The 288,358-nt window shown below is 38.2% G+C and overlaps 3 protein-coding genes and 1 pseudogene across 47 annotated transcripts; 3 read left to right on the forward strand and 1 right to left on the reverse strand.

Moving 5' to 3' along the window:
• Positions 1-32,859: 32,859 nt before the first annotated feature.
• LOC18446499 (U2 small nuclear ribonucleoprotein auxiliary factor-like protein) lies at positions 32,860-83,066 on the reverse strand. 3 transcript variants are annotated; one of them, XR_016044620.1, is made up of 8 exons: positions 82,533-82,935; positions 78,576-78,696; positions 68,453-68,614; positions 59,756-59,802; positions 56,939-57,052; positions 56,063-56,270; positions 33,400-33,463; positions 32,860-33,319 (listed from the first exon to the last, which is right to left on the reverse strand). XR_016044620.1 is itself a non-coding variant. In XM_011629629.3 (7 exons), exons 1-7 carry the CDS (start codon positions 82,728-82,730, stop codon positions 33,280-33,282), a joined length of 840 nt encoding a protein of 279 aa, XP_011627931.2. In that variant the 5' UTR covers positions 82,731-83,066; the 3' UTR covers positions 32,860-33,279. The 3 variants fall into 3 exon arrangements, 2 of the variants coding, with proteins under 2 accessions (XP_011627931.2, XP_088708251.1); XM_011629629.3 differs by lacking the exon at positions 56,939-57,052 and having other exon boundaries at positions 82,533-83,066; XM_088852125.1 differs by lacking the exons at positions 32,860-33,319; positions 33,400-33,463; positions 56,063-56,270; positions 56,939-57,052; positions 59,756-59,802 and adding exons at positions 60,539-60,688; positions 61,127-61,192.
• Positions 83,067-107,302: 24,236 nt separating this feature from the next.
• On the forward strand, positions 107,303-179,344 carry LOC18446498 (histone deacetylase 10, chloroplastic). 23 transcript variants are annotated; one of them, XR_016044756.1, is made up of 12 exons: positions 107,303-107,456; positions 107,939-108,129; positions 109,964-110,038; positions 118,979-119,080; positions 119,475-119,592; positions 119,677-119,827; positions 120,091-120,195; positions 121,130-121,201; positions 141,977-142,033; positions 142,394-142,516; positions 142,743-142,984; positions 179,201-179,344. XR_016044756.1 is itself a non-coding variant. In XM_088852228.1 (9 exons), the coding sequence occupies exons 4-9, from the start codon at positions 110,021-110,023 to the stop codon at positions 142,851-142,853; spliced, it is 465 nt and encodes a 154-aa protein (XP_088708354.1). In that variant the 5' UTR covers positions 107,303-107,456; positions 107,939-108,129; positions 109,730-109,871; positions 109,964-110,020; the 3' UTR covers positions 142,854-143,268. The 23 variants fall into 23 exon arrangements, 7 of the variants coding, with proteins under 7 accessions (XP_088708354.1, XP_088708353.1, XP_088708347.1 ...); XR_016044759.1 differs by lacking the exon at positions 179,201-179,344 and having other exon boundaries at positions 119,475-119,642; positions 119,750-119,827; positions 142,383-142,516; positions 142,743-143,268; XR_016044758.1 differs by lacking the exon at positions 179,201-179,344 and having other exon boundaries at positions 119,475-119,642; positions 119,750-119,827; positions 142,743-143,268.
• Positions 179,345-183,366: 4,022 nt separating this feature from the next.
• Positions 183,367-186,857, forward strand: LOC110006647 (phytochrome B1 pseudogene; annotated as a pseudogene).
• A 4,212-nt stretch (positions 186,858-191,069) lies between these two features.
• Positions 191,070-234,619, forward strand: LOC18427010 (GDT1-like protein 1, chloroplastic). Of its 21 annotated transcripts, none has more exons than XR_016044768.1 (11): positions 191,070-191,424; positions 202,788-202,872; positions 207,743-208,066; positions 215,744-215,805; positions 222,511-222,579; positions 222,726-222,896; positions 222,983-223,057; positions 223,272-223,401; positions 223,505-223,575; positions 223,724-223,771; positions 234,432-234,619. XR_016044768.1 is itself a non-coding variant. In XM_088852229.1 (11 exons), the coding sequence occupies exons 1-11, from the start codon at positions 191,252-191,254 to the stop codon at positions 234,501-234,503; spliced, it is 1,161 nt and encodes a 386-aa protein (XP_088708355.1). In that variant the 5' UTR covers positions 191,070-191,251; the 3' UTR covers positions 234,504-234,619. The 21 variants fall into 21 exon arrangements, 14 of the variants coding, with proteins under 14 accessions (XP_088708355.1, XP_088708356.1, XP_088708357.1 ...); XR_016044769.1 differs by lacking the exon at positions 234,432-234,619 and adding an exon at positions 232,989-234,065; XM_088852229.1 differs by having other exon boundaries at positions 222,726-222,777.
• The last annotated feature ends 53,739 nt before the right edge of the window (positions 234,620-288,358 follow it).

Below are 288,358 nucleotides of genomic sequence, written 5' to 3' on the forward strand. Positions count from 1 at the left end.
GGTATTTTACCCGAAGGACACTCGTAAAGTTTCGTCGCATTCAGATCAGTTTTGACCCAATCAAGGTGAAATTTGATTCTTAGATATCAGTTCCCATCATGCCATAAAGAGATCTTACAACTATAACGTACTGAACCACTGTCATTACATCCAAAACATCGAAAAACCCTTAAAGACCAAATTTGGGCTCAATCGGACCTTCCATGAACATTTTGGGCCCAAATTACCACAAACGAGTAAGTTTTACACTATTGCGGTGTGACCTCTCGAATTCAGTTTCCAATCATGGAGGTTGTGTTTTCATATCTCAGGATGATCTTAAAACGCCCACACATTGCTCATTTGAAGTCGAAACATGCTCAAATTCAGACGCAGCTAGGTCTCGACAATTCGGTCATTTTGACATATGGCACGCATCATGGTGTGACCCAGAACCCAAGATTTTATAGAGAGAAGATGAACCCGAAACTATATAAATCAAAGTTTGAAGGAAAGACATCTCGAACTTCATGAAGCAATAATTTGAAATCTGTACATAAGATCATCTCAAAGTCATGTCCGATGTGACCATATCACGAAGGGCTACAAGCTAATATAACTTTTGCACACAATCTAAAGTTGGATAGCGCAAATTCCAAAGTTGAAGAAAGGCAAGATTTCCCGTTCACGAGAATCCCTTTTTCCGACAACCTCCTGAATTCATAAATACTTCAAGCAAGAACCAAATCGGACAAAAGTTGGTGCAAACCAATTGTGACAGTCTCCTCTTTAATTTACAATCAAAATAAAGACTTAGAGCACCATGGATCGCATTACATTGACTGTCAAAGTTCACAACCTAGTCGGATTTTTACCCCTCGGGAAAAGTCTGTCTCAAGATGATCAAAAGACATCAACTCTTCAGAATCAAGCACGCATCAAGACTATGATGATGGATCATCTAAACCACTACCAGAAGCATCCGAAAAAATTCCCAAGATATGGCAATGGCGAAAGGCCCCTCATAAAGGGATGGTTTTGTCATTAGCACAAAAGGTTTAAAGAACATTTTGGTCATTATTCCTAAATTCGAGATTTTATTGTAATTTCTTTTAACGATAATTAGGCTTAGTTTTTAGTATCCACCCATGTTTGATGGGTTCTCTATATAAACAAGCTTAGGTCAATTATAAAAGTGTTGGATAATTCATTAACAAAATTGAGGCATTAAGCTTGTGTCCACTTGTCTTGTTGCTTCTAACCCTTGGATCCAGCGACGAGGAGAGAGAAAACTTTTAGATAGAGAAACTACCCCTGGCCCATCCTAATCACGTGGTCCCATTCTCTCCCCCCCTCTCTTAGGCTAGGCCATGCCTCAAGCCCACTCTCTCTCCTATTTCTTCCTCTCTCTCTATGCTTACCTCGTGCAGTAACCTAAAGTTGTGACAAACGCATGGCCCCATCTCTTCCCCCTTCTTTCTCTCATTCTCATCACGCTATGGGTCTCGGAGCCCATGGTCCCATCTCTCCTTGTGATCTCTCCCTTAGTGATTTGAGCGTAAATCTAGCAAACCTGCGGCTCTGTATAGCATCTTGTTATCTGTTGTACGCTCAAATCAGTACCCTTTAGAGTCATCCCAAGAGTTTTAACCCTCGGACCATCGCTCTCCGTACAGTCGAGTTGAGCCACGAGAAACATACACATTCTCTCCCTCACTCACTTGGGTGGAGTCTTCCTGAGTCGACAGTCGAGAGGGTTCTAGCTCTTTAGTTGCTCTGATCGCTTGAGCGCATAGCGTTTGCACGGATAGAGAGATTCTAGTCATTATTTATCCCCTCGTTCTTTCTTTGACCAGTCAGCCCCCGTTTGAGTGAGCTGTTATAGAGGAGCATCATCGAATTCACATTGCAGTTTCCAGCACAAGAGAACAAGGTGACATCTTAAAGCTTGAGGAGAGTTCATATCCAGACCTCTTTAGGAGAGTTCATATTCAAACCGCTTTAGCAGACAACCGGAGGGCTTCGTAATTGTTCAAAAATCTTTCTCATTGTTGGTACCTATTCGAACAAAGGAGAGCACGCGTGCGCACACCAATGAGCATGCAACGCATGCGGACCCTCCGCAGTTGTTTGAGAGAGGATTTTATCCCGCCATCTACACAAGGAAAAATCAGGTCTGATCAACCTAGTGTGGCCCTTGAACTAGACCGGGGGCTAAGTTGGGAGGGAGGGATTCCAAGTGGGGAGTGAGGCGTTCTAGGGGTAGTAGTTTATGGGATAAATTTTTCTCTCTCCTCTCTTTGGGTGAAAGGGATAAAGAAAAATATTGCAAACCAAGGGAAACTCAAGCCAATTTCATTGATTTTTGAGCTTATGGGAAAAGTCTCATTAGCCTTTTTTATTATATAGCATCCCCTTGAAACAAGAGTAGATGCCCAAAACTAACCTAAATTGTTAAAAATTATACTTTTATGATTTAAATTTAAATCCCGTTTTTGGGGCAAAATGACAACTTTACCCCTACCTACAATCTTGAAAATGGCAAGATGGTCCCAAAAAGGGGCCATGGGCTATGGTGATCATTTGGGGCTCATTTCGGGCTCTTTCGGTGACCTCTTGATGAAACAAATATGGCGTGAGTGATGGTCTCGCCGAGACGATCATTTTGACATATTACTTGATCCTTGAATCCAAGCATTGAGCTCTTGACAAAATCCAGCAAAAGATGGGAAATTTGTAATCTTAGATCTTAGATCTTGCCCATTCCTTAACGTTTTGGCTTGATCTTTCCATCGTAGAATGATGGGAAAGCCGTCATGATTGTTGTGTGACAAGGATGGCTCGATTTGGTGATCAGACCACCACTTTTCAAATTAGGGAAGTTGCTAGAATATGAATTCCAGTAGCCGAAAAATACCCACTTTTGTAACCTCAAAATACAGCCTTTTTGGTCATTTATCACATATGATGTTCACTTTGGATTGAAGCCCCCAACATCATGATCGCAACGGACACGTTTCAAGTCAATTCGAGGTCGAGGCTTCGTGATATGACCGTTTGATTGAAGGAATCTCCTTCTTGCAAAAATTTGCAACACATGAGTTTTCTTGAGCAAATTCTCTTTAGGATTTCTTCTGTCTCAGGCCGTGTCATGAGTCGTGCCATATATCAAAACGTGTGTACTGACGAGACGAAGAACCTCTTGAAATTTGGGGTTCGACTTACGATGGAGAAGTTATGGTCTTTTGAAGGTGATCCAGAAATCATAAGATAGTTTCCAGAAATGGAAACTGGTTCATCGAGGGTCCACCAGAATAGTGTGTAACCTACCATTTTGGGTAAGTTGGCTGCAGAATGGTCCAGAGGCGTCCGAATGAGTTGAAATTTGATATCTGGGGGGCCTTCTAAATCAACCAGAAGTGATTTGGTGCTCATTGGAGGTTCTGATGATAGGATTGTAGTTTTTTTTTTGGGGTAAGTCAGTGGGGGAGAAGGCCCCCTACCCTTTTTTCATTAATAAAAAAACAGAGGAAAACAATTAAGGTACAACCCTATGAAAGGGCACTTGCGTCAGATCATGTAATAAAAGAGAGGAAAGAAAATATGGTGGTCTATGGCTCCACATAGTAGCACCGAGTCCAACAGCTGCCCTCTTAGCAAGGGTATTAACAACCATGTTAGCCTCACGAAAGACATATGTGATGGACTATCGATGAGAAGACAGTCTGGTGCAACAATTTTCTACAATTGTCCTTAGCCTCCATGGAGCATTGCATCGATTCTGAATGACATTCACAAGCAAAGCTAATCACTTTCAATCTGAATTGGAAAGCAATTACTTTGAATAATCAATTGAACTCCTTCCTCAAATGTCAAGATTTTTGCATGGTTATTGGAAGCAAGACCAAAATGCTTTGCAAAAGCAGCAATAAAACCACCCACATTGTTCCTGATAACTCCACCACCACTTGCTAAACCTAGATTTCTCAAGGAAGCACCATCAATATTTAGTTTGTAATTATGAGTCTCAGGAAAAGACCATGCTACTGAGGAAAAGGTCATGCTCTTCTGGTGCCAAGTTATCTGAAGGTTACCAATGATTGCCTTTTCTGATAAATGAAAATACTATTTCTTAACTTCTGCTAGTACCTAAACATGCATGGTAATCCTTTTAACAATAAGCTCTCTCCTGGTGGGTCTTGACTCAAAAACTCTTCTGTTGCACTCTTCCCATAGAGACCAAATAGTAATAAAGAAGATGGAAGGCCAAATATTACAAAGTCCATGTGATTTAAACCTGAAGAGTAGCCACCACCTGAGTAGATCAGGAACAGAGGTACCAAGGACAAATATTTTTTCACATCTCCAAGCAAGTGATCTTCATACACCTTGCGCAAAGGTACATTGAAATAACAAATGAAAAATCTTGTCATCATGGTTACTACAAAAGGGACATAAAGAGTCCAAGTGCATGCCTCGCTGTTGTAGTAAGAATGAAGTGGGGAGTCAATTATGCAAGGCCAGCCATGAAAACCACTTAGCCCTTAGGTGGCATTTGGAGGACCAAAGTGAACGAAAAATAGACTGTGAAGAACCTTGATGCTTAATAAAATCCCATGCCCTTTTAATTAAAAAAAATGCATCAGCATAATGAATCTAGACCAGTGGGTCCTTCTTGCGCTGTAGAGGGAGAGTATAATTGTTAACCTCTCTCCATACATTTCTCAAGGAATCAAATGTGGGATGCAACAGAACCCAATCTTGAGGAGCTCCTCTGATAAAATCCGAAACCCTCCTTCCTACAGTAGCCCCCAAAGATTCCTGAATGTTGTCTTCGTGGATAAGAGGCTAACCTACTAACCATGGTTCTATCTAGAATTCCACCAATTAACCATTATTGATATTCCACAACACATTGCCTCTCAAATGAAATAAGTCAAGTAAAATCCCCTTTCATGCATGAGAACATCATCTTCCGCCGTCAGCCTCCCAAATAGAGGAATTTCTAAAATATCGATGTTTGAGGAATAGTGCCAACAACGCAGATGGATTTTCCAAAATCCTCCATGCTAACTTCATCATACATGCGATATTGAAGTCCGCCATATCCCTTACCCCAAGACCTCCTTCAGCCATAGGGGGGCACACTGTTTTCTATTTTATCAGATGAACACCTTTTTTTTCTGCTTCACCGGCCCATAAGAAGTTTATCTATAGTCTCTCTATCATATTACATGTTTTATTTAAAAGAATGAAGGATAATAGCCCGAAAACCGATGAAGCCCCTAGAACCGACTTAAGCAGCTAAAGTTGGCCGGCATATGAGAGGCATAAAGGCTACTAAGACCCAATCTTAGCAAACACCTTACCCACCAGATTATGACAAGAACTGTGCTTCAGATGTCCATGAAATAATGGTAGGCCCAAAATAGCGGACCGGAAGAAACCCTTCAACAAACTTTAACTCTCGCAGAGTTCTCCCCCATCCTCCCCGTCGTGCTCCAAAGAAAAGGACCTTGCTTTTAGATGCGTTCAAAATCTGATTAGTACTCCTCTCAAAATTTTGAATTAGTACACGCATAGTTGTGGCAGGAGAGATGGATGCCTCACAGAAAATAAATACATCATCAGCATAAAAGATATGCGAGACCCCATAGTCACACCTTGAAGGGAACACCCTGTGAACCATGCCTTGAAAAAAATTACAATCAAGCTGATGGCTAAAAAGATCTATGACCAGCAAAAAAGGATAAGGAGATAGAGGATCCCCTTGCCTCAAAGATCGCTTACCTTTAAAAAACCTTTGGGTGAGCCATTCCTCAAAACAAAGAAAGAAGTAGTGGAAATACATAAGTGAACCCAGGAAACAAATAGCTCAAGAAAACCCAAAGCATGCATACTACCCACTATAAAATCCCAGGAAACTCTGTCATATGCACTGCTCAAATCTATTTGCAGACACATTTTAGGATGATCTGAGTTCCTTTGGCAAAGAGGCATAAGTTCGTTTGCCATGATAATATTATCAGTGATAAGCCTACCTTTCAAAAAAGTAGCCTTCCTAGGGTCAATATAATCAGCAAGAACAAATCCTATGCGATTAGAGATTATTTTGCTGATGATTTTGTATAAGACATTACACAACCCTATAGGTCGAGCGTCTTTCATCACCCTAGGAGCATCTACTTTAGGAATCAGACACATAAAGGTGGAATTGATTTGCTTGAGCAGCTTACCCTTAGTGAAGAAATCTTTAAGGGCCAGAAAAAGATCCTTTTTAAAGACTTCCCATCCAAACTTGTAGAATTCCACTTAAAAGCCATCTGGTCCTAGAGCACTTTCATTTTTCATATCCCAAATACATGCTTTAATTTCCTTCATAGATACTGCGTCCACTAGTTTGTCCTTCTGTGAAGAATTGAGATGGAAAGGCAGCAAGGCCTGATCTACCATGTGAAGGTCAACATTGCTTTCCTAAGCCAGTAAGTTTTTGAAATAGCCAATCATATGATTTTCAATATCATCCTCAGTAGACAAGAGATTCCCATTTTGATATTTCAAAGAGATAATTCTATCAGACCTCCTGTGGTCAAGTGAAAATATTTGGTATTGGAGTCCCCCTCTTTTAACCATTTTTATCATGATTTTTGCCTCCAGAATCGTTCTTCATTAGCCAGAAGAGTTCGCAATTTCTGAGTATACTCCTTTTCCTGAGACAAGAGTATCTCATTAAAAGGATCCATGTGTAAACTATCATGCAAAGATGATAGTTGGTGTCAAACTATAGAAATGGATTCCCCAACAAAGTCAAACACATCCTTATTCCGTAACCGTAAGTCAGGCTTGAGCCTCTTAAGTATAGCCACAAAATGATACACGGGACTACCCCCCACTTGGCCTCGCCACAAATTACAGATAACATCTAGAAAACATTGATGCTGCTCCCACATAGAGAAATACTTAAAAAGTTTGGGTCCAACTGGACCCAGATCAGAAGTAGGGATGAGTAAGGGACAGTGATCGGAGGTACCTTTGGGGAGTAACTGGACTTTGGAGTCAGGGAAGACCAAAATCCAATCAGTAGTAGCTAAAGCTCAGTCCAAACTTCTTCGAATGCATCTTCTGCTCAACTGGTTATCAGACTAGAAGAACCATCCTCCGACTAAACCAAGATCAACAAGAGCACAATCCGTCATTACTTGCGCAAAATCACTTGAGTCTGGTGGTAGAGAGCTACTTCCCCCCCACTAATTTTGAGGGATCCAATATCATATTAAAATCCCCCAATATAGAATTGTAGTTATAAGGTACTTTTTCAGCATGTTAGGGGTCGAATTTAAAAACTGGTTTTGTGCGTAATCCACCTTAGGCAAGTGTTCTTAAGGAGTCAAATACTACCCCCACATGCTTTTTGGGACCCATCCATCCCCTTTCAAAAATTTGCTCCAAATCAGGGTTTATTTAAACAGTGCTTCCGTAGTCCGCATGAATTTTGGTACCCGTAGGCTTAGGTCACATTTAACTTCCTCCTTATTCATATCATGGATACAAGTGTCGAAAAGTACCCTATTGAATCAAATGACGTTGGTCTTATATTGTTTTGAGACCTACAAATAGGGTTATAGTTGTATGGTCTATTTTTCAACATGATAGGAACTAGATTTGAAAACCAAGTTTTGTTCTGATCATGTCAAAACCTATCAGAATGTTACGAAACTTTGTGAGCACCCTTTGGGCATCCCAAACTACCTCTTTTCATGCATTTTGAAGCCATTTCAATACTCCTATTAGAGGTTGCCCAATTTTAGGCTTATTTTTGAAGTGTTCCCATGGTCTGGCAGTGTCTTGGGTGCCGGCAGAACCAGGTTGCTACTGACTCTCTTCTTATTCGTGCTGGGGATACAAGTATGTCAAAAGTGATGTATAACATATATTATGCACAAGAAGATGAGTAGGGATGGATCTATAATTTATAGCTCTTCATGGATGATAGAGACTGTGGTCTTTCCCTTCGAATCTGATACTGAAGTTTCCGTGGCTGTAGCTGGTGGTGCATTAGGCTGGGGAGCACTTGCTGGAAGTGGGTTGACATAGATCCCCAGTTTTTTATTGGCCTCTTTAATGGGCAAACTGGGTTTCACCACTTTAATGACCCCTTTCTCTATCATATTTTTGACTTGGTTTTTTAGGGTGATGATATCATGGGTATTGTGTTGATGATGTTGATGCCACTCATAGTATTTGCTTTTTTCTGTCCTATCATACGGAAGTGGTGAAGGAGGCAGAAGAATCAAGTCTCCTTCCTTCAAAAGTTGTCAAAGCACTTCAGACAATGGTTGTTTCGGTGGGGTGAAACGTCTTTGCGGCCTAATGGGCTGAGTACGGTCAGTATCGGTTGCCTCCTCCATTTTGGTTTCCTAGCTAGTCTTGTCCAGCAGATCAATCCTGATTACTCGGATTTGCCTGGTGGAGGATAATTTGGTTTACCTCCCCAGCTTGTTGTGGTTAAACCGAGGGAACTTTCTCGAGGCTTCATTAATTTTTTAATTTTCTCCCAGCTTAATACTGGGCATCTGAGATTTAGTTCTCTTGTATACCATGATCCTATCCAATATATTGAATGTGTAGAGGGCTCGGCTTATGCAATGGCAGGTATGTCGGTGCCATTTAAGGAGCTTCCTTGAGTTAAGGGTTGTAAAACTGGTATGATGATTCGAAGATGAGCCGGATAGGGACCATCCCCAAATCAAGCTATGCTTGACCAGGTTGAGGGGGCCTTAGATTAGGTTGCGCTAAGAAGTTTAGGATTTCATATGGCTTGGAGAACAACTTGAGCTATTTTAGCTGGGTCTACAGTGTTATCTACCACTAGTTGGTTTACCCCTAAAGGAAATTGGGCCATACTAGGGTCAGCTTCTGGTCTTACACTAGGTTGGGCGACCCTAAGAGGAGCTCGATCGGCCCTACTACTGCTGCGAGCACTTAAGGATTTTGTGGCACTACCTCTAGCAGAAGGTTCTCCTGGCATGGGAGGATCTCTTCTGCTCAAATCATCGGCTTGACCACCACTAATGGCACAAACCCTATCTTACGTCTGAGACAGTGGTAGTACTCATGCTTGTTAAAAGACTATACCCAGCCTAACTCCTTGGCTATTCAGGGTGCTTCGGGCAGTGCAAACCTGGTGACCCCTAGTGTCAGACCAACGACTTAGTTGGTCTTCAGATAGACGACTAGGTGACCTAAACACAAGCCCATGAGAAAGTTAGGTCCCATAGTCCCAAGGGATAGCTGTGCATTGTCTCGCTGGATGGTCGGACGACATACCAGACCTTCGGTATGACTTGGCGGTCGACTCGGAGTCCGACTCTCTCGCAACCATCCTCAGGCCATTATACATCTCTCTACTTAGGCAGACATATCAAGCAAAAAGACAAGGGTACCTCTAAACCACTAGCTGGTAAGGTCAGGCATAGAGTTCCTACCTCGGATCAAGCCTAGTTTAAAAATGAGGTAAGGTATTAGCGCACAACCACCTTTGGTCCAAGCCACTCCTGTAAGTGTCCATGATTTCAAAGTATTGTGGGGTGTTCTTAGAATTTGAGTATATACAGACAGTGCACTCTCGTTGAGGGCCCATGATCCCAGTTGCTCTTTCTCTAAGAACTAGGTGCCTACAGCAGAAATATTGTCGAATGCCGGGTTTTTTAAAAAATAAGTTTGGAATAAGTTTTACATTCGTGCAATCGAGTGCATAAGTGTGAGTGTGGTAAATCAACACACGTGCACGTTAAAAGGTCTATCAGTCAATCACTATAGTGCTCAAACAAAAATGAACATGAGGTGCTTAATCACACCAAGTGAGGTGTGCTTCGATTCAATGAGCCAGATCAAATCACAATGAAAGTTAGGGGCTACGTACCCTAGCAATGACTGAGTATAGGGCACCTCAGTGCCGAGTGATGTGCGCTTCAGATCAAAGAGAACCGAAGCATGGTTCCAATAAAGAGTGTGACTTATATCAACTCAGGCGCGCTTAGAGTTGGGTGTAACCCTACTCGAGGTGCAAGATTAGGTTGAGGGAAGGTCCCCCGAAAACAAAGGTGTCAAGGAGGCACGGAAAGGCAGGAAAGCAATAAATCTATGCTACCAACAAGAGAGAGACTGCCGATAGAGGTCTGCTGTTATTGCCACTGCGGCTGGCACGGCTGACAACACCGGCAAGAAAATGGGCCTTCGGATAGTCACGGCTGAGAACTAGAGAAACAAAATTCTGGCAGCACTGTGAATGTCGCTGAAGACAGTGCAAATGTCGTCAAAACTCTGCTCTTCGAAACTCAACGAAAGGACCAAGAGGGCCAACAGCAAGCTCGGGAGTGGTGAGAGGGCTTTATGGAGTCACCGAGATCGGGCAACAATATCATTGGCACCATCCCTAGAGATTTCGGGAAGCACATGAAGGGAGCTGAGAAGGGCAAAATTTGTCAAGGGTGGTTTTGACACCCCCGTTGATAACTTTTGTCAATTTCGGACCCCGAAAAAGAAAAAGAAGCTCAAGATGAGCCAAGAAGAGTTCCGAGTTGATGCTGGCCTTTTGAGACAGAGGTAGAGGTCGCTTCAACAGTTGAGATTGAAAGGAAGCTTGACGAGCCCCACGATGGGCGCTAGACTATTTATACTCAAACATGCAGGCATGGGACTTCACCTCCACCTTGGTTTCGAATGTAAACAAATCAAAGAGTTTGAAGAGAATGGGTCCCATCAAATAACATTTCGAGGGATAGTTGGGCCACACGGCCGTATCCCTCTTGGATCGTCAATGGAGCCTGCTTCCCTCATATTGAACCTTGGAACTCAACTAGAAGATTTTCAACGGGGTTTGAAGATAGAAGAAGATTTTCAAAGAAATAAAAATAGCAAAAAGAGAAGAGATGATGACCACAAATAAACTAACAAGCTAGGGAAATAAAGATAAACGAGAGTGAAAATTTTAACTATAAGATATAAAAAGAACAAAAAGATAATGAACATGGAAACTATGAAATTTAAACCACTACCTAAGCTAATTATGCAAAATCTAAGCAAAGGAAATAAGACTTGGAAGATAAGAAGACAAATGTAAGGGGAATAGGGAGAGAAAGCTACATAGAAGAGAAAGAAAGAGGAAAGGAACAAACGGTTAAAGAGAGGGGACAACAAAAGGGAGAATGAGAATAAAACATTAAGTAAGAAGAAGAGGGGATGAATGCTAGATAATAATAGAGATAATAAATAACACAAAATGCAAGTAAATACAAGAGAAGGTGAGGGGAGAAAAAGATAAAACTATTGAACAAAATATAAGGGAAACCCTAAATAAAAAATAAATGAAGAGGGGGAGAAGAGGAGAGAGAGAGATCTACACTACAAAAAGAGTAAAAGAGAGAGAAATGAATGTAACAAACTAAGGGAAATAAATGTTAACTCAGAGATGATGAAGAAGAGAACTAAATACAAACAAACAAAAATCATAAATACGATATTAAAAGAAGAAGAGAAAAGAAACAAAAGAGAGATAAATGTGAATAAATAAGAGCAATAAATACCACATTAAATGAGGAAAAAGAGCGAGTAAGTAGGATCATAAATAAGGAAAAATAACAAAAAAACACTTAAATATAACCAAAAGCGAATAAATGCAAGCGATAAAAGAAAAGAAAAGAAAAAATGATACTTAAGCTCAGGCCCCAGGCCTGACATGTCAGTACGACGCTATCATGACTGCCGGTACAGTCGACACATCAGTGTGTCTCCTCAGTCTCGTCAGTCATGCTCGTTCCCGCCTGTTAGAGGTCTTTGGGTCTGGTGATGTTTGAAATGGAGCTGGCTACATTTAATGTCGCCAGACTTCTAATCTTTCTAAATGGTTGTGGGGTCTTGGTTCTGGCTCTGTTTGGGGTGGCGTTGGCACCACCCAGACCTCTATTCTTCTTGGCCATCTGTTTTGTGACTGAGGTGCCTTTGCCTTGTCTTCAGGTTCTTGGTAGGCCTTTGGCGGACGTTGGGGCAACGCTAGAGCCTCCCCTTCTGAAGATGCTTCCAAATCAGACGATTCTGAGTATGTATGCCTTGTCTCGCCTTTTGGTGCCTTTGGTCCCATTGGGGAAATGTTGACTAAATGGAGGCTAGGTTTACGTAAAGGGTTTAGGTGGGTTGAATGGTTTAAAATATTCGGGTGGTTTGCTTAGGACATTTCAACTTATCCATAATTTCTCCAGTCGAGATCGGTATGCCTACAATTCTCTTATCATTTTTTTGGAGTCAAATGTTTATTTTAACATTTTAATCAATTTACGCATGGCATTATCAGAAGGTCCATCTCTGTAAAATTTTAAAATACTTCCCTCTCTAAAAATTTTGAGATAATTTTTATCTTTAAAACTTTTAAGGTACTTTCTCTAAAATTTGATATAGTTTCTCTCTAAAATTTTAAGATGCTCTCTCTCTCTCAAAAAAAGTTTTAGGTACTTTCTGTCTTTAAAATTTGATATAGTTTCTCTCTCTAAAATTGTAATATGCTCTCTCTTTAAAACTTACGATTTGAGATACTCTTTCTAAAAACTTTGAGGTAGTTTCTCTTTAAAAAATTTAGGTACATTCTCTCTCTAAATTTTGATATAGTTTCTATCAAAAATTTGAATATATTTTCTCTCTAAAACTTAAAATGTGAAAAAGTTTCTTCTTCTCAAATTTTGAGATAGTTTCTTTTTAAAAAATTTGAGGTACTTTCTCTCTCTAAATTTTGATATAGGTTTTCGTATTTGTCTCGTACCAAATAAATGTACTGTAATTTTCACATAAAAATATTTTCTTGCATACATACCAAACATGCCCAAAATTTCAAATCGAGGAGTCGACTAGTGGAATCCACGGGCCTTGGAAATTCAAAATTAGATTTTGGGGTAGAAATAAAATCATGGAAAAGTTAGGTGATTTTCCAAAATATAATTTCCATAGATATTTTATATCCTAATATTTTGGCAAACCCAGCAGTGAATTTTAGTAATATCCAAGATATTAAAAATTCATGCCCCAAAATCCAAGTGCCCAAACAAGCCGAAAGGATATTTCCCATACATTGAATTATTTATTGGACCAAATGGTTTTAAGCAGTGTAGGATCGAAATCCAAGTGCCTAAACCGGCCGGGTATTTTAAAAAAATTCAAAAATTATATAGAATCCTAAAAAATAAAAGATTTTATTTGCAATGTATTTTTTAATATTTTTCATCATTTTGACAAAGATTGGAAATTCTTTGGCCATTAGTATTTATTTTTACATTTTTCCGTCTTTTTTGAAATTTTAAAAAAATACCTTTTTACACAAATCGATTATTTAAAATTCATTTTTTCATTAATTTTTAAGTTTTTTTTTTGTTTAATCATCTTTTAAATGCATTTTATATATTTTATTATATTTTTTGTTTTTTTATTTTTTTTAAATATTTTATTGATGATTCGACACTTGCAACCGGTGAGTTTATTACAAGTAACCGTCTATTCCGGTGAGATTTTTCTGCGCCGGTTTTCAAGCACAAAGATGGGGATGGTGACAGGGGAGAGGATTTTCTGGGTCAAAAAGTCAAAGAACGGATTCTCCACAAAACAATAAAATAAAAAGGATAGAGACATGCAGCCGTGTATTCAAGTGCTGCTTCGAGAAGGTGTTGACTTTCTTGTCAGCAATGACCGCATAAATCGCTCCATTGCATTTCGTGGTGCCTGCTATTTTTATATGAGAAAAGTTTATATAGGGTTGCAACATTAAAATGTAGAGTCACATATGCATCTCAAAAATCTCTTGGAAATGTTATTTTAATGTTGAAAAAAAACCTCTAATCGTTCATCTCGTCATTGAGATATATAAATATGAAAAAAAACAAAAGTTTTTAAGCCTTAGAAATAATGTATCTTGCAACACATTATCTAGACCGTCCATTTCAAGATTTTCATACAATTATAGATCTACTTGATTTTAACCATTTTTGAAATTTAAAATTTTCTAATTAGGTATGAAAATAGATTTTAAGATAATATTAAAAATTTTTTAGGACGAAATTACATGTTATGATAAAATTTTAAAGTGTGTCTTAATTTGAATTGTTTAAGATGGCAACCTTATAGAAACCGCACCCTTCTTATATATTACGTCTGCCTTAGAGACTACTGCCTTATCGACCCCTCTTTTTTCTTTTTTCCCTTTGTTTTTTTTTTGACAAATGTTTTTTTTCTCATTTTATTTCCTTAATTGGTACAGCTATCGATCCCAATTTGGGTAGTTTAGATTGTTGATTTAGATGGGTCAGATAGGCGAATTAATAAAATATTAAAAATAGAAATTTAAATAAAATGAAAGAAGTCTATAAGAGCTTTGAACAATAGAATACACCCAGACAATTAAAAAGGAATTATTATTATTATTTTTTTAAAAAAAAAGATTTTTTTTTGGGAGGGGGGATGGGATATAATACTTGGCCTAAATGAGACCAGTTTTGATTCCCGATCCGAGCCCCATTTTTTTTAGCACTACTTTTCTCTCTTGTTGTTAGTATTTCTTCAAAATATTTTTCGTGAAATAGTCGTCCTTTTCCTTGTTAATATAGCAACATAAATTTACATCTGGACCAAATTAAGTTTTGGAATTATAGAATAGCAACATTTGTGCCCTAGGTCAAAATTTCCAATTTTGAGCTATCTACACTTTTTTTTTTGTTTTTTTTTTTTTTGAGTTATTGAAAGTCCAACTTTGGAGCCACACAAATACTATTGTGTTTTGGGCTGTTTAAATATCGGATTTGAAGCTGAGATTAAAATGACAGTAATAAAAATAAAACTCGAAAACTTTGGGCTGCAACATAAAATGGCCCAAACTATAGATACTTTTTAATTCCAGAGGTTATTTTGGGGCCGTATGTAAATTTCTTTTGACCCTTAGACCAAATTAATGTACTCAAATACCTCTCCGCGTATGAATATAAACTAGTCTTTGAAAACGTGGATCACTAGAGTGGATAGTTCACTTTTCATATCTATATTGAATTGTTGGATCTGCTATCCACCTATCTGGATGGGTCTGAATTGGTGGTCCAAAAAATTTTAAAAGTAAATAAAATAAAAATAAAAGTTTATGGGATAGGAATTTCATCATCATTATAGCTTTTTTCCAATTAATTGGGGTCGGCTACATGAATCTAGGTCTATCATTCTTCTCTATTAAAAGTCATACCCTCAATTGAAGCTATAAGTCGCTATATATTTTCGAACTACTTTCAACTACGTCATTATGGTTCTACTCCTTGCTATTTTCAATATTTCAACTTGAACTAACTCGCACCTTCTAACAAGTGATGTACTTGGTCAGTGCCACACATAGTCAATCCACTTTAGTCTACTATCTCTCATCTTATTCCCTATTGGTGTCACACTTAAACTAGAAGTTTGTGGGGATGGGGATTTAAGGGACCCAAAAAAACATCAGATAAGCTTCAACAAAAATATAAAATATATAAAAGTGAGAATTTTAAGGGACCAAACTGGGCCTCTTGCCATTGAAAAACCGGTTTAGTCGATACCCATCCGAGTTTTCAAAAACTTATGCAAACCAAAGAATCCCTACCTACATCGTATTTTTAGGACTAAAAGCTTTGACGAGAAGTTTGAAAAGAGGGAAAAAGCCTTTCATTTTATTATTTTTGGGTTACCATTCAAACTCGTGTGAATGTTATGAGTTACGACGAGTACGATTGTATATCAGTTAACAAAGAGGGAAAAAGTTAAGACTCCCATATAACGATGACAGTTGAGCTGCATGTTTAATATGAACATAAACCGATGAAAGAAGCATCAATGTCATTTAATTTGGTTTCACTCTTACTGCATTTACTTTGTGAATATGAGCAATCCACTGTCATGGTTTGAAATCTATCAATCTATTGGGTGCACCATCTCGAGCCTATTGTTAATTTTTTGATTTAGAGGAAAATGTTAGGAAAAAAAGAAAAAGAAATTCACATCAAAATATATTTAATGAAGTCCAAATTATGCTGTAGTTTTTGCCTTAGCGGTGATCAATGTTTTAAAGCCTGGATCTGGAAGTTGGATTGCTCGCTCATTAGATCAATCTGAATTGCAATTTGGGCCAGATCGGACCGATTCTCTGGTGTGAGAATCAATTTAAAAAAAAAACTAATTTTAAATTAAAAAATTGAATGGGTAGGAACCAAATGATGTAGCACGTCTAGATTGCTCAGTTCCCTGACAAATTCTCTTGGTTCTCTAACAAAACTTGGTAAACTTATCAAACAAGTCGGTCATCACTGATTTTCGTACCCAAAATGTTGATTCCCAATCTAGATCGATGATTTTAAAAATATAGGTAGTGATTCACCCAATTACATAGAAGCGAGATGACAAAAGATTGATCAGGATCCGATTTGGGAATTGTTGATCTAGACTGGATTTGGTGGATAGACAATCTGGTTTCCCACAAACCCCAATCTCATTATTTATTTATTAAATTCTTTTAATAAGTTTCACCGATTTGGTTGACCACTCGAAATTGGTGAGTTACCGATTTGGGGCATAAGTTTTAAAACCTCGGTTCCCATTGCAAAATCATGTAAGCTTTGTTGGGGAAAAACAAAATCAAGAATTATGGAAACAAAATTATGAGATTAGGAAAAATAGTAGAATAGTTTATATAAGCATATAACTTTATTTGTAGATGTAAAAGCAGCAGTAATTTATTTGGATGGAAACTATCTTGACAGATGTACTGCTTCACTACTTTTAAAAAAAGATCTATCAAATGTATATCATCTAAATAAAAAAACAGGAAACTTGTTTGATAGTGATGCAGCTCTATCAAAATAAGTAAATCCTCACTTAAGTCATGGAAAATTGCAAGTCAAGCATTGCATTGAGAAACCTTTACATGGTTCAATCGTGACTTGGACATTATGGTTGTAAAAAAAAATTAGGATTTTAATTTTTAAAAATAGTATATATTGTATATGTAGATTGACTATTTTTTGTCGATATTAAAAATTGATTTTAGAGTCATCCTAGATATTTTTGTTTTCAAAAATACTTTTCCGACAACGATTTGAGGTGAAGCTTTACTTTGTTTTTATAAAGCTTGGCCTTATAGAAACCTCATCCATAAAAAAAAAAAAAATAGTCTATTTACCTTTAGTACGAGTTGGTCACATTAGTCTTGACTATGAAATTGTGTGGCTGCAAATATTCCATTGACCATGCTCAAACTTTAAAATAAACTTTTTCAAACTTTATGATACTTTCAAGCTATTAAATTTCGCTATTGTCATTCTATACAATCCGATTTAAAAAAGGGGTACGGTTTGTATAGAGCCTAGGCTCTAAACAATCAAATTAGAGCCTACCTTCAAATAGTATTGAGAAATGTAGTTTCAATATTGAAAATCTTTGTGATAGCCTTAAAATATATCTGCGTATTTATCCATAAATTTTAAAGTTTCAAAAACAGTGTAGCTCGACATATCTATAAAAACTTGAAAATCTTGAAAATTAACGGTCCAAAAATGTATTACAAAATACTCTATTTTCAAAACTTGCAATCCATTTTTTTTCCATGTCGATGCATCTTGATATCGAGATGATCAATTTGAGATATTTAAGCATCAAAACAACCTCTTCTCGTGAAATTTTTTATTTAGGTTTAAATTTGATTGTTTAGAGCCTCGGCTCTATATAAACTTTTCCGTTAAAAACAAAGATGGTGAGGAATGGTCTGAGAGTGAGCTTATAACCTCATGTAAAACCAACCTTCCAAAGAAATAAAAATAAAAAAAGGAAACAAAACAAAGGATCCTTTAAGGAAATATGGAAAAATGAGGGGTAGTTCTTAAATGCACAAAAGACTTGCCACTGACCCGCTACACGTGCCCCACCCAACTTCTCTACGCAATTAAGAGTCTTCCCCCTAAGTCACAGGGACGGGACATGACATGGGAGTGTGAAGGGGAAAATTCTTTTCCTTGCTCCTCACTCTTGGTTGAGACTTGACACAGAGGGGGAAGGAGGAGGCGGAAGACAATTTTTCCTTCTTTTTTCCATATATTTTCGGAGAGAACGAAATATAGAATTTGTTTCTCTCCGCTTTTCGTTTCAGAGAGTGATTTGCTTCTTTTTCCGGTTAGTTTGAGCTTCTTTTTCCGGTGGGTAGTTTGAGAGAGAAACAGAGACGACTTGCCTCTCGCCCCAGTTCGTTTTAGAGAGAGAATGGCCCATCGATGGGATTCCGGCAAGGACAGCGGTCGAGACGACATCGATTTCAGCAGCAGTGTTGAAGTAGGAGAGTCAGGGGGTTCGTGTTCTCCTCCTCTGTGGAGCTCAGCCTCTGCATCTGCTAGAGCCCAAGCCATCGCCACGAGCCGAAAAGAGCTGATGCAGTTGGTCTCTAGAATGCCTGAATCTGGATACGAGCTCTCTCTCCAAGACCTCGTCGAGCCGACTCCATCACCCCACCTAGCCTCACCTCGCGACCCAATACTCAGTCCATATAGTTCAAAGAAAAGCCCCACAACCAAGGAGAACAGCGAGAAGAATTCGAACAAGAGGAAGAAGAACAAGAAGGGCAGGTTGGTGGAAGAGGGTATGATGGTTAAGTTGTTCATCTTTCCTGGCTTTTTTTCATCGAAGCAGAGCGGAAAGTACTTAAATTCTTCGCTCTCTTCAAATTCTTTTTCTTCGAAAGTTTCTCCGAAACCTTTGTTTGGGGTGGGGGTCAGCGAAGGTTATTACCCAAAGAAGACGTTTTATGCTGATGAAATCAATAGAACCAGTCCTAACAAGAGCCAGAGGAGGTATGCATCCATGTATATTATTATTGGTGTTATTTATTTGATCGAATTAAAAGGAAAATTGCTGCACTGTTTATAAAATATCAGATTTTAAATATGTGTGATGATGGTGGAGAGGGTAGAGGCCTTTTGTTGAGATCTTTTTTCTTTAATTGGTGGTCAAAATTTTAGTTTGGGATTTTCTTCTGATTAATTGAAAACCAAACCTAATATATGTATCTGAGAATCAGCTTACAAAAGCTCTAGGGTTATGAATTTTAAGAGCATGTGCATATAATGGTTTGTTTATTATGTTTGTGTAGAGGGTTTTGTTTTTATTTTTTGTTAAATAGTTTAAATTTTAAACTTTATGCCTCTGGCTTACATTATTGGGATGTGAATTTTATTTGGAAAATAAAATTTAGAACTGTGAATTCTAAGAGAGTAGATATGAATGATGGATGCAGGGATCTTTTGGGGGGGCTGTTGCCTAGCTGCTGGTCAATGTTGTCCAAGAGTAAAGGCAGTAGAAGAGAAGGAAGAGGATGCTTTCCACACTTGAAGAATCTTTTCTGATGTGATGATCATGATGCTCATCCATTTTCTTGCAACAAGAAACTGCTAGCCTAGTGTGAAAGCCGCGCTAACGAGCATCCGTTTTCTTTAATGTGATATGTAAAATATATTGTAACATTTGCAACTCAAGAAAAAAATGAATATTTCTTCTTTGTTGAATACTGTTGCTGAGAATCAACACTCTGAATATCATATTTTCACATTTTGTGAAGATTAAGTAACATTGTGAGTTTTGGACTTCTCGGCTTAAGTACTAAACAGGTATGACCTACCAATACATCTGAGATTTGGGCAATGGTGGGCATGTCCAGGATTTCAGTCCATAATCTCTGGTTGATCTTAAAATTCTTCTCCATGTTGTAAGTAAATTTCAGCATTCTCAGATCTAAATTGGTGGAATTTTATGGGGAATAAAAAATACTAGCCATGACTGTGTACAGACAAGCCGGTTTTCCATTTACAAACCAGGTGAAATTTTTGATCGCATGGAGAGGATTTACTCTAGAGCCAAATTCGGAGCATTCCAACTCCATCTCTTGGAAATCCCCCATTCGTATTTAATTATCAAATCTCATCTTTGATGCTTGAATGCTTTGCCGTAGGATATATCTGTTGGCTCAAAGTACGTCACATGGTTTAAAATTTTTGATTTTAACCTTGTACTTAACAAATGACACTGTCAGCCACCTATTTTCACATCTAAACTATCAATAAGGATCTTTACTGAAAGCTAGTGCTTGGGCTGCTGTAAAGCATAGATGTTAAACTCCTGGATTATGCTTATGTTTCTGTCTTGAGCCATATTGAGTAGGTTGATGTTTTTTTTCTCTTTAATACACTTTTATTCTGTACCATAATTTGTTAGGCATGCCATTAAGATCATAATAGTATTGGGTGAATTTGGGAGTTCCATTTTTAGAGAGTTTTAGGGATTATTAGGGGAAAGGTTGGAGGTAGAGTTGGTCATGAGGAGAATTACATCATGCCTATTTCAAAAGTGGTTTGGAATTTGTTTCTCTCTCTTGCCTATCTTTTACTCATTATAGTAAAAACGCCATCCCCTCAAAGTAGCCATTGCCTGTGAAATAATGCCAGTGGACAAATTTGTTTCTCTACTCCGAAGTGTGAAATTGACGCTCCAAAAATTGAAGATAAGTGAACATCTATGTTACAAGATGCATTATTTTTAGAGTTTAGAAATCAAATATTTTTTTTCAGATTTATAACTGTCAAGATTGAAATTATTGATTTAAAAGTTTTCACATATGATTATGGTAAAATTTGAGGTGTGGCTCTACTTTTTCTCCTAACTAGGCCTTGTTTGGACCTTTTTATTCTATTTTTGGGGTCCATAATTACTTCGTATAAGAACCCTTGGGATGGGTTAAGCCACTTATGCTTTGTCTCACCTTAATTTGATCCTAGCACATTAGGAATGACAAATTGTTGGATTGGTTGGGTGAGATGGGGGCAAAAAATGATACAATTTCGAAAATAAAGAACTCGAAGTTTTCTTGTTTTCGGGCATGCAGGAGCATTAACTTAAGACGATAGTTGTTCCGTTTTAATATAGTATTTGATGTGCATAAGAAGGACAATTCGTCTTCGGTATACAGGAAAACAGAGAACTATTTTTAATGTTCTTAAGCTCTATATACTCGAGCTTGAAACCCACACAATAGATACCATAGCCTTCTTGCATTAAAGAGAGAAAGAGACAAAATCAAGTGGTGAGAGAGATAGTTAATCCACTGGTTTGCCTGCGGGAATTGCAGAGAATGGTCTCTTGAGAGGTTAATTATTGTTCCAAGTATCTAAAATCGTATGGGTAGAATGGCTCTTGTTATAGAGCGCCTGGAGCTTACCCATTTAGTGGTGTAGTTGTTACATGCATCACCCAACAACTACAAGTTACATGCACCCCAACATCTACAAGTTACATGAGTTACATGCACCCCAACAGCTACAAGTTACATGAGTTAGCCCACTGGTTTGGTTGTTCGAATTGCAGAGAATGGTTTCTTAAAAGAGGTTAGAAAATTGTTCTAAATATCTAAAATCCTATGGATAGGAGGGCCATTGCTATAGAGCCTCAAGAGGTTGCCCATTTAGTGTTGTGGTGGTTACATGCATCACCCAACAAGTACAAATTACATGCACTTGATGGTTGCTGTTACAAACCACCATCCTATCAATGGCTAGATGACTGTTGGATATCCCACGCATATCAACGGCTAGATGACCATTGGATCCCCCTATGAATCGGGCCCACAAAAAGATACTCATTTAGTGTTGTAGTGGTTACATGCATCACCCAATAGCTACAAGTCCTACAAGAAGATAACTAGCCACGAGCCCTTGCCCCCGTTGCCCTCTCGCGTTTCACATTTCGCGTGCTTTGTACATGTATTTTCTCTCTCTTCTGTACTTAGAGTATATTGCATGGGAATGTGTGCACTTAAATATGACTCAACATACTCTCTCATCTCTCATCTTTAATGTGGGACTCAAACCCACTTCTTTCTCTCTCTACAAAACAATTTAGGAAAGAACAATAAAACCAAATGCAACCTAATTTGGGAAAGAATAAACTATAGGGTTGTTTTGAAATATATATAAGTATTTTCAAAACCAAAAAATACTAACACAAATGTGGTCCTAAAGTAAGCTTATACCTCTAATTTTTATCTTATCCATCCTCCTCCCTTTTATTTTTCTTTCTCATTCCCTTCTTTTAGGTCTCCTCCTTTTTCTTCCCCATTCCCCATTCCAAGTAGGAAAAAAAGAGCTGAAAAAAAGAGCACAATAATAGGTTAGAGAGTAGAAACAAGAGGTAAGGTGGCCCATTTGAGGATCAAGGACATAAAGCAAGGTCTAATTCAAGTCGAGGAAAAAGCTGAGGAGCAATCTTGCACCATGGCAAATCAGACCGACTCTTATCAGAGATGTGTTCCTTGAATACTGTTTTAAATCCCAAACCCCATCATATGAATACCACCTTAAATCATGTTCAATTGGAGGATCATGTCCAGTATACAACAGACAGATCCGCTATCGTTTCCCTAACCAATCATATCCCCATGTTTCTTCTGCTCAGCCAAGTTAAATTTTCCTCATTTTGTTGGGGATGATTCAACTATTTGGATAATCAAATCCAAGAGGATCACAAGGTTTGCCTTGTGTCGTTTTACTGGAGGCTGTGAAATGTTATCAGTGGTCTGAGAAGGTCAATGGCAGCGAAGAGGATAGGAGCTTTGCTATATGAAAATTATAGGGTAATCATGATCTTTGATGTAAGGACTTACAGTTTTATTTCCTTGGTGGTGAACTCCTGGAATTATAAAAAATTGAAAAAGAAATGGGTATGGGGTATTCTGCTTCAGTGACCATGAGTAAGCTTCTACGGCTCTACAGAAGTCGTATATGTGAACCAATCATGAAAAAAAAGCCAAAATTCATGAGTCAACAATGACTATGGCATAACTGCAGCAGGTGGGCACAGGCTGCTGCCTTTAACCAGCAGGGACCACCCACCTGTTATGGATAACCTTGGTGGATGCACGGCCGATATGCGTCGAACCTAGGCAAGTGCACATAGAGGCATGGCTATTGCCCCAGGATAATAAAACTGATATCTTTTCAACAGTGAAACAGTAAGCAATCTGTGAAAATTGCAGCCTTGACCCCTACTGTCAACAGTATGGGACTAGAAGCCTGGCAGAAGACGCACCAAATGTGCAAGGCAACGCCTCACCACGATAACCATGGCAGATGATAGCTAGAAGTCAAAAGGCTCGTTGTTCATCCTTTTTCCAAGACCAAAGTGTTCGAGAGTATGAGGGTTCCAAGTGGCAGACAAAGAGACAAGGCAGTCGAAGGCAAGGAGGCCCTTAAACTCCCTAATTTTGGTCTAGACCCATGGCCTATAAGCCTTAACTATGCAAATGGTTGCAATTTTGCCTCATCTCTGCTAGGACATGAAAGTTGGACTCATGTGATCTAGCTCGGTGTATGTATTTTTTTTTTTTTCTTTTTTTCTTTTTTTTTTCGGGTTAAATTACTTATAAATAGTTCATTACAATAAATTGACTTGAAAGAAATAAAGAAAATAAAACTTGGATCTAAAACTTGATGCTACTAAAACCACTATTTCATTAATCAATCAGAAACATAATACTAAGCTTGACAATAACAAAAGACAAAAGCAATAAGTATAACAACAAACAAGAAATAGAATGACAGAAATTACCTCAACCGCGTTTAGTATACCTTACACCGAGTCACCACTTCTAATGGTGCGATATCAATAATCAACCTCAATCTTCAAGATAGAAAAACATATGGGTCAAACATAAATAGAACAGGAACTCTTATCACAAGGCTTAGATTTCAAACTAAGTTGTTAACCCCTTAAGCACCTAAATGAGAGTGATGTGCTTCTCAACACTAAACCCTTAACCCATAGGCCATGAGAGAGAGAGATGGGAGAGAGAGAGAAGATAAGCACCAAGGCTAGGCTAGGTGGGGTGTGCCTCTTCGGAGAGAGACACTACTTGGGGTGTGCCCCCTATGAGATGAGAAAGAGATACTTCTATGTGGGGCGTGCCCCTCTAAGATAAATATGAGATAGAGAAGAGAGATAATGTGGGTAGAGGGCACCTCTTTTTCTAGTGTTTCAATGAGGCTAGGGCTTTTTAGGGTTTTCATATGATTTGCCATATTAGGAAGATTGAATTTGCACCATTGATCTTGGGTGATTTGTAGGGGGAGAGATGTGACTTACTCGTTCCATAGATTAGCTATCAAGATCCTATGGAAAGTGCTATAACTCTTATCTCCTATTTCCTAAAGCAATTTCCCATCAATAATTTAATTATGAAAATAATCAATTATAATATTGTACATTTCAATTTCATGCACAAGGCTCTTGTTTCTTTCCATGTTTGATTTCAAAATCTCCATAGAATCAAACATTTCTTAAGCCTCAAGCCAACTTGCTTAAGCACACAAATTAGAAACTAGAAGGGGTTGCGGCGTGCCACTAGGTGAGCTCTCATGGGCCCCACAAACTTGCATTGGTGGCTTATGTATACTAATGGGACTCCCATGTAATAATAAAATATTAAAAATAAAAGTTTGATTTTTAGAAATAAGAAATAATTATTAATTCTATTTGAATATTTAAAACAATTAAAATTCAATATCTCTGGTATTATAAATTCAAAGCATACAAATAAAATACCCAGAGATTCAGAAAAATTCAAACAATAATTCTAAAAATCAAATAACATTAAAACAATTATAATTAAATATTTTTTATGGGAATTGGATCCAAATAATCTAGGAATAATAAAACACTGGAACACTCTACATTATATTATGGACCACGATCCATACTTGCTTTTACAAACTGACCAAGCGGTTCTGATAACCAGCAGTCCATTGCAGGGTTCATAATTAGGCCACCAAAGTCAGCCAATAGACAAGAGACATAATCTCAGTCTGTGGATTTCAGGTTCTCCTTTAGAGATGAGCCAAGGTCACCTAGACCTGATGCAAGTATAGTTCTATGGTGCAAAGGGATAATCTCTCGCATATGCATATACTTTACCCTGAAATGTAGTTCGCTTTCTCAATACGGCTATCATATATGTATGTCGTGTGATTGTACAAAGATAAAGCTTTGGCCTCTGTCTCTAAGGGCCATCATCACACACAAGGATCACACAGTCCATCAATTCACTCATCCGGACAAATTCTGACATCATCTAAGGATGACTCATTATAACTCTTATCGATTTAATCTCTATACTCAGGTAACATTGATTTTTCCCAACCAACTAGTCTAGCGCCTTAAGCTCACTTCGATATCAGCAAACATCATTTGTTAAGTATGGTCCACACATGACCACACTCCCACTAAGTTTATGTTTCACATAAAATGCTTATACAAGATCTCATAAGGCCTTCAATGGCCACATAAACCCAACAAGATGGAATAGTGCAAGGCGAGGGGCACGACGCTACAACCTCCAACCCCAGGTTGAGAACCCTAAGACGTAGTAGCTCAAAATCTCTCTGTATTCTTTGGGACATCTTCAAGGCACCTAAGCTAATAACAATAGATGTGCACCTTTGGATCATGGAGCCTGAATTTGTACTAAAGGTGGCAAGGGCCATCCCAACTGCATTTCACGAAGCAAGAGGTGAGGTGACGCCCCAAAAGTAGTATGGAGTATGGACTCATAAATTGTATTGGATTGCAAACGTAGTTATGGAGAGCCCTTCGCGCTGGCTTTATATGGCCCGGCGAGGCTGGCTCTTAACCACCGAAGAAACTGATTGTTTAATGTCGACATGCTATGGACTCCGAGTATCAGGTTGGAGTTTGGTATCGTGGTGAGAACACCATTATGAGGATTGAGCCTTCATTTTCTTGCGACATTGAGGATAGAGCAAGGAAATGTTGTTGCAGTGAACATTGGAAACAACAATATTTCGGGCACCAATGCCCACAGCTCACAATAATGATCGAGGACTGAGAGAGAGCTGAGCACTGACATGATGCGGCTACCATTTCAAAGAATATAAACCATCCCACTGTGTGTGCACGTGCGTCAGAAAGAGGGAGACTATTTTGTAGAGAGAAATGGATCATAATCATTATCATTGTTTTTCTCACTTAATTGAAGTTGGCTATATGAATCTTGATTCTTTATTATGCCAAAAATCAATCTTCAACTCAATTTGAATATTCAAAAGATGATCGGAACAATGTGCCCTAATGGAGTTGCAAGATATCTTGATCACACAAAAAGTGTTAATTCGTTCTTTCCAAATAAAAGAAATAGCAACAATATGTACAAAGAAAAAATACACCCTAGCAATGGGCTTTTAGTAGAAGTGTTTGGTGAGCGTGTACTCGGTAGATGTGGGGCCTTCAAAATTTATTTCTAAGATGGATTTCATTACTTTTAGTTTTTGAAAAATAAAAACTATATTTTTAATAGTTTTTTCTGCCGTCCATGTTGAGGCACATTATATCGAATCTGCTGACGTAGGAAACCGTGATCTTACTTATACTTGGTGCATGTAGTTTCAGGCACTTGGATCCATCAAAGTTGCTTTCGTTCTCAACTACGCACCATCAAATATTTAGTTCCCACGTCCATATCAAACTAAACTACGAAGGGCTATCTTCTGGAATCATTTACTGCTCATATTATAAACATCAAAATGACTAATCTACCCCCAGACAGTCTTTTTCTTTCGCGGTGGTTATGGCAGCACGTCTATCACTTTACCATGCCCAATCTCCTTCACTCGGTATCTCGCTCAGATTTGAATCGATTGCAACCACATAATTGCATAACTATAGAGGCCGAGGTGTTTCTCCTAAAAAAAAAAAAAGAGAAAAAAAAAAACTATAGAGGTAGACAGGCTTGATTGATTAGTGCTTGACGAGTTACAATACTATGCCCTCGGCATATTCCTATCAAGGTTGGGGGCCTCTCTCCCCATTGACTCACCAACAAAAAAAAAAAAAAATATCAATGTAAGGGTGCATTTCAATTAGATTTATAACTCGTGTAAGAGGTTTTAGGTTCAAATCCACTTCTTGAATTATTTTTTCCTATTTTTTTTTTTAAATAATAATTTAACTCATGTTTTTTTCTTTAACAAATAGAAAAGAAAAAAAAAAAAAAAATTAACTCATGTTTTTTTAAAAAAAAAATAGAAAAAAAACCAATAAAGTTAAACAAAAAGGTGACAATGATTAAAGAAGGATTCTAATCCTCAGCGTTAAATATGCACACATACTAGTGCGTACTGAAATGTTCATTTTAAAATTTAGCATATTACTATATATGACCTATTAAAAACTCTTGAACAATATACTCGAGAACAACTCACCCGGCTCATAAGACAAGCCAAGTTAATTGGTCGAGTCCAAATTGTCCAAGCCAAGTCTCGAAAGACTAATTCCGAGTAGAAGCAAGTGATACTAGACAAGGTAGGGTCCAACCCCGGCATGTCAATCACAGCCACATGAAAGCTTCTCAATATTCCCACAAAAAAATATGGTTGTTCTTTTCTACTTCCTTGACAAATAGGAGTACCAGATCTTGGTCATCTTACCGTCTCCGCTAGGTTGACATCCATCGTTTCCTTGATTATGACCTTTGATTTTTTATCCAACCTTAGTTTGAACTGTTCGAGCAAGATCCTGAATTCCTTCGAGTCAAAAATATCTCTAGGTCGTTGGTGTAGTGGAATCTCAACTGGGATGTGGTACTCAAAGGAGATAACAGGGTGGAGAGAGAGAGGTGCCTATGGGTGGGACAACTGAGTAAAAAGGGGTCATTATCGCAAATATATGTATTATGTGCAAAATGGACGAGGAGACAAACACTCAGCTCTTCATACATAAATTGTGCCTTCGCTTCAGCGCTGAGGAATTGGATCTTTTCATCTGCCATCTCCCATGGGTGATCCCACAGACTGTAGGCCATCTAATGAGACAGTGGTTCTTGCCTCCATTTGCCAAGAAGGGCATCTGGAGATCAGTGGTGGCCATCACTCTATGGAACATTTGGCTAGGGAGAAACAATAGGACATTTCAGAAGAAAGTTGGAGAGCTATCTCTAATGCAAATTAAAATCTTGAACCATCTCTTTCATTGGATGCAATCCACAGCTGAATTTGCTTCCATACCTGAGCTGACCTTGATACTAGGCTTCATTTATTGGCCAATCTCAAGAGCAGGACAGTCAGTAACCAATATGCATGGAAGCTGCCACTAGAGGGCTGGGCAAAACTCAATTTTGATAGAAGTGTTAGAGAGATGACATCCGCTGCTAGATTGGGGGTTTGTTTCATGATCACAATGGTAATACCATTTGGACCTATCATGGAAGATTTCCGATGTGCAACTCCAATGGAGCTGAATTGTGATCACTACTCGAAAGGGTTCTTGGGACTGCAACGAGAGCAACAGAGTGTCATAATAGAGGTCCCCCCCCCCTTCAACCCTAAAACTAAGTGGAGGTGGCAAGCTTTAATGGACGAAATCCAAAGGGAGTTAGAAGGTGTACAAGTTCTCTTCCCACATGTTCTCAGGGAAAGCAATGTAAATGCAAATGAACTGGCTAAAACGGCCACCCTTTCGTTTAGTAGGGGCTGAGTTTTTTCTTCTTTTTTTTTTTTTTGAACAATCAGTATTCTCACTTCTTTTTTTTTGAAAGATTTAAGTTCGTGGGGACTTAGGCTCCACCCATAGATAAGAAAAAAAGATTCCATCATAGGATTCGTTGATACTAATGCCAAGGCCGCAGGCCAGTCTGATTCTCACTTTCCCTTTGCTCTTTCTAGCTCAATTGTACGGTGCTGAAACTTTTCATCTGCCTATTGTTATTGGGGATCTTCCTCTCGGGGTATCTCAAGGCCAAAGATAACCTTAGAGCCAGGTAGCCCAGTTTATTTTATGTCGATAGGCAGAAGTGATTTTTGTTTTGCTATATATGGTCTCATTGTACATCTCAGATTTTACATAGTGTGAAGTTAGTGACCCTTCAAGAGAGTGATACTCTCGATGCTCTTGTGAGAGTGGGAGAAAAGGGGCAGGCACTACGTAGGAGCATAGGCCCAATATTACAAAGGAAAGAAGGGTGCAGCAGTACAAAATTAATCTTCAATTGTTTCATGTGCTCGTCTTATGAAGTAGCGCGCTGAAGAGTAAGTAGACTGAAAACTTATAAGATAAAGCATAGAATGAAGAGGGTTGGAACTTGGGACGGAGAGAGGAAGAGTGGACAGATTCGTATAAGCAGTCCTCCCTGTCTATCAAATACGTCTAACAAACCCTACCTAATTTAAGCCCGCCGCTAAAAAATTAGGGCCTGGGCCACAAAATATTCCCTGAGGACAGAGCAAACATGAGGGTTGGCCCAGCCCAAGCCCCTCTCATTGCCAGTCCTAACTCAAATCATAGATGGAACAATTTGTATTCTAAATGTGTAGAACAAAGAATGGTATTGAGCTTTGGTGGTAATATTGTCGAGCTTCATGGTGAGGTCTCCGACTCTATTCTCACCAAAAGGTATGGTCCTAAATCCCCACTGACTTTTGGGAATAGAGTTAAGGTCGTGGTGGCAACACCACTTGAACCTTAGTTACCTACCGATCTTAATTTTGCATTCCTGCTGACGCATTAAAAAACCGCGAATTATTTCTAAAAACGGGTATGGGCCTGTATTCCCCATTGATCTACCCAAAAAATGTGTAGAATGTTATAATAATCAATTAGAAAATAGAATTGTGGAGAAGGCAAGTTTCATAAGAAGAAAACCAAAAAAGGAAAACACTTGAAAAAATAAAGACTATTATTAAGGGTTTCTTATGAAAAAAACCCTTACTAGATTCTTTTTTTAAGACATTGAACTTATTGAAAACTTATTTTTTATTTTGGTTCGTCTTTTTTTTGTAGAGGCAAAATATATTTTGCCCCCCTTTTAAAACCGAATTCCTAGTCTCATTCTCTCATCTTGTACAATTTTTTCCCATGCTTTCTTCTCACCCCTTAATCTATCTCACAATAAACATAATTTTTTAGGCTCCTCTCTCACATTCTCTCTAACTCATTATTTTATGTTCTTCCATTCTCCCAACATGTGCTTTTCTAGTATCACATTCTCTCTAGAAACCCAATGTAATTCTTATCTCATCTTATAATCTCTCTCTATAAATATAATCTCATTTTTGCCTCCAATCACATTCTCCCTCTAGAAACCCAACCCCATTTTTTCCCCCTCATATTCTCTCTCTAAAAACCCAATCTCACTTTTACCTCCACCCACACTCTCTCTCAAACCCAACCACATCTAAAAGTACTCTTTACTCTTCGACATCTGTTGTGGTGCATGATGTACCATAAGCCAATGGTGTATGGTACAACTTCGCCTCAAAAGTATTAACGTCCATGAGAAACAGTAAATAAACTCTAAAGGGTATAGTTTGTATAGAGCCAAGGCTCTAAACAATCAAAGTAAAGCACACCTTCAAGTAGTATCGAGAAATGTGGTTTTAATACTGGAAATCTTTGTAATAGCCTTAAAATATATTTCCATCTTTAATTATAAAATTGAAAACTTCAAAAATAGTATCGGTCAAGCAGATCTATGAAAACTTGAAAATCTTGAAAATTGACAGTCCAAAATTGTATTACAAGATGCACTATTTCCAAAACTTGAAATCCAATTTTTTCCTCATGTCCATGCATTCGATGTCGAGATGATCAATTTGAAGATATTTCGACATCAAAACAACCTCTTCTAATGAAATGTTTTCCAACTCAAAAACGCCCACTTTCCAACTCAAAAAAGGCTTAGATTGTAGAGCATCAACTCTATATAAACTTTTTCCAACTCAAAAAAGGCCCACTTTCCAACAAATTTTGCAAATATAATGTATTTATGGCGACAAAGAATAGCAGGGAACACCGTAAAAAGGTTTGGTTGTCATCTCTTCATAAAGCTACAATACTTTTCTTAAATACTACTCCCTTCTCAGTGAATAAAGTGAGGCAAAATTCTAATAGTTTGATAATAGGTTGATAAGTAGTTTGTTTTGATTGCACTACGTTCGATGTCCAAAAAAAAATTTCTCAAACTTTGTGACACTCTCAACTGCTTGTTCACATCTAACAGTTGGGAGTGATTGTGACTTTGTATCATCATATAATACACTACCAAGAAATAATGGGTTATGTAACCAGGTCCCTAATTACAGAGAGACAAGATCTTCATGCAAAATATGTCCATACATTAATGAAAGCACCATAATGACATGCAACAAACTATTCAAAATAATTAAATAGGAAAGAATATACAACAGTAATGTAGCCAAAAAAGAAAAAATACAGCATTGGTTTTCAATTGTCAACTTTATTCATATTTTTCCAACAAATAGATTACAATAGTAGTAACAGTGCCCCAAGAGAAGCCAATGTAAGCGTCTCAAAGTCCACAAATCAGTTGCAGCCACAATACCATCTCGAAATACCATCATTCATGATTACGTTATTTTCATTTGAAGCTTACCATTATTTGCAAGTACATCTGCATTGGATTTGCTTCCAACATGATGGAAGAGAAGAATTTGAGAAAAGCCAATATCCACTATCTCATCAAAGAGCGTTGCAGTATTCAGAATGTCACATGCATTTCTATGCACAATTTTGTTGCAAAGTGAACATTCCTGTGAATGAAATTATAATGCTATAGGAAACGATATTGCTGATATCAAAAGCACCAACTATGAATCAAGTGTATATTGCTGATATCAAAAGCATCAACTATGAATCAAGTGTATGCCCCTCATCGAAAGCTCAAACACCACAAAGCAAGACGCATCCAAAGTGGCAGAGGTCATGAAAAGCATTTTGGAGTAGATTAGTTGTCCATCCTAATACCACTCTTTTGCTAGCACATTTAACCTCAAAAATGTTGGCTGCCATACAGTAGTTAATGTTGCGACTGCTTTAAGGCTTTTGCTTGAACTTTACAAACTACATATTATTCTGTATAGTACTCCTTCATAGAAGTAAAATAAGTATGATACCTTAGTATGCACCATGCTTAGCACTCATTAGCTTATGCACCATAACAGGGTGGTTCTCACACATCTGTAAAAAGAGAGTGGTAACCCTATTTGGCTATGGGGGAACACGCATGCAATCTGCAGGATTCATATTTTCTGACCCCCAGGGGAAGGGACTGGGTCCACTGATGGGTGGAGAAGTCTCTGATATCCGGTTTTTTATATTTTTAGCCTTTTCCTCTTGTTCTCATCTGTGCTGGCCTCACTCGTTGATCTAAGCTGTACTAGTCTATCTTTGATTGAAATAAAAGAGGTAAAATAAGAAATGCTACATATGTGGTTTGACATTGACAGAGAATTATTTGATGTTCGAGAAAGAATAGCAAGGGGAAAGGGTTGGCTGCTGTCACTCTGTATACAATTACTAAGGGGTTTATCTTAAATTAGGAACTTCCCTGTATTATTCCTAGACCTGTACTAAACAAAACATAATTTTTTCTCCATAAATGTAAAGCTGGGGTCTCACTAAAAACCTAGGCATATCACGACAAAATATTTGAAAAAGAAGTGGTACACATCGGTAATGATTGGCATCATTACTCAGAAACAAATACGCAATGGGCTAATGACCCTTTCACTAGGCTAATCCAGATATATCGATGGTGCCATGCAACACAACGGCCACATGGCCAGATGTCATGAAGCAGATCACATGCATCTAATGCCTCTTCTTTTTTTTGGTGTACAAGCATAAAGTGACATTTCCAAGACACATGCCCACACTGACAAAATCTGTAGAATGCAACATAAATTTAAAACCCTAGATCAGATCTAAAGCATCACATGCTGAAAAAAAAATCTTCCCTTCCAGGGACTTTTCAACAAAATGACATGAAAGCCCTTCAGTTTCAGTGTTGCTAATTGCCACCTAGAATTCAGAAATCATTCTTTTCCTGACCATAAAATGGATGAGGAAGCATCCGCCCATACATGTGGTTGTGCCACAGTGAATCGAAATTCAACATCAATACATTTACAAAAAATCAAGGTGTAGAGAATGTCCAATGTTAGCCCATTAATGTTCCATGATTCTATGTGAGATTGAGCAGCACAAAACTTACAGTGACATTAGACAATCCTGAGGGTTAATCATTTCATGTCCTGAGAAGAATGTATTTTTGTAACTGAGAGACCTCATGTCTTTTGAACAAGGTCTTTTTAATAGGCAGTCATGCTTTCATCAAAGAAGCAATTTTGCCTGCAATTGTTAGTTTCCTTCATCATCATCCACCAAGATTAAGCCTCGCCTGTCCATTAAGATCAGTGAAAGAAAATGTCACAATCAGTCACAAACCGTCAAAACAAGGTAAAAAGACTGAATGGTTACCTGTGTTGTGGGATAACCTTCTTCCTTGTTTTGGAAGGTGCAGAATGTTGAGGTTGTGCTGTCCCTGCAATCAGAGCATAGATATGCAAGCTTATGATGAAAAATTCCAATGAGGACACTCCTTTACTATAGCTAAGTGTTTCTTGATTCAGTTTTATAAGTTAAAGCCTCCCTCTATTGCTCATTCTCTCATGCAGTAGAACATGCTAAGCAGTGATCCTAAAAAAAGGAAAATTGCAAAGTTAAAGCCTCTCTCCTTCCCCCTCCTATCTCGTTCAAATGTATACTATAATCTCAATTTTAAACAAGGAAACATGAAGCGCCCAATGTTATCCCGGCAGGAAAAGTTACAATCCAAAATGAAGATACAAAATTTGCCTCCCATCAAGGAACACGAAGATCAGTGAACCCTAATTCTCCACCCTATATGCTAAATTGATGACAAATACTACCATGTCATATCGGAAAGAAAATAGAGCACAAAAAATTGCATAAAGTGGGAATTGGAGAAAAAAGTAGGTGGAGGGACATTCATACGTTAGTACTGATCTAGACGTAACAAGATCCAAGAATAATGCAGAATGAATGGTTGCATTTGGAGATTGATTTTTTGTTTGGCAAAAAACTCCTACATTTTCATCCTATTTGCAGAAAAACAGTCTTGTTCAGAACTTCAAAATGACTTCTATTCATCACATCAGAAATTGGAAAGATTTTAAGTTTTTGTCCAAAACATTGAACCCGTGATCATGCATTGTTTCCAGCCATGCAGCACTCCAGATTCAACAATTTTTCACTTGTTCACTTCTCGCATATATCACAAAAGGAATGTAATGCCAGACATTTTGCATGTAAAAGGGAATGTTATGTTAGAAACTTGAGTGTGTACTGTGGAAAATAGTTTCTATGAATTTCTAATCTTCTGTGTGGAGATCCCAAACTGAATGCCTGGTTTCCTATGGACTGACTTCTAACAAATTGCTAATTTTAGTTAAGTACTTATTTATTCCTCTTTTTACCCTTGCCTTCCATTCCCATGGATCTGCTTCACATAGTAAAGGACTGCTACCCGATACCTCATTTTTATAATATAATCCCATGTTAATATATAATTCACGAGGGGCCCGGGGGGGGGAAAGAATGTCATAGGATGAGTCTAGTGTAGTGATATCAACATAAAACTGGTACATAAGCTGTAGTATCAATAAGATGCTTATGATTTCCATATTCCTATATTGTTTAAATCTACACAATCAAGGAAACCTAAGTACTTAGATATAATTGAATCATCATATTAGCATTGATAGTCTTAAATGACCAGAGAATTGATGTACTTAAATGACCAGAGCTAATTCCCCACAAAAAGGTCTATTATATTCCATTGATAATTGCAATTTATTAACAATTTTGTCATACAACGTAAGCTTCACTATGTAATATGGAAATCCAGCACAGAGAACAATCTCTTTGGATCATATCTCAAGGAATCGGTCTGCCCTATTTTCCTGATAATATGATTAATTTTAGCACATGCAAATTGGTTCAGGGAGTAAGCACTAGAAGTTGGATTCACATGTGGGAGTGGGAGTGGGAGTATAACTGGAGGGTGCAGGCAACAAATTCTTTTTGCACCTCCATTAACTTGGGATGGGAATTCCCATGTGGGAGTGGGAGTATTACTGGAGGGTGCAGGCAAAATATTATTTTCACAACTCCATGGACTAGAGATGGAAGGGCCAACGTACAAGAATTATGCTCTTCCTATGCACTAATCCAGTAACTTGTATCCTGGAGCACAATAGTACTACTAGGATCCAAGATATGTGAGACCACTAGTGCCAGAACCTTTGTCTTGAAAGCATGTGGCCTTCTTGTATTGCACAGAATCCATTACAAAAATTCTAGACCAATTCTATTTAGACCAGAAAGTCTGAATTGTTGGACTGGAACTGCACTTAAAACCACACTTCCAAACATTTACAGGTAAACTGGTCAAAACAAGTTTTAATCAGTGAAATATTTCAACTGGCTTGTTCAAGCAGTCCAAATTTTTGCCTTTGTTTTATTTTTTCATTTATATTTCTGGATTAGTATGATCAGTAACCCACTTGGATAGACCAACATGGACCAATGTTATTAAGACCAGACCAGCAGTCAAACTTGTAGGGTCACCCTTTAGATTGGACCCAAAGAACCAGACTAGTTCACCAGTCACACCAGTCAAACAAATAAAAAAGTGATACAAAATGGGAAAACAAAGAAACATTCAACACAGAGAGAAAAGACACTTTTCTTAAAAATAATGAGGATTATGAAACAATGAAATAGGAAGTATTTGAAATTAAAATTTGAATACTTGGACAAAAAATGAATTGTTCATAATCATATCAATATCAATAAAAACAAAACTACTAGAAAAACATTCTATGAAAATGTTTCAATAGTTCAACAATTTCAAGAACTAAACAACAACAAAAACGTACAAAAATATAAAAAAATACAAAAAATCCATGGAGCAATTTTCATCCATCAACATTGAACAAAAAATAATAATAATTTTAAAACTAATGCTTATATACAAAAATGCACATAAGCCACCAAATAAGCAAAAAACTAATATCATAGTTTTAAAATGCAACCGCATAATAATGCGTCATGCAGCCTAGAGCGCATCACTCCTGGTCACATATGCAAAAAAATGTGATGTACCCATGTAGCGGTGCATCACTTGCACATGGGGGCAAACCGCATCATACGAGCAATGTGTCGACATGTGTGCTCATGCGCGAAAACTAAGCCCATGAGCATGGGCCAAATTGTCTTTTTGCCCTTGTAAAAGGGCGGGGGGGGGGGGGGGGGGTGTGAAGGCTATATGGTAACTATTTTACATAGTTCTAAGATGATTAAACCGGTATATACTACAGGGAATGCCAAAAGCATGCCCACAAGCAATTGATGGGAATGGAAGAGAGACTAGGGAATACAAAGATAGCCAAGAAAAGCAAAAGAAAAGAAGAAACTGAGACAAAAGAAAATGATGGAAGAAATTCAAGTATTTGATAACTTAGAGTTGATTATCTTTTTTTTTTTTTTTTTACACCATGAACTTTTGGTCCTTGCTTCTTTGGATTGGAACCTTAGATATTTTATATGAGATGGAATGGCTTGTTTTGTTTTGTTTTACATGACAATTGTGTTAGACATTGAAACTATTAAAGATTAGAAGTTAGAACAACTATATTATTCTTTATTAAGCTATCGAGAGACTTTGAGCTTCAAACAACTAATATATATATATATATATATATATATTAAAATATCTACTATCATATAAATCACATTTATGTTTTTTTTATGCATTATTATATTTTTTATTTTTAAAATTTATTGACCACGTTAGAGATGATGCACCCACATTGGGTTTGCATCCTGCATTTTAAAACACTAACTACAACAGTAACTATTAAAGCAAAAACAGCCATTAAATTGAATACAAGAAACAAACTATTAGACTTATTTGGGAAAAAATCAGTCTAGCAAAAACTAGAAACCAAAAAATAAATTCTAATTTTTCTAAATATAATTGCTACATATAAAAAAAAGAAGTCCAATAAAAGGATAATGAACTCATTTGGGCCTTAAAATAGGTGAATTGATGGCTAAGAATCCCCTCCAACTGTTCCCAAATTTTATATTAGTCTTTCAGGTAGAGAGAGAGTAGTTGTCTCTCTCTAAAAGAAAAATTTTAAACACCCAAACCATCTAAAATATTAAAAAGGATCAAGTTACCCCTAAGCAAATTAAAAATGTCAAAAAAAAGAAACCAAAAAAAAACCCGAAGATGAAAAAACAAATGATGTCAGACCTACTTTGGAACTGGCCAGTTCAATCTTGGACAGGTTGAACTAGCAAGTCAAGTTATCAAACCAGCCCGTTCACTGGTTTGCTGGTCCTAGCAGTTTGGTCCCCTAGTTCTTCAAGTAGGACCACCAGTTTCTAGCCAAAACCTGTCAATCCGGTCTTGTAGTAACACTTAATTTTGGACTATAACAAACCTCAGCAGTTCAATGACCATGGTCCTGATAACATTATTCAAGACTAAAATTCTTAACCAGTGTTCTAGAAAATGTTGTCCAGGGCTCGGACACACCCAAGTCATTAGGACCTAGTAGGGTGCCGGGTCTAGATGACTAACCCTAACATTGAGCAAGTCTGACCCAAGTCCTTGAATCTTATGCATTTTAACTGAACCGAGTCAAGCAATCCAACTCAGTTGAGGCAGCCTCTTGCCCAACTCGGAACCCTGGCAAGTCCATGACCAAGTCAAGAATTCTCAAAACCTAGTTTCAACCATCAATTCTCAAATACATTATCTTCAGAGCATATTAAGAAGAAAATTTTCCTCTACCCATGTGTTTTAGTGTTACATTTTAAATAAACACTAGGGCAATGAGATATTTACTTTTTAAAACATAAATTTCATAGTTTAATGGAATTAAGTTGTCCCATTAACAACAAAGGCAATTAGAGATATGGGACCCTACAGAGGGAGCAAAAAGTCGATCTTCCACATAAAGGAGAGATTGGATATGGTAAAAACTGTTTGCAGTTGAAGTAAAATATCTTTAGAATCAGCTAAATGTATTTATCCATTTCTTTGATACCAAAAATAAAGCGTTTGACTGACCAGTTTGGTTTGCAACAGACAAAATACATTTACAGAGGTCACCCAAGCATTGTGTAACTGATGCAACGAGAATCAAGTAGGCAAGAAATTCTCAAAGAGGGTGAGGGCAACAACTACAAGAGGAGCTCAAAAACTCAAAAGTAACAAAATACAACCTAAAATTCAAAACTATCTACAATGGACCTGTGGCAACCTTTTTATGAGAAAATGAAGTTCTAAATTTCGAAACCAAGAAAAGAACTTAAACCAACACTCCCAACCAAGTCCCCAGTCCCCATATATTGGAAACCCAAAAGTCATTATAAACGAAGGATCCATTAAATGTAGAAAGTCAATCCTAGAATAAATTGGAACTAAACAAAGTACAAAACTTAACCAAAACACCAAGATGATTTTCTAGGTTACCATTTATTAATCAATTGACCATTGTAACCTCTAATTTCTAGTACACAGAACCAAAGACTTCAATCATTTATTTAATAAAATACCAAAGGCCCAAATTACTCCTAAAATTTGTCATTATTTCTATAACAATACTTTAAACGAAGATCTAATGCTGAAATAAGTGAAATTCTAAAAAGTGCCTAGACATAAACTTCGTATATAATTGAACTTCGTATATAATTGAAGGGCCTTCAACATGTGATTGGATATTTGGTAGAAGCCAGATCAGAAATATGTTTAAAAACTTGTGCTCCTTGGTTGACAGTTGCTGCATTGTCCCCCACTTAAAGAAAACTAGTCCTTGAGTTTGATTTCAGAAATTGGGGTTGTAATTACACCAACAATACTTGATTTACCTCTCCAAATCCTTGAGGCCCCATAACCAACTGTTGAATGGACTCCATCATATGTTGAGAACCTAAGGCCTCAAAACTCTTGTATCCGCTGAAGGCATTATAAACATCTCCTTCAATAGTTCTTGATTTACATAATATTTGTCTACGACCAACTTCCTTTCAAACTTGGACTCACCCTGAGTCACTTGGACCTAGCAGGCTGCTGTGTCAAAATGACTAACCCCAAAATCAGGATGAGTCTAACTTGAATCCATGAATCTGATGTATGTCTTTATTGCTACTTAGCTGAGTAGGCCTCTGACTCGGGCTTGGGAACCTTACGTGTTCGAGCCTACCAAGTCTGGGCTTTCAAATACCAGGTAACTCAAACTCAGACTTAGAAAGGACACTTGCAAATGGATTCTCTTTTCGAGATTTTAGAAAAAGAAAGAGTTTATATAAGGTATCAACCTTATACTATAGAAGTAAGGTGCACCTCAAAATCCCATAGGAAAACACCAAAAAACCTTCCAGTTGATTGGCTCTCAAAACTAAAAGGGAAGTTCTATAGGATGGCTACAAGACCAGCCATGCTTTATGGAACAAAATATTGGATGGTCAAGAAACAACATATCCATAGGATGAACGTAGCTGAGATGAGGATATTGAGATGGATGAGTAGCAATACAAGAAAAGATAGAATTCGGAATAAATACATATGTGGAAACTTAGGTGGGCTTCAATAAGTGATAAGATGAGAGAAAGTAGACTTAGGTAGCTGACCATGTGCAGCATATACCTAATACAACACTGGTTAGGAGGTGCGATTTAGTTCAAGTGAAAAGCGCAAAAGAGGTAAGGGGCCCAAAAGGACATGGATAGAAGTAGGAGAAAAGATATGGTCAATTTTGATCTTACCAAGGGCACGGCTCTTGATAAAGAAGAATAGAGGAGCAGAATTCATATAGCCGACCCCAACTATTTGGGATAAGGCTTGGAGGAGGATGATGGTGATCTTGAGACATGGATATTGGATATGAAAAAAAGAAAGGGATTTTATTTCTAAAAAGGTGCGGTTTGTATAGAGCCAAGGCTGTAAACAATCAAAGTAAAGCCCACCTTCAAATAGTGTCGAGAAATGTGGTTTCAATACTGGAAATCTTTGTGTTAGCCTCAAAATATATTTTCATCTTTAATTATAAAATTTAAAGCTTCAAAAATAGTGTAGATCAAGCAGATCTATGAAAACTTCAAAATCTTGAAAATTGACGGTCCAAAATGCGTTACAAGAAGTACTATTTGCAAAACTTGAAATCTATTTTTTTCTCATGTCCACGCATCTTGATGTCGAGATGATCAATTTGAGGATATTTGGGCATCAAAAGAACCTCTTCTAGTGAAATTTTTGAGGTGAGCGCTAATTTGATTGTTTAGAGCCTCGTCTCTATATAAACATTTTCCTTTGTAAAAGCAGTACATTTTGTAACACATTACTTAGACCATTTTCAAGATAATCAAGTGCTTATCAATCTACTTAATCTGCACCATTTTTGGAACTTTTAATTTTTATAATTAGTAGTGGAAATATATTTTCAAGTCATTGTAAGGTTTTTAGCACCAAAAACTACATCTTTCGGGGGAGTTAGAAGGTGCATCTTATTTTGATTGTTTAAGGTGGCCGCCTTATATAAACTTGACCCTCCAGAAAATTCTCTAGAGTAATAGGGTAGTTGGCGCAAATCCCATGGATCACCAAGTAACTTGGACCTAGAGTCCAAATCGGCCTCTAACTTTGGCTTGGGACCCTAGTGTGCCTAAGCACATTGAATATGGGCTTTCAAACATCGGGTGATTCAAAGTCATAATCAGAAAAAACAATTGTAAATGGATTCTCTTTTGAAGATTTTTAAGAAAATACCCATCATTTGGAATCAGGGAGAGTCTGACTTGAGTCCATGAATGTAATGTATTTCTTTATTGAGACTCGGCTGAGTAGGGTGAGACCGACTAAGATGAGTCGGCCTCTGACCTGACCTTGGGACCTAGGCATTTTTGAGCCAATCGAGTATGGGCTTTCAAAAACCAGGTGATTCAAACTCCTAATCAGAAATGACAACTGCAAGTGGATTCTATATTGACGATTCTAGAAAATACTCCAGAGTATAAGGCATTGGCACAAATCCATGCAACTAATACTTTGCAGACTCAATGGATTACCAGATTTATTAGTTGAGCCAACCTTTGAGTCCAGTCTGCCACCAATTGTGCAACTAGGGTCTCAAGGACACTTATTAATGCAGGCACGAGGACCAGATATGAGATGTAGAAATATGGCTATCAAGAGATTTATCATATTTTTGGTGTTTTCTTTTAGGACATTTTATGGGTTTTCTAGGAAGCCACAAATTAGGTTATCGTTGGGTTCCTAGTTTTTGTTTATTTTAGTATCGTTTAAGTTGTTTTTAGTAGGATTGATAAAGGAATAGAGAGTAGAAATTAAAAGGAAACGGACGGCTAGGATTTCATAGGAACTTTCAGGGTTTTTAAGGTTTAAAGTTATTCAGGTTGTCTTATTATGGAGTCTTTTTCGGTGAATTTGTGAGGGGTTTGAGTGAACACCCCACCCGTTTTATTGGTGTGGAAAAAGTACAAAGGAAATATACATAACTGAAATATAAAGTGTCCTCCACGAGTTCACAGCATACAAGTTTTCTCACTACATCTCTCCAAAATACACAATCAAAGTTTTCCTCTTTGAGGGGGCAAATCCCATCTCTTGTAAATTAGAAGCTTGCAATCGTTCTTTGAGGGAGGTATGTGGGTGTCAGGTATACAAACAGATTTTCTAAGTAATTTCTCTCAATGGTGCTTAAATGGATTGATTATGATTCCATTTCGCTCTGCTGTTCGTTTCTTGCCAAGCCACCCATGTTATGGTACAAAGAAAGACCATCCATAATCTATCAAAAATATTATTTTCGAAATTCTTTTGGAATCAGTGTGCTATGGCTCTGAGTGTTGTTGTCAACTATAGTGATCATGATTTCCGCAACACAGTTTGCCAAAGATGTCGGGCAAAGCTGCATGAGATGAACAAGTGGCCATGACTCTCCCTTTTGGTTTTGCAGAAGTAGCATAAGTTCTCCATCCGGAGTCCCCATCTTTGAATTCTATCATTTGTGAATATTGTCTTTTGGTATGCTAACCAAGTGAACTAGGAGGCCCTAGAGTCGATCAGGCTTTTCCATAAGGCCTTTAAGCCCTCATTTCTATTTCCTTGCTTCTCATCACCTCACGGACTCCCTTGAGAGAGAAATATCCATCTTGAGAGCGAATCCAACTGTTTCCTTGAAACCCATCATTGCGCACTGCTTTATGGGAATGCTCTTCGATGATGGATAGCATGTTATGAATGCCTTTGCAAGCACACAAATCTCTCGTTGTAGTCCTGGAATCACGCAAGTGGTGGCTCCAAAGACACTTTTTCCAATCAGTGATGATCACAAAGAATCTTCGCCACTTGCCAACTACCATCCTAACTTGATTAATAGGGCCAAGTTAATAACATGAACTCTTTCAGTACCTAACCCACCTTCACTCTAGGTTTACAAACTTGGCTCCATTTGGCAAGGCTTGGTTGTTTTTGGTTAGGTTGTTTGCCCCAAAGGAAAGCTTATGAATCGTGACTTGTGACTAGTTTCAAAAAAGGGAAACAAAAGCGGGCACAGAGATAGAAGGAAGAAGATGGAAGGACATAAAAAGATAGTTGAGTAGTGATTTAGTGGAGGAATGAGGTCGCGATCAATAGGCTTAACTTCCTTGGGGCTACTTCATTGGGACTTGTCCACCATCGAAGGACTTGTATTGCTTGAGTGCTGATCACCCAAAATGAGCCACTCATGGGGTTGCCTTCTAGGTGATAGAATAACATATATGCTTGGAAAGGTGAGGTCTCTCTTGCCTATATGTCCTTGAGCCCCTAACAATCTTTGACAGAGGAGAGCTATTGAGAATTAGATATGGTAATGTCTTTCATTTTCTTTTTCTTTTCCTTTTTTTTTCCAAAGTAAAGCTTATCTATCACAACATTTCTTTTTTGAAAACAATCTATCACAACATTCTTAAATATAATCATCAAACAATAGTCGAGGGGCAATCGTCCAACCCAACTGATTGGTACCAAAAATGAGGTCTCGTGCATCATGGGCAGACCAATATAGGTAGGTGTGCAATTTTTGTAATGGACCCACATGAGTAAATTTTTAGAGTGAAACTTGCTTAAATAATTGTTCCATAGAATTTGCTCCCATGCTGGACTATTGTGGATAAGTGATCTTTGGGAGCCTCGATTCTAAGCTCAGCGGAAAGTAATCCCATTCAGTTTAGCATTTGCTCCTGGGCAGTCATGGAATGTGCTCCCTTACTGTTAGGGATCTCGATCCCTTGACCTCACGGTGTATGGAACTAGTTCCCTTAACTATGGGTCCTTGATCCTCTCTTGCTCTCCCAATTCCTGCTTTCGATCTTGGAGTTCCCCTCAGTCCAGTTCCTGCAACTATGGCAGTGACTCTAGGAATCTTCATTGGAATGAATTTCTCTTTTCTAGCCTCCCTGTCAATCAGGTTGACGAAGCATTCCATGGTGAAAGTCAAGAGACAAGGAGAGAGTGGGTCTTCTTGTCTAAGCCCTTTTTGTCTTCTAAAGTAACCAACGGTGGTCCCACTTAGGATTATATACTATTAGGAGTAGTGATCACATTTAGATCCAGTTGATAAAGGCCTCCCCAAAACCCCAAAACCCTTATTCATTCAAGAGAAAGTTCCAATTAACCTTGTCAAGCCTTGTGAAGGTCTATCTTCAGATAAAAAGAGTTTTTGTTATTGTTGTCAGCCATATTGCTCGTGGCTGAACGAGCGAGACTCGATCAGATCATCGATCAGACCAGTACTCAATTTGAAAAATTAGAAAAAATGAAGGAAAAAAGAGGGAAAATTAAGGAAAAATAAGAAAAAGAACTAGAAATTGAAAAATTAGAAAAAATAAAGAAATTCAGAATTTTATGAGAAGAAAAATAACCTATCAACATCAAGCAATAACTCGATACACTCGATCCTTATTCATTAACAATCAGAAATATCAAATATGCAACCAATGTACAAAAATTCGGCTGCCCTTTTCCTTAAACTGCCTAGGTATGACCTAGGTAGTAGGCACTAGGAAGGTGTACTAAGGCGCTCACCTAGGCGTCCAAGGCACTTGCCAAAGCGACCTGAAAGGTGGTTGCCTAAGCGCTGCCTTGAAATTTCTAGTGGCCCAATGGTTTTTTTCGTCAATTCCCCCCCAAAGGGGGTGAAAAGGTTGTGGGGGCCATTCTTGCCTCCCAAAACCTTTGTAGTGAGGTTTGGAGAGAGAAAATCCTCTATAAAACACGATTTGAAGATTTTTCACGAGATCAAAACTTTTCTAACCTCCTCAAATCCTCACAAAATCGAAGGATATTCATCCCGAATCTTTTTAAGGCTTATTATAGTGGTTGTAAAAGATGATATTTGGAAACCAAAAGTTACCGATTTGGGCCAATATCAATTCCATTTCAAGAAGGTGGATATATTTCAATAAATTTAATCATGGTTATGTATTTTTTGTGTAAAATGTTTATGATGTTATTCCTTGCTTTTTGTTTTTTCTTTTTGATATTTTATGAAATGTATTTGATATGTTATCAACTATTTGGATTATTCTCCCATTTTGAATTTTAGTTTGGGAAAGGAATTCAATGGAAAGAGTCCATTGCCCCCAAACCCATAATTTTTTTTTGCATTAGTTAAATAATTGCATGAGTAATTTGGTTTTTCAATTTTATACTTTAAATCATTGCATAAGGCATTGCAATTTTGATGCGTAGGTTTTACCTAGATTTTATTGCCTTGAGCATGCTAGCTTTACTTCTTCCTTGGATTGTTAAGAACTCAAGATATTGAAGGGTCAATGAATTAGTTCTTTCTACTTCATTGCCTATTTGCAATTTTTAAGATGATCATTTTTTAATATTCTTTGGATGATCAATTTTAACTTCCAAATATTTAGAATACATAGTTGTAAATTAATCTTGCTCTAGTGTATGTATCTACAATTCCACTTCTTATAAATGTCTTCAAGTTTGACTTTGTTGGTTTTGTGTAATTTTCAGGATTAGGTGATAGGTTGTACAGGTGACAACGTACTCAGACCCGTCGAGTCTCGGGTCTACCAGTTGCGTCCTGGGTCTGGTCGGATCCATTGCCACCCTATGAGTATGAGTTTTTTTTTTTTGCCCTTGTTTTTTACCATCATATACCCTATGACTCTGAGCTTCTTTTTTTTTGCCCCTGTAGATGTTGCTAATATTGTGACAATATGAACACTTAGCATGCTTCTAAAGATACATGATTGCCATCATATTACCCTATGACTACTCGTATGGGTCGGGTCAGGCTGGACCCAGACCCGAACCTGAATAGCATTCAAATCGAAAATTTGGACCCATACGCGGACCCAAGGTCAGGTATACCCTTCGGGTACCTGGTCTAGTCGAGTCCATTGCCACCCCTAATAAGTTGGTAGCAAACGGTTTTAGGTGAAAATGTCTTCCTTGATGTATTTTGTTATTTTTATGAAGTCAATTTTTTTTCAAAAAAAAAAAATATCTTCTTTGAGTTCAAGTAAACAAGCTGATCCAGATTGGAAATATGGATATTGTCCCAACCTAATGACAAGAATAGGGTAGCTTACAAACTTTATAAAAAAGAGCATAATGCTAGCATTAATTAATTGAAGAAGTATTTGGCTAGCAAGAGAGGGGACGTACCGCCATGTACTCAAGTCCTTGTAGAGGTTAGGAAAGAGATCTTAGGTCTTTTCGAAGGGTTCCAAAAGAAGAAAAAACAAACAAGGAAACAATATGAGGACATTAGAGACTCCATACATTCTATGGAATTGAAGAAGAAGACGAAGGGGGAGGGGCCTTCATATCTCGACTAAGTACTACTATTGGGTATAAGAAACCTCGAAGAAGGGGGCCAATTGATACATTCTTCCCCCCTCTCGATCCTGAGGTTGTGGTTCGTGAAAGGGAGCCAGAAGCTGACATAAACTAGTCTAGAAAGTCATCTTGATGGTACTTTCAAGCAGGTCTACCATTTAATACTGTCAGTTTGAAGAGTTTGCAAGCTATGTTGGAGGCAGTGGGGCGGTTTGGCCCAGGATATAGGGCCCCTACACCTTATGAGCTCAAAGGGCCTTTGTTAAAGAAAGAAGTGGATCTAACAAACGAGTACCTGAAGACCCATAAGGATGCTTGGGGCAGATGTGGGGTAACAGTTATGATAGATAACCAATTGAAGGTCACAGAGTGTTATGAATCTCTTGGCTAATTGTCCCATGGAAACAATTTTTTTGAAGTCCATTGACGCATCTGATAAGTTTCATGTTGCAGCTTTCCTATTTGGAGTTGTGGATCAATGCATTGAGAAGATGGGGGAAGCACATGTTGTGCAGTTTGTCATTGATATGGCTAAGGCCAATATGGCAGCTTGTAGAATGTTGGAGAGGCTGGGGCCACACATGTTCTGGATGCCTTACGCCGCTCATTGTATTGATCTTATGCTTGATAAAATTTCCAAGAAAAAAGCGGTGCATGGGATATTAGAAAAAGCTAAACTGTAACAATTTATATTTATAGCCACACCAATATTTTAGCCATGACGAGGAAGTTTACAAATGGGATTGACTTGGTGAGGCCGGGAGCACAAGGTTTGCCACTTTATTCTTGCCTCTGGATTCTTTGAATAAGTAAAAAGACAAGATTCGAACATGTTGTCTCCTCAGATTGGAAGAAGAGCAAGTGGTCTAAGGAGGCAAAGGGCAAAAAGGTCTATGGCATTGTTATGACACTCAGGTTTTAGAGTGGGCCATTCACCTCCATATTTTTGGGCCACTTGTAAAAGTGCATCACCTTGTAGATAGTGAAAAGGAACCGATAATAGAGCATACTTATAAGCAGTGTTTTAAAATGCGGCAGCAACGCCGCATATGCTGCAGCATCATGCGGGATGCGCTCGCATCCGCATCCCGTTCAGGTGCATATGTGGTTTTGACAGATGCGGTCGCATATGCGCTGCATCATGGCCGCATCCCGCATCATGGCCGCATCAGACTGCATCTCGCCCACATCTGTTTCCACGAATTTGTTTTTCGATTTTGCCCCTCGAGGAGGTGCAAAATGGTCTTTTTTTTGTTCCAATATTAAGGGAAACTGTTTGGGGGGTTACTATACCCCCTAATTGAAGATTTTCAGTCACTTTTGTGGCTTTTTAGTATCAAATCGAAGGAAAAAAAAAATTTGGCGAAAATTCTTTTTTCATCCAAATCTTCGATTTGGCGGTTGTTTGATACTTGGATGTTCATTTGATGCCTTTTATTGTTGATTTGGGGATGTTAAGATGAATTTGTGATAAGAAATTGGGGATTTCAGAGGCCGTGAAGAAATCGAGCACTACTTCACAGAGTCTGCAACTTTTTATTCCTTCTTGTGCAATAATTATACTTATTTTTGGGGCAATGTCTTCTTCCCAATCTTCTAGTAACAAGGATCCAGCTTGGAATTATGCTAAACTAAAAAATCCGAAAGATAGAAATTGTGTGATATGCTTGCTCTGTGGAAATACTTATATGGGTGGGTATTTTTGAACAAAAAGAGCATTTAGCCGGAATATTTGGGAATGTAAGAGCACGCCCACAAGCTACAAATGATATAAAAAAGGAGATTAGAGAATATTTGGATAGATTGAAAAAAGATAAAGAGAAAAAAAAAAGGAATTACTTGATGGTATGCAATTATTTGATGACGTTGATCATGATGATGATGATGATGATATGTCTGAAGTTGCTATGAGGCAAAGGGGTACTCATACTCCAACCTCAAGAGAGAGGGTTATAAATATTGATGGTAGTGCTGAGAGAAGAACACCTCTCTCTAAGGGGCCAATGGATTCTTTTTTCAACCCTAGCCTCAAAATTGTGGTTCAGGAGAGAGAAAAAAACAAAACAAACCACAATTGACAATAAACATAAGAAAGAACAAAGGAAGTCGGTATGTAAGTAGATTGCAAAGTGGATTTACATGGCCGACATTCATTTTAATACTATAACTCTTGATAGTTTTGCATGTATGGTCCAAGGCAATTGAGCAATATGGCCCAGGACTTATTCCTCCTTCACTACATGAGGTTAGGGGGCCCTTGTTGAAGGATGTTGTATTTGATATGAATAAAATTTGATTTCTCAGAGAGAAGGATGGGAGAAATATGGGGCCACTATTATATGTGATGGTTGGTCCGATGGGAAATCAAGGGCATTCATTAATTTTTTGATTAATTGCCCAACAGGTACTTTTTTTGTTAAGTCTATTGATGCATCAGACAAGTCACATGATGGTACATACTTATCTGGCTTGATGGATGAGATTGTCGATTTTGTTGGGGAGCAAAATGTGGTATAAATTATCACTGACAATGGTGCCAACTATGCTGTAGCTGGGCATTTCTTGACTTTGAAAAGGAAGCATATGTTTTGGACACCTTGTGCAGCTCACTGTGTTAATCATATGCTTAAGGAAATGGGTACAACATCTTTATTTAGTGGGGTGATTTCAAGAGCCATGTTTGTTGTTGGATTTATGTACAATCACACCATAGTCCTAAGCATGATGAGGTCTTTTACAAAGAAGAGAGAATTAGTGAGACCGGGTATCACTAGATTTGCCACGTCATTTCTCACTCTTCGAAGCCTAGCCAAGCAAAAAAGTTCCTTGAGGACCATGTTTGCTTCAGAGCAATGGAATCAAAGCAAATGGTCAAAGCATAAGGATGGGAGAAAGGCTGAAAAAATTATTTTGAATACATCTTTTTGGAGTCAAATAATTATTGCATTGGAGGTGGCTCGCCCTTTAGTGAGAGTGCTTCGACTGGTTGATGGTGATGTGAAGCCCGCAATGGGCTACATACATGAGGCAATGACTAGGGCAAGAATTGAAATAAAAGATGTTTTAAAGGATGATGAAAATATGCGCAAGGCTATGCTTGAAATTATTGATAGGAGATGGGATACCCAGCTTCACAGGCACCTCCATTCAACCGGTTATTTTCTAAACCCATCTCTTCACTATAAGCACCCATCCATTGAGTCAGATCCTGTAATAAATGGTGGGTTCTTAGATGTGCTGGAGAGGTTGGTGCCTGACAAAGATATCCAGGATGAGATCCAAAGCCAAGAATTGATTAAGTTTAACTTAGCCTTGGGAAACTTTGGGAGAGATATTGCCACTCGAAATAGGGACACTACAGATCCAGGTAAAGGCCAAAAGCCAAAAAATAATCTTACTTGTCTCTTGCTTTATGTATAGTTCTATTGTTTATTTTATACCCTTAATTTTTAACTATATTCTAAATTATAAAATATTATACAGCTGCATGGTGGGCATTATATGGAAGCGAGACACCAAATCTACAACGTCTCGCTATTCAAGTGTTGAATCTCACATGTAGCTCATTTGGTTGTGAGCGCAATTGGAGTGCATTTCAGCATGTAAGTCCTTTACTCCTTATTCCTTAATCCTTATTTCTTGAATTTCAATTTTCTAATCTAAAATCTAAGTTATCTGATTTCAAATTTCTACCACAGCTCCATACAAAAAAAAAAATAGGTTGGAGCAAAAAAAGTTGAATGATTTGGTTTATGTGCGGTATAACGAGCGGCTTAGGGAGAGGTATGAAAATCGTACGAAGCTCAACCCTATTCAATATATGAAGCTGATGGTGATTCCATAAGTGAGTGGACCGTGGATCCAAGACAAGAGCATGTGTTTGAGGGTGAGGATCTTACATGGCTTGATGTCGAGCTAGCAACAGGGGTTAATGAAGAAGATCAACCTAACACTAGAGCATAAAGGAGTAGAGGAGCTGCTGGGTCTAGTCGCACTCGCACATTAGCTTCAGAGGTCAAGGAAGAAGCTGACTCATAAGAGACCGATGAAGAAGAATATATGGAGCCATCGAGGATGATATTGATGATGCACATGGCGACTCTCAAGATGACTTGTCTAATTGATATTTGAAAAAATGAAGTTCAAAGTTCAAAATTGACTCTCAAAATGGATGGTTGTATTAAGTTATTAACTATTAACTCTTCTTGAGCTTGACTTTTGGTTTGTATTTTGTAATATCACTAGTTTATGCTTATGGTTGTACTTATAGTTGTTGATAGTTGTGCTTATGGTGCATATTTGTGCTTATGGTTGTTGATTGTTGAATGCTTTATGAAGCTGGTTTCAAGTTTCTAGTTTCTGTCAGGGGACAGTGGATAACTGGATACAGAATCTCCGACAGCTAATAGTTTTGAAGTTAATCATTAAACTAAAATACCTACTATCACATATATCACCTTCATACTTTTTTCTATGCATTAACTTATTTTTTTAGATTTTTTAGAATTTTTTCACATTTATTGACCGCATCATCGCGATGCACCCGCATCCGAGCCGCATCGGGCCCCCCACTGCATCAAGGCTGCATCCCGCATTTTAAAACACTGCTTATAAGACAATAGAGGTTGCAAGAAAAAAAATCAAGACACACTTACACTTGAAGCTAGATGAACATAAATACGGCCCCATTTTGAAAATTATAGATGACAAGTGGGATTCGCAAAACAGTGTATTTTCTCACCCTTGCTTGTTTCTACTCTAATCCTTAGATAGAGTAGGGGTTGTTTCATGGAAGCAATTAACTAGTGTAATGTGAGGCTCAACCCTAACTCAGATGTCCAAGACAAGATGTCTATGGAACTTGACTTGTATTGTCACTCTCTAGGGACACTTGGGGTGGACATCGCAATAAGGCAAAGGACGAAAATATACCCATGTAAGTTGAATATGTATTTGTCATTTAAATTCTTACTGCTTACTTCATATTTAACTTGACTCTAATTTTCTAAATTCTAAATTTACTTGTACACATGTAGTTATGTACTTTAATTTTTTACCTTTTAATATACTATGGCTTCTTGGTGGACCAACCATGGACAAATAGTCATCATCTTGCAAAGGATGGTGTAGTAGATTCTGAACTTTACTTATACATCGTCCGGCTGCAAGCGTAACTTCAGCGCATTCGAGTCAGTAAATTTTCCATTTACCCTCATCTCCTATCAATTTACTACACTAGCATTCTCGATATTTTTTTAAGCAATTAATTCTAATAGTGCAACGATGTACTACAATACATACAAAGAAGAGAAATAGAATCAAGCAGAAGAGATAGAGTGACCTTGTTTTCATTCAATATAATCAGAAACTGAAGGAGAACCATCTAGAGCAGCTTCAAATTGAAGACCCTATAGTTGTGAAAGATTTAGATCCAACAAGTGAATGGAATCAGGATGTTGGCGATGAGCCTATATTCAAGGGAGAGAGCTTGGAATGGACCCAAGTGCAAGTAGCGGCTGGTATAGCATCGAGCCCCATGAGAACTACTAGATCCCTAACTCAGAGTAAGGGAAAGGAAGTTACAAAGGGGAAGGGGAAGGAGAAGGAGGTGTAGACGAAGTGCAGGAGGACGATAGTGGAGGAAGAGGATGCAAACTCAAAGGAGACAAGGGAAAAAGGTTTTCATGTGGAGGACGAGAATGACTCTAATGATGATGGCTTGGCATCAACATCAGATTCAGGTGCACTTGATGTTGGCCTTGGATGTCAACATCTTGTTGCTACTGATGATGAAACTTAACCTCATATTTGAGTTCATCAAATTTATGGGATGAAGAAGACTACTTTTTCTAGTTTATGGCCTTTCATTGTTAGATGTGACTTTTATTTTTTTATGAATAATATGTTGTGACTTGCGAGATTTAATGGACATCTCGAGTTTTGAGACAAATTTAATAGAAACTTAACATTTCTAGTTACGGCTAGTAATTTTCATTCTTTTAATGTTGCTTTTTAAGTTTAAACTATTTTATTCACAGTTTAAAGTCGTGTTTGTTCATGTTTGATCGGTAGTTCTGACTTTTGAACAATACATTATATATAAAAATATATATATAATCTTATTTATTATACAAAAAAAATGAATTCTATACACAAAACAAAGAGTTCCAACAATCTGCAAGGATCTGAGGATTGGGGGTGGCCTCCACACCTCAGTTTTGCATCTACAAATACCCCCTTTGGGGGTGGAATCCTCTCTCTCTCTCTCTTTGCGTGTGTGTGTGTGTAGGCCTACATGCCCTCTCTCACATCTCTCTTTCTCTCTCTTGTCTTCCCTCTAACCTAAGAAAAGAAGCGGTGCCACACCTAAAGAAAAGTACAAGCGGTGGCACGTCCTAAGTAGAAAAAGGTGGTTTCAAGTGCCTATCCATAAGACATTAAGGGGTAACCATGCTCTCATTGAATCAAGGTTTTGCTACACTTCCCATTTGTGAGACAAAGTGAAAGGACCTAGATCACTTGCGCCATTGGTTTAGGAGATCCGAGTGGGGTGTAACAAGTCCTCAAGGGTAAACCTTGACAAGGTAATCTGGTATTTTACGGTTCTAAGTTTTTTTATGCAGTTCTTATGTATTGTCCTTTGATTTAGTTGAATAAAATATTTTTTAAGGTATGCAAGTGAGGATCCTAGATTGTATTAGGGTTTCATTTTTATGAATTAAAATGTATTTTGGACAATTGTAAGTGTTCTAGCCAGTATAAATAAAAGAAAATAAAAAAAAATTTAACGGCATATACTTGGCTAGATCACATTGCCAATCTTTTAAGAATGCATTTTCGTCCCCTTATTACGGTTTAAGACATTTTTTGTGAAAATTACACAAAGACCACCCACAACCCATTGCCTTTTTTCCTAGAATTTGCCCACTTATCTGATATGTCCAACACATAATAGATGGGAAATCCCGCAAGTTTTCTATTTTTCTCTTACTCAGGACTTGCTTAACATTAGAAACACTGAACTACCTTACTGTTCGATGATTATAATGTCAGAAAGCCCAACTTCCAAAGCTATACATTGTTAGCAACATCAGTCTTATTATAATTAACCATTATTATTAAAATATTACCATTTAATGAGTAGAGTTTATGTAATTTAATTAAATTTTGTTTTTTTTATTTCATTTATTGTTACTTATATTTTAATTTTTTTTTTTTTGATAAAGTTAACTGCTTCATTTTGAATGTATTTTTTAAAATATTTTCCTTTATCTTCTACTTACTTTTTATTTTTTTATTTCTAATTTTCCATTCTGTTTTTTGTTATATTTTTATATTCTATTTCAGATTTCTATTTTATGATTCTACCATTATATATATATATATATATATATAGTTTACTATTCTAATTGGCAAATTAGAAAAATAAAAATGAAATAAATAGAAGTAAAATCTAATTAAAATTTCAGTTAAATGCCTAAAATGATAGAATAGAAATTCTTAATTCTTATATTAGAAGAAATATTCTAATAATTAAATATTTCTATTTATCTAATATTTTAGAATAAAAAAATATTATATTATATTAAATTTAAACTCTTATACTAATTAAATAATAAGACTTTAAATACTAATAATTACTTATAATAAGTCCAGTATTTCTACCGCCAAAAAGCTTAGGAAGTTGGGACAACAATAGAAATACCAAACAGTATGGCTATTCAGTGTTCCCGATATTGGACAGGCCTGAGTGAGAAAATAGAAAACTTGTGGGTTTTCCACCTATCCAATGTTGGAAATCTCGACAGGCGGGGAATTCTAGATAAAAAAGAGTCGCACGATGGGGGTTGACTAAACATAATTTTTGTAAAAACATTGTCCATATCATAATAAAGGAGGAAAAAACATGTTCGTATGTAATTTTCCCTTCTTTTCTTTTTGCATTTTTGGTTTTACCTTGTAAAGAAGTTTACAAATTGTAAACGCCCTTCAAAAATCAAAACCCAAAATGCACAAAAAATACCTTTCAGTTTGGAATGTAAATGTCCCTCTATTTTTGGGTATTAAAAAATTGTCCCAAAATTGTTCAATTTGATAGGCATGTCCCTTTTTTAATTTTTCCCAAGATGCCCCTGGTTTGGAAATCCAAGTTCCTAACCAAGTTGATTACGTCATGCCCTTGTCAACAATTGAAGTTCCAAACAATTTTTTTGCTTAAAAACTATGTTCAGAATTTAGAGTCCCAAACTTTGATTTTAACAAAAAAATCTATTCGGGCCATTAAGTTCGGAACATCCTTTTTTACTTTTTAGTGTTAACATTGATAACAAAAGAGTTATGTTAGAACTTAGAGTTCCAAACATAATGTTAAAGTAAAAAAGGATGTTTTGAACTTTGGGATCTGAACATATTTTTTGCTGAAATCTAAGTTTGGAACATCTTTTTTTATGTTAATGTTATGTTCAGAACTCTAGGTTCCAAATGTAAAACTTCTATAACAAAAAACTTATGTTTGGAAGTTAGCGTTCCCAACATTACTTTAACATAGAAAAGGATGTTAAAGTTCTAAACATATTTTTTGTGAAAAACATAAATTCAGAACTTTAAGTTCTGAACATAATTTTGAAGCAAAAAGTTTGTTCAGCACTCTAAGTTACTAACTAAAAACAAAGGCACAAGGCAAGCAAGTTGATTTGAGTTTTGCGCTAGGGGCAATTTGGAGAAAAATAAGAAAGGGGAGAAAAGCGATGTTCATGTAAAATTACAAAATTTGAGGATATTTTTAAATATCCCAAAATGAAGGGATATTTACATTGATTTCCCTTTAGGTTTTGGTTTTCTTTGCATTTTTTGTTTGATTTTCAAAGGCTATTACAAATTGTAAAAGCCCTTCAAAAATCAAAACCAATATTATAAAAAATATATATAAAAAAGAATTATAAAAGCCTTAAACCCAAAACCTGAAAAAAAATTACAATTTTTTTAGGAATTGTTTTTTATTAAGTTAATTGTTGTATTAAGTGAAAGAGAAAATTACAGTCGTCCATCAAGAGGGCCTAGAGGGCTTGCCTCTCGGCAAAAAATAGGCTTACAAAAAGAGTAGCCCTAAACAAAAAATGGGTGGGGCTTATAATAGTTGCCCATTCACAGAGGATTCACAAAAACATATAAACTGAGGATCCAGGGATTCCATAAGTCCTTAGAAAAAATGGGACCGCAAAACAAAGGTGTGCCAAAAAAATGCGATACTCTTATGAACCTGCGGCGCATGCCATCACTTCCTCTTTAGCCAATTGGCATTATCAAGCCAAAAGAGAAAACTTAAAATAAATCACACACTTACTCGAGGGCTGAAAATAAACTTAATTGAGGGTTGAATATTTTGTCCTTTTGGATGGATTTTGATCGAAAAAAGTGGCCTAATTTTTGCCTTGAGCTTCTATTTTTTCGGTTGAGACAAAGAGGGAATTGGCTCTCTCTAAAAATATTTTTATAGCAACAACAGAACCCTGGACTTTCACTTTATCAAAATGCCCTTATAGAAACACAAAAGGATGAAGAAAACCCCTAAAAACCTTTTTTACTAAAAAAGGGGAAAACATTACTGATATGTTATAACACAAGATAAATAGAAAAACTATGTAGGCAGCAGACTTGCATTCACACACTAGAGATCAATCCACACAATAAAGCACTCATACGAGGTCAAAGTACTTCATGGCAGAGATGTGTTTGAGGCCATATAGAAAGATTCTTCACATATTAAGACCAAATTTTATGAATCGCCACCATCTCAAACAACAGAATCAATTAAGCTGACATGATCAACTAACTCATGGAAAAAAATGATTATATGCCCCATTCTGCCTTGGCATGGAAAGAAACTGAGAAATTATGAAGCAGCATTTACTTTTCACCATTAACAAATTCGATTAGTAAGAAGTACTCCAGTGTTAGCTTTGGAATAATCTAATAAAGCAATTAATATTCCTAGTCGCTAATCATTCACACAAAAATAATGGGACAACGTAGTTGTGGATAAATGGAAAAAAATGACCCCAAGAACTACAAAGCAAAATTTGTTGCCAACTCTATACATGAAGACAAAACATAGATCAGAAATCGTAAACCACAAATCAGCTCCATAAGCAATGTATGCTAGCACAAAGCACTCACCTGGCGCGATTTGAGTAAATGAACCACATTTCAAATCAACAGCATCTTGACTTGGTTGAATAGATTTTGTATCAAGATTACCAAGTAAATTTTTTGGAGTAACAGATTTCAGCTCTCTGGACAGCTCCGTGGGGGTTAACTTGGGTATTTTCCGTTTGCTAGAAGGAAGGATGGCATCAAGGTCACTTTGAAGCTTCTGGCTTTTAGCCTGTAAATAGATAAGGATGAACAGAGTTGAAATTATCACCATCCTAATAAGCATTTTATAAAAGCAGAATTAATGTTTATCACCTTAAAGTTAGCACTTTGAAACACATCAATCAGCATTCCTAATTCATGAGGAACACAGAAATAACGACAGAAACTCAAGCAACACAAGCTCATGAGTATTGGGAAAAGCATTTGTAACCCAACCTTTATCCTTTTATTTACTATTACTCATATCAGTCTCTTTTATCTACTATTTGTTGCATAGAGTTTCATCAAGTTTGCTAGCAAAACCATTATTGAACATTCTGACACCAGCAAATAAGAAAAAAGAGATTCAAAAGGTAGACATCTAAGAGATTGATGCAAAACAAAACAAGAAGGGAGTCATAAGTAAGAAGTCACTACCATGGAAGAGCAAAACCCCAATAAAATCTGCTTTCAAAAGTCAAATCATTAACAAGATGCGTACGTCCATCTCCTAGAGTAAGACAATCATGCATGTCACATGCTCAACGAGCTAAAGACCAGTGTCTTTTCATGTGTAAATTATAAGTTTAAATTACTTTTCTCAAGTCATCTCATTTTGAAAGGAACAATGTATGACCTTGAACATAGGTTTTCAACAAAAAACCATATAACTAAACCTTAATGAACCTTGTTCTCTACCTTTGAAAACTAATGAGGAGAGCTTGAGAGATTGCGAGAGGGGAAGGGCTTGAAGATCCTTTCTTTCTTTATTTCTCATCACTATGGGGCTGGGCTGTAACAACCACATGGGACCTAAGGGAAAAAAACAAGCCAAAAGACAATGGAAAGCAAGAAGACTGTAACTTTGAAACATGCAATCACAACGATTAAACTTGAAAAAAACACATGCTTTGAGGAATGAGATAAGACATTAGCATAACTACGCCGGTATAAATGACAATGAGCCTCTTTCACGCATTTATAGTTTTCCCATATTTCTTATCAAGTTCTAAGACAATGAGAATCTTGTGTCTACACATTAACACATTCACAACCAATTAAGTTAAGACCAAAACTAACCAACTGGTCCTGACCAAGAACTGGAGGCCATTCAGGTCAATTCAAACCCCTTGGCTTGCAATGTCCATAAAACCAATATCAAGCCAGTGGACCGGCTTGTCTGATGGTTGGACCACAGTTTTCGAAGCGCCTAAGATTCCGAATTGTTTTAGAAATCGGAATTGCAAAATCGTGGCTGGCTAGGAGATTACTACTTTCAAAATTGATGTCCATACAAGGGGAATTGCAGGAAACGAGATTCATACTTTATAGGAATTGAGATTCACCAAATGGAATGGCGATCCCTACATATATGGAAACGAGATTTTGTCCTCTTTAGAATCAAGTTTTTGATCGATTTGGAATTGACCAATGTTTTAAAAAACGATCCGCCTAGCGCCTAGGCGCCCGCCTAGGCGGCTTGGACAAAAAATCCGCTCGCCTAGACCCAGGAGGCCCTGCATGGGCGGATGTACTTGGGCGGGAGCCCAGGCGGGTGCCCTGGCGGGTTAGGCGTGTGCTTAGGCGGGCGCCTAGGCGGGTGCCCAAGCGGATGTACCTAGGCGGGCGTCCAGGCGGGCCAGGCGGGCTAGGTGTTTTTTGTTTTTTTTAAATTACGAGGCGCCTGAGGTTCTGGACACCCGCCTAGCATTTTTTGAAACCTTGGAATTGACCCACATGTAATGGAGATTCTTTCATATATGGAATCGAGATTCCAATATCTTTGGAATCGAGTTTTTGATTTGAAGCTTCTCATAGGTTCTAAATTACTTATTTTGTAGTTCATTGCCCTATATTTGTATTTCTAATTTATGGAGAGAGTATCATTAGATGTGGAATCCATATTCAACAAATGTAGAATCAGGATTAAACAATTGCAAAATCGAGAATCAATAAATACTAGAAATGATATTCTATAAGTGTTGGAATCGAGATTCCAAAGATAAGGAATCGAAATTCCTGACTTCACAAAACCAGATTTTGTGAAGGTTCCTTGTCAAAATCACAGAATTGGGATTCCAAATCGCATTCGTGGCCTTGGGTGAGAGATTCCAGTAACTATGGGTTGGACCAACCAGTTTGATTGGTCTAGGTCGAACCAACCGGACCTGATATGAACTAAAAAAGAAAAAGAACCTTCATTTTTTTGGCAATTTTTTAGTCAAAATTGGCCATTTTTTAAGGGCTTTTTGTCATATTGAAATAGTTTAGAAGCAGTTCAGTCATTTAAATATTTGGGATGGTGTAACAACAATTCAATCTACTTTAGAATTTTTTATCTCCCTCTCTATCCAGAACCCTCCATTATCTTCGGCAAAAATCTGGCGTCTTTCGGCAATGATTCCGGCCATCAACCCGCCCAAAGTAAATCTACACCCTTTTTCTATTTTTTTTTTGTTTTTTTTAGAATGTTAATGTACAAGAGAGTTCTACAAGTTTACAAAAAATGGCTACCCAAAAGCCGGGAGCTCTATACAAAATGGGCACCATGACAACCAGGGGCTGTACACAAAAAATAAGCATCCAAAGAAGTGGGAGCTTTGGACAAAAACCACCAAAAAGATGTGCAGTACGCATGTAGACTAAAAAGAAGTCGTAGTTGTATTGCTATCAAAAAGGTGTGACCTACCCTTCTTCCTGATTTGTCTGTTTTATAGAATGGATTTTGTGCATTTTATGTGTATATTGAGTTTTATTTAAATTGATAATAATCACAATATTGCTAGGATTAAATGAATTATTGATGGCTTTTTGTTCAATTGCTTAATTCATATTCATTCAATATTTTTCAAGAAAAGCAAGGGGTTTTTTAAATGTTCATTTACATATTTCTTATTGGGTACTTGGTTAATTTTGCAATGGCCAATGAGTATCGCATGTTTTCATTTGATGTAGGGTTGTTATTGACATGCATCACGAGAGAGGGACATATGGTGTATTTATTTGTGTTACTAATAATTCTATTTCTCTATTTTTCTAGTTTTTTCTATATTTTCTATTGTTTCGATTTTTTTTGTAATTTCCTTTTTTTTGTAGACCAGTCTGAGTGGGGAATTGGTTTTGGTCCAGCTGATCTAACCAAACCAATGCCCTTACCGGTTCGACCACCGGTTCAATCTAACATTGATCACGCATATAATAAGCATGTGAAAGGCATTAATGTGCAAACTTTGAGACAATTTCCATTGGCACCAACCTTAATCCCCCAACAAACAATAGTTTCAGAACATCAAATTCCAATCAGATACTATGCCTAACTAAATAAGAACCACATCAGTTTAAGTAGCAATTTCACTCCAATAATTAGAGTCCTGTAATAGTTATCTGAAATTCCTGAACACTAAACTTAGATATTTTTGTAAGAGATTATGCACTAAAAAACACAAATAACATAATTGTTGCTCCTAAGTTTAACTAAAACCTTAATAAAGAATCACCGGCAATTTTGAGTTTTACCTGTTCAGCACATAATAAAGATGTCAAATGACAACAGCGTCCTTGCTCTGTAAGCATAAATAAGGATCAAATGAGATTAAAGAGAAGCATTACTGAAAATATGTTTACAGGGAACAATTTAAATGAAGAATTCAAAGACTTCATGCTTACAGAAATGATTTTTAAAAAGAAGAATAAGAAAACTTCTACAACTAATAAAAAGCAATATGTTCTTCACAACTATCAATAATTAAGGTCAAGGCACAAAAAGAGTAATGCTCTAAGCCCCATAGTAGGGATAGCAATTGAAGAGAAGATAAAAGTTCCACATTAGGAAAAAAATGAGCCAACCACATGAGTCTTAGGAAAAAACAAAACAAGACCCAATCCAATATAGCATATGGTCTAGCAAAATTTAGAATTGATAGGGGGCATACTAGCCCATTCAGCCTTCTATGACCTGTGAAAATTTGCCACGATGCTCCTAATTTTGTAATTCTCCCATAAAACTTAAGCTATTCCTTAAGGCTTACACTGCAGATAGTGTCCCATGCAACTAACATACTCCAATAGTTTTCAAATTGCCCACAGGACTTTGTAGCAATACTTTTAAATGACAAATATTCAGGTCCCTCGTGTCAACCAATTACAAATGTAAAAAGTATGTAATACACATAGAATGCACTGCACAAAATTTCATGTTTAATGGTGGAAATAGCACCAGAAATAGGCTTTATAGGCATTTCATTTCTGCAATTGAACAAAATTTTTGCCAAAAGAAACATCCAAAAAGTCCAAGCTTACCTAGAAAATGGAAAAAACCAAATCCATAGCACTTTCATCGAAAGATTCCCACCAATCACACATAAATGACAGGAGAGATTCTTCTAGAAATGCAAGCGCTCAAACCATGCATAACCCTCGGGGAACTAAATTTGTGACAAACTCAGAACCCTGTGTTCAAACAAAATATTTGATCAAGATAATGGTCACAAAACTCAAAGAAGAGTTGAAATTATGCCTAAGAATGAGATTAGGTCGTCATTCAAGGTCTGATCATCATGGCTTTTAAATCAGAACGTTAATATGATGTCTTCCAAGCCCGGCACATTAGGAACTCTGCTAACATGGCAAAGTAGGTAATACATAAGGAGTCCTATTACCTAAACCAGAGGGCCCTACACACTCAATTTCTGTAGTGAATATGCGTTGTCAACTCCTATTCCCCAAAATACCACTTTCCTTGGTTTTTTGTTGTTTAGTTCTAACTTTAATGTTTTCTAACCAATCCAAATGAATAATTTCATTTTAATATCTTGTTTTCCTAAATTCAGAAAGAACATGCAAGTTGGTGAGTTTTTATCAGAAATTAATCTCATAGCACCAACTTACTAGTTACATTGACGTCCAACTAAATACCCCTTCTCCAACAAGCTACATGGATGTCTGATCTTCTTCCTGATGAGTAAGTAAGAAGTACCAAATTAGTACAAATATGAGAGTATAAATATAAAGATGGAATTAGTCCCTCATGTAAAATACCATGGGATGGATACGGTTTAGAGGTAAGATTCTGGACGTGTAAAATCTTGTAACAGCTGAAAATTATGCTTTACAGGAGAAAGACAGATCAAAAAGAAATGAGAGGCGAGGGGTGAGGAGTGAGGCGTGAGGTGCGTGTTGGCTGTCAAGTTGCACTAGGTAGGAGATTCCATAAGCTGGTGTTATTGATGTCATATAGGCGAAAATCCTAGTGTTAGCATGGTAGGTGATTGCAGTGCAGCATTAGAATGGTGTCAGACAATGCAGCTAAAGTCCTGGTACTCCTTCAGTCTAGTTGGTTTACTTGTGAAGAAAGGAGAGATCTTCAAGACAGATTCATGCAGACAACTCTCTCTAAGACTAAAAAAAAAAAAAAATAATTTCAATGCATATCTGAGAAACTTGCACGGTTTTTGAACGATAAACTTTTTTATTTGACATCAAAAGTAGCCCCTAACGCAGAAGCAAAGTGATTAGTAATTAGATATTCCAAAAGGAAAAGACGAACATAGATGGGCCCAGTGGTTTATGGGGGAGAGAAGAGGGTTGCTGAGGAGAGGCATATCTACAAAGGGACCAGGCTTGCAATTTCTAAGACCTAGAGGAAGTTGGATACCCCTTAACGAGTTGTTTATTCCTCTCAAGCCAAATACCCCAAAAGATGGGAACTGGAGGTTGCAACTAAAAGGACCTCCATGTTAGATGGAGGGACCCCCACTGCACTGGCCACTATACTGCGTAGTGCCCATGAAAGTTCAGAATAACTCAAAAGGGATACGTGGAATACAAGGGTTCTTCCAAGTAGTTCCTACAAATGCCAAATGTAAGTCCTCAGCAGCCAAAGAACGATTACAAATACAAAGCTGATGTCTGTTGCGGTTCTAAAAATGCAGCAACCGAAGTTGGCATGTCAAGATCTCCCTATACTACTCAACGTGAATCTTAAACATGCATGGCTGCAAGCTAAACTGAGGCTACAGCCCAATGATCACAACAATCATAGTGCCACTTAGAGGAGACAAACGTGCACTGTAAATCTGATATATGTCCTCAAAAATCCTACTCAAAGACTCGGATGGCAGATAGCAAAAAACAAGCTTAGAATAACATGAATACGCAATAACTCATGGTGCAATCCCATAAGCAAGTGGACCAACAGGGGAAATTTAACACAATAACAGAATATCACCAAAAAATGGGAAACTGTGATGCCTGTTGATTACAATGAACGACAAACAGTCAATAGTTGTTCAACTCTCTAGGATTCAAAGCCAAACCTCTTACTCAGATTGATCAAGGGGTTTGGCACTGGTTCGCCAGTATATGATTTGAGATAGTTACCACACACTCTCAAGGGTCCCATATGATATTCAAGAAAGGCATAAAGAAACTAAACTATAGTCACCACTCTCAAGGAACCCATATGATATTCAAAAAACGCATAAAGAAACTATTCTAGAAGTACAATTTCCATAGATTGAGCTTTGGAAGGAAAAAAATTGCTGCAGAAGGAGACATGAAGCGAGGTTTGGAGTGGAAAGCATCTAGACAGATCTATCCATCCATGTATATGACATAGGACCTATGTAATTGGACCTCACACAAGTGAAAGTTGGACTATGTAACCAAGGCAAGTGTATACCAATTAAAAAATTTTCTTTCTTTTCTTTATTTTTACTACCCGGATTACTTACAGAAGTCCAAATACATAATGAGAAACAATAAAAAAAAAAAATCCCAAGGACTCCCACTTGCTGCCATTTTTTCAACTCTTTATTGTACAAACAAAATTGCATAAACTTTATCTTAGAATCAGGAAACATATAATTGCATATAAGGAAAACAAATTGCCAGAAGATTACCTCAACTGGACTTTGCACATCCCACTCTAAGTCTCCTCCTCCAATGACTCAAGGGATCAAGGTCTTTATCAGATCTTTAAAGTATGGGAAACCTAAGGTTATCAACCCTTTCAAATCAGAGAGCAATAGGGGAACAATCACAAAACTAGGCCTCAATGCCTATGTATGGTATACTAAGTCTCAATACTTAGTATGATAATCTAGGTCTCAATACCTAGTATGAAAGGCTAGGTCTCAATACCTAGGCTTGGTGGGCTAGGTCTCAATACCTAGTATAATACGCTAGCCTTGGCACTTGATTGGGGCATGTCCCCCATTCACAAAGCTTGGGGCGTGCCCCCTTATTTCTCTTACTAAAATTTTCTAATGGAGGCAAGAGAGAGATGAGAGATCTTAAAGAGAGATAAAAGAGGGTGGTTTGCCACCTTGTGAGGGGGAGAGAGAGACAGAGAGAGCTTAAGGTATAGAGAATTAGGACCCCCTATGGTGCCTATTTACAAATTTTCTCTAACGCTAGGGTTTCTTAGGGTTAGCCATCCTTATGGAGAATAGATCCAGGCCATTGATCAAATGAGACCTGTGAGGTGAGAGATCTTAGTCATACAATCTATAGATCAGTCATCATGACTAAAAGAAAGGTGCTAGAACTTTATCCTTCAGCTTCTTTAACCTAATCTCATCAAATAAAATTAGTACGAAAACATATTATACTTGCCTTTCTTTTTCATAATCTTCTTACACATATTTAACTTGAAAGTCCAATCTCTTAATTTTTGAAACTTTCCTTTTCCATATCAATTGATTGAGTGGCTTGATGGACAAGGCCACAAAATAGGAAAGAGCCTTCCCTAAGTGGGGCGTGCCACTCATAGGGCCCTTATGTGGGCCCCACGCACTTCCCACATGGGCCAATATGGTGGGCCGCCATATAATGTATAAATTATAAAATATAGAAATTGATTTTTTGAAAAGTTATTTATTTTATTTTTCACTCTAAATATTTAAAATACTGAAAATCCAGTTTTTCTCTATTTATATATCCATTTTAAGAAAATAAAATATCCAAAGACTTCAAAAAATTCAAACTAGCAATCTAAAAATCAGTTAAAATCAAAATAATTAATTCTAAATAATTTTGATGGGGTTTAGATCCAACTATGTTAAGGAATTATTAATTCGTTGAAGCACTTCATCTTCTACTTTGGACTATAATCCAGACTTAATTTCTCAAACTAACCCAGCAGTTCCCATGACCTATAGCCCATCGCAAGGGTTCATGATTGGGCTACCAAAGTCAGCTAATATGGATTATAAGTCCCCCTAGGAACAAGTCCAAGGTCACACAAACCTGGGTCAACCACAACTCTATGATGCATAAGGGGGTTATCTCTCGCACATGTACACATATCACCTTCAATGGTGATTTTTCATTCTTAACATGGCTATCACATGTACATGTCGTGTGATGGTTCAAAGATGAGGCTTTGGCCCTCGTCCCTACAAGCCTACCATCACAAGCAAGGGTCACACAGTCTCTTGGCTCTCTACCCTGGGAAACTTCAACCTCATCAAGGGATAATCCTGCTAACCCTCATCAGTTGTACTCTATGCCCAGGTATTAAGGGTTTTGTAACTCGACTGGCGTAGCTCGTTAAGCCTAGTTTGAGTCTCGGCAAACTTCATTTGCCAGTCGCTATCCCTCTGGACCATACTTCCACTGAAGTTCATTGTTCCACTATATCAAATATTGATTACATGCTTTCATAAGGCCTTTAAGAGCCATAACTACCAACAACAAGTGTGTCAACTTTTTGTGGACTTGTATGGAGATGGGATTGTTCTGATGGGGTAAAAATAAGGTGACTAATTTGGTTGAAGGTAATTTGGGAAGGAGAACCACATAAGAAAAGAAAAGAAAGCCTCAAAACTTGTTGGGGAGACTCTCACAATCTTATGCTAGAGTTGTAGAATCAATCTCTCTATAGCTAAGAAATCTCTCCAGAAGAAAAAAAAAGGGACAAGAATTATCTCCTTAAAGAGTGATCCCCAACCATAGTCGAATGAATTTAAATTTCATTAATCAGAAATTGATTGCTTTTGCCAATGGTTAAATCCTAATCCGGACATACTTGGGTAAATCCTAATCCGGACATACTTGGGTTCTAAAATAATCAAGAAAGCTTCCTAACCAAACTAGAAAATAATACTAATTGTTGTGATCCATGGTCCATATAGGAAAGAACCTCAACTCCCAAAAACACTATCTCTAAACCCAGTACGAGTTGAAAAAGATCAAAGCAAGAACTCCTATCAATTTGGGAATCCACTAAAAAAAAAAAAAACAAAGGAATCCACTAAAAAAAAAAAACAACTCTTAATCAAACTGGAATGACATGGTGGTTTACTTTGACTAGGAGGCCCTCCTAGGGACCCACACCCCACCTAGGACTTTTTTAGGTTTCAAGTGGGAATATTTACAAGCCACCTCTCCATGCCAAGTCTTGGCTGCCTCGAATGCCACACCAACAAAATATATATATATAGGACCCTCCTTGCTTGGACCCTTACGAGCATTAGTTTAGCCTATAGCTGATGTAAACACCTATGATTCTTAATCATTTTAGGAATGAGTCACCGCCCGTACATTGCATATATGAGAAGCGAGATTCCTACCATTTGGGAATTGCATCTGATTCAATAGGAATCGAGATTCCTACATTGTTGGAATCGTGGTCCCATCAACTTGGAAGTTGGAATCGAGATTCCTAACTTATGGTTCCTCCACCAAACCACTTGGAACCAGCCCAAAAATTACCAAAGAGATGAGTTCCAGAACGCAAAAGATTTAAGGTCTAAGATTATCTAGAGCAAGATTGTCCAAAGTATAGGACTCCATATATTATGCACGCTTACTCAGGGCTCCTTTATTATTAGAATCAATGATGTTGACAGCTCTCCCCTAATATTAGAGTCAATGTAATGAGTGCCTTTTATCCAAATTCTCCAAAAGTATTGGAAAACGAGTCCAGTACCCTTAGTTTATTTTGAAATGACGTGAACCAGAATTTGTAGACACCCATAGAGTTTTTAGATACCACATAAATTAATTATTAATTAATTTTAAATAATAAAGTTTTTAAAATAACATTTAAAAATTAAAAGCATTCCATAAAATTTTGGCAATCATTATACCACCTGACATTTTGATGTCATGGACCAAGATTCCAAATATTTCTTACATTATTCCCAAAAAATTGTAAGCGAGCTCTCGTATCGATTGAATCATGGTCTTGTACCCCTGAATGGTAAAATTTTGTGATGTGGAACCTAGATTCCAAAAATATTGGAACGAGATTCAGAAATTGTAGAATCATGACTTCTAATTTCCAGAAATTGGAATCTATAGCATATTCCTTTACAGACACGTGGAATCAGAGTCGCAGTTCCAAACCAAAATTGCTAACTAGGGTGTATGATTCTAGTAACTATATTGGCCCAAAATTTTGCACTCCTAACCCCACAAATAGACCTTTAACAAAAAAAGTTTGATTTTTGTGGATAGAGAAATACAGTCAACATTGGCCATCCATTTTATGAATGGTCAATATCTTGGCCTTTGGTGGGCTGTTTTTACCCCAAATTTTGCAAAGGGCTTCATCATCACCAGTTGAAGTGTATATATATATATATAGATTATTTATTAAGTGAGAGAAGGACCACCTTTATTTTTTTGCCATGTGTCCTCTCTCTACAGTTTTAACTTCTTTCGTATAATCGCTCTCCCTCTCTACGGCTTCTTTATTTCTTTCTCTCCCTCTTTTCTAAAATCTCTATCACTCTTTTCCTCTCTACAGATTCTCTATTTCTCTCTCTCCCTCTTTCCTAAAATCTCTTTCACACATTTAAAATCTCTTATATTATATATTTCCTCAAATCTCTCTCCCTCATATTTATTTATTAATACTTTAAATTCCAAACTCTCTCCCGCTCTATGGTTTCCCTTTATTTTTTTGCCATTTATCCTACCTCTCTCTACAGTTTTTATTTTTTTCCTATAATCTCTCCCCCTCCTACGATTTCTCTATTTCTCTCTCTCCTTTCTTAAAATATCTCTCCCACTCTCTCCCTCTCTATATTTTCTCTATTTCTCTCTCTCCCTCTTTCTTAAAATCTCTCTCCCTCATTTAAAATCTCTTATATTATATCTTTTCACATATCTCTCCCTCAATTTTATTAACACTTTAAATTTCAAAACTCTCACCCTCTCTACGGTTTCTCCAACTCTCGCTCTCCCTCTTTCCTAAAATCTCTCTCCCTCATATTTATTAACATTCCAAATTTCTCCCCTCTATAGTTTTTCAAAACTCCGTCCCTTTCTACAATTTCCTTATTGCTCTCTCTACCTCTTTCCTAAAATCTTTCCCACTATATGGTTTCTCTATTTCTCTCTCCCTCTTTCCTAAAATCTTTGTCCCTCATTTAAAATCTCCTATATCTTTCCTCAAATCTCTCTCTCCTCTCTACGGTTTCTCTAATTCTCTCTCCCTCTTTCCTAAAATCTCTCTCATATTTATCAACATTCCAAAATTCTCCCCTTTGCCGTTTTTCAAAATTGTCTCCTTCTCTATAGTTTTGGGAACAGTTCATCTACTTAAATTCATAAACACATAATATATATAGATATATAGAAAAACCTAAAAAACACCTATAGGCAAAATGCTACAGTGTTTCACCACCGCCACGGACTTGCTATATTCGTGGCGGTTTATTGAATAGATTCGCAACAGACGTCTTGTGGTTCCGCGTGATCTTTTGACCGCCACGGACATGCTAGGTTCGTGGCGGTTGAAAAATGCACGTCGCCCGATTTTTCAGACAGTGATGAACCTATGGGCGAAAACACTATTCATTTTCGCCCATAGGCATTGCGTAGATTCTTCTATATATATATATATATGCTAGGATCCTATCCATTCCCCCTCCCCAAAAAAAGCAATTGATCAACCTACCAAGGAAAAATTCCTCCAGTTTTAATAATCAAGGTAAACAATGTAATATATTTCATTAAAGACTTCAGCTAAAGAACAAAAGCTATTATGCTATTAGTTCAGTGATACACAAATGGCATATGGCCATAGGCATTAGGCAAAATAATGTAAATCCACATTGGCAGTCATATAATAAAAGGTTTGATGCATAAACAAGGACGCCAAGACCAAATATCGTAAGAAAAACATGGTGAGGAAACTAAAATCAACATGAAGGAAACTCAAGGAATGATGGTTTTCAAAAACATATAGTGGCAGAAAGGAACCTTTGACAACCGCATCACTTTTTCTTTTATAAACTTCAAATAGTTCGAAAGAAATGTTGCGCATAACATCACTAGCTGAAGTCTCCACAAGCTTTGCAAGAGAAAAGGATATCCGAGGCATTCCTTTAGCCTTCTGGGCTGTCAGCTTGGCAAATGACGCATCTGAATGCAAAAGAGTCAAAGAAAAAGAAAAGAAAAAAATAAAACATCAAATACTAGATGCCTTACATATAAAACGATTTAACAATTAATTGCAACCATTTAAAGTATGCATATTTCCATGAACAAAGCAGCTAGGCAAAAATTTAAGAAAACCTCAAAAATACTTTACAATCAATTTCTTAGCAACTGTTACCATGATTAAACAAGTTCAGAGATGTAGAGAAGTTAATAAGTACATAGAAAACAAGTCTAGTTCATAAATTTAAATGTCAAATGATCACCACAGCTAGTTCAAAAATCCACAAGAAGATACCATATACATTTGATTTCCTGACAATTTGCAAGAATGTCGGATACCACATTAGGGAACTCATAGTCTCATATAGACAAATACCTGGCAAGCAAGTGATTTGATGGCAAACATTCAAATCCAAACCGAACTTGGCTGTAAGTTCATATGCATGGTAAAATGTTTCACTAGAACAAAAAGAAGAGGGAAGTGCACAAACCAGTTTATGATTGCGCTTAACGTAATGCGCTTAACGTAATCCAACCACGAGGCGCATACCTTGAGATTTCTTACAATCGCCTGGCATAATAACCTCTCTTTGAATGTAAGGCCTCTCAACATTAGAGAAAATAAAAATTAATAATTGATCACCTTAAGGGATCAATCTAAAGCCATGGGATATTACTCCAATCCTTGATCGAATCAACCAAATAGTGTTCATATTATCACCCTTGAACCAACAAGTTACATTGAAACCAGAGCATAAAACGAGAACGAAGCTCAATAATATACATCAACAGAAAGACATAAATATTCCTTAAGGTTAAGGATCATATAAAGAAATCTAACAAACAAGAATACGACTAGCAAGATTCTAACCCCTCAATGGCGCATGCTTAAGCCCTATGCTCATACGCAATGAGTAGGATTTTTCCAGCCTGTTATTTCGCACAACAAGCTCCCTGCTCATGGGACTAAAAACTACAGAAGGCCTTATTGTTTCTTACTTGTTTTAAGAAGAATCTTACTGCAACTTGTAACTTATGACTGCGCTCACATCAAAAGCACATATTTTGATCAATGAATTTGCCCTTGGACAAGTGGGTCCTTTACATTATTATGGATCTCCCTGGTCTTAGGTTTGTTAGTTATGAGATTTCCTCAGTCGTATTGATATGAGCATTCTCAAGAGTTCATAGATGCTGCTAGTCAGAAACCAGCATATGATATGGGCCACATGGACTGACTGATGTCTGTCAGAACTGGTATAGACCCTCAGCCTACCAAGGGTCTGCAGGCCAATCTCATACAAGATCAATAGTGAACAGAAGGGAGACTCTACATGAAGTGCTTGAGCGACTCAAACGCGTGACTTGAGCGACTCAAACGCGTGACTTGAGCAACTCAAATGCACAAGCAAGTATGAAATTGGCATGTGGGAGACTCTACATGAAGTGCTTCATGTCAGTGTAGTGCGCACGTATGGGCTCTGTCACTAGTGGTAAGAGTTGTATCATACAGCTCTGCAGCACTACATCCAAGAACCATGCAAAAAGGACCAACTGTTACTTTGACTCTATACACATGTATGGGTATCAAAATGAATGCAAGTCCCTTAAGGTGCAGTATATTCTTACTGAAGCAGTTTATAATCCCCTGCTCAATCTTCAAAGAAATTAATTTGTGGGGCCATCAATGAGCTTGTCAAGATGTTCTTTAAACAAAATGAGATAAATATTATTCCACCTATCCCAAGTTCTCACAAATGATTTGCGCAAAAATAATTTTGTAAAATTTGAAAATAATTTTTAACAAGGTTTCAAAAAGCGCTACGCGGCCAGCCTGGCTCCCAACGCCTAGGCTGGCGCTCAAAACCTCAGTCGCCCTGTTTTACATTAGAGTGAGAAATGCACCCTAGGCAATGCACGCACTCTGTTCTGGACATGTATTCCCTGTTCTCATTTTACTATGGGGCTATTACATCAAAACAAAATGGGATTCCTATAATTATGAAAACATCAACCAATTTTCCGAGTTATCGGGATCAATCAAACATCAACTTGCATCTCTTAAGTCAGGTTCAAAACTTGGAATTAGGGGAACAATTGGACGTGGTTGTTTCCATTTCACATTGCATGAATTGCGTTTAGGCAAAAAAAAAAAAGAAAAAAAGAAAAAATAAAAGAAAAAGGGGAAGTTTGATGAAAAAACAGAAAACTATGCAGCAATCAAAATGCTCTGATAGGATTTTTTTTGCTTTATTGGAAAATGACATTTTTTCACAATAATGGTCATTGCAAATGACGGTTTCTCCAAAAAACAGCGCAGGCCTTGGTCACCCGCCTAGGCTGCCTGGGAGGGCCCCCAAGTACTGGCGCCCAAGGAGGGCCGGCCAGGCCTGGGCGTGCACCCTGAGGTCCAATGGGCTCCAAGCAGACCATTTTTTGAAACAATGATTTTTAAAATTGGACTTCATAACCTAAGACATTTTTTGGTACTAATGAAGCAAGCACAAAAGTACCTTATATTTTAGAAGCACTTAATAAATACTAGAATGTACATTATGCATACTTAGCAGGTTTCTTTTAGGTATTTGTATGACCCCTTCACAAGTTTTATGACTGAGGCATTTTCACCAGGTCCAGTTTTTAATATTTTGGGGTTTCCCAGGTTGAGAATTTGGGCATCAATTGAAACTTTCTACAAACTTGATATCACACTATGGAAAATGACTTTGATGGCTATCATATGGGCCATTTCGGTAGAGAGGAATTGTTGGGCTCTCTAGGTCAGAGGAACATTAAATTGAGCCGTTAATTGATAAGGGCAACAATTGTTTCTTAGGAATGGGTGAGAAATGAATTTGGGGGGCGCAGGGTTTACTCCACATCGGATTTCCAGAGTCAGTGGTTATCTAACACGAGAAATATGTGCCCCAGTTGTCGAGGAATGCAAGTTGGAAGACCCCAAATGATGGATGGTTTAATCTAAATATCAATAGAAGCTCAAAAGCGCTTCAAGATCATGAAGCTAAAACACTCATGACGTCAGTCACTACATACCTGTGATTCGAGCAACACACTCCATCAGTAGCATTGAGAGCCATAGGGCAAGGTTGGAGTTGAATAGTAATAGTGGGGGAATCAAAGAAGCAATCAGATGGGCCACTAAAAACACATAATATCATTGGATACTTGCAAATAGCTTCGACGAAATTTTGAATTGGTAGTAAGATTAGAACGTCTTTGATTCATGTGTGGAGAAAGCAAAATTGGCCGATAGTTTCGCAACAGAGGGTGCAAACAAACCCTTGCTGGTATTCACACAATATTACTTTGTATTTAGTTTGTTGGGCGAGCGATATTTTGTAGAGAAATTATACACATATAAAGCCCATTTTTTAATAAATCAAAATACAGTTACCATTCTTTTTTTTTAATGCAAAACTTAGTTGTGAAGCCATTCGCATGTGGATTGCGCGATGAGCATAAAGATGAAGCTTGTCTACAGACAGACCTAGGCCAAGCTACAGGAGAAATTATGTTGGTCACCATGAGCCATGAGTAAAAGAGATCACCGGTCGTGAATGTTGAGCAATTTAAAGTTTTAGATTTGATTTTAAATGTACAGGTAGAGGTATTTTTGCCCGATAGCAGACAACAATATTTTAAGTTGTACTCCCTTCACACATGAATCATGTCATAAATCCCCATTCCCCAAAACTATCCATATGAGACACAGCCAGTTAAGAGGATAAGGAGAGGGCTTCAACCAAGTAATTTGGGAAGTTTTCTGAATGTGCTAAAGGTCTTTGAATGTGCGGAATCTCCATTCCCTTATAATATCATTAAAAAAAGCTCAATAAATTAGTCCTAATCAAGATAAGCATTATAATTTTGCTTTTGCACATTAATTAAAAAAAATTCTTAACTCAGCCTTATGACCCAACGTTCCTTTAGGGAGTGCAATTTTTGTACAGTGATTGAGACTTCAAAACTGCAACACAATGTCCAAGGCTTGACTTGCACAGCAAACTTACCATTAAACTAATAGCATCTTTATTTCAAAGTAACAAAACAAATTCAAGAACAAGAAGAGGTTGAGAGTGAAAGTTGGACTATGTGATCAAGCATGATGTATATAAATTAAAATTTTCTTATTCTTACACCGGCGAGACCACTCACAATGTCCAATTACAAACAAATAACTCTTGAAACAAATAAATAAAAGAAAAGAAACATGATTCTCATTTGCTACCACTATTGAATATAATTCCTTAACGCATTGTTTTATGGGAAGAGAAGATCAAATCACAAATAAAGATTTAAATAAGTAAAATTGTCGGAGATTACCTCAACCGGGCTTAGTACACCCCACACCGAGTCTCTTCTTTCTGATGGTACTCGGGATTTGTGATTGGTCTCTTGATTCTCCTACATATGGCAAAACCCTCTCAATAGTATATGGATCTCAATCTATAACCAACTACCTTAATCTTGCTCAAGCCCTTTTGGCTTGATCGTTGGAGATATGAGAGATAGATCAAAGAAAGAGGGAGAGTTCTACTAGCAAAGGGATCCTCCCCATTGCTACCCAAAAATTAAACCACCACAAGCTAATCTTAGCTGGACGTGCTACCTAAAAATGAGAGAGAGAGAGAGAGAGATGACTTGGGCGTGGCCCCCTTGGCTTGAGAGAGACTTTGGTTGGGACGTGTCTCCCTTAGAAAAACTTGGGAGAGATATTGAAGCCCTAAATGGGACGAGCCACCTATAAAGAGATCTTCGAGAGAGAGAGAGAGAGATAACCCTTAAAGAGAGAAGAGAGAATAGGTGTAGGGATTTTATGAGGTGGGAGAGCCTCTTTTTATAGATTTTCTATGCCTTGGGGTTTGCCTCAATTCGTAAGGTCAAATCTCGACCGTCGATCTACGGAGACTTATGGGGTGAGAGATTTGAACCATCCATCTCTTTGATCCACCATCAAGATTCAAAGAGATGAGCTAGAGCCTTATCATCCCTTTTCTAGATCTATTCCCATTAAATCTTTAAATAAATAAAGTATATATCTTACTTTCTATTTTAGTATATCCAATCCTTATTTCTTAGACCAAGCAATCTTAATTCAAGGATTTACTAAATATTTCAATTATTCAGCCTTATTATGTAAGTTGGCTGTAATAATTCTAAAATTTCAAAAAAAAAAAAAAAAAAAAAAAGAAAAAAAAAAAAGAAGGAAAGAAACTTTAAATAGGTGATGGTCTATATAAGCATAATGGTCCTTAGGGACCATCACTATTTTCAAAATCTTTTGGGTTAAGTTTCTTTTGTTTGCTCTGGCCTTGCCATGTCAAGTGGACGTGGGCTTTAAGCATATAAGGGGTATTGTAACAGTTACACCTCGTGTATGAGGTGTAACTTAATAAAATATTATAATAAGGTCTTGTAAGAGTTTAAATACGAGAGGCAAGGACTCCCACCCTAGAAAACTTTTAAGATTTTTCTCTCTCTGGTCGAAACACAGTGAACTTTTCTCTCTAACCGAATTTTTATTAGAAGCTCCCTCTCAAATATTTTATGTGTAAGTGACATCGTCTTCCTGAAAAATAGTCTGTTTTTAACAAATAGTGATATTTCCGTCCAGGATCTTTATTTTATAAGTTTTGTATGCAAGTGACCTCATTGTCTCGAAAAATAATCCACTCTTTTTAAAAATAAAATGAAATAATTATTTCTGCTTATTATCATGAATTTTAGGCGAAATAATTTTTATGCGCACACGACCTCATTATCTTGAAAAATAATCTTTTTAATAAAAATTGTGATATTTTATCTATGTTAGAAATTTTAAATGCTGTAAATTCTTAGAAAAAAAATTTATTTATTTTTCTTGTCTATTGTTAGAAAATTTTGGATACTATCAAATTATTAGAAATAAATGTGATATTTCTGCTTTTAGTAAAATTGTGAGATTTCTTTCTACTGTTTTTAAATATTTAGACATTGTGAATTTCATGTGCAAATGACTGCCTTATTATCTGAAAAATGATATTTTTGCATTTGATTATAGTATTGTTGTGAAATGTTTAATTGCAAATTAACATCTCATAAATTGTGATAATTCCGTATTCTTGAATTTCTATAAGAGTTTTTCTATACATATTAGATTGGCAATTATGCTAGAATGCCTTTACGAACTGCTACCTTTCTAAATTTGAGCCCAAAATATTTGATTGGTTGAAATGTTATTGAAAGTGATTGTTATTAATGGTGTCAGTGAGATTCATATTAATGATTTCAGTGATATGTTGAGTACATGATATTTGCTGCTTTTGAATGTTTAAAGAGATTTAGAAATAATTTAAGTATGCAAGTGGACTCATCCGGTACGCCGGTGAGGTATAAGTGGACCTGCAGGGATTAAGTGGACCTATCTGGGACGCCGATAGGGATTAAGTGGACCCATCAAGACGCTGATGGGGTATATAAGTGACCTACTTGGGACGCCAGTAGGGTATTTTGTGAAATCCTTTGAATTATGCACTGCCGTTAAAGTGTTATATGCATTTCAATTATTTGGATTATACTTAATTATGCATTTATTGAAAGTGAAACTGTTGATGCATTTCTGTTAATAGATCTCCTTTTTGAAAATACTGATATCTTTCAACCATGATTATTTTTAAGATTATGATGATCACTTACTGAGTAGCCAAACTCATCAAACTATGGTAAATATTTTTCAGGATAACTGCGGTTTCATTTGAGTGCTCATCAGGATCAACTTTGGGAAGATATTGTAGTTGTGCTTAAACTTTCTTTTGTTACTTTTTAAACATTCGCCATTGTAAATTTGTCCTAAAAAGAGATGTATATATATGTTTTGACTGTCACATCTTAGGAATATCAGTATTGTAAATTCTTGGGGTGTGACATTGGCTATACTCAAAAGTTAAGCCAACAAACAAAGGGATAACTATCACCCAATTTTGGTGAACACATCAATCCCAATAGGTGGGGCATGCCACCCTTTTGGTGGCCACATGTGGGCCACACCCAATCCACATTTTAAATTTGGGCCCTCATATTTTTTGGAGGGTCCCATATATTTTTAGAAAATATTTTATTTTGTATTTAAAATTTGTTAAATCTTTATATTTTATTTAAAACACTGAAAAATTAATTTCTCTTAATTTATAAATCTAAATGACAAAAATAAAATATCAAAAGATTCACAAAAATTCAAATCAATATTCTAAAAATCATATAACATAAAATTAATTAATTTTGATAGGATCTATTAGATCTAAGAACTTATCAATATATGGGAGCACTCAATCTTCAACTGCGGACCACGATGCACCTAACTTTCTCAAACTGATCCAGCAGTTCCCATGACCCACAGTCCACTGCAAGGATTCAAGATTGGACCATCAAAGACAGTCAATAGACTAAGGGACACAATCCCAATTTATGGATTTCAAGATCTCCCCTAGAGACAAAAAATATCATGGTCCTCCAGACCATGATGCAACCATAACTCTATGGTGCATAGGGGTAATCTCTTGCACATGTACACGCTCCACCCTCATTGGTGAATCTCACTATGGCTATCTATGTACATGTCATGTGATGATATGACGACGAGGTTTTTAACCCTATCTCTAAAGGCTATTCATCACACGCAAGGGCCACATAGTCATTTGGCTCTCATCTGGGCATACTTCGAGGGCTAATCCAATAAACCCTTCTCGGTAGATCCCTATACCCAGGTATCTTGGGTTTTTTCAAAACTCGACTAGCCAAGCACGTCGAGCCTAATCCAAGTATCGACAAATAGTCTTTGCCTAATATGGCCTATAACAGGACCACATTCCCACTGAGTTTATATATAAAATGCTCATACAAGCTCTCACAAGGCCTTTAAAGGCCACATAAACCCAACAGAGAGCAAAGCATGAAATGAGAATGTGATATAGTGATCTAGGACATCATGAGTTGATACCACAGGATCCACAAGCCCCCTCAAGTTCATACACCATGGAGGACAGACCTCTCTCTCTCTCTCTCTCTCTCTCACACACACGCACACACTCTTTTCTTGGGTGGTCAACCCCAATTAATTAATTAGCTCTTTTAAAAAGAACAAATAGGGAAAGCTCATAGTCCATCGCTCTTTAGGTTTGGGGTTCTTCAAAAGAATGTTATAGCTTTTCTTTTATTTGTAAAATAGAAAAGCATAATAATAATTTACCATTAATTCGTCCAATCAAAAGCTGGTTTCCAAAGCAATTATTATAAGATTGAGACCTGAAACGACGTCAACACAAAGTTAGACCTTTGGAGGGATGCTTTAGAATCTAAAGGTTTTAAAATTAGCTGGACTAGGACAGAGTATATGGAAAGCAAGTTTAGTAATAATACCCAGGAAATACCAATAAGAGCGCACTGTTAATATCGTGGGTTGATAATCCATGAAAATTGAAAGAAAGAGGAAAATGTCGCACATATAATTAGAGCTGGATGGGAAAAATGGAGATATGAAACCGGAGTTTTATGCGATCGCCGAATACCAATGAAATTGAAGGGCAAGTTTTATAGGACAGCTATGAGACCAACTTTACTTTATGAAGCAGAATGTTGAGCAATCAAGAAACAACATACCCATAGAATGAGTGTAGCTGAAATGAGGATGTTGAGATGGATGAGTGGCAAGACAAAAAGAGATAGAATTCGAAATAAATACATTCGAGAGAATTTAGGTATAGCGCCAATAGGTGATAAGATGTGAGAAAGTAGACTTAGGTGGGTTGGTCATGTGTAGCGCGAATACAGCAAGTGAAAGGCTCAAAAAAGGCAAGGGATATGCTCAAAAGGACATGGTAGTGAGAAATGACATGGGGACTTATGGCCTCACTGTAGAAATGGCTCTTAATAAAGCAGAATGGCAAAACAGGATCGTGCAACCAAACCGTAATTTGTTAGGAAAAGGCTTTGATGATGATATTGATGATGACATGTTTACTTTATTAGATATTTTAAATCCCTAAAATCTATGGAGGCATCAAGGTTCTTCATAATATTTTGTATTGGAACTAATGATAAATAATAATAATAATTGCATTGAAAAACTGAAAAGGTTATTGGTTACATGGGTGCACTTCCATAATATATTTCACTTGCATCTAAAATGGTATGCACCGATTCCTACCAAAGGCATGCACATTGAAATTTGTTATTTACAACAAGAAATTTCAAGATAGTTGGGAAATTGCTCTCTCAGTATTAAGAACAAGAGAATTATTTCTATGAATGTATTATGTTGACAATTATTTGAGATTATGTTTCTTGGTCAGACAAATCTATATGCTAGAAATTTTAAATGTGTGCAACATTTTTGACAAAACCTAGTTCAAAAATTCATTAAAAGGTATAACATGCATGGTGTCAAGTTTTCATAAATAAATATATGTTGGTCTTATTTCTCATGCACACTTATTGCTCAGTATATATGATCCTATTTTAGAATATGTTTAGAGTAAGTCACTACACATATGAACATTAGTAACAAATACATTATGGAAGATAAATACTTACGTACTACAGAATTCAGCACTGAAATTGGGGGAACTCATCCCAAATTTCATTTCTAGAAGGATGGTCAAGTGTTTACATTAATGCCCACATTTCATATTACCATGTGCAGAGATTTTGAAACTAATAAGTGTTTCACATTCTCCAAACAAATATAAAATCTTGAACCACTCTATTTGCATCTAATTTAACATTTATATTTGAGATAGCATGCACTCAGTAATATAAACTAAAGAACACCTTACCAGACGTAAAAGATTTTATATTCCTAAAACAACACAAATTGGTCCTAAAAGATTTTATAATCAAATATCATGGATCATTTTAAGGATATAAATGATGAAGATAGAGTTATCACCATAACGACCATCCGATTTCATCGGGCTTCCTAATACAAGCTTGACATTGCTCGATGATAAAGATGTCACAATATAGTCAACAAATTCATTCAATGAACCACCAACTCCAACATCATCCCTCTGCATAGAATTGTGAAAATTACATATAAGAGATCTCTTTTAAACAGATTATGCCACCTACTATCAATTCATTTATAAAAAGTAATAAACCAGTCTGAGAACATAAAATTCCAAATACCACATGCATATCACAAGAAAAAGAAAGAGAGAGAGAAAGTAAGAAGAATAAAAAGAAGAAACCTTACATAGGAAATATATAAATTTTCTGCCCTTTCCAAGAAAGGTAGGTTTTAGCAAAAAATTAAATACAAAAACTTGCTAAAATAAATACAAAAACTCTTGGAGTTTGCAACAAACTTGATTGTTTAGCATAATATCAACAGCCCATAAATAGAACGAAGGAGGTTAGGACTGCCCGTAATTTGAATGAGTTTCATAAATGGATAAACCTATGCAATACCTCAAGAGTGCACCCAAAAAAACAAATTTAAAACAATAAACTAGTTGGTCTTGCTGAACTTTGAAATAAAAGCTCATGAAGAAAATTAATGTATCTTACAAATTCTTGATCAAAATATCTGAAACTTAGGTGGCTCAAATTTCCTAGATCAAACATGACAAACAATATATTGGGCGTGTGGCTCTCTATATGTGTGAAAAACAATGACAACAGGTTTATTAGTTAAAACACAAAATGTATTTTCTTAGGGTCTGTTTGCAAAAAAGAGTCTAAATATCCAAATTTCTGGAAATCTAAATAGCATCATTGCCTCCTTTTTCATATATATGAATTATATATTATCTTGATACATATTTTTTGGTGCATGTTTGATTGTCTACCTGCATTTTAGAATTTTCTTCTAGATAGAAAGTCACATAATTCAATAAAATGGGGCATCACTTCTCATTGCATTTGTTCATAGTTTTAGGAAGTGCCAACAAATCCCTTGTGAGAAAAAACCAGAGAAGTAGATGGATGGTGGTTGGCAAGACAGAGAGCTATGGAGGAGAGAGAAAGAGAGTGGGTTAGAGAGATGACAGAGATGACCCAACATGGTATTAGTAGAGAAGAAAATGGAGAGTGGAAGTGAAGAGAAATTGATGCATAGAGGAGAGAGAAAGAGTGAGGGCTTAGAGAGAAGATGCTCTCAAAGTTGATGGGGTTAAGGTGTTGGACAAATAAGGTGGGAATTTCCCTTTTAATTGTGAAGGTGGCTTTATTGCCCGACTTTCCCCCTTTCTCTTTCTAATAGAACAAAATTCGAAAATTATATACACCTGAAAACCAAAAAAATGCAAAAATAAATGAAAAGGAAAACAAAAATACTCCATTAGAGACCATTTGAGAAGCAAAGCACCAGAATCAGCAATCATTTTCTCTTGCAACCTCTGCAGTTGTCTTAAATAGAAGATCAAGTTCAAATAACACTGCAAAATCTATTGCAACAATGCCCAATCTCGCAGCCCGTGGACCTCAACCATCTCCTCGATTGAAACTCTGAAATCCCATAATGGGTCCCAAAACCCATCGACATTGACACGCACTCATTGTAAAAATAACACCCCACGTCTCTTTTCTCATTGTAAAAATCATACCCCAAATCTTTTTTCTCATTGTAAAGAGCCCACCTTCTATTCTTTCTTAGAATGGACTTTGTCTCTCCAGGCTTAGAGAAAAAGAACCTCTCTGTGCTCTTAGCCATGACTGATGCGATGATCGAACTATCCCTGTACAGGCTGCTACTATTGTTCCGCTAAATCCTACAGATTTGAGGTTATGGAGTTAGAATGAGAGTGTGTGTCATTAGCAGGAGAAAGCGGATCTTATTAGCACATATAATTGAGGTTCTTGTACATACCAGGGCATATCCTAACCCTGAAGGATTGGGTTTGGCTGTTTGGGGGATTGGGTGCACACAGGACAAAGTTGTTAAAGAAAACTTTCATGGGAATGAAATCTTGATCTTTATCATTTGTCTTTTGCAAGGGTTTGTGAGGAAAACTTGCTCAATATATGCGCGAGAGAGGGTCTCTATGTAGAGAAAAAGGGCCTCTTTTGAGGTAGAGGAGAGTGTGCACGAGATGAGAGAGGGAGCGAGGGAGAGAGAGAGAGTGAGAGAAAAGAGAGATGAATTTTTGGGGATTCAAATATTTGGGGTTATTTGGATATTAGAAGATATGATTTGACCTTATTAAACAGGGTATAGAATTTATATTGTCCCTATTTTAAAAGATCCTATATTATACTAAAATATTAGGATATTAAGGTGCTATCAAACAGGGCCTTGTGCAATACGTCCAAAACTGAAGAGATAGCACATAAGAATCGTAACAAGATGATGAACGAAAACCCTAAGGCCAAAGACAGAACTATGCCACATACAAGTAGGGTATAACACCAAAATGAAAGAGAACAAAATTGCGGTTCAGGACATGGTAGGATTTATGAAATCGAAATTCCAAGCAATTGATGGATATAATGAAATTGATTTAGAGTTTCAGATCTAGAATTTTCATAGCTCGCAAACGTGCCACAAATATATGGCTAAGGGTAATAGAGCCCTGAGAATGGTCTACAAGTAATAAAGGCTAGATGATGTAAATGACAACATAAATAGCATTACAATGGGCTCACTGGCAAGAGAAGGGCCGTTGGGTTGCTCATTGCACACCTACCTCAAAACCCCTAGGAGACAACCCCATCCTCGGATTTTCCCTTCAGTAAGAATGCTGTATATGGTCTATATTTGTACATTTTTACATGAGATTAATAAAAGTTAACAATGAAAAATAATAAAAATAAATGGTGCTATAGCTATTGCGACCACAGTGTTACTACAACCAGAATAATGCATAAAACATACATAAACAAACAGTAAATTTTTCCACATTGTATTATAAACATCATGAGAACTTGTATTTCTTTTCTTAAACAAGCCAAAAATATCCACATTATATTATAACAGATCACAGGTTCCAGCAAACATTTGATCAGGATGAAGACGCAAATTTCAAGTACATAAAACTAAATCAGACTGATGAAGATCAAAGTGAGTTACTATCTCTACATCATTGTGAACGAACTATACCCAGTCTTTTGTTTCCATAACATATGATGTTATTTCTGTCAAAATTTTGTTAATTTTCAAACCAAAATGTGATTACATACCAAAGAAAATACTATCAACTAAGAAGCCCACTTGACTATAGAATCTTCATTATCATCCCTGCATCTTCCTCAATCCTTAAAAACTTAAAACAACACCAAAACCGAGCTCATTCCTTTCAGTTTCAAGTATCCTACGGAAGTTGACAGTACTCATAAAAAAAAACTAAAAGAAAACCGAGCTCATTCCTTTCAATTTCTAGTATCCTACAGAAGTTGACATACTCATCAAAAAAAAAAAAAAAAAAGCGTTCAATTCGGCCATAAAATAAGCAGATCTCATACAATTCAGACTAAAAGCATAAGTGGAAAGAAATAGCAGCTTCCATTTGGGGCTACAATACTTAAAAGTTATGGAATAGCGACCAATGCCCTAATCCTATACACAATGGCCAAGCAACTCCATCCACCGATTCATAATGTGGTCCAATTTCAATCTTAAATGTATATCATAAGGTCGCGGAGTGTAGAAATACAGAAAATACAAACCATTCCCTTCATATAGAGAGAGAGATAGAGAGCAAATTGATAGAACAAGGAAATATAGCACCTCCACAGAGAGAGGTGAACAAGACATCAGAAATAAACAGATCAAGGAATGGAGCCCTTCTAGAGAGAGGAGTAAACAACATAGCAGAAACAGAGCAATGAACATGAGCGAGGTAAAGATAAAATAGAGGGAAGTATGTGAAAAACAAAAAACAGAAGCGAGGGAAGGAGAAAGAGTCACCAGGTCCTCGAGCTGATGGATGGTTTGAATAGTCTCCCATGTGTTGCTGGTTTGGAAATCAGAGACCTGTATTCTCAGGCGAGTGCCATCAGCTGCGTACACCAAAAATATGAAGGAATGAAGCGGCATGTCGCTCTCTGTAACACCTTCTACTTTTCCAAATATGGGTTGAAAGCTCTCCAACACTCCGCCCCCCATTTCCTCTCTCTCTTATGTATAACAAGGACCTTCTCAAAAGGAATTCCCGCTCTTGCTCACAAAGAAAGCGAGACACAGAGAACCAAGGCCGTCTTTAATAGGAAAATGGAGGGGGTAAATAAAACAGACTGGCATTCCAAAGGGCGAAAACATCACATCGCATGTCTCATTTGTTTAATCCGATGGTTCCAAAAGTAAGTGCCGGAAGGCTGGGGCTTGATTTCATAACGGTCAATCATATGCAAGAAGACAAAAAAACAACATACCTTGATCATCTTTTTTTGACCTTTTTTGAAATAAAAAATAAAAAATAAAAAATGTTGTGCTTTATCCACTATGTTTGTCTCCAAATGAAAATACATATGTATTCTTACGGTTTTTGACTTTTTTTGAAATAAAAAATAAAAAATGTTGTGCTTTATCCACTATGTTTGTCTCCAAATGAAAATACATATGTCTTCTTACGGGAAATCAAAAGTATAAAATAATGCAATTGTATGAAGAAGCTTGTTGGATTTGGAATGTGTTTGGCATTGCCACTTTTGTTAAATTAGTCATTTTGGGGTTTGTTAATAACTGTTTTTGTAATTTGTTATTCAAGGACTTTTTGGGAAAAAACCAACGTCAAGGGAAATTTGTTAGTAACTTCTTGTGATATGAAAGTTTCTGAGTCAAAAAGCCGATGGTGGGAACTTTCAATCCATGGGAAATTGGTTGCACCTTAGATTGCATATATAAGGAGTTGGGGCTTAGAGAATTTGCTTCTAGTGTTCTAAGTGCAAAATAGTTATTTCAGCCTAGGGTTTGTGCTAGCAAGGTTTGTTGTATTGGACTCTATATAAATTTGTAATTGTTGTAATTATTTGATTAATTAAAATAGCATTTCCTCCTACATTGTGTAGATGAAAAGGCCCTAGTTAGTGGAACGTGGTTCGGCCCTACAAGGTGTACCAGTGTAGTTAGGGCTAAAAGATCCTTGTTTGTTTTCCTCATGATGGTGGTCGAGGGAGTTCTCAACTCGATTGGTTGTCTATCAAGCTCATCAAGTTACTGTTGTAGAGTTGGCCTTGGATCTCTCATTTTCGAGCACCAATTTTCTAACATTTGGTATCAGAGCCGTAGTTGGTGAGTATCATCAATTGTAATGGCTCCTCGTAGTAGCTAGATAAAGATATGGAGCTCAAGACTTTAATAGGTCGGTTGAAATCAATATAATGGACTCTTTGGCCGTGCTTATGCAACATAGAGATTAGCGAAGACATGTCATGAACGAGAGAAGATCCCGAGTCATGGATTCCATACATGGTGGCACGTTTGGCTAGCAACAAGAATCTAAAACTGAGATGACATCACTTGGATCAAATTCGGGGACTGATTTTAGCAAGGGCCAGGGTTCACAAAGACCTCAACAAAGGACGTGAATTGGATGCTTATACAAGTGGATGAACAATGAGTAGTCAACACACACGATGCCTTGATGGCAATTCATTAATAAAAGTCGATTTACATAAAATTTTGATAGTGTATTGTTGGAGGGGTTATTGGTTGAGTACGATGGAAAGAATATTTGAATAGAACGACTTGTTGGATTCAAATAAAGTAGAGCTAATTGTGACTAAGTGTTTTTGGGACGTGCATCTGTTTGGTGGGATCAAGTTCATGAAGCAAGGTTACAACAGGCGAAAGATCAGATTCAAATCAAGAAAGAAATGACGTCAAGATTTGCATCTGTTTGGTGGGATCAAGTTCACGAAGCAAGGTTACAAAAGTGGAAAGATACGAAAAAATGAGGGCAAAGTTGCATAAGCAATTTCTTCCTCCAAACTCTGCGCAAATTGTGTACAAAATAGTTCCATCAATTGCAACAAGGTTTGAGCTCTATCCCTGAGTGTACAGAGGACTTCCATCACTTATCCTTGCAGAAGGGTTTGAATGAGATGGAGGGCCAGCGATTAACAAGGTATATCTCAGGTTTGTGGCTTTAAACCCAATATGAACTCTCCTTGCAACACAAGCCCCTGTGGAAGTGGCATATCAAGCTGCCTTGCGAGCCCATGAGAGATTGTGAGCCCAAGAGACATAGATGGGGCATAATTGGAGTCCAAGTGTGAGGACATCTGTTGGAAATGTGGCCTATTAGGCCCTTTTATCACGAAAATTTAGTTATTTTCAATAATAGTAGAAAAGTCATATTGAAGTATATGTGAAATCTCATGTGGTTAACATGAAGCAATGCCATATACTTGGATACATATTTGAGTTTTAATAGGATGTTGCACTGAAGGGAAAACCCAGTGTCACTGGAGCGAAAACCCAGTGGTTGTTGCCAAATTGTTTTTTTAATTCTCAACGGATATGGCTGCCCTTGCCAAACTTACTTCTTGGATCATTAGCTGCACATTCTAACGGTTGGGTAACAGCTATGTGCTTCTTTCTCCTTCTTATTTTGGCTACTTTGAAGTATAATAAACAGAGCCAGTAAACCCTATTGCAATCATCAATATTTTTTTCCCCTTTCTTAGATAATACACAGTATTCTCCTATGATGTTCTCATATGTCTGATTTTTTTTGCTATTTATTATCTTGAGATCATATTTTTCTTTATTTATTTATTTTTTAATTTCTTCTTTCCACAAATCTAGAGAGAGAATTTTATTTTTTGGATTTCTTATATTGATGTTTGCTTTTAATTTGGGATTGATCTGTTGAGAGGGGTGGAAGAATTGTTGATTAGGCTCCATGTTGAGGCTTCATATCACCGGATATTGCAAATCTTGAGCTAATTTTTTCTTGATTGTCTAAACTATCGCCCGGTGAGATCGTAGCTAGAAACCAAATGTATTGTACTTGGTTTGTACTATTATTATTATTACTCATGAATTATAGCTAGAATTGAAGATGAAAAGATTCAATGGGCAAAATTATAATTCGTGGAAAAGAAGATTGGCTTACTTCTTAGAACATGAAAATTTAGATCATATAATTTCAATTGAAGTTCATACTAAACTCACTGATGTTAGCAATAGGTAGAAAAATCAGCATATGCTAATTGGGAAAAACAAAATAAGAAGTGTATGAATATAATTTTGAGAAATGTGGATGATCAATTTTTATTAAGCTTTGATGAATTTAAAAATGCCAAAGATATTTATAATAAATTGGAAATACAATTTGAGGTGACTTCAATGAGTAATTTAAGAGTTTCGACTCAAGAGTATTATTCTTTTAAGATGAAGGAAAATGACTCTGTAATTGAACATATTAGGAAAATGATTTTGCTGAGCAAATAACTTATTAATGTGCGTTATGGTTTAAATGATCAACAACAAGTTTTAACTATGCTGAATATTTGTCTAGTTCTTGGGAATCTGTGGAGACTACTTTATCTTGAAATAACAAGGATCTTACTCTTCAAAATTTTGTTGTTGAATTGAAATCTGAAGGGGATCGTAGATCTTCAAGGAGGGTTGATGCATTTCGCATTACCCAAACTCAAAACCAACCAAGTTTGTCACTACTTGTGTGTCATGGTTGATTGCTTAATAGTTAATATGTCTATTGATGATTGGTGGGTGGACTTTGGGGCCACTAAGCACATATCCAGGTCTAGAGAGGGCTCTATGGAACTTAAGGAGCTTAAAGCTGAGGAACATGTCATCTTTATAGCCAATGATTCTAAGTCTGCTGTATTGGGTATTGACACTTATAAATTAACCATCCTAAACTGAAATTTCTTGCTTGTTTCTGATACTCTTTATACTCATTCCCTGTGTTGTAACTTGTTTTCGATCAGGAGGATTGATGCCAAGGGATATGAAGTTCTTTTCAGGGATGGGAATATTTCAATTAGGATTAATAGGAAAGTCATTATATGGGGAAAACTCAACGGGATATGTATTTGCTTGATAAAATAAATGAAACTTAATCTTCTTATGTTTACTTGAATGTGCGTGATGATGAAACTTCTTTTTTGTGGCATATGGGTTTGGGTTATATCAGTAGAATTAGAATTTTTAGACTTGTTAATGATGGCTTGGTGTATAAAATGACAAATTTATATTTTAAAAATTATGACCATGTTTATCTAGTAAAATGAGTAGAAAACAGTTTGGTAAGGCAACTAGTTCTTATGATTTATTGTTTATTATCTATTCTGATATTTGTGGGTCACTTAATGTAAAAACACATTGGGGTATGAAATATTTTATTTCATTCACTGATAATTACTCGAGATTTGGTTAAATCTATCTGATTAGTAGAAAATCCGATGCACTCGATATGTACAAAGAATTTAAATTAGAAGTTGAAAACCAATTACATAAAAGAATTAAAATCCTTATAACGGGCCGAGTCGAATATTACTCTAATTTGTTTGATATTTTTTGTAAAGAAAATGAGATAATACGACCATGCCCCACACGCCCCAACAAAACGGTGTTGCCAATAGGCGTAGACAAACTTTTATGGAAATGGTGCGCGCAATGATGAGTCATGCTAACTTATCTTTAATATTTTGGGGTAAAGGATTGTATATTGTCCCCTCAAAATCCATAGAGAAAACGGCTTATGAGTTATAGACTGAATGTAAACCTCGATTGGATTATTTAAAAATTTGGGATTGTGGTTCTCATGTACTTATCCCGAGCCATAAGATCTAAGTTGCAGGCTAAAATTAGAAAATGCTTATTCATAGGGTACTCTGACACCTTTAAAGTTTATAGGTTTTGTAACCATGAGACCAAATCTATGGTTAAATCTAGAGATGTGAAAATAGGCAAACATTTTCTTATAGATATACATGAATTAGATAAAAACAAAGGAGTAGATGAAAACATAAAAAATTATGAACCTAATGTAAAAAATATTGATAATTACATGGATAGTGGAAGTGATACATTTGAACCAACTATTGTAGATGACATTGAACCTAAGAAAAGTTCTAAGATTAAAAAAGAAGTATATCGTTTGGAACTATATCAAAGTTTTATTTGTGTGGACACTTTAGACCAATACTATAACTTTGTTTGTCTAGATACTCTTGAACCTTCTAATTATAAAGAAGCTATTAATTATGATGAATATGTATTTTGGACTAATGCCATGAATGAAGAAATGGATTCTATAATTAAGAATCATGTATGGGAGTTGGTAGATTTGCCTAGTGGGATAAAACCCATTGGTTGTAAATGAATTTTAAAAGGAAAACTCAATGCTGATGGTAGTTGGGGATTGGTTTTCACAGAGGAAAACCCTCTCTCGAACAACTACAAAGGGCCTACGCGCTCTTGCATGCGCATATGCTCTTTCGTAATGATAAGAACTAACAATGAGAGAGACTCCAGTCGACAAAGAAGCATTTAGACGCCTACCTTGCCGCTTGGGGTTTGGGGACACTCCCGGGCAGTCGCCCTCTTAGAACAATTACGAAGCCCTTCAGTTGTCTGGCAGCGTGGTTTGGATGTGAACCCTTATCGAACACAACACTTCATCTCAGTTCTTTATCTCAAAATTGTTATGGAAATTCTAATGAAAATACTCCTCTCTAATGGGCTGACTGAGTGGTTAGCTAGCAAAGTAATGTGGTAAATGGGCAGGACAAAGAAAGAAGGGTTGCTTCTTACAACTTAGCATTATAAGACCTAGCGATTAGAGCAACCAAATGGTCAGAACTCTATGGAATGCTAACTTAGGATGACCCCACCCGACCGAGTGAGGACAAGAGCATCAATATCTCTCGCAACTCAACTCTACTGTATGGATGGAGGTTAGAGCAGCGGTCCGAGAATTAAAACCCTTAAAATAGCTCTAAATGACACCAAGTCAAGTACCCGAGCGATGGAAGAAGCTACCAACACAAGAGGATAAAATAGATGGAATTAGGCGAGGGATTGTAAAAGTTAAGAGTTATGGGAATGTGTGGCTAAAGATAGGCTTAGTGAAGCAAAAAGATGGGAGAGGAAACCGGGCTCGTGCCACAATGCGGCTTCGAGTTCAAATACAACTAAGAGAGGGGGAGTGATAAGAGGGCAAAGGGGAAGAATTGCCAGGCCCACCTCTAAGTGCAGGCACGAGCTTGACGATGGGTGCATGGAGAGGGTAAAGAAAGGGAGGCAAGAGAGGGGAGGTAGGTCCAGTGATGACCCAGACTTTTCCTGGGTAGATGGTGTTCAGCGTCGGCTAAGTAGAGAGCCCAGTGTTGGCTGAGTAGAGAGCCCAGCACCGGCTGTGTAGAGCCCAATGCTGGCTGCGTAGAGCTCAGCGCCGGCTATGTAGAGACTAGCGCTGGCTGAGTAGAGAGCCCAGCGCTGGCTGTGTAGAGGCCAACGCCGGCTGCGTAGAGTCCAACGCAGACTGAGTAGAGAGCCCAGCGCCGGCTGTGTAGAGCTCAACGTTGGCTATGTAGAGTCCAGCGCCGGCTGTGTAGAGAGCCCAACGCCGGCTGTGTAGATAAGCAGTGCCGGTTGTGCAGAGGGCCAGCGTCGGCTGTGTCTTTGACATGCATGAGTTGTGAGTACCACTTGTTAGATGCATGCTGATTTAAGAGCCACTTGTCCATATTTTGAGCCTCTTAATGACACTTGGCCAGCCACCTCAAACCCAAGAGTACTTAAACCTCTTCTCTCACCCACGCCACTCATTCTTACTTCATCTCTTTCTCTCTCTAAGACATAAAGGTTGGAAGAAGTGGCTGTTGATGGGCAGCCATCGTTGGGAGGGTGAGAGCTGTGAAAAGAGGAGTGGAGAGGGCATCATTGTTATTCAGGTAAGTGGATCCATCACCATTGCATAGTAGTCGTAAGGTGCGTGGGAATTTATGCATGTGAAATGAGCAAGGAAAGTATATGTGATGTAGAAAATCCTTACACCTTTTTCACATAAATTTACGGGTTTTTGTTCTATAATGAAAGTAGATGCTAAGACTGAATATATGATTATTAGATTATGTAAGAAAAGCATATTATGTGTGTACATTGTGAAAGATTGGTTGTTATCGTGTTCCCCACCATGAAATGAAGGAAGGCCATGGAATGTATTCTTGAAATATGTTATATGCTACTGTGAAATTCCAGAAACAGGTGTGTCTTTGTAAGAGGCTTATGAACTATCAAATGGGGTCCGATTGACCTCAAACCACCCCCATTGAGAAGATATATGGGTCTAGTAAAATGTTTGTTTTTGCCCATTGCTGAAATTCTTTACAAAAATGAAGTTATCTATCAAAATGAGAAGGTATATCATTATTGACTGTTTTCCTGGATTTTCACTAATACCATTGTGGTCATGGATTTTAACTAACCAAACGAAGTTCATTTTTGACCAAACTATAGCCATTTGAAAGATCTTTGAATGGGATAAAAATTGTATGTAGAAACTATTTTGAAATTCTTCTTAGATTGGAAGTTATACTTCATTTTATGAAGGAATGTCACTGTGGGCAGTATTGATAAAAAAATCCAGAACTATCACCTTATTTGGCATGAATTTTTGAACCACCACTGGAATCCAAATGCTTTTAAACTAGCTTTGTTAGAAAGATATACGTCTTGAATCAAACTTTTATTTTGAAATCGTCACAATTTGCCTCATGGTTTGAGAGTTATAGTGATATGAAGAAAGGTATGTTGTTGTCCCCTGTACACAGCAGGGTGCAGCTAATTAACTCTCACCTCTTGGAATCTTTAAAAGGTCAAACGGGGTCCAATTGTCTTCAAACTAATCTCATTTGAAGGATAGTGTGTTTAGTACAAAATTGATTTTGGAATCACCTTCAAACTCTAAACGGTCTAAAATCTACGACCCTAATAGTGAGCGCATGTCATTGCCCTTGATGGTAGGAAATCGAGCTGTAAGGCTTAACTGGAATAATGTCGTTATTACTATGGTAATGTCATTATGATATTTCTTAAATGTGTTATGCCCCCATCAAGGGTGATATTGCTGCTATCATGATAAGATACTGACATCGTTAGAATGGTATCATGCTGGTTATGTAATATGTGAATGGATACCTACTGTGTGAATGATGGTATCATGCTGCTTATGTAATATATGAATGGATACCTATTGTGTGAATGATGATATGATGCTGCTTATGTGATATGTGAATAGATACCTATTGTGTGAATGATGGATTCATGCTACTTATGTAACATGTAAATGGATACTGTGTGAATGATGGTATCATGCTGCTTATGTAATATATGAATGGATAACTACTGTGTGAATGATGGTATTATGATGCTTATGTGATATGTGAATGAATACCTATTGTGTCAAATGATGGTATCATGCTGCTTATGTCATATATCAATGGATACGTATTGTGTGAATGATGGTATCATGCTACTTATGTGATATGTGAATGGATGCCTGCTGTGTGAATGATGGTATCATGTTACTTATGTGATATGTGAATAGATACCTATTGTGTGAATGATGGTATCCCGCTGCTTATATAATATGAGAATGGGCACCTACTGTGTGAATGATGGTATTGGCAACTGCCTGATGGGAAAGGCACCTACTGTGTGAATGATGGTGCAGGCAGTTGCGATCTTCCCTTGACTCCCCATGATGGGACGAGACTCAGGATGTGAATAATTGGGTGGGTCGCACCCCCCAAATTTATATAGGCACTATGCATTGGATCACCCATGGTAGTGTAATGCTCTTTCACCAGAAGGGCATAAGGAGAGAGTCGTGTCTTACAAGGCCACTGCCTATCGAAAACCCCAAAGCGCGCTGAGGCAGTGTGCATGTGTGAGGGAATTATGAAGTGGGTCACCCACTTGTCATTGTCCTCCCTCCTGAATGAGGGTAGAGGTTTCAAGGAACATGATTGGCTTAGCTTGAGCGATGAGGCTTCTACTTCAGGAGTAGGGCCTTACTAGTGTTGTACCTATGATATGATGTTCTCTCTGTTCCTCTTTAATTAAGATGATTATGGCTTATGTATTGTTTATTGAATTGCCTTTATCATGTTACTGTTAGAGGGTTGAGAATCATGTTTACCGTGCGGATGTATGTGCATTACCTATTATTGTCACTTTTATAGTAGTTGAAATGCAATGGTGTAGATCTATTTACTGGGCTATTAGCTCATTTCTTTTCATTTACATAACTATAGGGTGAAGGGTGGTGGCATATGTGCTAAAGGTGGGTCGCAATTTGGGAGTTGAAGTTCGAAATTAAGAAGTTTGTAAAGCCGTCTTCTGAAGACCTTCACAATATGTTTTGGTGGTTTAAACAACATGATGTATACTTTATTCTGTGTATCTTGGGCCAGTAGTGCCTTTAAAGAATTGTAAAGACTTTTAATATTGAATGAATGAGATGGTTATTCTTTTGGATTGATACTTGTCTATTGTATGGACTTATTTTAGTCTTCTTTTGTGGTTTACTCTTGATTCCGCATTTTTTAAGCGTTGAGCCACTCCCACCTGGGTGACGTTCGTGACCTCAGGTCGCGATCCCGCATTCTGTCGCCCTCCGGCAGGGGTCAAGGGGCGAGGTCGTGACATGTTCGCCCTTAAGTGTAGCTCCATGCCTTACAGCGTGTGAGAGGGGGAGGAATGAAGAGAAGAGAAATGTGGCGGCAGAGAGTCGGGGCCATTGTTAGGTGCGGCCCTGGGGCTTTATGTGAAACATGGGGAAAGAGAGAGTAGCAAAGAGAGAAGGGAAAGAGAGTAGAGCCTGGGCCGCTGCTAGGTGCAACCCTAGGGTTTTATGAAACAAGGGAAAAGAGAGAGGAGCAAAGGAGAGTAGGGAGAGAAGTAGAGTCATGGCACTGCTACGTGCTGCCCTGGGCCTAAGTGCAGGAAAGAGAGAGGAATAGAGAGAAAAAAGGAAGAGAGAGAAGTGGGAGAGGAGAGAGAATGGACTTGGGAGTGTCCAAGCCTAGGTGCACCCCCATAAGTCCTCTTGCATGCATATGAGAGAGAGAGGGGTTAGGCTTGAGTCAAGACTAAGGTGTGGTGTGTATGGACTAGAGGTGTGAACTAGGGTGTATGGTTTAGGGTATGGTGTAGGGTGTATGGTCTAGGGTGTGGTATATGATCTAGGGTATGGTCTAGGGGTATTTTCTCTATGAAAAGTTTCTCCCTCCTCTCAACTTGATCAAGAACTTAGAAGCAAAGCAAATCTAATAAGCTAGAATTTTCTCTCAAATGCTCAAGTTTTATAAAATGATCAAGCCCCTTAACAAATGGCTTAGGTTCATTTATATAGAGCAACCTCAAAACATGAGTAGAATGCTCAAAAGTAACCAAGATTGTCAAAAATTACATATTAATGGAATTAAAATCAAATCCCGTTTTTGGACTAAATGACCAAAATACCCCTTAGTTCTTTTCAACAAATGACAAAACTATTCCTCCATGAGGTGCCTCTTGCCATTGCTAGACTTCGGGAGCTTTTTCGGACGTTTACGGTGATAATTCGAGCGATCAACCATCGTAGAATCGATGCTTGATCTATCTCGAACATTTTGGCTCTTTGATCGTCTTGAAACAAATTTTTCATGAAAAACCAAAAAATCAGGCCAAGTCCATAACTTCGACTACCAATCCGGTACGAGCTATGATGTCCAGAGTCTTTATTTTGATCACAAATTGAAGATGACATTGTCACGATCATTTTGCAATAAATTTCGTCCGATTTGGTTTCTGTTTAAGCATATTCCAAATTAGGAAAGTTGCTAGAAAATAAGATTTCAGCGATCGGAAAATCTTACCTCTTTCAACCTCAAAATTCGTATTATCCGGCTCCAATTGTACACAAAAACTATACCAAATTGTAGCCATTCATGATATGGTCACAACATACCTATATTTGCGACGATCCGACATGGGGATCTCGTGTTAGGACTTCACAAAGTATGAGATGTGTTATTGTATAAAATTTGATTTTTATACTTTCGAACTCATCTTCTCTCTAAAAACTCTCTTGTTTCGGGCCACTTTATGACACATGCCATATTTCAAAACAACCGAGTCGTCGAGACCTAGCTTGTATCCAAATTTGAGCTTGTTTCGACTCACAACGAGAAAGTTATAAGCATTTGAAAATCATCTTGAAATGGGAATGACAACTGGTTCATTGATGTTGCACCGCAATAGTCTAAAACCCATCATTTTATAGTAAGTTAGGCCCATAATGGTCTGATTTAGCCCAAATTTGGTCTTTGGATGTTTTTTGACATTTCGGATCTAATGGTGGTGGTATGGTATTGTTTTGATTAGGGTCATTTTTCAGCATGATAGAAATTGGATTTGAGAACTAAGTTTCGTTCTGATCGCGTCAAAACTTATCAGAATGTGACGAAACTTTGTGAGTGTCCCTAGAGCATCCCAAACTACCCTATTCATGTATTTTGAATCCGTTTCAATACTCTTTCCAAGGTTGCCCAGTTTTAGGCTTATTTTTGCAGTGTTCTCATGGTCTGGCGGTGTCTTGGATACTGACAAGACCAAGTTACTATTGGCTCTCTTCTTATTTATGCCGGGGATACAAGTACATAAAAAATGACATATAACAAATGATAACAGTGACTTAAAAAATGGATCGGTGCCCCGAATCGGGCACCCCAAAAACCCATTCGGATCAGGAATCAACCGACTCGGTCTGATTAAGCCTTAAAAAAAATACACAAAAATTATTAAAATTCATTATAAATGTTATTTTTTAGAAATCCAATAAGAAATGGGTGTACTACATTATTAACTTTCATTTTTTTCATCAATATGTAAATATTGAGATGTTCTTTCCTTATATAAACTTATGTTTACCATTAAATTTACATCACACAAAAGAAAAATCATAGAATTATCATGGATGGAGTATATAATCTTACATGGACTACAATAAAGAATGGATTAAATCGATGAAAATATTGTCACCAAAATCTCGAATTGGCGGAAAACCCTAATCCGCTAAAAAAACCCCTAAATTATTACAACCCAACTAATTATAATCCAAAAATTATTAAAACTTAACTAACTATAATATTATATTAGGAAATTGAAATTGTTGCTTTATATTTTATAGTTTATTTTATTATACAAATAATGACAAATCCAAAATATCTTATAGTATCTTCTAATTTAAAATTTATTATAAACAATTGTAAGAAAAAATTGTACATCACATAATTTATAATAAAATAAATTAAAATAAATAAAATAAATTAAAGTAAATAAAATAAATATTTGGTTATCAATATAGAAATAAATTCTAAAGTGGTATGAGTTAGTATTATTTTTCTCTCTTAAAATATCCTCTAAACTAATATTTGTTAATATTCAATAAACTAGAATTAGTATTATTTTTGTTTTTAAATATCCTATGAGCTAGTACTAATTTTTAATCTCAATTAACTACTCAATTAATTATTAATCATATAATGAAATAATTTCATGAGATAATAACCTAATAGAGTTTTTATGTTTTATTTGGGTAGGTAAATTTAGATTTTTTTTGGTGGATGATAGGGGTGGTGAGCACCCAATTATTATTTTTAATAATTTTTTCCTTTTTTAATCATATAATTTAATTACCACCACCGAGTCGACTCGTCGTTTTTTAAATCTCTGATTATAACTATTAATTATAATATACATATGTAATTTACTTTATAATATGTAATTTATTTTATGCATATAAAATATGTAATTTACTTTATACATTATACATATGAGAGAGAGAGAGAGCGAGCTATTTATAAAGTATGTAATTTACTTTATACATATACATTATTATATATCATTATATATATAAGAGAGAGAGAGAGCTATTTATAAAACTCGCACGCACACTGTTTGATGGGAATTATCCCACATCAAACTTTTGAAGAAGATTTACATGGTATAAATTGTATATGTTTGGTGCTCATTAGTGCAAGTGCGTTGACCGGTGCGTGACATGTGCAACTCATAATATGTGTGTTATTATGTCCTAGTGGAACACTGTTGACATTGTATGCCCCCGAATGTTTAAAAAGTTCAAAAGCTTTTGAAATTTTGAAGAAGCTTTTACGATTTGATGGGAATTATCCCACATCGAACATTTGAAGAAGATTTACATGGTATAAATTGTATGTGGTTGCTACTCGTCATTACATGTGCGTTGGCAGGTGTGTGAAGTGTGCAACTCATGTCGACGGCGACATTGTATGTCCTGGACTTTTTTAAAAATTCCAAAGATTATCCTTACCATTTGAAATTGCTCGTCACTGTAGCGACTCGCCGAGTTAACACCCGATTTCTAGCGATTTCCAGTTATACTCGTCGAGTTAATGCCCGATTTCCGGTTACAATAGAGAATCGTCATGGGATTACCGATTCCTGGGTCGAATTGGTCGAATCCGTGCCGACACAACGATTTTTAAACCACTGAATGATAGTATAGATAAATATAAAGCATGACGTGTTGCTAAAGGCTATAACTAAAAGGAAAGTATAGATTTTGTTGATATTTTTTCTCCTATAATCAGATTTCTTTCCATTATGGCTAAGCTTGATTTAGAATTGCTTCAAGTGGATGTTAAAACTGCATTGCTCAATGGAAATTTAAACGAAGAGATATACATGTCACAACCTGAAGGATATATTGTTAAAGGCAAATTAATCAAGTCACTATATAGATTGAAACAATCTTCTAGATAATGGTATTTAAAATTTTATGTTACTATTATGAAACTTGGTTTTGTTTCTAATAAAAGTGATAATTGTATTTATATTAAGATTAGTAGGAGTAAGATAATGATATTGTCTTTATATGTGGATGATATTTTGATTGCTGGAAATGACATGGATATGATTAATGAAACAAAATCATGGTTGAAATCTAATTTTGAAATGAAGATATGGGGGTCACATCATATGTTTTAGGAATTGAAGCTACAAGAGATAGATCAAATAGAATGCTCAACTTATCCAAATAACATTATTTTGAATATGTTCTTTAAAAATGTTAAATGAATTTATGAAAGCCGGTCTCCACCCCTGTTGATAAAGTAGTTAAATTATCCTTGGATTTATATCCTACCAATGATAATGATAATATGAGAAATATTCCACATGCTTAAGTAATTGGGTGCATTAATTATGTTGTGTCATGCACTAGGTCAGATCTATGTTTTGTTGTTGGACTTGTTAGTAAGTATCAAAAAAACCCAATAATGATTCACTAGCAAGCAGTAAAATGGATATTAAGATATATCCAATGAACACAGAAATACAAGTTGCACTATCAAGGTTAGGGCCTTGCTCTGATGTAAATTAGAGTGGTGATTATGATGATAGTAACTCCACTTCGGATTGGGGTCATGGTGGTAGCATCCCCGCACCCAGTTACCACATCGTCGTATCCATTCTTACTGTTGACACCCCCAATTAACACCTTTAAAGTAACTCCCCCATCTATTGAAAAAATGGGTAAGAGCCTGTCTAAATTACTCAAAAAAACAAAAAAAAAATCCACTTTGGGTTTCATTTTCACACTTCATGGAGGTGATATATCATGGTGCAGTTAAAAACAAGATTGTGTTGCTTTATCAACAATGGAAGCAAAATATGTAGCTTGCAGTTTAGGATCACAAGAGGCTGTTTGGTTGAGAAATTTTCTCATGGATTTAAAGTTGAAATGCATAAAAAATAAGCTTATAAACAAATTATGTGATAATCAAGCAGTCATTGTCGTTATCAAGGATTAAAAAATAAACTCTAAATCTATGCACATTCGTAGGAGGTGCCACCATTTCAAGATGCAATGGAATATGAAGATATAACAGTTGACTATATATCTCCAAATGAGATTCTTGCAGAGACATATTTGAGAAACATGTAGCAGTTATGAGATTGAGATAAGCCCAAGTAGAAAATCCAATAATAGTGCATAAAACTATATTGGTGGGTATATAGAAATCTCATGTAGAAAGCATGAGGCAATGTCATGTACAAGATGTCAAAGGGCCTTCAGGCCAAGTGAGAGATGTTGGAAATGTGGCCTATTAGTCCATTTTCTACCACAAATTTAGTTCTTTTCAATAATAGTATAAAATCCATATTGAAAAATATGTGAAATCTCATGTGGTTAGCATGAGGCAATGCCATATACTTGGATCCATATTTGAGCTTTAATAGAAAGTTGCACTAAAACCCAGTATCATCGGAGGGAAAATCCAGTGGTGTGTTTGGGTTCCTTGTAATAATTTGTTTTTACACTATAGATATACAAAATTTATTTAATTTCTAATATCTTTTATCAAATTGTAGGAATGCTTGGATGACATCTTATTACATGAGTGATTAATAGACTAATGGCAGGTGGTCGACCCTCGATCTTGATGTTCCTAAGGACCCAGTGTGGGATCCATTATGAGATCGCTCTCTCGAAAGCCACGGGCACACACTCGTGCTTGTGTGCATGCCCGTGTGGCCAGAGCCAACAAAGAAAAAGATTTGAAAGGTTTCCAAGCGGGACCTACCTCATGAATTGGGTTCATGACACGCCTTGGCGTACGAGCTGCCATAGTAGATCACAAAACAGAAAGCCCCCACCTCACAACTCAGTCTGGATCTGGTTCCTTTGCTTCACATTGTGCTTTGGTAAGCACAAACGAATAAGATGGCTAAGTGACAGGTCATCGACCTTGGTTTGTCCTTGCTTAAAGGTTTTTATAGTTATAGAGGAATGGCGATAGGGGTTGGTCAAGGGAGAAAGTGGAGAAGAGGAAAGAGAAAGATAAAAGGAGACTAGAGGGGAAAGAGACAAGAGGAGAAAAGAGAAGAAAAAATGAGCAATTTGACAGCCTTTCGACGCCACCTTCCCTTAGGAGGAATCAATAGTGGTACAAAAAGGCATCAAACCGAAGTCTAATTACCTTGGAGGATGCCTTGAGGATAGAATACTATAGGAGGAGCCCAAATATGAAGAACTTCGACATAGCCTCCTAAAGAAGAAAAAGGAGGAGGAAGGAGAAAAGAAAAAGAAGGGAAGAAGAAAAGGATGAGGAAGAGAGAAGAGCAAGGAGAGAAGAAGCGAAAGGTCCATGTGAGTGAAAAGTGATAGAAGTGGGGAGATACTCAAGGGATGCAAAGAGGGTCTAGCACTATGGGACAAGCCCAAAATAGGGCGACCCCTATCATAGCCTCGTAGGAGTAGTCTAGAAAAGGGAGAGAGAGATGAAGAAATGAGAAATGAGAGAAATGGGGAGGCACTCCAAGGGATGCAAAGAAGGTCTAGTACTGTGGGACAAGCCCAAAATAGGATGACCCCAGGACGACCACCCAGTAGAGTCTCGTAGGAGTGATCTAAAAGTGGGAGAGAGAGAAGGATGAAGAAAGAAGAAGATTCAAATGAGAGAATTTCATTTAAGAGAAGAAAAAGAAGTTTCAAGGGGGAAGAGTTTCATTTAAGAGAGGAAGGGAGTTTGAAAGAAAAGAAGTTTCAAGGGAGGAAGAGTTTCATTTAAGAGAGAGAATTTCATTTGAGAGAAGAGAAAACAGTTTGAAAGAGACGAAGGTTCAAGGGACAGAGAATTTCATTTAAGGGAGAAAAAAATTAGGAGAGGAGAGTTTCACTTAAGAGGAGAGAGAAGAAGATTCAAGAGAGAGAAATTTATTTAAGAGGGGAATATAATTTGAAAGAGGAGAGTTCAAGGGAGGGAGACTTTTAGTTAAGAGAAGAGAAAAAAAGATTCAAGAGATAGAGATATTTTCATTTAAAAGGGGAAGAGAGTATGAAAGAGAAGAGGTTCAAGGGAGCAAGAGATTCATTTAAGTGAGAGAATAATTTGAGAGAGAAGAATATTCAAGGGAGAGGGTTTCAATTAAGCGAAGAGAGGAGAGTTTGAAAGAAAATAAGATTCACAAGAGAGAGAGTTCATTTAATAGAAGAGAGGAGAGTTTGAAAGAAAAGAAGACTCAAGAGAGAGAGAGTTTCATTTAAGAAAGAGAAGAGAGTTTGAGAGAGAAGATCCTTGGGAGAGAGTTTTATTTAAGGAGAGAGAGTTTCATTTAAGAAGAAAGAGAGGTGTATAGGTTTAATTTGAGTTTCATTTAAGGAAGAAAGAAAAGAATATTTGAGAGAGCGAGTTCCATTTGAGAGAGAGAAGAGAGTTTGAGAGAGAAGATCCATTTAAGAGAGGTGAGAAGGAGATTTAAGAGAAAGAGAGGGCTTCATTCGAGAAGGAAGATTTTAAGAGAGGAAGAGAGAGAATTTAAGAGAAAGATAATTTGAGAGTTTAGAAGAGAGTGTTTAAAGATATTGAGCGGAGAGAGTTTAAAGAGATCAAAAGGGGAGAGAGAGAGAGAGAATATTTAAAGAGATTGAAAGAGGGAGAGAGAGCTCAAAATTGAGAGAAGAAGAGGGGAATTTAGGAGAGGAGAGAGGTATAGAGAGATGAGGAGGAGAAGAGGTCTGGGGCGGCCGCTTGGGGCCCCCGCAAAAAGAGAGAGAGGCGGTGAGGCCCACGGGGTGGCGGCCTGCGCCGCCCCTAGAGAGAATCATAGTTTTCAATGAGAGGGGAAAGATGAGAGAGATAGAAAGAAATTACAAGAGAGAGAAGAAGGGATCAAGTATCTAAGGGGCGAGCCCGGGTTAGGACGCAGTTGTTAGGCTTGGTCCGAATCGCCTTAGAGTCCTCCTTGAAGGGCTTGGGTCATGAGGATAGGGTTTAGTCAAAAGGAGCCAAGTAGGCTTGGGCTTGGGTTGGTTAGGGAGTATAAGTAGGGTGTGGCTTAAGATGACCTATGGAGTATAGGAATGGGAGGTAGGGACTATAGTCTAGGGAGTAGGGTAGGAAGGAGTGGAGACTATGGTCTAGTGAGGAGTATGGGTAGGTGGGAGTAGGAACTTTCGAAGTTTGGAGAATGGGAGTGGGAAGTTCAAAGGTTAAACTCTCAAGGGGACAAAATATTCTCAATCCTCATTTTCTAGCTGGATATTAAAGCAATAAGGCCAAAAACCAAGCTAAAAATCTCTTATCACCAACCTTTTTCACTTATGTCCAACTTAGGGTTACAAAATGAGCATGAGATACTTATATATCATCCCCATGAAACATGAGTAGATAAATAAAAGTAAAGGAAATTTTCAAAAATTACAATTTATTGAATTAAAATGTAAATCCTGTTTGGGGACAAAATGATGATTTTTCTCCTAGCTAGAATCACGGAAATGGCCAAATGGTCCCCAAAAAGGTTCCATAAGCCATAGCCATAGTTCAAGAGCATTTTCAGGTGTTTCTAACGATCTTTTGATGAAAATAATGATGTAGGAATGGCAGGCTTGACGAGACGATCATTTTGATGTATGATATTGGTCTTGAATCGGGGTTTTTGACCCACTTTGAAAATCCAGCCAAAGACCATAGACTTAAGATCTTCGACCCTTGATCTTATTTGTTTCATGATGTTTCAAGTCAATTTCTTCATCATAAGTTGATGGAGATAACGTCACGATCATTTTGTGATAAAAATCTCTTAATTTGGTTGCTGGATCGAAATGGGATTCTGGTCGCCGGAAAACACACATTTTTTGTAACTTGAAATAAGGTGTCTTTTGGCCTTCAATCTTGCACAAAATTTACCTCAAATCGAAGCCCTCTAAATTGTAGTCAAAACAGACCCACATTTAAGGCGATCCGATGATGGGGCTCCGAGATACGACCATTCAAAAAGGGAGGAGGTTCTTCTTTGAAAATTCTACAACACATGAGTTTTCGAACCTCACTTATCTCTATGATTTCTCTCAATTTGGGAATCATCTCGAGCCATATCTTATATCAAAATGTGTGGCTTGACGAGATCTACTACATGATTTAGCCTCGAATGGCCTCAAGATGAGGGAGTTATGACATTTGCAAGGCAATTTCGAAATCAAATGGCACATATTCACTGAGGCTACATCAAAATAGTGTAAAACCTACCCGTTTTTGGTAAGTTAGTCCCAAAATAGTCCAGAAGCATCCAAATGAGTTGAAATTGGTATTCGGGGCTTTTGAGCCTTCCGAATCCAATGGTGATAGTCTGACACTCATTTGAGACATTGGCAATATAGCTCTAGTTATGAGGTACTTTTTAGCATGGTAGAAAGCGGTGCTGCTAAATGTAAATTTCAACCTGGTATGCTTTATCTTGATCGGATTAAGACAAAACTTGGCAAGCATTCTTAAAACACCAAAAATCCACAGGCCGATCTAACACTTTTCAAATTCACTCAAAATTTGGCTTATTCAATCAGAGCTCCCGTAGTCCGCCTGCATTTTTTATACCACGGGACTAGGCTGCAACTGGCTCATTCCTTATTCGTATCAGGGATACAAGTACGTCAAAAATACCCTTTAACAACAGGTTTAGCGCACTACGTAGAATTAATAGTTTCGTGACAACTTGTTAATCCTAATTAGCTACACTTAAGGGAATTAAGGCAGAAGTTATACTTGGATCTCAACTCCTTTAGACCATGAATGTGAGAGTTACAAACCAAATGGTTCTATATAAAAAGATGTTAACTCCTCAAGAAACATATGAGAAAATGATAGAGAAGGATAAAAATGAGAGATGCAAAGCGAATGAGATTCACCAAGAGGATTCGCAAGGTTGGTTGTCACCAGATGGCTTGATCTATAAGATCTGATATGGAACCTTTAAGTTTTTCATGTGATTTGAGGACACCTAATTGCTCATTTTCTTTAACCAAGAGGATTCACAAGGTTGCTTGTTACCAGATGTCACCCGAGGAGTTGTTGGCTTGAGTAAGTAGCTTGGGTGATTAATCGGGAGTTCTACATATATACAACACTAGATTGCATGCTTAAAGAAATGAGCAATCAGGTGTTCAATGTTTTATATGTAACAAAATGGGCCACACGACAGAAAAGTGCCCAGCAACTGCCCAGCAAAATGCTAATATTGTCGAAGTTGAGGAAGTTTGTGTGATAAAAGAGATGGCAATCCTGATTTGGGAGAGCCAGTATATAATGAGGAGGTTAGTCAACTTGAACAAGGTGAGGATGTGCCCATGGACCAAGGAGAGATGTTGTTGGCACGATGGATTCTTTATATTAGAAAAGTCCCAAGATGATTGTTGGTAGCGATCTAATATTTTTCTCAGACAATGCACCTACGATGGGCGAGTGTGCAACATGATTATTGACGCAATTGAAAATCACCAAGAATGGCACGGGGCCTTGGTGGTAGTATTGCCGAGCCCCATGATGAGGTCTCTAACTCCATTTTCACCAATGGGTTGGGCCCTAAATCCTCATTAATTTACCACTTTTTACTCACCCAAAAATTTTATTGAAAATCACCGGTGGCTAACAACCAATGATACAACGTTTCAAGAGAGGAAAAGAGTCGATTGAGAAATCAACGGGAAAAGAGTGCAATGAGGAGAGCTGTGACCTCCATCACACACCACCAAAAGAGAAGACAAAGAGAATAAAGCCCCTCTCTGTCTCTTCTAATTTTCTTTCTTTCATAAAAGAAAACAAGAGTAAAGCTCCCATTATATTGAAGTTATTTTAAAAACCCCCTCCTCAAGATCCTATTGTACCTTTCTTTATATTGTACCTTTCTTTAAAAAGAAAAACCAAAACTTTCTATTCCTATTATCTCACATACTTCTTTAAAAAAAATAGAAACCCTCCTAAAAATAATTTATGCATCTTTATGAAAAGGCTTATCTTTCTATCCAAGTTAATCTTCCTAGGTAAGGATAAGCCTTCCAAAAAAAAGGGATTCTAAAGGATTACAAGAAGAACATAGTTTCTATGCAGCTAGCATGCATATTGTAGAAATACGGGCTTGACAATAAATATATATTTTAGACATAATTTGATCTCAATTCTCAGAGTATATATAATCTTTAACATGGAGATCATGAATATGAAATAATAATAATAATTTGAAAACTAAAAATAATAATTATATTAGCAAAATATTTGGACCGTTAGTTACCATTGTTTTTAGATGGACCACCTATTTGCATCCATTTTTAAGATGGATGCTTTATACTTTTTTTTTTTTTGGGATACTATTAACATTGTATTGATGGTTAAAGAAGTACAAAGCAAGAAGTCACTTAGGGGAGCGACCAAAGAAAACATAAAACAAAATATGGGGTGCAGGCCCAAAGATACAGTAGGCTACAAAGGCAAAAAACGAGAAACAAAACGTGTTTCCCTCGTAGAGAGAAGTGACGAGAGAAAAAGTGAAAGCCAAAAACTACGATCGCAACCTCAAAGATACAATAGGCAACTAAAGGCTAAAAAGAAATGAAGAAGCGTGCCCCTTAGGAATCGCCAGTAACACAATTAGGCTAGACGAAGAGCAGAGGCTGCTCCCTGTTTTTCTAGGGCGTCAATGACCTGGTTGGCCTCCAGCCAGATATGAGTCTAGAAGACCGGTGTATCCCTGCAAAGTTTGAAGATAGCATAAAAAATGTGTCATAAGACTCCACAAGGGTTGGGCTTCTCTAGAAACCCAAAAGATGATGTTTTGCAAGTCCCCTTCCACCCAGAGAGGGAGACCCCAAGACCTATCAAAGCGCTGCAAGACTTCTAGAAAGGCCGTGGCCTCCGCCTCAGAGGAGTCTATTAGTCATAGGGAGAGGGAGTAATCCATGGTGGTCTCGAAAGAGTCCCCCAACTCATATCGGGCCAAGGTTACCTAATGAAGACCAGTCAAAGTTGAGTTTGAAGGCACCAGTCTCCAGAGACCTAACCTTGGCACCCTAACACACCGGCGGTTGAGAATGTGGGTCTAATTGGACAAAAAAGTAGACCCGGGTATGCCTTTGAAGAGTTTCTGATTAGAGGCCCAGAAAATGACCGAGCCCCTAATGGAGTCAATGAGTTTGGGGATAGGGGCAGACTCCCCTTGGGAAATGCAATTGTTTCGTTCCTTCCAAATGGTCCATAACGTGGCACCTAGAGTTGCCTTTCAAAGTAGTACCCCGGCTTTCAACCATGGAAGAGATGACGAAGAGGGGATGAGACTAGGGATGTTTGCATGCGTAACCCAAGACCAACCAAAGAGAGATAGGTTGGATTGCCAAAGAGCCACAACAATAGGGCAATGGAGGAAGAGATGGAAGTTGGTCTCTTCGGCTTCTCGCACATGATGCATCTATTAGGGATTGATAGGCCTCTCTTTTGGAGGAGGTCGGCCGTGCAAGCCACATAAAGAACTATATTCTAGGTGGGATGATGGTGGACCAAGCCTTAGAGATAACTGAATGGCTAGGTGAGGTGCCGAGGTTAAGGGAGAAAGAAGAGCGATATAGGGAGCCACATAAAACTTTCCCAAAGACGAGGCAATCCAAACTATCCAGTTTTCACCCCTCCTAAGCGGAGGGAAAGAAGCAATAAGGAGGGGGAGCTCCTGGAAGGCGGGCAACTCAGGGTTGCGCAAGGTGCGACGGAAGTTAAGATTCCAAATCCTAAGTCTGCTATCAAGGGGAAATAGGGAGAGAATAGAAGCAGAAGGATCATGGGCTAGGCGGAAAAGGGATGGGAAACAAGTGGAGAGAGAAGAGGAGATAAGCCAGGCGTTTAACCAGAAGCATATGCTTGACCCGTCCTTGGGGGTGAAGCGAATACGCTCTTTGAAGAGGGGGAGAGAGTGTAGGATGGAGCGTCTGAAGCCAGAGGCACGGTGGTAGGATCGGGGAGGGATAGACCAAGGTGGGGAGGAGAGCGGATATTTGAAGGAGAGGATGTATGCTTTATACTTTTGGACCGCATAGTGTAGAAATGCAGTCCAGCTCGCATGAAACAATTTTCTTTAAAAAATAAAAAAAATTATGTCCTTAAAAATAAATATTTGTCAAAAAAAAGAAAAAAAAGATGATAACTTGTTAACTCCTCTTTAATGTTTCTTCTTCTTGTCTCGATCTTCTCGTTCCATATGCATCTTTCTGGACTAGTTTCCTAGCTGGTTCATTGGCTCGGGTTTTAAACCACCGAGTTTTTCCACTTCATTAATTTTTTATATAGTTAATTGGGAAAATTACATAAATATCCGTTATACTTTTTGTTATTCTTTATTACACAGATGTTCATTTTTTCAACTTCATAACACTTTTTTTTTTTTTTTTAACAAAAAAGACGAAATTGCCCATTTTCAGTTTTTGAAAAACCCAGTTTTTTTTTAATTTTCGATTGTTCAAAAGCCGAATTTCAAAAACCAAACTTTTTAAATACTAATATTATGTATGCCCATATATCTAAACTTGGGGTTGAATTGGTTTTTTGGTTATCATGCATGCCTGTACACTTTTCATCAAGGGTTTGAGTCCCCCCATATGCACAATCTTTTTTTAATACAAAAAGATTCTTTTTTTTTTAATTAAAAAAAGCCCCAATCATAGAATAGGTATGGCTTTTCGGTTATCATGCATACCTTTACACTTTCATGTCAAGGGTTCAAATCCCGTCATGCTCAATCTAATTTTTTAATTGAAATAGATGTTTTTTAGTTTCTTAAAAAGAAAAAAAAAACTTTCATGGAATGGTCAGGATACTAAAAACCTCTTGAAGAAATCCATATGCTCTTACCGAAACATTATTTGAGTAACAATGATAGAAGTTAGGTAGGTATTGTATTATATATTTACCTTATTTTATTATTACTATTATTTTTTTAACACGATGAGTTACAAAGCACTAATTAAAAAAATTTGGTTTTTCAAAAATCGAAAATGTTCTTTTTCATTTTTTTTTACAAAAAATGTCATGAAGTTGAAAAATCGGACATCTGCCTGATAATAGAAAGTTTTAGGTATTTTCATAATAACGAAAAATATAAAATCCGTAGATAATTTGACGATTATGATTATTATTATTAAAATTATTTTAACATGATGAGTTAGAGAGCACTAACTCAAAAAATTCGGTTTTTCAAAAACTGAAAATATGCAGTTTCTTTTTTTTTTACAAAAAATTATTATGAAATTGAAAAAACGGACATCTGAGTTATACCATAAAGTTTTAGGTATTTTCAAAAGAGTAATGATCCTATAAGACTCTCCTCCACCCATGTGTGTAGGACCCCAATGAATCACCATTAAAATTGGTACAAATCTCTAAAAAAGTTATCACATGAGTGTGAGACTTGACTTTTCTACATATACGTGTCAAATTTAATGGTGATCCTTTAGGGTCCTATACGCATGGGTGGGGGCGGGTTAGATCATTTCTCATGTAATAACAAAAACTATAATATCCGTAGATAATTTGATGATTTTAGTGACGCTTTCCCAATAAAAACAAAATGAAAAATGATCCTATAAAACTCTTTTTTATATTTGTGTGTAGGACCTCAAACGATCACCATTAAATTCGGTACATATCTATAGAAAAGTCAAGTCCGATACCAATGTGATAACTTTTCTAAAGATCCATACCACCTCTTAATGGTGATCCTTCGTGCACACATGGATGGGGAGGTCCTAGGATCATTACTCAATCAATAAATATAACATTTGGTGCCACGGGGCCACCAAATTTATATACGCATATTATTATCTGGTAGCTAACTGTCTCCTCCTCTCACATTTCTCGTTCATTGCAGGCTGTTTTAAGGAATTCTCATTCCATTCTCCCCTTGTTTCAAATTTGAAACTAGAACAGAAAAGAATAAAAGTATATGTGTAACTAACAGAGCTTTAGGAAAAGGAGCTGATCAAGATGCTTCTTGTAACCTCCTCTCTCTGTGCAGGTACGTAATAATATTTCCTCTTCAACTCAATCCTAAAACAAAAACCCAACTTTAATAAATGGCAGGAGAGCCTTTGTTTTATTGCAGCTTTCATTTGAAAAATGTTTCTGTACTTTTGTTTGCTGTTTAATGCTTGTTTGGTATATTCCAAAATTTGAGCCGAGGGTGTCAAAGTCAACATGCTAGTTGTTGAATCCTCGTTATGCAAGTGCAGTCTGAAGCATGCTGCATTATTGACATAAACGTTCGAATTTTGATTCTCAAGTAGTTCTATAGAGTATATACTGAAGAAGCATTTCTCTCAAGTAAAAGTTGTCTCACTTGGATAAAACATCAGTTTAAGAATTTCTATTGGCTAGTGTAGGTCTTCTTGGTGGTTTAATGTAGTTCTGTGAGATGATGTTTGAATTTCATAGGTCATCTTTGTTTTTTGATGGGGTCAAATGCTTGTGAACTAAATACTTATTTCTCCTATGTTCTAGGAAATAAATACTCTGTATTTGGGGTACGGTTCTTAAAGTTTCAGAGATCCAAAAGGATACACCTTGCATTGATCAAGAGTTTGACTGTATGCTCAAGCAGTTCTACAAATAATGCCTCTTTTTCTTCTGCAATTAAGTTAGTTGATGCACAAGTTCTGTACTGTTTGGCACCTGCCTTGGGCCATAACCAGGTAAAATGAATTTTTATTTGATACAGTTTGGCATCTTTGAAAATGCTTCATGGTAGTCCCTTTGTTTTCTCATCTTACTTTGTTCGGACATAGCATTATCAGCTTATGCCAGCAACTTTGCTACTTTCTCCTTTATATGATTTAAGATAATGCATACTAATTCCATGATTAGTAACTTTCCGTTGTTTTCTTTGATAAGATGATTTGTAATTCTCATGTGATTATAATCATTCTAGATTAGAATGTGACGTGCATGTGGAGAGACTTCCCATATTTTAACCAATGCAGATGCATCTAATATAAATCAATGTTTTTCATCCTTAATTACCCAAAAAAAAAAAGCTTTTTCATCCTTTGGTGCATTTATGCCCCGTGTTGTTTTTTGGGGAGTCTCATGCAATTTTTTGAAACCCAATGCAGTCGGGAGTCCGATATGGCGATACAATCAATGCAATGGTTTGAAATGCGGGATGTGGACCCAGTGTAGTTGGGAGTTTGATGTGGTGATGAGTCGATAAATTTAAAAAATTTAAAAATCTTAAAAATTATAATAATACATTGAAAAATTTAAATGTGATTTAAATGATAGTGGGTATTTTAATTTGGGGTTTTGTTAGGGTGCTCAAACATATGAGTATTTTCTTAATGTACTCAATATTTTTGGAGATTCATTGCCCTTTGTCATGTAATACAAATTTTTTTAAGTTACAACATTTTTCGTCATTGGGAGGGTTAGGATAGATATTTCTATAAGAAACAAGTGACATTTTACTAGTGGTTAAGAAGCAATCATTGATCCATGTGAGTGATGTTACACCTCATGTGGATGATGTCATCATCCACTATAGTTAATAAAATGATTCTCTTTCTATCAACAATTTCTACTTTACCACTGATTAATTACTTTAAATGCTCCTAAACAAAAAAGTTACTGCATAGTAGGGTAAGGGTATCAAGTGTTAAAAAATGTTGAGTACCTTAAATAAATACTCATATGTTTGAGTGCCCTAACATAACCCTTTAATTTATTCATCATCTCCAATATATTAGCTGTTTGAGACTCTGAGCCTTCTGATAGCTTAATAAAGAGTAATAGAGTTTGTTGTTTTAACTTCTAACATTTAATGGTTTAAATGTCTAATGCAATTAATATGTAAATCAAGCAATCCATTCCGTCAAGTAAAATATCCAAACGTTTAAACTCCAAAGAGGTAATGACCAAAAGTTTATGACATATGAGAAAGAAGATAGTCAATTCTCAAGAAACAAATGACGCAATTTTGACTCTTATGGTTTTTGGGTTCGGCATATTTCCACTTAGCCCTTGAAAACCATTGATTTCCACTTAGCCCTTGAAAACCATTGATTTCCACTTAGCCCTTGAAAACCATTGATTTCCACTTAGCCCTTGAAAACCATTGATTAGTTGGTGAATCTTCCCAAATACCATCCTATTAATGCCTAAAAGAATCTCAAGGGATAGCCAAAATAATCTCTTAATTTTTTCAAAAGCTTTGGATTCAAGAGGAAAATCAGAAGTTGGAAATTTTTGATTTTTAAACCATGTAAAATGGTTCTAATGTGTTTTTTTTTTGTCTAGGGGATTGGGGGTGGGGGAGGGAGACAATTTTGTCCATGCTTGTGGACTTTGCAAATTAATATTTTTCATGATCTTGGTGCGCACAGCTTTGATTGTTTTACCATCTCTTTAGGATGTTGGGAATTTTAGGTAGGAAATTGAGGTATATCTACGAATGAATTCTTACAAGTTTTTGGTTTTACTACTCCGTTTGCCTTTGGAAATCTACATGTTATGGTGGATGGATTTCTGCAGGAATCTCACCCGGAATGCAATTCTAGACTTTCAGCAATTGCAAATGCTCTTGACAAAATGAAGCTTTCATCAAAGGTGTGAAGGATAACACTTCAATGTAGTATTCAACATACTCTTTCAATAAATGGTTCCATATTAAACCACAAAAAAGAAAACGGAACGATATGCATATGTAGCTGTGTTGGCATTTCATTTTACTGGAGACTTGAAGATGGATTTTGATTCTTCACATTCTGATGAATTATCTCACATGCAATGAGTATATTTCACCTTGTTTACCACTCATGCTACAATAGTTTAGTATTTTTTTCTACTTGACAAATTTGATGGGTAACTTACCACTATGAATAAGTTTCGGTTTATTGCTAAACCGTGTTTCAAGAATTGGACTTACATTTTTGTCTTACTGGTTCAGTAGTTAAGGAATGATTTGGTAGTGTTGTTAGAAACAGAATCGCTGGAGCAATGAACCCACTGGAAATTTCTTCTTGAGTTCTTCCAGCAGAGAAGCTTAACAGCTATTTAAGTTATCACAGGATATTAAAATATCAGTGTAAAAGCATTTTCATCAATATAATCTGCAATTTTTAATGAGTTGCAATAAACAGGCTCCTAGTAGCACATAAATGGTATTATGAAAGTGATAGGCCACTCAAACATTATTAAAAGTTGTCAATGGAGGCCTTTCTCTTAATAAAGGATACAAAACTTCATCCCGAAAACCTTGAATGAATCTTTGATGATCTTTTTCTTTCAAAAATGTTAACTGTATTAAGCAAGAGAAAAGGTGATACAAGAAGAGGAGCATCCCCTATCAATGAATCTTCGATTATCACCATCTGGTTAGTGCCTTTTGGATTGGAACCAAATCTCCAAATTGCCAGTTGAATAATTCTTTTTCTAATGCTTAGTTCATCGTAGTGTATTATTTGATTTGTATCTTCGCATAGATTTTCTTAGCTTCACTTTATCTATCTTTCATGACAACTTGGACTTCAGTGCCTTTACATTCACAGTTATATGTATTTGGTATCATTGGAATATATGAATTGGTCCGAACAACTTGAACTCAATCCCTGACTCAGACAGAGCCAAAACTGAGTGAACTCTCTTGACTTTTTTAGTTTTCAAAGAAACTTAGCTTTTTAAATATAGGTAAAATGGTTTTGTGACGGCATCAAGGTTTGAACTTGAGACCGGGCTATAAGAGAGAAACACATTAACAGTATACCATAGGACCTGCAATTCGATTGGCTAGAGATTCTGGTATAGTTATTTTAGAAATTGAAAAAGTTATCCCAACATGATATCTTTTCATTATAAATGTCAATTATGTGTCAACTTAGTTTCTTTTGGCATGAGAACTAGATTGTGATGGAGTTTCTGTACACTGGTATGAGCTATGAGTGTCATATAGGTTTGCTTGTAATGGTAATATCATGTTTGATTGCATAACGTTTAAACTTGCCAAGTGCGCAACTCACATTTCTACCTTTTCCAACAATAAAAGTGACGCCTCTTTTCATAATGAATCTTCCATTGTTTAGGGTCATCAATTTCTTCAAGAAAGCTGGTTTCTCACAGAGTTGTTGGAGGAGATTTGGAAGCCTATTAGGAATTGAAGTGTGAAATTGCGTGCAAGTAGAAGATTCCTATGGTAGGAAGCGCCATCTGTACAACTTGTATTGGAGGAATCGTGATTCCCACTTTTTGCTAATCGTGCTCCAACCAATTTGGAATCAAGATTCCTACCTTTTTTCAAATTGCGCACCCTAACCACTTGGAACCGTGTCAGAAATCATCAAGAAACAAGTTTCATAGGGCAAATCGTTGGAGGTTCTAGAGTATAGTTAACCAAGAATCCCTTAGTATTGAAGCCGATCTATTGAGTACGTTTAGCCAGGATTCCCCTAGTATTGCAATCAAGGTCCTCAACGGTCCTAAAGACCTAAACAAAGGTTCCCTTGGTTTTGAAATCGACTTGTTGAGTGGCCTTAATCACTGTTCCCACAATTATTGGAATCAAGGTCTATTGACCATAAAACTGGATTTGAGGTTCACTTAGGTTCTAGGTTGAATGAAGAAAGTAAAAGTATTTAATTTATTAATAATGAAAATTAATAAAACAAGATATTTATTTTGGGTTCTCGGATTTTAAGACTAATGATAAGTATAGTTTGTAGACACCCATAGAGCTCTTAGACACCGATGATATGTTAACTAATAATAAATTTTAAATAATAGAATGTTTCTCTAGTCCTCTAGGGAATTCGTGTTTGTGTTTACAAAACATAAAAATAATACCTTATACATACCTGAAAATGAGTTTTGTTTTGTTATGTATATAGTATATACTTGAAAATGAGACTTTATTTGTGATGTCCAATGTTCTAATACCTGGAATCAAACCAAAGCCAAATCTATTTCGTAAGTTGCCAACAAGTTCTAACACTAGCAAAAAATGCAAGTTGTGCGAGAATTCCTAAATTTATTTTCAATATGTTACTTAGTTGAGGTGATATTATTTTGAATGTGTTTTTTTTCTTAGTGAAAAAGAAAGTGAGTACAATTAATGAGAGAAATAACATATTATTTTTTTGTTTAAATTTTGTCTAAAAGTGCATGTAACATCAGTTTAACAATGTGTTTTTTAAGCATTAGGAACACATACAAAGAGATTTAAAGATTACAAGAGAGAGTCACACTTGGTCTAAGAAGGGTGAGGACCTTAAACTTTCCCTTAACCTGTCTCAAGCCTGGGTAAAGGAGATGGGTTGTACTAGGTAGGCAGCTAATGTAAAACCTTGCCAAAACTTTTTATGAATTCTGAATCTATATTATTTGTTTATGTTAAGAGTTCCTTGAAAGCAACACGTTGTATTGGAACCCGGGTACAATGAGAAATAAGCAAGGGTTAGTTTGGGCATTCCCTAGAAGTGACGCGCTGGAGCGCCACCCAGTTGAGATGAAAAATAGGCAAGGGTTTCTGCGACACTTTGGATGAGGGCAGGTAAAGAAGCTAGTCCAAGAGAATAGGATTCATCTAGCCATATGGAATGTAGGAACACGTACAGGTAAGAGTGTGAAGTTAGTGGATACAATGAGATAAATGAAAGTACACATAGCTTGTCTGTAGGAAACTAAGTGGAAAGGGGAAAAAGCTACGGAAATAGATGGGTATAAACTTTGGTATATAGGAAAGAATAATAATATACATGATGTAGGTATAATAATCGACAAAGATTTAAAAGATAAAATAGTTAATGTCAAGAGAGTAGGTGATAGGCTCCTATTAGTTAAACATAGTTGTAGAAGGAACCATCAGCATAAATAAGGGTGGAGGTCATAGATACATTCATAAGATTGAGATATCGAAAGTGAAAGAAAGCCTTTAGGACTAGATGGTATCTGATACAGGTTTGTAAGTGCATGGAGGAGATTAGCATTAACTGGCTGACCAAATTGTTAAGAACAAAAAAAATGTTAGACGAATGGAGGAAAAGTGCTGTGATACCTATTTTAGAAGAACAAAGGAGACATACAAAATTGTACAAACTATTGAGGGATCAAACTAATAAGCCATACTATGAAGTTGTGGGATAGAGTGATTGAGCAACGACTAAGGCATGAAATGAGTGTATCACAAAACTAATTCAGTTTTATGTCAGGGAGGTCAACAATTTTGATTATTTTCTTACTTAAGCAACTGATTGAGAAGTTTAGGACAAAGTGAAAGGAACTTCACGTAGTCTTTATTGATCTAGAGAAAGCCTAAGATGGAGTACCTTGAGATTTAATTTGCTAAGTGTTGGAAAAGAAACGAGTCTCCAGATACTATATTGATTTGGTGGGAGATATGTAAAAGGGAGAGCTAACGAACAACTAGTGGAGATTCTTGCGAGTTTTCAGTGACTATAGGTCTACATCAGGGTTCAGCATTGGGCCCATACCTCTTTGTCTTAGTTTTGGACGACTTATCAAGGCACCTACAAGATGAGGTACTGTGGTGTATGTTGTTTGCGGATAATATAATTTTGATTGATGAGACCCGAAGCGACGTCAACACAAAGAACTTTGGAGGGATGCTTTAGAATCTGAAGGTTTTAGAATTAGCCGGACTAAGACAAAGTAGATGGAATGCAAGTTTAGTAATAATAAAAGTATGGAGTCAAGCCATGAGCAGAACACCCCCACACTCTTAGATGCTCAAGCGACGGAGCACGACCAGTAAATATCTCGTGATGTGTTAGAGGAGCAGCCTTAGTAGGTGTGCGGTTGTGAATGTATCTTGCCTCCAATATTGCTTCTCCCTAGAAATCAAGGGAGAGCTTTGCATATCCCATTATACTTCTCACCATCTCTACCAAGGTCCTATTCCGTCTCTCGGCTACACCATTTTGGTCGGATGTATAAGGCATTGTATATATTGGTTTATTATGCCATGCTCTACACACATATCTCTAAAGAGTTGTGAGGAATACTCTCCGCCCCTATCTGTCCTTAGGATTTTTATCTTTTGATTTGTTTGGCTTTCTACCTCAGCCTTATATTCTTTGAAACAGTCTAGGACTTTGAACGCTGAGTGTAATAGTTAAATATGGCCATATCGCGAGTGGTCATCAACAAATGTGATGAAGAATTTATTGTGGCACTTTGTTGCCACATTCATGGGGCCACATATGTCACTATGGATGATTTCTAAAACGTTAGATGCTCTTTGCGCTTTTATGATCGATTTCTTTGCCATTTTTCCTAACACAAGTGATTCATAGACTTGGTTTAAGCCGCCATCATAATTTTCTAAAAGACCATGTATCTTTAATCTCTCCATTATTTTGTAATTAATGTGCCCTAATATCATGTGCCATAAGTAAGCATCATTATCATAAGTGGAAGACGAGGCATAAGCAAGTTGTTCTTTCATTTCAATAGAAAACAGGCCATCCTTGAGAAGATCGGTCATAACAATTTCACCATAACTTTTGACCATCATCTTATTAGCAGAGAAGATGGTGACATACCTAACCTTAGCTAACTTAGTCACCGAAACCAAACACTTTCTCATTTCTGGAGCATAAAGTGTTTGTTTTAGGACCCTAGTTTTTCCATTCTTCATTTTAAGTACATAAGTTTTCAGTCTTTTGGTTTCCTCCCATATAAAGATGTTGCTTGCCGTGACCAATAGGTTTAAAATTGCGGTGTCCATCTTTGTGATTGACACGTGAGTTGTAGACCAAAGTCAAAATACCAAGATGCACCCTTGGGATCAGCTAGCGTGCTCTTGAATAGCACACAGGCGTGTTCCCTATTTTCCCTTGCATTATCCTTATTAAACTTGCAGAACTTAGCAATATGATTGACTTTCCTGCAATTATAACATTACCTCTTTACTTTCCTGGGTTTGTTATTTTCAGATATTTTCTCTCCCCTTTTCTTTTCATCATTTTTCTTGTTATTATTATATTCTCCCTTTCCCTTATTTGTTTTGAAATTAGTTTACCATGTGCATTGAGTCTTGGGTGTCGATGCTTCACAAGCATTCTTCCTCTCTTCTTCGGCTTTTAGCAGGGTCACGAGTTCCTCCAACTTTGGAGCACTCTCACGAGCAGCAAGAGATGACACAAACACCTCCCATGAGGAGGGGAGAGTGTTCAAGAGGTGAACCACTTGCATGGGCTCAATGGGCTTCATGTTGATTGCCTCCAATTCACAAATCAAGGCTTGAAAGATATGCACGTGCTCTGCGATCTTTCCTCCTTTTGCCATCTTCAAGTCATTTTACTTCGTCATAGCTAGAGTCTTCCTCACAAGAAAGGGATCAACAAATTTTTTCTTGAATTTCTCTTGCATGACCTTAGCGGTTTTTAGGGTTTCATACTTAGAAGTGTGGGAGTTGTGCATAACCACAAGGAGGATATGTCCAGTGAGCATGTTTTTTGCACTCCCATTGTGCATATGTATCCCTTGTGGCCTGGGATGCATTCCCTCTAAGCTCTGGGGGTGGATTCTCAGTGAGGAATTTATGTAGACCTTCCTCATAGAACACATAGCCAATCTTACACTTCCACAAGGAATAATTTGTTCCATCAGATCTTTTGGTTTTCAAGATTTCAGCTATAAAATTCTTGGCTAGCATCCTTCTTTTCTAAAAAATACACGAAAACGACTGAAAATAAAAGGAAATGTGGTAGTAAGAAATCTGGCTCTGATACCAATGAAAGGTGGACTATGTGATCTAGCCAAATATGTGTAGTTTAAAATTTTCCTCTTTTTCTTTTATTATACCGGCTGGAACACTTACATGTGTCCAAGCATTACAACTTTTTAAGTTAACAAATTTTTTAAAAAATAAAGAGTTACAAATTTTGATTCAAAGGGAGTAAAGAAAATAAAGAAAGAAGATGATTCTCACTTGCTTGTTACACACAAAACTTCTTCAATTACATTGAACGGATGTAAAGATAATAAAGAAAGAAGAGGATTCTTACTTGCTTGCCACACACAAAACTTTTTTGATTGCATAGAACATAATTACATCCAAGAAGATTTGAGAACAAGAAAGCATGAAAAAGATGAAAAGCCAGAATAACTGCCAAGGATTACCTCCAAGGACTTTGTATACCCCACATTGGGTCTCTTTCAACATTGGTGCATAGGATCTTGGTCTATCACTGAGTTCTATTGAATGGAAAGCCTAGGCAAACCCTTACTCAAAACATGGGAGCATGAAGCACAATGGGATAGGGAGCTTAGGGTTAACAATGGCTAAGGCATGGGGGCCCCCTCTACTATTATTATTTAAAATCGTAAGATAGAAAAATAAAACATAAGAGAAGAGAATGAGACAGAGAGTGGCATACCTGTCCTTGGGAGAGAGAGAGAGAGAGAGAGAGAGAGAGGTCAATTCCATATGTGTGTGTAATCTTATCCACATAGGAGGTATTGATTGTGCAAAACTAGGGTTTTGGGGTCTAGAAATTGCGATCCTTATGGAGACTCAATCTTGATCGTAGATCAAGGGTGACCTGTGTGGTGAAGAGATCTTAGCCATACATTCCTTATATCAGGCATCATGATTAAAAGGAATGTGCTAGAACCTTATCCCTTAGTTTTTTTGACCTAATCCCATGAAATTTAATTTATGGAAACGTGTCATTTGATTTCAAGTAGTGTCATATAATTTCAATTAAATCACAATCTTTCTAAAATTGAAATCAATCAAAACCATTGTCTCTCCTTCCTTCTTACTTCCCCCTTTACCTCATAAGAGAGAGAAAATGAGAGAATAAAGAAAGTGGGGCATACCACCCATGTGGCTCCTCATGTGGGCCGTACGCCCCCATCTAATGGGCTCCATGTGATGGGCCCCCATCAATTTTGTGGCCCCACATCCCCTAATAAATTTTAAAATTAATAAAATGATTTTTTGAAATCATTTAGTAGTTTTAATTTCTCTTTAAATTTTATAAACTTGGAAAAATCATGTTTTGCTCTTTGAACAATCCTTTTTGGTAAATTAAAATATATAAGGTATTATCAAAATTTATATTAATATTCTAAAAATCATGTAACATAAAATTAAGCATTTTAAATTATTTTGATGGGAATTGGATTCAACTATGTTAAGGATAATGCGAATATACAGAGGCACATCTCTACTGGCGATCATGTCCTACACTCACTTTCTCAAACTGACCTAACAGTTTCCATGACCCACAACTCGTTGTTGGTATTCATGATTGGACTATCAAAGTCAGCCCACAAGTGAAGAGAATACACAACCCTAGTCCATGAATTACAGGTTTCCCTAGGGACAAGTCCAGGTCACACAGATCTTTGCACACTTCTCGCATTTGGTGCATGGGGGTTATCTCTACATCACAGGTACATGTCATATCCCCAGTGGGGTTCGCTTCCCAAGACGACTATCATATGTACATGTTGTGCTATGATCATGATGAGGATTTGGCTCTCATCCCCTCGGGCCCTAAAATTGCACACAAGGGTCAAGAAGTTCGTTGGCCATCCACCTTGGGCATCTCTCCGACCTCATGAAGGGTTAGCCCCCAAATAAAATTCAGCAAGGGTGTCCCAGAGGTGCTTCCAAAATTCAGATTTGAGAGTTCAACAACCATTGGTCAAGAGTTCATTAACCATTGGTCAGGTAACTGGGTGTGAGGTGTGCTAATCCCTAAAGGGATAACCCTAGGCAAAAGTAAGTCTTCCTTTATTTATTTTTTTATTTGTTGCTATTTTTGTCTTATTTTTTATTCCTAAATTCTTAGTATTGTTTTCAGTTGAATAAAGTTTATTTTGGCAGTAAGTTTATAAAGATCCTAGATAGTAGTAAGCTGAATTTATTGTATGTGTGGTACCTGTAAGTAGAATTTCTAGCCATTAATAATAGAATAGGAAGAAGTTTTTGAAATTATAGCCTAGAATTCTACATAGCCTCCTTTCATTCCCTACTCGAACCCAAGGTTACATCTTGCCGTGTGTTTAAGCATCATGCATCACGCCATTGGGTCCCACTCTCATGGTGAGGGATTCATCTCTACCTCCTCAAGGCACTTGATGACAAGTGGTGTTGACTGTGGAAAGCTGTCAACCTCATTAGCACTAGCAGTTTGAGGAAATTGTGCTAAAGATGACAATATATATTGGCTAGTCCCTATAGCATACTGCATGTACTAGTACTTGGTCCCAACCGTTCTAACCATTGGAATACATACGTCCATAAATTCAAGCAAGTATGTGTAGCTAGGATAACATGAATGGAATACGTTAATCATAATTAGCTTTGATTGGTTAACAGATTGTATATAATAGATGAAAGGAAAGGAAGGAAAAACAGCAGCAAATGCCTTTGAAGACTCAAAACTCCCTACACTTTTTTGTACTCATAAATACACTACATGGGTAATGCATGTATATTTTCATGGCATATACTTGTATATTCCCAGGTACCTGAATATACGCTTGAAAACTTTTAATATGGTCTTGGTTGACTTTCAGTATCGTGGTGGATACGTTTTGGAAATTACAAATTGGAGGCCTGCTTCCTTTGATGAAATTACGAGTGTTCATACAACAACTTATGTAAATGGTCTAGAGAAGGTACAGTTATGCCTTCAATTTTATTGAGTAACTTATGTAGAAGCTGGAACTACTTGGAATGAGAAGTTGGTTGCATCTGTAGTTCTAGTTTCAGCATTGCACTTCTCAGAGAGACTAAACTTGGGGCAGGCTTTTCACTGCTCGTATTCCATGAAGCACTGGAAATAATCTCTAATATTGATAATTGACATTATTAGATATTCTATTTCATAGTCATCTATATTTTATTCTATTCTTTTATTTCAATTTGTGATTGCCCAAGGGCATCTTTTTTATAAGACGTCATATATTTAACTCTACAGAATCTTTTAGCATTTGAGAATCTTGTTAACTATTACCAAAAAAAAAGAAGAAGAAATATTTACGAATACCTTGTAAACATTTCATGATGAAGGTTTTCCTCACTATCAAGCTCCTTCTGCCCCATCACTATCTGTGGAAGCTCCTTCTGCCCCATCTCTTCCCTCCTCTTTTATCCTCTACATCTTTACGGCTTGGATGACTCTACCAAGGTATTACACCCTAAATAGGAGAGGCAAGACAAATTGTTTTATGATAAAGAGTAAGTAATTCACAAATATTATTTTGTTTCAAAGCTTGAAGTTTTGCAGCCATACCATGCTTCCAACAGTTCTGGGTCTCACAGCCTCTTTATGATTACCGATTCAGAAATAGAAGATAAAGAAGTGGGTCTTCCCACCGTGCATTAAGACTTTCAAAATTCAAACCAAATCAAATTTGTAGGAGGTGAAACTTTGATGCACTGTTTCTTTGTTGAATTTCAGATTTTGTTTTTTGACTAGGCATTGTGTGGTTAATGCCTACTTTCGCTTGGAAATTGTCTTTTTAACCTGTTGGCTTTTTTCCCTGAACAACCTTAGATGTTCACTGCTTAGGTGTTGTATACATTTTCGTAGATTTTCATAGTTTTGCATCATGCGTTCCTCATGTGCAAATGTTGGGTCTTCATACTCAAATTTGATGAGTTTTGTATTTTTGTTTTGTTCTAGCATCCTAAAGGCATGCAACCCCTTTGTGGTTTCCTTTTCCAAGTGCTGGGAGTAATCCTGGCTCATAATGAGCCGAACTTGGGCAGTACTTTGAAGCTCGATGAGGTAAGCCAAGCTACGCTTGACAGCTCATTTACAACAAACCAGGTCCCAGCTGGGACAAGATCACCTTGGGCTTGTTTAATAATATAACATTTATGTGTGTTTGTTTGTATGCATGTGTATTTGTGTGTGTGTGTGCTCGGGGGTTGACCTCCTCGATATTTAAGGAGTGGCTTCTCTTGTTTCTAATGATATTTTTTCTATTTATATGATTTTTATTAATGGTTTTAATGTGATACATGGGTTTATTATTTCCCTTCAAAACAGATGTTTTTGCAAGCTTCAAGGATTTTTTAACTCTTTCAAAACTCAATTTTAAGGAAAACTTAAGATAGTTCATTCAAATTTATTGGGAAGATTATGCCCCTTGTGAACTTATAGAACTTCTTATCTGACAAAGTTTTGCATCAGCGGACATGTCTACTCCCTTACAAATTGTATATTGTTGTTGGTAGGTCCCTTAGAAAATGCTTTTAAGCTTGATTCATACATTTTGAAAATATATGAGGGGAGGATGTTGTCAGTAATTGCAGTCCCATGCCTACTTTGTCAAATACCTTCTAAGTTTTCAATGATTTCTATATCCGAAACTTAATTGTTCATAGAAGAAGCTCCATGGCCATACACAATGTGGGTTGATCAATATGCATCATCATCATGAAAGCCTTTTCCCAACTATTCGGGGTTGATCAATATGCTTGCTTAACTAATTATTGATTATGTATCAAAAGAGTCCACAATTTTGACGAAATGTGGTATTGGAAATGAAACTAACGACATGGAATTAATTACAAACACCTATCCAAGCTTCATGTACCCTACATCTTGATTGCATTTCGTTTGTACTTTGTATAATGATCTTGTTGATAATATCTAGTAGTTCTTCCTTTTTCGTCCTTTTCACTTACAAAGTGTTTCACTTGAATAATTTATGCAGGCTATGGAGAAGGCTTCCCAAGAAGGTATTGTGTTCATAGATGGATCTGGACCAACCTATGCGACTTCAACTGTAAGTTTCTTGACTATTGTGTGGTTAACTGACCTGCATGGAGATTTTCCCCATATTGAAATTTGCATTGACCTGGAATTCTTATGGATTCCATTCTTTTCTCTTACAACAAAAATTTGGCTGAATCTCCCTTAATTGGAGTCGATTTTAGTACCATCATCGTCAATGATTTTAGTACGTATTCTGAAAATTCCAACTTCTAAATAATCCCTGTAAGAGTTGGGTTTAGTTTTGAATGTCTAGGGAGAACTAAATTGGGATCTGGAGGCACGAGAGAAACTTTTTTCGAAGTGGTAAACGTCTCTGACTTGGCCTAATTTTGAGATGCAATTCGATCCCCACAAACTCATTCCCAGGATACAACTAACCTGACTGAAATGAGTCGCAAAGAGCTACAAGTTGCACTATCTAAGATCTTAAAATCACTGCTGTTATGAGATCTTGTTGTCAAATTGATAAAAGGTCAAACATTTACAGCAACTTATACATCAACTATACAACCCATTCATGTACAACAACTGATACAACGCATTTACAGAAACTGATACAACAATTGGTATTTACAGCAACTGATAACTAATTGAGAAAGAAAGAGAACTGAAAGCAAGAACTGAAACTAAAGAGGTGAAGAGAGAAGGAGAACTCAATACTCCAAGACTCGATGCTTCTAATGAGGGATGAGCTTCCCTTATATAACTTCGAAAAGGCTTCGCACAGTATAAAGATAAAGATTCTTCTTTATCTTGAACAGTGTACATCCGAGCATCTTGAACAGTAAAAGCTTTGAATAATTGTACGAAAAGGGGTTCGTACAACATCTTGTACAATGAAAGTAGAACACGTGTTGTGTCCGTACTGTCGGCAGAGTGTAAGTAGAACACGTGTTGTGTTCGTACTATCGGCAGCATGTTTGTAGAACTCATGTGCTGGATAAAGTTGCAGTCGTATTGTCCTATCAATCTTATCAGATACTTTATCGGATATTTTACTTGTATAATAAGTATCTATATGGTCCCACCATCCTTCTTCAACTTTGCATCATGTTATCAAGATTGGCTTCTCCAACAATATCGAAACTGAAACTTCCAGGACTATTTGGATTTTGATCTTCTTCATGTTCTTGATCTTCAACAATATCTTTTGTTTTTAGGAGTAGATCTAAATGAAGGTCCATTTCATTGAAGTCACAACATTTCTCGAAATATTCTTGTTCAACAATAATTTTCTCTAGACTTCGACGGTAACTTGATGGTAGATAAGTTGTGAACAATCGTCTTCCATTAGTTACTTTGAAGGCACGGTTATTTAAATTTAATTTAGCTTTAGTTCTGAAATTTGAAATATGTTTTTATATCCATATTAGAAATCTCATTATGATTCCAGTTTTGTCCTTCAGTTAATAGAAAATCATTATCTGAAGCTTTTTCAATGAAAATGTTTATATGAAACGTTCAGCAGGAATTGAAGCTCCATATTTTGGAGACCCAAAAAATCATACTTTTAATGAAATTTGGAAAGCTTTGTAATTGCATCCAGTCTAGATGCTCAAATACAATTTTTCCAGTTAATCCCCATTTGATTGCCTCTTGACTCTAAGGTTCATGATTTATATAAAATATCAATTTGGGGAGAGTTTGATAATTATAGTAAATATTACAGGAGTACTTGTTTAGTAACTCCGGGATTAGAAAAAACTGTTCTTTATCAGTTTCATCAGAGATTTTAGAAAATATTTCAGGAGGAAGTAATTGTTTGGCCTTCTCGTAGAAACAAATTCATTTTATTTATTCGAATATTGAATCACTGAATTGATTTTTCAAAAGCGAATTATTATTTCAAAAAAACTATTTATTTTTTCAAAAGCGAATTCCTCACTCCAATCCATTTGTTTACTGGATTCAAATATTTTTTATTTCATTTTTGAAAATGACACGGACTGACTTGCTATCAGGTCTGATAACCTTCCCATGTGTTTTCGAAATTTTCTTTTATTATTTAAGAGATGGTTCTTCCATGCCTCATTTAGTTCTTCATAGATTGCCATAGGAATATGAAGATTATGATAAAAGTTTGGGACTGGTTTAGTCTCTGATGGAAGCATATAATTTTCACGTAGTCGTGAAAAGTTCTCATTTAATCTTATTATTTCTGAGTAAGATAGAGGTTTAGGATTTGGGTCTTGAGCAAATTGAGAAAAGTAAAGAGGGGTATCTTTTGAAATATTCTTCTGGCTTGGTACCTGATTGGTCCCCAAATTTATCTCTCTTTTTTTTTCTTTGTTTAGGAATTTCTTTCTTCCCCTTGTTTAAAAGTGGTTGTTTTCCTTTGTCCATCTGAAAATTATTCGGGATTCTTGCTAAAAAGGTCTGCAAGAATATTATCAGTACCTTTAATATATTCAACTTCAAAACTGTAATTATGAGTAGCATTAGACCAACGAATCCTTCTAGGATTTGTTTCACCTTTGCTATTTTTTAAAAAAATTTGTACTGCTTTATTATCTGTTTTGATAATAAATTTTTCTGGTGCTAAATATATATGGAATCTTTTTATTCCATTGAGAACAACTAGTAGTTCCTTTTCATATGTGATAAAATTATTCTCAGTAGTATTAAATTTGCCAGAATTATATCCACATATGAGTTCTTTATTTACTACTGCTTTTAAAACTGCGCTCGAATTTTCAATTGAAGCATTAGTTTCAAGGATTAATTTATCTCCTTCTCTAAGAAAATTAACTGTTGGTACATTTTCAAGTTCAGCTTTAATTTGTTTTACTATTGCTGAGTCCTTTTCATCCCAAACAAATTCATCTTTCTTGAGTTTCTCTAATAAAGGTTTTTCTTTTTAGAGAAATTTGGGATAAAGTTTCTTCCACAATTAAGAATTCCTCATCTTTCTTGAGTTTCTCTAATAAAGGTTTTTCTTTTTTAGAGAGATTTGGGATAAAGTTTCTTCCACTTTATAGATGTTTTTTATCTACAATTTTATCAGGAAAATTCTTAATTTTGACAATAATATGTTCTTGTAATCTTATTATGTTCTGGTCTAAGATTGTTCCTAGAAATTCAATTCATGTTATTTCAACTTCAATCTTTTTAGGACTTAGTATAATTCCATTATCTAAGAATTTGTTACATATTATTTGTTGATGTTTTCTGTGGCCCTCTAAGGTTTGAGAAAATACCAAAACATTATCAATATAAACAACACAAAATTCTTTCAGTTCTGAAAAGATTTTATCTATCCATCTTTGAAAGATATGAGGGGCATTGCATAAACCAAATGTCATGACCTTCCGTTGATAATGGCTGTAGGGTGCACTAAAAGCAGTCGAGGGTTTTGACTCTTTTGTCAACATTATTTGCCAAAACCTTGATTTGCAATCAAGTTTGCTAAAGTATTTAGCATTTTTTGTTTGGTGGATTAATACTTCTTTTCTACGTATCAAGTATCCGTCAAACTCTAGATTTTCATTCAATCTTTGGTAATTTATAACCATTTTGGCCTTACCTATTTTTTCTTCATTATGGTTTCTTACCATAAATGCAGGGCTAGAATGTGGACTTGTAGTAGGCTCTATTAGTCCTTTTTCCAGAAGATCCTTTATTTGGATAGAGATTTCGTCTATATCTTTTTTAGTGTAGATCATTGGTTTTACTCTGATAATTTTGTTTAGATCTCAGAGTTTTGAATTACAATATCTAGGATTTCTAGACCATAGCTTTAAAGGATTTTCACTAAAAATTGGTTTTAGGTGTTTGTAAACCCAATGATTCTCATTGAGTTCTTTTATTTCATTTAACCATTCACCACGTTTTTGTGGCGTAAATCCTATTTAACATCTATACTTGTGTTCAACAAGTATTGGTATTGATACCTTCTCACGTTTTATGGTAGAAATGTGCTTGGTATCATGAATTTCTATTGGATAGTGATTTTAAAGAAAGTTATTTCCAAGAATAAAATCACCATGCATAAAAGGAAAACATAGAATTTTTGGAATAATTTTTTTTTTATTTTCTAACCAAACGGATACATTTTTGGCTTTATTATTATTACCATTAATACCAGTTGCATGTAATGGAGTATGCATTTTTTCCCATTTTTCTAATGGTAATGCAGTTGGGCTACAAGCACATGTTGTTGCTCCTGTATCAATTAGAATATCATGATGACATGGTTTATATCCTTAAAAATTAAATTCTCCTAAAACGAACATATATCGCTTTCGATTTTGATTATGTGAAAAGATGATTTCTTCATCTACTCCTATTTTCATCCTGGATATAGTTATGGATTGTTGAGTCTCTTCTTGAAATTGTTGATTATTTTCTTGTTGATTATTTTCCAGTTCATCATCTTTTGTTTGTAGAGAAGAACTAGATTAAGGAAATATAAAAATTTGAATATTTTTGTAACCCTATGGTTTTTGTTTTACCGTAGCTTTTGATTTTTGATCTAGTTGATCGAAACTCAATATTCTTTCTTCAATAAAATTTTGGGTTTTTCAAAGCTTAATCTATTATTTGAGAAGAGTTGATCACTAAAATATATGTTGTTTCTAGAGGCTTGGAAAGTAATAGGCTGTATTTCCTTTTTGGAAACTTTTTTTGTAAAGGTTTCAATTAACTAATTAGCAGGGATCTCGAGATCTCACCAGTTGATTAATCTTGGTTGGATTTCTGTATCAAAGTTACGAGGTTCAACGTTTTCTACAAATCTACTGTCTATATTATTTGTTGAAGTCTTAGTCATACTGGTTAAATCATGAATTGCTTTCCATTATATTGCAAGATCGAAACTATTTTCTTTCATCCCAATATTTTTTGTTTGGATTAAACTTTTGACAATATCTTGAACGTTTTTTTTTTGCACTGAGATGAAATAGTTAGGTTTTATTTTAATTCAAACTCTTCCAGTGACAAGATTAGATTGTACACCTCCTATTATTGCCTTAATAGAATCGCTAAATCTTTTGTTCAAAGCAACAACTAATATTGGGGTGTCTATCCCTTGTCGAAATAACATTGTTATTTCGATTAGGATTACTCCAATATGCGTATATCTGAGTTTCTGATATTGCTTTACCAGTTTTGCAATTTTGGTTTTGTCAAAAATTGCTATTTCAACAGAACCATTTTCTGAGATTTTAGCAGTTGTATCACCACTAAGATATTCAAAGTGTCTAGCGTTCCAAACTTGGAACTTTGACAATTTATATATTTCTTCTTTTTCTAATTTAAGCTCATCGATTGTGAATTCTTCATGAATTACATCTCCTAATGTAAGAACTTCTGGATGCTCTTTATCAGGAACTTCTGTTATAAGTTCTTCATTCATTATGAAGACAAGTTCTGATTCTGAATCCCTGTTTTCTGATTCAGTCTCAACTTCGAATATAATTGGTTCGTTATCAGAAATTTCTTCTCCAAAACATATTTCATAATTATTTTCTTCAAGGATTCTTATCATATTTTCTTAACATATTTTCCTTTTTGAGTACAAATTGGGGCAATATGTCATTCTTCATTGCATATATAACAATGACAACTCCTTTTGGGTTTGTTTATATTCTTCTTGACTATATATTGTTTTTTACGATTGATTTTTTTTTTTATTCTTCTCCTTCCATTTGAAGTTTTTCAAAAGAAAAATTTCGTTTGTTTTTTATTTTAGCAACCAAATTCAAAATTATTTTTTAGAATTCGGCTGCAATCTTTTTCTCCTAGTCCTTTTTTGACTTGCTTTTTTGCTTTTAAGTCTAAGCAATGACTTTCAATTTTTTGGAAAACAAATCTTATTCTATTTCCCATAGTATCATTTGATGATGTAGTACTGACATATTTACTATATTCAGTGTTACAAATTTCATCCGTGGTGATGGTAGTTTATGGAAAAATTGTTTCCATAATTTTGATTTATTTTCATTCAGCATTTGGTACCAATTTTGAAATTCTTTAGCAAAAGCTTTGAATTCTTTAATGTTACAAAGCGATATCTTTAAAAAGTATATTATGCATCATTTTGCAGTTTATACTCATCTATGTGTCCACAAAATTTTCGTTTAAGATTTTGGTGAAATCTTTCTGGATGTCTTCCATTTTCCTTTTTCTACTAAGCATATTAGTTTTTTCTTCTTGCCCTCTAGTTGAAGCTTCCCATTTTCTAAGAAATTGCAAAGTATTTCCTTGCAATGTTCCTGCTAAATGGTCTAGAATTTTTTCTCTAGACCAAACTATTTTGTAATTTGTTAAGACTAGAGGCATGGATTGAGCCCAATCATCAATGGCTTGACCATATTCTCCAAAAGGTATTTTTTTAGATCAAGACGTGCCATTTACATTGACATTTTGTTTGTGTATATCATCTCTTCTAGAGTTTACCTCAGGGATGGGTTTTGAAAAGGAAGGAGAAGCTTTTTCTTCTTCGTTCTTAAAAAATTCTTCGTTTTTGATATTTTGAACGTATTACTCAAATTCTTCGCGTGTCCAATGCCTAGTTTCTGGGTCTGATTCTGGATGATCTGGTTCTTCAATTTTTCTTTTACCATTTGATTCAGAGTATTTTGTTTCAAACTCTTCATTTTTAAATTCTGATTCGTTTATTTCGCTTGCAACAATCTTTTCTGATTCTGCATCACTATCATCTAAACTGATTATTAGATGATAATTGTTTCTTAACATGAGTTTTTCATGTTTAGTCAATAATCTTTGCGTATTAGAAATAATATTATTTCTTATTTTTATATCTTTTTCTTTTATATATCTTTATTTCTAATATTCAATGATTTCTTTGATGGCTTTAAAGTTTTTTGAATCTTCTTCTAGAGTTAATATTTATGTTCCATAAAATAGCCTTTTATGGAACAACTAGTATTTACAGCAACTGATAACTGATTGAGAAAGAAAGCGAACTGAAACCAAGAACTGAAACTGAAGAGGTGAAGAGAGAAGGAGAACTCTATACTCCAAGACTCGTTGCCTCTTATGAGGGATGAGCTTCCCTTATATAACTTCGAAAAGGCTTCGTATAGTATAAAGATAAAGATTCTTTTTTATCTTGAACAATGTACGTCCGAGCATCTTGAATAGTAAAAGTTTTGAATAATTGTACGAAAAAGGGGTTCGTACAACATCTTGCACAATGAAAGTAGAACACGTGTTGTGTTCGTACTGTCGGCAGAGTGTAAGTTAAACACGTGTTGTGTTCGTACTATCGGCAGCATGTTTGTAGGACTCATGTGCTGAATAAAGTTGCAGTCGTATTGTCCTATCAATCTTATCAGATACTTTATCGGATACTTTACTTGTATAATAAGTATCTATATGGTCCCACCATCCTTCTTCAACTTTGCATCATGTTATCAAGATTGGCTTCTCCAACAATATCGAAACTGAAACTTTTAGGACTATTTGGATTTTGATCTTCTTCATTTTCTTGACCTTCAACAATATCTTATGTTTCTAGGAGTAGATCTAAAGGAAGGTTCCTTTTCATCGAAGTCGCAACATTTCTATTTGATTTAGCTTCAGTTTTGAAATTTAAAATATGTTCTTATATCCATAATAGAAATCTCATTATGATTCATGTTTTGTCCTTCAGTTAATAGAAAATCATTATCTAAAGCTTCTTCAAGATACCATATTTGATATGGCTGAAAAAATCTTTCCCTACTTCTCCAACCAATGGTGCTGGTTATATGAAACAATTGGGAATTGAACCTGTATGTTTTGGAGACCAAAAAATCATACTTTTAATGAAAATTGGAAAGCTTTGTAATTGCATCGAGTCTAGATGCTCAAATAACATTGTTCTAGTTAATCCCCATTCGATTGCCTCTTGACTCCAAGGTTCATGATTTATATAAAATATCAATTTGGGGAGAGTTTGATAATTATAGTAAATATTACAGGAGTACTTGTTTAGTAACTCCGGGATTAGAAAAAACTGTTCTTTATCAGTTTCATCAGAGATTTTAGAAAATATTTCAGGAGGAAGTACCTATTTGGCCTTCTCGTAGAAACAAATTCGCTTTATTTATTCGAATATTTAATAACTGGATTGATTATCCAAGTATCGGGATATTTCGAAAAAACTATTTATTTTTTCAAAAGTGAATTCCTCACTTTAATCCATTTGTTTAATGCATTCAAATATTTTTTATTTTATTTTTGAAAATGACACAGACTGACTTGCTATCAGGTATATTAAGAATTCTTAAAAAACTTTGTAGATATTTTTTTTCTACAATTTTATCAGGGAAATTCTTAATTTTGACAATAATATGTTTTTGTAATCTTATTCCGTTATGGACTAAGATTATTCCTAGAAATTCAATTGATGTTTTTTCAACTTCAATCTTTTTAGGACTTAATATAATTCCATTTTCTAAGAATTTATTACATATTATATGTTGATGTTCTCTATGGTCCTCTTAAGGTTTTAGAAAATACCAAAACATCTTGAATATAAACAATACAAAATTCTGTTAGTTCTGAAAAGATTTTGTCCATCCATCTTTGAAAGATTTGAGGAGCATTGCATAATCCAAATGGCATGACCTTGCATTGATAATGGCTGTAGGGTGCACTAAAAGCAGTCAAGGGTTTTGATTCTTTTGTCAACATTATTTTCCAAAAGCTTGATTTGCAATCAAATTTGCTAAAGTATTTAGCAATTTTTTTTTTGATCGATTAATACATCTTTTCTAGGTATCAAGTATCCGTCAAACTCTAGATTTTCCTTCAATCTTTGGTAATTTGTAACCATTCTGGCCTTATCTCTTTTTCTTCATGATGGTTTTTTACCATAAATACAGGGCTAGAATATGGACTTGTAGTAGGCTCTATTAGTCCTTTTTCCAGAAGATCTTTTATTTGGATAGAGAATTCGTCTATATCTTTTTTAGCATAGGCTATCGGTTTTACTCTGATAATCTTGTTTGGATCACAGAGTTTTAAACTACAGTATCTAGGATTTCTAGACCATAGCTTTAAAGGATTTTCACTAAAATTTTGTTTTCGGTGTTTGGTAAACCCAATGATTCTCATTGAGTTCTTTTATTTCATTTAAACATTCACCATGTTTTTGTGGTGTAAATCCTATTTGACATCTATACTTGTATTCAACAAGTATTGGTATTGATACCTCTCACCTTTTAGGGTAACAATGAGCATGGTATCATGCATATCTATTGGATAGTGATTTTGAAGAAAGTTATTTCCAAGAATAAAATCACCATGCATAAAAGGAAAACATAGAATTTTTAGAATAGAAATTGTTTTATTTCCTAACCAAACTGCAACATTTTTGGCTTTATACTCTATCTGAGTATTATTACCATCAATACTAGTTGCATGTATTGGAGTATGCATTTTTCCCATTTTTCTAATGGTAATGCAGTTGGGCCACCGACACATGTTATTGATCCTGTATCAATTAGAATATCAAGATGATATGGTTTATGTCCTAAAAAATTAAATTCTCCTAAAACGAACATATATCGCTTTCAATTTTGATTATGTGAAAAGATGATTTCTTCATCTCCTCCTATTTTCATTCTGGATATAGTTATGGATTGTTGAGTCTCTTCTTGAGATTGTTGATTATTTTCTTGTTCATTATTTTCCAGTTCATCTTCTACTGTTTGTAAAGAAGAACTTGATCCAGGAAATGTAGGAATTAGAATATTTTTGTAACCCAATGTTTCTTGGGAATAAGGTCTGTAGTACTCGTTTTTCTCAAAGCATGATAATTTATTCGACCTAATCTACCATGCCATAAAGAAAAGGAATGAATCTTATACGTAGAAGAAGAGGTACCTTTTTCCAGTATGTACATTGACTTTGAACACTACCTTCAGAGGCACATCCCATCCCTCGAAAACATCACTCTTTGAAAAGATAAACTTGTCAGACTCAAAGACAAGTTTGAAACCCCTCGTTATTTAAAAGGTATGCAAGCACCAGCTTTCTTTAGACTTCAGGGGCATGATAAACGTCCTGAAGGACATAAATTCGAACTTCATTGTCCCTTTACCAACTACCTTAGAGGAAGAAGAATTGCCCTTGTAAAGGACGGTTTCCTCCGCCACCATTTCGTAAGCCCTAAACATGTTTATGTTATTAGAGATATGTTTGGTCCTTCCTGAGTCCGACCATGGTGTAGTGGCCCCTAATGACATTTACTTCAGAGATCATGGCTACCAATAGTTCTTTAGCTACATTGGCTTAAGCCAGCTGCTTCTTTTGAATTCTACAGAATTTTTGTACATGGCTTGCTTTGTAGCAAGAATAGCATAATATGGTTTCTTATCTTTGTCTTGAGCTGTCTTTGGTTTTGGAGCTTTAGTAGCTTTCTTATCTTTTTTCTTTTGCTTAATCTTGCTTCCTTTTTGTCCTTGAGTTTTTCTTTTTCGAACCTTTAATTACATCGGCTTTGGTGATCATCTGTGACTTTTACTCTTTTAGATCTTAAAGTCTAGTCTCCTCTTCAATTGTTAAATGAGTCATCAACTGTTCCAAGCTCAAAACTTCTTACTTACGCATCAATGTATTTCTATAATCTTTCCAAGAGGATGGTATTTATCTACTATTGCAACAACATGGAACGACTCGTCAAGTTTAACACCATTTGATGCAAGTTCATTTGCTACAATTTGAAAACCATGGACTTGTTCCAACATTGATATCTCTTTTGTAATCTTAAAATTCAAGTATCTGCTAATGAGATACTTCTTTCTTCCGACATCTTCCATTTTATATTTGCTTCCAGAGCTTCTCACAGGTCCTTTGCAATTAGCATTCCTAAGTAGATATCAAACATAAGATTATTCAAAGCATCCAGGAGATGCCCTTTGATCTTTTCCCCACTGTTGAATTTCTTGGGCAATCTGATTACAGGTGGTCTGCATACTGATATTCTGATCACCAGCAGATTCGAAAGTTGTAATGGCAGTTTTTGTTACAACAAAGTCGTGGTTTCGTCAATACATAATCCACTTTTAAGGTCTCAACAAAAATTGAACCTTGGACTTCCACCTTCTAAAATTTGTGCCATAATAACGTTCCAACCTCACAAAATATTAGGTCATTGATTTTAGCAAGTTTCGAGTAGCCATCTCGTGGTATAAATCAAAGCATTTATCACTTCAGTTAATCCCCTTGGTTGAAGTCAATTTTTAGTATGAACTCTGAAACATCCAAGATCCAGTTCATCCCCGTAAGGCTGGGTTTGGTTTTGAAGGTTTAGTGAGAATTAGATTGAGATTTGGAGGCACAAGAGAACTTGCTTTTTTCCAAGTGGTAAATACCTCTGACTCAACGAAATTCTAAGTGTAATTCTGTCCTGGCATGCTCACTCCTAAGATACTACTGGCTGAACTAAAATGAGTCGTAGTGAACTTGAAGTGCACTCGTGAAGATCTTTTAAATCATAGTTGTTATCAAATCTTATTGTCAAATTGATAAGATGTCAATAGATCTCAATTTGATACTGGGATAAAAGGGTCAGTAGACCTCAACTAAATTTACAAATCTTAAAAATTGCTTCCCAAAAGTCCCATGTTTCTTGCTATTGAGAATTAAAAACAATTTCAAAGAGCAGAGACTTTTTCATTAACCATCAATTTCTCACACTCTTACACTTTATGTATATAGGTATGTATGTATGTGTGTGTATATATTTACAAAGGTCAATATTAGAATGAGTTGTGATGAGTGTATTTATAAAAAAATCATTACTTTTCATTTAAAAAATTATTTTAATAGGTAACTTATTCATTAAGTAAGGGCAAGTTTGAAATTTTTGCAAACGTACAATGGTATTTTGTAAGTTAGTGTTCTAGAATTTTATTTGTAGAGTACACCTTGTCTTTTAGTAAAAATTTCAACTTTACCTCTTATGAAGATGAAAAAGTACCTATTGTCTTTTAATGATATTTGCACAAATACCTTTACTTGATGAGTAACATAGCAATAAAAATGTAATTTTTTTTAAAAATGAAACCACAATTAGTAAATATGTCCTTCACAACGTACTCTAACGTTAACCTTTGTAATTTGAAGAGTTGTGAATTGTAGATTAACCCATATATATATATATATATATATATATATATATATATATATATATATATACATGCTGTAGACTTGGGTATGACCAGGTTTGATTTTTCCATATTGGTTTGGAAAAATATTGTTTGACCTTTTGAATCCATTTGTCTAGCATTTGGACATAAGGTATTCATTACTTTATAACATATTTGGCAAACAAATGCTAGGTTTTGTGAACCCGGGTCCATGTTTAACCCTTGAGTTTTAAGATTTAAAGTTAAAACTTTCAAGAGATTGGATCTGTTAGGGCCACTGAAAAATTTGGGAAACAATTGAAGTAAATGGGCTCATTACAGAGACTAGATTCTATTATTTCTAATAAGGAGTCAGTGAATCGTTTATGTCGACTGTCTCTTAGAGAGCAAAACAGAAGCCCGAATCAAAGCTCCAGAAAACAAAGACCCTGAGCAAATAACAGAATATGCTGATGGAGAGATAGAAATCTGTTTCCATCCTTCAGAAGGACCACATTAAGAATAGCTTAGTATCAAGGATCCTCCCAGAAGTTCTACTTCTTCAATCCCACAATCAGAACATGAAAGATTAGCTTCCCATAGAAGGACTATTATCGAAAGACTAAATAGAACTCCAATCCAGGTCTAGCAACCAGTCTATAGAATTAAGACCCCAGGTTCTTCTGAAATAGAAGAACAAGAGCCAACTCCTTTCGATCTAGATTTTGATATTAATGTTATTCAAAACAGAAGAATTTGTAATAGATAAAGAATGGATTAAAAAAGACTTCTACTCTGAAGAAAACAAACTGATACGATAATGGTTTTTTAAATAACTTAAAGAACCATTAAGGGATGCCTTTCATTATAAATTTAACAAATTTATGTTAAAACATAAGGCAACTGTTAAATTCTTTAAATGGCTAAAATACATAGGCAAAGATTATAATATCAAAATCCCAAAATTTGAAGTAAATATGGTAGAAAAATCCTTTCAAACGTATCAAACCTCCAAGGGAGAAACAATTGAGTTCATCCATCCCCTTGAGACTAGTTTAGTACTTACAGGAGAAAAATTAGGGGAAAAAATCGAAATTAGAGCCTCACCTCTAAAATTAGGACCCAAAGAAGGAGAGCTAAGCATGGCTAATCTTGATAAGATACCACATATTATTGAACAAAACAATTATACAAACATTTTCCTCCAAACAATAGGAAAACAAACCACCCGAATAGAAAATGCCATACATAAGTTAAAACCAACTCTTGAACCAAGAAACTCAGATAAAAAAAAGGAAGCCGTCCTTTTTGAGCCTCCTCCAACAATTGATGCAGGGAAGTTCAGCCTGCAAGGAATAAAGAAAAAAGAGGAGAATAGTGAGCTGATAGATGAACTGGTCAATAGAGTGAAAAAACTGAATATTAATGATAAGGGTCAATCTTCAAAAATCCAAAAGGGAAAGTCCAAGTCTTAAAAAAGGTACTTGAAGAAAAAATTGAAGAAATAGATAAAGCTTTTAAAACTGAAAGCTTAGAAATAAATAGGATTGACTATGGCAAAAAGGTAAGACTAGTATCCCAAACTCGGATGTATTATCCTAGGCCTACTCCTGTAGACTTACAAATAGAAGAAGATTTGATATCAACCTCAGTTTTTTACTCAGGAAAATCCATAGAAAATTGGAATATTGATGGAATGGCAGAAAATCAAATCCTAAACCTCATGAAGCACATAACTCTGTACGCCACTACTTGCAAAGCAAGTGGAAATTAGGATCAAGAGATAGCTAAAGCTATAATATGTGGATTCACTAGCTGGTTAAGAGGTTGGTGGGACTTTCATATGGATGAATATTCCAAATATCAAATATTAAATGCTACAAAACAATGGATAGTCAAAAGAGAAGATGGTCAAGAAACAATAATACAAGAAGGGAATGCAGTCAATACATATCTATACCATAACCCTTCATTTTGTAGGAAGTATCGCTCTGCTAGCAGCAAGATCTGAGGACTTATAATCCAACCTTAGGTGTCCAACACTTTCCCATTCTAAGTGGTACAAAGTTGTATTCTTCTCCCGACTACTGTCAAGAGAAGACAGAAAATCAGACCATTGGAAAGAGAAATTCATAACTGGTTTACCACATCTCTTTGCCGAAAAGGTAAAAACCAGACTGAAAAACAAACATGGGGGACTTATTCCTTATTCTTTGAATACCTTAGGCGAATTATCAGTAGAAATTTGTGCTGAGGATCTGTCCTTGTGTACAGACTAAAAACTTAGAAGACAATTAGAAAAACAAAGAATAACGGGGAGAAAGGAGCTAGGAGACTTTTGTGAGCAATTTGGATTTAATACTTTACCCCCTTCAAAGCCTTTTTCCAAAAGAAAACATGAGACAATTAAACGAAGAAAGTTCAAACCTTACCAAAAGACAAGAGATAAATTCTCCAAAAAATTTCTAAAAGACAAACCATCCTTCAAACACAAGGGAAGAAAGAAAATCCCTGTTTGCTACAATTGTGGCAAAGTTAGTCATTATAAAAATAAGTGCAGGGTCCAAAAGAAAATCAATTCTTTAGAATTAAACGACCATATCAAAACCCAATTATTTGAGATACTCCAAATTGGGAATGAAAATTCAGACTCCTCTGGATCAGAAGAGGAAATGTTAATTGGAGAAATAAATGATGAAGATATCATTTTCACTAGCTCTGATTCCGATTCTAAAAATGAAGAAGACCGAGGAGAAGAAAAGGATAATTGCCAATGTAACTACTATAAGGCAATAATAGATATGAATGGTTTGCATATCAATACCCTCACAAAAGAAGAAGATCTAATTGTAAATCTTATTGACAAAATAATAGACCCTGAGGCGAAAAGAAAACTACAGTTTTCAAGATATTCTAAAAAGAGTACAAAATAAAACTCATAAAGAAAAGGAACCTTCAATATCTGAGCTAAAACCTAAAATTAATGAAGTTAGAAATGAACTGATAACTCTGAAGTTAAGAGTCCAATCTTTAGAACTAGCTTAGAATCCAATCATTGAACCCAATGAAAATGAGAATATAGAGGAAGAATTTGATTAATTAATAACTGAACATAATATCCCCATCCCACCAGAAGTCGAGGATACCCTTCCTAAACCCACAACTTCTACAGCTGGGATGAATATATTAGAGAAAATTCAAACTTGTGAATATATAAATTTGGTAGACAAAATAATAACTCAAAAATGGTTTACCAAAATAAAATCGTAGTACAAAAGGAATGCAGTTTTCAAACCATCGCTTTAATAGACTCAGGTGCAGGCCTGAATTGTATCAATGAAGGTTTGGTACCAACTAAATATTTTAGTAAAACTACCCAAATTCTTGATACAGCAGATGGAAGTAAAATGCTCATAAACTACCAATTGACTGCTACTGCAGTATGCAACAATGGTACTTGTTTCAATTTTCCATTTATAATGGTAAAAGGATTAAGCCAACCTGTTATTTTAGGGACTCCATTTTTTAATATGCTCTATCCAATAAAAATAGATGATATAGGGATAGAAGCTAACATTGAAGGAAATAAGGTAAAATTTACCTTCATTGAAAAGCTCAGAGTCCACGAAATTAACAAAATTAAAAACACCATTTCCTCCAAAGAAAATTTTTTGTACCATTTAAAGAAGAAATAAAATATAAAAATATAGAGGAAAAACTCTCTCCCAAAAATACAAGACAAAATCAAATCTTTAAGAATAAATATGGAAAAAGATATTTGTGCAGATATTCCCAATGCATTTTGGAATAGGAAGCAACATATAGTAAAATTACCATATCAACCAGATTTCAAATAAAGCAAAATTCCTACCAAAGCTAGACCCATCCAAATGAACAACAGGTTACTTGAAATTTGCAAAAAGGAAATATAAGAATTATTAGAAACGAAGCTCATAAGAAAAATTTCATCACCTTGGAGTTGCTCGGCTTTCTATGTGGAAAAAGCCTCGGAGATAGAACGAGGAACTCCGCGATTGGTCATAAACTACAAACCACTCAATAAAGTCTTGAGATGGATTAGATATCCAATCCCAAACAAAAGAGATTTTTTAGATAGGCTAGTCAATGTTTGTATATTTTCAAAGTTCGATCTCAAATCAGGCTACTGGCAGATCCAGATTGCCGAAGAAGACAGATATAAAACCGCCTTTAACGTCCCATTTGGGCAATTTGAATGGAATGTTATGCCTTTTGGATTAAAAAATGGACCCTCTGAATTTCAAAATATCATGAATGAAATCTTTAATCCCTATACCAAATTTGTGATTGTCTATATTGATGATGTGCTTGTTTTTTCAGAATCAATCGAGCAACACTAGAAACATTTACATACATTCATCAAAGCAATAAAAAATGCTGGCTTAGTGGTTTCTGCAAGAAAAAATAAATCTTTGCCAGTCAAAAATTAAATTTCTAGGGCATAATATTTTCCAAGGACGCATCATTCCTATTGATAGGGCAATAGAATTTGCATCTAAATTTCCAGATATAATTTTTGACAAAACCGAGTTACAAAGGTTTCTTGGATGCCTAAGTTATATTTCAGATTTTTATAAAGATTTAGCAATTGATGCAAAACCTCTATTTCAAAGATTAAAGAAAAACCCTCCAGCTTGGATGGACGAACATACTATAGCTGTAAAAAAGATCAAAATAAAGGCTAAAGAATTACCATGTCTGGCACTATCTAGTCCTTCAGCATTTAAAATAGTTGAAACAGATGTCTCAGAACAAGGATTTGGTGCCATACTAAAACAGAAGGTAAACGATCAAGAACACTTGGGTCGCTTTACATCTAATACTTGGAATCCTACTCAACAAAATTACCCAACTATAAAAAAGGAAATTCTGGCAATAGTTCACACCATTACCAAATTCCAAAGTGATCTACTTAATCAACCATTTTTTTTAAGAACAGATTTTAAAGCAGCAAAGGATATCTTCCAGAAAGATGTAAAAAATCTAGTAGCCAAATAAATTTTTGCAAGATGGCAAGGTATTCTTTCAGCTTTCAAATTTACTATTGAACATATTAATGGTAAAAATAATTATCTGCCTGACTTCTTGACTCGAGAATTCTTGCAGGGAAGACAGAAGGGAAGGCGAGCAACCTCAGAGATAACAATGGACATAGTTCCTAGTCCAGGGTTATCCCTGGCATCTCCATCAACACCAAAATCCTTAATAAGAAAACAAATTCAGGATATTGATACATCCCCATCTCAAAATCCAATATGCACTCAAATTCCTAGTGCAAAATCAAAATATTTAGAGACAACATATGTTCCACTGCTGGTCATCGAAAATGAGCATCAGTCCAAACATCTGACTGAAATAGCTGCCTTATATCTAAGGCAACATATGCATCCAAACAATGGAGAAAAATGCAGGGAATGTTATGAATGTATATTAATAGAAACCGAATCAGTCTTCATAGCATACTCCAAATTTCAAATAAAAAAGGTTATCACTTACAAAGAGTGGGGATTGGACCCTTTAAAACCCAAGGTCATAAAATCAAAAGGATTTAAAATCAAATTCTATCACTATTATGAATATATGAAGGCTTGGGATGAAGTCTTCGCGTACCAAAATACAAAAAATTCTCATAGTTGGTACATACAGTTTAAAATAACTGACCCAAATGATTTCCCGAACTGGTTTAAAAATTTGGTTCTCCATATGGGGATCCACAGACCAGATACTCCCAATAAAACTCCAAATTTCTCAGAGAAAATTCTCTGATTTTAATACAAGAAGTTTAAAAAGAAACTTCCACTTATATTTTATGGCCTTATATCAGGTCCCATGGATTTTAAAATGGGAGTACCAGATTTCATTAGACAATATGGATAGATATGATTATCTTCCAACACTACACCGCCAAATTACTATCAAATGGTGGGATAGTTACAAAAATGACTCCCTAAATCCCAACAAAATCAAAATGAAATTTGTATAATCTTCTCCACCTCCAAAGATGGACATTTCAGAATGTGTGACCCTTCTCCAACAACAACATCCCTCCATGTCTAAAGACGAACTAAAACTCAATATATATACATATGTACATATGTATATATACATATATATACATATGTACATATATGTATATATACACATATATACATTTATATATATATATATATATATATATATATATATATATATATATATATATATATATATATATATATATATATATATATATATATATATATATATATATATATATATATATATATATATATATATATATATATATGGAGTTAACTTTTACATGCCCAAGGGCTGATCAATAGTATTTGCCCAACGACCCAAATTGAATCTTGCCCAATCTGACAGTCATAATTACATTTTGTATTTGAATTTTAATCTTTTTTATATAAATCCAAGACAATTGAAATTTGGAGCATCCAGTCTTCTCATTAATGCGCACCAAATAAAAATATTAAAAGATAATTCATAAAAATAAATGACCAAAATACTTCTAGAACTTTCAAGGGTGTTTTGAACAATTTGTTTTTTACAAATTTGTTTTTAATATTTTATTAGGTTCACTTATTTTTCAAGAGTAAATGCTCAAAATAACAAATAATTTGGATTTGTATTAAAAAGAACCTAAAATTCTGAGATGAAACACAACCGTAGCCATCTGATCGGCCGAGACAAAATTTGGGCCTTCAGGTGCATACTATTTTATCAGCCCAAACAAAATCTTTTTCGATTTATATATATATATGTAGATACGTACATAATATAACAAAGTATATAATTATCACCCTCAAGTGACGTGTCCAAAAGAGGACATGAGACGTGTAGGTTAAGTGAAACATTAAAGACTAGAGTGCCGCATAAAGGTGACATGGCTTCAAGCTCTATTTTAAAGAAAAAGCCAGGCTCCAAAATAATATTAATAAATGGAGGAAAAATTAGCCAAAGAAAGAAAGAAATAATCCATATAAAAGTGGCTAGGCCGCATAAATAAAAGAAAGCAAGCTCATAGCTTGCAAAGGACTTGCGATGAACTTGTTCACTGTGGCAAACTTGTCCACGAGGTGGACATGTTTGCCGGGAGCCCATTGAAAAGAAAAAAAAAGGCTAGAGGCCCAAGGCTACCGTTCAAACAACAAAAACCACCAAAAATATATATAATTTTATTTATTTATTAGCTTTACTTTAAAATGTATATAAATACATGAGGATCATGGATGTTTTGAGACACAATTAACTAAAAAAAGTTACAGATTCAAGGATTTGCTGAGGGTCTCACAATATACTTAACAAATCTACATTTATACACAACAAGCTTGGCATACATTTGTCACTAAGAATATCCTATTTTCACTAAGAAGTTGCTATTATAAGGCCATATTGATAGATACACTACAATGGATCATATGGGCATGTTATGTTAATAATTGGTGAAGAGACTGTGGTTAGAGTGGCTTGCATCATGTCTCCTGAAAATGCACCTTTCCCAGCAAAGTTGCAAAATGTAATGGCCTAATCAAAAGTTTGTGTTTCTATTGCAAAAACTGATGATAAGGAGTAATTCATAAGTGGCCTATGCATAAAGTGGCTTGTCTTCTTGAGTATTGTACTCATTTTAATTCATGAATGCATTTGTCAAATTTAGAAATGTGGATAGAGGTTAAAAAAAATGCCAGGAGGCACCTAGGCAGTTTTTCTGTTGTTTTTTTGTCGAGGGTTGGGGGGGGGGGGGGGGGAAGGGGGGCGGTGGGCGGGTTTGAGCAGCTAGGTTCTGGGCGGGCATCAATGGTTCGAGGCGTCGTGACAAAAATACATGCATATATGTGCTCTCCCAATGAACATATATGAAATGTATTTGTTTCATTTATGTACACCTAAGGATTTTATTTATTTTAACTATGTATATATGCAAAAATGCGCACCTGGATGCTGTAAAATAGATTGAGAACATTGAATCACATTTCACAATTGTAATAAATTAGTACCCCTAATTAGTACACACTTGATAATATAAGATCAAACTAATTAAAAGTCTAAAAGATATAGATTTGATAATTAAATATCCATAAAGTAATAAAAAGTACTCAAATATTGAATAACTAATACAAAAATACATGTCCACAACCTCAAGTCCATAATCAGAGATTTGGATTTCCGTATACATTCCATCCAAATTTCCCATTTCCAAGCCACCATATAGTGAAAGTGATAAAAGTAAAATGTTACAAAATAAATTCAAAAAGAATTTAATATGCAATACAATTAAAATAAACTGGTCTATAATGATTTGTCAAATCTCTTTAAAAAAGAAAATTAAATATCAAAAGAATTTCATAAAGCCAAGGTTTTTTATTTTTTTTCTTTTGGGAAAAAGTAGTCTCAAACGAAATTTGGGTTTTTCTTTTTTTTTCTTCTAAATGTGTGAAGACATGCACACACACACACTTGCATCTGCACATACACACATTCGTGCACATAGACACGGAAACAGATTATATAAGCTCATTGGCTTAACTGTAACATCGGCTGTTTGGGGTGGGGTAAGGGGAGGGGTTGGGTGTGGATCAATGGACTTCTGTTTGTTTCTCCTTGAAGTCTTTTCATGGGGAATGCACAGCTACGGTCTATTTAATGTAACGTTTGTCATGCAGACATTTCAAGAGTCCTATGTTGCTGCTGGTGCAGGAATTACACTGATCGATTCTATTGTAAGTTTTGGTTATCCATTACGTCAAGCTGATTTTCAATGTAACATGTGTTTCACATTTAAGTCTTCCACCTTATTTTGGGCTTAATATGAAAGATAAGGATTTGTTGTTTTGGCGGTTCACTGTCAACAAATGGTTAGTAACCCGAAAAACACGCAGGGGCTTTTTATCTTAAAACTTTTAGATCATCTGTAGTTACCCCCAAGATTAATTTCATTAAATTTAAAATTAAGTGATTTTGATCACAAAAAATGCTCCAAATCATTGACCCCTGAGATGAATGGGCTATTTATGGATGATCAGATCTTGGGTTTTTAGTATGGCATTTTGTTTTGGATTTGTTTGCAAGGTGATTCAAAGATGATTTGAAAATTTCGGATCAAAAGCTTGTGAAGTGTGTTTAATTGGCATCTGGCCATGTGTACACAATGGGCTGCCAGTGCTAGACCACCAAATATGATTTATGTTGCATGCATTCTGGAGGTACTCTTTGCTTCATTTACTCTTTTGCTTGTTTACTTTTCTTACATATAAAGTTTTACTCTTTTGCTTTAAAGTTTTTGCTTCATTTACTCTTTTGCTTTAAAGTTTTTGCTTCATTTACTCTTTTGCTTGTTTACTTGTAATGTGTAATGATGGATAATTAGCAAATTATTGTGACTTGCATTTTCCTGTTTGCTAAAAATTTCATGCGAATTGCCAAGAGCAGCAAAAGCGAAAGCAGATATACCTGTTGGTTTTGCATTGGTTCGGCCTCCAGGTCACCATGCTATTCCAAAAGGCCCAATGGGATTCTGTGTCTTTGGAAATGTTGCCATAGCAGCTCGGCATGCTCAGCGTGTGCATGGACTCAAGCAAGTATTTATTATCGACTTCGATGTTTATCATGGGAATGGAACAAATGATGCCTTCTATGAAGACCCAGATATTTTTTTCCTTTCAACTCATCAGGTTAGAGGGCGTTTTATTAAAGATGATTTCTTTATGGATTTCACATCTATGTTGTGATATATATGCCTACTATGTTTATGGGTTGCAATCGCATAATTCCTTGTTTCTGGTGATCTACATCTGATGTCTGGGAACTGAAATAGCATATTCACATCAGGCTTTTATCAAGTCTTCATATGTTTAATGTGATTCTTATTGTCCACATGTGTCTTGGTTTGTCCACCATGTATATTGGATAATAGTCCCAATATTGTTTACTTAATAACTTAATGTTCATTCAAAGATATAACAACTACTGTTAGCCATAGGCCTTGCATGACTTCTATGGATTTCCAAACAAACTCCCACTAGATGACCTAATTCTACTCTTACTTGAACCTTGATTCATTGTTTTTAGTATGTAGCCAAAATGAGATTTTCTATTTGCAAATATCAACCTCCCATTTTTTCAAATACTCATGTACTCATTAAAACCTTAACAACTGTTGGGTTTTGTGGCCTTTAAACGTCTGGAGAGCTTGTAAAAAATGATATTTATAATAGAATATATATTTCAGTGGGAGTGTGTATGTTGACTGACCAAGGGTTGGGTGGTTTATAGCCTTGGTCATGTCCAAAATCCTTAGCCCTGGGCATGTGGCACTACCGAAAAGAATTTGCAGTGGGTCATCCCTTGTTGAGGTTGGAGAGATGCCTATGGATCATGATTGTAGGTCAGGAGAACTGTGTGGTCTCTTGTGTAAGGTTATAGGCCTGTGAGAGTAAGGGCCAAAGCCTGAACAAACTTCTGCATGGCATATACACATTACAACCACATTATTAGGAAGCAGCCCTATAAAAGGACGCGTGTACATGTGCATAAAGAGAGCTCCATTTGCAGTGTGGTGACAAGTGCTAGACTTGCTCTTAAAGGGGTGAACTGAAATCTACATTTCAAGATCATAATCCCACTGTTTATTATCTAACTTTGACAATCTAATCATGAGCCCTTGCTTTGAGACTATGGTCATAGGTCTTTGATGGGTTAGATAAGAAAACAGTACTGAATCATGGTTTCTAAGGCGAGTGGAGTGCCCTCATTGTCGTTAATTTTGACCCATTGGTACCAATTCACTCTTAGTATGTTTTATTTTGGCTTGAAATGTTTTTTTGATTTTTAAATATTTTTTAGAATTTTAAAATATTTTTTCTGCTGTATGTTTCATTAAAAGGGTATTTTTGAAAATTTCAAAACTTCAACTAACACATGTGGGACCAAGGATCAGCCCCGACTCCCTAAGGACCACGCCCTATTTTTTTAAACAAAAAATGGGCGCACCACTTTTTGTGAAAAAAATGGGTACACCACTTTTTGGGGATAAAGGGGGCACACCCCACCTCCGTTAAAAAGATTTATTCAATTTTGTTTTTTTCAACTTAGTGGGACACCACCTCTTTAGCAGAAAAGGTGGCACACAACTTCACCTTTTTAGCATAAAAGGTGGCATACAACGTTTTGAGGAATTAAAAGCCCCACGCCATGTTTTTTAGGTGAAAGGGAGGCACACCCCACTTTCTTAATTTTTGGTTCAAATTTTAAATTGGTTAATGATAAGAAATCTATTTAATTTTGAATTGGATTTGGTTTCCTATTCTAATGGGAGTTATTCAAAATTCAGATTATCTTTGATTATGGGAGATCTACATTATGATAAGATTAATTATATATCAATTTTAAATAGGAGTTGGACTTGGGTCAAAATATAAGGGGATAAAGTTCTTATCTTTCCACCTAAAATCATGATGACTGATTTGTGAGATGGATGGCCCTGGTTGAATCTCTCTTAGCCCACAGATTTCCTATTTATCCTAATGGCCTAGCTAGAAATTGGATAAGGTAATACTTAGAAAGAATCCCATTCCAAATTATGGCAAACTAGATCCTCTCTGTCTCACTCCCAAGTCTCTCTCCTCTTTCCTTCATGTCTCTCTCCCCTTTCCTTCATGCCACTTTCTCTCTCCTCTTATTTTGTATCATGCCACCCAAAGAAATGAAAACAAGGTTGATACAATATGAAACCCTAGAAGATAGGCTTGCTATATTTTGAAGAAAGAAGGCAGAAGTCTAACCCAGAGAGATATTAAATTACATATTCAACCCTAATATGTTCCTATAGGATTTGTGGAAACCCTAGTTGATTTTTGAGCTCTCTAAAACCCTAGAAAAAGAAATATTACCTTTAAAGCTTTCTTATCTCATAATTTCTAGCAACACCTTAAGGAGTAAAAGTGTATCATTGGTCAAGGAATCGGGTGTATAAAGTCCTGGTAAGATAACTCCAGGCATCTTCCAGTAAGTCTTCCCAGTAGTTTTAATTAATTTTTCAGTATTATTTCCTATTTTCGGTGAATTCTCAAGAACTTATTTTGTACAATATTATGGTGGAAGTTAGTTTAAATCTCCTGGATAGTTTCTATTTCTCTTGGCAGTAAAAATAAAGATTCTAAGTTGTATCTAGGGCATTAATTTAATTTTACAACAACATATTGTTGCCCATGTAAGTGGAATTCTTGTATTTGAAATTAAAGTAAGAGAAATTTTTTGAATTTAATACTTTAAGTTCCACATAGCCACACCTTTCATCAACATTCATAAAAAGATCAAAAGTTATATGACATCCTACGAATACCTTTTTAATTAACAAAGCTCCAAATAAACCTAAACTTCATCAGTAGGCTCTTGACCACAATTTGAAGCCTGGAATGACTTAATTAGGATAAATTTTTTAAATAAGCCCTTTGAGGGGAGGGAACGTCCACTTTCCAACTCTTGTCCCCCTTTCTCCTCTCTTCTAAAATGGAACACCTGCCTCATCCATCTGGTTCAAACCCTCAAGTTCTACATTCGTTTTTCGCCATCTCAACCCTCGTTCCCACCCTAACTACATCATTCCTTACTTCCTAACCAAGAAAACCTAGCTAGTCAACCCTGTCCAGCATCCCCAAACTGGCTGAAAATACTCCAAATTTATTAGGCCAGCTAGTTCTTCTTTGTGCACCCTTCCCCCATTAATCCACACCACCCATTCAACCTTGTTCCCTGGCTGCAGACCCCATCCCTTTCCCCTCATGTAATGCCATACCAATTTTCTTCCTTTGCTCACCTATTTAAGATCATGTTCTTTCCCACCCCTTTATCAAAATTATTTCCATCTCCTCAAACGTCACAATTCCCTTAATACATCTAAGGTTCCTATCCTTCAATCTCCCATAAATCCTTCCTCTTCGACCCCAGTTTTATTCCTTCTGAAACCTTATTCCCTCTTATCCCCAACCTCTCTCTCTATCCAATATTCAGCCAGGCCTAGCCAAACCTTCATACCCCAAAGCCATGTGCAACATATGGTAGATTTCTTACAAAATTCTTTAATTGCTGAGATCAAACCTCCCAAACATGATTCCAGGAATATTGCAAGATGGGCAGCGCCACTTGGAATTCCATGCCTATCACTAGTTGTCCTCCTCAGAATGGTGCTCACCTATTATATTTTCTCTCCAAGGGGCTGAGAGATGCAACTGTCCTTTCCAATGATCTATTCTTTAGGAAAGGCAAATCAAAGTTACCGAGATCTCCTACTTTGGTAGACAATCCCTTCTAGGATCTTGATTCTGTAGGATCTTTATTTTGTTGTTCTCAGAATGGATCTTTTAGGGATCTCGATTTTTAAATTTTCGGATCTCGATCCCTAGTGCTAGGGATCCCTATAAAGTTTTGGTGCTTTAAAATGAAGCCGAAAAACAAAGCAACTTGATACTTTTCAACAAATAGTCTTGCTTGAACCAAGAAAGGATACAATTACAACACTTTTAAAACAAACTCACAAACACTAGAAAACTTTAATAACCACTGAAATTCAACTCTAAAGCAGTCCCCTTATGGGGAAAATTACATGCCACTCACACTAGCTCAAAATGATGACATTGAGTTACATACAATTCACATAAACCTTCACATAAACAAAATTACGATAACCCAACTGCTCCAACAGCAATTACAGTGAAAGTAAACAATAAAACAATGAGATTAGAGTGCCAAACTAAGTGGGAAGCCAATGGGTCGAACCCTTTGTGCCCAGGTCACGATCGGGTCTTTTAAGGGCTTAATTTTGTCCCAAAGATTAGTGTAAGAATGGTTTAATTATCTCAAGGGGATCTCATCCAATTGGGAAGCTCATGCACCTTTAGAAACACTTCATAAGGTCCATAATCTAGGATAAAATTGAATCAAAACCATAGGAGATATGGCCACACTACGTATGGTGGTCCACTAGTCCACCAACACAAGTTTTGATGCAAAAATATGAGCTTCAAATGAATATCACAGCTCTAAGGGGAATAAAATATCTCTGGAATTTCAAGATCAAGTCTTAGAAATATTCTAGAAAAATCGCGAGGAAGAAATCAATAGGAACAATTCATAACCAATGGATCATCAAGGCATAAAGCTCATAATTAAAATGAGGGACCACACTATATAGAAGTAGCATGAAGATGATATAAAACTTGAGATTAATGAAGCTTATGACTACTGTAAACACAGATTTCCAGCTAGCTTTAATGAAGAGCAAGATGAAATTTGATGAAGAAAAACTTAATAAGATAATACCTTGACGATAACTTAAGATAAGCTTGATCGTATGAATTGGAGGAACACCATAAATCTTCAAAGGATCATCAATGGAATGAAGGAGCTCAAGTTTCAATGGGTGGTGTGTGGAGGCTCGAATGGTTTGATCTCTCTAGTCTCTTTTGCATAATCAAAATCAAATTTCTCAATTATGGGTTAGGGTTGGACCTATGATGTATTTATATGAAGTGTGTAAGTTAGGAGTAGATCATGATCCTTGATGCACATAATTAATGGCCCATCCCCATCCAACCACTAGGATGAAGGAATGGGATTTTGCACCTTATCACTCATATAAAACCCTAAGTTAAGCCACATAACCTTAAGTCCTTAGCTTCATAGTTTAATTCCAAATACATCAAAATAGTATTTACATAAAAGCCCTTCATATTAAATAATTCCATAAGTGTAGAGATTGATCAAGGGCAAGGGGTATATAAGTAAAGAGACAACCCACACATATGGGAAAATATCTACTTTAAGAAAACCAATCAAAAAGTGGATCTAATTTCTCAAACCAATGAAATAAAACCTTGTGTCACCTTGACACATGGAAGATTTCAAAATATAAAAATGAACTTTGAAACTCAAATTAAACTAAAATTCACCTTGAAATTAACTTGACCTCACACATGCCAAGCATGTCACATTTGAGAGCCAATTTAAGCATGTGACAAAATCACACGTTATATTATAACATAATATAACGCACTCAAATAACAACATAAGGTTCTAAATAAAACTATATGATTAATTCCATTGAGACCCCATGCCTAGGGCTGACGTGAGCGGCAAGTGGGGCCTTGTGGTGCCATGTGGCCACCCTATGGCCACTTGGGTGCCATGTGGCATCCACATGGATGTCCTCAATGGTCATTTTGTTCAAGCAAATTTTGAAAACACCTTTTTGGCAATTACAAAATTTTGAAAAATTCTCCAAAACTCTCAATAAATATTTAAAGCATTTTTTAACATTTGTTCATCATTTTCCATCATAATTAAATTGGACCAAGGGTATGTGAGATCTCTTGGCTTTGACTCTAGGTATGGGAGTACTCCATAGTCCCGAATGACATTCCACCGGTGTCTCAAGCTGACCCAATGGACCTATACTTCACAGTTTATAGCAGGGACATATAATTGGTCACATCAAAATCACTGAGCCAGAGCTTCCCATCATCCGACTATCAATGGATTACAAGAGCACTCCTGTGGGACATATTGCCACTAAATTACATGGGTCCTCTCAAAGCACATGTGCACTGGCTCTTCCAAAGTCCGATAATGCATTTGGAAGAGTGGCTTCCCTAGCAAATGATTATGCACATGCCATGACATGGTCTCGTGTCAGGATATAGACTTATGTCCCATAAGTCTTGACCACCCCATACAAGGCCAGTTCTCATATTAGTACACTCAGGTTCTATTACACTCGATTATAATCTCCAAGCCCTGGCTAATTGCAACAAACATGTGGCTAATTAAGGTAAGATCTTGATTAGGAGGTGACCCTCACAACTCTTGAGAAATTGCTTTCTCTAAACGTGAACGCTCAATGCCTCATGTACTTGGGGTATAAAAATCTAGGCCCCGGTTCGCAAAGTACCCAAATTCTATTTCTCAATCACTCCCAGTGAATGAGAGACTATCGGTATTCAGGCGATGAAAGGCCATAGTGCCAACATTCTCCCACTTGGCCTTTTGAGGGCTTAATGCCATCTCACTGTCATTCTCATTCACAATAGAATAAAATAAAACATTCATACACATCCATGAATGTAATACTCATTAGCAGTAAAGAAAGTAATAACAATTATGTCAACCTTCTTAATCCCATCCCATGCACATGACTCACAAAATCACTAGCCCCCGCCCTTTGGTCAACAGGTCGGCATGCATAGCCTCAGATGGAATGTAAACAACTTCTATCTCACCAGCTGCAATCTCTTCTCTCACTCGATGATATTGGGCTTTAATGTGTCTTGACATGCTATGGAACCTAGGTTCAACTGCCACGGCAATGGTGGCTTGATTATCACACATGATTCTAACGGTTCCATGTTTGAGTGGGTTGAAATACAAATGATTCAAGAACTTCTTAATCCATATGGCTTCTAAGGTTGCGAAGCACAAAGCCATATACTCGGCTTTCATAGTGGAAAGAGCTACCGTATCTTGCTTCTTACATTTAAAAATAAGTAACTCGAAGTGGATCTTGAGTGTGAACCCCCTCAAATGCTACCAATATTTACATAAATAGAGGATAACACTCGTAAAACTCAGAGTTGGACCACTTTGTCCACGTCTTATGTACTGATAATGTGAAAACATGACCCCATACCATAACATCAGAAATGTTCTGTAAATTTTTCATAATAGAAGAACAATGAAAGACAAAATTATATGATCTTAAGAACACCTACACAACACTCCATATCAGTACACTAAAAGTCATATAACCATGCAAGAAACCCCATTCAAAACTATAAAAACCTTCATGATCTAACTTTCTAAACCACAAGTTCTCCCCATATAATAATAATAATGGCCATGTCAAAAAATATATCACAGTCTTGAGCTCAGAAGCGTACTTCATGGTTAATCTAATGACTGAAGAAACAATAATCGAATGCAGCAACATTCTATTTATGATGCATCAATAAGAGTCAAGAAATTCAACCAAAACTAACAATAAAGAGTTGCAGAGGCGGCATAATAAACCATTACAAATTTCTCACTCAAAATTGAAGGAATTCAACAAAAAAATTTCAAATAAGAACTTTTGGAGACAACATTTGAACCAGTGGTTGCCTTAAATGCCTAAAACTATACTCGTTCTCTTACAACTTATTGCTCATATACCCTGAACCCTTATCCATCCCTTTCAAAATAATCTTTTTTTTCAGAAACAACTCCTTATCAACTCACTACAAGCTATAAATTCCAAACAAAAACAAATAAACCTAAAAATATGCATTTTGTCTCCATAATACATATATAAGTTGTAAAAAATCCGTATCCAAAAAATATATTCAGTAAAGATAAAGGGAAAAAGAAAAAAGGCACCATTGCCACAAAAACCATTATCAAAAGATCTAGGATAAACTCAGCCTGAGTTCGAGTTATCAGATTGCTTCCTTAACCCGAAGAAGATGAGTTAGAGAGGGTTTTCAAGAGTTAGAGGAGTTTGGCGGAACAATAATGGCGAAGGTGAGAGAGAGAATCCACATGAGGGTTTTTGATGGGGTGAAGGGGAACAATAATGGTGGACGTGAGTGAGAGAAAGTCCTCATGAGGGTTTTTGATGGGGTGAAAGTCGGAATGAAATTTTGGGTGAAAGCTGCCGCTCACCCAACCCCTTGCACGGTTAGAATGTTAAAGGTGAATAGTGAAAGGGGAAAGGAAAAAAATGGTAGATCCGATTTTCCCTCTTTTTTTATCAAACGCGTTCAATATACAATATACAGTATAGGGGAAAGTCGGGTACTTTCCCCACTTTACGCCCATTTACATGATTGTCAAACGCTACCTAAGTTCACTCACATTTGCATAGGTTATTTCATAATCAAATGTTCACTCACATTTCCATAGGTTATTTCATAATCAAATGTTTCTTTCAAATGCTTCATGATTTTTTTAACGGCTTTTCAATGTTTTAATCCGGGATCACTTTGAAATCGACCTATTATGTTTTGGGCAAAACCTAGGTCGGGTCTAATTTCCATAGTTAAATACATTAATGATCCTACGATACTCCTATATGGGACCTTTTCCGTCTCTCTTCTCTCAAGATCATCATTAGGTTACATATTAACATTCAATTTTCCTCTCTTTTCCACATGTGTATCTATTGGCTTGGACTCACTCATCCCAAATCTTTCAAGAACTTTCTTGCAATATGTAGATTGAGACAATTGAATAGTGTGGGCTGATCTATCTCTTATTATTTGGATTCCCAGTACATACGAAGCCTCTGCCATGTCCTTTATATTAAAGTTATTCGATAGCATTGCGTTTGTATCCCTTACATGGTCTAAGAAGCTACTAGCTATTAGAATGTCATCCACATAATTATGAAAATATTGAAATGAATATAACAATAAAAATTTACAAACTATTTTAGAAAAATTGCATCCTCTTATATTAAACATAATAATTACGAACTTCTTTCGAAAATTATGAAAAATCAAAAGCATGGCATTGTAATTAGATTAATTATTCGAAAAGGTGAAATTCAAAATCATGGCATTATAAATAGGTTTATTAACAGAACATTGCATGAAAATATGAACTTAAGTTAGAAACATCACCTTAATTTTGTTGTTCAAGCGTTCAACATATCCGAACTTTTGGGTTGGATCTATCAATTTTGGGCTCGAATCGAACAAATAAACCCAAGGCCTGTTTCAAGAAAAACGTTGGTTGGTGTAAATAATCAATGTAAATAAAGTTAGTAATATTAATATCTAATATATATTACTCAATTTTAAATTAAAAATGTTTTGCCTTTGTATTAGGCATTTTACAAAAATGCATTTTGATTACTATACATTACTGATTTTTCAAAGTGAATTCAGAAAATATTTTAAGCAAAATATTTACACCTACATATTTCAAGGCATATATATTGCTTAATTTAACTAATAAAATTATAAATAAGAATAAAATTATCAATATATAGTAATTACCTGAATAAAATTGGTAATATCATTAATGTTTTGAATTAGCTAATCCCTAAAAAGGGTGTTCTTCATATCTAATGAAATAAAACTTCACTGTCCCGATCTAGAGTCCTACAATAAAAAAAATTGACCTGGCTTTTGTAGATCGCACAATAATTTACAAAAAGAAACAAAAACCAATGATAATGAATGAGAATCAAAGGAGAAATTAGTAAAATGGCAGATGTGCATAACAAAAATATAGGGTTTCTTTAGATCTGATGAAAAACACTCCAATATTTCGTTCTTTGATCTCCAGCCAACAAATGCACAGAGTTTTTGATCTTTTTGTAGGTCACAAAATAATCAATCAACAAAAAGAAACAAAAATAGTGAAAAAGACAAAATAAAAGGTGAAATTGGTAAAATGGCGGATTGGATCGATGCATACCAAAAATACAGGGTTTCTTCATATCTAATGAATAACGTTTGAGACCAAAACAATGATAATGACTGAGAATCAAAGGAGAAATTAGTAAAATGGCAGATGTGCATACCAAAGGTATAGGGTTTCTTTAGATCCGGTGAAAAACACTTCAATATTTCAATCTTTTTACCTCCAACTAATAAGTGCTCAAAGTTTTGAGATCACAAAATAATATACAAAAGAAAACAAAAGACATAATCAAAGGAGAAATCAGTAAAATGGCGGATCCGATCGATGCATACCAAAAATACACAGTTTCTTCATATCCGATGAATAAAGCTTCGATATCTTGATCTATGGGCCTCCAACCAACAAATGCACATAGGGCTTTTGTGGGTCACACAGATCTACAAAGAGAGACACAAAATAGTGAAAAAGACTAAGAATTGAAGGAGAAATTGACGAAGTAGGGGACTGGTTTTTTTCTTGCTGAGAACTTTGATCAAAACCTGAGCTTTTGATCGAGTTTTGGTAGTTTCTTTGATGTAAAACTAGTTTCATAGTCCTCCACTAGATTCTTGGGATTATTAAATTTTAGCAATCACATTGATAATGGTATGAAAACGATTCAAAAAGGCTGATTCAGTCACATGCCCGTTATAGTCCTCAATAATGGAGGAGCAAAGCACAATTTGGTTTGAGTTTGTGAAAAAAATCAACTACTTGGCCGAGTCCAAGTGTACTCGACAAATACTCCACTTGCCCGAGTCTGAGTTGACTCAGTCAAGCCTCGAAGCATTGGCATTAATAGTTGTTAAACCACCGGTGGATGAAACAATGTGCGCATATAATTATTGAGAATGATTGAATTTTGCAGATCGACCAAGTAAATCCTCGACAATTTTCTTTAATGTGGCAAATCCTACCACAATGATCACACTTCAGCCTACTTTAATCTCCTTGATTGGGACCTCCTCTTCCAAATTTTTGAGATCCATCCCCTTGTCGTTCCTAGGAGGTAATGAATTTGAGGCAAGGGAGAAAGATCCATTTATTGTGCAGGAAGCATGACACTTTTTCTACTTTCCTCACACTAAATAAAGGAATATGTTGGAATTATGGCCTTTCATGGCCTCGTGTTTGCCAACCTAGTTCTTGGTTCTAGTAGGATTAACTAAGAGCAGTGAGGCTACCGAAGTCGGACCGAATTGGGATTTGGTCAAGTCTGAAAACCCCGGGTCATGAGGTGGTACTGTTAGGCCTTGTTGTTTTTAAATGGAGAGGTTTGAGGGTTCACTCTAGTTAGGGTCGATGAGAGCACCTTATAATGTTTATGGCCACGACACTTGTGAATGACTTGTGTTTTTTTGTGTTTGTTTTTCCTCATGTGAGCGAACTGGGCTCTAAGAGGACATGAGCCAAATCCCTTACTTAGTACGTTCACTCACAGCGTGTGCGTAAGATAGTCGTACTGTGAAGCCGTTTTGATACAGTTAGATCTGTTGAATCATATCTGTGCACACGTATAGATAGAGGAACCCCTGCATCCACTAGAGTGCATGTCCTCAGGGGCACACTTGTAATCCACTGCAATCCCAGAGATCGAACGACCTATTGGTTAGCTTTGATTTGTCCAGTCATGTATCCTGCCTCAAGTACTGTGGCTCATGGGACCTATGGGATTAATTTCCCGAGTTAGATTCTTTTTGACAGTCAGTATGAAGAAAATCAGATAAAATATGAATGGGAATTCTTGATACAAAATATTTTGTAAAATTCATTTTCTCAAAAATAACACCAATAGGACTTCTGCACACGTGGGAGTGACACAGAAATGGCCAATGTGTGTCACCCCCATGGGGCCCACCTCACCATGTCACTGCCCAGTGGGAGTGACGTCGACAACACACTCAGGGAGTGCAAGGGTTTGTTTGGATAATGGAGTTATTTGAGATATGTTTTAGTCCCATGTGGAAAATATGCACAAGTGTGCATAGATGACTCGGATTTTTTACATTATTTTCTAAATTCTCATTTTATGAACCTATCATATAAAAGGGTCAAATGGTCTCATAGGGCTTGTCAATTGATAATTGGTTGAGTACATAAAGAAAATGGCATTTGGTAAAAGATAAGGGAACAGGCTATGACGCCATGTGTCATAAGTTATAATGGTGATACTGGAATTTACTTATAACTAAAGTTATCTCATTAATACTATGAGAGAGAACAATTTCATATGAAGAAGAGAGGGGCACGTCCCACTCCATTAACTTGTTTTACCCACTGAAAGCTAGTTTTTGTTAAAGAGCAAAAATCAATGGTGATGAGAGATATTTTATGATGGAAGGGCAATTGGATATTTAAAGGAATTTTTGGAGGCATGTTTTAATGGGCCATGGTGATAATGGTGTATGATCAAATCCACACCATCCAATGATGGCAATTCATCGTGTAAATTAGGCTATTGTGTTGTAGCCTCTCTCAACTGTTGGATCACTTGGTATTTGTGTTGTAGCACTAATAGTGGTTGTAGTTCATGCATCATTGAGAGTTTAAGTGGCTCTGTTTGGTGCGTACTGCAATTGTTTTCATTCCCATCACAATGAGTTCATGATTATGTTTCAAACCTTTGAGAATACCCACGTTGCTGTTATGTTGGTTGATGTGTGTGGGACAAAGTTTATACCCTTGGTTTGTGTGTGGTGGAAAGTTTTCTAAGCACCCACCTGCTGTTTTTGTGACTGTTACAGTCCATATAACAGCAAGTTCTTGGCAGTATTGGATGCTTCTAAACCTCCAAGTTTGGTGCCCATCCATTCAATGTCAGTAGGGCCTAAGTCGAGTTGATAGGTCGTGGATTACGTAAGCCTTTTAAGCATTCTGCTGCTGCTGGATTTCTGCTACTGACATTTCACTTATAACAGTTGGTTTATGGTTTCATTTGTTCCCTTTGATGTGCCCAACCTTAGTGGTCGTCGGTCAGTGTATATAGAGCACAAACTGCATTGATGTGCCATGCTCTGCTAGAGCATTCCTGGCATTTTTTTCTTTGCAACTTTCAGTGATAATTCGTGCAGTCATAACAGTGAGCTGATGGTCCTCTCATGATCATTAGATAATGTGAAAATTGATGCACATCATGAAACTCACGTTGGATGACCATATGCTCACCTTTGTCAAGTTCGTAGATGTTCATGTGCATGAGAGTGGGTTTTGTTTGCTGCTGCATTTCCCTTTTGATAAAAGCATCTCTGGACTCCACTTAATAAAAGTCTCAAAACGGTATTAGAGTATTATGTGTTCACTTAAGTGTTTGTGTTGGCTGTATCGTCACCTTGCTCATTCTATAGCATTGTGGCACAGCCTGCACATCACAATGTGCATGGTTTAAGTTCAAAATCAATCACATCATACTGCTGCATCATTGTTCCCTTTTGTTCATCATAATTGTCAGTAAGTACAACCCATTGTCATCATGGTAGAAGCCTTGAGGGCATAACCAAGGTATGGGAATTGTTTTTTGCATGAATTCCTAATGGTTGGCACAATTCTTGTTGTATGGTCTCCAAAAAGCGCTAGGCGGGTCCTAGGCAGCCTGGGGGGGTCTAGGCCGCCTAGCGCTTGGGCGGGTGCCAAGAACCTGGGCGGTCTAGTTCAATCCAAAAAGGATTCTACAGTTATAAATTGTATAAAATATAAGAATTAGGTATTTATGGCACATCAAAATTCAAAGTATACTACACATTATCACACACTCCATAAGCATAACCATAAGTCGGTCCATATCCATTTAAAACTTAAAATTTACCAACCAAATTACCAAACCAAAGTTACGAAATGTTAAACCACTGGAACTAAAATTCCACTATCCACATGAGCACAATACACAACCAAGAGGAAGAAAATAAAAATGAAAGTAATACTTGAAGACTCACCACTCCTATTAGATCCGAAAAAGACATCTCAAAATAATACAACTTATACAAGCAATAAAAAAATCACTTTGATTGCTCAATCTCCAAACTTTCACCTTATAGATGCTTCTAAGGAATCAAAATATTCTAAAAAACTCCCAAAAGATTTATAAAACATCAAAAATTAAATCTAATATCAATGGGTGAAACTTTGAGAAACCTTTCGATCATAAGGAAATCACAAAAAACTAGTTATTTGGAGCTTTCTCTCTCTAACATGGGCTCTAATGAGTTTTAGGTTTCAAATGAACCTAAAACCCCCATTTTTGGCCCCGTAGTATAAAAAAAATGGACAAAAATAGCCCCCATCGAAAGTCTTTTCCTCCTCTAGGCGGGGCGCCACCCAGGTCTGAGTGCTGGGCGGGGCGCCTAGGCGGTTTCTTGGCGCCTGCCTAGGTGCCCAGGAACCTCTATTTTTTTTGGGTGCCTAGTCCTAGGTGATGCACCCAGGCCCCCAAATCCGCCTAAGTGGCCGCCCAGGTGCTGGGCAGTTCGCTTTTTAAAACACTGATGGTATCAGGTCGATTGTTAGATTGACATAGTTTCTGTCTATCTTTGGAATCCATAAGGTCTCATCTAAGAGGTGGCTCATACACGTGTTTTAAAGTGGCTGGCTATGATCAATGATCTTGTGTTTTTGAGGCTCGCATTGATTGCATATGTTTGAGTAGCCGATAGTGTTTGGCACTCATTGGGCTCTGGACTGATATTAATCAGTGTAAGTGTTTAGTGAGGCACACGGTTAGATGTGACCGTTGGAAGAACTAAGTTTTTGGTATCCATGCCTGAGCCCATTCTATCACTGTGACTCACTCCCACTTACGTTGTGATATTGATGCCCATTGATTAAGGCACCAGGCTGTGCATTTGGTGATTGGTTTATTATATGAGTGCATGGCTTCCAGTTTGAATTGATATCCTAGGCCCGATCTTGGGCCATTGATAGTAGGCGACAACAAGGGTTGTCTTTGAGACCAAAGAGGTAATCTTTGGCATTTTAATGTTTTGAAATCGGCTTCCCATACCTTCTGAGTTCAGCAACTGTATATTTCTCTTATTGTGTTTATTGATATAAGTTGTATTAATCTCTTTTGAATTTCACAGCTCGCCAGTCCTCTCATTCTGATTTTATAATCAAGTTTGTACAATGTTCCAACTGTAAGCTCTAAAGTTGAGAGAACAGTCCACAATTGTAGTGAGTATAGAGTTGTACTTTGTCACTTTTACTGAGTAGTGTTTTCTGTAAGGGGGTTCCACATGTATTTTGTAAGGGATCTTTAAGGTTTTATGGTCCAAGGAAATTGAAAAGCCGTGTTTGTCTCTGATAAAATTGTGAAAAATTTTAAATTGTGTATCCTTGAGTAGCAGACCTGTATTCCCTACAGAATATACTTGATTGAGAGATGGAAGATCATCCCAATGAGGATTTGAACTCTTAACTAATTCAAACACAGGTTCAATTCAGCCAAAAACTCAAAGCTACCACACATACACCATGTATTTATCAACATCTTGCTTACACATTTGATGATGATCCAACCCCCATTGGTTGCGAAGTAAAGAGAAGTATGCTGCTAGAGCTCTCTCCCCCTATCGAAGATGGGATATCTACTGCCTCAGTTGGTACACCCAGGACACAATCTTGCTTTAGAAGTAAGTTTGACATACCGATTCCTAGATCTCTCTCACAGTCCGAAGAAATAGGGAACCTACTAAGTGAAAGTAGCAATGAGGATAACAACACAGATATTACAGTTAAATTTTTGGTATTCCACTTAACATGCGAGTGATCTATCTCTTCAGGTTCAATAAATTTTCCATCAATATATCCAAACCTCCCTCTTCAATCAAATGAACATTTTAACATACTATGATTATTCCAGGTAATTTGTCCAATGGTGTGACATGTGAAGTCATTAATTTGTACTCCTATTCAACGAAAGGTTTTAAGGCTCATTCTGAGTTATGTTACTGTGTTATTAGTCTACTTTATGGTAATAAAATTTCGGAGAGAGATCATGCAAGATTGGGGAATTATGAAACCTATGTGAAGGGTGCTCATCTCAGAAATTGCAGAAAGGCATCTTTGCTTCGTTTTGTCTTAGACACTGAAAGGACCTGTAAAGAGAATTGGAAGCGGCCTAAAATGCCCAAGATTAGTGGAAAAATTGAAGGTGTTACTTCTGAAATGATGGCATGGGGAGGAAAATTTCCTCATTATGGAGTATAGAGAATCCAAAAGCCAAAAATTAGAAGCTTCTGTGACACGTGAAGGTGATGACGAATGTGGTTCTCCATCACTGGTGAGACCTACTTCCAAGACCACAAAGTTTATCAGCAAGCAAAGCAAGAATCAAGGAAGGCATGTTACCACACTACGTAACTTGAGCAATCAAAAGGTATGAAATCTATCCCACATCACATGGTTAGGTCATATTGAAAGTAGGACTATGTATGCCGGGCAAGTTTAAACTGATAAAACTTTTTATTTCTTTTTTCTTTATTTTACCACCCGGATCACTTACGAATATATGAGCCAATAAAAACATAAAATGTGTCAAGGACTCTCGCTTGCCATCATTCAAAACAAAAATCTAAAAATTACATAACACTTTGAATAAATTCAAGAAAGCATGAAATAAAACTATACCCCATACCTTAACCTAGGTTACCACCAAAGACTTCGCATACCCCACACTGGGTCTCCTTGACCAATGGCTCATAACTCGGGAAGCCTAGGCAAAACATCTTGAGAGCATGACATGGGATAGGGCTTTGACCATGACTCAACACAAAGTCATAACACAAAGTACACACCCTTGTGGCTTGGGCGTACCCCGAAGGGTTTCTTGCTTCTACAAGATTTAAAACCCTAACTTAAGAGAGAGAAAATAGAGAGAGAGAGTGGGGTTACCTGCCATTAGGGTTTAGAGAGAGAGAGAGGCCAAATCAAGGTGTAGAGAAAAGGTCCCTCATAGAGAGTATTTATAGATTAGAGTCTAGGGTTTTGGGGTCTAGGGTTTTGCCATCATTATGAGACTCAATCTTGACATTTGATTATGGAGACTTGTGGGGTGCAGAGGTCTCAGCCATTCATCAGCCATCATAATTAAAAGGAAGGAGGTGGAACCATTATCCCTCAGTTTTCATAACTCTATTCCCATCAAACAATTGTGTAAGGAAAATACTATGTTTTTACAAATCTAATTTCAATCAATCTCTACACTTTCTTACTTGAAATCAATCAAATCTATTTTATAACACTTTCCATTAATTTTCAGACAAGGAGGTGGGCTTCCATCACAAGCCACACTAAAATGGAAAGAAGGGGGGAGTGGGGCATCCCGCACATGGAGGGCCATGTGGGCTCGACACCCCAAAAAGGGGGCTCATATGTGGTTGGCCCAAAGTCCCAATGAGCCCCCACACCCTAAATTACATTTTAATATATTAAAAGGATTTTATCCAACCATTAAGTATTTTATTTTCTCTCTGATTAAAATAAATATAGAAAATTGATTTTTTTATTTAAATATCTTTTTTCAATAAAATAAAATATCCAGAGCGGTCTAAAAATTTAATTATAGAAAATATAATTAAAAAATAATTAAAAATAGTTAATAAGATTTGATGGGAATTGGATCCAAAAAGTTAGTAATGTAATAAGTTAGTAATGTAATAAATATATTGAGGACTCCATCCTTTTTTAAAACCGCATCTTCTCAAACTGACCCAATAGTTTCCATGACCCACAACCTTTCACAGGGATTCATGATTGGACAATTAAAGTCTGTCAATAAATGAAGGAGACATGATCCTAGTCCATGGATTACAGGGCTCTCCCTGAAAACAAGTCCATGCCCCATTCTAGCACGATACCGCACGGGTCCTTCTAACACGGTCTAGTGTTGTAGGGAATCATCTCTTAGGCACATGTACACAACACACACCCTCATCCAGAGGGCTGCTTTCCGGACAACTATCCAATGTACATGTTGTGCGATGGTAATGATGAGGTTTTGGTCATTGTTCTCTCTGTCCAACCAACACACATAGGGGTCACACCTAGTTTCCTGGCCAATCACCCTGGGCACAAATATGACATCATAAAGGGATAACCCTTATCGGTTGTGCACAAATGCCGAGGGTTATGAGTTTTAGACATCAACCTGAGCCATAGCCAGTCAAAGCTCAAGTGAGTTTCGGCATTGGTAATGCCTCATAATCCAATATGGACCACATTCCCACTAGAGCCAACATTTCGCTATAAATAATTTTAGTACATGCTTTCATAAAACCTTTAAATGGCCACATATTCCCAACGCATGTAAGAAAAGAGGATTCTATAACTCAAAAAGTCATTTGAGTCTAACTTGACTTTTATCTTTCTTTTAGTTATATCATGGATGTTTTTTTAGTATATATTTGAAGAGCAAGGACATTAGTTGATAGGTGCTACAAGCTTGAAAGAGCCAGTTTTGATTACCCTTATATATATGTACCTTCATATACTTGTGTGAGCTACTTAAGGTTGTAAGCATAAGGGGATATGATTTTGGTGTCTTGATCAAGGTTCATGCCTTCAGTATCAAACGCTAGAGATGGGTATGGCTCATTCGAACATGTAGCACGTAGGGAGTGATGCAACTTTGCCAAATAGAAACCTATTTTTTATTTTTGTCCTCCCGGTAATGTCCAATGATGTGAGGTGCGTTGCATGAGATCAGGATCTCATCTTAGGCTCTCCAGATTCCCAACAAAATGTGTATTTTGTTTGGGTGTCGTTTCTTTGTAACCATCTATTTTTGAGTTTTTTTTTTATTTAGATAAATTGCATATGGGATTTTATGGCTCATTTTTAATGGTTAGGACATGAATTGGTGAAATTAAAGTGAAAGCAGTAAAAATGATTAGTCAAAGATTAAATACTTGTTTTCAAAATTGTATTAAGTAGAGGACCATGACCATTGGTGTTGAAAAGACTAGATCAATAGGATATGTTTTTGAAAGACCCCATTGTCTTGCAAGGTCCACCTAATTTGTGAATCATAGCAAACCATTGAGTTCTTTTAAAACTCTTCCTTGTCAAATTATACCAAGTCAATATTTTTTATAAAGGGAAAAAATCGAGTCTTGAATTCTTTTATAAAATGAGAGATGTGTTGTTTGTCTTGTGCCTGTTTGAAGTACCCATAAGTCTTGACTCATATTTTTCATAATACCAATTGTGTGACCTGATAGTTAGTTAATTGGAATCCTCGACTACTTAGAACCATAGGGAATGTCTTAGGATGCCGATCCTGTTAGACTTCCTTGACATATGTTTTGTGGATAAGATTACTTGATTTGTATGGATTTACCGCCAAGGGACTAGTGTGGTTGAACCTTCGTGGTTCGGAAAAAAAGGGGGTTTGCATATTGTAAAACCCTGGCAATAGTTATTTTTCCAGGGGACTTGTTGAACCAGTTCGTAGTTTGACATGAGGGAATTGAGAGAGTACTTGATATGTGCTATTATGGTGCGAGTGGGAGTTATTGAATGTCCTGTAATTATTTTTTTAGATGCTCGGACATTTAGATATACATGTATTCCAAATGACTTAACATCCCAGTGAGAGAGTACTTGCTTGTGCGTGGTGGAGCAGCTAGAATAGCATACTAAGATGTTGTCCAACATGGAATCCGGATACGTGGTCAGGTTGTTTAGCTGCAAAAGAAGCAACATGGTTGAAAACCTTCCTCAAGCTGCTGAGATACGACCCCAATGTGATGAGGATGCATGAAGACCTTCGGCCACAGTGAAGTATGTGATTTGTGTTGTTGAAAGGTCACAATTGTGCCAGAAGGCAAAGGATTTCAAGACGAACTGTTGCCACAATCGGGGTGAGATCCGAGTACCGGAGATAGAGGCTTCATATCTCCCACGGACGCTGTGATTAGTGGATCTTTAATGAAAGGATTGGTGGTGAAAGAGTTCGCTAAAATATGTATATTGTAATGGGCATTAGAGAGTAAGTGAGATAAGCTTGAGAAATATTGTAATGGGGATGAAGGTGTGTGAGAAAGAGATTGTAAGGCCTTCAAAGGCCAAGAGGGATATGTCGGGGTTATGTGGTCATTTAAAGGCTTTATGAGAGCATGTAAAATTATGACTATAGTGATGTGATAACTGCAATGGGAGTGGGGTCCGGACGGACCAAGGGATTACTGTCCGGGGGGATCAGAGGAGGCACTTTTGATGTTGTGACTCACCCGAGTTTCGACAGACTGGGCCCTGGGTGATGTTTAAAACCTATAGCCCTAGGATAAGGCACAATCGATAAGGGTTTTGTGGTAGGGTCAGTCCTTGATGAGGTCATAGAGATGCCCAGGGTAGTTGGCTAGGGGACTTGTGTGATCCCAGTGCGTCGCTGACCTGGAAGGACGAGGCCCAAAATCCTCACCATTTCCATCACACAGCATGTATATCAAATAGCCAATCCGAGAAGCAGCCTAGTGGGCATGTTGTGTGCATGTACGGAAGAAATGTCTCCCTGCAACAATGGATTGTGTTGGAGGTCCTATAAGATAGTATGCTAAATAGGACCTGAACTTATTCTCGGGGAAGGAACCTAAAATCCATGGACTAAGGTCGTCTATTTTTCATTTATTGGCTAGCTTTGATGGACCAATGATGAACCCCTAGATGGCCTGTGGGTCATGGATTCTATAGGGTCAGTTTGAGAAGGTGACAATAGTGCATGGTTTTTTAATAGATGGAGTGCCTCAATATATTTGTGTTATCCTTGACTCTATGGATCTAATTCCCATTAAAATTATTTTAATATATTTAAATATATTTTATTTGAATTTTAAAATATTAAAGTGAATTTTTAAATCCCTCTATATATTTTATTTTGGCCAAACGGAATTTTAAAATAGTTCAAAAATGAATTTTGTGGATTTGATACATACAGAGAAATGAAAAATATTAAATGGGCTCAAAAAATTATTTTATTAATTTGTAAATTTTCTTGGAGGTGTGGGGCCTCATTTTACGATGGGGGCCTATCATATGAAGCCATCTAGGTGAGGGCATGGGGCCCACATGGATGGCATGCCCTGCCTTCTTCTCTTTCTCTTTCTTTGACTTGTTCAACAAGTCTTCTAGAATGTGTTTTGTGTTTGATATGATATAAGAGAAAAGGTTGATTGATTTAAAAAAGGGAAAGGTCTTGCATTGATTGAAATCAATATAATATATTACTTATATTTCATAAATTAAATATTTGATGGGAATGGGTTAAGGAAATTGAGGGATGATAGTTCTAATGCTTTCCCTTTAATTATGATGGCTGATTTAGGGAATGGGTGGCTAAGATCCCTTCACTCTATAAGTCTCTAAGACTGACATTCAAGATTAAGTTTCATTAAGATGATATGCCCCAGACCCCAAAACCTTAGTGTTGTTTTATAAATAGTATTTATTGTAGAGACAAATACATCTCTCTATCTAAGATTTCTCTCTGTCCTAAGAGCGGTAAGTCACTTTCTCTTCTCTTCTCTTATCACTCTCTCTCTCTCTCTCTTTCTCTCTCTCTCTCTCCCCTCTCTCTCTCTCTCTCTCTCTCTCTCTCTCTCTTCTAATCTCTCTCCCTCCCTAAGACTGGGGTCAGGGGGTGCCACGCTCGGTGGCAGACCCTATATTCTAGAAAAACCTTAGAGAAAGAAAAGAAGGTTCCCATCTCTTTGATATTATGCTCTCATGGAGATTAGAGTTTGCCCATGCTTTTGACATTGTGAAACAAGTTTGAGGACCTCAATCCCATACACCATCAATGGAGGAGACCTAGAGTCGGGTGTATGATGTTCTTGGGGGTAACGCTTGCCAAGGTAATTTGGTATTTTAATGGTTCCATAGTTCTTGATTCAATCTCATAAATTGTATTTTGCTTGAGTGTAATAATTGTAATGGCATACAAGTGATCATCCTAAATTGTGTTAGGGTTTATTTCTGTAAATTAATGTTGTATTTTTGGACACTTGTAAGTGTTCTAGCCCGTATGAATAAATGAATGAAGAAATTTTTTTAACCGCATATACTTCGCTAGATCACATTGTCCACCTTTTAACTCCTTGTGAGATGATACACGAGTACAAGTGGTGGTCAAGCAGTTCTTTGAATCACTGATAATGGACATATTAGCCACTACACAACCATTACACACCAGGAAACACGCACTAATTTACACAAACAACCACTTTACTTCATACGCATAGAGAACAGAGACCATCCATACAAGAGATCTCAGTAAAATGAGTCTTACAACTCATGACCTACATGTTATAGGTGTTGGGTTTTGTAGCCTTTAAAGCCATAGAGAGCTTGTAAATATAATATTTTATACTGGAACATGCACTTCAGTGGGAGTGTGTGTGTTGACTTACCAAGGGTTGGAGGTTTATGACCCTGGTCATGTCCAAAACCCTTACCCCTGGACTTGTGGTGTTGGTAGTATAAGACCAAGTGGCAAGGTACTCAATATTTAAAATTTTTCCATTATATTAAAACTCAAGGGTTTAAATACATGAATATCTCAATACAAAACCATAATACATAAAATCCAGTCTACAAGCTTGGTTTATACACATTTGAATAATAAAAAGTCAACCCTAATAGGTCCCTTATGAATCCTTTACTTAAAAATACAATTAAACTCAATACAATGTCCAAACATGACTTGCATTTAAAATTCCTCATTATATTAAAATTACATGATAACTCCATCTTCATTTTTCACCCTCATCATATATCACAATGTCTCATACACTTGATCGTAATGATCCAATGAGATTTCAATTCACATAAACAATAAAGTATAACATTAAAGCTCATACCACAAGATTAAAAGCACAACTCTATTTCTCACTTAACATACACAGTTTCTTCAACCATAAATCATTTAATAACTGTAAATACAACAAATAAACATACATACAAATATGTAGGAAGCCATGGTTTGAACCCCTTGTGCCTGTGCCACAAATTCGAGCCTTTTAGGGACTTAATTTTGTCCCAATGAATAGTGCAAGAGTGGTTTGTAATCTCAAGGGTGTCTAATCCAATTAGGAAGGTCTTACACTTTTAAAACTACTTCTTAGAGTCCACAAAATCGATTTAAAACAATTTGCAAGAAGAATGGAGCAAATTGGATCAATATGGAGCAAGTAGAGCAAAACTACTTGTGGTAGTCCACCGGTCCACCACAACTTTTCATGCAAAAGTTCCAACTCTAAGTGAGCAAATACACTTCTAAGAGAATCTAAATTTACCTGGAATTTGAATAGCAAGACTTAGAAATGCTCAAGAGAATTCGTGCAAGGTAGATCAAAGGAAACTATGCATGATCAAAGGTTTATCAATGCATAAAACACATAAGCAAGTGAGGGATCACACTATGTAAGAATGACATGATCAAAACGGAGCTCTAAGGAAGTTAAAACATTAAATGAAATTGAAAGTGACTCGGTCTTCCAATCCAGATTGAAAGTGACTCGGCCTTGTTTGTGAATGTCGTTCAGAATCGATACAATGCTCCATGGAGACTTAAGACGATTGTTGACAATTGTTGCACCAGACTGTCTTCTCATTGATGGTCCATCACATGTCTTTCGTGAGGCTAACATGGTTGCTGATGCCCTAGCTAAGAGGGTAGTTGCTGGCCCCGGTGCTACTGTGTGGCGCTATAGACCACCAGATTTTCTTTCCTCTCTTTTATTACATGATCTAGCGCAATTGCCCTACCATAGGATTGTATCTTAATTATTTTTCTTTGTTTTTTTATTAATGAAAAATAAGTAGGGGGCCTTCTCCCCCACTGAGTTACCCAAAAAAAAAAACGGAGGTCTAAGGAAGTTGAAACATTAAATGAAATTTCCAAAAACCTTTGATCAAGGATAAAATGATCTTTGATATAAAATAACTTAAAAAGATAACACCATGATCATGGTACGAGATAAGCTTGATCTTATGGAGTGAAGGACCACCATCAAGTTTCAAAGATCATCAATGGAGGATGGGAACTCTCAAAGGGAAATAGGTGGTACATGGAGATCTCAAGGTTTTCTCTCTTTTTCTCTCTATTCAATTCAAGCAAGATCAATTTTTTCAAGTGGGTATGGTTTGGAACTTAAAGAAGTATATATACATAGTGTGTAAGATTGGATATCATCAACACCCTTGATGCACCTATCCAAAGCCACATGAGAGGTTAATATACCCTAGCCACCCATCCTCATCCAACCACTAGGATGAAGGGATGCGATTTAACACCCTTATCACCCACATTAAACCGTAAGTAAGGCCACTTTACCCTTTGTCCTTAGGTCCATATTTTTATACTAAGTGAATCCAACTTACCCTTACATCATCTTCTGCCTCTCCTGAACTTTTTTCTACCTCTTCAGAAACTGAGGTAGATGAATCTGGCCCCTTGAGCCTATTATCATTGCTTCTGATCGAGAAGTGACTCTGGAACTTGGAGTGGTGCCTCTAAGTCCAAGGGTGGTTCTTGAGTCAGATGCAGTTCCAATGGAGATCAATGGGGCTGAAGGCCCTGCAATTATTGCTCAAAGGGAGGGACACGAAGCTGATATGACCTCTGACCCTCAAGAGGTTACTACCCCGACTGAGACAGGGTCTACAGTAATGGATACTGAGGGCCCAAGCATCCTTCAAGAGGAGGTTAGTGAGGCTTCTGAATATCAAGAGGTTGTTACACCAGAGTGCGCAGGTTATGGAGATGAAGGGGTTGAGCTTTTTGTGGTAGAGGTTCTAGCTGTAAAGGATGTGGGCCAGGTAGAAGAGGCCACAGCTGAGCCTGAAGTGGTGATCTTAGAAGATGAAGGCTAAAGGGAAGAGGTGGCCCCTGAACTTGTAGAAGTTGAAGTGATAGTTCAGGAGGGTGAGGAATTAGGAAGAGATGCTGGCCTTTAACTTATCGAAGCCATGCCAGAGGGTGAGAAGCAAGAGGAAGAGGCTTCTTTGAAGCTTGTTGGGATAGGAGTGGTGGTCCCAGCAGGCGAGGGCCAAGGTGAGGAGGCTGGCGTTGAGGAGACCAAGCAGGTTGAGGCTGGGGCTGCCTCTAAATCTGAGGTGCCCGAGGTTTTGGGATTCCCGATTGCTTCAGAAGAGCCAATGACCCACTTGGCTGTCACCCCTTCGAGCCCAACCCTCGAAACCAAAGTTCCTTCAATGGTGGTGGACCTTGCAATGCCATCTAGATCTATTTTTAGCTGGGTATTCGGCATAATGGCAGACATGCTCCGTGCAGGTCTTAAGGGTTTAAGGGAGCTATCTCTCATTGAGTTGGGCGACGTATTGGCCAAACTCAGGGAATTTGCTGCTGCGACCACTATTTTTTGGAACAGGCTAGATGTCCTCTCTCATTTTGATGATACTTTAAATGAATTGGAGAGTTGGAGGCTGGAGTGGTTGCATCATGAGGCAGAAAGCAGCAAGCTAACTTCCGTGGAGGTGTCTATCACACGATGTCGTGAGGGAATAGATTCATGCGCACAGAGGAAGGCTGATATGGTCGCTTATCAGCTTGATCTCAAGATGGATGGGAGAGCTTGCTTTAATAGCATGATAGGCATAAGGGTGGAGATGCGAGAGCTGAAGGACGAATTTAATGATCGTGAGAGGGAGATGGTTTAGAGGAAGGCCTTGGATGCTTCTTTGGCTGAGGATCTATCAAAGCTCATTCGCATCATTGAGTCAGAAGCGCCTCCATAGAATAGGAGGCTCAAATGGTGGTTGAACTGAAGGAGTGTATTCAACATACGAAGGCTCCTTCTGCAACATCCAGAGTGGAGATCAATAAGATCATTGATCGTTTTTTAGAATGTACTTTCTTTGCTTTTTCTTTCTCTGTATGCCGGCACTAGTACAAATTTTGGATTTATGAATGAAAATTCCTCTTTTGTCTCATCTTGCTACATGTCTTCATTTGTTCGTTTTGCTTCTCTGCGTCTCATCTCTCGCTCTTAGGTAGGTCACGTCTCAGGGCATTCACTATTGCTGCCCTTTTAATGAGGGAAACCCTAAGCCTTGCTTCGTCTTGTGACAAATTGTTGTGACTCCAATGACCTCAAAGGGGGGAGCGGTTGCTTCTTCTCCTCTTAATGTATGATTGAAGGGCACATAGTTCATTTTTCTCATCATTTGATGAGCCTGCTCGCTACAAATAGTCCAATCAGGAAGGGGCTTTAACTTCTATTCGAGGTGCCTTCACTTCAAGTTCGTCATAGCACTTGGTCTCATGCACGAACTCCTTTAGATGTTTTGAAGTGATACACATAACCTCCAATTGACTCTGGAGATTGTGAACTTCGCTTCTTAACTCTGTCATGGGATCTTGCTCTTGAGGGGGAGACAACAGTCCTTTCTCGAACTGCTCTCCTCCCATAGGATCAGAAAAGTGCAAGACTTGTAACTGACTACTAGTCTGAACTGACTCTGTGGAGGGACTAGGAGCATCCTCGTTGCTTATGGCAGCCGGGCTTTGGAGTGCCTTCCGTGGCGGCTGACGCGCCAATTCCACTCTCAAGAGTACAATAGGGACATGCAGTACTTTTTGATGGTCTGGCATGTCGGTCACGTTTGGAGCTGGGAGTTATGTCCCCATGGCTTCCTCAATCTCAAGAGTGACCTCTGGTTCACGTTCTTGCAAAGGTGGTCCTGGACTGGAAGCAGAGGGGGAAGCCTCATCTTTAGGTGAAGATGGGGCCTCCTCAAGGATAGTGAATGGGATGCTGGGATGAATGGGAGTCAGACGGAGAATTTTGCCTTGTCTTTCCTCTTCTTTGAACATGTTCACTAGCATTCGTCCGATGTCCTCAACATCTTCATGAGGCGAATGTTATGTTTTTCTCACAGACTTGTGATCACCATCATTTGGCTTTTGGGGTGACACTAAATCTGTGAAGTAATACTTAGCATCAGCATAGTGAGTTTTGGCTACAGAAAACGGTCTTTTATCAGCATAGATAGTATAATGTTTCCAATCTCGACTATACTGGAAGCGCTTGATGGAACCACCCCCTGGCCATAGAGCCACGGGTGGCCGAGAAGGATGTTGTAGGAGGTGTCGGTGTCAATTACATAGAATTGAATAGAATTGAGCCTAATCATTCAATTCACTGATCTTAAGACGAAGGTGGACCGTGTCGGCTGGCTTCTCTCCTGACTGGTTGAACCCCTGGACTGTGATATGAGTCGGAGTGAGGTCCTCAAACCCTAATCCCAATCGACTGAGAATCCTCCTTGGGATAAGGTTAACTGCTGACCCTCCATCCAACATAATAGGTTGATGGGGCATGCATGTAATTCACCAATCATGAAGAGAGGGCGATTGTGAAATTTTTCTCCTAATTGCAAATCATCCTCTAAGAAGATGATTGTCATACATCCACTCAAGATCACTGGGTCCACCTTAATAAGTTCTACCTCGATCTCATACACCTCTGGACTGGAAAGAGCCTGAACTAGAGCCATACGGTAATCCCTTGAGAGCATGAGGGCATCATAAATGCTGAGAAGGGCTGGAAGCTTCTTCAAATGCGTTATCACATCATACTTCACATTTTCCTCATCAGCCTTTTGTGTTCTCATCTTACCACTGGTTTGGGTGGTATAATGGGTTCAGGAGCAATTTTAGGTGGAGGACGTTTATTTTGGGCCGCTTGCTAGCTTGGTTGCACAGTGGGCTTGATTTGTGATTGAGGTTTAGGAGATGACTGGGTATGTGGGACCAGAGACGTCCCAGGGAATTGGAGGATGGGTAGATTGTCCGAGGTATTTGGTCGAGGAAGAAGCCCATGGAGCTTAAGGATGGGTAAGTAGTTTGGGTGAGGGAGAAGTGGAGGACTAGGAGACTTTAAGATATCAGGCTTCTCAGGTCGAGGCTGTAGCATTTTCCCCGACCTCAGGCTCATTTGCCCCGTGCTAGGTGACGCTTCTAAGATTTACACCATGTAACAGACTTCCTGAGAATAGAAACTTTACCCTCTCGATTCTCTCAGCCTCTGTTCAAAGTCGGGCTCAGGAGGCCACTGAGGTTTCTGCGGCTTTAACTTCTTACGCTTCCTAGTCGAAGAGGATAGCTTCAACTTGGCTCCAGCCGCCAAGGCGTCAGCGACTGTCAAGAATCCAGTCGTTTGGGCTAGCGTCTTCTTAGCCTCCTCAGGTGCATCCTGAATACATTGGTTCCTTCGAGATCTTTGTTAAGAGCCTCGAAGTCTGGACATTTTAGAATTGTACCTACAGAAGACGTAGAAGAGGAAGAAGAAGAAGAGGAACAAGATGGGTTAGTAGGTAAGGGACCTTTAAGGTCATTCCCCTCATTAGACCGATCTGGGCAGCTTTTTACATCATCACCATAGTTGGACGTGTGCAGTGAGTCTTTTAGGTCTTTCCCCCGCTTAGACCGTTGAGGGGTACTTTTAATGTTGTCACTCTCATTGGACTTGTCCTAAGAAGAAGATGGCTCAAAGATGTCCTCTTAGTGAGGTGAAGGAATAGGGATAATTGTGTCGAGGATGAAGTCCTGTAAAGTCGGCAATTGGGGAAGAGGCCTGAGAAATTCTGCTCGACTGGCGGGTCAGGAACCTTGTTCTTTCGGCGAGCAGACCTTGGGGCCCATCTCCTTCTAATCGCCTTCGGAGGTGCTTGCTCTGTCTTGCTAGGTTTGTGACCAGCCCTAGCTTGACGAATTGCCTCTCGTTTTAAAGACAGGAGTCTGCTCCACCAATCATAGACTCTCAATAGCTGGGAGGTCGAGGGTTTAGCGGGATCGGAGGCATCATTATGGGAGTCATGTATTGAGATACTCTCCTGAATGGGAGTACTGGCTTGTGGGTGTTCAGGCAATGAGACCTATCTGGACTTTCTCCGCAACCACGACGTCGAACCCATAGCATTCACTCATCTCATGTCCCTGTATCTGGTGATACGAGCATCAATGATTTTCGGTTCCTTGGGTAAGGCGCTTGGGCTGTCTTGCTAGCTTTGTCGTGACAAGTCCTTGTTGAAGCATTATGTCAAACAAAGCCTGAAGGAGATTTGATGGCAATTCGTTGGAAGAGTGCAGGCCTTCCTCCAACACTGTCACCACATGAGAGGCATCAATTGCCCCTAATGCTTTCTTAAGCTCCTTGAGTTTTATCTGACCCTTCTGGATCAAAGCTTCAATGAAGCCTTTGAGTGTGTAGCATTCCTCGATGGAGTGGTTAATCCTCCGATGGTAAGCGCAGTAATTTGCATGGGTTTCGAGACCAGCTTGCTCAAGAAACTTGTTCTCAGGTAGCTCAATCATGTTCTGCTCTAGTAGCAACCAGAATAGTGCAGGGACCCATTCTTTTTCAAAAGGGTAAACCTTATTCCTATACATGGCCCAATAGTCTTCTCGATTAAGGTTCGCAGGTGGGGGTACCTGGTTGTATGATTGTTGCTGCTTGCCTGCCTGAGGCGCTGGCTTTGTTGTGCCTACCCCTTTTGAGAGGTTTAAAGTCTAGGAGGCAGTCTTCTTTGGATCGCTTACGATGACCGCCGCACTGATCACCCTTTTTTGCTGATTGCCCCGGGCGTTGATTCGAGAACTTCCATTGTCTCGGTTATTTCCCGAACTTGAAGATTGTTGTCGTGACCTACTATGGTGGTGTAACAAACTCTCTATGCGCATTTACTTAGAGATCAACTCTGACATGGAGGTCGGATTGGAGGCCTCAACATGTAGAGCAATCTCAATCCTCATGTTTTACATGCAAGTCTGGACTGCTTCCTTCGTAGGCATAGGGTTAGGGTGACGAGCAGCTAAATCTCTCCACCTTGCTATGAATTGATCCACGGGTTCATCTGGTTCCTGGGTCAAGGTGAGAAGCTCGATGGTTTGAACCTCTCTCTCAACCTCATAGAAGCGTTGGTGGAATAGTTTCTCCCAGCGTTTAAAAAAACGCCGAGTCGAACCGGACTCGCCCGGTTCGACTCGGAAATAGTGAAAAAGGAACCGGATCGCCCCGAAAATCGGAAATCGTCCGGTTCTAGAGAGAACCGGACGATTCTGTACAGTGAATCGCCGATTCACTGTACGGAATCGGCGAGTCCGAACAGTGAATCGGCGATTCCGTACGGAATTTTTTTTTTTTTTTTTTTTTTTTTTTTTTTTTTTTTTTTTTTTTTTTTTTTTTTTTTTTTGGTAATCCATGATAGATTTTTTTTGTAATCCATGATCGAATTTTTTGGTTTTTTGTAACCCATAATAGAATTTTTTGTAATCCATGATCGAAATGTTTGTTTTCTTTTCTTGTAATCCATGATCGATTTTTTTGTTTTTTTTTTTTTTTTTGTAACCCATGATAGAATTTTTTGTAATCCATAATCGAATGTTTTGTAATATATGATCGAAATGTTTGTTTTTTTTTTGTAATCCATGATTGAAATGTTTGTTTGTTTTTTTTTAATCCATGATTGAATTTTTTGTTTTTTGCTTTTTTTGTAACCCATGATAGAGTTTTTTGTAATCCATGATTGAATTTTTTGTAATCCATGATCGAACTATTTTTTTCTTTTTTTGTAATCCACGATTGAATTTTTTGTTTTTTTTGTTTGTTTTTTTTTGTAATCCATGATCGAATTTTATGTAATCCATGATCGAATTTTATGTAATCCATGATTGAATTTTTTGAAAATTTGTGATTTTTTTTGTTTAATCCATGATCGAATTTTTTTTTGTAATCCATGATAGAATTTTTTGAAAATTTGTGATTTTTTTTTTAATCCATAATAGATTTTTTTGAAAATTTTTTTTTTTTTTTTTTTAATCCATATTATTCAAAGAGAAAACGAGAGAGATGATGATTCTGAGGCCACCCTATCCCAACCATATTATTCACATATCGAGTCCCAACAGCAACAGTGTAGGGATGAGCACGAAATACTGTAAATTAAATGCTGAATGGCGGTTCATGCAGGGAAAGAACATATCAATATTTGCATATTCATTCAAAAACATGAAAATTCTTAATGGAGTACCCTCATTTTTTATTGAATTCCTAAAAACCAATATTTATAATGAATTTTAATAATTTTTTCGGATTTTTTTGAAGCTTTATTCTGACCGATTCACCCGATTCCGATCCGGATCGCCGATTCGCCGATCCGGATCGGTTTTTGAAAAGCCCGATCCGGGTCACCGATCCGGTTTTTAAACCATTGGTTTCTCCATTTCCTCCCAAGTATGTACTGAATTTGGGGGAAGCTGAGCATACCACTGAAAGGCTGAGCCATCGAGAGTTTCAATGAACTGACGAAGGAAGAGTCTCCCATCATCCGCTGTCTCTCAACATGCCACCTGGAAATGTGTGATATGTTGGTATGGGGGACAGTCGTACCATTGAACAGGGGAAACTTCCCTTTCTTGTAGTCCGCGGGAAATGGAACCTGGTCAATGTAGGAGTGGTATGGCTTTTGGCAAAGCATTGCACCCTATATTCTTAAGATTTGTCTGATCTTTAGGTTGTGAGTCACCATAGCATCAATGTCTGCCTGTGAGACGGGGTGGGGGACAGAATTTTCCTGTGAGACAGAATGAGGAGGCTGCCTAGGAGCTGCATCATCTGAGGGATGGGAGTTTGTCTCATGGTTAGCCGAGTGTCGCGAAGTTTCCATGCGATCAATCTTCTCCATCATCGCATGCACCATGTTTTCAAAACTATTCATGCACCTTCATGAGAGTCGCCACGTTAGTTTTACAACCATGACACTAACCGTTTCTCTAGGGAGGTCAGGCTTACGTGCAGTTGAGGACTTTCGAGCTTGATGGGTCATGTGTGGCAGATCAATCAGCAAGGGCTCAACATGCCCCGACTGAACTAGAGTCTTTTACGCCGACCATGTAAGGACCGGTTCTCCACGGTCTTGGGACCGTGGTTGCTGGGTGGTTGGGTCATCTTCTATGACGCTAACCATTGTACAATACTCTGGCCCCTCCTCTTTGAGCTCTGAGATCCGAAGAGGGTAGAAAGGATTCTTAGGAAGGAGACCCTCAAAGCTGGGTGCCCCGACTTTTCTGGTTGACTCCTTAATCATGATCTGCAGTACTCTGTCTTGCTTGAGCTTGAGACTACGATAGACCTCTTTCCATAACTGAGCCTGAGGTCGGGGTTATCCCACCTTCTTAAAGCATGAGGGCGTGTCCATAAGATGGGGCATCAAATGTGGACCATGAACAGGGGCCAGCTTGAGCTGCTACCTTGAAAGTCATAAAACTTTGTCAATCATCAGGCCTTTGCCTCGAGCTCCTTTGTGGGCTCCAGAGGCATAGCCTACCTGATGGGGCTGACTGAGGATGGTACTCTTAGGGAAACCTTCGAGTATCAGGTCTTGAGGTGTCTGCCGGGAGGAGAAAGGGCGGAGGAGGAGGGGACCAGCTCCCGACGATGTTTGAGTCGAGAGGAAGAAGCGGTCTGTGAAGGGGGCATGTGTGCGCCTCTAGAAGTAGCATTCCAGGTGACTTGGGGGTCAACCCGGGCTTGAACAGGTCGTCCGGCCCTAGAGGGCCGAGAACCTTGAGCATGTGTTTGTAAGGGAATAGGTGAGGACCTGCACGTTACAGGGTGCTCTAGTGTGTGCTAAGAGGAAGACGAGGGGGTCGTCTCCCGTGTGCTCGGGATGATGCAGCAATGATGTCGCCTTGAGCGGTGGGATGCACATGCATGCGCACAGGTTTCCGTCCGAGGAGGCTTGATCCTGGATACCTACTCAAGGTAACATGAGGGTTGCCCTGAGGTGTGGCTCGAGTAAATGATCCACGAGCCTTGGGGTGTGTGTGAGAGGTGGAGGCGCCAAGGTCTCCTCCTATATGTGTTTAGTCTCTAGACATAGAGACCCGAGGTGGTGTAAGAATGTGGGGGGTAACCTTGCGGCGACCCACAGGAGCAATGACAACTTGCTTGCCTTTTGCAGAAAGGAATTGGGCAACCTTTCGACGTACGTCAATAATACGACTGGCAAGTGACTTGCCGATGATAGGGTGCGTGCTGCGAGTGGCTACAGACGTGCTACCAATGCAAAGTTCTTTGGTGGAGGACCCATCAGAGCTAGGAGATGGGGATTTAGGGACCTTTAAGTCCCTCCTCACACCTATTCAGGTTAAGACCTGGGAGCGAGACACTAGGTCTTTTCTCAAGAGGAAAGTTGGGAATGAAGTTCGAGGAACTTGTTCCCGAGGAATGCTCACGAATGCAGGGATGAGAAAATCCTCGATCGGGATAAATGTATTAAGAAACCCAAAAGCCATGTGAAGGCAATACAGAAAACAAAAAAGAGAGACTAGCCAAATAAGGACAATCCGACAAAGGGGTAGTAAGTCCCTAGTGGAGTCGTCAAGCTGGTTAGATGCCTCGATCTCGCCGTTCCGGTCGGGATGACCTGACGACACATGTCTCGGGTTTCGAGGGAAACCCGGGACTTGAGATCGCTCTCTCGGGAACCTTGGTAAAGAACAAGGGCAAGTACATCAAAGGGTGAGAGAGGAATTTGATGCGAGGCGGAACACACCTCACCTGGGTCCGGGACTTACTCGAGCTGACTCACGTGGGAACCCTCTTAGATCATGAAGAAAGCCCAAGTCCTACAACTGGTTCGAAATCGCCTCCCTTGACCTGTACTCTCTTGTTTCTGCAATCACACACACATGGTTAACTTTACAAGACAAGTGGGTCATCCAAAAGAAGAAAGGAAGAATAAGAAGATAAAGATTAGAGTGAAGAAAAGGAAAAGAAAGAGATAGAATATAAGAAAGGGGAGAGAAGAATTTGACCAAGCGGCTAGACTGACACAGTAGCTAGACCAGTAAGTGATTGACCTGACGTTGTAACAAAACGGGCACAGTAACTCAAATCGACACGGCGATAATGCTACTTGTCGACAGAACCATCATTGACCAACTTGACACGATGGCTAGCCTGTCGTGGTGATAAGACGGGCACGGTAACTCAGACCGTCACAACGACATTACTGCTAGACGATAGGACTACCATGACAGTGCTAATCTTAACCTCCTTTGGTCAAACGAGAGGGGAAGAAGAAAGAAGAGAGAAAAGAAAGAGAGGGAAAAGGGAAAATAGAAGAAGAGATAAGGAGAAGAAAAGAAAAGAAAGAGTAAGGAGAGAGAAGAAAAGAAGGAGAGAGAGTGAAAAGGGAAGAAAAAGAAGAGAAAAATAGAATAGGAGAAGGGGGAAGAGAGAAAAAGATGAAGAAGAAAAAAGAGAGAAAGGGAAAAGAAGAGAGAAAAGAATAAGGGAAGAAGGGATAGAAAGAAAGAAGAAAAGAGAGAAGGAAGAGCGAAGAGAGAGAGACAGAGAGAAAGAAGAGAAAGAAGAGAAAGAAGAGAGAGAAGGGAGAAAGGAAACGTGGACGGCGATGGGCTTTCGTCGTCCATGATAGAAGAGCGAGCAGAGGAAGAAACATAGATGGCGATGGGCCTCCGCCGTCCATGACAAAAGAGAGCGAAGAGAAAGAAACATGGACGGGGATAGGCTTCCGCCGTCCATGACAAGAGAGAGAGAAGAGAAAGAAACATGGACGACGATGGGCTTCTGCCGTCCATGACAAAGGGAGAGAAGAGAAAGAAACATGGACGGCGATGGGCTTCCGCCGTCCATGACATGAGAGAGAGAGAAGAGAAAGAAACATGGACAACGATGGGCTTCCGTCGTCCATGACAAAGGGAGAGTAGAGAGAAACATGGATGGCAATAGGCTTCCACCGTCCATGACAAAGGGAGGAGGAGAGAGAAACCATGGACTGCGATGGGCTTCCACCATCCATGACAAGAGAGAGTGAAGAGGAAGAAACATGAATGGCGATGATGTAACAATCTTAAACTTTCAAAAAAAAAAAAAAAAAAAAAAAAAAAAAAAAAAGAAAAGAAACTTTTATAAGTGATGGTCCATATGAGCATGATAGTCCTTAGGGACCATCACCTTTTTCAAAGCTTTTAGTTTGAATTTGTTTGTTTGTTGTTGCCTTGCCACGTCAAGTGGACGTGGGCTTTAAGCGTATAAGAGGTAATATAAACGTTACACCTCGTGTATGAGGTGTAACTTAAAAAAATATTATTATAAGGTGTCGTAAGAATTTAAATACAGGAGGCGAGGTCTCTCTCTCGCTCTAGCCAAATTTTTATCGGAAGCTCCCTCCCAAAATATTTTAAGTAAGTGACATCGTCTTCCTAAAAAATAGTCTGTTTTTAATAAATAGTGATATTTCCGTCTATAATCTTTATTTTATAAGTTTTGTGTGTAAGTGACCTCATTGTCTCGAAAAATAATCCATTCTTTTTAAAAATAAAATGAAATAATTATTTCTGCTTATTATCATGAATTTTAGGCGTGATAAATTTTATGCGCACACGACCTCATTATCTTGAAAAATAATCTTTTTAATAAGAATTGTGATATTTTATCTATGTTAGAAATTTTAAATGCTGTAAATTCTTAGAAAAATAAATTTATTTATTTTTCTTGTCTATTGTTAGAAAATTTTAGATACTATCAAATTATTAGAAATAAATGTGATATTTCTGCTTTTAGTAAAATTGTGAGATTTCTTTCTACTGTTTTTAAATATTTAGACATTGTGAATTTCATGTGCAAATGACTGCCTTATTATTTGAAAAATGATATTTTTGCATTTGATTATAGTATTGTTGTGAAATGTTTAATTTCAAATTAACATCCCATAAATTGTGATAATTCCATATTCTTGAATTTCTATAAGAGTTTTTCTATACATATTAGATTGGCAATTATGCTAGAATGTCTTTACGAACTGCTACCTTTCTAAATTTGAGCCTAAAATATTTGATTGGTTGAAATGTTATTGAAAGTGACTTTTATTAATGGTGTCAGTGAGATTCATATTAATGATTTCAGTGATATGTTGAGTACATGATATTTGCTGCTTTCGAATGTTTAAAGAGATTTAGAAATAATTTAAGTATGCAAGTGGACTCATCCGGTTCGTCGGTGAGGTATAAGTGGACCTACCTGAGACGCCGGTAGGGATTAAGTGGACTCATCTGGTACGTCGGTGAGGTATAAGTGGACCTGCAGGGATTTAGTGGACCTATCTGTGACATCGATAGGGATTAAGTGGACCCATCAGGACGCTGATGGGGTATATAGGTGACCTACTTAGGACGCTAGTAGGGTATTTTGTGAAATCCTTTGAATTATGCACTGCCGTTAAAGTGTTATGTGCATTTCAATTATTCGGATTATACTTAATTATGCATTTATTGAAAGTGAAACTATTGATGCATTTCTGTTAATAGATCTTCTTTTTGAAAATATTGATATCTTTCAACCATGATTATTTTTAGGATTATGATGATCACTTACTGAGTATCCAAACTCATCAAACTATGGTAAACATTTTTTCAGGATAACTGCGAATTCATTTTGAGTGCTAGTCAAGATCAACCTTGGAAGATACTGTTGTTGTGCTAGCTTTCTTTATTTACTTTGTAAGACATCGCCACTGTAAATTTGTCCTATCAAGAGATGTATATATGTTTTGGACTGTCATATCTCAAGAATATCTGTATTGAAATTGCTTGGGGGTGTGACAGATGAGCTTCTGTCGTCCATGACAAAGGGAAGGGAAGAGAGAAAATATGGATGGTGATGGGATTCCGTTGTCCATGACAGGAGAGATGAGAGAGAAAATATGGACGGCGATGGGCTTCCGCTGTCTATGGCAAAGGAAAAAACTCAGATAGAGGCTCGACCCGCCACTCGGGTTAAGGTCCGGCTCACTGTATGTGGTCTAGAGGAGGACATCAAGCCTGGCGATAGGCACCGCCAAGCATGAATGGAGAAGAGAGAGAAAGAAGAGAATTGGGAGAAAGAAAGAAGAGAGAGAAGGAAAGTAAAGAAAGAAGATCAGGAAAGAGAGAGGAAAGATTAGGAGCGATAGGGGGTGATTAAAGACAGAGCAGAGATGAAGAGGAAAGGGGTGAAAGACATGCACAACGATGGCCCACTACCATCATGTTGAGAGAAGAGAGAAAAAAAAAAGAGAAAGAAAGAGAAAGACAGAAAGAAGAAGATGAGAGAGAAGCAAAGAGGAAGAGAGGAGAGGAGAGAGAAAGAAAGATGAGATAGGGATGAGAGGAGAGAGTGATGACATGGAAATGAGATGAGAGAGAAATGAGATAGAGATGAGAGGAGAGAGAAAGAGATGTAAGATAGGAGGGGAAAGAGAGAGAAGAGAGGACAGAGAAAGAGAGAAAGAGAGAAGAGATGAGAGAGAATAGAGGAGAGAGAAAGAGCGAAGGGAGGAGAGAGCAAGATAGATAAGAGAGGAGAGAGAAATAAAGAGAGAAGAGAGGAGGAGAGAGGAAGTTACCTTTATCGAGGGGTACCAGACTTTTTCTTCTCTCTCCTCTCTCTCTCTCGCCAAGTCGTGCCACAATCTCAAAACTAAAACTCTCAAATTTTATTCATGAAATTGAAGAATGAGGGAAGCCCTTTACAATTAGGTTTAGCACGTATTTATAGAATTGGACCTAAAACATGGGTGGATGCCCAAAATCAAGCCTAATTGATGATAATTACAATTTATTTGAATTAAAAAAAAATCTAAAAATAGGGTGCAAAATGAAGTTTTTGCCTTTGCCCAACAATACATGGAATTCGAAAACAGTCCCTGTTGCTGCCCTAGAACATGCGTGATCTTCCATGGCTGATTCGAGGTTGCTCCAGAGCCCGTTTGGTCGAGAGATAATTACTTTCTCGTTGGGCTCAGCATGATGATTGATTTGATACCAACTTCGAGCCATGGATCGCGTTTGTAGGCCACAATCATACGACTGGAAATTTGGATGAATCTTGAGAACTTTTTATTGATGATGTGCTCATTTCTTGATGTTTTTCCGTGATTTCTTCATTGTATTGCACTGATGATGCCGTCACGATCGTGTTACAACAAACACAGCTCGATTTTGTGCCCGTACAAAGATTTTGCCATCTTTGAGTTTTGAGCGGAATCTGTAGCACCTTTATCGACTTCGTGTGTGAAATCCAACCATTCATCACGTGCGGGTTCAGACCAGACATAGCCCCATACCTTACACACGTGATGAAACTGGTTTCGCGTCACCATGATACGACCACTTAGCGAGATGCGTCGCTGTTGAATTTCCTGCAACTTTCTTCACGAATCGTCATCTTATTTCTAGCTTTTCTCCCTGCTTGAGCGTCATCACGAGGCGTGCCACATATCAAAACGCTCGTCTTGAAGAGACGAACACACTCACAAAATTCGAATGTGATCTGAATCAGAACGAGGGAGGTATGGCTCCCGAAAATATCTGCCTGAAACTGTGAAAACAATCACCATTAATGGTGATTTGGTGTAGGGAGGGCGCACATGAATAGTGTGCGCCCTACCCTTTCTCAGTATTTTACCCACAACGTTTTCCTAGAGCCCTTGTTTAAGTCGAAACTTGACCCCTAGGAGTTTTTGACTGTGCCGGATCCAATGGCGATAGTCCTACAACTGTTTAATGCACCGAAAATAGAGTTCTAGTTATGGGGTCCATCTCAAGGTGCTAGAGGCTGATTTTTTCTAAAATTGTTTCTTTGTCTGCACTACCTTAGACATGTCAGAATATGACGAAACTTGGCAGGCGATTTTTTGGAGTCCTTAGGAAGATTTTAGCCTATTTTGGGGCAATTATGAGATTGTTAAAAATTCCACTGTATATAGGGCTTTATTGACGGGCTTCCTCTTTATTACGCATCGGGGACCCAAGTTGCTGAAAAATGTGTTCAAATACCTAGTGTTTTGTTAAAGTTTGATTTGGAAAAGGCATATGATAGGGTGGACTAAGATGTGCTTTTAGAAGGAATGAGATGCATGGGTTTTGGGGAAAAGTGGTGCAAATGGATAAGGGGTTGTTTAGTGAGTACCCATTTTTTTATTATGATGGAAGGAAGCCCAAATGGATTTTTTAAAGCGTCGAGGGGGTTGAGACAAGGTGATCCCTTGTCCCTTTATCCTTTCACTATAATGGGGAAGGCTTTTAGCTGTAGCATTGGAAATGTGGTAATTTAACGAGTTTAAGGTCTCAGCTAATAGTCCACAGATTTCGCACCTTAAGTATACTAATGATATCCTTCTCTTTTGTGATGCATCTGTGGAACATATTATGAACATTAGAAGAATACTTTTATGCTGTGAAGTGGGGTTAGGTCTCACGGTGAATTTTGAAAAGACTTCTATTATTGATGTGGCATATGAGAATGAGATCGTGAACCAATTAACTAAAATTTTGGGGTGTAAAGTGGAGGCATTTCCCATTAGGTACTTGGGGTTGTCAATCTTAGACTGTTGGTTACCGAGGTCGGTTTGGGATCCCATAATTGAAAGGACGCATGCCAAATTGGATTTGTGGATGTCAAAAAATCTCTCTTGGTGGCAGGATGATCCTTATTAAGGCTTCACTCTCTTATTTGCCTATGTTTTAGATGTCTCTGCTAATGATGCCAACTTCGGTCTCAAAGGTTATTGAAAGACTGATGAGAAACTTCCTTTGGGGATTAGGTGAATTTGAGAAGAAGTACCACTTGGTGAGTTGGGAAAGAGTGTGTACACCGATCTCTGAAGGAGGCCTTGGAGTTAGAAGACTAAAATATGCTAATTATGCTGTGTTAGCAAAGTGGTGGTGGAGAGCTATGGATGGTGAGGAGGCTCTATGGAAAGTGGTTATTAAGGATAAGTATGGAGAACTTATGGTTGGGGAATAATAGGAGTTCGAGGTTGCAGTCAAGGGTTTGAAAAGGTGTTATGCAGAATAGAAGGTTCATGTTGAGTTGTTCGAGATGGGCGGTGGGGGATGGTCTTAGGACTCCATTCTGGCACGGGAAATGGATTGGGAAGACTCCGTTAAGGTATTATTTCCTTTGATCTATAATGCATCATCTATCCCTAGGGCTAAAGTAGGTGAGGTATACTGTAGGGAGAGGGAAATATGAGATATAAAGTGTACGTATAATAGGGTTAGTGATGAATTTATCTTGCAGATGGAAGAGTTACTTAGACTGTTAGAAAATGTGAAGTTACATTAGGACTTGTGTGAGAGGATGAAAGTGATGGGGTCTTTTCTGTGAAACCAGCATATAATCTTCTATTCTATGATAGGATAAGGTGGAATAGGGACTCATTGCGCAAAATATGGTATTGGAGGAATCCACAAAAAGTGAAGGTGTTTCTTTGGGTGCTATTTCAAAGGAAGTGTCTGACAGTTGATAAACTTATGACGAGAGGGAGGATAATGACAAATATTTGTATGATATGCAAGGAGTGTGATGAAAGTGGTGACCACTTATTCTTACAGTGCCCTCTCACTTATGATATATGAAGCTGGTTTCTTCAAATGACTGGAATTGCAGGACTAGTTCCCCAAAGCCACATCAATATTATTGAATATATGTCTTTTGATGGGCTGCCAAAGGTTGGAAACTTGATCTTCATGATTGGAATGGCAGGAGTCCTTTGGAAAATCTAGTTGGAAAGAAATAAAAGGGTGCTTGAGGGGCTGGTAATGGAATGGGATTTGCTGAAGAAGATAATCCAGCATACACTTTGGAGTTGGTTCTCTATTACGAAGGAAGGTTTTGGGGTCTTGAAGGTTGACATGGAAGTGAACGTGAGGAATGTAATGATACAAAACGTGATGAAGGTGAGGTACAAGGGAAGATAGATTGCTCTTGGATTACGAAGTATAAAACTAAATTGTGATGGGAGCTCCTTAAGGAATCTGGGGACAACAGGCTTTGAAGGTGTGGTACGGAATCACCTTGGACATTGTATGTTCTGCTTTGCAGGTACGTGTGGTATAGAAAATGCCAATGAAGCAAAACTGATTGTAATGCTAAAGGGGCTCAAAACTTTAAAAGATAGAGGCTTACATGAAGGATGTGTGATAGAACGCAATTCTCTAAATGTGGTTAATTGGTGTAATTGTGTTTTTAAACTTCCTTGGAAGTTGAGGTTCGAATGCATGGAAGTAATGGAGCTGAGCCGCTAGAGACATGATCGAGCTAATGGGACTAGCTTAAGATGACACTCTTAGGGAAGGTATTCGAGTACCAGGGCTCGAGGTGCTTGGCCGAAAGAGTAGGGGCAAGCAGGGGAAGGATTGACTCATGATGGCGCCAGAGTAGGGAGCGAGGAGCGGTCCGTGAAGGCGGCGCGTGTGTGCCCCTTGAAGAAGGATTACAGGTGACTTGGGGGTTAGCCCCGGCTCGAGCAGGTTGTCTGGCCTTAGGAGGCCAACAACTGTGAGCAGGTGTCTATAAGGGAACATGTGGAAGCCTGCCCCTTACAGAGTGCGCTAGTGTGTGCTGAGAGGGGGGAGGAGGGGGTCGTCTCCCATGTGCTCGGGTTGGCGCTGCAACAACGTTGCCCAAGATGCACATGCATGATGTGCACAGGACCTGGCCAGAGGAGGTTTGATCCTGAACACCGACTTGAGGCAATACGAGGGTTGCCCTGATGTGTGGCTCGACTAGATGACCCACGAGCCTTAATGTGTGTGCGAGAGGTGGAGGTTCGGGGGTCTCTTCCTCGATGTGCCAAGCCTCTAAGCGTAGAGACCCGAGGTGGTGTAGGAATGTGGGGGGTAGCCTTGCGGCTATCCACAAGAGCAATGACAACTTCCTTGCCCTTTGCAGAAAGGGATTGGGTAGCCTTTCGGCGTACCTCAGCAATACGACCGGCAAGTGACTTGCCGGTGACAGGGTGCATGCTGTGAGTGGTAGCAAACGTTCTACCGATGAAGAGTGCTTTGGTGGAGGTTCCACCAGAGCTAGGAGATAGGGAGGTAGGGACTTTTAAGTCCCTTCTCACACCTATCTAGGTCAAGACCTGGGAGCTAGAAACTAGGTCTTTGCTCAGAAGGAAAGTTGGGAACGAAGTTCAAGGAACTTGTTCCCGAGGGAATGCAGAGATGAGAAAATCCCCAATCCGGATGAATGGGTTAAGGAACCCAGAAGCCATGTGTGTGTAGTGCCGAAAATAAAGGAGAGATTATTCAAACAAAGACGATCTGACGATGGGGTAGTGTGTCCCCAGTGGAGTCGCTAAGCTGATTAGATGCCTCGATCTCGCCCTCCGGATTGGGGTGACCAGATGACACGTGTCTCGGATTTCAAGGGGAACCCGGGACTAGAGAGAATGTGCACATTGAATTGATACAACTCAAGTTTTTGGCAGTCAAATTTGGGTGTGAAAGGATACAAATTATGATTTAGAGTATACGTGATGGATACACACTCCACAAGTATTTTCTCATGCCTATTATATATATTTTTATTTTTTCAAGCTTAGAAAATTATCTTATGAATTAATAGATACTATAGTAAATGAAAAGGTTTTAGCAATTCTTTTGTCCATTCAAGAATTTGATCTAACTATATTTGGTGTAAAATGTCTTACATTATTAATAAATCATCTTCTGTCTTGAATTTTAGATCTAAAAAACCTCCCCATGTGGCTTTTTACTTGAGGTAGCAAGTGGACTTTGTGCTCCTGCGGGAGCAAAGTAAAACCGCCCCATGTGGCTTTTTACTTGAGGGAGCAAGTGGACTTTGTGCTCATACGGGAGCAAAGTATACACAATAGTAATAACATAATATTAGATTGGGGATAGTTTACAAAGAGATCATTTATGTTTTGTACAAGTAGGGCACAACTATTCCCACTCATTGGCTTTGAAATTAGATGGCTTGGGGCGAGTCACGAAGTCTGAGAATTTTAATTTTGAAACTTTTTGTCTAGTCAATGATACTCTTACAAGCAACCATTTTGAAATCTAAGGAACAAAAATAATTTTGACCTCATTGTACAAAAAGTAAATGGTCAAGCAAACCCATTAGATTGAGGTAAAAAGTAGTATGGCATGTTTGCTGGATCACATTGTGCACTTATTCCGGATAGATTTTATATAGATTTGAGATTCAATGTAATGTAATATGGAAAGATATAATATGACATAATATCATATATACAAGGGCCAGTTTGGGTGTACCTAAAACTACAATCCAAAAATATTGTGAAATTCATTTGACCCGTTTGGACAACCACCCAAAATTGCAATATTTTTATATTGAAATAAAAAATCTTGCAGTTTCAAGGCAAAAGTTACAATAAAAAAAAATTCAAGTCAAACTTGAATTTTTTCTGATGAGCTTTCTCTCACCTGTTCATGAATAATAGAAACGCCCAAAAACCATCTCTCTAAACGCCACAACTTCCTCTCTCACATCGGCGAGGCTTCATGTTGTGTTTGCGCAATCCGGTGAATCAGGTAAGTCTTTCGATTATTCTCAATCGGTCAAGTCCACCACTGAATCAGTTCCTAAAAAACATATCACTGCTTATCTCTCTAAATTCAAAGAGGTGGTCATATCCAATCATTTGGGTGCATGATTTCCATTGAAGAATTGATTTTCAGGGCCATAGCCTACAGTGAAAACGCCATTGAGATGCTTGATTTAATGCCTCAGTCAGTTCCAACCATGGACTAGATTGAAATTCTCAAGGTGGGTACTGATGTTAGAACCCTTTTCACCCCTTTGAATGCTTTATAGCTGGCAAAGGCAGCTAGGGCTCGAGAAATCACTCTTCTAAACCCTGTTTGGATTATCTGTAAGAATTCTGGAAAACTCTTTTATGAAATTCTCCATAGATTGATGTGGGTATTGTTCTAGACTTACAGCCTGCTCGATCAGAGGACCCTGCTCTGTCTATAACAGGGGCTGTTTAGTCTCAAAAGCTAGCAGTTAGGGCAATTTCGAGGCTCCAATCTCTTCCTGGTGGTGATATTGGCTTATTGTGTGATACGGTGGTTGAGCATGTTAGAGAATTTGCTGGTTATGATAGAGTCACAGTGTATAATTTCATGAGGATGAGCATGGTGAGGTTGTTGCAAAGATTAGGCGGTCTGATCTTGAGCCCTATCTTGGCCTTCATTACCTAGCTACTAATATACCTCAGGCCTCGAGTATGAGGAGAGAGCATATGTTATTGTGAGAGGAATGCAAGTATGCCTCCCGCCCATCCATGCTTTAGCGCTCTGTTCGTCCTTGAAACTCATTTTAATATGTTCACGCCATCCAAACAGTCCAACAAACTAATTAAAAAAGATGATAATATTTATAAATAACGTTGAAAAAAATTACAATTTTTTTCAATGTGAAAGTTTTTTTATTTGACATCCAAATTGGCCCTAAACAATATAATATAAATGAAATCCTAATGTGGACCTAATTGGCCTTGTAATATATTATCATAAAATATGATATAATAGAATATACCTCAAGCCTCGAGTATGAGGCGAGAGCGTATGTTATTGTGAGAGGAGTGCAAATATGCCTCCTGCCCATCCTTGCTTCAGCGCTCTGTCCCTCCTCGAAACTCATTTTAATATGTTCACGCCATCCAAACAGTCCAACAAACTAATTAAAAAAGATGATAATATTTATAAATAAGGTTGAAAAAAATTACAATTTTTTTCAATGTGAAGGTTTTTTTATTTGACATCCAAATTGGCCCTAAACAATATAATATAAATGAAATCCTAATGTGGACCTAATTGGCCTTGTAATATATTATCATAAAATATGATATAATATAATATAACTTGTAATATATTTTTAGATAACATACTTTAATATAGTTTATTATAAATTATATTTATATAGTGTGATATTAATACGAAGAACAAGACAAAGTAGCTTATAAAGTATGATTAACTACCTAGATTCTCTCACCAAATTTATAATATATTGTATTTTATATTATAAGGAAAGGTTTATATAAGGTTGCAACCTTAAAAGTCCATCGGAAGGATCGTTTTAATGTTAAAAAACTCTCTAATTGATCATCTCGACCAATATAAAAAAAAAAAGATTTTGAGTTTCAAAAATAGTGTATCTTGCAACATATTATCTAGATGTATGTTTATAAATCTACTTGGTTTTAACTATTTTTGGAGTTTAAAATTTTATAATTAGACGTGAAAATAGATTTTGAGATAATCCTAAGAAATTTTAACACCAAAATTTCATGTTATGATAAAATTTGGATGTGCGCCTCAATTGGATCGTTTAAGGTTGAAACCACACCCTATATTATATTATAATAAGGAAAAAGTTTATATAAGGTTGCAACCTTACCTCTATTGCTACGGATGCACCTCAAAAATCCATCGGAAAAGGTAGTTTTAATGTTAAACAACTCTTTGATTGATCATCTCGACATCGAGATGTATGACCATGAAAAATAAAAAGATTTTAAGTCTCAGAAATAATGCATTTTACAACATATTATCTATACCATATATTTTCAAGATTTTCATATGTTTATAGATCTACTTGATTTTAACCTTTTTTGAAATTTAAAATTTTACAATTAAATATAAAAATAAATTTTGAGGTAATCCTAAAAACATTTTACATTAAAATCATATACCATGATAAAATTTGAAAGTGCACTTTACCTCTACATCTACGGTTGCCTCCGTATGCGAACTGCACCCTTATAATAATACATATAAGTAAAATATTATGAAAAGGGACAATTCAACGGAAATCCCGTCGCAAGGCGGCGGTGCATAAAAACCTAGGTGAACCCTGGGGTATATATTACACTTTTTATCTTTCACATAATAAATTTTTTAAAATATTTATATTTATAAATTTTATTTTTATATTTTATTAAATATTATGATTTTTATTTTTGAAACAAACATTTTGACTATTTATTTATTTATTTTAGCTATAGATACACAGGGCAATAGGACCATAAAGGAACTACCTATGAAAAGTTTACTTAAAAGTTCTTTTAGCGAGACGCGTGTTCCAAAAGGTCAGTTTTCCTTCATTCCTCTCTGCCATGTAGTTTTTTCTGGGACAAGAGAGCAAGGTTTATCATTTATCTTTTCAATGAAAACAAGGAAGCTTTTTCGTACTCTTATGAGTATATATTGTGTACATGGTCCATCGTTTGAAATGAAAGAAAATTAAATCAATTTTTTAGGTATTCACATGTGGTAATACAGGGCTCAAATAAAATACCATTATAAAATATATTTATTATAAATTACATAGACCGGTGAGAACACAAAAAATATAATTTGTATTAGGATGGCGATTGAAGCAAAAGGCGGCGGGATACTTATTTGTTTGACACGTATGCGCGCGGCGAAATTCGCGCTTTCCTTATTATAGATGGGTTTTTTTTTTTATGAATCTCGTTTTACATTATCCCCTTCCCATGGCCAAATGAGCCAAACTAGTGGCAATACTTATGAAAAGAACCACAACATCCCAAATAACAATAAAGTGTTTATTTTTATAATTTTCATTGAATGCTTTTTTAAAAAATATTTCAAAAATACCCAAATTACTTTTATTCAAGGTTGGATCGCTTTAACAAGCAGGCATTTTTGTAATTAAATATAGTTAACGGTCCTAATCAAATGAAGGTGTACCGTGTTTGTTCAAATAGGGGGATGGTTGTCTTCAAAATAATATTTTGGGGAAGTATTTGAGTGAAATAAAATTGAAAAATTACCTTCTAATGTTAATGGATGAGGTTTGTATAAGGTGTGATCCTGAACAAACACAGGAAGTTGCACCTCAAAATCTAGTTAAAATATGCATTTTTAGTGTTGAACCTCTTATGAGGTTAAAAAAAATTAACTTTAATCTTCATTATATAGGTGTAGATCTAGCATATCTGGGCATCCTAAAAAATCTAAAAAATGGATGGTCGAGATAATACGTCATAGGATGTACTATTTTTAAGACTTTGCAAAAATTTTTTTTTTCCATATGTATACATACCGAGGTCAAATGATCAATTAGAGAGTTTTTTTTGGACAAAACAACTTTTTCCTATAAAATTTTGAAGTGTACCTTAATTTTACAATGTACAATTAATACCTTATAATAATTTTTTTACAACATTAATTAAGATCTTCTAACTGTGGGTTTTCACCCCTTTGACGACATTTTATCAATACTAAACATGTGAATGTAGAGAAAGGACAAAAGGGAGTGTGTGTAAGGTACCAAAAAGTGGCTAGTCGAGCACGACCAACACGGACCAGAGATTTTGTGGATCATCGTGTGAAATGTAGGGTGGCAAATGGCTGTTTTTTTTAGGGTAGGCCTATCCCTATCCTAGACCCATGGCCTCTGCCTGACCCAGATGAGCCCAAAGACGCCTAGGTCCTCCCTTCCTTGGTCTTGTTAATGTCAGGCCATGCCAAATATAATTAAAAAAAAAAAAATGAGAGAGAGAGATGGGTGGGACAACTTCGGGTCACATTTTGTTTGCATTGACCCCATTGCCTTATTTCTTTTTAGACCGGGCAGCCAAGCCACAACCATTTCAAGTGTAAGATACTATTTGTTTATAATAGATGGAGGTCACAATCCTTTTTTACCCTTAAATTTTAAAATGGGTAGTTGTAAGAGCGTCATTAAATAGACACAAACCTAAAATAAAATAAAAATCTCATGAGTGTGAATGATGGTAACCTCTATATACAAAAGATAAATTTTCATATCACACGGTTTATGAATGTAACACCCATCCACTCCTTCAACAACATAACACATTAATTACATAAAGGGATTGTATAAAATGAGACCATTTACCTATGGGGTGCAGTTTGTATAGAGCCGAGGCTCTAAACAATAAAAATACAGCCTACCTTCAAATAGCATCAAGAAATGTGATTTCAATACTGAAAATCTTTATGATAGCCTTAAAATACATTTTCATCTTTAATTAGAAAATTTAAAGTGTAGATCAAGCAAATATATGGAAACTTGAAAATCTTGAAAACTGACGGTCCCAAAAATGCGTTACAAGATGCACTATTTCTAAAATTTGAAATCCATTTTTTTCTCATGTCCATGCAACTTGATGTCGCGAAGATCACTTTGAGGATATTTGGGCATAAAAACAACTTCTTTTAGTGAAATTTTTAAAGTGTGCTCTAATTTGATTGTTTAGAGCATCGGTTCTATAAAAGCTTTTTACTTTACTTATTGCATAAGGAGATCTCAATTACTTATAAATATCCGCATATGAAATTTGATAGCTTGGGTGTGTCATAAAGTTTAAATATTTTTTTTTTAAATTATAAAAATAGTCAATAAAATAAATGCAGCCCCCAATTTTACGTCCAAAGGCCAAAATGAATTGTGACCCCCCAATAAAAAAGAAAGTGGTCTCATTGTACATTTTACCTTGCATAAAGGCTGGAGCGGCGGCAACCAATGCGCCCTCCGGTTCCATTCATTTGAAAGTAAAAGATAAGGCGGGCAGATAGAGAAGTCTCGAGAGAGAGATCGCTCCGACAAGGGAAAAAAAGTTGGAGAGAGAAAGGTGGAGGTGAGACACAGAGAGAGATGGTGCCGTCTCTCGCAATGTCTCATTCCCCTTTCTGCCGCTTTCATGTCGTCCCCCTTAACGCAACTCCACCACCATCGTCGTTCATTGCCTTCCATTGTTTGCGCTCTGGCAAAACCCTTAAACCCCATTCTCCTACCTTTAATACTGAACTTGCTCGGAGAATCTCCAGGTTCGTTTTATTCTCTCATTCTATTGAAGTAATTTTCGGTTTTATTCTCGTGTTTAGAGATTCATGTTCTTTAATTTTGAATGAGTTGTTCATTTGACCTCGCTGATATTAGTTCTGTTGCACAGTAGTTAGTCTGCTGTGTATTTTAAACTTTTCCGTGTGGATCACCACTTCCCCTCACTTATATCTCGTCTTTGTTTCTTCTCTTGATAACTGCCTTTCTTCAAACCCCGAACAAGCATTGTAATTTTCTCTTGGACTGAATTTGAAGCTTCACATTGTGCCATCTTTTCTGCTCATTTGCTGGACATTGCTTTATGGTTTGGAAATGGCCTGGAGCATTGGAATCTTCAACATTTGATTAAACCCAGCACTATACAAGCACAAAGTATGGCAAACTTCGGAGTAATAACAGAACCAAAAAAGTAAAATAATAAGATTTCTCCTGAGTTCCGGAATCCATTAGGTGGAATTGTCTGTTATGATTGCAAAGATAAATCAGCCATTGAATTCACCTATAATTATCTTTAATGTTGACCATGTGACATCTCCTTGTTTATGCTCAAATCTGCGCTGATCTCTGAGCGAGATCAACTCAATTTCATGCAAGATTATTTAAAATTTGATAAATCGATAGAGAATGTGGGACCACTCAAATTATAGATCCAAAACCGGTACAAATTTGACAGGGCCTTTTTTGGATCTACTAGAAGCACCAGCTGTAAATCTCACACCTACTAGATATTTTAAAAGTTATGAATTTCAAATTAAACTAAGAAATCAAGAAATAAACAGAAAATAAAGAAACAAATAACGACAACTAGAGGAGAAGGAAATATCACATATTTAAGAAACCCGGAATCGGGGCTCGTATGACCTGGGTTGATTTACACCTTTGGTGCCTTCTCTTGCTTTATTGAAGAATGCTTTATAAATGTTTTTGATCTAGGAGGTCTTGTTCCTAGCGTTTTGATTTTTGGGGACTTTTTAAGGAAAATTTGAAATAATCTTGGCTTACGGTCTCTAGCCTTGGGCTTTTCTAGGGTTTGCCCTATATCTAGGGTTTCTAGAGATTAAGGGAATATTTTAGGGTTTTCTAGGAATTTTTCCTAATTTATTAGGGGCTTTTCTTATTTTTTAGGGGATTTGGGATTTTCTAGGATATTATAAGGATATCTGGACTAATTTTGTTCTATTTTCTATGAATAAAGGGGGTTTCTTATAGGCTTGGGTTCTAAGCATCTTGTAATGAATATTCGCCAAAATTCCTAGGGTTTTACGTGTCAAAACAACCTACACAGAGAACCCTAGAAGTCTCTCGAAATTTCCAAAAAATTCTGGGCTTTTTTGGGCGACATTGTGGCCAAAAATTTGCATGACTTGCTGCGAGTCGTGCATGCGCAAGTTGATCCTAGTTGCATAGGGACTAAACTGTCATTTTTATGAACTCATTTTTTTGCCCCATAACTCTCTAACTGTAAGTCGGATTTAGGTGATTCTTGGAACTTTGAAAAGCTTGTGTGCTCCGCTATAATTTGGGGCCAAATTTGGTCAAATTTGAGTTAATTTTGAGGGTTCCATAAAACTAGGACTTCAGGGTTTTAGTTTCAGGTTTCTGGTTGTCAGATTGGTATTCTGGTTAGTTTTCTACGTTTATTAGGCACAAGAGTGTCTAAGATGACTAGTTGAGGGTATTAGGTAGCTTTTGGGCTAAGTTTTAGGTCTAGTTACAATTCTAGGAGGTCTAGGTTCGCTAGCCTTAATATGGTCCTTGAAACTCAAAACTTAGGCTTTTGGGAATCCTATTAGCTGGAATTTCTTGGGGGGTGTCTCCAATTGCCCCTCTTTAACATTCACCTGAGACATCGGGTGAATGGCAAAGAAATAAACACCCGATACATGATGGAAAAAATTAGGAGGGGTCATTCTTTTTGAATGACCAGTACCCTTTGGGGAAGGCAGTACATTCATCGATTTTGATATGTAAGATGTTAATGAAAACTGTGCTGACTTTGAGGTAGTTATTTTTTTGTTAGGTTAATCGGTATCTGTAGTGACATTGAACGGGAACTGTGTTGATTATGGGATGGTAATTTTTGTTGAGGCCACCATAATGCTATCTAGGACGCCTGATAGACATCTTTGGTTTTAGACCTTTGCTTTTTGGGAATTGGTTTTCAATTGAATTGGAACTTGAATTTAGAAGATAGTCGATGGTGGAGAAAATCCAGCTAATGAAATTTATTTTCACCTTTTGATTCTAAAATCTGAGGACCATAGGTTCAGGCCAAGATTTTGGGAACCAATGGGTTGTTTTCCTAAAACTCAATTTTCCTAAGTATTTAACCCCATCCTTTAAGACTTTTAGAGATGGAAAAAATGTGGTAGCATCATGTACGGATTGTCCAATTCCTTCATTTTAGAAAATATTTTTAGCAATTTTAAAAACCAAAGTGAAAATTTGAAAACAGAACCAAGTGTCTGGGCATATGATTTTAACAAAGAAACTTTGATGTTTTGAAATCACGAACACATGCGAAAATTTTGAAAGAGGGAGAGAATTTCGAAAAACGGGTTGATATGCAATTTAGGCTCATTCTACCATGGAGTACCCCCCCCCCCCCCCCCCCCCGTGAATATGATGAGCTTGTCGGCTGCCGCACCTCTTTTTGGGGCCTTTAGGACGGGGAATAATTGAGTATTTCTTTCATCTCCCAATGTTGTCCCATGTGTCACAATTCAAAAGAGAGCTTTCTGCAGTTTTTCGAGCAAGCCAAGGTCTTAGATAATATGGGACATTGGCCTTCAATACTTAGAATCTCCTTGGACTTCCAATTTCATTACTCTACTGGCACCCCTTTGAAGTTTAGATAGTCGAGGCTCTTCAGGTTTACTTGGACTCAATACTTTTCAGGTTACTTTGCTTTTTGACACCACTCTAACTTGGAAAGGGAAGATAAGAAGATGTTTTTAGAGAGAAGGGGCTTTGAAAAAGAGACGAAAAGTGAGAGAAATTCTTTTTCCGATCGCCCTGGGATCCCTTTCAGGTGTTCATCCCGGTGGCCTTTTTTTTTATTTTAATGCTCGGGGTTCCTTTCGGAATTTCAGCTAGGAGGATTGTGCTTTTTCTTTTCTCTTTCTTTTTTCTTTTTTTCTTTTGAAGAAAATGGAGGAGGAGGAGAAGAAGAATCATTGGTACATTTTCACTTATAGTGTCACTTCTTCCAAGAAACATAGGAAGACTCGATCATCCTTCCCCCTGCAGTCATTCATTCTCCTTTTGGGTTGTCTAAGCTCATTTGGTTTATTTCCCTTGAATGGGTGATTTTTTTTCTGTCCTTTTTGTTTTTTTGTTTTATGATTTTGTAGGTCGTCAATGCTGTGGAGTAGGGTGCCTAAGCGAAACGTGGATGTCCCACCTGGCTATTTGAGAGGGAGGAGCAAGTGATCACCCTATTCCTTTTCCGTGATCTTCTCATCTAGAATTTCATGTTGTTTTTCTAGAGTTAATGGTGCTATGACATGTTGGGAGTTGTCAGACAAGGCGTGGGATTCTTATTCAGCTGGTAGATGGGACTGTCCCTGTTGGATCTTCTTCGACACTTTTTGTTTCAAGAGTAGATCTTCTCGAATATGGGCTGCTCTAGTTAACGGATTCGTGTTCCTGCCCCTATCTTCTTCTTGGGGTTCTTCATCCCAAATAGGTGGATCGTTCAGGAAATCTTGTGAGAGTGGTCTTGGTGGCCCCCTTAGAATTTTTAGGGGTTCAATTTCTCTCAACTCTCGAACAATTGTTGAATCTTTAGGAGTGGTCAGGTCTGGGCCTCCGATTCTTCGACATTAACTATTGGATCCGCCTCAGAGGATGGTGTTATCAACTCTATGCCATACACTCTTCTAGGCTCAACTCCTCATCCCAGATATATGGGTTTGCCAAGAAGTTGGGTGAAGGAGGTCCACGTGGGGCTCTTTGATTTTCAGAGGTTCAAGTTCTTCCAAAAATATTTGAGGGGATAAAGTGGTTAGGTCTAGGCCTTCGCTTCTTCGACATTAACTATTGGATCCGCCTTAGAGGATGGTGTTATCAACTCTTCTAGGCTCAACTCCTCATCCCAAATAGGTGGGTTTGCCAAGAAGTCGGGTGAAGGAGGCCCACGTGGAGCTCTTGGTTTTCTCCAATCATTTCTTGTGTTTTTTGGAATGTCAATTGTTAGTAGTGGGTTAGCAATATTTGAAACTGTGAGTAGTTTTTTACAGGGGTTAGCAATGATAGGAATGGAAACTGAGTCACAGGTGGTGCTACCACCTTGACCTCAACCCCATTTCTTGATTTTTTCCCATCGTTGTCTTTGACTTGCTTCACATGAAACTACTTTTTGGTTTGTCTCTTCTTGATCTGTAGTCTCGAGACTAAGGCATTCCTCATTCTTGTGGTCTTCTGAATCCCTAACCTCAGGATCTCGGTTGACCTTATGGATGGATTTAGCCACTGGTGAGTTGTCTGCTACCCTTATTTGAAAAATTAGACTAATCAAGCTGTTTGCTTTTGTGGTGACATGTATCACAAGGATATCATGGAAGTAAGCATGTATCTTTAACTAGAATTGGGATTCTTTATGAATTGCTTTGTTTTTCCTTCTTTTCTTGAGTTTCAGAACTCGGGCTAAGGCTATTCCCATCATTGTTAATTTGGGAATCCCTAGCCATAGGGTTTGGATTATTTGCCCCTACCCCATTATCTAGGATAGGGATGTCTTGGAACTTTTTTTGGATTTGTGTCTTCAATCGATTGGAATTCTTTGCAGAATTTGTTTTCCTTTCCATTCTTCGTTTTTAGATCCTAGGCGAAGGCCATCATCATCATGGTTTTGAGGATCCCTAGCCTCGGTGCCTTGTACGGGCTTATGTAGGGGTGTATCTTGTTCTGGATGGACAACTTGGACCTTATGAGGGGTTTGATCCATTATCTTTCTGTATCCTTAAGCTGTTTTGAATGTGATTCTGACTGGGACGAAGGCCATCATCATCATGTCATTATGGTTTTGAGGATCCCTAGCCTCAGGGCCTTGTACGGGCTTTTGTTGGGGTGTATCTTGTTCTGGATGGACAACTTGGACCTTCTGAGGGGTTTGATCCATTATCTTTCTGTATCCTTAAGTCGTTTTGAATGTGATTCTGACTTGGACTGGGCTTTTGACTCTTTTGGTAATTATTGCATTGGGTTCACTGCCTGATAAGGCCTCATCGTGGTCAAACTCTTGCCCTAGCATGGCTGGTGATTGATCTTTGGCTTTTCCTCTGTTTTCTCATAGCACAAGACCATTTCGGGCATTAAGTCAAAAGAGAAAGGCCGAGTGCTTTTGCTGAAGAAGAAATTGTACTTAGGAGACACATTCTCTTTGGTCATACCGATTTGAGAGGTTTCGATCAATGGCCTTTGATGCAACATCTCTGAATCTGTTGGCTAAGTCCGTAAACAGTCGCCATAATTTCGCTGGGTAGCTACCAATTTGCCAAGGGTCATCGATCGCTGATTGGCCGCGCGATATTGTTAGGCGAAGCGCCAAAACAATTCTTTGGGAGTTTGGTCCGAGTACTTAGTGACCACCTCTCAGAACCAAGTCAAAGGCTTACCAGAGAGGGTATATTCAAACATCACTTCAAGTAGGCGAGGTTTTTCTTCCAGAGAAGGAACAATCAGAAGGTAAGCAGTGATGTGGTCTCCTGGGTCACCTTTCACCCTTCTCATTGAACGTTTTTTAAATTGGGGGAATACGGACACCAGTGAGAGAGGTTTAACATCTCCAAGGGTGTACTTGACGTAAGATTTTGGGGGGAGGTCATCTGGAACCCCCATCTTTGCCAAGGTTTGCATAAAGGTTTTGATATCACTCTTTAGGTCTGGTAACTTAGTTGATTGGGCAGCTGGGGTTGCCCCACTGGTTGGTTGTCGAACACTGACGGGCTGACTTGAACCCGTGACACAATCGGAACCGTTTGGACTGGGTAAGACTAGATTGATGGGTAATGGGTTTGGATACAGTAGACATGGGCCAGTAGAATTGTTGGGGTTGACTGGACCTGGACTTGCAGCAAGTCGGAAGGGATTGGACCGTTGGGTAATGCGTTTGCACGAGTGGTGCGACTTGGGTTGGTTGAGACGACACATGGTAGGTCTGAACTAATGGTGTAGCTTGAACTGGTTGAGCTAATGGACAATGGACTAGGGCTGATATGACCGATTGAGCTTGACATGGGTAGGTTTGGAGGAGTCGATTGGGTTTGAAACTCAGCAGGTGCTCCAGCCAATAAAGGCTGACTGACTTGTGGGTTAAGGACTTCCATAGGTTGACTCACTTGACTAGGTTGGCCTTGGGCATGAGGAGGATCCTGACCATACCCTTGGATTGGCACTTGGGGTAGACTCTGTATTACACCTGTTGGTTTGCCAAGGTTTGGATGTAAGCCTAGATTGCAAGGAGTTGCGTAAATTGACTGTGACTTAACCCTTGGAATATTGTCGGATCAAGCTCAAAGCCATTGATAGTCTTTTGGTGGGTAAATGCTGGGCTTGATGAGCTCTTGGGATTAGGGGATGATGCTTGGCTCTCTAGGTTTCCCTAGTGGCTTGCCTTATATGGGCCCTAGTTCGGTTGTTCCTTGACCGATTTAGGGTTAGGACAGTGAGAGAGTGACTGAGCATCGAGATTAACTCAGTTCGGGTCGACTAACCTAAGGGCACGTTTGACTTGCCTTGGCTATGTTGACTTAATTTTTGACAAATCTCCACTTCTTGAAGGATTGCCTGTGTGATGTCTTCACTATTTAAGGTGCTATGGGTTTTACTGACTTGGTGGCCCACAGTTCCTAGATCATGGGCAGGATGACTTGTGACCTGAATACATTGGTGACTAACTGTGATTCCACATGGGTTGCGATTGGATTCACCCACTTGGTTCCTATGGGTTGAGCCAACACTTTGGTGATACCCCAGAGATTGGTCTATTATCCTCAACCTAGGATGGCTAAAGGGTCAGACCGCATCTTAGTCCAGGCTTAAGCCATGACTCCTAAACTTGGCTAGACTAGAAGGTTGGACCTAACTTGGATTGGATTTGGCCAAGACTAAACCTAAACCTGGAGTTGGGTGCAGGCCTGGATCGGTAAATGTACCTGGGCCTAGAAATGGGCCTTCAGCTGGATCCAGACCTAAGACTAGATTCAAGACCTTGACTTGGACCTAGCTAAGCTTAGACTCAAACCTAGCTAGACTTAGGACTCAAACCTAGCTAGACCTAGACTCGAACCTAGAGCAAAACAAGTCACAAAAAAACGGTTTGAAAAATGAATTGGCTTAGAACTCTATAGGTGGTCAAGTTCAGGAGGGGTTCCTAACTAACGAAATGACTGAAAGCAGGTTAGATCCATATGGGTGCTGAAGTAAGACCCAGTTGTAGGTCAATTGCGGAGGTTGAGCTTATTATGTGTGGGTTGTTTCAAGAAGCTCGGAGGGTTACTTGCGCTAGTGTTGGCGTATCCCCAATCATCCTGCCACAAAACTGGGTTCCCACATGACATTGATGTTGGTATAGGGGAAAACCTTTGAAAATCTTTTTGTTCATGCAAAGTGTGTGATTGAGATGCGGAAAACAAGTATAGAAGTAATGTGCACAAAAGATAGGTGATAAGGCAGGCAATAATGCAAATAAAGACTAATATGAGCTGCACGTATAAGAATAAGGCAAAGATAAAGAATTGATCTAGCTAGTTATCTTTTTTTTTTTTTCTTATTGAATTTTGTAATCTTCTGGAAATATGAATAGAAAACAGGGAACAGAAAAAGACAAGAAATAAGGGGGAAAATTAGGATAAGAAACAATTGCTAAAAATTGTTTCTCACAGTTTGTGCTTTGCTCGAGTCGTAACGTTGTGTAGGCACTACTAGACTCACTCGCGTGGACTAGGCGCGACTCGATCCGAGTCGACATCTAAGCCATCTTCAAGCAACATGATGGCACTAATCTAGAGACCCCTAGATAAATTTTTGGGGAGTTTTTTCGGTCAACTTTCATCCCTTGTATTTTTTTCTATCTCGTCTGAAAATAAGAATTAGAGACAAATAGGAAGCTTTTAATGATTTAGAGATGTGAATTTACAGCTCCAGAGCCCTAGGTGGGCAACAAGCTATTTCTGCTCGAATCTTTGAGATCAACTCAAATTCATGCAAGACTAGTTAAAATTTGATAAATCGATAGAGAATGTGGGACCATTCAAATTATAGATCCAAAATCGGTACAAATTTGACAAATCTGACCTTTATTTGGATGTATTGGAAGTGCCAGTTGTAAATCTCACACCTACTAGATCTTTTAAAAGTTATGAATTCTAAATTAAACTAAGAAATCAAGACATGAACATAAAATAAAGAAACAAATAACAATAAGTAGAGGGGAAGGAAAGATCACATACCTGAGAAACCTGGAATTGTGGCTCGTATGAGGACTTGGGTTGATTTACACTTTTGGTGCCTCCTCTTGCTTTCTTGAAGAATGCCTTTATGAAGGTTTTGGATCTAAGAGGTCTTGTTCGTAGAATTTTGATTTTTGGGGATTTATAAGAAAAATTTGAAATAATCTTGGTTTAGGATCTCTAGCCTAGGGTTTTTCGTAGACCTAGGGTTTCTAGAGCCTAAGGGATTTTTCTAGGAATTTTCTCGGGGGTTTTCCTAATTTTCTAGAGGATTTGGGATTTTCTAATGATTTTTAGATGAATTTTGGTTCTATTTTCTTAGGGGAATAAATGGGGTTTATATAGGCTTGGGTTCTAGGTATCTCATGAAATTCTTTGGGTTTTACATGTTAAAACGCGTCCAAGATCCAACTTAGAGCACCCTAGAAGCCTTTAAAAGGTTTTAGAAAATTTTGGGCTTTTCTAGGTGAAATTATGGTCGAAAATTTGTGCATCCCGTGAGTCGCGCATGTGCCAGTCGATCCGAGTTGTTCAGGGACTAAATTGTTATTTTTATGAACAAATTTGTCTAGGCCATAACTCTCAAACCATAAGTCGGATTTAGGCAATTCTTGGACGGTTGGAAAGCTTGCGACCTCCTCTATAATTCGGAGCCAAATTTAGTCAATTTGGAGTTATTTTTGAGGGGTCTACATGGCTAGGACTTTAAGGTCTTGGTTTCAAGTTTTTGGGTGTCAAATTAGTGTTCGGGTCAGTTTTCTATGTTCATTAGGCTTAGAAGTGTCTAAGGTGACTAGTTGAGGGTATTAGGCACGGTTTTCTGCTAAGTTTTAGGTCCAGGTACAATTCTAGGAGGTCTAGGTTCAATATGGTTCACTATGCTTAGTATGGTCCCTGAAACTCGGAACTTGGGCTTCTTGGAATCCCATTAGTGAGAATTTCTGGTGTTGTCTACACTCCTTGATACTTATCAACAATGTTTTGAAACTTGACCAAGTCGACTTGGATTTGGTCGAGTTATTCGATCTTAGCCTGTGGTGAGGAGAGTACCCGTGTACCAGATAGTACATGGGCAAAGTGAACATTACTTTGGCAAGTACTATGTAGACTTACGTAAGTTCTGTAAAACTCAGGCTAACCTGTTTGAATTCTATACTACTCGGGCGAGTATGAACAATACTCACTAGAGTATCATGAATATGATTAAAAGGGGGGCACCGCACCCTTTCATTTCTCTTCCTCTACCTCTAAAATGGGAGGCACCACCCACCCTTCATCTCTCTCTCACTCTACCTCGAGCTCACAAGGCACCAGGCACTCTCTCTCTTTACCTCGAGCTCACATGTACCAGGCAATCATTCTCTCAAGGGGGGGGGGGGTTCTGCCCCATTCTTTCATTTCTCTCCCTCTCTCACTCAAAGGGTGGTGGAAATTCCACCCCACTTATCTCTCTCTCTCTCTCTCTCTTCCTCTCTCTATGAAGAGGGCAGAAATCTGTCCCCTTTTCATCTCTATAAAAGGGGGTGGATGTCCACCCCATGTGTCCATTTCTCCCTCCTCCAAGAGAGAGGTATGCCTAAACAAGAGAGAGAAAGTTATGCCAGAGAGAGATGACGGTGTGTGTGTGTGAGAGAGAGAGAGAGAGAGGGAGACAGAGAGAGGGAGAGAGAGAGAAGTCTACTAATTGGTAAACACTTGCTTTAAAATGTGAAATTTCTATGATAATCTTACATATAAAGGAAAATCTTTCATTGAGCAATTCTAGAGAGAAAAATGAGATGATTGTATACTGATTAAATAATGGTACGACATATGCACCACTTGCTTCCTCCATATTTCATCTTTGTAGGGGTAATTTGATCAGTCCATTATGCCTTCTCATGGGTCAAAAACTTTCTCACATGCCTCCATTACGTGTGAAGCTCATCCTACTTCTAACATCAGCTTAGGCATTTGGTATAGAAGCTTACAATTCTTTAGGCTTTGTTTGGTCTTTGACATTTAATTGATTCCTTACTGTTTGTTTGTTGATAGATGAGCTCATGGTACCTATTGTTCCACTCCAAATGGTAAACTCATTCAGCTTTGCTTCTTTTTTCGGCTCATTCAATCTATCCTCTTTGTTTGCTTCCATTGTTCCCTTGGTTCTTACAGCCACTGTTAACTTCTTTACATTTCAAGGCCAACTTTCTTCGCTATCACAAAACAAGAAATTTGATATTTGTCAGTTTCTAGTTGGATGGTTATTGTCCACTTGTTTCTGAATGTTTGGTTTGGTACAATTTGGAAGGAACTCTTTCATGTACTTATGAAAATTTTGTGCTTACTATGATTGTCTGATTTTATATTGAATCTAGAAATCTAGAGAGATACGAATTATTCACCTTATTGGTTAGTTGAAGAGATATATTGATATTACTCAACAGATTTTATATTCCCGGGGAATATAATGCCCCTTTACTCCTGGATAAAACCCAATCTAGTAGTAATTTTCGGACCCCAAATTTTGGCGATGTAACTTTATCAACTCGTAGATTAATCTCAATAAAAGTTTTTCCTAATTGCACTCTCTAGGCACTTGAAAAAATGATTTTTCAAGATTGAACATAGAGTACATTTTTTGGAGGGTTAGATCCAAGCAGTAGAAATATCAAAATTCAAAATTTTTTCTTTTGAAAATAATCTAGTGGTTCTTAGGTGGTTCCCAAAATGTGAGATGAAAACCTCCTCATTAGTAGGTATTCTGATTGAGGGAGGTGTACAATATGCTCTAACGGGAGTTATATTACATGCGCTCATAGTATATTGTAGAGAGATAGATAAATGGTAATTAGCCTGATTTTATGGTTTTAGCATATCATTTTTTTTGTTTCTGAATGCAAAATGGTATGCAGATATCTTAAAAAATGGCCACTCTACGTGCGCACAAACGCCGAGGTGTTGGAAGTCTTCCAACTTACATCTTCAACGTCACATAATGTAAGTATATATTTCATAATTATTTGTATTAAATATTTCTCGTTGGAACCTAAAAATATTAGTACTTGGTTAATGTCCTAGACAAAGTTTTTTGTTATTATTGGTTTTTTTTTTTTTTTTTTTTGAAAAACTTGATTTTTGTATGGTGTCCCTGTGATTTGGAATTCTTTTCATCCTATCATATGTGTAATCGTTGGCCCTCTTTAGCATGACATGCTTTTCTTCTTCTATGTAAATTTTCTATCCAGGCATTCCTTGTAGCTGTTTATTCTTTCCATTTGATAACTTTTTCCACCAATGAAATTTTAATGTACTAAAGAAAGTGCATAGGCTTGTTAGGCATGATTCTATATTCCTAAATGAAGCTAGGTATCAGAGGTCAACTAGTTTCCTATGTCTCTTTGCATACTTCTTGAATTTTTATTCATGAATGTGTTGGTCTTTTTATTTATTGTCCTATCAATCATCTTAGAAGCAGAAAAACAAGCTATTGAAGACTCAGAAAATTCAGAAGTGATTGGAATATTGATGATATGCTGTGTACTGCTTGATACTACCAAATTGCGCTATGAATTTTGGAAAAACAATTGTAGCCCATAAAGGCACATCTTTTGATCTATGTACTCACTTTGTGCCAGTTGGATCATTATCTTTGCGGCAGACTCGTTTTGGGTCTTCCAATATTCTTGGGTGCATCTAGATATATGTTCGTTCTCAATGTGTTTTTGACGTGCATATTTGAGTGAGTGACTAGTGTAGTGTGGATGGCAAAATATGGCATGCACCATAGAATCGTGTATCTTGAAACTAGAGTGTTACGGTAGTTTGCTAAGATACTATTGTTGTTAGCTTGCTACTGTTAAATCTCACTGGTGATGGGATGCACCTAGGGAGTTGAGTGGGAGCCGGTGAATTCCTCTTTTAAGCAGACCCAATTATGTGGTTTTTATACTTAGTTTGGGTGGTCCTTGCAATTACTACTTAATGTCATTTATGCAACCCAAGACTTTGGTACCAAGTGACATGTGAAAAGGATGATTGCTACTTTAATTTGATTTGACAAATGAATAACTTGGGTTGCACAATGGCCCTTGCTCAAAGGTAATTCATGAACCAAAAGGAGATGCACCAATTCCCCTAGGTTCTCGAGTTCTGTAATTGGTTTCTTCCCCTCGAGGAGCCCAACAATGTTAAAACCTGATTAAATGACAATGTTTGTTCTTTTAATGTTTACCAAGCATGCCATATTACCCTCTTTTATTGAAATTGTAATATATATATATATATAGATAGGAAGAGACTACAAAACACCAATGGGCGAAAATGAACAGTTTTTTCACCCATAGGCTCGACGCCGTCTGATTTTTTCAAACGGCATGGATTAAAGACCGTCATGAATATAGCATGTCCGTGGCGGTCTGTCACGGATATAACATGTCCATGACGAGATTTTTCGTGGCGGGATTTTTTTATGCAAAATTGACGCAAAAAATATACACGGACCGCCACGGCTCCTGTAGGTCTGTGGCTGTTTTTAGGTAAAATTGTTACGGACATAGCATGTCCATGACAGGGGTAAAACATTGTAGCAATTCGCCTATAGGCGTTTTTAAGACTTTTTCATATATATATATATATATATTTATGGGTTTGTCTAGAGTTAACAACCCCTCAAAATACAAAGGTTCAAGTTAGAAGGAGTTGTGATGGGTGTATTTATCAAAACAATTATTACTTTTTTATTAAAAAAATATTTAAAGAGGTAACTTTACCATTAAGTAAGGACAAATTTGAAATTTTCACAAAAATACAATGGCATGCTAGAAGTTAGTGTCCTAAAACTTTATTTATAGGTGCCCTTGTCTTTTAGTTAAAATTTCAACTTTACCCCTATTGGAGATGACAAAGGTACCCATTGTCTTGTAGTAATATTTACAAAATTACTCCACAAAAGTAACTTTTTTTTAAAAATAGACTATAAAATTAATAAATCCACCCTTCACAACTCTCTCTATCTTGAACCTTTGTAATTTGAGGGGTTGTGGAGTTTAAATTATCCCTATATATATATATATATATATATATATATATATATATATATATATATATATATATAGAGAGAGAGAGAGAGAGAGAGAGAGAGATATATACATATACATACATATATATATATATATATATAGGGAATGGTTCTTGTTTGCCCATGGGCTAACAGTTACAGTATCAGCCAACGGCTCGGATTGAAACTGGGCCGATTTGACGGTCACGACTTTATTTCGTATTTGAAATTTTAAGCGTACATTCTTCTCATCAAGGTGCACTTAATAAAAATATAAAAAAATAATTCGCACAATATAAATTGACCAAAATACTCTTAAAACATTTTGAGGGTCTTTTGGTTGATTTATATTGTACGAATTTTTCTTTTAATATTTTTATTAGGTTATACTATTTTTAAAAAATATACTCTAAAAATTTCAAGTGATTTGGATTTGTAGAAAAACAATAAAAATTCAAATATGAAATGAGGTTGTGACCGTTAGATCGGGTCCAGACTTAATTTGAGCTGTTGGCTGACACTGTAGCGGTCAGCCTGTGGGCTGATAAGATCCATTCCCATATATATGTATATATATATTGTCATTCTTGTTATGGTTGTCATTCTTGTTATGGGTTTCATTGAATTTGAGGTCTTTGGTATTGACTGTAAATTAGTTTTGTCGGAGATGTTCTCAAAAGCCCTTGTAGTGCATGTTACTTCTTTGCATGAAAGAATAGATCTAGAAAGATGTATGTGGCATTTATGTATCAACAGGTGGAGGTATTTATCTAAACGGCATTTTTTACCCATTGTGTTTGCTCACATCATGAACTTTGCAAATCTCTCTGTGAGTAAGGGCCATTGGAGAGAAGGAACATGGTTAGACAATCATCCAACAAATATGACAGGGGCTATACCGATAGCTGGTTAGACATCTTTAATTTTTGATTTGTGCATATCCATGGTGGAGTAAGAAACCCTAAGTGGAGCATATTGGCCTAGTGTTTAAACATAACAAGAAATGATGGATTATCACCTAGAACTTCATAAGACATGCTGTTCCTCCAGAAATGCAGTTGTCCTTGCAAGTAACTAGAATTTTTTTCAGACGCCCATTTAGCTTCTGGAAATGGTTTATTTCCATTTTAACTTGGTACCATTTATATACCTCTTGAAAGGCATTTTGATGAAATATTTCAATTGACTTTATGAATTTAAGGTCATGTATTTTCCCACTATACCTTTCGAATTTTGGTAATTTAAAAAAAATGAAATAAGCCTTTGGGAATTTAGGATCTGTTTGGATGGGTTTCATTTAATCCCACCCATTAATGAACGTAGAAGAAAATAGTTTTTTCTGCTCCATTAATTAGTGTTACATTATTAAGAAAGCGCTACAAAATGCTCAACTGCTCATTCGAAAAAAATGTTTATTAAACTTTTTCAAATAAGTCCAGCCTACAAGGGAAATGTTGGTCATCCCATTGAGGCCTTAACGGATGAACTAAGTAGGAAATTTTGGTAATATAGACACTTAAAACCCCTCTCTTCGCACACTGCACCATCCAAATCATCCATCTCTCTAAGCACTCTTACGCCCTCACTCTCTACGCACACCCAATCTGCAATACATCTATTTCTTTCTTTAATACCGCATGCTGGTACTGTAGTCCTCCTTATTTAATTGACTGACAGGTTAGAAAGCTCTTGCAATTGATTTTGGGAGGCCCTACTCCAGCATCAGTTTCATTTGAAGGACATGTATGATATTTGATAGTTTTTGGTTACTGAAGAGCTGTCTTATAAAGGAATGCTTGTTCTGCATTGCACTATGCCACTATATTTAGCCAAGCATAAATATGCATATGACATGGTTGATAAATGTGTCATCCCTAGTTAAATGGATAATACACCCTGACCAATTGTGTTCTTTTACTTGATTACACTTTGTGCATTCGTGTTGTTGGTGTACTTGTACACCTTAACATAATCATGCTTGATGTCACATGCATCTTCCATGTCGTTTATAGTTTAATCCAATGGATTACCTGGACAAAGTAGCTAACTTTTCCCATCGATTCTGTTAGGAGTCATAACTTAAATGATTTGTGTGGATTGGAATACGACAAATATCAAGGAGAATGTTGTTTCTGTTATGTCCACAATAGCAATAGTTAGCATAATAATGTTCAATCACCGCTGTTGTCATCATAATGGTACTTGATCATGATTCATATTATATATTTTTTTCCATAAAGAGATTGTGCAGGGGATGGGGGACTTTCATTTATGGAATTGATTCATATCTTAGCTGTCATTGGTTGTTACCGAAAATTTATTCTTAATCAGTAGAAGTATTTGATGCTGAAACCTCTCTGAGTATTATGTGAATTTAGTGGTACTTGGTCTTGTATTTTATCCATGCCAAAGTTGCAAGGGGAGGTGATGATAGCAGTCACTGGCTCAAGCCCCTTTGCTCAAATTGTGACCTATATCATTGCTTTATTGAAGTACTCGTAACTTAGACCTTTCCTTTTTTCCTATCTCGGTGTGTGGCTATGAATGAAGGGGAGGGGTTGATAACGGTCACTGGCTCAAGCCTTTGGTGAAATTGTGAGCTATATCATTGTTTTATTGAGGTACTTGTAACTTAAGCATTTCTTTTTCTATCTTTATGCTTGGCTATGAGTGACCCTGATTAAGATATTGATCATATTCCATTTTGGACCATGCAATGAAATGCTCTAACTTGGTTGCAATCTTTTAGGATTTAATTCTTGCTATGATGGGAATTTTGTGCTAATCATTAATTTAGATTTTTGACTGCAGGACCTCGGATTTGTTGATGATAAGATGAATTGTTTGGACGTATCATCTGAACTCATGCATGTCCACTACAATTCTGATCATCTGGATAAATGTGTTGGAGCAAGCCTCGTAGCCAAAGATGGCAAAATATCAACGCCTTTCGTGGATGGTGTTGATAATGCTGCTGAGATATCATTTTCATCTTGGATGAAATTTGCAATGCTCTTTGGATTTTCCACTCTTCAATATTCACCATATGCAATGGCTAGTTTACAGTTTGCAAGTGGGTTGCAGTCCATTCCTTATATTGGGGATTTCAGTGATGTTACCACAGGTTTTACTTCGGTTAGGGAAACCTCCTTATTTATCATTGTTGGAGATATATTTGAAGGTTGATAATGCATTGGTTACTTATTTTCTTGTGCAAAGAAGCTTAGAGTTTTGAATGTTCGTTAGTATATCTGTTTACCATTTGATAAACTGCAACATCTTGAGTATGTTTTTAAAAGATAGCTCCATTATATAAAAATGGAAAAAGAGAAATAACTCTGTTGTTACCTAAGCTTCCTTGCTGTTGCCGGATTCTTGTCTTCCTAGGATTCATTTTATGGTTGTTAATAGGAGAAAATAATAACACGCTCCACCTGGAATTTGAGAAGGGGCCTCGCTATTCCATTCTGTAAAATGGGAAAATAGCTGTAGGCCAAAACACTATTGATGGGATCAGGATTGAGAGTGGTTCTGGGGTTGGATTGGGAGCGAGGAATTGTGAAAGGCTAGAAGGTCCCTAGGTTTGGGATCGCAATCTGTACACCCCAAAATTTAGGGGATTTAGATCCCTATATGTTGGGGAGGTCAATCCCAACTTTTAGGGATCAAATGATAAGTTCTATAGGTCTGAGCTCCATCTAGTTGAAAATTGAGGTCCTCGAACGAGCTTAATTGGGATTCCCTAGGTCAGGAACACAATCCCTATTATATTTTAAATAATTAACAAACTTTTAAAACTTTGAAATTTTATTAAAAATGGAAATAAATTTAATCATTATTTAATAATTTAATATTTTTGCACTCCTTTTAGTGTAGTTTATATTTCAATTAAATAATAATTTTTTTTAGAAAAACTAGAACTTTAAAAAATTGAGAAAATTGAATCATTATAAAATATTTTAATTTTTGCATTCTTTGATTGTAGTTTATGACTTTATGTAACAAAATAAAAATCATGGCCATCCTTCTTTGTTGAATGAAAAGTATTATGGTGAGTATTGAGTTGAAGCTCAAGGTATCATGACTTGTTACAGAGCCCAAAAGGGACAATGAAGTATACCACCATCGGAAATTATGTATGAACACAACATGCAACTAATATGCTATGTAATGCTTAAAAGTGTTAGCTAATTATGCAAAATAGTTACTGTTTAGCATTAAAATGAAGCTCAAGTCTCAAGGTTCAAACTTGTGACCTATTAAAGAGGGGAAGAGGTACACTGGAGTTTACCACTTAGGGAATCTTGACCCAACATTGGTGGAGGTCTTGGTTCAGTTTACCAATGACCCTAAATTATGATGCAATGGAATTTGGATCCCATATAACTCAGGATCTTGAAATAGGAAGGATTGAGATCCAGAAGTTTAAAAATCACATAGGAGCTAGATCTCCCTCCCTCAAATCGTAGAAGTAAGCTTCCAGAGTGGGATTGACCGCTTGGTTGGGAGATCCTGATAACTATGGCCCAAAAGCTACAGGAAGCCTTGGTATTTGATTCTTCATAATTGTCTTTTTTTGATAAAGTTAACTATTGTATTAAGTAAAAGAAAAGATCATAGTAGTACATCGAGAGGGCCCATAGGCCAGGCCTCTCTGTAAAAAAATAGTCTTCCAAAAAGAGTAGCCCTATACAAAAAATGGGTAGGGTTTATAACAATTGCCCATTTACAGAGGATTTACAAAAACATATAAACTGAGGATCCAGGGATTCCATAAGTCCTTAGAAAAAATAGGACCCAAAAACAAAGGTGTGCCAAAAAAACCCAATGCTTATGACCCTGCGACGCGTGCCACCTCTCCATCCTTAGCCAGTTGGTGCACCAAGGCGAGTATGACTCCAGAAGATGGCTATATCCCTGCAAATGTGCATAATTTCGTCATAAATTTGAGCAAGGTACCAGGGAGGAGGGGCATTTCTAGCAGCCCAAGTGATAGTGTTTTGGGTGTCTCCTTCAACGATCAGTGGTAGTCCCCATGTGGGGTTGAACATTTTGAGACCCGAGAGGAGAGCCGTAGACTCAGCAAGTGGGGAGTTGCCATGATGTTGGCATCTGCCCTAGTTGGTCCTGGGTTTCCTAGGGAACACCCGTCAAAGTTGAGTTTAGTGAGGCCTGTCAGAGGAGGAGACTAGTTCTTAGCTCATGAGACCCAAGGGGATTTGAAATGGAGAACATCTTCCTAATTTTGTAGGAATGACGAAGCCGAAATACCAATGAAAGCCTTGTGGTTGGAAGCCCAGAAAATGACCTGAGAGGTAATTTTTTGGAATACGGGCGAAGCTTTGCACTTGACCCCTCGGAAGATCCTTGAGTTTCTTTTGGTCCAGATGACCCAAGGAGGCCTTCCATAAAAGCCTGCCTCCTTTGACCATGAAGTGTCCATTGAGAATTTATGGAGGGCTGGTATGGAAGTAGGAGTAACCCAAGTCAGGTCGAAAAGACGGGGAAGTTGACTTCAACTGTTGAGGGCAAGGTTGCAATGGATTAAAAAGGTGGGGGTTGCTCTCTTCTTCAGAAAGACACATAATGCAATGATTGGGAATGCGAATTCCCCTCCGTTGTAGTTGGTCAACTGTGAGGGCTTTTTTTGAGCATGCTATCCAATTAAAAGCTTGCACTTTTGGTGGGGCTATTGTAGACCATACCTTAGAGACTACAGAGGTCAGGGCATGGGGGAAGGTGGGAGGCTGCAAAAGTTTTTTGTAAAAGGAGGTTACCGAGAAGGAGCCTGAAGGGGAGGGGGTCCACACCAGGCTGTCAAGGCCAGAGAGGAGGAATGTAGAATTCAGTATAGAAGACAAAGATGAAGTCCAAGGTTTCAACATCAGAAAGAGGGTGTCTGAAGGAAGGGTTCCAGATACTACAAATTTTCGTAGATGGGCATCTCGTCGGCAATAATGGAGGACTTGTTGGTAGTTAGAGAAAAAAGAGATGGGAGCAAGTCCTTGAACAGAGTGTGGCCCACTCATAGATCTGACCAGAATTAATTCTTATGCCTCCCCTTGGATGGAAACAAATATTTTGTTGAAAGAGGGATAAAGAAGACATGAAAGACTTCTAGGCCCCTGAGGCCGTGCTTGGTGTCCCGTCCGATAGCCAGGAGTTTGTCGAAATTCTATATTTGCAGCTGATGACTTGAGACTAGAGCTAAGTTTTTATGGGTTGCGAGATGCCATCACAACTTCCCAAGTAAGGTTGTGTTCTATTTCCCCAAGATCCATATCCCAAGCCCACCTGGGTGCTTCGGTTGGCAAACTTTAGCCCAACGAATGAGGTGGAAATCTTTTGATTCAGCATCCCGTGACCAAAGAAAGTTCCTCATCGACTGTTCGAGACGCCTTGCAACCGCCGCAGGGACATAAGATAAACCGGGGAGTTAGCTAGGGTGGCCTTGATGAACATGGTCCTACCCGTGAAAGACATGAATCTACCTTTCCACCCTGCCAGGTAGCGGTCAATATTGTTTATAATGTGAGTCCGCTACCTCTTTTTATGGTTTCCTAAGCCCAACGGCAAATCAAGGTAGCTTGTTGGGAGATCTTCGACTTTGCACTCCCAATCTGGAATAAGGGCTCTAGTCTTAAAAGGAGTGAGAGCGACCGCAATCATCTTGGATTTCTCCATATTCACTTTGAAGCCAGTGGCATACTTGAAGCATATGCGAAAGAGGTGCACGTTCTCAATTTCCTACAAAACAACATCTATAAAGACGAGAGTGTCATCGGCATACTGTAGGTGGGAAACCGTGGGGCCTCTAGTATTGCTATTGAAACCAGAAAGAAGACCAGACTAGTACATGCGAGAGACAGATTGGCTGAACACCTTCGCAGAGATAGTGAAGAGGAAAGGAGATAGGGGATCCCCTTGCTAGAGACCCCTAGAAGAAGGGAAGTAGCCCTTTGGTGATCCATTAATGAGGACGAAGAAGAAGGGGTGGGAGTAGCAGTCCCTCATCCACTTTCTCTAACGCTCCCCAAACCCCGTCCTAGCCATTGTTTTGTTCAAGATTGACCAATCAACATGGTCATATGCCCTTTCCCAATCAATCTTGAAGATCAGGCCCGGTTTTTTAGCTAGGTGCCAGAGTGCAAGCATTCATGCGCCTTCAAGACCCCGTCAAGGATCTGCCTATCTTTGATGAAGGCACTCTGAGAGAGAGAGATCACAAAGGGGAGGACCTCTTTTAAGCCTTGAAGCGAAGACTTTGGAGAGTATCTTGTAGGTGGAGTTGACCAACCTGATTGGTTGGAAGTCCTTCAGTTTTTCTAGCTCTTCGATTTTTGGGACAAGAGCAATAAAGGTCACATACATACCTTTGTGGAGGATACCTCGATGGAAGAATTCTTCAAAGAAACTTAGGAGATTGGGCCTAAAAGTTTCCCAGAATAGCTTGAAGGGAGCTACTGGGAAGCCATCTAGGCGTAGTGCTTGGTCTTTACCTAGGTCCGCAATAGCTGCCAAGATCTCTGGTTCAGAGAAGGGTCGTTCCAACTGTTGGACCCAATGAGCAGGAGCTGTGAGGAATTGAATGTTGCCCATCCTAGGTCTGGTAGCCGAGGGGGCAGAGTAAAGATTTTGGAAGAAGGATAGGATGCCTACTTCGATTTCAAGAGGTTGGTCCAAAATCCTATTTCCAACCTTAATAATGGAGATAGAATTGTCGCATCTTCGGTAATTTGCGATTATGTGGAAGAAACCGGTATTATGGTCCTTGGAGTGGAGCCAGTTGATCTTGGACTTTGAAACCAAAAAATCTCTTCCTTTTTGAGGGTTGTGTTGAGTTCTAAGGTTAGATTCAAAGATTGACAAGGTTCGGGATTCCTCAATAAGGTCTAAGGCTTGGATCGCAACCAGGTGGGTATTCTTGAGATGGGAGAAATTACTTGGGGTGGTTTTACTCTAGGCTTTGAGGGGTGCCTTAAGGAGTTGAATTTTTGTTTGCAGCTTCTAGCTTACCCTACCTGAGACGTGTGGGGAGAAGAACTCCCACCACTAGGAGATGAGAGAGGATAGAGGAGCGTCGTCAAGCCAAGAGAGCTCAAATCGAAACGGTCTAGGGTCTCTCGAGGCTAGATAGGGTGTATAGGATTATAGGGCAGTGGTCAAAAGTACGTCTAGGTAGCGCTAACGCGTGGAAGCCAAGGAAGTCCTCATCTTAGTTTGAGGAGAGTAGGAACCTATCTAGTTTGAGGAGAGTAGGAACCTATCAAGTTTGGAGAGGGTGGGTTGGGCAAAGTCGTCAGCCAGGTGAATTGGTTTCCTTGGAGTGGGATATCTAGAATTTCATTGCGTGAGATCAAATTTGAGAAGTCCAGCATCCCTTGCGAGATGTTGGAGTTAGAGTTTCTTTCAAAGGGCCATCAGTGATATTGAAACCCCCCCCAACACTAGGAGCAGTGAGGTAAGGTGGCAACTAGCTCTAGCTGGTCCCAAAGCAGGGTTCTTTGTGCCACTGAGTTAGGACCATATATGGCAGTGAATTTCCAGGGGTATCCATTTGTTATCTTGGAGAGGAGGATAGTAATTGAGAAGCCCCTTGTGTGAGAGGACTCGAGAGTATTCTTAGAAGAGTTCCAGATAACCCAGATGCCCCCTTGAGGCCCCTACTTGGGGCAGGGACACCAACTGGCAAGGTCTGCGGCCCTAGACCTGGCGGATCAGTTGAAGGGAGGGGTGTGCTTGTTTTGTTTCAGTTAAAGCTATGATGGTGATTCTTCATCATTGTTAATAGAGCTCTTTTGACTAAATGGCCTAGGTAGTTTAGGATGGAACCGAACAATTTTGAGAGGACTTTGAATATGGAGAAGGAAATGACTGGGTAATGATGAGTCCTATAGGGTTATTGATGCAGGAAAATTTGAGGAAACAGTAAAATCAGCAAGAAACAAAGCCAAACACAAGCACAATTCAAAGAAACACAGGGTTTCTTCTCCACACCCAAGCTAGGGTTGCAAAAGCCTGAGCCTTTCTTTTTTTAGATATGGAAAATCACGTGAATGCCTTCTCTAAGGCCCCCATGCACCTTTTTATAATATTATTTGATGCTCTAAGTACAAAAAGGGTCCAAACAAATAATACATTGACCCCTATATCCTAGCTTAAACTTAAAATTCATAATGGCAGTTTTACCATTGTGAACAGTACCAGGAGTAGTACTCCAGAATAGTAGTAACTACAAATAGTAACAAGTGAATGGTAAATAAAAATAAAAAAAACCCTAGAATCCCTGAAAATCATAAAAACCCTAAAACTGAAACTATAATATATCATTTGAAATTGAAACCTACTGTTACCGAAAACCTTAGAGATGCTTCCCAAAATAAAGAACTTGAACAATCCATGGTAAGTGCTTTCAAAAGGGAAACAAAACTCACAACTGCTGACTCATCTCAGTAGTCTGGTAGTAGAACTGGATAAGGAATGCGAATCCTAAACCTTGACAAGGGTGTAGGCTTATATGGGAAGAAAAACGAGGTTCAAAAATAAAAAATAAGAATAATCTTGCCCTCCATCAGTTGTACTCTGAACTCTCTAGGATCAGGAGAGGCGTTTGTTTGTTATCTTAGATTCCCAAGCACTAGAGGTGGATTTAGTAGTGAAAAGAGTGTACCATTTTTCTCAGATTCCCAAGTATGATAGGGATCGAGTTGTTATGCATTGCCTTCTCTGTTTCAATTCTGCATCTTTGTAAGTTTAGAGAAGTCTGTTTTTTCTTGTTTTTAAGAAACAGAGCCCATTGATTTTAATCAAGGCACTCATGGCTTTATATATCTGGTGCAGGCCTTCTTGCTGATATTTTTTTCTGAGCTGGGTGATAAAACCTTTTTTATCGCGGAACGAAAAGCCTTTCAGCTTTAGTTTCCGATGCTCTTTATCGATGATGTTAGTGAGAATTGGAGTACTATAATGAACCAGTTTTTTTACCAAAAACTGTTTCTCCTTATATGAAAATTTGATCTACATTTGGTTGCTTATTTCTTTCGGGTTTTTCCTCATATTCATGCTTTTAGCATGTCAGAGATTCTTTGCCAACTTGCATATATCCTCTCTATAGAGTGAGTGAATAAATGTATAGGTGTAAAAAGTAGACGCCCTTTTCGGAAACCAACACTGTGAAACAATGTCAACAATATCTCAGCCATGGGACTACCGAGCTTGCTGGTCACAATCTAGTTTTTCTTTTATGATGGGAAACTTTATGACTGATCCCTGATATTTTAAGCTTGACTTGTATTCTGATTACTGTGTGATTGGGCACTAGCTGACTGCTGTGACTGGCTAGGTTGATAGAAGGGGATATCCATTGGTGAAATTTTCCTGTCCTTGACTATTCCATTCACCTTTATCCAGCAACTACTGCATAAATGATTATTCTCCACCTCGTATAATGAAAATTTAGAGATCAATGTCATCTACAAGGATGATGTTGCTAATTCAAAAATGGAATTGTTAGCTTTAAGTGCTTGAGGATGAGTATTTTCATGATTTGCTATATTTTCAATTTTGCTGCAATGCATTCATTAGTGGTCTTATGATGGAGTGAGGATTCCTCACTCCATGTAAAAGTTAACTCAGTTTACATTCTTGATAAATTCAGTTTATGGTGCGTTGACTTTGTTTTTCAGTGAGAATAGATTTTGACTTCACATAATGTGTGCATTCTTCATTTTATGAAGAGCTAAAATTAGTTTTGTTTTGTGAGGCTTATGCACCTCCTGTTATTTGCTTTCTAACCTTTATATTCCTTATCAGGCACTCCTTGCAGCCCGGAATTCTGCTGCTATTGTTTTTGTTGGAACATTTGGTGCTCTAGCGTAAGTTGCTCTGTGGCATGACTAATGATTAGGAATTTTTTAACTTCTTATCTGGCATCATTCCTGCATCAATTTTTATTGGTGTTTGAAAATTGGACTTGACCAGCAAGTTTTACTGTTTAGACTTAACTAGAAATATGGAGAGGTGGTCAGAACCAGTGTCTGCTTGTTGAACCACCCAATCAAACTGGTCATATACTTGGGGGTTGAGCTGGTGAATCATTGTGTTGACTGTACTTTGCCTTTTATTTTTAATAATTTTGTTGCATTAATAGACCAGTCCCTATGGGACTCGTCCTGGGAAATCTCCGGTTCGACCGTTGTATCTGGATTTTAGAATGGCCCAGAGCATCTCTTTGTCACTCAGCCACAGTTTTTATGTAGTCTTCATACACCTACTTCATTAATATCATAAAAATTGGGCACATGTAATGAAAGATGATGGGTGGCGCTTACCAGGTGCAAAATAATAGACAAATGCAAAATTATATGTAGCTGTTTTCTGTGACTTTTCACAAGAAATCGCGATAATGCATCCTTTATCAGTGTAAGCTGAAAAAAATTTCTATTGAATTGGTACAATTCAGTGCAGTGGTGCTTGTGACATAAACTGGCCTAGGACACAAAGTAGCTTGTTTCTTAAAAAAGTGCACAGAGAATTCATCATAAAGATTCTTTAGGAATGCATTCTTGAAATCTTCCTGGTAGGCCTGGCCCCATTTTGTTTCTTTTTGAAATTGGTGATATCATATTAATAAGTATAGATAGGTAGTAAAAGTACCCATGAGAAGTGAGTGTAAGTGATGGAGGGAAAAAGTGTTCTTATTTTTTATTTTTATTCAATTTCAAATTATGTATATTATAATTTTAGTTTTAGGGTTTCTAGGGATTTTTAATTTTTTAAGAATTTTAGGGTTTTTATAATCTTTTATTTATTTCATGAGTACTGTTCACGGGTACTGTTCATAGGGGTAACACTGTAATTATGAAATTTAAGTTGAAGTTAGGATCTATAAGTTATTTAATCATTGCATGGACATATAATATCTTTGAACATTGAATTATAATATATAGGAGGTGTGTGGAACCTTGAGAGGGTCAATTCCTCATGATTTTTGAAAATTGAAAGAGAAAATCTTCGGCCTTTGGAACCCTAGCTTGGGGTTTGGAGAAGAAACGTAGGTTTCTTCGAATTGTGCTTGTGTTTAGCTTGTTTTTTGCTGATTTTACTATTCCATAAACTTTCCCTGCATCAAATTGGTATTAGAGCTTGTGCGATCTACACAAAAGTTACTGTAGCATGTACGGAAGTTACTGTAGCACATACAGAGTTACTGCAACACTACTTTTTTTGGTGCCCTAGGTCAACAAGAAAGAGGGGAACTTACAGTGGGGTCTCGGGTTTGCTGATTTTGGCCAAAGTTTGGCCAAAGCAACCTAGATCTTGCTGATTTCAACAGTTTTGGTTGATTATTTGCCTAAGGTTTATGATTTTGGCGAACCCCTGTATACTATTTCAAACGAGCTATTACATAAATCTATGAGTCCATTTAGACCTCTACTAATACTTATAATATTATTTTCAGAAGACTTGTTAATATGCAAACTATGATCGAAATCAAATTCTTTCTGATCACTTTTACCGATTATGCATGTTATGTCAGCCATATGAGATTCTCTTTTGGCACCTAAGGCCCCCTGTATGTCTATCAGAACCTCTTGACAGTCCTACTCCCTTCAAACACAACCTTGTGCAAAAATGGGATTTGACTTACGAGGTAAAACTTACAGGTGTATGGGTTTTAAAAAGGACTCATACAGTAACTGAATAGACAAATAAAAGAACATAAACGAATTAAAACCGAATTAAAAGAAAATTTACCAGAAACTGAGGCTGTGATATCAATTAGTGGAATAGCAACGCAACAAACATAATTCAACAGGACACACAACAACAACAACTCTCATTAATCAAGTAATACTGATTACACAGTAGTAGACTTTAGGATTATAGGACACAAACATAGAGAAGCAGATGAAGATGAGAAAGAAGGAGAAGAAAAGAACACTGGTACTTAATAAAAAAGAAGGATGAAACATAAGAAAAAGTCTGAAATGGACTCTCAGATGTTGTTCTTCGAGACTCGATGTCCAACTCTGAGGCCTTGGTCTCCTTTTATAGCCTGCAGACTCCAAACGCGGATTTCAAATGCGTTCTATATCTTATTTGATTATTGCACGACCTCTGAAAAAGTAGATTCCACCCTCTATTATTACACTACCTTTGAAAAAGTAGATTTCATAATTGTACGTTGTCAGAGTAAAAGGTGATTCCTTTGTATGATGCTTCATTATGTTTGCAGTCATACCGTCCTTTCTGATAGATGCATTGCTTTTTTAGCAAATATCATCTTTCCATCATGTGGCTGATGTTGGCTTCTCCAACACTATCTAGGCTACAATCACTGATATTTTCTTGTCCTTCCATAGCCCAGTAATTGGTTTCAGCTTCGTCCATAAACAACTCTTCTGATTCTATAGATAGATCTGATGGTTGATCCTGATTGATTAGTCTTTCACATTTGCTCAAGAAGTCATCTGTTTCTTTGATTTGGCTATCAGTGGAACAGTGACTTATGTGTAGATCAGTGACAAAAGGTCTTTTTCCATCACTAATTTTAAAAGAGTGTCTATTCTTTAATTCACATATTTCTTGGCAGAATGATACCATATTTTTTATGGCATAAGTTTTTACATTGATTTCATAGACTTTTATATCTATCACGATCGTGTCTTTGGCGAGTGTTAAATCGTTATTGGTGGTTTCCATTAGATACCAAATTTGGTATGGCTGGAAGAATCTTTCTTTAGATCTCCATCCGATGGTGCTTGTTATTTGAAAAGTAAGGTATTTATTAAAATTTTCATGATTTGAAAACTTTATAAAGCATATTTTTTTATAAAATTAGGGAAGTGTCTTATTTGCATCCATTCTAGATGCTCAAAGACGAGTCTACCAGCGATTCCCCAATCAATTGCATCATAGCACCACTCATTATGATTAATAGTTATTATTGTTTTTATATTTTTTTTGGAGTCTTTATATAGACCAGAAAAATACTGGTTTAGTAATTCTAGAATTATTTGATACTGCTCAGAATCAACTGTATTAGATATTCTTTCAAACACGTCTTCAGGCAAAACATTTTTTGCTTTCTCATATAAGCATATTCTTAAATTTTTTCAAAAATAGGTTCACTAGAATTATTATCTAGTAAATGAGCGATCTCCAAAAATGAATTCATTTTTTGAATCTATTTGTTTAAAGGACTTGAATACCTTTTCTTTTAGTTTGTCAAAATCTTGACTCTAATTGGCTATTAGGTCTGAAAGTCTTTCCCAAATGTTTACGAAATTTCGATCTGCTTTCAAGGATATGGTTTTTCCATACCTCATTTGGTTCTTCATAAATTTTATTGGGAATATTTGGATTTTTATAAAAACTAGAAACCTGTCTGGTTTCTACTGGAAAACTTTGTTGAATATGTTTTTGAAATTCAACAATTTCTTTATAAGTGTTGGCCCACAACCTTGACTTTGAGCAAACTGAGAATAGGAAACTTCTCTAGCCTCCTCTTCTTGATTGGACCATGGGCACTGTCTCCTGCCTCTTCCTTGTTTAGGAGGAGCGTCTTTGACTGGCCTCTTGCCTTTATCCATTAGATTAATCTTTCTGATTAATCCGAGTTCATGCTAAGAAAATCTGCAAGGATATTGTTTATTCCTTTGACTAGTTCTACCTTAAAATTGTAATGATTGATTTGATTTGACCATCTAATCCTTCTTGGATTATCTTCACCTTTTTTGTTTGTTAAAAAATCTTTGATAGCTTTATTATCTGTTCTGATAGTAAACTCTTCAGGGGCAAGAAAGATGTGAAATCGTTTGATCCCTCTTAGAACTGTGAGAAGTTCTTTTTCGTAAATGATGTAATTTTTCTCATTTGGTTTGAATTTTCCAGAATTATCGAAAATGCATTTGCATGTGATAGTAATTATTAATTTATTGGTAAACCAAAAAAATAGTATTAATTCGTAATTATTAATTTATTAAAAATGCTTTTTGCTTTTAACCATAATTATTAATTTATTGGTAAACCAAAAAATAGTATTAATTCGTAATTATTAATTTATCGAAAATATTTTTTGCATGTGATAGTAATTATTAATTTATTATAACCAAAAAATAGCCTTAATTCGTAATTATTATTATATAATATATACAATAAATGGGTCTATATACCCGCCTAGGTGGCCCAGAGCCCAAACCGCCTACGCGTTTTTGAACATTGCATATGCCAATCAACATTAATGCAATAGCTGGCACAACCAAGCAAAGCCTCCTTACAAACTGGTTCCAAAGGAAATTCACAAACAAGTATCTGGCCAAGATTTGGAAAGTTTCTCTGCCCCTTATAATCATGGTTAATTTAAAAGAGAGAAACCAGAGGGCAAAACAAGACAATCAATCTCCTAAAGAGGTACTAAAATAGGGAATATTAGAAATAGCATCTTGAAAACATTGTTAGTCCTACCAAAGAATATAACAGACAGAATCATTTATAGATGGGGAATTGAAGTTCAAAATCTACCTTGATTGATAGTGTGTATGTGTAGGGAGGACCTTATGCACATAAAGGTGAAAGTGAGAGTGTGTGGGAGATTGATTGTGATAGTGTTAAAGTAGAATCCTTAAGTTGCTTACTGGTCTCATTTGAACTTGTAGTTTGTGTAAGGATCTTGGTGAGAACAGATGTGAAATGGGTTGGTACTTGTCGATAAGGGTCTACACATAGAAGTTGTAGGTAGTAAGGAATCAGAATTGTATTTATGACAAATGAAGCTGGAGTACCCTGTGATCCAAAAAAACTAAAGAAACGAAAAAAGCTGGTGTCCATAGCAAGTTCCATCTGCTGGAGTTAATATGTGATGGTCCAATAACCTGCCACAATGATCCCACCACTGTCTTTTCCCCTTCCACTAACAATCTAACGGAAGATGTAGGATGTCACTCAAAATGCAGAAGTCCATGTATAGGTGTGAGGGCTTTTCAAAACCGATTTATCTCTAAACATGACTTGCAGGAATCTCCTAAAAGAAAAGAAAAAAGAACACGCAGACACACCCACCCACCCACACATGCGCAAAAGAAACTTAAAAGTTTCAAATGCCAAAAGTACTCATGGGATATTAAAGTATAACAAAATTACAAAATCTCATAAAATGCAATAAATAGGAGAAAAACTGTTTGAACAAATGTGAAAACAAAAATGTCAGAGCACCATTTTATATTAAAAATATATTTTTAAAACAATTTGGGTTTTTGACTTGGGTGTAATTTGCTCAAACCTGGCAATCATTTTGGAAACTTAGTGAATAACTCGTTTCAGATGTGGACATTATTCATCCAAGCAGTTGGCACCATGTTTACTGTTATCCCAATCAGCAAATCCTAACAGTTCGGATGCACTATGCTCAAGTACAGCATTTGTCACGTTATGCCAACCTGTGTGCTTTGCCCGTGGAATCAAAGTAATGGTTTATCCTTCCTGCTAGAGACCCATAGACACCTGAGATTGTATAAAGAGCATGAGACATTGGTGGTTGACTATGCCTACCCCGGATGCCAATGGGTTCTCTTTGCAAGAACAGCTCTTGCTTTAGCCCAAGGTCATATCTTTCCATGTGTGCATGCCATGCAATTGAGTGCTAGACTCATGATGACGGATTCGACTTTGCCACCTCAGAATACCCCGATGCTATGTAGGTTTGACTGTTGAAGGTGAGTCTAATGACGCTATGAGCCCTTCTCCCCTAGTGGGGCTTCAAAAAACTGAGTGAATGGTTATCATGGCTAAATCGCCTTCACCTTTTCCATATTAGCATCCTACCATTGCAAGACCACTAGTTGATACCTTCAGATTCAGCAGTTTCCTTCTAGCATGGGAGAAGTTAACTACCGGAAAGGTAGATGCTTTAAACAGTTGTTGCATTATCACTTGCACTATTGATTTGCTAATTTCTTTGCTGTTTGATTGATGCAAGGTATGGAAAGTCAAAACACTGTCACAAGAAGAATGGACGTTTGAGCATAACTTTCTCAAGGGTTATGCCATTCATTTCCTCTGTCCTAGGGGTCACACTGATGTTTTGCAGTTGATAGCAGTAAGGGTAGTAGCTTGTCTTGGGCTTGCAAGCAATTACCCGTCAGATAGATAGCTGATGTTTTTTTTTTTTTGACTTCGTCATAAAAATATTTTTCTAGATGCCACCAATAACGACGTAACTCTACCACGCTAGTCTTTTTCACATATCGTTAGGGATTGATGTGTTTAACATATGCTTCAACATGATATAGTCCATGATGTAATCCATTCCTATTGAAAATGAACTTGGTACTTTATAATTTGGTGGGCTAGTCTGGGCAAGATCATAGGACATTATGTGGACTTTCATACTTCTATTATTCCTGAGCTTCCTCTTTTACTCGTTTACCTCTTTTCTTCATTTAATGGCTTGCATACACATGTACAATAATTTGCTTGCTTTTTGGTAAGATTTCGTTTGCATTATAGTTGCCTACTTCTGGCCTGCCTCCATAGCAAGAATCTAAGTGAAAAGCTTCATATCTCTTTTCCTCTCTCAGAGCTATGACTATCATATCTGTCTTTCTTGGCCGCATCTTCCATTACATTGATGGTATCCTTCCATTCAGGTATTGCTCGAATTCTTGATTAGTTATATATCATGACTCTGTTCTTATCTATCCAGTTTTGTTTGATCATTTCCTGTTTTCTTTGCATGGCCTATCTTCTTTTCACTTACTTCATACAAGGTTCTGAAGCCATCTTATATGCGCAGATTGGGTGAGACAGAGTTGCCCATTGATGACATTTTGGCAGTTTGCCTCTTGGTAACCTTCAGCTCCCTTAGTTTGTGAAGTTCTTAACTCCTGCAAAATTCCCCATGCTTGCATCTTCGTCATACTTATGTGCATGGGATCGTGTTTAAACTTAATGCAATTTTCAAGTGGTACGTTCAACAGTTCAAGTCGTTTGTCAAATTCTACAAAGATTTTACCAATTTGTATATTTTTTTATGTGACTATTGCATTTCAGGTCTATTTTGGGTTTTCCACTCTGCGCGAGGCCATTTCAAGTGATAGCATGAAAACTAAGGAAGAACAAGAAGAGGTTAAGAATACAAATTTCTTCTGATTTTCTATTCTGAATACCTTGCTCTTGCCTTGATATTAAAGCCCTTACATAATTCAGTCAAACATTTTCGTTAAAAGTTATATCAGCCCATAATATAGAGTAGAATGATATGTTGTCCATCATATTCTGGGATAGAACATCATATTTCATGTAACAATTTCATCCAACTTGCTTTTTGAACATGAAACAGGCAGAGCTAGCAGTTTCAGAATTCTCAAGAGACGGTGCTGGTATTGTGGCAGCTGCAAATACTGCCTTTGGCACATTCTTTTTAGTTTTTGTTGCAGAATGGGGTGATAAATCATTTTTCTCCACAATAGGTTAGTAGGCTGCATCTTTTTAACCTTTGAATTTCTGATCATACACGTGTATAATCAGACTATTTATATTCTGGTTCTCAGTTTATCATTATATCTTTGGCAGCACTTGCGGCCGCTTCGTCTCCCCTCGGAGTTGTCTTTGGAGCATTGGCTGGTCATGCTGCTGCAACTTTGGTAACATTAAATCTTGATTTTGCTGTGTAGTCCATTCCCTAGAGCACCTGAATCTTGTTATGTTCTTCATTTTAAGTTCGTGATTATGCAAGACTTTTCATAACTGCTAATAATATGGTGAATATTTGTCACTTCCACTTGTGTGCAGCTTGCTGTTCTGGGGGGTTCTTTGTTGGTGACTTTTTTATCCGAGCAGGTGAGTAGCAGGTCTATAATGGATGGTACTTATATGTGGTCTTATGCAATGAAGTCCGTAAGGATTTTTAATGCACAAATTCAAACATTTTTTTTTCTAATGTTTTTAGTTATAAGTTCTAGTATGCTTATTGTTGCGAATATTATGGCCCCACACTGCAACTAAGGAAATCTCGTATGATGGAGCATGCAATGATAAGGTACATTGACTAAGAATCCTCACATTCTTGGAAACTCAGTATGTACAAAAATAGCTGTAACCAACATGCATGCCAACTAGTATTGTAAATTCCACATGGTTATATGTGTAATATATATAGGGCACATTGGCCCGTGATTTAAATAATGAGATATACGTCCATATTATTTACTCAATCATTGTGCTTGAATGTGTTTTTCCTCTCTTCTTTCTCAAACTCAGAATAGGGCTCGAAACCCTAGGATGTCTGTTAGTTTTCTGCAATCCTAGAGTCAATATTCCATATCCTTCTCGCCCAAAGAACCATAGAAAGGGGAAAATTTTCAAGCTTTGGAAACTAGTTATCAATTCCTTGGGAAGAGAATTGGGGTTCGCGCTAGAGAGAGGGGGGAAGAATATCAGAAATCAAGCACAACATTTCCTTGGGTAAGTAGTCAACCTAACCACATCCAGGTGAAAACTACAATTAGGTTAGATGAACCAAACTACTTACAATGGTCCCAATCTGCCAAAATATTCATAGGAAGCCGAAAGGCCACTATAGGGGGATAAAGTTCAACCGTCCACCTTGAAGATCAGCCCTTGTAACAATTTTCAAGCAAATTAAATGTGGGTATGAAAAGATCAAATTATGCCCCACTTTCTCTCGTAGAAAAGGAGAAACTAAAATGCTGCATTGTGACAAGAGGAGACACCTGAGATCACTGCTTGGACTTGTATCCACACTTTAGATTGAAACAAACGACTGCATGTGCCAATATAATATTAACTGAGGGGGAGGAGACTCTTGCGAACAACCCACTGTATTCAATTCCAGAGATTAGGCAATCAAAGATATACTTCACCAATTGGCTGCACTCAATTCCTCTTGCAGCTCAGAGCAGCCAGGTACATATGCATCTGCAAATAAGGTCTCCTAGTCCACTTCTTTTACATCCTTGATCATTGATTCAAGGGCTATTGATCATAGGACCAGTAAGAAAGTTGGTTTTTGTCCTTTTCTACTATTTCTAGTGAAGTTAAACTTGTTGATGGATCCTTGACTAGTTCCTTTGGGAGTGCAACATAAAAGCTTTCATCATCCTTGTCCTTGCCCTTTGTAATATATGTACCTTATTTTCCTTCCAAGCTTCTCGTTGTTAGCATCCTGGCAGAACAACTAAACTGAGTATAACTTCTATATATCTCATTGTGTTTTTAGGACTCGATGATGAGGAAGACGATAAGTGGCGGTTGTGAGGACAATGGGTTTTACTTGTTCAACATGGGATGTAGTTATATTGCTCTTAATTTTGAGTATTGCAGTGAAGAGCAAGTACTCTTGTGCCAAACCCACCTAGGCTACATGTCCGTAAAATCCTTAAAATTATTGTTTCCCAATAACTTTGTTTCTTTTGGTCTTCAAAAAACTCTAGGGGCCCCTAGGCTACCGGCTTAGTTGCGCCCAGCGCTCAGGCGCCAGCTGGGCGCCTAGAACCTTAGGTGCCCAAAGGTGAAAAGTTGCATTTATGTCTTGTTAATTTTGTATTTTTTTTCACTATTATGTATTCTAAGTAACTTTTTCCATGCAACCATATATGCATGAGTGTTCCAACATGTTCAAAACTTCAAATCATTGAAAATTGAGTGAAAAAACTAAAAAACATAACAAGTCCATGGTGTATTAACCTTCAACTATCTAATCCAAATTAAGTATGTCGTACTCCATATTGACACATGAGCACGATCACAACTAGACAAGATGAAAAAAAAATATATCTAAGATGTTCTTTCGGTTCCCAGAGATCCCAGAATCAATAGATTTGGAGGCTTAGATTCCATTTTTTTTCACTTTGGGGTTTAGAATACCCCCAATAGCCTTTTATGAAAAAATTGTGAGTCTAAAATTGACTTTGTTCTAAAAAAAGGGTCCAGTACCTGGGTGCTTGGCACCCTCCTGGGCGTCATGAGCGGGTACCCACGTATTGGCACCTAGGGAGGGCCCCTAGTCCTAGGTGTGCGCTTTAAGGTCCTCTAGGCCCCTAGGTGCCATGCAGATGTTCTTTAAAATAATGGCTATTTGGATGTTTCTCAGTTACAATGTGAGATCTGCCAATTGTCTAAACATTGTAGAACCTCCGTTCCTTTTAGTGAAAATAGAAGTTCTAAACCAATTCACCTTGTTCATTTTGATGTTCGGGTTGCCTACTCCATGTTGGGGTTATGAGAGTTAAAGGCCTTATAAGAGCATGTAAAACTATGACTATAGTGATGTTATAGCTACAATGGGTACTAGAGTCCGTGGGACCAAAGAATTACGGTTCAGAGGGACCAAAGAATTACGGTTCAGAGGGACCAAAAGAGACATTTTGATGCCTTGACTCACCTGGTCTTTGATGAGCTAGGCCTGGGTTGATGTCTAAAACCCTATAGCCCTAGGCATGTGGTACAATTATGGAGGGTGTGTAGGGTCATCCCTTAATGAGGTCGGAGAAGCTAAGGGTGGTTGGTCAGGTTACTATGACCCTTGCGTGCGGTTGGTTGGCCTAAGGGGACAAGGACCAAAATCCTCATCATTGCCATCACACGGCAGGTACACTAGATAGCATTTAAGAAGCAGCCCGTTGGGGCATGTGTACACGTGCGGAAGATATGACCCCCATCCACCATTGCAATAGTGTGCGATGGCTTGTGTGATTTGGGCTTGTCCCTAAGGGGACCTGTAATCTATAGATTAGAACTGTGTTCTCGTCATGTATTGGCTGACTTTGATGGATCAATCATGAACCACGGTTATGGGTTTCCGTTGGGTCAGTTTGAGAAGATGACTGTAGTACGGTTGCTAGAATAGATGGAGTGCCTCAGTGAATTTGTGTGTTCCTTGACCCGATGGATCCAATTCCCATTGGATAATATTTAGATATGTTTTTTTTTGAATTATGGGACATTAAATAGTATTTATATTCAGATTTCAGGACGATAGTTTATTTTATCGAAAAGCATTTTTAGATACCTATAAATTGATTTTCCAAGCTTCTGCAAATACGAAGCTATTTTAAAAATAGATAGAGAGCTATAAAAATCACATTATTTTGTTATGAAATTAATAAGGGTTAGTGGGGGCCCATTTGGAATAAGCCCCACCCATATTTCGACTCGTACGTTTTCGGGATGCCCCTAATAACCAACGAATGGCGAGTGCTTTACCTGGTGTAGATCCTATTTCAATGGGAACTTGATGAGTCGATCCGCCTACACGTCTTGCTTTTACTGCTATATCGGGAGTTACTCCACGTATTGTTTGATGTAAAACAGATAGTGGATTTGTTTCTGTCTTTTGTTGAATCTTTTTCAAGGCTCGATAGATAATTTGATAAGCGAACAATTTTCTTCTGTGTTTCAGAATCGTCTTGGCCCACCTTAATGGGGCATGGGGCCCACATGGGACCCACATAGCCTCCACGCCTCACCTGTTTGTTCTCTCTCTCTCTCTTGGCTTGTTGTGCAAGGCTTCTAGAAGAAGTACAAGGCTATGGAAAATATTTAGTAAATTTTGTTGAGAGAGATAGGATTGATTGATTCAAATTTTAGTAAGATGTTCCATAAAGGCATAACCATAACTTGAGATTTTTTTGAAAACTATATTATATTTCCTCAAATCGAATATTTGATGGGATCGGGTCAAGGAAATTGAGGGATAATGGTTCCAAAACCTTTACTTTAATCATCTGATTTAGGGATTGGGTGATTGAGATTTCTACATCCTACAAATCTCCTCAGATCGACGATCAAAATTAATCTCAATTCTCGAAAGATGGCAAACCTACACCCCATAAACCCTAACTTGTGTTTATAAGTACCAGGGGTGGCCTCTATACAAATGTCTAGATCCTTTTCTCTCTCTCTCAACTCTCTTAGAGTGGCACACTCTCTCTCCATTTTTCTTTCTAATCTCACTTTACCCAATCATTCATTTTTTTTTATTCATCATTTTAGCCTTTTTTCAATTGATTGGGATCGGCTACATGAATCCTGGTTTTCCATTCTGCTATATTAAAATCCATCTCCTCAGTGAGGCCATTAGTCCCCATATCTTTTCAGATTACTTCCAACTATGTTCTTGTGGGCCTACCCCTTGCCCTTTTCAGTCTTTCCACTTGAACTGACTCGCACCTCACACGTGCTGTATTTAGTCGGCACCACATATGGCCAACCCATCTAAGTTTATTCTCTTTCATTTTATCGTCTATAGTGCCACGCCTAAATTCTCTCGAATAGATTCATTTCGAATTCTATCACTGCTTGTCTTGCCACTCATCCATCTCAACATCCTCATCTCTGCTACACTCATTTATGGGTAGGGCATATTGTTTTTTTCCACCCAACATTCCGCCCGAAAGAGCAAAGTTGGTCTCACCGTTGTCTTATAAAACTTGCCCTTTAGCCTCATTGGTATGCGGCGATCACATAAAATTCCAGTTGCACATCTCTACTTCGCCCACCTAGCTCTAATTTTGTATGCCACATCTTCCTCGATCTCTCTATTTTTCTGAAATATCGACTCAAGATATCGAAAGTGCGGTCTTTTTTGTATTTCCTGGCCGTCAAGCATAACTACTTCCTCGTCTCTACTCCTATTATTACTAAACTTGCACTCTATATACTCTATCTTTGTCTAACTAATTTTAAAACCTTTGGATTCTAGAGCATCCCTCCAAAGTTCTAACTTTGTGTTGACCATTTAGGGTCTCATCAATCAAAACTATGTCATCTGTGAACAACATGCACCACGGTGCCTCATCCTATAGGTGCCTAGTTAAGTCGTCCATAACTAAGACAGAGGTACGGGCTCAATGCTGACCCTTGATGTAGATCTAATATCATTGAAAACTCACTTTCCTCTCCACGAGTTGTTCGGACACTAGTTAGCGATCCATCGTACATATCTCTCACCAAGTTGATGTAGTGTCTAGAGACACCTTTCTTTTTCAACACCCGCCAAATCAAATCCTGAGGTACTCTATCATAAGCTTTCTCTAGATCAATAAAGACCATATGGAGGTCTTTTCCCTTTGCCCTAAACTTCTCAATCTGTTGCCTAAGTAGGAAAATAGCCTCAATTGTTGACTTTCCTAGCATAAAACCAAATTGGTTTTCAGATACACTCGTTTCATGTCTTAGTTGTTGCTCAATGACTCTCTTTCATAGTATGGCTCATAATCTTGATCCTTCGATAGTTTGCACAATTCTGTATGTCTCCTTTGTTCTTGTAAATATGTACCACAATACTTTTCCTCCATTCGTCTGACATTTTCTTTATTCTTAACATCTTGTTGAACATCTTCGTCAGCCAGTCAATGCTCATGCACTTTCAAATCTCTATCGGGATATCATCTGGTCCTAAAGCCTTTCTTATATTCATCCTTTTTAAAGCTTCTTCCACTTCCGATATCTTAATCCTACGAATGTATCTATGACCTCAGTCATCATTGGTACCAACAATCCTTTCTACCTCCCATTGCATTCGTTATTTAATAAAATAAAAAAGGGAAAAAGAGGGAGCGATGCCCAAGGCATGATGAAAGGGGTGACATGCCTCAAGAAAAACCTAGATGAAGAGAACCATCTCCCATTGTGATGTGATGGCTTGTGCTCTCATGCTATTAGGGTTTGCCAAGCCTTCTCATAGTGAGACAATTTGAAAAGACCTCGATCCTGTGCCATTGGTGTGCTGCTCTTGAGTGGGGTGTAATAAGTTCTTGGGGTGACCCTTGTCAAGGTAATGTGTCTTTTTATGGATTTATGTTTCTTGATTCATTCTTCTATGTTGTGTTTTGATGTTAATTGAGCAAAAAGGTTTTTTATGGCTTGCAAGTGATAATTTTATATTGTATTAGGGTTTAATTTTATGAATTAAAGATGTATTTTAGATACTTGTAGGCATTCTAGACTCTATATAAGTAAAAGAAAGGAGAAATTTTAACTGCATATACTTGGCTAGATCACATATTCCACCTTTCATTAGTAGTAGATCTGGTTCTCTTGCTGCCATATTTTTTTTGTTTTTTCTATTTTTATTGTTTTTGAATCTGAAACTTGGGATACAATGGTTTTGTGGTCAAAGTCATGCACCTCCGAAAGATTTGTTATTTTGATTTAGGCACTGAAAAGCACTCTGCAAATTAGGGTTTTGGCTCATTGATATGGACCATAGGATGAGTTACTTTTCTTGGGCATACCATATTTTTATTTGTGGTTTTGAGAGTAGTATCTCCCTACAAAATTTAAGTCGGAGATTATGTGGGCATTGAGAGTTATGCACTCATCATTAAAAGGTGCTAGTTCTAATCCAACAGAATTCAGGAATTATGTACTCCTTTTCTTGGCATTTTTTATCCAATAATTAGTATTATTTTTGGAGGGGATCTGATTGTTATTCACCCATTTTTAAGTCTACTTTGAAACAAAAGAAAATTGATGGAGAGAGCTCTTGTAGTTTGGGAGATATGGTTTCTTTATTGAAAGGTGCTCAATTCTGTTTTCTACAATGTGGGTTGTTTGTGTAACGTCAGTGTCTCTGTTTTGTATTCATATTTAACAGAATGATTTGGGGCCCACTGAGTTTTTATATTGTGATATTGAGTCTAGTTTCAAACAAAAATGTTGAAAGGCTCCATGCAGATAGAGAGAAGGTAATTTTATTGAAGAGTGCTCATCTTGAATTTTTACAGCATGATCTGTTTTATGACATAATATTATTTGGGGCTCGCACCACGTTGTTATAATTTTGTTTTGAGTCTAGTTTTCAACAAAAAAATTTGAGTGAGAAATCCTATGTTTATTGAGAGAAAAGACCATTTTATTGAAAGGTGGTCATCCCGAGTATCAGTGGTGTGAATTAAAAAGTGACGTGAATGTCATAATTCATAGACCCATGAACTAGTATGCTTTTGGGTTCTTCATTGAGTATTTTCAGTGTTTGTGTTCATTTTTAGACACAAATCGTCGGAGAGAAATTCTTTGTAACTTGAGAGATATTGTGATTTTTCTACAATGCTCATCCTCTGTTCTGCAGTAAATCCAAAAGTGTCACATGTGAAGTCACTAATTTGTACTCCCATAGAATGGAAGGTTTTAAGGCTCATTCTAAGTTTTGTTACTTTGTTACGATAGTACTTTATGGTAATAAAATTTCAGAGAGAAATCATGCAAAATTGGGGAATTATGAAACCCTATGTGGAGGGTCCTCCGTCAGGACACTGCAGAAAATCCAAGAATTACATGACGTACTTGTGAAGTGCATCTTGGTTTCTCTTTATTTTAGACAATCAAGGGACTTGTAGAGAGACTTGGAAGCAATCTAAATCCCCAAGATCAGTGGAAAAGTCAAAGGTGTTACTTCTGAAGTGATGGCACGGATAGGAAAACTTCCTCATTATAAAGTAGGGAAAATCCAAAGGGCGAAAATCAGAAGCTTCTCTGTGCAGTTGATAACCAAAAGTGATTCTTCATTACTCGTGAGACCTGGTTCCAAGGCTACAAAGTTCATCAACAAGCAAAGCAAGAATCAAGGGAGGCCCGGTACTACACACTGTGGCTTACGGGGTCAAAAGTTATAAAATCTATCCCACTTCACATGGTTAGGTTATATAGGGAAAGATCATTCAATAATTAAAAGAGCCATATGAGTCTCACTTGACCTTTTTTTTTTCTTTTTTAGTTATGTCTTGGCTGTTTCGAGTGTAAGGGCATCAGTTGATAGATGCTACAAGCTTGAAAGATCCGGTTCTAGATACCCTTAAATATATATACCTTCTTATAATTGTGTGAGCTGCTTAAGGTAGTAAACATAAGGTAGTAAACATAAGGTATGTGATTTTAGTGATTTGATCAAGGTTCATAGCCTATGTATCAAGTACTAGAGATGGGAATGGCTCATTCAAACATGTAGCGCAAAGAAATGATGCACGTTTTTTGTATGCCTCGATATATTTTTTGTGTTGTATGTCCTCCTAGTATTGTCCTCTGACGCAGCATGCTGAATGAGATAAGGATCTCATCGTAGGCTCTCCGTGTTGCTCAGCAAGTGCGTATTTTCTTTGGATCTCAGGTTTTGATAACCATCTACATTTTGGGTCCTACTTTGTTTTGGAGAAATCATAGCTCGACTTTTATGACTCATTTCTAAATGGATAGGACATGGCTTGGTGAAATTAAAATGAATGCGATAAAAAATGATTTTTAAAAAAGATTAAATCCTTTTTCTGAAAAAAGAATTGGATAAAACAAAGGACCTTTGGTGTTGAGAAAGCTAGATTGATAGGTTATGTTCAGAGAGACCCTACAGTCTTGCGAGGTCCACTTAGTTTGTGAAAATCATGCCAAACTGCCAATTTTTGTTTCTTAAAAACATTTCTAATGAAATTATTCTAAGTCAAGAGTCTTGTTAGAAGGGAAAACATTGAGTCTTGAAATTGTTTTTATAAGATGGGAGATGTGTCACTCATAAGAGCATTGTGATTGCATCGGTTTTAGGTACCCATATATATTGACTCATGTTTTCATATAAATATTAACTACCATTTTGAGACCTGTTTGTTAGGATGCCGATTTTGTTTGGCTTCCTTGACATATGTTGTGTGGATAAGACCACTTGGTTTGTAAAGGGTTACAACCAAGAGGCAAGTGGGGTTACAACCAAGAGGCAAGTGTGTTTGAACCTTTGTTGTTGGGGAAACGTTTGAACCTTTGTTGTTGGGCAAAAGTTATTTTTGCATGAAGCTTGTTGAACAAGCTCATGGCATGCACATGAGGGCATTGAGATATGACATGGTATATGTGTTTTTTTGTTTGAGTGGGAGTTGCTGCAGTTACAACTACTTTTAGATGTTTGGATATTCAGTTATAAAGGTATTCCATTATGAACTGTCTAAGGGATCTAGATGACTTAATACTTTAGTGGGAATGCCTGCTTATGCTTGGTGCAGCTGGAACATCATACTATGACGTTGTCTACTATATAACCAGGATATGTGGTCAGGTTGTCAAGCTGCAAAAGAAGCGCATGGTTGAAAAACTTTCTCAAGCTATTGAGGACAACCCCATGCGATGAGGGTGCGTGAAGATCTGCTACCACAACAAGGTCTGTAATTTGCTTTAGTGAAAGGTCATGACTATACAAGAAGACCAAGGATCTCAAGATGGACTACTGCCACAATCGGGACGAAATCTGAGTACCAGAAATATAGGCTTTGTATCTTCCACAAAAGCTGTGATAGTGAATCCTTGATGAAAGGATCGGTTGCGTAAGAGTTCGCCAAAATATGTACAATGTAATGTGCATGAGAGGGTAAGTGAGATATGCTTGAGAGATATTGTAAGGCCTTCGAAAGCTAAGTGGGAGGTCTTGGCATTATGTGCCTATTTAAAGGCTTTATGAGAGCATCTAAAACTATGACTGTAGTAATGCGATAACTCCAGTGGGAGTATGGTATGGTGGGACCAAAGGAATGCAATTCAGATAGACCAAAGGAGGCATTTTGATGCTGTGACTCACCTGGGCTTTAACGAGCTTGGCCAGGGTTCATAGCTAAAACCCTGTAGCCCTGGGCATTTGGCACAATTGTGGAGCATTTACAGGGTCCTCCTATGATGAGGTTGGAATGATGCCTAGGGTGTTGGCCAAGGGACCCTTGTGTGCGGTTGGCTAGCTTGAGGGGTGCCAAAATCCTCATCATTGCCATCGCATGGCATATACACTATATAGTTGTTCGCGAAGCAGCCCATTGGGGTATGCCTACATGTGCGGAAGTGATGACCTCCATGCATCATTGCGATTGTGTGTGAAGGTCTGTGTAACCTATACTTGTACCTTGGGGGGGGGAGGGGGGGGGGGGGGGGGGGGTCTAAAATTGTGTTCTCATTTATTGGTTGACTTTGATGGACAATATCATGAAACCCTGCGATGGGCTATGGGTCATGGGTATTGTTACGTCAGTTTAAGAAGATGCCTGTAGTACATCGCAGGATGAATTCTCATATTTCTTGACCTGAGAAGACCTTCTTATTTTTGTGTTTTTGTTCCTATCAAATGACAGCTTCTCTATGAGCTTATTTATCTGACGAGTCATTTCATTCTCACTCTTCTATTTGATGATAAAATGTGGAGATCTCCTTGGGCATTCTACTAGTCATCCAATATTTATGGATTCATGAGCATCATATGTGTGTGTGCACGTGCACAAGTGTCTGCATATGTGTGGGTGTGTGCATGCACGTTTGTCTGTGTTGCATGTGCATGTGTGCATGCAGACGTATGTGCGTGTGCGCATGCATGTATGTGTGAAAAGATGACTTAATAGAGCTTTTTCGTTGATGTTATTTGCATGCTTATCTGTAATTGTGTTTATTGCATGCACAAATCTGATTCCTAGGACTTGTAAATCGTCAAATGTGAAGTGTGACAGATTTGTTGTTTGAGCAGGTCATTGCCTTCACCGGAGGATCTCTCTTTCTTGCGTTTGCTTTGGTCACATTAATCGATATATTGACTTAAACTTTTGGATATTTGCTACTCCAAGATAAATGTTAACCCAAGAACAATGTGAAACCTCAAATTTCTCTTGTTTTCTTAGAAACTAAAGGGCTTTCATGTGTGGTTATACCTTGAAATTTCATTTCTCCTCGTGCCTACGTATCGCAATAATAGAAATTCATTTGTCCATCTACCCAAACATCATCCCTCCGTACATTCACCAAGCAATTACCATTAGAGAGTACATCTACCCCCGTATATCATCGCTCCATACATTAACCAAGTGACTACCTTTAGGTCCCTTTGGTTCCTAGGATTTAGATTTTCAGGAGTCACTTTTTCTTGAAAATGCGACCCAATTACGTTTGCTTCGCTTAGAATTGACATTGCTGTTAGAATTGAGATTTTTGTGGATTCCAAAATACTCATTTTAAGCCTAAATTTTTGAAATGTCAATTCTACTAAAATAGGTGGAATTGACATTTCATGGAAACGACCTATTTTTTTCATGGACCTGTCACTATATCAAAATTTAGAGAGAAAATGTATTAAAATTTTAGAAAAAGAAACTATATCAAATTTTAAAGAGAGAGCACATAAAATGTTTTAGAGAGAAAATACATGAAATTTGTTAAGAGTGAAACTATCTCAAATTTTTAGAGAGAGAAAGTATTTCAAATTTAAAGTTTTAAAAAGAGCCTCTTAAAATTTTAGAGGCAGTGAGTATCTTAATATTTGAGATAGATTAAATTTTAGAGAGAGGAACTGCTTAAATTTTTTATAGAGAAATATGTCAAACTTTTAGAGAGTGAAATTATATCAAATTTTAAGTTTTGGAGAGTATATTAAAATTTTAGATATAGAAACTATATCAAATTTTAAGAAGAGAAACTACTCGAAAATATTTAGATGGAGAAAGTATCTCAAATTTGAAGTTTTAGAGAGAGAGAGACTATTAAATTGTTGGTAGAGCACGTAGAATTTTTAAAGAGATTTTAAAAATTTTTTGATAGAGAAATTATTTCAAATTTTAAGTTTTAGAGAGAAAAGTAGCATATTAGAATTTTAGGGAGAGTAATTATATCATAGTTTTGAAAGAGAAACTACTTGAAAGTTTTTAGAGAAAGAAACTATCTCAAATTTTTTTTAACTATATCAAATTTTAAGTTTTAGAGAGAGAAAGTATCTCAAAATTTTATAGAGAGAAAATAGATTGAATTTTAGAGAGAGAGTATCTAAATTTTTTAGAGAGAAACTATCTCAAAATTTTTAGAGAGAAACTATTTCAAAGTTTAAGTTTTTGAAAGAGAATGTATATTAAATTTTTTGATAATAAACTATATTAAAATTTAGAGAGAAATTATCTCAAAATTTTTAAAAAGAAAGACTATTCCAAATTTTGAGTTTTACGAGGGGAAAGTATATCAAATTTTATTACCAAACAATGGACATGAAAATGACCGTAAAGAGTCAATGAATTTTGTACTATATATCCAAACAAGAGATTTGAAGAATCGGTGACAATGTGAGAGAGAGAGGATTTACATTTACAGAAGAAAGATATTCGGCAATCTAAATAATGAATTTGTATTTTGCTGATTTTTATCAGATGCAATCCAAACAGCATAGACCAGATTTCAGAAACTGTTAGTTCTAGTAAATACCAATTCCAATATTAACTTTTCCATAGGAATGAAAAATCTAAAGAGCCAAACGGGATTTCAGAAACTATTAATTCTAGTAAATACCAATTCCAGGATTAACTTTTCCATAGGAATGAAAAATCTAGTGAACCAAGCGGGGCTCTTAGATACATGTCTAAATAATACAAATTTCGTGCAAGTTTTTGCCGTCAGTCCATCTACCATCCATCATCCCTCCATACATTCACCAAGCAACCACTTATCCATTATTAAGCCATTCGTTCCTTAAACCATCCAACCATTCGTTGACCATCCATCCAATGCATCATCCAACCATCCACCTACTAATAAATCGAACAATTTACCCTCCCACATCCATCTATCCATCCATTAGTGTATCATCTGACCATAAAGGCATGACCTAATAAAAACGTTCGCAGTCATAACATAATTTTATATTATATTGTATAATATAATGACATTAAAAATTAAAAAAATTAACAATAATAAAAAAAAAACTTAGGAAAAGGTAATTTAGAAATTATAATATGTTGAAGTAGAATCATAAATTTATAGGTTAGGTTTATATTAGACCATATCATATTATATTATCTATAACTTTGTTGCTCTATATAAAAATTTCTCGGATTTTCTATTCATGTGGGTACGTATTGCACATGTGATTTATTACATTAAAACTACTTGTAAATAATAAAATTCTATTTTTTCTCATAAAAATGAGTTGTCTAATAATTTTAAAATACACTACAAATTTTATTTTAAAATTACTATGAAAAACACTTATTAAATTAAAAAGGAGCTTCTTTACAAATAAATATATTTTTAAATATTCTAATGAATATAGTTTTATACTAGCTTAAAACAAAATAATGTGTAATTCTTAAAATTGATATTTTTTTAAAAAAACTTCCTTCATGGCTATTGCCCCTGACGACCTAAAAGAATAATAGGCGCTATATCATTTATCATTACATCGACTTTTGCAAGGTACACCACCTCATGTGAACCCCAAAAGTTCAATCATATATACTGAAATTCATGAAACTTCAATTGAATTAAAAATTGCATATATTATATATAGTTATTTATTGATTCAAAAGATGTACCTATGGGATAGGGATTGAGGAATAAGATTTCACACACCACACTCACTATATATAGTATATATTACACATTATATAATATATAATTTTTTTATTAAAAATAGAGAGAAGATAACATCAACCATATAATCTTATATTATATCATATAATAACAAGAAAATTTAACATATTTAAATCTTTTTAAATAGGTAAAATAAAAGAATTAATATATTGATTTACAAATTTCTAGGTTAATATTATATGAGAAAGTATAGAATGAAACTATTTACCTTTGATACAAGGTGACCACATAAATCTTGATCAGTGGATGTGACATTGGATGGTTGCAATTATTCTATTAACCAAGCTCAAACTTCAAGTTTGGTGCTCTATTCATTTAATCATTTCTCAGATTTTCTACTCCTGTAGGTACAAACTGCACATGTGATTTATTAAAATAAAATGAATTATACTGTTTTAAAACAAAATAATGTATATTTTAAAAATTGATTCTTTTTTATGAAATAAAATATTAAATTCAAAGGTTACTATTATATTATACTATATCATATTATATTATCTATAACTTTGTTTCTCTATTCATATAATTTTTTCTCGGATTTTCTGCTCATGTGGGTACGTGCCGTCACATGTGATTTATTACATTAAAAGTACTAGTAAATAATAAAATTTTACTCTCTTTTTTTAAAAATTGCTTGATAATTTAGAAATACACTTTAAATTTTAGTTTAAAAAGAGCTCCTATTACAATCACGAGTTTCTTTAAAAATAAATATACTTCTAAATTTTGAACGAGAGTAGTCCCTCTAGAGAGAAAAAGAGTTAAAAGAGAGGGATTGCTTTAGTGAGAGAAGACAATAGAGGGCATTTAAGAGAGTTGAGGGACTCTCATTGAGAGAGAGAAAGAGAGGTGAGGGAATCCAGTTTTAGAAATATACTTTAATTTTCATTTAAATGGAAAAAATTTTCAATTTTCATAAATTTCGTTTATACCCTTTTTTTTCAATTTTGACGTTTCTTTTATCAAAATACCTTTTATGGTACTCATATGATAATGACTACCGCATTACGGTACATTATAATAGGGCCTTCATGATAATACGACTACCTAAAACTATTTTGGTAAAACAAAATGTCAAAATGGAGAAAAAAAAGTGTAGATAAGGTTTATGAAAGTTGATTTTTTTTCCAATTAAACAAAAATTAAAATATATTTCTGATAATTTCTCAAAATCAAACTGCAGTTTTGAGAATCCCACTCTTCCCCCTATTTCTACGCACACGTTGAGTTTGAGTTCAGTCACCGTTTAGACAACCACTAAAAACCAGGGGCCACAAGAGAGAAAAACCAGGCCATAGCCCCATCACTCTCGAGCTCCTTCCTCACTATAAACCTTAAAGTTTATCAGTTCCTACTTCTCAGATCTATGCATTCAGGGGATATTCCCTTGATTATGGCAGTCCTAGCTCGACGAGGTGATTTGACAGTGCATTTGAGGTTTGAGCTGTAATGTCTTCAGAAGCTCCATGATTTTGCTTGATTAGCATAGTATTTGACCATAAATGCACGGCCCAAAAAAACATTCGCAAGCATAATATAATTTTATATTATGTTGTATGATGCAATGACATTACAAATTTTAAAAAAGAAAAATTTGACTTAGAACCCTATTTTTTTATATTATTCCATGATAGACTTTCTTTCTGTTTTTTTTCAAACACCATAAGGTAACCTCTAAAGATTTTACAGCACCCCTTCATCTCTTATCTCCCGCTTTTATTGATTTTTGACCATAAAAATTAGCCCCAACAAATATTTTTATTCTATTTCAACCCAATTTTTTTTTTAATCGTTTTTTTTCCTTTCTACCAATTTAAAATTTTTTTTGGGTTGAAATGGTATAAAAAGATTTTTTGGAGTTAATTTTTATGATCAAAAGTCAATAAAAGAGGGAGATAAAAGATTAGAGGGTATGGTGAAATTTTTAGGGGTTTTTTTATGCCGCTTGAAAAAAAAACAGAAGGAGGGTCTACCATGAAATAATATGAGAAATTAGGGTTCTTTACAAAATTTTCCCTTAAAAAAATAAAATAATGAAAGAAATAAAGAAAACTTAGAAAAATATAATTTAGAAATTATAATATATTAAAATAAAATATTAAATTCATAGGTTACTAATATATTTAATTATCCTTAGTTTCTGCAACATAGTTGCAAATACTTACAAACTTAGGGGTCGTTTGGATCCTAGGGTATTCAAAACCATGTTTTATATACCCAGGTATCTTGCGTAAAATCATGTTTGGCAATTTTTTGGATATGTAATCATGTTTTATGTGACCAAGAAAGAGGGCCAGAATTTGGGTATACAAAACTAAAAAAAAAATTTAGTTATCAAAAACATTCTTTTGTGCGAGCATGAAAGATGTATTAACAAAACTGATGCAGCCATGCCCCTTCGTGACTGGCCAAAGAACGGCCGCAGAACCCAAGAGGGAAAGAAAGGGCAATGACGTAATAAAGGGAAATTATTAGGGTTATTTATTAGGATTATTTTAATTATTCTTTTGTTTAGGGAGTGTGCATGTATAATTAGCACAACAAGACTTTATAATTTATATTGTGTTTATCTTGTATCGATTGTGTTAGTTTGAGGGATATAATTAGGATAAGAGTAAATTTAGAAGAGAGTTTATCTTTATCTTTATCAACTTGGGAGGTTTTTTTGGGTGAAACATGAGAGGGAAAACGTTGCTATCTAGAAGCTCAATTTTGGCATATAAATATGAGAGAGAGAAAATAGGGATATGTATAGAGAGAAGTTGTTTTATTAGTTATATTATTTTAGTCTATTTAAAAGGACATCTCCTTTCATTGTAAATCAGTCTATGAATTGAAAAAAAATTGGCCTTTTGAAAGAGATTGTTTTGAGGGTGGATTCCCTTGCATACCTTTGAGAGAAGGTATTTTTCTCTCAACATTCATTCTTTTTATTGTCAATTTTCTGGTTTTATTCTTTTCCTGCATCAATTGGTATCAGAGCGGGTTCCGATGACTTCACAAGAGACACCCCTCGATGGATTGAAGGTATTGATTGGATTAGTTCAAGCCTTAGCAGAGAGAATAGACCAATTCGTGCTTAAAGCTGCGAAAGTCAATGAGCTTGTGCAAAGGTTCGCTCAGCTTTAGGATGGAAGGAATCCGGAAACCGGCGTTGGAACTCAAGACAACAGAGATGAAAGAGGTATGCATCTTGTTGCTAACCAACCTCGGGTGGCCCGGCTAATAACAAACTCAATGAACGAATTCTTCGGTTATTGGAAAGAGAAAGAGAACCTGAAATAAAAATTGATATTCCAGAGTTCCATAGTCGATTGCATGTAGATGATTTTCTTGATTGGCTAAGTAAAGTAGAGAAAGTGTTTGAGTACAAAGATATTGCATATCACAAAAAAGTAAAATTAGTAGCCACAAAATTTTTTGGCCATGTATTGGTTTAGTGGGATGATTTGCAACAGGATCGTCTTTAACAAGGCAAGGAAAAGATTAATTCGTGGGAAAAGAATACGAAGATGCGTTGAAAATTTTTACCAGTAAATTATGACCGAACTTTGTACCAAAGGTGTCAAAACCTCAAGCAATTTTGACATCTAGGAAAAATTTACAAGAGTATGAAGATAAAAAAATAAGTCGTTACTTGAATGGGCTAAATCAAGGCATTCAGAATGAATTGGCCCTCAAAGATGTCTATAAGATGTTTGATGCTTATAATTTGACCCTCATAGCAGAGGAAATAGTTAATCCGGGCCTTGGGAAAAATAGTTTATTGACAAGAGGCTCTACTTTAATGCAGGGGCAGCAAGCTTTAACCTTTAGAAGATCACCTATAGGGCGTGGAAACTAAACCTCTCAGAATTTTTCAACTAGGCCAAACCCTAATATGGGGAGAGGTGATGTTGGGAGAGGGCTAAAATCACCTAAAACACTTCGTGATAATACTCAAATAGTGTGTTTCAAGTGCCAACAGCCTGGACATATGGCATTCAATTGCCCCTCACGTCAACCCCTTGTCAAAGTTAATTTGGCTGAAGAAAATTATAAAGAAGAAGTTGATGAAGGATACACCTATGAAAGCCAATGTGATATTGGGACGAGCCAGTCTTATGAAGGGATTGAGCCTTTCAAAGGTGAAGTTGAGGATTTATATGGAGATGAAGAGGGTGAAGTCTTAGTTGTCTAGCAAACTATGTTATCAACCCCAATACCTAACGAGGATGAAAAGTGGGTGCGACATAATATTTTTCAAACAATTTACACATCAGAAGGCAACTTATGCACAATATTAATTGCTGGTGGGAGCGGTGAAAATATTGTGTCTAAAGAGATGGGGGCTAAACTTCAATTGAAGGAACATAAGCATCCACACCCATATCACATCCAATGGTTCAAGAAAGGAGGTGAGGTTGTGAGGTACCAGTTCTTACTCGTTGTTTAATAATCTCTTTTTCCGGTTGTGCTAATTATAAAGATAACCTATAGATGCATGCCACATATTACTTGATAGACCATGGCTTTATGATCATGATATGGTGCATAAAACTAGGCCAAACACTTATTCTTTTGTTAAGAATGGTATTAATATGATACTCCACCTTATGAAGCAACTTTCTACACCCAAATCCACTAAAGAGGAGGGTTCAAAGTCACTTAATGTTCAAAAATTAAAAGGGGACAACAAGGATATGGATGTGATTTATGTATTGGTTAATTCTGCACTGACTGCAATCCTTAGGTCTTTTGAACTTCTACTTGATAAGTATAAAGATTTGATGCTTGAAGAATTACCTGATGATCTTCCTTCAATGATAAATATTCAGCATCACATTGACTTGGTGCCTGGATCTAGCCTACTAAATTTGACCCATTATTGAATGTGCCCCATGAAACATGAGGAGTTGTACAGACAAGTTGTTGCTTTGCTTAAGAAGGGATTGCTTCGAGAAAGCACGTCACCATGTGCCATCCCTGCATTACTGACTCCAAGGTTTAATGGAGCCAAGGTTTTGTCAAAGATTGATTTAAGGAGTGGGTACCATCAAATTCGGATTCATCCTGAAGATGAATGAAAAACCGCATTCAAAACTTGAGATGGACTATATGAGTGGCTTGTGATGCCATTCGGCCTTTCTAATGCACCAAGCACATTCATGCGCTTAATGACTAAGGTACTTCGTCCTTTTATTGGCAAATTTGTTGTGGTTTGTTTTGATGATATCTTGGTTGTTAGCGCTAACCCACATGATCATCTTAACCACTTGGAACGAGTTTTTGATGTGCTAAGAAAGAAATCACTTATTGTGAATTTGAAAAAATGCTCATTTATGAGAAACAATATTGTCTTTATGGGGTATGTTGTTTCATTTGAGGGAATTAAGGTGGATTAAGAAAAAGTTAAAGCCACAGCTGAGTGGCCGGTGCCAAAGTCACTCACTCAGGTGCGTTCTTTTCATGGCCTAGTGACCTTTTATCGTCGATTTATCAGAAATTTCAGCACTCTATTAACACTAGTGACTGATTGTATGAGGGCTGGAAAGTTTTCATGGAGTTCCACAGCTGAAAAGGCAGAAAGAGGAAGAAATTGAGCAAGCTTTGAAGATTGAAAGCTTTCAAACTCGAAAGGGTTCCTATCGTTAATTTCTAGTCAAATGGAAGGGCAGGCCGTACTCTGATAGCATATGGATTTCTGAGCCAGAGTTCAAAAGAGTGGATCCAGACTTATATCGCATATATGCTGAAGCCAATTCGTCGGAGTCGAGTTCTTTTCAACTGGGGGGAATGATGTAGCCATGCCCCTTCGTGACTGGGCCAAAGAAAGGTCGCAAAACCCAAGAAGAAAATAAAGGGCAATAACATAACAAGGAGAAATTATTAGGGTTATTTATTATGATTATTTTAATTATTCTTTTGTTTCGGGAGTGCGCAACGATAATTAGCAGGGCAAGACATAGGAGTTTATATTGTGTTTATCTTATATCAATTGGGTTAGTTTGAGGGATATAATTAGGATAGGGGTAAATTTAGAAGAGAGTTTATTTTTATCAACAATAACCAACTTGAGAGGTTTTTTTGGGTAAAACATGAGAGGGAAACGTGGCTATTTAGAAGCCCAATTTTGGTACATGAATATGAGAGAGAGAAAATAGGGATAGGTGTAGAGAGAAGTTTTTTTATTAATTATCTTATTTTAGTCTATTTAAAAGGACATCTTCTTTCATTGTAAAACAGTCTATGAATTGAATAAAGAAGAGATTGTTTCGGGGGTGGATTCCCTTGCAGACATTGAGAGAGAGTATTTTTCTCTCAACCTTCATTTTTTTTATTGTCAATTTTTTGGTTTTATTCTTTCCCTGCATAAAAAACTAAGAAAAAGATTGAGTTATAAAAAACATTGTTTTGTGCGAGCATGAAAGAGGGATTACAACTTGTGACAATACTATTTGACGCACCAAAGCAACTCACTTTATTAAATAGAATTAATTATGCCAAAACATCCACACAAATTACAGAGAGAAGCCACCACAAATTTAAGTTTTAGAGAGAGAAAGTATCTTAAATTTTTTTTAAAAGAAACTATATTAAAGTTCAAGTTTTAGAGAGAGAAAGTCTCTTAAAATTTTAGAGAGAGAAACTATATTTTAGAGAGAAATTACCTAAAAAATTTAGAGAGAGAACCCTTGTCATAAACTTTGGAGAGAAATTATATCAAATTATAAATTTTAGATGAATAAAGTATCAAATTTTTTTAAAGAGATAAAAAATATCAAATTCTAGAGAGAGAAACTATCTGAATTTTTTAGAGATAAACAATTTCAAGAATTTTAGAAAGCAAAACTATATCAAATTTGAATTTTTAGAGAGAGAAAATATTTTAAAACTTTAGAGAGAGTAACAAATCAAATTTTAGAATTTTTAGAGAGAGAAAATATTTTAAAACTTTAGAGAGAGTAACAAATCAAATTTTAGAGAGAGAAATAACTCGAAATTTTTTTAAGAGAGAAACTATATCAAAATTTTTAGAGAGAGAAGTATATCAAATTTTATGTTTTATATAGAGAAAGCCTCTTAAATTTAAGAGAGAAAAATTATATCAAATTTTAGATAGAGAAACTACCCGAAATATTTAGATAGAGAAATTATCTTAAAATGTCTGAGAGAGAAACTATCTCAAATTTCAAGTGTTAGAGAGAAAACAAATCTTTAAATTTTATAGACAAAAACTATATCAAATTTTAGAGAGAGAAACTACTCAAAATATTTAGAGAGAGAAATTACTTGAAATTTTTTAGAGAGAGAAACTATATCAAATTTCAAGCTTTAGAGAAAGTATTGTAAAATTTTAGAGAGTGAAAATATATCAAATTTTAGTGAGAGAAACTATCTAAAATTTTTAAAGAGATAAATATCTGAAAATTTTTAGTGAGAGAAACTATCTCAAAATTTTTAGAAAGAGAAAATATCTTAAATTTCAAGTTCTAGAGAGAGAAAGTATCTTAAAATTTTAGCGAGAGAAAATACCTAATTTTTTTGAGGAAAAACTATTTCAAAATTTTTAAAGAAAAAATTTCTCAAATAGAGAGATAGAGTATCTTAAAATTTTAGAGGGAGAAATTTCCAAATTTTTTTAGAGAATAACTATCTTAAAACTTTTAGAGAAAGAAACTATATCAAATTTTAAGTTTTCGAGAGAGAAACTACATCAAAATTTAGAGAGAGAAACAACCTGAAACGTTTTAGAGAGAGAACTACCTCAAAAATTTTAGAGAGAAATTATATCAAATTTTAAGTTTTAAAGAAAAATTATATCAAATTTTAAGTTTTAGAGACAAAGTACTTTAGAGAGTGAAACTATATCAAGTTTTAGACAGAGATTAGACAAACTATCTCAAACTTTTTAAAGAAACTTTCTCAAATTTCAAGTTTTAGAGGGAGAAACCAGTTCAAAATATTTGGAAAAAAAGTATATCAAATTTAAAGTTTCAATTAGTTTTCTCTCTAACAATATTGAGATAGTTTCTCTATTTAAATTTTTTTAGGGAGTTTCTCTATCTAAAATTTGGTATAGTTTCTCTCTCTAAAATTTTGGTAAAAGTTTTTATAATGGGAAATTTTTTTATATGTATTGTTGCATACCAAATATGTGTATCGTAATAAAAATATTTTTCACGAAAATGTTTCATAGCTACCAAATGTGTCCTAAATAGTGTAAATCCAAATTACGCAAATAGATGACCCAAACGAGGGATTTGCCTAACCTAAATATTATCTACAAAATATCCAAACAGTCATTTCTCAATAACCAAGTTTTGGCATAAGCAGGGTTTGCATAACCATGTTATAATCCAAAACATGGTTTCGTTTACCCTAAGATCCAAAAAAGCCCTTAAAACTCCAAATCCAAAGAAAGTCGCATAAAACACCCCTCTGGAAAAAGCTATCTAGGTACGGTTGGTTCCAAACATAGGCCTAGGTCGCTGGAGATAGAGAATGTTTTAAAAAGGTGCAAAACTTATTTAATTGTTACCGCTATAATTTTCTCTCCAGAGAGACTACATGTCTTGAATATCGAAGAAATAATTTCGTAAATTACGCTTAAATCTGAGGTTACAACAAATGCCCATGGTGGCAGCCCCCTTTCGAAGTTGAACTCAACTACTGCTGTTTTTAGGAATACGTTAACATTTGTATTGCATATGAAACAAAAGTACAAAAGGTAGAGAAATTTTTTTAAGATTCTTAATATATTCTATATAAATAACAAGGAAAGGGTTGCCCTCCCTCATGGAACTGATGGCCTCGTGAATGCCATAAGCCACAAAATCATTATGAGAGTTCAATTGGTGACTGATTAAGTCCCATTCCTTAAAAAAGGAAGATGAGACATCTTTACAAAACTTGAGAAGTTCTTGACTTGAAGCAGAGTCCAGACAATTCCTTGACTCGAGGTCTCATAAAAAAAAAAAAAACAAAAATTGCTCTTTCTATGTTCACCATGTGTCAATGTCCGACTCCATTTCTTCTACAGAATCACTTCGACTCGGCCCATCTCTTTTGTCTATGTCCATTTTTACAGCTTTGATGGAAAAGGAATGTGCCGCTGATAATTTAGAAGAAGAGTTAATTACGTATGCACCTATATAAGTAGGGAAAATATAGTATGCTCTCTTTATATGCGAATATTACATTCAAGGTCGGTTCACACGATTTTTTTTTGACGAAATTACCCTTCGGTCAAAAGATGCCATTCTCTGACCTGCCTTTTTTTTTTTTTTTTTTCAAAAGTTAAGTTGCGGTCCAAGGATGAAATTCTTGGACTGTTTTTTTTTTTCAAAAATTAAGTTGCGATCCAAAGTTGAAATTCTCAGACCAAAACTTAAATTTTGAAAAAAAAACTTAAAAGTGGTTCGGGGATGCTATCCCCGGACCCTTTTTTTTTTTTTTTCAAAACTTAAGTTGCCGGCTGAGAATTTCAACCTCGGATCGAAAGTTAACTCTTTTTTTTTTTAAAAAAAAAAAGTGGTCCAAAAATGAAAAAAAAAGTAGAGGATGACATCCTCAGATTGAGAGTAATTTTATCAAAAAAAAAAAATTACGTTGACCAACTTTGATTTTAATTTTTGGATATAAAAAAAACAACTCATATTTTTCTAACTTATTTAAGATCCGTACGTAAATAACTGTCAGAAGAATAAATAACGTCGGTCCATAAATATTGTACAAATTTGGATGGCTGCTCATGTCTGAAGCATGGGTTAACTTGTTTCTTGTTTGGATTTCTCTTTTATTTTTTTTCTTTATTGAAATTGCTTTATCATTGTAACAATAGTAAGCTTAGTTCGCCTTATAATATAGACATCCTGATATGTGGCTTATGGTTTTTTGATAGTCATCAACATTGGCCGTTTGCTGAGTACTTAGGTGGTTACTCATAGTTGCATGCAGTATTAGAGGACTTTTTTTTTTTTTTTTTTGGGTGTTTGCCTGACGCGGAGTTTCATGATCATTTTTATTTATGTATGGGTTTGCTATAGCGATTCATGTAACCGTAGAGTTCCCTGTGAACATTATTTATTCCCTTTCATTTGTGAGGATGACTTTTTTTTTTTTTTTTAAATGTCAATCAAATAAAGCCAAAATACAAGGAATAAATGAAAGATGGATCCATAGGTTAAAGAGAGAATGAAGAAAGTGTTTTAAAGTAAGTGAAGGATGGATGAAGGGGTTAAAGGAGGATAGACCCGCCTTTGGTGTGGTTCTAGACTCCAGCGGAGATGAGAGAGTGGAGCAGGTGAGAGAGTAAAAGAGGCGGTCAAGAGAGTATGAGGGAGAGAGTGTAAGGGCCACAATTCGATTAAACTGGACCACTCGCGGTAGTGGAGAGAAAGAAGGAAGTCGCGAAAGATGGAAGCGTACACAGGGCGCTAAGGGCGAATGTTAGCGCCGTCTGAGTGTTTTGGCCTGGTGCCATCCATGTAGCATAAAAGCAAACACTGCGCGCAAGGGTGAAGAAATGGCAACGCCACATGTGAACAAGGGGTTATCGCCGCGAGAGTGAGAAGAGTATCGCCGCGCATGAAAGGCGTAAGAGGCATCGCCATGAGCGTATCGTCGGCGGACATATCGTCGGCAGACATATCGCCGCGGGCGTATTGCGGTCTGAGGCATCGCCGCGCGTGGGAGCTTAACGCCGTCAGTGACGAAGGAGCATAAAAGAGAAAGGAAGAGGCAGCGCTGCAAGAGTGCATGACCAACGCCGAGTGGAAGACACGAGCATCGCCACGAGCGTCATTGCCATGTGGGTAACGCCGCGTGCGACCAGAGGGTAACGCTGCACACATTCAACCACCGTGTACGATCGCCAACAGGGTCAGCATTGCGCCTTTTTTGTCAGAGATGCACCGTGCGGCTGACGCCCACTACAGTTTTCTTCCCCACCTACTGTGATGTCAACCACAGTGGGCTTCACCAACTCCCACCAACCCTCACCTACCCCCGTGTCTTTATATAGCGCCCTCTACCCATTGCCGTGCGTGTGCCTGCACCTTAGCCGTGGGAGTGTCATTGCCGTGGGGAAACCTCTAGATCGAAGACGACTGCGTGAAGGAAGTGAGGTGCGCCGTGACCAAGTAAGTGGATCTAGTGTCGTGCTTTGAGATTTCCATGGAGAAATGCGATATGCAAAATATGAAAATGGTAGATTAGAATGCAAGGATATAGAAATGCACGGAAAATGAAAAGAATGAATGTTTATCCATCCCAATGGACTTGGAGAAATTGTGAAGGAAATCTTCTTGTCAAACTTGTTAATTCAACTTTTAAGTGGTAGGTGATTTGGTAGTAACATGTGAATACTTGTGGGAAAGGGGATTTCCAACAACTGTGAGGCCTCTTGCGTGAGCCTTCCGCTGACCAAGCGATACCCATCGAACCAGCCTCAACAATTGATAAGTATTTTTAGTTAAAGTTTGCTTCTTACACCATGTTATAATATCATGAAAATCAAAAGATATGACCCCTATGCTAGATACGTCACTGCCACAGTTGCTGTAAATTTCCAGCAGCCGTGCCTCTTTTTGGGCCTCATTTTTCGGCTGGGTAAACGACACCTGAATGCCCCAAACTTGCCACCATTGTAAATCCTTGTGAATGAACGTAAAGTTGCATGTTTTGAGATTCTCGAAGTTCCCTATAAATGTTGAATTGTGTTCGAAAGTGCATAGCCATCAATACTCATCACTATTGCTCATTTGAGGACGCATCTTGATCTTGTGAATAAAGTTTGATTTTCTCAATAAGTGAAGCATTTAACTTTCTTGCTTAGTTACAAATTGAAGAATCAAGATCTATTGACCAAGTAATGAGTGTGAATGCCACATGATAATTGCCATGTATATGCTATGGGAATGTGTGAATGATGCCTCTTAACAAAGTGTTAGGTGAAGAGTAAACGCCGCAATATTGATACGATTGATTCACAATGAAAGTTTCATGATAATTGTCAAAATTCCATTGATAATGTTCATGTGTGAATGTTATGCGATGAATTATGGAATGAATGCCTCGTTAGATTGCCATACTGATATGATGCCGTTATGATAAGAATGTGATGTATATGTCATGAGGCAAATGAATTGTCTTGGGCGAATGGAATGAGGCTTTAATGCTGACCACTATGCATTGGGACCCGAGCCCATTGGTAGTGGGTATTGTACTGTTTTACTGATGTGAATACTGACCACTACGCATTGGGACCCGAGCTCTTGGGTAGTGGATATTGGACTTATTGATAGGAACACCCATCGGTAGTGGTAGTGATGTCGGCATATTCCCTAACCTCTACAATGACGGGAACTGGTTAGGGGAGAAAGAAGGGTCGCTCCTTGTGGTTCATAAGATGAGATATGCGATTGATGGATGCCTTGTAAGGTAAAGGCCTGTTAAACCCCCAAGGTGAGCTAGGGACCATGTGCGTGAGTTGAGGGCATTCCCAAGTGGATTAACCCGCTTATCATTACCCTCCCTCCTGTACAATGGTAGAAGTCATAAGCAACGAGATTGGCTTGGCCTGATGGATAGGGCTTCCACTAGCAGAAGTAGGTGATTTAGGGAGTGAGTATGTAATGGGTAAATTGTGATTGTGATTTCTTGTAACTAGAATGACTACATGATATGTCTATAATGGACGCACTATTCTTTTGATACCATGTCTATAAATAAATGCACTACTACTTGGATATTATGTTGATAATTGATGTACTGACCTGATGACCAATATACAGGGCTATTGCACTGCCACTAATTATGTTCAGATAAATTGTTTAATTATCTTGGATAGACTTGTTGTCAATGCATAGCACTAAACTTGCTTACTGAGCTTCAAAGCTCATTCCACTCTATTTTCTCCCTGTAGATTGAAAGCGACAGGTTACAAGTTGGAGGTGTGGGCTGCAGCTGAGGACTGAGGTGACCACCTTTCTGGAGGAGCTTTAGAACCTTGTAGGTGTTGGGCTCTCAACCTTGCTTTGATTTAGTCTTGGAAATCTTGTAATTGTGGGCCTTGAAGCCTTGAACTTTATTGTACCATTTTTGGAACTATAATACAATGTAATATCTTCCTTATGAATGGGCTTGTTAAGTTTAAATTTTTTTGATTGTTTGAGGGATTATTTCCCTGGTTTGTTTGATTACAAAATTAAGGCGTTATATCTACTCCTACCTAAGTGATGAATGCCACATTGGGATCACGAACCCGCGCCCGGTCACCTTCCATATAGAAAGTTAGACATCCGGGAGCGGGGTCATGACAATTATAGTATCATAGCAGCTAGGTTAGGGTCTTTGACCTAGGGTGTTTAGGAGGGGAGTTTTTAGAATAGCTTTGGGGTAGACTAGTGACTAGATGCTCCTGTGGTTAGGTTGAAGATGCCGAGAGCTCGTATCCACAATGCGAGTTCCAGCAATGATAACACCAAAGCACTTGGAGAGTTCTATAAGACTTTGGGGGCCATGACCTAGATAATGAAAGAGTCGATGCCAGTTCAGTCCACCCCTACCCCGGAGTAGAACAATAGTATCTTGATTGAGAGGTTTAGAAGGCTAGTGCCTCCAACCTTTCCGGGGCAAGGAGGAGTAGAAAAGGCCGAATGATGAAAGAGGCAGATAGAGAAGATTCGGGAAGTGTTGCATTGCTCGGATGAGTAGAAGGTTAGACTTGGGACGTTCTTGTTAAAAAGAGAAGTCGAACACTAGTGGGATTCGGTAAAGCAAACCTGGAGGGAGTTAGGAACCGAACCCACTTGGGAGAACTTTTTGATAGCTTTTGATGAAAAATACTTTCAACACTCAGTCAGGGAAAGGAAAGAAGTAGACTTTATTGAGCTCCAACAGGAGAACATGACTGTGGAGCAATATGCCGGCAGGTTCACAAAACTCTCGAGGTATGTGCCCCACATTATAAACATCGAGGCGCAGAAGGTGGCCAAATTTGATAGGGCCTATGTCTGGATACAAGGGGTAGAGTAACGTCAGCCAACCTAAGTTCATACACCTCGATGGTAGACTTCGCCCTGAAGATTGAAAGAGACTGCGAGGACCACCGATCAAGGAAAGAAGGGAGAATAAAGGTTGCGTCGTTGGGGAGATTTGGGAAGGTGCCACGACACGTTCCAAGATGAGAAGTGAGAAGGAGGTCATATCACCTAAACCTGAGAACCAAGAAGAATCTCCTGGGTGGCACGAGTAGTGATCGACGCCCGGTTTATACTCACTGTGGGAAAGACAACCATATTGCAGAAGATTGTTTCCGGAAGAAGAATGTGTGCCTAAAGTGTGGAAAGTCGGGTCGTTGAGCCAGGGACTGCCCTATGATGAAAACGGAGGACTGCTTGAAGACCCAAGGACAAGTGTTCGCCCTCACGAAGCAAGAGGCCAAAGTGTCCACCTCAGTGATCCGAGGTACACTCTCAATCTATGGTATTAACGCTAGAGCTTAATTGACCATGGATCTTCTCACTCGTTTGTTGCACTCCATTTTGCTTGCCATTTGAACGTTGCACCTACCCACCTTAACTACACCCTAGTAGTATGCACACGAATGGGAGACTCTATTGAGACTGATAAGTATGATGTTTCTCTGGGCATGGATTGGTTGTATACCCACCATGCCACCGTCAACTGCCATGAAAAGACAGTGACTTTTAGGCGTCATGACCAAGCAGAGTTGCACTTTGAGGGCATTAGAGTTAATGTCCCTCCAAACTTTATCTCTGCCCTTTGGGCTTCTCATCTTTTGACTAAGAAATGTGTAGGGTATTTGGCTTAAGTAGTGGAAAATTGGGGTGTGCAGTCCTAGTTAGAAGAGATACCGATGGTGAAGGAGTACCCTGAGGTATTCTTTGAAGAACTGTCATCCCTACCTCAAGTAAGGGAAATTGAATTTGAGATAGATGTAGTTTTAGGCACTGTGCCCAAATCTAGGGCACTGTGTCCAAATCTAAGGCACCATATAGGATGGCCCCAGTAAAGTTGAAGGAATTAAAAGAGCAGTTGAGAGAATTGTTAGATAAGGGCTTTATCGGACCTAGCGTGTCACCTTGAGGTGCACCAGTCCTGTTTGTGAAGAAGAAAGATGGGTCCTTGAGACTATGTATTGACTATACGCAATTAAACCAAGTAACGGTAAAGAATAAGTATCCTTTTCCTAGAATTGATGGTCTCTTTGGTCAACTGCAAGGAGCCCAGGTGTTTTTCTAAGATCGATCTCTATTCAGGGTATCATCAACTTAGGGTGAAGGAAGGAGATATCACAAAGACTACCTTTAGGACTCGATACGGTCATTACGAGTTTTTTGTGATGCCATTCGGATTTACTAGTACTCCTGCCGCATTCCTGAATATGATGAATTTGGTGTTCCGACCTTTCTTAGATGACTTTGTGGTGGTCTTCATTGATGATATTCTGGTATACTCGAAAGGCTGGGAGTTACATGAGAAGCATCTAAGATTTGTTGTGCAAACTTTAAAGTCAGAAAGGTTGTTAGTTAGGTGCCTCGATCTCGCCCTTCAGATCCTTTTGAGGATCAGGCGGCACGAGTCTCGGGTTTCGGGAGAAGACTCAAGACATTTTTGAGATCGCTCTCTCGAGAACCTCGTTTGAGAATGCGGGCAGGTGTTACCAACTGGTGAGAGAGGAATTTAAAGGTGGGTTCGTGACTTACTCGGGCTGGCTCGCGTGGGCACCCTCTTAGATCATGAAGAAAGCTCCCCAATAATAAAATTGGATCGGAATCACCTCCCTTGGATTGTATTCTTCTTATTTATGTAATCACACACATATATGGAAAAGGTTATAAGACAGGTGGGTCAGACCTCATCCTTTTCCTCTTTGATGAACGTACACAAGCATGCGCATTCAAAAAAAAGAAGAGAAGAAAGATGGGCGAAAGAAGAATTCGACTGAGTGAGAGGATAGAGCTGTGACTAAGCTGGTAAGTAATTGGCTTGACATGGTTGCAAAATGGGCTCGATAACTAAGACCGACTCACATGATTACTACTAGATGTCATTACTAGTACTGACTAGCTAGGCACGATGGTCAATATGTCGTGGCAATAAAGAGGGCCAAGTAATCCTTGCACAACAACATTACGGCTAGACGACCGGACTACTGTGAGAGGCTAACCTCAATCCCTCTTAGTCGAACAAAAGAGTAGCAGAATAATGGTTATGATGAAATAAGAGAAGAAGGGAACAAAAAGGAGGAAGGAGAAGAAAGGAATAAAAGAGTATGAAAGACGAGAGGATAAAAGAGAGAGAGGGAAGGAGGATACAGTCGACGATAAGTATTGCTGATTATACTAAAAGGAAGAGAGAGAAAACACAGTTGGTGCTAGGCGTCACCGACTGTGTTAGACAGAGGAAGAGAAAGAGAACATGCGGTCGACGTTAGGCTTCACCAACTGTGTCAAAAGAAGAGGGAGAAATCTAGCTGGCGCTAGGCTTCACCGACTGTGATAGAAGAGGAGAGAAGGAGAGAACCAGTTGGCATTAGGCTTGTGCTAGTTGTGATAGAAGAGAAGCAAGAGAGAGATCGAGCTGACGCTAGGCTTCGCCAACTGCAACAGAAGAGGAGAGAGAAATTCAACTGATGCTAGGCTTCGTCGACTGTGAAAAAAGAGAGGAGAGAGAAATCCATCCGACGTTAGGCTTCACCAATTGTAATAGAAGAGAGGAGAGAGAACTATCCAGCCGATGTTAGGCTTCATCGGTTATGAAAGAAGAGAGGAGAGAGAAATATCTAGCCAACGCTAAGCTTCATCGATTGCGGTAGAAGAGAGGAGGGAGAAATATCCAATCAATGCTAAGCTTCACCGACTATGAAAAAAGAGATGGGAGAGAAATATTCAGCCAGAGCTAAGCTTCACCAATTGCAACAGAAGAGGAGAGAGAAATCCAACCGACCTTAGGCTTCGTCGACTGTGATAGAAGAGAGGAGAGAGAAATCCAACTAACGTTAAGCTTCGCTGACTGTGACAGAAGAGAGGAGAGAAAAATATCCAGTCGAAGTTAGGCTTCACCGACTTTGACAGAAGAAAAGAGAGAGAAATTCGACCGGCGTTAGGCTTCGTCGACTGTGACAAAAGAGGAGAACGAATGGAGATAGAGATGAGAAGAAGAGAGAGAAAGATATAGAGATGCAAAATAGGGGAGAGAAAGAGATAGAGATGAGAAGAACAGAGAAAGAGATAGAGATAGAGATGAGAAAGAAGGGAGGAGAAAGAAAGAGATAGAGATGAGAAAGAGGGGAGGAGAGAGAAAGAGGGGAGGAGAGAAAGAGGGGAAGAGAGAGAAAGTTACCTATCCAAAGGGTATCGACCCTTTTCTTCGCTCTCCAAGACGTACCCACAAGCTCAAGCAAAAATCAAAATTTTATTGATTGATCCAAGAAGAATGAATCTGTCTTTTGTACAATGAGGCATTGCCTGTTTATATAGAATTGGGCTAAAACGTGGGTATACACCCAAAAACTCCCTAGAATGGAAGATAATTACAATTTAATTGAATTTAAAGAAATTCTAAAAATGGGTACAATATGACTCTTTTGCCCCTGCTTAACAATGTGTGGAATTTCAGAACAGTCCCTACTGCTGTTTGAGAACTTACGTGATCTTTAGTGGCTGACCCAAGGTCGTTCTGATACCCATTTGATTGAAAGATTATTGCTTTCTTATAGGGCTCGACATGACGATCATTTTGATACCAACTTCGAGCCATGACTCATGTTTTTGAGCTATGATCATGAGACTTGAATTTTGGATGAATCTTGAAAACTTCAGATTGATTGTGTACTCGTTCCTTGATATTTCTTTGTGATTTCTTCATTGATTCACATTGAGCATGTCGTCAACAAACGTAGCTTGATTTCGTGTCCAGATGAAGATTTTGTCGTCTTGAGTTCTTAGTCAGAATCTTGACATCCGACAGTCGAAATTTACAACAATTTTGATGCCTTCGTGTCTGAAATCCAACCGTTCATCGTAGTGAGGTTCTAACTAGAGATAGCCTTGGACTTCACGCACGTAATGCAATTAGTTTTGTGCCCATCGGGTATGCGAGCGTCGTCATCTGGTTGCTCAAACGAGGCGTGTTGCTGCTGAATTTTCTGCAACTTCTTTCACAGATCAATGAATTTCATTTAGTTTTTCTCTTTGCTCAAAATTTTTCACAAGGCGTACCACATATCAAATTGGTCCTCTTGATGAGACGAACACGCTCACCAAATTTGGGAGCTATCCGACATGGAACGAGTGAGATATAAGCCTCGAAAGTGACTGTCTATGACTGTAAAATCAACCACCTTTAATGGTGTTTTGATGTACAGTGGCCACACAAGAATAGTGTGCGACGTACCCCTTTTCGATATTTTACCCATAACTTTGTCTTGGAGTGCCCGATTAAGCCGAAACTTGACCCATAGGGGTTTTCGATCGTGCTAGATCTAATGGAAACCCAAAAGGGAATTGTGAGTGAAAATGGGTGAAAAGGGTGGACATGGTTGAAAATTCATGGGTAAACGAGCCCCAAAATAAAAAGAAGTTAGTGAAAACCATCTCTACGATATCACTTCCCAAATTCAAGTGAAAATCCACACAGGATGCTTGGATCAAGAAACAGGTTGATGCAGCACTTGCCTCAACAGGCGACTTCAGCCCTCACTCAAAGAAGATAATACCTAGTGTCACAATGCCAGGACTCCAAAAATATGAGCTCTAAGGAAAATGTTCCGACAACTTGAGTCTAGTTGCAAAAGGACTCGAAAGACAGAAGACTCGCCAAGACGGCAAGACAAGTCTCATGAGGAAGAACATTATTCCTACGAGGTCACAAACATACTCTAGAAATAAATACTCCACAGGCAAGAAACTAACAAAGCTAGGGGGGAACTATCTAGAGACTTCAGCTCGCCTAGCCGGCACGCCCAGACCTTCGGGATTGGCTAATAAACTTACCCCCGACTGAACTCGGTAGACAAGACCTATACTCAGATCGTCAAAAGAAAACCTAGTGTAGCAGCAAACAACACCAACCAAAAGCAAACAAACAAAGCCAGACCAAATGGGGACAATGCCCTTCAACATGGTACTCAATTGTCAGATAGGCCTGATTCTAACTGACGAGGTCCGTAAAAAATCCTCAGCTTCAGAATCACCAATAGTCCGCACGAGGGTGAGGACATCGACAAGATCCATCAAAAAAGTCTCTTCTCCCCTAAAGTCTTCACAAACGGACCCACAAACAATGCATCCCTACGTCTGAGCATTCTAGTTATATAATTATGTGAATCTATTTAGCGTTCACATGGTCCTATGGCTAGGAAGAAAAAAAGAAAATCTGAAGGAAATTTTCCAAATGATTGTCCTTCTCGCTTCTCTTGAAGCACAACATTAGGCGAGGTAAGCTGCTTGAACGTATTTTTTAGCACCTTGATCCTTGATAGGAAGCAAGTCAATAAAGCCTGCAAAACAGTGGAAATTCTCGACAATCTCATAATGGCCTCAGAATTGGTCAAGATCTTCATCGGCACTTCAACAGACCACCTGCTAAGTTTCATCACAATCAAACATGTCTAAGGCAGTGAACACAAAGAAACAATTTCAACAAAATCGGTCTCTAGCACCCTGAAATGGAACTAGAGTCATGCTTTTGGTGAATCAAACAACTGACTGATTTTTTTTTTTTTCACGGAACTCTTTTACTCATGGTTTCATGACCATGTGCGTCCGTCATTTTTACTCATGGAGTTCCCTTGTTTAGGTATACACCATGCCAGTTATTTTTTTTATTTTTTTTTGTGAAGGCGTGTTTAAGGTTATGCCTCCTGGACCTGTGTGATATAATTTAACGTCATGCAACCTGAACGTGCACTATGGTTTAAGGTCATACAGCTGGACCGTAATGGAGATGGTTGGCAGTCTATAGAGGCCATGGGGAGAGTATGGTGGTGGTTTGACTCACTTGGGGAGATGGCATTAGGCTACCTATGAAAAATGGATGATGTATGAAATGTGAGTGGACGATGGTACCCACTAACTTACAACGAGTATGGATGGCAGGATGGTTCACCGTTTTGTAAGCTAGAGTGAGACTCATTGGGGAATGAGGTATGGTGATAAAAGGAATGAACTCATTAGGGAGGCAATGAAGGTGGTGCCCACACTAACAGGTAGGTTAGAGAAGGCGTGCATGAAAGTACACATAAAGGTGTGTGCATGAATGTGGGGGCAAGTTTATGATCATGCCTCCTGAACTTGTGCAAAGAAGTTTATCGTCATGCTACCAGGAAGTGCACTATGGTTTAAGGTCATACAGTGGGACCGTGGTTATGTATTTTAAAGTCATACAACTAGGACCATGCAATTTAAGGTCGTGCAAGTAGATCTCCATTGCAGTTTAAGGTCATATAGTTCGGACAATGGTGCTGAGCCTTTTATCGTCATGTGGCTAGGACATAGACTATGGTTTAAGGTCGTACAACTGGACCGTGGTTATGTAATTTAAAGTCATACAACTGGACTGTGCAGTTTAAGGTCGTGCAACTCGACATCTGCTACAATTTAAGGTCATATAGTTCAAACCATGGTTATGCAATTTAAAATCATACAACTAGGACCTAGGCAGTGCAGTTTAGGGTTATGCAGCATGGACCATAGCTATGCAGTTTTAAAGTCATGCAACTCTCACGATGCAGTTTAAGGTCGTGCAACTAGACCTCAGCTACAGTTTAAGGTCGTGTAGTTCAGACCATGGTTATGTAGTTTAAAGTTATACAAGTAGGTCCCGGGCTGTGCAGTTTAGGGTCATACAGCATGGACCATAGCTATACATTTTTAAAATCATGCAACTCGGACCATGCAGTTTAAGGTCGTGCAACTAGACCTCTGCTACAGTTTAAGGTCGTATAGTTTGGACCACGATTTTGAAGTTTAGAGTCATGCAACTAGGACCGTGCAGTTTAAGGTCGTGTAATTAGACCTCCACTACAGTTTAAGGTCGTATAGCTTGGACCATGCAGTTTAGCGTCGTGCATCTAGACCATTGTGTGCACGAAGCTCCATGGGGAATTGGTCTGTGGATGGTAATCTGACTCTCTGAGGATAAAATGGTCAAGACCATCCACAAATTGAGGGCTCAGATGGAAATGGTGACCTGATGAAGGATGGCCAACAAAAGCGGACTCCACTAGGGCTTAGTGGGGTAAGCATAATCCCTGGGGTGAAAGATGAGACTCTATTGAGAACAGGTAACCCGACTTCCTAGGGATAAGATAACTTGGTGTGAAACAAACCCATTGGGAATTGAAGAGGTAAGAATGACCCTAACTCAACTGGGCATGATAGGCTGCAGTATGGGTGTGACTCCTATGGGGGATGAGGGATAGCTACTGACTCCATTGGGGATGATAGGTCAAGGCTTGGGTGCAACGATCTGGGTGCAAGTCCATTGGGGATGACAAGTCACGGCTTGGGTACTACTCGACTGGGGATACTGGTAAGACATACACAGTTTTAGCCTAGAGTAGGTGACAGTAGGTTGCTGGAAATACAGTTGGCGCCAGGTGTAGCAATTATGGTTTCTCGCGAGTGCTCAATTGGTGTTGAGTTCTCAAAAACACAAATGGTGCTGGGTTGTTCAAAACTTAGCTAACGCTATGAACGACCCGTGATATCGTTTGAACACAATCGGTGATAAGTCAACCAGTGCTAAGGTCATTTGGAAACTCACCCGAAGCCAAGTCAACCAGCACTAGGGTTGTTTGGAATTCACGTGGCTCCAAGTCAACCGGCCCTTGGGTTGTTTGAAATTCACCGGGCTTAGAGTTGTTTGAAATTCACCCGGTGCCAAGTCACTTCAACAGAGTAGTCAACGCTGGGCATGGATTGATGAGAGTTACCTCGGGCCTCGGGCCTCGAGCCAAAGCTCGACACGGCTCATCATCTCTTGGCTTCCTTTAGACGCGACTAGAATTCCCAATTTGTGGGGGGCGTTTGAGGGTAGTGTTACATCATGAGGAAGAAACTAGCAGGTTAGCCTCATTGGAGGAGTCGATCTTTTGCTGTCGCGAGAAGATATGTACTTGCATAGAGAAGAAGGCCATGATAACTAGCCGTCAGCAGGATCTCAAGAGGGAGGCGCAAGGAAGCTTCAAGAAAATGATTGAAATTCGAGAGGAGATGCAGATATTGAGACAAAACTTCATGAGCCTTGAGATGGAGATGGTTCAGAGGAGGGCCATGGAGTCCTCTTTGGTTGAAGATTTGTCCGAACTCAATGGCACAATTGAGTCAGAAACTGTGGCGGTGACAGAGGAGACTCAAACTGTGGTGGAACTGAAGGGGCGTGTCCAAGGCACCAAGACTTCTCCTGCAGTGCACAGCGCAGAGATCAATAAGATGATCTATAGATTCTGAACATGTCATTTCCTCTCACCAATACTTGTAAAAGGTTTTAACTGATGAATAAAGTGCTTCTCTCTTTTGATTGACTTTGCTGCATGACTTCATTCTCTTCTTACTTTTGCTGTACCTCATGTGATTTCATTTTTTTTTTATGCCTCTCGACACTTTTATTACCCCAAGAGGCTAATACCCTAGGCCTTGTTTAGCCCCAGTGTGGGCTGCCGTAGCTTGGATAGCTGAGTCGTTGCTTTTTCTCCTCTTAATGTATGATTGGTCAAGGGCTCATAGTTCATTTTCCTCATGATTTGGTGAGCCTGGTCGCTATAGATAGTCCAGTCAGGAGGGGCCTCGGCCTCCATTAGTGGCGCATTTACCTCAATCTCATTATAGCTTTCAGTTTTCGGCACGAGCACTTTGAGATGTTTTAAAGCGATACGCATGACCTCCAATTGACTTTGGAGACTACGAACTTCTTAAGTTTGCTAGGGCATCTTGCCCTTGAGGGGAAGAAAGTTGCTCTTTATCGAATTGCTCTCCTCGTGAGAGGTCAGGGAAAAGTAGAACTTTCAATTGGTCACCGGTTTGAGGAGCATCCTTTATACCTAGAGTAACCGAATTTTGTAAAATATTTCGTGGCAGTAGTCACGCCGCTTCAGCTTTCAAGGGCACAATGGGGATATGCAAGACTTTCTGCTGGTCCGGCGTATAGGTGATCCTTGGAGCTGGGATTCTATCCCCATGGGTTGCTCAATCGCAGGAATGACCTCTGGTTCATCTTTCGGCCAAGGTGGCTCAGAATTGGGGACAGAGGGCGAAGACTCCTTTTCAAGTGAAGAAGGAATTTTTGAGGGATGATGGTTGGGATGTCAGAATGAAGAGTGGTTAGGGGTAAAATTCTACCCTGCCTTCTTCCTCTTTGAACATGTTCACCAATGCTCTCCCAACATCCTCAACATCTGCATGAGATAAAGACGCTGTCTTGATTGTAGATTTGTAACCTTCATTGTTTGGCTTCTGGGGGGACGCCAGATCCATGAAGTAATATTTAGCATCAGCATAGTGAGTTTCAGCCACAGGGAATAGTCTTTTGTCAGGATAGACCGTATGCAGTCTCCCGCCTCAGCTATACTTGAAACATTGGTGTAATGTTGATGGAACCACCCCCTGGTCATGGAGCCATGGCCGATCGAGGAGAATATCGTAGGAAGTGTCGATGTCGATTACATGAAACTGGGCTTAATCGTTCAACTCACCGATCTTAAAATGAAGGCATATCGTGCCAACTAGCCTCTGTCCTGATTGGTTGAACCTTTGAACTATGACATAGGTCGGGGTAAGATCTTCGGACCCCAACCCTAATCGAGTGAGGATCGTTCTTGGAGTAAGTTTGACTGCCGACCCTCCATCTAACATAATTCGGTTGATGGGGCATGCATGTAATTCCCCAGTAACAAAGAGAGGGCTATAATAAAACTTTTCTCCTAACTGCAAATCGTCGTCTTAAATGGTGATTGGCATACATCCTTCTAAATTCACCGGGTCCACTTCAATAGGTTCTACTTTGGTCTCGTACACTTCTGGGTTAGATAGAGCCTGAATCAAAGCCATCAGGTAATCCTTCAAGAGCATGAGGGCTTCGTAGATAATGAGGAGAGCTAGAAGCTTCCGTAGATGCACTATCACATCATATTTCACCTTTTCATGATCAGGGCCTTGTGCTCCTAGTCCTACCACTAATTTGGGTGGTATGTTGGGTTGAGGAGCAGGCTTGAGTAGAGAAGGTTTATTTTGGCCGGCTGACTGACTTGATTGTGTAGCGGGCTTGGTTTGCATGATAGAAGTTTGAGGTTTTGGAAGAGACTGAGTGTACGGGATCAAAGGGGCCCCAGAGAATTGAAGAATAGGTGGATTGTTTGAAATATTGGGATTAGGAAGGAGCATAGGGAGCTGTAAGATAGGCAGACTAGTCTTTAGATTATGGGGTAGTAGCGGACTGGGGAACTTCAAGGTGCTTGACATCTGCGGTGGAGGCTACAACGTCCTCCCTAATCTGAGATTTATCTGCTCCATGGTGGGTATTGCTCCTGAAACTTGCACCATGTGGCAAGCTCCTTGAGAATAAGAGCTTAACCCATTTGATTCTCTCAGTATCTGCTCAAAGTCAGGCTCAAGGGGCCACTGGGGTTTCATTGGCCTCGACTTCTTGTGCTTCTTTGAAGAAGGTAGCTCTGCCTTGGCTCTAGCTGCCAGGGCATCAACAACTGCTAAAAATCTTGCCGCTTGTGCCAGGGTCTTTCTCAATCACTTCTGCTGTATTATGCTTTTATTGATTCCTTCGAATTCTCGATAGAGAGCCTCGAAGTCCACACATATCAAGGTTGTACCTGCAGGGGATGTAGAAGAGAGGCAATGAGAAGCAGGAAAAGCAGGAGGAGAAGGGTTAGAAGGTGGGGGACTTTTAAGGTTGTGCCCCTCATTAAACCGATCGAGGTAGCTTTTTACATCATCACCAAGGTTGGACGGGTGCAGGGGGTCTTTTAGGTCTTTCCCCTTCTTAGACCGTTGGGGAGTACTTTTAACATCTCATTGGACATGTGTAGGGGGTCTTTTAGGTCTTTCCCTTGCTTAGACCGTTGGGGAGTGCTTTTAAAGTCGTCACCCTCATTGGACATGTGTTGAGTGGCAGATGGCATGAGAACATCTTCTTGACAGGATGAAGAAGGAAGAAGGATTGTGCCCGGGATGAAGTTCAGTAAAGTTAACGGTGGAGGAAGGGGCCTGAGAAATTCCTGCTTAACTGTGAGTTGAGCAGTCTTGTTTCTTTGGTGAGTAGCCTTGGTGCGCGTCTCTTTCTGGTTTTCTAAGGTGTCATGTGATTCGTTTTGTTGAGTTGGTGAGTAGCTCTAGCTTGGCGAACTACTTATCGCCTTAAGGACTTAAGTCCGCTTCAGCCATGGTAGACTATCTATGGCTGGGGAATCGAGGGTTCCGCAGAATCTGAATCATTAATAGGAAGGTCCTACTCTGGGAAATCTTCTTGCCCCGGTAGAGGAATGACTTGGGGATCGCTCACTGGGAGATAGTAAAACTCATGACACGCCTACATTTTCTCTGCGAATATATAGGAAACTCCTGCATTCTAACAAGTAATGGCCTTTTATATGATGGTACGGGCACCAACGATCTTCAGTCCCCTCAGCAAGACGACAAGGTTTCCTTGCCTGCTTCAGCGTGATTATGCTTTCCTGAAGCATTATAACGCAGAAGGTGTAAAGGATACCAGGCATTTCGTCTTCCTATTGGATAGTTACAGCATGGGAGGCTTCGGCTGCCCCAAAGGCATTCTTTAAGTCTTCAAGCTTTCTGAATCAGGGCCTCGATAATATCCTTCAGCGTGTAGTAGTCATCTGTAGGATGATTGATCCTCTGATGGTAGGCACAATAATTCACCTGAGTGTCAATGCCAGGTTGCTCAGAGAACTTGGTTTCTAGAAGATGGATCATATTCTGTTCCAATAATAACCGGAACAGCGCAGGGACCCAGTCCTTCTCAAAGGGATATACCTTGTTCCTATGCCTGGTGAAATGATCACCATGATCAAGGTTGGCTGGTGGGGGTACCTGATTGTATGATTGTTGTTGCTTGTCTACCTGGGGTGCTACCTTTACCGTGCTTACCCCTTTAGAGAGATCCAGAGTCTGGGAGGGAGCCTTCTTTGAATTAGTGACCATGATAGCTGCACTGATTACCCCTTTCTGTTGGCTGCCCAGTGTGTTATTCCAAGAGTTACCATTGCCTCGATTGTTTGCTGAACTTGTAGATGGTTGTTGTGTCACATCATGGTGGCGTGATATACTTTCTATGCAAACTGATTTAGAGATCAACTCTGACATGGAGGTCGGATTAGAGGCCTCGACATGTAGAGCGATCTCTGGTCGCATGTTTCGCATGCAAGTTTGGAGTGCTTCCTTCTCAGGCATAGGACTAGGATGGCAAGAAGCCAAGTTTCTCCATCTTGATATGAACTGATCCACGGGCTCATTGGGGTCTTGAGTCAAGGTGAGAAGTTCGATGGTTTGAACCTCTCTCTCGACCTCATAGAAGCATCGATATAATAGTTTCTCCATCTCCTCCCATGTATGCACTGGGTTTGGAGAAAGTTTGCCATAACAGTAAAATGCTGGGACATCGAGGATCTCAACGAACTGTCGGAGAAGAAGTCGCCTGTCTGCCGTTGTTTCTCTACATGTTGCCTGGAAGTGGGCAGTATGATGGTTCAGGGACGTGGTTCCGTTGAATATAGGAAAGTTCCCTTTCTTATAATTTGAGGGAAACGGGACCTGACGTCGCACCCTGTATTCCCAGGATTTGTTTGTTCTTTAAGCTATGGATGACCATAGCGTCAATGTCTATCGAGAGACTGGATGAGGGACAAAATTGTCTTGTGAGGTAGTGGGAGGGGGCTGCTGTAGAAGTGCACCATCAAAGTGATGTGAATTGACATCAAGGTCGATTGGCGTGCGGCGTCGTTACGATCGATCTTTTCCATCATCACACGCACCATATCCTCAAACTTGCTCATGCGCTCTTCCTGCGCCTCACCAGGCTCGCTTACAACCATTACGTTGACCGTTTCTCTATGGAGGTCAATGTTAGTGGAGACTGAGGGCCTGTGAACTTGATGGGTTGTACGTGGTAGGTCAGTAAGCAGGGGGCCAGTATGCCCTGCCTGGGCTCATGGAACTCTTCTTCAGGCTTCATCGTCTGAAGGGGGTAGAAGGTGTTCAGGTGAAGAGGGTCGTCGAAATTGATTGTTTTGACTGCCTTGGTCACCTCCCTAGTCAAAATTTGCAGACCTCTATCGTTTTTAGCCTTGAGGTTTTGATGGACCTTACGCCAAAACTGTGATCTAGGTTGCGGCGATGGTCAGCTCTTCTTGCACTACAGAGATCTGTCTCCATCAGGTGCGGCACTGGATGAGGGCCATAAGTTAGAGTCATCTTGGGCCGCGGAGGAAGAAGGACTCGATATTTCATCAGGTCATTGCCTCGAGCTCTCTTGTGGGCTCCAGAGTCCCGACCAAAGTGACGAGGCTGGTTCAGGATGATACTATTGAGGAAAACCTTCGAGTGCCAAGGCTGAAGGTGCTTGCTTGATGGAGGAGCAGGATTAAGTCATGAGAAGGTCCGAGTCAAGGGTGAGAGCGCGTTTGTGATGCCGACACGTGTGCACCCTTTGAAGAAGGATTACGGGAGACCTGGGGGTCATCCCAGGCTTGTGCCAGTGATCTGGCCTCAGAAGGTCGAGAACTACGAGCAAGTGTCTGTAAGAGAACAAGTGTAGGCCTGCCCCTTACAGGATGCGCTTGTGTGTGCAGAGTAGGAGGACGAGGAGGTCGTCTCCTGTGTACTCGGGTTGGCGTAATGATGGCGTTGCCCCGAGCAGTGAGATGCATGTGATCAACTTGCGCAGGACCTGACCTTAGAAGGTTCAATCTTGGACACAGACTCGAAGTAATATTAGGGTTGCCCCGAGGTGGGACTCGAGTGGGTAACCCACGAGCCTTGTGGTGTGTGTGAGGGGTGGAGACTGTGGGGTTTTTGCCTCGATGTGTTGAGCCTCTAAGTATAGAGACCAATGGGGCAGAAAAGTGGGGGGTAGCCTTATGGCGACCTACAGAAGGAATGACAGCTTATTTGCCTTTTATAGAAAGGGACTGGGCAGCCTCCCAACGTACCTCAGGAACACGACTGACAAGTGACTTGCGAGTGGCTGGGTGCATGCTGTGTGAGGCAACAGAAGTGCTGCCGATGCAGGGTGCCTTGGTGGAGTTTCCACCAGAGCTAGGGGATGGTGAGTGAGAGACCTTTAAGTCCCACCTCACACTGGTCCAGGTTAAGACCTGGGAGGTAGAAAAGGGGTATTTGCTCAAGAGGATGGTTGGGAGCGAATTTAAAGGAACTTGTTCCTTAGAGGCATTCTCAAATGTGGGGATAAAAAAATCCCCGATCCAGATAAATGTGTTCCACAACCCACAAGCCATAAATAAAGTGTGAAAAGTTAATGAAAGCAAATAATAAAAGAAGAAACTAGCCAAACAAGAATGATCTGACCAAGGGGTAGTAAGTCCCTCGTGGAGTCACCTAGCTGGTTAGGTGCCTCGATCTCGCCCTTCGGACCCTTTTGGGGATCGGGCGGCATGCGTCTCGGGTTTCTTGAGAAGACCCGAGATGTTTTTGAGATCGCTCTCTCAGAAACCTCGTTCGAAAACTAAGACAGTTGTTACCAGTTGATGAGAGAGGAATTTAAGGTGGGTTCGAGACTTACTCGGACTGGCTCATGTGGGTTCCCTCTTAGAACACGAAGAAGGCCCCCTAGTAATAAACTGGTTCGGAGTCGCCTCCCTTAGCTTGTATTCTTCTTGTTTTCTGTAATCACACACATATATGGCAAAGGTTATAAGACAGGTGGGTCAAACCTCACCCTTTTCCTCTTTGATGAACGTATACAAGCATGCACAGTAAAAAAGAAGAAGAGAAGAAAGACCGGGGAGAGAAGAATTTGACTGAGCTAGAGGATAGAGCGATGACTAAGCTGGTGGGTAATTAGCCTGATGTGGTAGCAAAACAGGCTCACAGGATTACTACTAGATGTAATTACTAACACAAACTAGCTAGGCAAGATGGTCAGTCTGTCGTGGAAATAAAGCGAACCAAGTAATCCTAGTAAAACAACATGATGGCTAGACGATAGGACTACCATGAGAGGCTAACCTCAATCCCTCTTAGTCGAACGAAAGACTAGCAGAATGATGATTATGATGAAATAAGAGAAGAGTATGAAAGACGAGAGGATAAAAGAGAGAGAGGGAAGGAAGATGCAGTCAACACTAAGCTTTGTCGACTGTGCTAGAAGGAAGAGAGAGAAAATACACCAGGTGTTAGGCTTCGCCAACTGCAATAAAATAAGAGAGAGAAATTCAATCGATACTAAGCTTTCCTAACTGTGACAAAAGAGAGGAGAGAGAAATATCCAGCCGGTGCTAAGCTTCACTGATTGTGATAGAAGAGAGGAGAGAGAAACATCTAACCGACACTAGACTTCACCGATTATGACAGAAGAGAGGAGAGAGAAATATCCAGTCGACACTAGGCTTCATCAACTATAATAGAAGAGGAGAGAGAAATCCAATCGACGTTAGGCTCCATTGACTGTAACAAAAGAGAGGTGACAGAAATCCAATCAGTGTTAGGCTTCATTGATTGTGATAGAAGAGAGGAGAGAGAAATATCCAGTCGGCATTAGGCTTCACCGACTGTGACAGAAGAGAAGAGAGAAATCCAGCACTAAGTTTCATCGATTGTGATAAGAGAGGAGAGAGAATTTTAGCCGACGATAGATTTTGCTGATTGTGACAAAAGAGGAGACGATAGAGATAGAGATGAGAAGAAGAGAGAGAAAGAGATAGAGATGAGAACGAGGGGAGAGAAAATGATAGAGATGAGAAGAAGAGAGAGAAATAGATAGAGATAGAGACGAGAAAGAAGGGAGGAGAAAGAAAGAGATAGAGATGGGAAAGAGGGGAGGAGAGAGAAAGATAGATGAGAGAGAAAGAGGAGAGGAGAGAGAAAGATGGGAGGAGAGAGAAATTTACCTGCTTGAAAGGTACTGGCCCTTTTCTTCTCTCTCATCTCTCTCTCTCTCTCTCTCTCCAAAATGTACCCACAATGTCAAGCAAAAATCAGAATTTTATTGATTGATCCAAGAAGAATGAATCCGTCCTTTGTCTAATGAGGCATTGCCTGTTATATAGAATTGGGCTAAAATGTAAGGGGATGCTAAAAAACTACCTAGAATTGAAGATAATTACAATTTAATTGAATTTAAAGAAATTCCAAAAATGGGTGCAAGAGGACTGTTTTGCCCCTGCATAACAATGTGTGGAAATCCAGAACATCCCTTGTTGCTGCCGAAGAAATTGTGCGATCTTTCATGGCTAACCTGAGGTCGTTTTGATGCACATTTGATTGAAATATTATTGTTTTCTTGTAGGGCTTGGCATGTCGATCCTTTTGATACCAACTTCGAGCCATGAATCATGTTTTTGAGCCATGATCATGAGACTTGAATTTTGGATGAATCTTGAAATCTTCGGATCAATTGTGTGCTCGTTTCTTGATGTTTCTTCATGATTTCTTCATTGAATCACACTGAGCATGCTGCCATGATCACGTTGCAACAAATGTAGCTTGATTTCGTGTCCAGATGAAGATTTTGTCGTCTTGAATGTTTGGCCGAAATCTTGACATTCGATGGCCGGAATTTACAGCAGTTGTGACACCTTCGTGTGTAAAATCTAACCGTTCATCGTACGCAAGGTTCGGACCAGAGATAGCCTCAGACCTCATGCACATAATGCAATTGGTTTTTGTGCTGATCGGGTATGTGAGCGTTGTGATCTGGCTACTCGAACTAGGTGTGCTACTGCTGAATTTTTTGCAACTTCTTTCACAGATCAACAAATTTCATTTAGTTTTTCTCTCTGCTTGAACTTCATCACGGGGCATACCACATATCGAATTAGTCGTCTTGATTAGACGAACACGCTAACAAAATTTTGTAGCGATCCGACGTAGAACGAGTGAGATATAGGCCCTGAAAGTGACTGCCCGTGACTTAAAAACAACCACCTTTAATGGTGTTTTGATATAGAGTGGCCACACGAGAGTTGTGCGTGGCCTACCCCTTTTCGGTATTTTACCCATAACTTTGTCTTGGAGTGCACGATTAAGCCTAAACTTGACTCATAGGGTTTTCTACTATGCGGGATCTAATGACGGTGGTCCCACAACTATTTGACCAACCAAAAGTATGGATCTAGTTAAGGGTCCATTTCAGGGTACTAGAGACCGATGTTTTTGAAATTGTTTCTTTGTGTTCACTACTTTAGACATGTCTGATCACGATAAAACATGATAGGTGGTCTTTTGAAGTGCTGATGAAGATCTTGACCAATTCTGGGGCCATTTTGAAACTATCGAGAACTATTTTGTAGGCTTTATTGACCTGCTTCCTATCAGGGACCAAGGTGCTGAAAAATATGTTCAAACAGTTGTATGCTAAATTAAGTAAGAGTGAGTTTTGGCTTCCCAGCGTGACCTTCCTGGGACACATTATTTATAAGGATGGGATCACGATCTCCAAAGTTGAGGCCATGCTTAAATCGGAGAAACCGGCAAATGTGACTGAAACTCGTAGTTTCTTGGGTTAGCCAGATACTACAGGCGCTTTATAAAGGGATTCTCAAGGATATCTCTTCCCCTAACTGGGCTGACCTAGAAGAACGTAAAATTTATGTGGTTAGAAGATTGTGAAAGAAGTTTCCAAAAACTTAAGAAGACTAACCACTATCTCGATCTTGGCACTACCTGAGGGAAATGAAGATTTCGTGATTTATACTGATGCATCCCATAAAGGGCTCGGGGGTGTACTAATGCAGAGATGTAAGGTAATTGCTTATGCCTTCAGGCAGTTAAAGCCATACGAGCAGAACTATCCCACTCATGATTTGGAACTCGCAGCAGTAATATTTGCACTGATAGAGACACTACCTCTATGGGGCCCAATTTAAGGTGTTTACGAACCACAAGAGCCTCAGGTACTTATTTTCTCAAAAGAGTTAAACATGAGGCAAAGAAGATGGATGGATGTACTGAATGACTATAATTGCACAATAGAATACCATCCAGGCAAGACTAATGTAGTAGCCGATGCCTTAAGTTGGAAAGTTGTGGTCTCGATAACACATTTGATGATGTGAGAAATGAAGTTGTTGGAGGAAGTGGTAGAGTGGCACCCATCTCAACCTCTCGGTGAAGAGAGTAAAGTACTGTCCTACTCTTCTGACAAGTCAGAGCAGCTCAGAAAGAAGATACCCACCTGATGAAAATCCTCGAGGAACTGAAGATAGAAGGGAAAGAGGATTTTTCTATAGGTAGTGATGGACTGTTAAGGTTTAAAGGCCGAATATGTGTTCCCAATGAAGAAAGTGTAAAAAGGCCCGTTCTGAAGGAAGCACACCACTCTCGCTACACGATACATCCTGGGGTTACGAAGATGTACCAGGATTGAAAAAGAGCCTTCTGGTGGAATAATATGAAGTGAGATGTGGCGCAATTTGTGGCTAAATGTCTAACGTGCTTATAGGTGAAGGCCGAGCATCAGAAACCTGTTGGACTATTGCAACCGTTGCTTATACCGGAGTGGAAATGGGAACACATCGCTATGGACTTTGTCTCTGCGTTACCAAGATCAAGTGCAAGGCATGATAATATCTGGGTCATGGTGGACCGACTAACTAAGGCTATTCACTTCTTAAGAGTTTGCATGACTTATACATTTGACAAGTTGGCCCAACTATACATACGAGAAATTGTGAGACTTCATGGAATTCCTATCAGCATTGTATCAAACAGGGACCCCAGGTTCACTTTTAGGTTTTGAGAAAGTTTACAATCAGCCCTGGGAACCGAGCTTACTTTTAGCACCGCCTTTCACCCCTAAACATACGGACAATCAGAAATAACCATCCAAACTTTGGAAAACATGTTGAGAGCAGGTGTGACTGATTTTAGGGGGAGCTGCGAAGACCATCTGCCTCTGGTAGAGTTTGCTTACAACAATAGCTTCCAAGCCAGCATCCCGATGGCACCTTACAAGGCCCTCTATGGGAGAAAATGTAGATCGCCCATATGTTGGGAAGAAGTGGGCGAAATAAAATTACTGAGGCTTGAAATAGTTCAGCTAACATCAGACAAGATTTCTTTGATTAGAGAACGGCTCAAGACAGCCCAAAGTCAGCCAAAGAGTTATGCTGATAATCACAAGAGAGACCTCAAATTTGAGGTGGGAGACTGCATCTTCCTGAAGGTATCACTGACCATGGGCAATACAAGGTTTCTAAGAAAGGGAAACTAAGCCCACAATTCATAGGGCCTTCTGAGATTCTGGAGAGGATCGGGAGCGTAGCATACCGACTTGCCTTACAACATGAATTGGCCAACTTGCACAGTGTCTTTCATGTGTCCTTACTGAGAAAATATCAGCCCAACCTATCCCATATTTTAGAGTACAAACCGATCCCACTCAAGGAAGACCTAACCTATGTTGAATGACCAATCGAGATATTGGACAGGAGAGTGCAAGCATTACGTAATAAAGAAATTCCCTTAGTCTGAGGACAATGGCAATATCGCATAAGGGAAGAATCAATGTGGGAGTGGGAGGATGAAATTAAGGAGAAATACCCCCACCTCTTTGATTTATGATTTTGGGGACAAAATCCTTTTTAAGAGGGGGATGATGTAAAGGCTACAATTCGATTGAACAGGACCACTTGCAGCAATGGAGAGAAAGAAGGAAGTCATGAAATATGGAAGCATATGCTTGATGCTAAGGGAGAAGGTTAGCGCCGTCGGGGTGTTTTGGCCCTGTGCCATCCATGTAGAATAAAAGCAAATGCCACGTGCAAGGGTGAAGAAATGGCAACCCCGCGTGGGAACAAAGGGTATCGTTGCGAGCACGAGAAGAGTATCGCTGCGCGTAAAAGGTGTAAGCAGCATCACCGTGAGCATATCACCGACGGGCGTGTCGCCGCCGGTGTATTGCCATCTGAGGCATCGCTGCGCATGGGAGCTTAACGTCGTCAGTGATGAAGGAGAAGAAAAGAGAAAGGAAGAGGCAGCACTGCATGAGTGCATGACCAATGCCGAGTGGAAGACATGAGCATCTCCGCGACCGCCACTACTGTGTGGGTAATGCTGCGTGAGACTAGAGGGTAACGCCGCACGCGTTCAACCACCGTGTATGATCACCGACAGGGTCAACGCTATGCCGTTTTTGTCAGAGACGTGCCATGCGGCTGATGCCTGCTACAGTTTTCTTCCCCACCTACCGCGATGTCCGCCACAATGGGCTTCACCAACTCTCACCAACCCTCACCTACCCCCGCGTCTTTATATAGCGCCCTCTACCCATCACCGTGTGCATGCCTTCACCTTACCTATGGGAGTGTCATCACCGTCGGGAGACCTCTAGATCGACGACGACTGTGTGAAGGAAGTGAGGAGCACCATGACCAAGTAAGTGAATCTAGTGCCGTGCCTTGACATTTCATGGAGAAATGCGATATACAAAATATGAAAATGGTAGATTAGAATGCAAGGATGTAGAACTACAAGGAAAATGAAAAGAATGAACTTTTATCCATCCAATGGACTTGGAGAAATTGTGAAGGAAATCTTCTTGTCAAACTGGCTAATTCAACTTGTAAATGGTAGGTGATATGGTAGTAACATGTGAATAATTGTGGGAAAGGGGATTTCCAGCAATTGGGAGGGCTCTTGCATGTGCCTTCTGCTGACCAAGCAGCCGTTTGTGCCAGAATCAGCCTCAACAATTGATATGCATGTCTAGTTAAAGTTTGCTTCTTACACCATGTTATAATATCATGAAAATAAAAAGATATGGCCTTGCTGAAAATTTCCAGCAACCGTGCCTCTTTTTGGGCCTGGTAAATGACACCTAAATGCCCCAAAATTGCCACCGTTGTAAAGCCTTGTGAATGAACATAAAGTTGCATGTTTTGAGATTCTCGAAGTTCCCTATAAATGTTGAATTGTGTTTGAAAATGCATGGACACATCAATAGTCATTGTTTGAACGCATTTTTCAGCACCTTGCCCCTTGATGCAGAATAAAGAGGAAGTGGCTCAATAAAGCCTACAAAACAACTAAAATTTTGACAGTCTCATAATGGCCCAAAATTGGTCAAAGATCTTCATCAACACTCCAAAAGGCCGCCTGCCAAGTTTCATCGTAATTAGATATATATAAGGTAGTGAACAAAAAGAAATAATTTCTGTAAAATCGGCCTCTAGTACCCTGAAATGGATCCCATAACTAGAACTATATTTTGGTGCGTCAAATTGTTGTAGGACCATCGCCATGGGATCCAGCACGGTAAAAAACCCCCATGGATCAAGTTTTGACTCAATGAGGCACTCTAAGACAAAGTTATGAGTAAACCACTAAAAAGGGGTAGATCGCACACTATTCCCGTGTGGCCATCCTGCACCAAAGCACCATTAAAGGTGGTTGTTTTCACAGTCATGGGTAGTGACTTTTGGGGCCTATACCTCACTCATTTTGAGTCGAATCAATTTCAAATTTTGTGAACGTGTTCGTCTTGTTAAGACAAGCATTGTGATATGTGGTACGCCCTGTGATGATGCCCGAGCAGGGAGAAAAACTAGAACGAAGTTTCTGATTCGTGAAGAAGGTTGCAGAAAATTCAGCAATAGCATGCCTCACTTTGGCGGCCAAATCTTAACACTTGCGTACCCGATCGACAAGAAACCAATTGCAATATGTGAGTAAGGTCCGAGGCTATCTCTGGTCCGGACCTCGCAGACGATGAACGGTTGGATTTTACACACGGAGGCATCGAAGCTGCTATAAATTTTGGCTGTCGGATTTTAAGATTCTGACCAAAAACTCAGGACGACGAAATCTTCATCCGGACATGAAATCGAGTTGTGTTTGTTGTAACCCGATCGTGACGGCATGCTCAGTATGATATAGCGAAGAAATTGAAGAAAAAAAAAATAAATAACCACACTATCGATCCAAAGTTTTCAAGATTCATCCAAAATTCAAGTCTCATGATCATGGCTTAAAAACATGATTCATGGCTCGAAGTAGATATCAAATCGATCGCTATGCCGAGCCCTACATAAAAAAAATAATCTCTTGATCCAATAGGCATCAGAGCAACCTCGGATCAATCATGGAAGATCACACAAGTTCTCGGGCTGCAGCAGGGACTGTTCTGAAATTCTACACATTGTTAAATAGGGGCAAAACAATCATTTTGCACTTATTTTTAGAATTTATTTTAATTTAATTAAATATAATTATCTTTAATTCTAGGTAGTTTTTAGACATCCACCCATGTTTGGGCTCAATTCTATATAAACATGTAAAGCTTCATTGTTAAAAGACCTTCATTTCAAATTCCATTCATTTAATAAAATTTTGTATAATGCTTAAGTTCGTGGGTGCATCTTGGAGAGAGAGAGAGAGAGGAGAGAGAAGAAATGGGTCGGTACGCCTCGATAAGGTAACTTTCTCTTTCTTCCCCTCTTTATCTCTCCTCTTTTCTCTCTCATCTCTTTCTCTCTTCTTTTTTATCTCTATTTCTCTCTTCATCCTCTAGTCCATCATGTCTCTCTTCCTATGATTTTGTTTCTTTTCTCCGTTTTCTCATGGCGGACCTCTGTTAAAAACTCTGTCTTTCCTCTCTTCTTCTTCTGACGCAACTGACGAAGGTCTAGCACGTCCTGTGTCCCCTCTCTCTTCTTCTTCTGACACAACCAGTGAAGGTCTAGTGCCACTTGTGTCCCCTCTCTTCTCTTCTTCTGACCTAGCTGGTGAAGCTTCGCGCCGCCTATGTTCTCTCTCTCCTCTTCTTCTAACATAGCCGGTGAAGGCTTAGGACCGTTTGTGTCCTCTCTCTCTTCTTTGTCTAACACGATCAGCAAAGCTTAGTGTTTCTTATGTCTTCTCATTCCTCTTCGCCTGTGTCTCATTCTTTCTCTCTCTTTTGTCACACTGGCAAAAGAACATTGCCGCCTGTGCCTTCACCTTCTTTTCCCTACTCGTCATAGCCAACGGGGACATATCACCGACTAAGTTTCTTTCTCCTCCTCTCATTGCCATCTGTGTTTACCGTCTGTGTTGGTCTTTACCCCTTATTTCTATCCTCTCTGACACTCTTCTCCTCCTTTCTTTCTCTTCCTCACATTCTTTCTATTCCCTTCCCCTTCTTCTCTTCTCTCCCTTTTTGATCTTTTTCTCTTTCTTTCTCTCACTCTTTTGTTTGATTAAGAAGGGTCGACATTAGCCTTCCATGGTAGTCTTGTTGTTTTGCCAATCAGAGTTACTTTGCCCTCTTTATTGACACGACAGACTAGCCATCATGTCTAGCTAGTTGGTATTGGTGCTATCATCTAGTAGTAATTCTGTTGAGTCGGTCTGAGTGACCGAGCTCGTTTTACTGCCACGACAGGTTTATTACTTACCGATTTAGTCGTTGTGTTGATCTCCCCGCGTGGTCAAATTATTCTCTCCCATCTTTCTTCTCTCATTCTTCTTTTCCTCTTCTTGAATGTGGATGACCGTGTGCGTTCACCAAAGAGGCAAGGTGAGGTCTATTGGCCCACCTGCCTTATAGCATTTGCCATATGTGTGTGATTGTAGAAACCAGGAGAATACAAGCCAAGGGAGGCAATTCCGAACCAGTTTTATGATTGGGGCGCTTACTTCATGATCTAAGAGGGTGCCCAAGCGAGCCAGCCCGAGTAAGTCCCGAACCCACCTTAAATTCCTCTCTCATTGGTTGGTCTACCTGCTCTTGTTCTCGAACGAGGTTCCTAAGAGAGCGATCTCAAAGTCCTGAGTCTCCCTGAAACCCGAGATGTGTGCCACCTGATCATGCAAATCCGGAGGGCGAGATCGAGGTACCTAACTAGCTTGGTGACTCCACTAGGGACTTACTACCCCTTAGTCAGATTGTACTTGTTTGGCTAATTTTCTATTTTTATTTTCTGTGTCTTCACTTATGGCTGCTGAGTTTTGTAACCCATTCATCCAGATTGGGGATTTTCTTATCCCCGTATTCGCAAGTGTCCCTAGGGAACAAGTTCCTTCAACTTCGTTCTCAACCCTTCTTTTGAGCAAAGACCCCGAATCTAGCTATCAGGTCTTAACCTAGATTAACGTGAGGAGGGAATTAAAAGTCCCTAACTCCCCATCTCCTAGCTCTGATGGAACCTCCACCAAGGCACCTTGCATTGACAGCACATCTGTTGTCGCACATAACATGCACCCTGTTACCGGCAAGTCACTTATCGATCGTATTGCCGAGGTACTCCGGAAGGCTGCCCAGTCCCTCTCTGCAAAAGGCAAACAAGTTGCCATTGCTTCTGTAGGTTGTCGCAATGCTACCCCCCACATTCCTGCACCACCACGAGTCTCTATCCCTAGAGGCTCAATACATCGAGGCGGAGACCCTGCGGCCTCCACCCCTTGCACATACCAAAAGACTCGTGGGTCACCCACTCGAGCCACACCTCAGGGCAATCCTTATGCAACCTCAAGTCAACATTCAGGATCGGACGTCCCAAGGCCAGATCCTATATATGTTGTTCACATGCATTCCACTGCTCGGGGCAACACCGTCATCATGCAAACCCAAGTACACAGGAGGCGATCTTCTCGTCCTCCTACTCAGCACACACAAGTGCAACCTGTAAGGGGTAGGCCTCCTCCTGTTCTCTTACAGACACTAGCTCGTAGTTCTCGGCCTCCTAAGGCAGACCAGTTGCTCGAGCCTGGGCTGACCCCCAGGTCCCCCATAATACTTCGTTAATGGGCGCGCACACGTTAATGTCATAGATATCCCCTTGCTCTCGACTCAAGCATCCTCATGAGTCAACCATGCTTATGCTTGCTCCTCCCTCTTCAAGCAAGGACCTCTAGCCTTGGTACACGAAGATTTTCCACAAGAGGGAACCTCTAGCCTTGTCGTGTCTCTAGAGCCCACAAGAGAGCTCCGGGTAAAGACCTGATGGAAGGTCGAATCCTTCATCCTCCCCAGCCTAAGATGACTCCAGTCCCTGACCCTGATCCTTTTTCGCACCTGATGGAGACAACTCTCTCTTGTGTAAGAAGAGCTGACCAGCCGTAGTCTCGATCACAGTTTGGCACAAGATTCATCAAAACCTCAAAACTAAACTTGATAGGGGTCTGCTAATTCTGACCAAGGCGGTCTAAGCAACCACCTCTGATAGCCTTCTTCGTCTGAATCCCTTCTACCATCTTCAAATGACGAAGCCTGAAGAAGAGCTCCATGAGCCCTGCACTGTGGTAAATGTTGAAGAAAATGACCCAGACCCTCATCAACCACGGTCTCAAGACTGTCGAGAACCGGTCCTCACACAAATGACATAAAAAAATTGAGTCCAATCGGGGCATGCAGACCCCCTACTGACCGATCTGCCGCACACGACACGTCAAGAAAGCCCTCAACTGCAACTAAGGCTGACCTCCATGGATGGTTATATATGAACTTGACTCGTAGGAAGACCGCATGAACAAGTTTGAAGATATGTGGTTAGGTGCCTTGATCTCGCCCTCTAAATTAGGATGATAGGGCGGCACGCATCTTGGGTTTTGAGGGAAGACCCGAGATGTTTCTGAGATCGCTCTCTTAGAAACCTCGCTCGAGAACAAGGGTAGGTGTTACCAACTGGTGAGAGAGGAATTTTTAAGGTGGGTTTGGGACTTTCTCAGGCTGGTTCGTGTGAGTGCCCTCTTAGATCATGAAGAAAGCCCCCTAGTAATGAAATTGGTTCGGAATCACCTCCCTTGGCTCGTATTCTTCTTATTTTCTTTAATTACCTACATATATGGAAAAGGTTGTAAGACAGGTGGGTCAGACCTCACCCATTTCCTCTTTGATGAACGCACACAAGCAGGCCCATTCAAAAAGAAGAAGGAAAGAAAGACGGGAGAGAGAAGAGTTCGACTAAGAGAGAGGATCAAGCTGGCGAGTATTTGACCTGACGTGGAAGTAAAACGGGCTCGGTACTAAAATCGGCTCATGGGATTACTACTAGACATCATTATCAATGGAGACTAGCCAAACACGATGGTCAGTCTGTCATGGTAATAAAACAGGCTAAGCAATCCTGATGCAACAACATTACGGCTAGACGACATGACTTCCATGAGAGGTTAACCTCAATCCCTCTTAGTAGAACGAAAGAATAGCAGAGTGATGGTTATAGGGGAAAGAATGAAGTAAGAGACGAAGGGAACAAATAGAAGGCGGTGAGGGGGGCTGAAAAGACAAGAGGATAAAAGAGGGAAGGAAGATGCAGTCAGCGCTGGACATTACCGACTATTTCGGAAGAGAAGAGAGAGAAAAGACAGTCGGCGCTAGGCATCATCAACTGTCAAAAGAGAAGAGAGAAAGAGAACCAACCAGTACTAGGCTTGCGTCGGTTGTGATGGAAGAGAAGCAAGGGAGAGAGAAATCCAACTGGCACTTTGCTGACTATTAAGGAAGAGAGGGGAGAGAAATCCAATCGATGTTACGGTTCGTTGACCGTTAGGGAAGAGAAGAGAGAGAAATCCAACTGACATTGAGGTTTGCTAACTTTTAGGGAAGAGAGTAGAGAAATCCAATCGATGTTGGGGTTCGTTGACTATTAGGGAAGAGAAGAGAGAGAAAACCCCACCTGATGCGTGGGATGAAAGAAGAAGAAGAGAGGGAAAGCCCCACCTGACGCTAGGGATGAAAGAAGAATGAGAGAGAGAAAACCCCACCTGACACTGGGGATGAAAGAGAGGAGAGAGAGACAGGAGAACCAACTAGTATTGGGGATGAAAGAGAGGAGAATCAACTAGTGTTGAGGATGAAAGAAGAAAAAGAGAGGGAAAACCCCACCCAGTACTGGGGATGAAAGAAGATGAAGAGAGGGAAAACCCCACTTGACGCTGGGGATGAAAGAAGAAGAAGAGAGGGAAAACCCTACCCAGTATTAGGGATGAAAGAGAGGAGAGAGAAGAAGGGGGAGAGAGAAAGATGGGAGGAGAGAGATGAGAAAAGGGAAGGAGAGAGAAAGATGAGAAAGAGGGGAGGAGAGAAAAAGAGAGGAGGAGAGAGAAAGAGGGGTGGAGAGGGAAAGTTATCTTCTTGAAGGGTATTGATCATTTTCTTCTCTCTCCTATTTTTCTCTCTCTCCAAGACATACTCAGACTCAAGCAAGAATGGAAATTTCTATTGAATCATCAAAAAATGAATCGAGCCTCCTTTTTCAATGAGGCAGTGCCTGTTTATATAGAATTGCGCCTAAATATGGGTGGACACCCAAAAGTAACACTAATTGAAGGTAATTATGATTTTATTGAATTTAAAGAAATTCTAAAAATGAGTGCAAAATACTATTTTTCCCTTGCCTAACAATGTGTGGAACTCCAGAATAGTCCCTGTTGCTGTTCGAGATCTTGTGTGAGCTTCCATGGTTGAACATGGGGTGTTCTGATTCCCGTTTGATCGAAAGACTATTGTTTTCTTCTAGGGCTTCGCATGGCGATCGTTTTGATACCAACTTCAAGCCATGAATCATGTTTTTGAGCCATGATCACGAGACTTGACTCTTGGATGAATCTTGAAAACTTCGGATCGATTATGAGCTCATTCCTTGATGCTTCTTCATGATTTCTTCATTGAATCACATTGAGCATTCCGTCACGATCGCGTTGCAACAAACGTAACTTGATTTCGTGTCTAGATGAAGATTTTGTCTTCTTTGAGTTTTTTGCCAGAATCTTGAAATTCGGTGGCCAGAATTTATAGCAGTTTTGATGCCTTCATGTGTGAAATCCAACTATTCATCGTACGCGAGGTTTGGACCAGGGATAGCCTCGGACCTCACATACATAATGCAATTGGTTTCGTGTCAATCGGGTATGCGAGCGTCGTGATCCTTTAATGAAGCGCGCTGCTGCTAAGTTTTCTGCAATTTCCTTCATGGATCAACGACTTTCATTTAGTTTTTCTCCCTGCTCGAGCATCCTCATGTGGTATACCGCATATCGAATTGCTCGTCTCGATGAGATGAACATGCTCACAAAATTTTAGGGTGATCTAACTCGGATCAAGTGAGATATGGGCCCCAAAAGTGGCTGCTGTTGCCATGAAAATGTCCACCTTTAATGGTGTTTTGTGGAGTAAGGCCACACGGGAATAGTGTGCGGCCCCTCTTGTTTCAATGTTTTGCTCATATCTATTTCCCAGAGTGCTTCATTAAGCCGAAACTTGACTCATAAAGGTTTTCAACCATGCCAGTGGTGGCCCCATAGCTGTTTGATGCACCGAAATTATGGCTCTAGTTACAGGGACCATTTCAGGGTGCTAGAGACCGATTTTGCTGAAATTGTTTCTTTGTGTTCATTGCCTTAGACATGTCTGATCGTGGTGAAACTTGGCAGGTGGTCTTTTGAAGTGCTAATGAAGATCTTGACCAATTTTGGTGCCATTTCGAGATTGCAGAATTTCCACTGTTTTATAGGCTTTATTGACCTGCTTTCTACCAGGGACCAAGATGCTGAAAAGTACTTTCAAACAACTTGTCCCATCTAATGTTGTGCTTTAAGAGAAGAGAGAAGGACAATCATTTGGAAAGTTTCCTTCGACTTTACTTTTTTTCCTTCCTATCCACAGGACCATGTGCACGCCGAGGAGATTTCCATAACGGTGTAACTGGGATGCTCAAACGTAGGGATGCATTGTCCGCGGGTCTGTCCATGCAGAGTTTAAGGGGAGGAGAGACAAATTGGCAGCGAGGTTTACTGCTACAGCAGGTTTTCTTTTGGCGATCAGAGTACCACTATGGGTCTCATCTACCGAGTCCAGTCGGGGGTAGGCTCTATTAGCAGATCCCGAAGGTCTGGCCGTGCCGGCTAAGCGAGCTGATGTCTTTGGCAGGTTCGGCCCTGGCTTTATCAGTTTCTTGCCTTGACTAGGCTACTTTGTCACCTAGCCTTATGGAGAGAGAGGTCCATAATAGAAGAAGGAGAGGGCATGCACATTTCAGGGAAGAAGGTCCATAAGAAAAGGAGAAGGCATGCACATTTCATGCATGGGGAGAAGGTCCATAAGAAAAGGAGATGGGATGCACATTTCATGCATGGGGAGAAGGTCCTTGAAGAAGGATGTTGACTGGGCAGGTTGTTACTCAACTTTGAAGAAGGGATAATGATTGGGCAGGTCGTTACCCAGCTTTTGAAGAAGGGTGTCGACTTGGCTACCTGTTCACCCAGGACTGAAGAAGGGTGTCGACTTGGCTACCTTTTCACCCAGGACTGAAGAAGGATATTGATTGGGCTACCTGTTCACCCAAGATTGAAGAAGGATGTCGACTGGGCTACCTGTTCACCCAGGATTGAAGAAGGATGTCGACTGGGCTACCTGTTCACCTAGGACTAAATAAGGATGTTGACTGGGGTACCTGTTCACCCAAGACTGAAGAAGGATGTCGACTGGGCTACCTGTTCACCTAGGACTGAAGAAGGATGTCGACTGAGTTACCTGTTTACCCAGGATTGAAGAAGAATGTCGACTGGGCTACCTGTTCACCTAGGACTAAATAAGGATGTTGACTGGGCTACCTGTTCACCCAGGATTGAAGAAGGATGTTGACTGGCCTTCCTGTTCACACAGGACTGAAGAAGGGTGTCGACTAGGCTACCTGTTCACCCAGGACTAAAGAAGGATGTGGACTGCGCTACTTGTTCACCCAAGACTAAAGAAGGATATCGACTGGGCTACCTGTTCACCTAAAACTAAAGAAGGATGTCAACTGGGCTACCTGTTCACCCAAGACATGAAGAAGGATGTCGGTGGCTATCTGTTCACCCAAGCCTGAAGAAGGATGTCGACTGGGCTACTTGTTCACCCAGGACTGAAGAAGGATGTCAACTGGGCTACCTATTCACTCAGGACTGAAGAAGGATGTCGACTGGGCTACCTGTTCACCCAGGACTGAAGAAGGATGTCGATTGGGCTTCCTGTTCACCCAGGACTGGAGAAGGATGTCGACTGGGCTACCTGTTCACCCAAGACTGAAGAAGGATGTCGACTGTGCTACTTGTTCACTTAGGACTGAAGAAGGATGTTGATTGTGCTAGTTGTTCACTAAGGACTGAAGAAGGATGTCGATTGGGCTACTTGTTCATTCAAGACTTGGAGAAGGATGTCGAATGAGCTACCTGTTCACCCAAGACTGGAGAAGGATATCGACTGGGCTACTTGTTCGCCCTGGACTGAAGAAGGATGTCGACTAGGTTACCTGTTCACTTAGGAATGGAGAAGGATGTCGACTGGGCTACCTGTTCACCCAAGACTGAAGAACGTCTTCATGATGAAGGGAGTGCTGGCTGAAGCCGCTTATGATGACAAATGTTGCATCAACCTGATGTTATTGGTCCGAGCACCCTTTGCGGGTTTTCACTTAGACTGGGGAAGTGGGGCTATAGAGACGGTTTTCACCAACTTCTTTTTGTTTGGGGCTCTTTTTCCCATGACCTTTCGGCCATGTCCATTTTTACTCATGATGCCCTTTTGGGTTTTCACAGTGCCCATTTTTATTCACGGAACTCTTTTACTTATGGTTTCATGACCGTGCCCATTGGTCATTTTTACTCATGGTGTTCCCTTGTTCGGGAATACACCATGCCTGTTATTCTTTTCCTTTTTTTTTCCTTGTAAAGGCATGTTTTAACGTCATGCCTTCGGATCTGTGCGCGTACGTGGGGATAAGATTATGGTCACACCTCCTGGACCTGTGAGAAGCAGTTTTTTGGCCATGGTAGCAGAACATGCACTATGTTTTAAGGTTATACAGCTAGACCGTGGTTATGCAATTTAAAGTCATACAACTAGGATTGTGCAGTTTGAGGTCATGCAACTAGACCTCCGCTACAGTTTAAGGTCATATAGTTTGGACCATGGTGTTGAGCCTTTTATCGTCATGTGACTAGGATGTGCACTATGGTTTAAGGTCATACAGCTGGACCATGGACATTCAGTTTAAAGTCATACAAATAGGACTGTGCAGTTTAAGGTTGTGTAACTAGACCTCCGCTACAGTTTAAGGTCATATAGTTTGGACTATAAGGGTGAGCAATTTAGGGTCATGCAGTATGGACTGAGCAGTTTAGGGTCGTGCAGCTAGATCTCAGCTATAGTTTAAGGTCATATAATTTGGACCATGGAGTTTAAGGTCATGCATCTAGACCACAGCTACAGTTTAAGGCCATATACTTTGGACCATGGATTTTAGGGTTGTGCATCTAGACCAGAGCAACAATTTATGGTCATATAGTTTGGACCATGGAGTTTAAGGTCATGCATGTAGACGACAATTATAGTTTAAGGTCATATAGTTTGAACCATGGAGTTTAGGGCCGTGCATCTAGACCACAGCTACATTTTAAGGTCATATAGTTTGGACCATGGAGTTTAGGGTCGTGCATCTTGACCATAGTTACAGTTTAAGGTCATATAGTTTGGACCATGGAGTTTAGGGTCGTGCATCTAGACCATTGTGTGGGTTGTCATGTAGGTGAAGCTCCACGGGGAATAGGTATGTGGATGGCAATCTGACTCCCTGGGGATAAAATGGTTAAGGCCATACACAAGCAGAGGGCTCAGATGGAAATGGCGACCTGATGAACGATGACCAACAAAGGTGGACTTCACTAGGGTTAAAGGGGCTAAGCGTATTCTCTCGGGTGAAAGATGGGACTCTATAGAGAATTGACTTATGACAGGTAACCCGACTCCCTTGGAATAAGGTAGCTTGGTGTGAAGTTGATGCATTGGGGATTGTAGGGGTAAATATGACTCCAACTCCACTAGGGATAATGAGCTATGGTGTGGGTGTAACTCCTACTAGGGGATGAGGGGCTGCTCCTGACTTCATTGGGGAGGTTACCATTTGGGTGCAATGGCCCCGGTAAAAGTCCACTAGGTATGACACATCACGGCTTGGGTGCAACTCTACTAGGGATATTGGTAGGGCATACACTACTCCAGCCTGGAGTCAACGACAATGGGGTATTTGTAATACAGTCTGTGCCAGGTGTAGCGATCATGGTTTCTTACGAATGTCCAACAGGCGCTAAGCTCTAAAAAACACAACCGGCACTAAGTCAACCAACTCTAAGGTGGTTCAAAACTCACCCAGCGCTAGTCAACCAATGCTAGGGTTGTTTTGAAATGTACCTGAAGTTGGTCAACCAGCGCTAGGGTGGATTGAAATTTACCCGGTGCTGAGCGATAGGTCGATGAAAGTTACTTCGGGCCTTGAGTCAAAGCCCAACCCGGCTCACCGTCGCTTGGCTTTCCTTAGACGCGACTGGAATTCTCAGTTTGTGAGGGGCATCTGAGGGTAGTGTAGTCTATATAAGAGGGTACAACCCTGTTCTTCCCTCATTTTTCACCAAGGGTAAAAAAAACTTAAGCAAAAAGTTTTCTTTAACGGTGAGGAGAGGGTGGTCAGTTGAAGTTCCGGCGAGCAGTAAGACTTCAACAGAAGTTTTGTAGGGAAAGTTCTTTGGCAGACAACAGGATTCCGGTGATTTGGCAGGGAAGACCTTTAGCGAGCAGACTTTGCCAAGAATTTGGTGAAGTTACAGGGAGAGCAGCGAGGAAAGGCGAGTTCTCTGGGAAGTTTTTCGAGAAACAAAAGAGGTTATGGGTGCAATTTTTTTGGTAGAAGAGGCGAGAAGTGCCACAGTAAGTATTTCTACATGTCTTGGGAATTTTTAAGAGGTTTCCCGATGTTGTGGTAACTTTTCGACACTGTTCGTGCTGTCACAAAGGTTTTCGGGAACTTAGGGGGAGTTTGAAGAAGCTTCCCTGTGAGGTTTTGGTGAAGTTCAGGCTAAAAGACGTAGGCGAGAAAGTCTTTTTTAGTGAGTTTCCAGCCTTGTGGTGGAAGACGAATGGTCACAGGAGGTGGGCCGTACTATTGTAGGAGTTGAATCGTCCTGGGGAAGGCATACAGTTGCTGAAGATGTGGTGACAGTTGGCTTTCGTTCGTGTGTCAAGCGGCGTTGAAGGACATGGCAACGATTATCAGTTGGCACAACTGAGTTCGACGTGTCACTTCTAGGATTCGTGGCATGCGTGAGAGATTCCTTCACAGCCGACATTGGCCTTTGAAAAACGAAACCGGCACAGGGGTGTTTTGGCAATCTCAACCGGCACTGAGTGCTGAAAGACTCAATCGACACTAGTTGTTGGCGCTCAACTGACACTGAGTGTTTGACAACCTCACCCAACGTTAATCGTTTAATGCGCAACTGACGGTGAGCATTGAGAAGCTCATTCGACACTAATCGTTAAAATGCTACCGGTGCTAGGCATTTGAGAAGCTCACCCGGTGCTATGTGTTTGAGAGGGTCAACTGGCACTGAGTGTTGAACAGACTCAACCGGCGTTGATCCAGTGTCTTAACAACTTTTTTGGAGTGAACCATTAAGTCCCTTTATAATGGCTGGCTCTTCTTATCAAATCCTTGATGTGAAGAGGCTCCTAAAGGAAGGAGAAATCGGTGCTCGTGATTTTACAGGTGAGGTCTTATTGACGGGTGAACCCATTTGGCTGACCCAGCCAGTGTGTGAGCCAGAGTGGCCTCTTAACGTCACTTTCGTTATTGACCTCATTTTCAAATGATGGCAATGTCTGTATTGAAGAAGGTATTACACTTCTTCACTGTATGCATCGGAACATAGCTTCCGGGGAGAACTTGCCTTCCTTAGGGAAGTGAATGGTAGAGGCGAAAGGACTACTAAGGTGGTCAGCAAAAGGCCTCCGGATTCAGGGGGAGCACCAATACCTGAAGGGATATGCTTCATGGACTGTCAAGGTATCGGCGTCGTATAGGAGCACTCTTGAGCATGCTTCATTATTGGCAGAGCGGTCCAGTGTTCGGGCAGCTACTACGACCGTTGCTCCAATACAGTAAAGGTATTGCTAAAGACATGGAGCTATGTGAGCAATACTTGGCTTCTTGGTCTTGACAAAGTGGGAGTCTCTTTGCTAGATCTTTACTTTATTGGAGGTCTCCCGATGATCGAGGCCATGTATGACGAGTTCATGCCCCCCGAACTTAGTCATCTTTGGTGGTGAGAACTTGGTAGATGAAGAGCCATTGGTCAGTCTTCCAAAGATCTTTGAGGCCTATCAGTCTATTGTCTGCCATTCTACCAATGGTAGGGTCACCTTTACAGAATGGGTGAGATTCTTTTATGGGGATTATCCCAAGGGCGGTCAGGGTACTCTGAAGGGGAAAGGGAAGGTAGTTGAAAAAGTGACGCCTCCCATATATCCACTTGAGATTGGTGATGACCGTGTTTTCTTGGCTGCCTACTTGGCCCTGTTCTTGTGTAAATTTGTGATTCCTAGATGGGGGGACGACATTTGTTTAGGGATACTACACGTGGCCTGTAACATCACCAGAGGGCGTGAGCATACCCTTGCTCAGCCAGTTTTGTGCAATATATACCATGGTTTGGGGGACCACCTCCTGTGGAAAGGCCTACAAGGGCAAAGAGGGAGGGAACGACATCGTAGGAGGAGAAACTTTTCTCGGAGACTTTAAAACTCCATTCCCTATGCATTATGTGTACACCGTCTGGGGGCTTATTTCCCTGATACCTATGTCAAACATCAGTGCTTAGGGAATAAATTGTGGCCCTTCTTAATGAGGATAGCAAACCAGAGGGCTATGTTTCACACCTCAGGGGAGGCTCGGGGCATATTTGGGAATGATTCCTTGAACATGAGGTGGGTCCCCTTTCCGGTCAGGAGCTTCACTGATGGAACTTTCGTTGATGAATTGGGGAAGGAACTGGATGGTGCTCCCACAAAAATTAAGGAACTCATGTTCATACTGAGCATCAGAGGGGGAGTCTTACCTTATCAGACTCCTCACAATGCCCTGCTAGAGGGGTATTTCTCCCACCCCTTCGCCCGTCAGCACAAGCTTGACCAAGGCTGCCCCTTCTCGGTATTCTTCAAAAAGCACCAAAGTAAGGTGTATTAGGGTAAGGGAGAAGAGTTTGGAACTTTCTGAGAGTGTTGGCTGCTGGAGGACATACAGACCGCTTAGTCTATGCATCTTGAAATTATAGAGACTAGCAAATATGTGCTACCTCACTTTGGTAAGAGAGTTCGAACAACCAAGGCATATGTAAACTGGTGGAGAATCACCAGTAAGGGCTATTGGGATAGGGATCATCTTTGGAAAGGGGTGAATGGTAACTGGTGCAAGTACACCATACAAAGGAGGCTGGCAGATGCTCCTACTCCCGGCGGTGTTTGTCTTGGATTATCCCTCCAACTAGCGGGCTTTAGGGTTCCCACATGAGATAGCTGCTGATGAGGCCTCACCAAAGTTTCTTGTGATGAAGACGAGGACTGGGAGCATCTTTGATAATCTTAGCTCCCTCTTCGAATGGGATGAGGGGCGACAAGTCCTTGGTTATGAGAAGTGTCCCCCACAAGATTTGAACACTCTAATAAGGAGCGGCCCTCATAGTAAATTGGTTGGAGGGCCTTCTTTGAAAGGTGAATCTGAAGCGACAGCTCCTACTCCAATAGGGGGTAAGAACAGAAAGCGCTCGATTGCTGCTGGCACTCGTACATCGTCTTTAGTTAGTGGGCGTACTCGGAGCCATAAAAGCGACAAGCTTCCTGTGGTGTCAAAATCAGGAGGTAACCCTTCCTCTTTTGATCTTTCAAGAATTCTTTTAGTATCACCCTTTGTGCTTTCTGGATCATCTTCTGCTTCTGCTGAAATGTTTTCCTTTTCTTCAGAAACTGAGGCAGATGACTCTGGCTGCTCTAAGCCTACTGACATTGCTTCTGATCGGGACGTGACTCTGGATCTTAGGGAGGCACCTTTGAGTTCAGGGGTAGTTCCTGAGTCAAAGGCGGCTCGAATGGAGACTGACGAGGATGAAAGCCTCGAAGCACTAGCTCCAGAGAGGGGTTTTGATGTTGATGTAGCCTCCATGCATGGGGATTTTAGTGGGTGGGAGCTATGACTCAAGGAGAAGAGCCCGAAGTTGGTGACGTGCCTGAGCATCAAGAGGTTGTTGTTCCCCTAGTCACGAGTCATGAAGATAAGGGGACTGAGCTCTTTGTGGCTGAGGTTCTGGGTGTTGAAGGTGAAGGCCAAATGGAGGAAGCCATTGCTAGGGATGCGTCATCTGACGAAGGCTAAAGAGAAAAGACAATTCCTGAACTTGGTGAAGCGGAGGTGACAGTTCAGGAGGATGAAGAGCAAGGGGAATAGGTTCCCCTACAGCTTGTTGGGACATAAGTAGAGGTCCCCATAATAGAGGATTGAGACAGCGAAGCTGACATCGAAGAGCCCGTGCAGGTTGAGGCTGGGATTGCCTATGAGCCTGAAGGGCAAGAAGCTCTAGGCTTTGCCCTTATTTTAGAGGCTCCAGTGGCTCAGATGATACTCACTTCAACAAGCTTGGTCCTTGAGGTCGAGGTGTCTTCAGCAATGGTGTGCTCAACAACACAATCTAGGCCTGTTTTTTGTGGTGTTTCTAGCATGATTGAAGGCATGTTTAGAGCAGGACTTCAGAGCTTGAGGGAGCTACCTTTCAATGAGCTGGGAGAAGGTTTGGCCAGGCTGAGGGAGTTTGCTGCGACTACTGCTGTTGGGAGGGTGCCAGAGGTGCTTTCCCATTTTGATGCAACTCTAAACGAGTAAGAGAGATGGCAGTTGGGAGTGCTGCATCATGAGGAAGAAACCAGAAGGGTAGCGTCCTTAGAAGAGTCAATCTTGCGCAATCCCGAGAAGATAGATGCTTGTATGGAGAAGAAGGCTATGATAACTGGCCGTCAGCAGGATCTCAAGAGAGAGGCGCAAGGGAGCTCCAA

This window comes from Amborella trichopoda, chromosome 11 (assembly GCF_054954075.1).
Source record: "Amborella trichopoda isolate Santa Cruz 75 chromosome 11, AtrichopodaSantaCruz75HAP2 v2.0, whole genome shotgun sequence".
NCBI classification, from domain to species: domain Eukaryota; kingdom Viridiplantae; phylum Streptophyta; class Magnoliopsida; order Amborellales; family Amborellaceae; genus Amborella; species Amborella trichopoda.

Bases quoted from the DNA above. Each gene is read 5' to 3' on its own strand.
- LOC18427010 (XM_088852229.1), top strand. From the start codon at position 191,252: ATGGTGCCGTCTCTCGCAATGTCTCATTCCCCTTTCTGCCGCTTTCAT. The intron at 215,806-222,510 runs GTAAGTTGCTCT...TTCCTCTCTCAG, and splicing joins GGAACATTTGGTGCTCTAGC to AGCTATGACTATCATATCTG. The intron at 223,576-223,723 runs GTAACATTAAAT...ACTTGTGTGCAG, and splicing joins GTCATGCTGCTGCAACTTTG to CTTGCTGTTCTGGGGGGTTC.
- LOC18446499 (XM_011629629.3), bottom strand. From the start codon at position 82,730: ATGGGGGGCGGAGTGTTGGAGAGCTTTCAACCCATATTTGGAAAAGTA. The intron at 59,803-68,452 runs GTTCCTTTCTGC...TTATGCTTACAG, and splicing joins AAGTGATGCGGTTGTCAAAG to AGCAAGGACGCTGTTGTCAT. The intron at 33,320-33,399 runs GTAACCATTCAG...CTTAATGGACAG, and splicing joins AAGGTTATCCCACAACACAG to GCGAGGCTTAATCTTGGTGG.
- LOC18446498 (XM_088852221.1), top strand. From the start codon at position 107,426: ATGCTTCTTGTAACCTCCTCTCTCTGTGCAG. The intron at 110,039-118,978 runs GTGTGAAGGATA...GTTGACTTTCAG, and splicing joins AAATGAAGCTTTCATCAAAG to TATCGTGGTGGATACGTTTT. The intron at 120,196-121,129 runs GTAAGCCAAGCT...TAATTTATGCAG, and splicing joins GTACTTTGAAGCTCGATGAG to GCTATGGAGAAGGCTTCCCA.